General features: G+C 40.9%; 2 protein-coding genes and 1 non-coding gene across 11 annotated transcripts; 1 reads left to right on the top strand and 2 right to left on the bottom strand.

Moving 5' to 3' along the window:
- The first annotated feature begins 6,948 nt into the window (after positions 1-6,948).
- On the top strand, positions 6,949-45,388 carry SENP2 (SUMO specific peptidase 2). 4 transcript variants are annotated; one of them, XM_070372041.1, is made up of 17 exons: positions 6,949-7,228; positions 9,207-9,262; positions 12,749-12,882; positions 13,535-13,601; positions 15,268-15,358; positions 18,750-18,918; positions 20,734-20,837; positions 22,087-22,181; positions 22,904-22,962; positions 23,617-23,679; positions 25,623-25,799; positions 27,632-27,763; positions 28,953-29,156; positions 30,219-30,298; positions 32,626-32,710; positions 39,029-39,124; positions 40,884-45,388. In XM_070372041.1, exons 1-17 carry the CDS (start codon positions 7,128-7,130, stop codon positions 40,971-40,973), a joined length of 1,803 nt encoding a protein of 600 aa, XP_070228142.1. In that variant the 5' UTR covers positions 6,949-7,127; the 3' UTR covers positions 40,974-45,388. The 4 variants fall into 4 exon arrangements, with proteins under 4 accessions (XP_070228142.1, XP_070228149.1, XP_070228154.1 ...); XM_070372048.1 differs by lacking the exon at positions 22,904-22,962 and adding an exon at positions 22,751-22,802 and having other exon boundaries at positions 23,616-23,679; XM_070372053.1 differs by having other exon boundaries at positions 6,951-7,228; positions 40,707-45,388.
- Positions 45,389-54,697: 9,309 nt separating this feature from the next.
- IGF2BP2 (insulin like growth factor 2 mRNA binding protein 2) lies at positions 54,698-227,288 on the bottom strand. Of its 6 annotated transcripts, XM_070372081.1 has the most exons (19): positions 225,367-225,423; positions 103,152-103,239; positions 102,045-102,108; positions 101,165-101,214; positions 100,561-100,724; positions 96,873-96,921; positions 95,859-95,910; positions 92,852-92,915; positions 89,571-89,843; positions 87,569-87,703; positions 83,322-83,444; positions 82,833-82,968; positions 80,340-80,468; positions 69,701-69,769; positions 68,734-68,850; positions 64,126-64,200; positions 58,275-58,406; positions 57,821-57,934; positions 54,698-56,543 (listed from the first exon to the last, which is right to left on the bottom strand). In XM_070372081.1, the coding sequence occupies exons 5-19, from the start codon at positions 100,599-100,601 to the stop codon at positions 56,451-56,453; spliced, it is 1,602 nt and encodes a 533-aa protein (XP_070228182.1). In that variant the 5' UTR covers positions 100,602-100,724; positions 101,165-101,214; positions 102,045-102,108; positions 103,152-103,239; positions 225,367-225,423; the 3' UTR covers positions 54,698-56,450. The 6 variants fall into 6 exon arrangements, with proteins under 6 accessions (XP_070228182.1, XP_070228190.1, XP_070228196.1 ...); XM_070372089.1 differs by lacking the exons at positions 102,045-102,108; positions 103,152-103,239 and adding an exon at positions 227,021-227,077 and having other exon boundaries at positions 225,367-225,427; XM_070372095.1 differs by lacking the exon at positions 103,152-103,239 and having other exon boundaries at positions 225,367-225,413.
- A 53,419-nt stretch (positions 227,289-280,707) lies between these two features.
- TRNAE-UUC (transfer RNA glutamic acid (anticodon UUC)) lies at positions 280,708-280,778 on the bottom strand. The gene has a single exon. It is a non-coding gene; the product is annotated as a tRNA-Glu (tRNA).
- Between the last annotated feature and the right edge of the window lie 7,580 nt (positions 280,779-288,358).

Genomic DNA, 288,358 nt, shown 5'->3' with positions numbered 1-288,358 from the left:
CCTCCCAAATTTGGCAAAAATCAACTCAACCATAGTTGCTCAGTAACAGAAAAGTAGAAGCATGAGTTATAAATTTATTTTCACTAATAAAAAAGAACAACAATAATATAAATTTACCTTCCTTAACAACTGGTAACAGAAGAACAACAACAACGAAAAGACAAAGAGAAACCTGAAAACGGAAGAGGGGCAGGGTAGAAGGGGAGACAGCTACGGCAATGGTGTGAGAGATGCTCAGGCCCGAAGGACGGTGATTTGGATGGGTTTGTGTTCTTGTTACAGAGTGAGATGAGCACAGCCCTTAGCAGGCAACCATTGCTGGCCGCATTACTTCGCACCCTGTTACTAGGCAACAAGCCTTGCTCAGCGCCACAGTGGACCCTGTCCACAAGCAACCAGCTGTCAGTGAGTGACCGTTAGTTGTCCTGCTCAGCTATTGGTCAGTGCTGCAGTGGGCCCTGTCAACAAGTAATGAGGGACCATTAGGGAAGTGATTCAGCCAAGGGTCAGTGGTGTGGTGGTCATCAGGTGGAGAGTGAGGTAAGAGGCAGATTCAGGCCTTCTCCTGGAGGCCCTCCAGCTCACGCAGTCTTGGGCCAGCAGAAGAACTGGAGGGCCCAGGGATCAGACTAGGGCTACATCCTGCAGGCCTGCAGGGCCCTCACTAAGGCCTTCCTCTAGCTTTGGCCTACGCCTTGAGGAGTGGTGAACCTCTCCCCCATCCCTGTCTCTTTGACCTAGTAGCAATGGCCGACTGCCTGAGTTGCAGTCTGTGAGACCTGGTCTCTCCCATTTAGGTGGCCTGAGGAGACTGAGGGACAGTTGGGTTGGATGCCTGGCTCCCTCAGGGATAACAGCTGGGCAGGGTGTGGGAACCTGCCCCTGAAGGAGCTGCCTCCTCTTAACCAGGACTGGGACCTCGGAGGGGGAAAGTTGGGCCTTGGACCTTTGCCCTTTCTTTTCAGGACACAGAAAAACAGGCAGAGATTTGCAGGAACATTGTTACCTGACCATGACCCAACCTCAAGAGCAAAGGATCTGACACCAAGAAGGCTGCAACAACTAACCACACGCCTCCCTTAGCTTCTGCTTTTAAAGAGGCTTGCTGAAAGCTTTCAGTAACTTTCAGATGGGAGCGCATGAGCCTCCCATCTACTGTATGAACCTGTAATAAACCTTTCTCTGTCCAAAACGCTAATGTTTTAGTATTGATTGGCCTCAACTGTGCGTCGGGCACATGGACTTGCAATTTGGTAACATTCCCAAATTGGTCCTATAGACCTCAACTTGGGCTCTGGCCCAGCCAAAGTCCCTTGCCTTAGTGGGGAGGGTTCTTTTTCTATTTGGATTCACATGACTAATAACAAAACTGATGCTGAGACTGAAACAGCACATGCTTTAATCAATGGCCAGAGAATGAGAAATAGGAACTTGGCTTGAGACTCAGCTTCTCAATCTACCTGAGATACCATATATATAGGAGGGTTGAGGTCAAAGGAGGGGACTGAGTAAAGAAGAATAGGAGGATTTCGCTGGTGGTCCTGTGGTTAAGACTCCCCCCTTACACTGCATTGGGTATGGGTTGTTGGGATCTAAGGTTCTGCAAGCATGGCCAGAAAAAAAAAAAAAAAAAAAAAGAGAGGGAAGAATATTTATTACGTATCTGAGAACAGGGATGTGCTATGCTTGGGAAGACAGCAGTCTTTTTATAACACTGGATTTCAGTCCTTCAGTGGGCTTGCTTGGCTGTTGCCACAGCAACTGTCAACTGTTGGATGTGTTATCAGGCAAATATATTACCATGAACATAATAAGGAGGGTCTACTGGAGGCTTTCTACCATCTTGGACCTAGTTGGTTCTAACAGATTTTGGTGGGCTCTTCTTTTCTGGTGGCTTCCTGTAAGATAACACTTCCCTGCAGCTTAGTTCTCTCAGTGAAGGGGGAGGATTATAGGTGAAGGCTAACAGCCTTGGTAACATTTGGAGAGGGGAAGGGGCAGATGTGTAGGAAATATAGGGTGCAGAATTGGCAAGTTAAATGACTTATTAGTTATCAGAAAGAAAAAAAAGAGGGAAGAGATTATTAATAGTAAGCACTTAGCTATGCTGGGCATTGAAGTAGCCTCTTTATATACATAAACACATTTAATGCGCCCACAGATCTCTTACTTGGCCTCTCTGTACACTGATGCTGAATCAAATCTTGGAAGACAGTTTTGGGTGAAGTAGAAAGTTATAGTTGCTCAGTTGTGTCTGAATCTTTGCAACCCCATGAACTTTAGTAAGTCACTCCCCTGTCCATGGAATCCTCCAGGCAAGAATATTGGAGTGGGCTGCCATTTCCTCCTCCAGGGATCTTCCTGATTCAGGGATCGAACCTGGGTCTCCTGCACTGCAGGCAGATTCTTTACCATCTGAGCCACCAGAAAAACCCAAGAAGAAAAGGATAGCTTTATTACTTTGTAGGCAAGGGAGATACTCCAGGTTTTTGACTTGAAAAACTATGTTTCAACCCCAGAGAACTTAATGAGGCTTTTTATAAAAGTGGGTCAAAGGTGGGGTCTCGAGACTTCCCTGGTGTTCCAGTGGTTAAGAATCTGCCTGGCAATGCAGGAGACATGGGTTCAATCCCAGACTGGGGAACTAAGATCCCACATGCCTCGAAGCAACTAAGCCTGCTCACTCTGGAGCTCACCTGCCACAACTAGAGATCCCACATGACAATGACGCATGATGTCAAGATCCCACATGCTGCAACTAAGACCTAATACAGCCAAATAAATATTAACCCCTCTGGCGGCCACCCCCCGCTCCCCCCCCCCGCCCCCCCCCCGTCTCTGACAAGATTATAGTCTTCCCTGGTGGCTCAGCAGCAAAGAATCCTCCTATAGTGCAGGAGATACAGGAGATAAGGGTTTGATCCCTGGATCTGGAAGATCCCCTGAAGAGGGAAATGGCTACCCACTCCATTCTTGCCTGGGAATTCCTATTGACAGAGGAGCCTGGCAGGCTATAGTTCTTGGGGCAAAACTTTGAGCCTAAACCACCTGACAAGATTGGGGTGTGAACAGGGCTCCCTATGCCCTTAATCTTCAGGTGGTTTGTTTCCTAATCTTGAAGATCTTCTCTAGGCTCTTTAGTCTTGCCTCAGGTGATTTCTTGGCTGCCCCTCCCTTGATTGGCAACTGCTCTAATCTGCCCTTTGGATCTCAGGGAAGGTCATAATGGCTGGAGTCTGCCTACCAGAAATGAGAGACAGAAAGGCCTCTATCCCTGGGAGATCCACAGGGCCCTACTTGGTTTCAGATCTGAGAGACAGACACTCTATTTTACAGTTGGGGAAGTAGGTGTAGGTAGGGCCTGGTGCTATTTCCCTACATGAGGGAGGCCGAGCCATTTGCAGTTAATGTGAGCAAATTTTGTGATAAAATCTAGGACACAAAAGCTGTACTTGCTTTCAGCATAATAAGGCCAAAGTTATTAGATGAATTGAATAAGATCAAAGTCACATTGGGCTTCCCAGGTGGCACAGGGGTAAAGAATCCACCTGCCAATGCAGGAGACACAAGAGATGCAGGTTCTATCCCTGGGTCGGGAAGATCCCCTGGAGGAGGAAATGGCAACCCACCCCAGTATTCTTGCCTAGGAAATCCTATTGACAGAGGAGCCTGGCAGGCTATAGGAGTTGCAAAGAGTTGGACATGACAGAGCGACTAAGCACACATGCAAAGTCACAGTATCAGAAGGGCATGTTTTCCTTGAGTGCCAGAGGAGTTGGTCTGCAGAAGGAAATTAATTTTCAGGGTAGTGAATTATGGTAGACATTAGGCACATCAGGCCCAAACCAACAATATCTCATCTTTGGGCTCCTATCCATGTCCATGACATGGCCCAGACCTCTGTTCTGACAGGGGTCAGCAGAAACAAAGTTGAGACGAAATCTTTTAACACTCGGAGAAGGCTGGCAAAGGGAAAAATTTGCAAGCCTAAAGAATGGATTAGAGGGCTGGGTCTTCATTGTTCTGGGAGGGGAGGTAGGGTTTGCGGAAGGCGGGGGAGGGGCCATGGAAAGACGTGAAGGAGAGGATCTCCGCTGGAGGAAGAGGTCTTTTTAGAAAACTAGGGTAACCAGTTAGGAAACCTTAGGAAATCTTAAGCAATGCGGTTGAGCTCCTCTGATGGTCCACGGGTGCACATTATCCAAACCAAGGGCAGAAATGTCAGTATCTTCATTACTGCATGTGATTTTGGGCTTCTCCTCTGGGCCTCCGGTGAAGAGTTGCTGGGTCTGGAAATGGCTGCGGCAGTGGTGGACTTGGGGTTAAGGATAACCCCCCTCCTTGGTCAGTGGATGGGCAGTGGTCCAGACCTCTACTGTGGACAGCAGGACATCGAAGGCACCGACCGGCAGATGAGACCCAGACGGAAGCGACTGTAAGGCTCAGTCCCTTTTCTCCATTTCCAAGAGTGGCTAGAGAAGTAGACGGACACAAGGGGCTGTAGGTTTGGGGAAGGGCTGGCAGAGTTACTATCTGCTGATGAGGTCCTGAGATTCTGACTAGAGTTTGTAATTTCACAGCCTTCCCACTGTTTCTGGCGGGTGACTGACATTTCAGAATTGGGTTTGCGAGGGTGCAGGGAAGGAGGCGGGAAAAGAAAAAAAAAATGTGTCGTGGTGATGTACTACACTGTTCTGAGACTTGATGCCAATGTTTCTCTAATCTTGGTGGCCAGAACCTGGGAGAAGCTGCTATTCTAAAGCGGCTTGCAATTTTCTGACTTGTGTTTTAATGAAGACCCCCTTTGGTGTTGGAGAATTCCTTCCCTGAACTTGAGGGGGTCTTTTTGGTTTGGCAATAGTAAAGACCAACTTCTTTAGTGGAATGTACAGTTGGGACACAGCTGAACTGCCCTGCAGAATAATGCCGATGGTAATCTCCTTTTAAGTTAACTTGAGAGTCCCCCTGAAATGAGTTGGGGTAGAAGGGCAATTATCTTTTGTTGGTGACATGTAGAAATTGCTGAGAAGAGTGGAGAGATGAAATTTTGGGAGACAGTAGGCTTTAGATGCTGTACTTTTTTTTTTTTTTACTGCACCGTGGGGTGTGCAAGATCTTAGTTCCCCAACTAGGTAAGAAATCTGTGCCCCCCTGCACTGGAAGCAGAGTCTTGATCTCTGGATGGGGAAGTCCCTAAATGTTGTACCTTGTAATGCTGCTACTGCTGCTGCTAAGTCGCTTCAGTTGTGTCCGACTCTGTGCGACCCCACAGACGGCAGCCCACGAGGCTCCCCCATCCCTGGGATTCTCCAGGCAAGAACACTGGAGTGGGTTGCCATTTCCTTCTCCATAGCCATTTCTAAATCTTTTCAGCTTTGCAATTCTCCTTTTATTCCCACATTATCTGTAACAGCCAGGTGTTAGCTATATTTTAGGGCATTGAAGGAGGAGCCCATGTTCACACTTAGAATTTGCTTCTAGCCTCTAGAAACTGCCTCCATCTCCCCTGACCAGTGTGAAGGTAGCCACTGGAGGGTAGCTGGTGGTTCTGGGACTCTAGGGGGTGGCTTGCAGCAGAATCCAGGAACAGTGTTTATCGAGCAAAGGATGAAGCTGTACTGAGGAGTGCCTGTGTTGAAGTTCAAGCAAGTTTGAAGTATGACCTTAATTGAGGATGAGATTAAGGATCAGGTGCATACAGAGAGGATTTTTGTAGGGCATAAAAACTTTTGAGGATTCTCAGGAGTGTTGGGGGAGGGGACTGGATTTGGGACTGGATTTTCCATTAAAAAGGATGGGTCATTTTCTGTTGTAGATAATTAACCAGAACTAGGACCTCTAAAAAAGAGAGGGAGAGTAATTAGCACTCCCTGCCAGCTCTAGGCGGAGAAGGCAATGGCACCCCACTTCAGTACTCTTGCCTGGCAAATCCCATGGACGGAGGAGCCTGGTAGGCTTCAGTCCATGGAGTCGCTAGGAGTCGGACACTACTGAAGCGACTTAGCAGTAGCAGCAGCAGCCAGCTCTAGGGAGACTAGCAGGCCGCAGGTAACTTTTCATCCTTAAGTTTCTGTGAAGCCTTCCTTGAGTTCTGTCCTTCACTTCCCTAGACGACTGTTTTCCTTTCTCTGGTTCCTACTGCACTTTGTACCCACCTTTATTACAGCAGCCAATTATCTTTTTAAAAATTAATTGAAGTGTAGTTTACTTACACCCAATTAGCCTGTATTGTAATTTGTAATCATATCTCTCCCAGTAGACCTCAAGGGCGAGGGACTGGCGCTGGTACACAGATCGCGGTTCAAATTCCAGCTATGCCACTAGCTACCTCTTTGACTTTAGGTAATTACTTAATCGCTGTATGCCTCGATTTCCTTATTATTTAGGCACAAAAAGTAAAAAATTGAAACGGGCACAAAGCTCCGCATCGCCTGCGGTTGCTGGGAGAAATGAAGGTGACTGCGTGTAAAATACCAGGCACAAAGTATGTGCAAAACAAAGGGCGCCTAGTAGGGTAAATTAGAAAGGGAAAGGCTACCCACTCCAGTATTCTGGCCTAGAGAATTCCGTGGACTGTATAGTCCATGGGGTCACAAAGAGCCGGACACGACTGAACGACTTTCACTTTCAGTAGGGTAAACATTTGTTAATTAACGTACACTCAAATATTTACTGATAAACCACCCAGGTTTCAGGCCTGGAAGCACTCCCTCTCTCTTGGAGAGCCCTCACGTGCGGTCTGTGGGCCTTGTCCCGCGGGCAGCCTCAGGACTGGCTCTGCCGAAGAGAAAACCCCTCCCACAGACCTTACGGTCTAGTGAGCCATTGGGCCAGGACCAGGCTTTCAGGTTGCTAGGCTAGGGAGGTGGAGATCTAGACTGCGCCTGCGCAGACTGAGGGCTAAGCTGCTTTCCGGTCGGGCGGGAGGAGGTGACGTCAGAAGCGGGGGCCCGCGGGGGCCGCCTGTAGCCCTGGGGACGTTGTATCTCTGGGCCCTAGGATCGCGTCACAAGTCGGCGACTGAGCTTTGGCGGCGGTGGCCGAGGCAGCGAAGGCGGCAGCGGCGGCGACAGCTCTGGGGTTTGCGTCTCGGGGTGTGTCGGCCGCCGCTGCTGCTTGGGCCTGGTATGTACAAATGGCTGATTAGGATTCTCGGCACCATTTTCCGTTTCTGTGACCGGCCGGTGCCCTCTGCCAGGGCCCTCCTGAAGAGGCGGCGCTCGAACAGGTGAGAGGAGAGGGGGCCGAGCCACGGCCTGGCTCTCCCCCTCCCCCACCCCGGATTCGGCTGGCGTAGCGTGATCCAGCCAGGCAGGCCCCGCTCGGCAGAAACAGGTAGCTGGGCGGAGGCGTTAGAGGTGCGGGTCGCGGGTGTCCCGGTGACGTAGTCGCTCCTCGGCGCTGTGCAGATGCGACTCCTGATGATGAAAGGGACTAGTGGTCGGTGATGTGAATATCTTTCTTTTTAGAGTCCAAGCTGGTTTCTATCAACAAATGGGGTTTTTTAAATCATATTTTGCTGCTCTTAGGTTGAAAACTTAAAATTGAAGGAATACTGTGTTTGTGTGGCTCATTGTTTACAAAACACACTCCCAAGTGTCATCTCTGCGCAATAAGTGTAGTTAAGGGAAGTGAACTTCATAGTTTGCGCAAAGCTGTTTTGACTACACTTTCTGTTCTCTTAGCACCAAGACGCAGTAGCTGTCTTGTTTGGAAGGCAGCTGTCAAACTTTGCGTGTGTGTGTGTGTGTGTGTGTGTGTGTGTGTGTGTGTGTGTTTTGCTGGGGAGGGAGGGAGAGTGATCCTGTGCTTTAGCATTGCTGCTGCTGCTGCGAAGTCGCTTCAGTGTTGTCCGACTCTGTGCGACCCCAGAGACGGCAGCCCACCAGGCTCCCCCGTCCCTGGGATTCTCCAGGCAAGAACACTGGAATGGGTTGCCATTTCCTTCTAAAAGATCACTAATCTGTACTCTAAAATTAAGTTAAAATTTGGGGGAAACTAAAAGTTGTTCTTAGCATTTGCCTGTTGGTTTGTCCAGTTTCCTAGTGTCTACCACCTTCTTTAAGAATTAATCTAGAGAATAAAATACCATACCAATTCTATACATAATCCCCCCAACTTTTAATGATCAAATGTTAATTTCATTTATTAAGCCTCAAGATCGTCAGAGGGTGGTTTCTTGGAGCTTGAGAGAGCAAGGTGATTATTTACTATGTGAGTCTAAGAATGCAGGTCATTGATGAATTAGTTGTGGACTAAAAATTCCATCATGTGTTCCAGAGAGGGCAAGGTTTCAACATATTCTTTCTACCTTTCTGCAGGGTTGATATAGGCATCATTTGAGAACAAGTTGTAAAGTGCCTAAAATGATGCTTAGGGTATGTAAGGGTAGTGTTTATGTATTTTGTCCCAAGGGCCTTGTGCAGAGGCTCATGTGGATAGGCACTTGCTACTTATTTATTGAATAGAGAAATGTTAATTTCCTCTCCCTCGTCCTTTATTATTTTTACTATGAACCTCTACTGGTCAGGAAAACAGTGGTTTGTATATCAAAATCCTGTTCTTTACCACACATCCTTAATCTCAAATAACTTTTAAATGTAGACCATTTTTAGGTCCATCTTTAGAAAGATGATTATACCATGAACTTTTAACTTTCTTGAAGCATAGGCCCCAAAATTTTCTTGGATTTCCAAATTCTTGTTATCACTAGTAATATAGTTTCCATGATAAAAATGTAGTTAAATATAACACCTTTTTCTGGCTGAGAACTATCTTTTACGGTGTCCTGTCATCTTGTGTTTCCTATTTCTATGTGAAGTAGAAAATGACTTTCTCTTGTGGGGAGTGTCATCTTTCAAAAGGAAATTATTCTTAAATCATTTCTGTAAAGAAAAGAAATAACATACTCCTAAGCTTTTACGTGTATTCCTTTACTAGGTAAGTGATATCTGGTTGGTTTCATGTTTGTATTTTAGCCAGACTACAGGTTATTATATAATAGGGAGTTTTGGATCTCTCTCATGTAGTTGAACCATAGTGTTACATCCTCAAATACTAGAGGCCTACTATATTGTAAACATCAGTTGGATCTCTTGACAAAGTGAATGGAAGATGTATTGTATGAATAGTAAGCTTACTTATAGAAATGCATATGTGTGGATATGCATATATACATATAAATCTCTCTTTTCTCTTTTTTTCAGCACTCTGTTTTCTACAGTGGACGCTGATGAAATACCAGCCAAAAGACCAAGATTAGGTATTAAATATTAATTTTAAAAGTTAGTTTTTTAAGTAAGAAAAATATATGTGTGGACAAATTCAAAAGATAAAAAGTACATACAGTGAAATGTAAGTCTCTTTCCTCTCCCTCTTCTACTCAGTTATCCTCTCTAGAGGTAACCAGCATTACCAGAGACTTAAGTATCTTTCCAGATAAATCTGTGTGTTGAAAGTACGCTTCAAAATTCCTAATCTTCCTATAAAGTAAAGGTGCTGAGATAGCTGAATGAGTCAGTCTAAGCTGCTGCCTCAAATTGTTTCCTTCTCTATGTCTGAAGGACTAGACATCATTTGGTAAATGATGTAGATAAGAGGGAAAAGGCACAGGGGACCTACTATAGTAATATTTTCCTCTTTCTCAAAAATGCATGTTAATTGAATCTACCTCCAGATGAGGTAAAGAGTGGCCCTGTCTGTGTTAAGATTTCATTTAAATCCAATGAGTGGTTATTGAGCCTGTCTTACTGTTAAGCAATGTGTTGGGTTCCACAGGAAATATAAAAATGAGTATGACAGGGTCTCTATTTTATGGACCTTAAAATTGTAGGAGGTGTCTGATTATTTAGTGGGGGGTTTTAAGACAAGTGTTATAAATAATACTAATGTCCATGAGGATATGATAAATGATAACAAGAAAGGAAGTAACAAAATACTGTCCAGTTTTCTTCTGGTTAAGAGTCTCAATAAATATTTGATGAAGGAGCTAATATGTGAGATGAGTCTTGAAGGAAAGATGGGATATCAACAGAGAACAATAGGAAGGAAAAGCATTCTAGGCAGAGGGAACAGTATGGGAAAGTTGTGCAATTCAGGAAATAGCAAATAAAACTTAGGGAAAAAGTTGACAAAAGAGAGAGTTCAAAATATAGAGGGACTTTGACAGGAATTTATACTGAATTCATTAGGACAGTATTCCCAAAACATAGGATAGCTAATAATTCACAAAATGATTGTAGGAGATCCAACATTCATAGCATTAAGTAACATCTGAATTATGTTATAAACTATTCATATTAATAAAAATATTGCATCTTTTTTCAGTTATTTTAATTTCTGATTATTTTAAGCAGAAAACATGTTAATTTAATGCTACCATGTATTTAAAACTTGGGTAATACATGTTGCATGCGTGCCAAATTGCTTGAGTCATATCTGACTCTTTTTGACCCTATATCTGTAGCCCACCAGGCTTTTCTGTCCAAGGGATTTTCCAGGCAAGAATACTGGAGTGGGTTGCCAAGACTTCCTCCAGGGGATCTTCCCCTCAGGGGTCTCCTGCATTGGCAGGCGAGTTCTTTACCACTGCTGCTGCTGCTGCTGCTGCTGCTAAGTCGCTTCAGTCCTTGTCCGTCTCTTTGCGACCCCATAGACGGCAGCCCACCAGGCTCCCCCGTCTCTGGGATTCTAGCGCCACCTAATTGTCTCTTTTTTAACAAGCCCATCTAGAACTTAATATTGTGTTTTCATTTCCTCATAAGGCAAGTGAGGTTTCTTTACATTAATGGTAGCAATATAAAGTAACCTTTTATAAATATATTTGTTTAGCCAAAGAAAAGAAAGAATCAGTTTTGTTTAGCCAAAAAAAAAAGAGTCAATTTTATAGAAAAATATAAATAAACAACTGTATATGGTTAAAGATTTGATAGTGATATAGAGAAGGTTCCTGCAATAATTTTGGCAGTTATCTTGGACTTCTATGTTAAAGTTCCCTCCTTCCTTGATTTCCACAAAATATAAAGATTTCTAACTAGAAACTATAGAAGGGAACTTCCCAAGGGGGAAGCAGTGGATAACAGAGACAATACTTACTGGCACAGCTTGGAAAGGTCTCTAGCAGTGCTGGCCACTCTCTGCATTGATGGCTATTAAGCACCTCAAGTGGGGCTATGCAACTGAGGAACTGACTCAGTTTTAATTGAATTTAAACTTAGGTAGCCACTTGTGGATACTGGCTACTATATCAGACAGTATGAATCTATTGGTTGCTTTGGAGAGAAGAAAAGGAAGGATGAAAATAAGGAGGAGCTTAGAATTGCAGACTCGATCTTACAGTTGAAAGGGATTCAAAGAGGTCTATGTAGTGTAGTCTCAGCAAAATAAGATGGTCTCATCTTCATTTTACAGATGAAGTGGACCTTCTAACCTTGTTCTCTTTTTTTTTAATATATGAAATCTTTTGATATAATTTTGGAGTACATTCAGATTTTGACAAAATTTGTAGGAAAATACAACAGTACATTTTGTGCCCACTATTTATGTTAAGAGTACCTCCTGCCCTTTGAGGTCTGGATGGCAGTCTGGATGGTAAGTGCCAATTCCTGAAGTCCTTTTTCTCCCACTTAAAGCTCAGGAGAGTGTGTTATCCCTCAACATTATTAGAGGGTTAACCTGAAATTCTTTCCTATTCCTAAAATGAGAAGACATTTGCAAAATTTGGTACTTCTAACTATTCTGTAGTGACAGATTACTTAAAATTGGATTCTGCTTTACCCATTTAGCACACCTTTCCTGTTGTTTAAATTATTCATTTATTTTTCTGGAAAGTGTTTTATATCTTGTATGTTCTGGAGTGCTTGATGCTTAAAAGCCACCGTTTCACTTTCAGCCTGTTTTCCTGTGAAGCAGAATGTGGTTCTAAAGCACTCAGGCTAGTGCTTTAGAACACCATTAATTAGGAAATAGAAAAGGAATTGTAAATAACAAGTCAGCAGTGTAGGAGGTGAGAAAGGGATAGTGAGCTAAAGGGAGGAAGTGGGGAAAGCATTGAAATCTATCCCCTCCACCCTTATTTATTTACTTAGTTTGTAATCTTTATTTTTGGTGACAAGGAGGGATGAGTCTGAGGTCTTTCAACACATCTTCTCCAGTATAGGCTAGCCTTGTTTCCGTCATGGATGTCTAGGAACCACATATCTTATACTTCACTAATTTCTATCCTGAATGTAGCCAAGATAAAATAGGCACTAGGTAAGTTGTTGTTTAGGTCAGCTGTATTGGTACTTGCCTGAAAAGTAAGGACAAATCAGTGAGTTAATGGTAGTGCTTCCTATAGAATTCTGCTATACCTAGTAGCTATATGCTCCACCTTGTCTAACTTATACCCTTATCTCTCTAGGAAAGATTTATTTTACAGTATATATTCTGGGGAACTCATTGCTTGAAAGTTGTCATTTATGGCCTTTATTGTGTGTGTGAATTGGTATGTAATTTGCTAGGTGGTGATTTCATGCTTTTGTAGCCTCCCAGATACTTTACGTAAAAACTCCAAAGTCACAATGCTGAAATTGCAGATATTCAGATATGAGAAAAATTATTTTTACAGTTACTTTTTTCTCTCAGTGGTTGAAGACAGGACTGCTAATAAAAATTGAGAGAGGCCTTTTCTAAGATACAATTTTTCTTTTGCTTGAAGCTTAATTACTCTATAGTTACATGTATATGTAATCTATATTACACTTTCCAGATTGCTTTATTCATCAAGTGAAAACCAGTCTGTACAATGCTGCCAGCTTGTTTGGATTTCCATTCCAGCTGACCACAAAGCCCATGGTAACTTCTGCTTGTAATGGAACACGGAATGTGGTCCCTTCAGGAGAGGTCAGTGAGGATAAGGTTTCATTGGAGCTACTAGTCTTTGTACTTAATCATTAAAGTTAAATTTTAGAAATAATCTCTTTTTAGGAATTAATGTGTAGAATGACTTCTTTCTGAAATGTTCATGTCTTAATTAGCCTTTATATAGAAATGAAATAATTAAAGGTTAAGAGATTATAGATCTAAAAAATATTTATAAAGAGCCTAATTACTAATAGAGTTGACCCCTGAAGAATGCTTGGGTTATGGGCCCCACCTCTCCACATAGTCAAAAATTCAGTAGTTGGCCTTCCAGATCCATGGTTCTGCCATATCTAAAGTCTCGCATCCATGGATTCCCAACCGGTAATCATGTAATGCTGTAGTATTTACTATTGAAAAAATCCGCATTTAATTGTATCCACACAGTTCAGACTCTGTTGACCAAGGGTCAACTCTACATCTGCTTTTTCATTTAAGTATGTGTGAAGAATCTTCAATTGTTACTTTTTATGTCATTTTGTGAGTCTTGACAAATTAAACTTTTGGTATAATTGATGAAATTTCTTCTGTGAGGTAACTAAATCATTACCAGCAGAGTGATTTTTTTTTTTTCATATTAAAACTTATTTAAATTCTAAGAGTTATTACAGAGGTGATTCTTTTTGATTTCAAGGTGTTTTCAAACTCTTCATCTTCTGAACTGAACGGTTCTGGATCCTGGAACAACATGCTAAAACTGGGTGAGGTGGTCAAAAATATTTCTGTTTCCCCTTCCTCCTCCTACTTCTTTTCTCTGAATTTTGGGAATATGAAAGGAAAACACTGATTTGGCTTTGGATGAAAGCATAGACATAGTCTCTACCATTCTAAAAAGCCAATAGCTTTCCTTTAGTATTGTCTTTGAATTTACTGTTATGATTCCTATTTGCTTTATCAGTGTCTTTAATGTGACTTAGATCAGGGCTTATTCATTAAAAAGAAAAAACAAAACAAAAACAATGTTACCTGAGCGCACGCTTTATGTTAGGCACTCTGCTAAATTATCAGGAATAACAAAATAATAAAACCTTTGGTAACAAAATAACAATAGTAAAACTTTAATAGCAAAGTAACAAAACAACAATAAAATAGCAAAATAATAAAACCTTGCCTTTGAGGGACATCATCTGATTGGGGAGTAACCTGAGGTTCCCAGTTCTCATAGTTCTGTGGATTAGGAATCTCTGTATCATCCTGAGACCCCCAAACTGAATTGTAATTATTTTATATATGATATAAAATGCCCTGACAGGAAAAAATAGGAAGACAGAGTCCTGAAGATGACTGTGATCTGTGCTACACAGATAGGCTTGAACAGTTTGAAAGAAAGGGAAAAAGCTTTTAGAGAAATTGTGCATTCAGAAAATTGACATATAGAGGAGATACCAGATTTACCTCGTGTCTGAAGTACTAGCACTATGTTTCTGTGGGTATGCAGAGCCTATTGAGAGAAGCACAAGTATTCCTAGAGCAGATTTCTTTCATAAAGAAATCCACAGTCTCTAATCTGTAACTCTTGGACGTGTTTTGGGGAATTTTTTCTTTTTCTTTTTTTTTCTTTTTATTTTTTCTTTGTTTATTTAATATTTAAAGAATCCCAACAACTCCGCCTACAATGCGGGACATCTGGGTTGGATCCCTGGGTTGGGAAGATCCCCTGGAGGAGGGCATGGCAACCCACTCCAGTGTTCTTGCCTGGTGAATCCTCATGGACAGAGGAGCCCTACAGGCTATAGTCCATGGGGTCACAAAGAGTCAGACATGACTGAGCCACTAAGCACACACACAGAACCCCACAGGATTGAACACCGATTCAAGTCAGGCTTTCCAAACAAATGAATGCAGGTCAGTTTAAGTTTTGCTGCTACTGACTTAAACAAGTTCAGCTTTAATCTCTTTGCACTCCAAGGCCCTGTAGTAGCTCCAGCAGAAAATGTGGCTGAAGTATAGTGACCATCGCACAGGTATTGGAAACTTCTGGTAAATGTAGTAACATAGCAGATTTTCATTTAAAAATACTTCTGTTTTCTTGAGAAGAAGAAACAATTTAAAAAATTTACTCAATTTGACTAGATTACAAAGAGTTTATAATCATTAAGTTCCTCATGCCTCTTGTTAGCCCCAGCAAGCAAAACTAGTAAAGCTTTCCTGTGAATTATTACTGCCTACCTGAGAGCAAAGACAGATTAAACGCTATTGCTTTTCCTTTAACTTTTACAGAATTTGTGCTAGATAATAACAGAATTTGAAAAAAAAATTATTTAGTTCTACTGTATAGACTGCTTATGGATTTTCTTTTCTAATGCATACTGTTCACAGGTTTCTTTGTGTTTTTCTTTTACAATTACAAATGGTTTTTAAAAATAGGTAATAAATCTCCTAATGGAATAAGTGACTATCCAAAGATCAGAGTGACAGTAACTCGAGATCAGCCACGCAGAGTCCTGCCTTCCTTAGGGTAAGCATTAATTCTGCCCTTCTGTAAATGGAAACTTGGTAATTTTTAAGTGCTCATTCTTGCTGGGCATTTTCGCTTTTATTCTATTGTGTAATCTTAGTAAATAAGTACTTTGTGGTTAGTAACTTGCCAAATAATCATATAGCTGATGAGAGACTTGTACTCAAGTACAGGTTACTCTTTTCTACTGTATCATATGCTTATATAATTTTGAAAAACTTTTTTTAAAAATTATTTTAATTTTTATTTGTGGGCATGCTGTGCAGCTTGTGGGACCTTAGTTCCCCAACCAGGGATCAGACCCGGGCCCTCGACAGTGAAAGCACGGCATCTTAATCACTGGACTGTCAGGGAATTCCCTTGAAAACCTTTTAAAAAGAATTGTCACTCATAAACTTTTTTTGAAGAATAATAAGCATACAGAACAGTGCAGAAATCATGTATGCAATGAACTATTATTATTTTATTAGTAATTTTCTTCTCCTTTTTATGTTCTGACTTTCTAGAATTTCTGTTGCTTGGATATTGGACCTCCTGGATTGATATAATTTTTCTATATATTCTCTTTTGTTGTTATCCTTGCCCTTTTAAAAAGGATCTTTTATTTAAAAATATATACATATGGTATATACATATACATATATGCATATATATATTTTTGGCTTCATAGTTTTTAATTTGTAAGCATCCTCCCCCTCCGTACTCCCCAGGACTTTTTCTTTCTCCAAGCATTGGGTTCTTATTACAGAGATGCAGTAACTTTTATCTTTTTAAGCTGTTCATTATTTTACAATTACTTCTCCTTGTTTTGCCTGCTTCCTTTGAATTCCTCCTTTGGTTTATTTTGGTCTTACCTTTTCTTATTCAAATACCTGATAATCCCTGGCTATCCACTCATGTTTGAAAATGAGACACTAACTTTAAAAAGTAAGGCTCCCTGGACTTGGATAAATGGCTAATTATAGGGTTAGGAGGCTTCCCTGGTGGCTCAGATGGTAAAGCATCTGCCTGCAGTGAGGGAGACCCAGGTTTGATACCTGGGTCTGTTAGGAAAGATAGTAAAAAATGATCGTGGAACATCTTGTGCTAGCAATTAAAGGATGCTTCAAAATTTAGGGACAGTTAAACATCAAATTTTATTCATTTCATCTTTATTCGACAGGAATATAGATGTGTTAATAAGTAAATACATAATGTGAGAGGAAAAGACCTTTAAGTTGGATGCTAACTATTAAGGATAGAAGGAATGATGGAATTAGAAAATCACCATCTTGTAACTATCACAGTAATAACTGATTTATACAGGGATCATCAGTTGAGCTGGAAGTAGTAAGTAAAAGTTCGATGGAGAAACCTGCTTGACACCACAACCAAAAGAACAAAGTTTAAGTCACCTACTGTGGGCAGACTGACGTCTTGGCCTCCAGATACATTGCACTGAGCAAGACATCATCACCTACTGTAGTATTCCTGCAAAGATCAATAATCTGAATGTAATTACAAGAAAACTGGTTAAGCTGAAATTAAAGTTAATTCTACAAAACAGCAGGCCTATACTCCTCATTTTACTCTTCATTTGTACTCTTCCTCTTTAACCTGTGATTATTTAGAAGTTTAAAAGTTTAATTATTTAGAATTGTTTAATTTCCACATGTTTGGGCCTTTTCAGATATTTTCTGTTATTGATTTCTAGCATAATTTCATATGGTCAGAGAATATACTTAGTATGATGTCAGTTCTCTTAAATGTTTTAACATTTGGGACTTCCCTGGCAGTCCAGTGATTAAAACTCTGTACTTCCACTGCAGGCGGCATGGGTTCAATCCCTGGTTGGGAAACTAAGATCCTGCATGCTGTACAGTGCAGCCAAAATATGAACAATAAAAATAAATTTGTTAACATTTGTTTATGTACAAGAGTATGTAGTTTGGGTGTTATTCAGTGTGCATTGAGAAGAATGTGTATTGTGCTACTGTTGGTGGAGTGTTCTATAAATATCAGTTATTTGCTGATAATGTTTACTGATTTTCTGTCTACTTTTTTGATGATTGATGAATATAGTGTTGATGTTTTGTGCTGTAATTGTGGACTTGATTATTTCTCCTATTCAGTTTTAGCTTCATGTATTCTGAAACTCTGTAGGTGAATAGATTTGACCTAGACCCACCAGTTGTTACCATTCTGCCAGTTTGCTTTATCATTCTGTGTTATATGTACATAATGTTTTTTGCTGATTCATTTGAGAGTACATCTTAGACTTATACCCCTTTAATCATAAGTACTTGACTGTTTATTTCTAAGAATGAGGACATTCACTTATATAATCCTAGATTACCAAAATCAGAAAATTTAACATTGATGTAATACTATTATATAATCTTATTTAAATTTCTCTATTACAGAGATTATTTTTTCTGGCCCACAATTCAGGGCAGGATCATGTATTATATTTAATTTTCATGTCTCTTTGATCTCCTTTAATCTAGAACAACCCCTCGTCTCACTTTGTAATACCATGAATATTTTTAAAGTGTACAAAGCGACATTTTCTCATGATTTGTTTAAGATCATGCAAATTTTTTTGGTAAAGATACTGCCTACGTGATATAGTGTCCTTTCTTTTTTTTTGGCCCTGCCATCAAGCATGTGGGATCTTAGTTCCCCAACCAGGGATCAAGCCTACGCCCCTTGCAGTGGGAGCTCAGTGTCTTAACCATTGGACTGCCAAGGAGGTCCTTGTTGTGTCCTTTGTTAAATACCATATCAGGAGTGACATGATGTCAGTTTGTTCCGTTATTGGTAATGTCAGGAGAGGCAAGCAGCAACAGTGACTAGGTGGGGGTTTCATGGCTTCTGATTCTTTAGCATTTATTAATTTATTGTTCATTAGTTTGCTATTCAGCAGACACTGATGGAGTGCCTTTTGACTTAGCTCAGGTACCAGGATACAGTGGTGAAAGGATGAAATCTCTGTCTTCATGGAGTTTAAACTTGAGTGTGGGTTGCAGACATTAAACAATCACACCAATACTTAATTGCAGTGGTGCCAAATGACTATAGGAAAAGTGCAGTACCAGAGGAGGGTATGTAGTGTAATAGGGAGCTGAAGCCAGATTTAGAGTTGGAAAACTGGGCATGAGGAAGAGGGCAGAGGCTTTCATGTGGCAGCCCTGGTGGTTCATCTTAGTTTTAGTAGACATTTACATTTAATAGATATTCTATCACAGAATTTTGTGGTGCCCTCTACTCCAGAGATCTGATTTTTGTGAATGGTAGTTGTCAGGAGCAAGCTTAACCTGAGTCAGCTTAATCACAGGATGGCCTGGAGCTTAAACTCCAGTAATTTAAGCAGTTTGGGAGTAACTGTTTTTTCTTTTCTTATTTTTCTCAGTTTTGCTTTGAGCTCAGAAGGCTATACTAGAAGACCAGGTGGCCGTCGCCACAACAAAGGCAATCCAGAGAGTTCTTTAATGTGGAGGCCTCAGGAGCAGGTTGTAACAGAGATGATTTCTGAAGAGGGTGGCAAGGGTCTGAGGCGTCCTCATTGTACTGTGGAGGAGGTAAGCCCTTTTAGCGTGATCTCGCTAAAGTAATTTTAGGAATTGGGGGTCGGTGGCAATAAATAATATATATTCTGTGGTACAAAATTCAAAAGATAATAAGGATCCATTCAAAAGGATGTACAGGGACTGTAAATTTCCCACTCTCCCTCCTGTATCTGGCTTCTGTTTGATACTTCTATGTATCTTTCTAGAGATATTCTATACGTATTGTAATTTAGTCAGTTTTCAGGTAAAAGAAAGGAAAAGTAATCATGTTAGGAAAAGATATGATTATAGATTTCTTTGTTTTAGATGCCTGAATTATTCTAACTTGTTTCTTTCATAAGCTGTAATAACTGTGATTAAGTAAGGAATGTAAATGGTGTACATGTCTGTTTTGTCCTTAGGTTTTCAGGGCACTTAGTGTGATGTGTTCATCAGCAATCTTCCTTTCCTTCTCGAAGTCTTCACTTACTTTGGGAGAATTTAGAACTATTCCTGTCTCTGGCATTTCCCCTAGACCATTACCTATTGTAATTTGCTAAATGGTTTTCTCAACCACTTAATTTAGTTCATCAAAGAAATACTTACTTGGGTCCCAGCAATTCAAAATTGAATAAAATATTGTCTCTGTTCTCTAGGAGCTTATACATTAAATTGTATAATGTAGTCAGAAAAAATGTAGGCAGCGAAAGCAATGGACTGCAGCCCTGGAGGGGGTTTTAAGGAAAGGTATTAAAGTGCTTTAATATCTCCTCCTGGTGGGCTGCCGTCTGTGGGGTCGCACAGAGTCAGACACGATTGAAGCGATGCAGCAGCAGCAGCAGCAGATGAGAATTCGGGGACTGAGAAGATATATATGGGGATATACAGGCTGTATTCTAGAAATATTGCGAGGTAATATTATCAAGAACTTACTTACTGGTTAAGTGTGATATAAGTTTAGATGGAAGAACCTGAGTCCCAGATTTCAATCTTGGATAAGTTTATGCCAAGATACCCTAGGTATTTAGGGGAAGATGATCACTTCAGTTTTGGAAGTTTAAAGTGCTTGTGAAACATGCAAGCAGACATATCCCTTAGACTCCTGGATATGCGTGATGGGAGTTTTGAGAAGGCGGCAGGGCTAGGGACACATTTATGAATCTTCTGCATATTGGTGTTGGATAAATCAAGGGAGTTGAAGAGATTACTCAGAGAATGTAGTGTGAGAAGAGATAATCTGCAGAACCATCAACAGTTAAAGGCAGGAAGAAGAAATAATCTTTACTGGAGACTGAAAAGATAGTCTTCAAGAGATCAGGAGAATTTATTGTCCAGGAAGGCAAGGTGAGGGTGGCAAGGTGAAGAGCTGGAGAGGTCAAGTGACAGAAGGGCTGAAAGAGTGTCTGTTAGATCTGGCCATAGAGGGTCAGTGGTGTCTTTGGTAAGACCAGTTCCATTTTGGAAGTTGAATGTTCTGAATGTGCAAGTGGATTATTTGTGCTGAGTTTTTTTTTATGGTTAACCTAGTTCCACTGTCAAAAACTCACATGCTATCAGGGTCCAGCAAATAATATAAATGAGTGAAATGGGCTGAAGTGAATAGCTCACCAACAGTTCCCATTTGTTAATACAGTGTTTCAAAAGGGGCCAGATTTTGGGGGGCTTTCTCTTTTCAAGTTATAAAATTGGTAAGTAAAATCAAAGGAGTTAAAAGAACACTGAGATAAAAAAAGGAATGTGCTGGTGAATGAAACATTCATAAGCTGCGTTTGACCTCTTAGTCTTTGTTTATGATTTAATTATAGGTTTGATGTGCTAGTAGTTACCTAAATGCTTTGTTTTACTTAGGGTGTTCAAAAAGAAGAAAGAGAGAAATACCAGAGGTTATTGGAGCGACTTAAAGAAGGTGGTCATGGAAATTGTGTTTCTCCTATAACTTCAACTCATCAAAGGTAAAGATGAGCTAACAAGATAAATGCTTTGCCAGACAACTTTTTTTCTTATTTTTGTAGAGGGGATTGTTGGGAAAGGCTTGTTGAAAAAAGAGATTAATACTGACAGCAGGAGCCCTATAATGTGAACATTGTATCTAGTGATGGATTATATAGAACAGTGGTTTTACAAAATATAATTTTCTGTTCGCTTTAGAGTCCTTTGTTCAAGTGAACTGTTACATGAAACTCTGATATAGAAAAGTGAAATCATTGGTTGAAGTTGGATTCCCAGGGAGCAGAGTGTTTTTTCAGCCTCCCTAACACACACATTTCTCACAATCTCTGTCTTCCTTTCTCCTCCTCTTCTCCCCTGCCTTTTCCTCCCTTACCTCCCCTTATTCCTCCCACCACTGCCTCTAAAGACACATTGTCCCTAAGGCATCTTAGTGGATGGATCTTAGCACAGTTGGAAACTCTCTACTCTACAGATAAGATTAAAGTCACCCCAAGTCATAAGAAATGTTCCTTGTAAGACTACATGTTACTTAAATGTGCTGAGTCTACCAAATAGTTGAGAATGGTACAAGGAATTGATGTCTGGCCTTTTATTTCTCTGTAGAAAGGGGACAAAGATTATGTGAGCTCAGGATTGAGGTCTACTTGATAATTCTAGTAAGTGGTGTGAGAATACACAGAGGGGGATCCCAGAGATTATGTAACAATAAGTTGAAAAAGTCACAAGACTATCTAGCTTGTTGATTGCAGAAATAACAAGGGATTATTTGGAAATTTTAACTTTAGTTGTGAACTTCAAAACAATGCTCAGTTTAGTCAGTCAAAATGTTCCTGTTTTTTTCCATTTTGACTACCCACTGTTGGAAGCAGCAGGATGAACTATTGGTTTTGTCATTCCGCTTTTAATGTGTTGTTTTGGGATGCATTTCAGTATATCATTTAAAATCTTTCATTTTTTAACTTGGGTATTATCATTCTGAGATTTTTCAGTCAAGGTGGCTTTGGGAATTGAAAACATCCAGTTTTATGGTAGAGAAACTGGAGGTTAGGTATCTTGGCTGGAATATTAGAATCAGGATCAGACTCCTTTTATCCTGGTCTCAGATGATACTATATTGTGATCTCTCTCTTGTGAGTTGACATTTCAGGGTAATCAGTAACTCTTGTCTAGAGAAGTTTGCCAGGTAGAGACAGTGAATACTTACGATAGATTTTCCTTTTATGTCTGATCTTCACTTTTTGTGTTTCTAAGTTCTCAAAGAAGTCAGATGGACACATTAAAGACCAAAGGCTGGGGGGAAGAGCAAAGTCATGGAGTCAAAACAACTCAGTTTGTTCCAAAGCAATGTGAGTTCCCAGATTTAGCCCTATCTTAATACCCTTAATATGTTGAACTTAGTTCAAAAGCATATAAAATTGAAAAATGTAATACTATTGAAAGATGGTGTACCAAACTTTAAAACATTGTCAGACCCCAGGCTGACTTACCCAGTACTAGTAATTTAGTAAGAAAACTATTTCAAGTTAAAGCTGATCTATAAAATAACCTCTTGATTATTTTTCCTAGCTCCTATATTGTAGCATATATTTTGTGAGCCTAAAATTAGTTTTGTTGTATTCCTATATTAATATCCTTGTTTTTTTCCACTTGCTATTCACTAAATAACACTAAGTGATAGCTTACTAAATAAGCAGATGTTAGCCGGTTTACACTAAAGATTATATGTAAAGGAGAAAGAGATTTATGCAGCATTTTTTAGCAACTTAATTTGTATAAACACTAATCTCTTTGGAATCCATTTTAGCATTTCAGTGTAAATGAGTATTTTCATACTTTGGAGACTAAGGTGAAATGCTAGCTATATGATTGATTAACAAAGGAAACACTTTTTTTTTTTTTTTTACCATTCTCACAGATAGAGTTGTTGAAACAAGGGGACCTCTGTGTTCAGTGAGAAGTGAAAAGAGGTACACCGTTCGGTTTATTCTAACTTCTCTTTTGACATATTTTCTTTCTTTCTTTTTTTGGCCGCACTGCTCGGCTTGTGGGATCTTACTTCCCCACCCAGGTATTGAACCCGTGACCCCTTCAGTGGAAGCGTGGAGTCTTAACCACTGGACTGCAAGGAAAGTCCCTGACATTATTTTCTTACTTTATAAACTGTATTTAAGAGTAACCACATCTGTGAAACTGTGAACTCTCCTCAGCTCTGGCAATCAGTCAGCATATGTGGGTATATAGGTAGCTCTTGTGTAAGATGCCCACCCTAGCTTGGGAGGGTGCCCTTCTCTCCTAGACGTTAGGGGTTGGGAGGCATCAGTGAGTGCTGCTGAGATAAGACTATGAGTGTGGTGGGTAGTTCTAGTGATCAGCATCTCAAGTATATGAACAGTGAAGGCAGTTCTCTGTGCCTTAGGATTTTAGTTGCTGGTCCATTTATAGCAGAGTATGGTAAACTGTGACCCATGGACCAAATCTGGTCTACCTGTTTGTAAGTACATTTTTATTGGACACAGTCATGCTCATTCATTTACATGCTGCATAGGGCTGCTTGAAAACAACAAAGTTGAGATGATATGACAGAAACCAAAAGACCTGCAAAGCCTAAGATACTTATGAGCTGATCCTTTTTAGAAAAATTTTGCTAACTTTTGGTTTAGAGGACTATATAAACTCAAGGCAATATTTGTTACTAATTATTAAATCTTATTTCTAAAACTAGTTTAACATGTACCAGATTAAAATCATCCAGTCTGTAATTTCTCAGTTTTTTTCCTCAGGTGTTCAAAGGGGAAAATTTCTGATACAGAAAAGACAGTTGGAATCAGACTAGAAAATGAATGTGTAAGTAGAAACCTCAGTTAAATTTTATGCCTTTGCTTCTTTCACGTGACTTACATTAAAATTTTGGTGCCCATGAAAAATAAGAAAGATGATATTTGTTACTTTAATTTCTAATTCCATTATTTTGCTTGAAAAAGCAGCAAGCATTGAAGATACACACCTTTGGCTTCCTTCTAAGTTGCCAGATTTTTATCTCTGTGCAGTAGCCACCTTTGTGAGAGAGACCAGCTTGGCTCCATCTCAGCCCTTATCTGTGTTGCCTGGCTTCTTTTGGAGATTTTTTTTTAAAACCGTACATCTTTGTGCTGTGTGCACTAAGTTGCTTCAGTCATGTCCGCCTCTTTGTGACCCCATGGACTGTAGCCCACCAGGCTCCCCTGTTCATGGGATTCTCCAGGCAGGAATACTGGAGTGGGTTGTCATGCCCTCCTCCAGGGGATCTTCTGGACCCAGGGATTGAATCTGCGTCTCTTATGTCTCCTGCATGGCAGGCAAGTTCTTTATCACTAGCGCCACCTGGGAGGGAAGCCCATACATCTTTAGGGAAAATATTTGTTTAGGACTTTTCAGATTCAAGATTTCATATTTACTTGAAACTATTACAAATCTTCTTACAAATGTTGAGTTTTAAGCCAGCTTTTTCACTCTGCTCTTTCATCTTCAAGAGGCTCTTCAGTTCCTCCTCACTTTCTGCCATAAGGGTGGTGTCATCTGCATAACTGAGGTTATTGATATTTCTCCCTGCAAAAACTTGATTCCAGCTTATGCTTCATCGAGCCCAGCATTTCACACGTACTCTGCATATAAGTTAAATAAGCAGGGTGACAATATACAGCCTTAACGTACTCCTTTCCCAGTTTTGAACCAGTCCGCTGTTTTTATACTAAGAACAAGTTTACCTAGTATAAAAATAGCAGTGGTTTATTTTTATTTATTTATTTATTTTAATATACAATTTTTATTATTTATTTTTAGCTGTGCTATGTCTTCATTGCTGTGTGTGGGCTTTCTCTAGATGTAATGAGCGGGGCCTACTCTAGTTCTGGTGCTCTGGTGTGCAGGCTTCTTATTGTGGTGGCTTCTCTGTTGCCGAGCAAGGCTCTAGGGTGCTTGGGCTTCAGTAGTTGTGGCTCACAGGCTCTGGAGCATGGGCTCAGTAGTTGTGGCACAGGGGCTTAGCTGCCCTGAGGTATGTGGGATCTTCCTGAACCAGAATTCGAACCCATGTCCCACGCATTGGCAGACGGATTCTTAAAACCACTGGATCACCACGGAAGTCCACCCGTGGTTTATTTTGAGTGATAGGATTAAGGGTCATATATTTTGCTTTTTTAAAGTTTTTCAATATATCTTTTGACTATATTATTTTTAATTGAGATAAGTGAAAAAATAATTTTCTTGCTGCTGCTGTGGCTAAGGTGCTTCAGTCGTATCTGACTCTGCGACCCCATAGACAGCAGCCCACCAGGCTCCTCTGTCCCTGGAATTCTCTAGGCAAGAACACGGGAGTGGGTTGCCATTTCCTTCTCCAGTGCATGAAAGTGAAAAGTGAAAGTGAAGTCTCTCAGTTGTGTCCGACTCTTAGCGACCCCATGGACTGCAGCCTACCAGGCTCCTCCATCCATGCGATTTTCCAGGCAAGAGTACTGGAGTGGTTGCCATTGCCTTCTCCAAATTTTCTTTCTACCTCCTGGGAAAACGATGAATGTTCTGTTTCATGGTTTATAATTGAGGTGTCTTGTTTGTGAACCTTAGGTCTTGAAGTTTTTATTCCCTCTTGTAGGGACAGGCAGATAACGCTTTTTGTACTTTACTCATTTGGGGATTTACTAATTCTCTTTTCTTTCAAAATAATGGTGCTGTTTTATATTTCATGTTTTATGTATGTGTATATATACAAATATCAAACATGTCAGTAGAATATGGGAATTTTTTTTAACCAGAGGAGGGGACTTCAGCTGGAACCCGACCTGTCTGAAGAAGTGTCAGCCCGACTCCGCCTGGGTAGTGGAAGCAATGGCTTACTCAGGAGGAAAATGTCAATACTTGAGACAAAAGAAAAAAATTGCTCAAACAAAGAAAGGGATAAAAGGACAGATGATCTTCTTGAACTTACAGAGGTATTGTTTCTTATGTTAATCAAATAAGAGGCATGTTTTTAAATAACCTTAGTTATTCAAGGCTTGAGTGCATGTTTTGTTTTGAGGAGTTTCTCCAGGCTAGGGAATGTATGTGTGAAGGAAATCAGGCCCAAGGGCAGGTCGATACACTGATCATTCAGTTTAGTTCAGTCGCTCAGTCGTGTCCGACTCTTTGGGACCCCGTGAATCGCAGCACGCCAGACCTCTCTGTCCATCACCAACTCCCGGAGTTCACTCAGACTCATGTCCATCGAGTCACTGATGCCACCCAGCCATCTCATCCTCTGTCGTCCCCTTCTCCTCCTGCCCCCAATCCCTCCCAGCATCAGAGTCTTTTCCAATGAGTCAACTCTTCGCATGAAGTGGCCAAAGTACTGGAGTTTCAGCTTTAGCATCTTGATCTGTAAAAGTGGCCTAAGGGATTAGATTAATTTCAGCAAATGTGAGTGGACAGAATTATCACATATCTTGGAATATAATGGATTCTTTGTAGATTCTTTTTCTAAGCTTAAAGTATTTTGAGTTATGTAGTATGAGTTTGACATTACAAAGAGATTTGTTGCAGTTTTTTTGTTTTTGTCTTTTTAACATTTTATTTTATTTACTTATTTTTGGCCGTGCTGCACAGCCTATGGGATACCAGTTCCCCAACCAGGGTTGGAACTGAGACTCTGGTAGTGAAAGTGCTGAGTTCAAACCACTGGACTGCCAGGGAACTCCCCTTCATTGCAATGTTTGTTAAGTGATTATGGTTCTCTAAAATGCCCCTTTCATTGATCATTGTACAACAAATAAGTAAAAACTTGTAGAAAACAAGGAAATGAAAGTAGTTAAAAATTCTCATTTTAAAAGTGAGCCCATATTTTGGCTCCTCCATTGTTGTCTTAGCATATGTCCTATTAGGTGATTATCTGTTGAGCACTTTTTATGTATTGGGCATGCAGGTGGAGAGAAAGATCCATAAAGTTACAAAATTGTGTATAGTGGTAGAGGAAGCAGAAGTGAAAATATTTGGATGAAAGTTTCTAGTTGGTTTGTAGATTCAGGCTTATAGCATAAATTTATGTTTATCTGTGTAGTTCTTTAGAAAAATGATGCCATCTATTCAATAAGGACTCAGTTGCCAGACTGCTGCCTAGTTTTCTAGTTTCTGCTTATTCTCTTCACGTCAGAAATGGATAGAATGATCTCTTTGATGCCCTAATTTTATTACTTTGATTTTTTAAAATCAAGGTTCAGGAGATAGTTAGGGAAAGTATGAAAATGCTTTTATAGTGTTGTGAAATGAGAACAAAGTTCAGGAGTTAGACACTTCCTGGTTCAAATCTTGGCTCTGTTTTTTAATCATCATATGACTCTGCATGTAACCAAAATTCTCTGAGGTTTACCTCTTCTATAATGGTAACGGTGACATTACCAAATGGTGACATTACCATTATTGGTGTCACCAATAATGGTGATAGTACTTTCCCCACAGATAGGGATCAGTGATGCACTTCAAGCATCTGGTACGTGCTTGGCTCATGGTGCTCAATAAATGGTAGTAGGATAACTGAGACTATACTTCAAACACTTTTACCCAATAACTTTTTCTAGCAGCTAATAATTGGGCTAGCATTTCTTATAACCATTAGTAAGTCTGCTTTGTGGTCCTGAATTAAAATCTTTTTATCCTTTAATTTAGTAGGTCTTTGATAGTTTTTCTTAAGGGTCAAGTATTACAGAGATGAAAAGCTTTTTTCAATCTCAGACTTTCAGAATCTGATAATGGTTCTTTATTAAAGTAACAACCTCTGGACTTTATAATTCAGGACATGGAAAAGGAAATCAGTAATGCTCTAGGGCATGGCCCACAGGATGAGATCCTAAGTAGTGCTTTCAAATTACGAATCACTCGAGGAGATATCCAGACCTTGAGGAACTATCACTGGCTCAATGATGAAGTAAGTTGTCTTTTTTTTTTTAACCCCTTGGACTATCATTATGCTTAACTCTTTTCTACCTGCAACATCGTGGTTTCTACACAGAAGGGATTGGTAAGGCAGCTTTAGTTTACCTAAAACAAACACATCTTAAACCTTGAAAAGATAGTTAATTCTGATTGTTTGCTGCCTTTAATTAGCAACGTTTCCCTCCTCTGCCTCTGCTTTGTTTCATCTACATCTTCATTTATTAGTGACATTTTTATGAACCTTGGGTGCAACTGATAAATGGAAGGAAGCAGACAAGTGATCATTTATTTTAGATGAATTCTTACACGAGCCGTATGTATTTCTTTATTTCATTTGAGTGATAATTATAAAAATTTGCCTAATTGTCTTGTATTGTTACATCTTCACCTAAAGCTAGGTGTTAGTTCTTACCAGTTTTCTGGTTGATCCTTTACCCAGCTGTGCAGCCCCCTGCATTTTCTCCCTTTGCCTTCCTTTCCTCTTGCCATGACTCATGGCATATAAACACATTCTTGTAGAAGTAGAACATTTCTGTTTCATATTATAAATGCAATATGTTTATTATAAAAAATTTAGAAAATATAGGAAAAGTGAAGGAACAATATTATCATTCAAAAGTGGCACAGCTCTCTTGTAATAATCTATAATGGAAAAGAATCTGAAAAAGAATATATGTAGAATTGAATCACTTTGCTATACATCTGAAATATTGTAAATCAACTATATTTCAATTAAAAATGATTAAAAGTACATATTTCTATGAAAACAAAAAATGGCACAACTCAAAAGCAAACAAAATAACTATTGTTTTGGTGTATTTCTTTCCAATGAGTTTTTAAAAATTGAGGTATAATTTATGTAAAATTCACTTTCAGTTAATATTTCTGCATGTTTTATGTGTGGTGTAGTTACATACACCTTTTAGTTGTTGCAGAATTTCTCCTTGAGTTCTTTCTCTTGGCTCTCTTACTCATATGCCTCAGAAGTACAGTCTCATTCCTTCTTAATCCATCCCATTTTACACTGATCATTTTTTGCTTTCCATCTTCTGTCATAGATAGCCCTTTTATCTTCTGTCCCTTCCCTTAGTGTCTTATTTCTAATTCATCCTACTCAGGTAGAAATCGAGTTTTGATAATATACTTGCCATATTCCAATGTTTACTCTCTTCGTATTATAGGTCATTAATTTTTACATGAATCTCCTGGTGGAAAGAAATAAAAGGCAAGGGTATCCAGCACTTTATGCATTCAGTACTTTCTTCTATCCGAAATTAAAGTCTGGGGGTTACCAAGCAGTGAAAAGATGGACCAAAGGGGTCAGTCTCTTTGAACAGGAACTAATTCTGGTGCCTATTCATCGGAAGGTACATTGGAGCCTGGTGGTAAGTTGAGAGGCTTAACTGTTGGAGTTTGGATAATGACTGTTTTGTTAAAAGCAGGAATACCTCAGTAATATTCCAGTCTTGGTTACGGGCCACCACTGTAAAGTAAATATCTCAGTAAAGTGAGTCACATCAATTTCTTGGTTTCCCAGTGCTTATAAAAGTTAAGTTTACACTGTAGTCTGTTAAGTCTGCAGTAGGATCATATCTAAAAACCAATGCATATAGCTTAATTAAAAAATACTTTATCAATTAATACTTTTTATGCTAACCATCACCTGAGCCTTCAGTGAGTTGTAATCCTTTCACAATAGTAGCATCAAAGACCACTGTTCACAGATCACTGTAACAAGTATAGCAGTGATGAAAAGTTTGAAATATTTTGAAGAATTACCACGATATGACACACAGACGTGAAGTGAGCAAATAAACACTTTCTGTTAACACTTCAGTGTTAGAAAAATGACACTGATAGACTCGCTCAATGCAGGATTGCCACCAGCCTTCAATTTGTGAGAACTACAGTATCTGCCGAATACAATAAAATGAAGTGTGCCCGTAATGAAGGTGACTCTTTTCTGTCCACTGAGAGTCCAGTAGTATATGTTAAAGGCATACTCTGTAGAGTCGTATCTTAGTTCTTTAATTGAACAGTTTTGAAAGCTAGAAGAGTCTGTGTAGTGGAGGAGCTTTCAGTTTTAGTAGAAAAGAGTGTGAGTACACATGGGTTATTTTGTTACTTTTGTTTAGAAGATGATAACAGGTTTATTGTACAAGTATAAAGAAAAAGGCAAAAAACCCTAAAAACCCCAGAATGCAGCTCATCACTCTGAGAGGACCACTAATGTTTTGAGGAATAAGTTTCTAGGCCTTTCTGTAGGAATAGAAAAATATAATTTTATATGCCTGGAGCTCATGTCATCTGTGATGTTTTATGAACAATGTGTCTTAGAAATCCACTCATGTTGGTACATATATTGATGTTTAAAAGATGCTTTTCTTTTTAGAAATAAAATTCTCCTTGTTATGGTTGTTTCTGGATGTTGCATTTTTCCATTATAGGCTATAGACCTAAGAAAAAGGTGTCTTAAATATCTGGATTCTATGGGACAAAAAGGCCACAGGATCTGTGAGATTCTCCTGTAAGTAAAGGCTGAAAGCTTCACTGTTGCCTCAGTATACCCTTCGTTATGTGGTCTTTCTTCTGTTTAATCCTTGGAAGCTCTGGTGTACTGTAGTCTAATATGTAGTGAGGGCTGTCTTCTCCGTTGTTCAGGACTTGACTTGTATCTGTCTTTTTGTCTAAAAATAACCCCCAAATCAGATCTTTACTGAGAAATCTTATATAATTGCATCATTGAAAACAAATTTGTCATATGTAAAATGTATCCTGTTAGAATCCTGTGATTTGAATTAGATTTCTCTGGGGTTCATACACTATTCTGAATGTTGTAAAGAGCTGTCAGCTGGGGAGAATTAGTTCTGTCAATTTCTTAAGCCCATTCATTCATGTCCCTGTGCTTTCCATGAAAGTTGGGTTCATCTCTTAGAATCTGGAGGTAATTTTTAAGTTAAACATATGGTTTGTAGGCAGCTATTTCAATAATAATTGCTAGAAACCTGCCTTTAAAGCATAGCCACCTATTAGCTGTGTAAAGAATAAGATAAGAATTTCACAGGGAGGAGGCAAAGCAGTGAAATGAGTCTATTTTGAACCCCTTATGGTCACTGGAAGCAAATGCAGGTTCCAGGTTTTAATTTTAATAAGGATACTTGAGTAAGGAACTTGTTAAATGAATGATATGAAGAAAAGTTGTTAACAGTAATCAGTTCTTGGTTATATTATTTAGTATAAAGATCCTTGTTATATATGGGTGTTGAATAAAATACCCATAAGAATAAAAAATGTAGGGAAGTTTAAAAAATTTTTATAATCATAAGATACACCAAATTGTCTATAAAGCAGTTATTTCCTTCTAGTCTTTTCTGCTTAAGATGTATGTAAAATGTGTATACATACATACATGTGCACATACATGTACACACATATTATCACATACTTAAAAAGTTTTCATTGGATTCATATGCAGAATTTTATATGTTGCTTATAACAGGATACAAAAAAGACCTTTCTTTTATAACATTCATACTTTTGTTTCCCCTCTGTCTTTTTTTTAATATATAAAGAGTTTAGCTTCTTTGGGCATCTGAAGCCCTCTCCCTTTCCTGATGCCTTTAGTCCAACTTCTCTATTTTTTTCATTAACACCTCCCCACTCCAAATTTTTTTTAAATTTTTCCATGACAAGAGAAAATAATGAATAGCCTTTTTTGGTTTTTGGGTTAAGCTTTAGATTGCTACCTTCTCAGAACCAGTTTCCACCTCTTTGGGAGTGATATTGGTGCTCCCATGTAGAGCACATGCCCTGTTAGCACTTACCTCTTAGATGCAGGTTAGCATGAGAACAGAGATGCCTAGGTTAAATTTGATATCCCTTTGGCGATTTGGATAAAATTAATTACTCTCAGTACTTAAGTGTATAGTCACCTAGGAATGAGGAAATTCTCTTACATAACCGCATGCCATTATCACACTTCAGAAAATTGACAATCACTAACGTGTAATATGAACTCCCAGGTGGCGCAGTGGTAAAGAAGCTGCCCGCCAGTGCAAGAGATGCGGAACATGCGGATTTGATTCCTGGGTTGGGAAGATCCCCTGGAGAAGGAAATTAGCAACCCACTCCAGTATTCTTGCCTGGAAAAATCCCATGGACAGGGATTTTTCCTGTCTACGGGGCCACAGAAAGTTGGGCATGACTGAGCTGGGGGGCTTTGGTCCTTGGGGTCACAGAGGGTTGGACATGACTGAGCACACATGCACACACACATGCACACACATGATGTGTAACATAGATTCATGCTGTGACACCATCAGATACTACAGCTTTTGCCCCATAATCCAGGAAGTCAGTCAGGATTCATGCCCATACTTAATGTCTCTTTAGTCTCCTTTAGTTTAGCCTTCCTTTTTTTTTTTCCCTATGGCAGTGCCCTTTTTTTTTTTCTTTTAAAGCCTCCAGGCTAGTTGTTTGAATGTATCTATTATTAGTGAGTAAAAATAAATGAAGTACTTTTTTCTTTCATTAGAATAAAATGTGTGCTTTAAAACGGAGTGGAGGAGAGAACTAGAAGACAAACAGCAAATCATTAATAAAAAATATTTCCAGAGTGGTTATTATGAGGTCTTTTACATTTTACACACTTTGTTTTAACTTTTAAAATATAACCTTGTATAATTTTTATAATCAGAAACAAAGTAAAATGTAAAAAGCCAAAAACAATCATATTTTAAAAATCTAACAGGTGGATTTGAGAATGGCACTCTGTTAAACATCACAGTGTCTTTATAATTAGAATACTAAGTGTCCACAGGGATTCATCAATATATGTCTTTGCTGTTTTTTCAGTCAGTATTTACAGGATGAAAGTAAGACCAAAAGAAATATTGACCTGAATCTTTTAGAGTGGACCCACTACAGCATGAAGCCACAGGTGAATGATGATCTTTGTATTTCAAATACTTTGTTGCATTTCCTGTCAGTAACATATTATTTTGACTTGGCTTTCTTCCTCCCCTTATTCATCCTTATGCATTCATTCTCCTGAGGTGTATGTCCTAAAAATGATCTAAATCTTTAGAAATTCACTTAACCAAGATGTTTGCTTTTAAGCCTTGATCTTGTTTCTTAAATTATAAAGGTTAAATATCTGCTAGCATGACTCAAAAATTGAAGAAGATAAAAAAAAAAAAAGATTCAAGTCAGATACTTTTCTTGGTTGGCATTAATGGGATCTTCAAGTTCTTGTTCAAAACTTATCTGAGAAATTTGTATATTTATATCTTAAGGGTTCCATTCTGTGAGTCCTCAACAATCAGGCGTGTTTTTTGTGAATGTGCTTTGAATCTTGTCAGATTTGAATCTCATTCCAGGTTTAAAACTGCATACGTTGTTCAGTCCTAATGGCTCCTTTTTAAAGGAAGCTACATGAGTTCAATTTTAGCCCTAATCTATGTGAAATGGCTCAGTTCTTTTTATCCAAAAGCAGTTTCATTTCTAAGTTGAATAATTAGAAGAGTAAGTACTGAAATTTCCTGAGGAGAGCACAGAAAAGAGTTTGTTAGGATGAATAATTGTGTTCTGGAATGGAAAATGTAATAAAACAAATTCTCTGTAGTGGAATCTATAGTTCTCTGCATTTGGATAGTAGAATCTGTAGTTCTCTGCATTCTGTGAGAGATGCTGGGCTCAGGAGAAAAGTTTGAGGTACCTACCATATGTATGCAGTTTCAGTCTTTTCCTTTTTACAATAATAATTTGTGTTTCTTTAAATCTAAATTGAGTTGTCATCTGGTATGTTTTCCAGCAGTGGAATTAGACTCACTTATACTCTTATTCTTCTTATGCTTATACTCTTGTGCTCCTTATAATTGACAAAGTGTGTAAGGGGCTGGCCAGCATTAGGGCAACACGAATTTGGGAATGTGTGAGTTTGCTTCACCTGGCTTGGAATCCAGCACCTTTGGTTTATGATGCCCTTGAGTTGTGCTTGCAAGCAGTAAGCTCTTTTGTTTTTTTCAGGACAGAACTGTGCTCTTAAGACAAGATTTCCTGATTGGTTAAAGCCTTTCAAGAGGCTTTTTCTTTCTCCTGCTTGCAGCTATGGGGGTCCAAAGCAGTTCAGTTCAGTTCGGTCACTCAGTCATGTTCGACTCTTTGCAACCCCATGGACTGCAGCACGCCAGGCCTCCTTGTCCATCACCAACTCCCAGGGTTTACTCAAGCTCATGTCCATTGAGTCGGTGATGCCATCCAACCAACTCATCCTCTGTCGCCCCCGTCTCCTACCTTTAATCTTTCCCAGCATCAGGCTCTTTTCTAGTGAGGCAGCTCTTCGCATCAGGTGGCCAAAGTATTGGAGTTTCAGCTTCAACATCAGTCCTTCCAATGAATATTAAGGACTCATTTCCTTTAGAATGGACTGGTTGGATCTCCTTGCAGTCCAAGGGACTCTCAAGAGTCTTCTCCAACACCACAGTTCAAAAGCATCAATTCTTTGGCGCTCAGCTTTCTTTATAGTCCAACTCTCACATCATACATGACTACTGGAAAAACCATAGCCTTGACTAGACAGACCTTTGTTGACAAAGTAACGTCTCTGCTTTTTAATATGTTGTCTAGGTTGGTCATAACTTTCCGTCCAAGGAGTAAGCATCTTTTAACTTCATAGCTGCAGTCACCATCTGCAGTGATTTTGGAGCCCCCAAAAATAAAGTCTGCCACTGTTTCCGCTGTTTCCCCATCTATTTGCCATGAAGTGATGGGACCAGATGCCATGATCTTCATTTTCTGAATGTTGAGATTTAAGCCAACTTTTTCACTCTCCTCTTTCACTTTGATCAAGAGGCTCTTTAGTTCTTCTTCACTTTCTGCCGTAAGGGTGGTGTCATCTGCATATCTGAGGTTATTGATATTTCTCCTGGCAATCTTGATTCCAGCTTGTGCTTCTTCCAGCCCAGCGTTTCTCATGATGTACTCTGCATAGAAGTTAAGTAAGCACGGTGATGATATACAGCCTTGACATACTCCTTTTCCTATTTGGAACCAGTCTGTTGTTCCATGTCCAGTTCTAACTGTTGCTTCCTGACCTGCATACACATTTCTCAAGAGGCAGGTCAGTTGGTCTGGTATTCCCATCTCCTTCAGAATTTTCCACAGTTTATTGTAATCCACACAGTCAAAGGCTTTGGCATAGTCAGGAAAGCAGAAATAGATGCTTTTCTGGAAATTTCTTGCTTTTTCCATGATCCAGCGGATGTTGGCAATTTGGTCTCTGGTTCCTCTGCCTTTTCTAAATCCAGCTTGAACATCTGGGAGTTCATAGTTCACATACTGTTGGAGCCTGGCTTGGAGAATTTTGAGCATTACTTAACTAGTGTGTGAGATGAGTGCAATTGTGTGGTAGTTTGAGCATTCTTTGGCATTGCCTTTCTTAGGGATTGGAATGAAAACTATGTTTTCCAGTCCTGTGACCACTGCTGAGTTTTCCAAATTTGCTGGTATACTGAGTGCAGCACTTTCACAGCATCATCTTTTAGGGTTTGAAAGAGCTCAACTGGAATTCCATCACCTCCACTAGCTTTGTTTGTAGTGATGCTTCCTAAGGCCCACTTGACTTTACATTCCAGGATGTCTGGCTCTAAGTGAGTAATCACACCATTGTGATTATTTGTGTCATTAAGATCCTTTTTTATATAGTTCTTCTGTGTATTCCTGCTACTCTTCTTAATATCTTCTGCTTCTGTTAGGTCCATACCATTTCTGTCCTTTATTGAGCCCATCTTTGCATAAAATGTCCCTTGGTATCTCTAATTTTCTTGAAGAGATCTCTAGTCTTTCTCATTCTGTTGTTTTCCTCTATTTCTTTGCACCGATCACTGAGGAAGTCTTTCTTAATCTCTCCTTGCTATTCTTTGGAACTCTGCATTCAAATGGGTGTATCTTTCCTTTTCTCCTTTGCTTTTTGCTTCTCTTTTTTTCACAGCTATTTGTAAGACCTCCTCAGACAGCCATTTTGCTTTTTTGCATTTCTTTTCCATGGGGATGGTCTTGCTCCCTGTCTCCTGTACAGTGTCATGAACCTCCATCCATAGTTCATCAGGCACTCTGTGTATCAGATCTAGTCCCTGAAATCTATTTCTCACTTCCACTGTATAAACGTTAGGGGTTTGATTTAGGTCATACCTGAATGGTCTTGTGGTTTTCCCTACTTTCGTCAATTTAAGTCTGAATTTGGCAGTATGAGTTCATGATCTGAGCCACAGTCAGCTCCCAGTCTTGTTTTTGTTGACTGTATAGAGCTTTTCCATCTTTGGCTGCAAAGAATATAATCAGTCTGATTTCGGTGTTGACCATCTGGTGATGTCCATGTGTAGAGTCTTCTCCTGTGTTGTTGGAAGAGGGTGTTTGCTATATCCAGTGTGTTCTCTTGGCAAAACTGTATTAGCCTTTGCCCTGCTTCATTCTGTACTCCAAGGCCAAATTTGCCTGTTACTCCAGGTGTTTCTTGACTTTCTACTTTTGCATTCCAGTCCTGTATAATAAAAAGGATATCTTTTTTGGGTGTTAGTTCTAGAAGGTCTTGTAGGTCTTCATAGAACTGTTTAACTTCAGCTTCTTCAGCATTACTGGTTGGGGCATAGACTTGGATTACTGTGATATTGAATGGTTTGCTATAGAAACAAAGAGATCATTCTGTCATTTTTGAGATTGCATCCAAGTACTGCATTTCGGACTCTTTTGTTGACCATGATGGCTACTCCATTTCTTCTAAGGGATTCCTGCCCGCAGTAGTAGATATAATGGTCATCTGAGTTAAATTCACCCATTCCAGTCCATTTTAGTTTGCTGATTCCTAAAATGTTGATGTTCATTCTTGCCATCTCCTGTTTGATCACTTCCAATTTGCCTTGATTTAGGGACCTAACATTCTAGGTTCCTATGCAGTATTGCTCTTTACTGCATCAGACCTTGCTTCCATGACCAGTCACATCCACAACTGGGTGTTGTTTTTGCTTTGACTCTGTCTCTTCATTCTTTCTGGAGTTATTTTTCCACTGATCTCCAGTAGCATTATTGGGCACCTACCGATCTGGGGAGTTCCTCTTTCAGTGTCCTGCCTTTCTGCCTTTTCATACTGTTCATGGGGTTCTCAAGGCAAGAATACTGAAGTGGTTTGCCATTCCCTTCTCCAGTGGACCACATTTTGTCAGAACTCTCCACTATGACCTGTCCATCTTGGGTGGCCCCACACAGCATGACTCATAGTTTCATTGAGTTGGACAAGGCTGTGGTCCATGTGATCAGATTGGTTAGTTTTCTGTGATTGTGGTTTTCAGTCTGTCTGTAAACATTCTCCCTCTGATGGAGAAGGATAAGAGGCTTATGGAGGCTTCCTGATGGGATAGACTGACTGAGTAGTAGTCTTAGTTTTCTGGCTAGGAAAGAAAAGTCAAACTCTGCAGTGTTGAAATAGGTTAGTTGTATTGTAAGCATATTTCAGCAGTGGCCACAGGACTGGAAAAGGTCAGTTTTCATTCTAATCCCAAAGAAAGGCAGTGCCAAAGAATGCTCAAACTACCGCACAATTGCACTCATCTCACACGCTAGTAAAGTGATGCTCAAAATTCTCCAAGCCAGGCTTCAGCAGTATGTGAACCGTGAACTTTCAGATGTTCAGACTGTTTTTAGAAAAGGCAGAAGAACCAGAGATCAAATTGCCAACATCCACTGGATCATGGAAAAAACAAGAGAGTTCCAGAAAAACATCTATTTCTGCTTTATTGACTATGCCAAAGCCTTTGACTGTGTGGATCACAATAAAATGTGGAAAATTCTTCAAGAGATGGAAATACCAGACCACCTGATCTGCCTCTTGAGAAATCTGTATGCAGGTCAGGAAGCAACAGTTAGAACTGGACAGGGAACAACAGAGTGGTTCCAAATAGGAAAAGGAGTACATCAAGGCTGTATATTGTCACCCTGCTTATTTAACTTATATGCAGAGTACATCATGAGAAACGCTGGACTGGAAGAAACACAAGCTGGAATCAAGATTGCCGGGAGAAATCTCAATAACCTCAGATATGCAGATGACACCACCCTTATGGCAGAAAGTGAAGAGGAACTCAGAAGCCTCTTGATGAAAGTGAAAGTGGAGAGTGAAAAAGTTGGCTTAAAGCTCAACATTCAGAAAACGAAGATCATGGCATCTGGTCCCATCACTTCATGGGAAATAGATGGGGAAACAGTGGAAACAGTGTTATTTTGGGGGGCTCCAAAATCACTGCAGATAGTGACTGCAGCCATGAAATTAAAAGACGCTTACTCCTTGGAAGGAAAGTTATGACCAACTTAGATAGCATATTCAAAAGCAGAGACATTACTTTGCCAACAAAGGTTCATCTAGTCAAGGCTATGGTTTTTCCTGTGGTCATGTATGGATGTGAGAGTTGGACTGTGAAGAAAGCTGAGCGCCGAAGAATTGATGCTTTTGAACTGTGGTGTTGGAGAAGACTCTTGAGAGTCCCTTGGACTGCAAGGAGATCCAACCAGTCCATTCTGAAGGAAATAAGCCCTGGGTTTTCTTTGGAAGGAATGATGCTACAGCTGAAACTCCAGTACTTTGGCCACGTCATGCGAAGAGTTGACTCATTGGAAAAGACTCTGATGCTGGGAGGGATTGGGGGCAAGAGGAGAAGGGGACGACAGAGGATGAGATGGCTGGATGGCATCACTGACTCAATGGGCGTGAGTCTGAGTGAACTCCAGGAGTTGGTGATGGACAGGGAGGCCTGGCGTGCTGCAATTCATGGGGTCGCAAAGAGTCGGACACGACTGAGCGACTGATCTGATCTGATCTGATTTGAAGCATATTTCTAGTTGAGCCACCCTTAGCTCTTTTCAATATTTATAAATTCCCCTGAAACAGTTCTGACTAGAATTCCTATTCCTGGTAATAAACCTTCTTTCACTTCAGTTTATATGAGAGGTGAGAGATGGAAATCTCACTTTGCTTTTCTCTTTCCTTCTAAAAAAACATTTTCTATGTGGGTCACATACACCATGTTGTGGGTTGAGTTTTTATACCACATAAAGACTAATTGTGTTTCTGTGTGTGTCTATGTGTTTGTATAATAGCAGATTGAACATTTACCTTTATAATACTGTTTATCCACAGTAATGTTTTGGAAAAGTCAAAGGAGTTTGATGAAATTTCACCCCTTTCTCTCTTCTTTTTTTGTAATTATAGGAGATTCCTCAACAGTTGAATGGGAGTGATTGTGGAATGTTTACTTGTAAATATGCAGATTATATCTCCAGGGATAAACCTATCACATTTACTCAGGTAAGTGAAGCCCCCTCCTTATCCATTTACTTATTACTAAACAAGGTAAACTCAGAGCATGTTACCCTTGCTTGGCTTACATTAAACTCTTAATCATGGTAGCTGTGCTGCTATTCTTGCTGTAAACCTTGGCCGTAGTCCTGCTCTTGCTAACATCAGGTTTGTCACTGTATGTTTTCTCTTTTATCCTAGTCGTTGGTGACCGTTGGGACAATTTTCATATCTCTGAACTCCAGTGTTGACTGGTTCTTGAGTATTACTGATAGTTTTACCCAAAGAAGGAGGCATGTTAGAATATTTAATAGCATGGAGAAATCAGGCCTCATGAGAACCTAAGTTGCAGGTTTAAGACAGAGCTATGAATGCTTATTTTCCCTTCTATTCTGATAATTTTTGGTTCTCCATAAATTATGGAGAACTCTGCATTTGAGTGGAAATTCAAATATGTTGGGAACTGTTGAGAATTTATGTTAGTAATAGTGGATTCTCAGTCTTTTTCCAACTAAGGGTAACCTCCTTTAAAAAATAGCTTGCTTTAACAGACCTCATTTTGATAGTACCACATTGTACATATTGGATAGTAGGACTAATATTAATCCCATTCCAGTTTTTTGAACAGAATGCACTAAGGATCCCATGCTGAATTGATAAAATTGGTTAACGTCAGCAGTTTTACTACGAATAAATGTGCAATATTTTTACTACATGTTTTGAGCTATTACAATAATTTTCAAATCCATGTGTTAAGACTTTTTAGGCCTCTCCATACTATTTTATAGGAAAATGGTATATCCAGATAATTAAAATGAAACACTGGGAGTACCTCAAGGGTATAGACTTCTGATTTCATCAGAAGAGTCATAGGTGATTTTGGATTTGTTTTGCTTGTTTTTGCTTTGAAAGTTGGCCCATGTGATGATTATCAGTTAAAGCAGAATATTAAGCAAAGGATTTCATTTTTTGATGCTTCTAAAGAGATCTTCCCGACCCAGGGATTGAACCCGGGTCTCCCTCATTGTAGGCAGACACTTTACCATCTGAGCTACCAGGAAGTCCTCTAAGTAACAAGGAGTTATTTATTATTTGACTTAAGATTTGAAGGAGAGAAGTTGCTATTTGAACAGAATTTGCAATGGAAAACATTTGATATAGCAGAAACTTGTAGGCTTATTTTTTCTGTATTTAAATAGAGTTCATGTTTTTCTCATAAGAAAGCAAAAAACGTCCATTTTAGAATGGTTTGAAAATACAGATAAGTAAAGAAGTTACTTTTTGTGCTACCACTTAGCTGTTTCCCTTTTTGGTACACATTTTTGTTACAAAGCTGTTATTGGACTCTTATATAATTCTGCATCCTGCTTTGATTTTCCTTAACATGTAAAAATGCTTATGATGCATACAATAGTACATATTATAAACATTCTTTTTTTATGGCTTTATAAATCTGTACCATGGGGTAGCACAGTCAAGGCTTACATAAAGAACACAGTCATCCTACTTTATTTACATGCTACACCTAATGGTTGTTGATGCCCTGGCACTTTCACATGTGATGGATATGTTGCTTGTGGATTGTCTGCAGCACCAGATGCCTCTGTTCCGGAAGAAAATGGTGTGGGAAATCCTTCATCAGCAGTTGCTGTGAGAATGCCCCGCCCCGCCTCTCCAGCTGCTGGTGGTTCTTTCATGGACGGACGTTTCCATATACCTCATGCATTGTGGGTTAAGAAGTCCCTGCATCACCTCTGTTCTCTCACAGGTACTGAGCTGTCAGAAGTGCATGAAGGCCTCTCTCTGCACCCTGGTCCTGACTTGGTGTGCAGCGGGCTGCTTGGAACCCTGTTTATAAGGCTGTGCCTGCTCAGAGCCCTGGACTATCAACCCACACAAGAACATATGCTAATTAATACTTTTTTTTTTTTGAGATTTTTTTTTTCCCTATGAACATGGGAAGTGCAGAATTTATTTTATGATTTTTCTTTGTGTTTGTTCACGTATATTCATTCACTCATTTGCAAACATGATGGGCAGTGGCTGTTTTCTGCTGTTCTTTTTAAAGTTAACTCTAAATTACTTGTTTGAACTATTTATTTCTGAAAGGAATGTTGATCAAGCTGCCGTTCCCTGCTAAAGATCCTGAGGGAAGTCAGTGGGGGGAGGAAAGAAGAGTTAATTAACCTCTACCGGCTAGATAGTAACTGCCGACTTGAAGCAGGAGGTCTTCTTTCTTTTGAGGCTTGACAGTGCCAGGAGAGGCGCCGTGGTGTAGGGCTCTGGTTGCCTTTCAGAGGAAGTCCACACTACAGCATTGACATGGTGTCGTGGAAAAGTGGAACTATGGCCCAGGAACTCTGGCTATCTAAGTGTCTTCAGAAGAATATTGGAGTCATCCTAAAGAGACTTCCCTTTCTGGAAATGAGGTGACTTGGCTACTCTTAAAACTGGATTTGAAGTAACTGTAAACCCTAAATCTTCATTTTGATCCCAAATCTGGTTGTATATTAACCTCAGATATGTAAGGGCTGGCCTGAGCTGTTGATTTCAAAGGATACTATTCAATTTAAAGCTGTTTTTTCTCAACGTTTTTTTTTTTTCCTTTATATGAAGTTGAAATTAAGTTTTATACTCATTAGCATTTACATCTCCCCATTCCACCCCTACTGATTTCTGTGCAAGAAAATTTAGTACTTGGTTCTGAGGTTGCCAGTTCTACAGTAATCTATTTTGCATATGAAAGTTTGTATTTAACTGTTTTGTTCATTAAAAACCTTACAGTGGTTATGCATATTTAATTTCAGGAAATTTAGAGCTGGTCAGAACATATTTTGCAAAATCTAGTGCCTAGTGTTGCTTTTTTGATGTAATAAAAGGTTGTCTGGCAGAACCTGAAAAGTATACGCTGAAATGATTTCTAACCCTTTCCCTACTTCCCACATTTGACCTAGTTCACAAAAGGAAGAGGTCAAACCGGAAAAATTGAGTGCCAGTTGTCGCAGAGGCAGACTCTTGCAGGTCGTTTACCCTGAGATGTGTAAAAGTCTTGGTATAGGACGTGGGGCCGGTGGTACGGATTGAAACTGCTGTGCCTACCTGGTGGTCAAACTAGAGGACGTGTGCTTAGGGGATGATGAAAGAGGAAGCCAGTTGGGCTGTCTCTCTCAAGCTGTGGCTGTTCAGAGAAACCTTCTTGCAGCCTCCATTCCTTTCCTGAGGCTGCTGGAACTGTGTCAGTGAGAATTGGGATCAGGCAGCTGGCACAGCGAAAAAAGGCCAGGGAGGTACTGGGTGAGCAATACGCTGAACACTTGGTTCCCACTTGACACTAGTAGGTTTCATCTGGGAATTTAGAGCCTTGGTTAAGATTTGCTCCATGTGGGGTAAATCCTGTTAGGAATGGCAGCCCAAATGAGTGATGCTGGGGGCTAATGTATTTGTATTACAAGTATTTGGAGTGGCTTCTTAGAGCAACATTCACTGATATTTCCATTAATATGATTCTTGAGGATAGCTCTTAATCTCCCAGGACATAAAGAAATTGATGAGAACAGAGTCAAGTTGAAGAATGCCATTCTACTTAACCCTGAGTTTCTGAATTTAATAGGAGATACCACAAGCCATGCCCCTCTAGACACTGATATTTCTCTCAGTATGGAAACTTGTAGGTAATAGAATTCTATTATTTTCTTTTCTTTTTTGGCTGCACCGTGCATTATGTGGTACCTTACTTAGTTCCCCAACCATGGATCAAATCTGTATCCCCTGTGTTGCAGGTGTGGAGTTTTAACTATTGGACTCCAGGGAAGTCCTGGGAATAATATCTAAACAGTTTGAGGAAAGCAGCCAGCTAATTATCAGTACCACATTATTAGCATTAAAATCAGTGAGATGGATATATATGTGTGTGTGTGTGTGTGTGTATTTATTTATTTATTCCAGCAGCTTGGGGGTCTGAAAGAAAGGTGGAGTGAAACATTGTTTTTGTTTTGGCATGCCATGTGGCTTGCAGGATCTTAGTTTCCCAACCAGGGGTTGAATCCGTGCCCCCTGCAGTGGAAGCATGGAATTATAATCACTGGATCATCAGGGAATTCCCACGGTTGTTCTTTTTTTAGTAGGCAGTCTCTCCTAAAGATTAATAAACAAGGGAAAAAAACAACCACTGGTGAACAAATGTCTTTGACCTTTGACCTAAAAGGAGAGTGGGGACATGTGGAAGATGTTTGGAAAGCCCCATATTCTACCTCAATTACCTGAGGATATTAGAGCTCATCTTTCTGTCCTCAGATCCTAAGCACAATGTGGGGGAAGCCATGTTGAATGGTGGATGTTTGCCTGCACTGTGAGGAGTTATTTCGTGCTCAGACCAAGGTGTGGGTGCAGGGAGAATGTATCCTTGGAGTTACACTGAACCTCAGATACAAATAAATACGATGGAGAAATTTAGGTTTGTAATAACCTTAGTACTATAGTTAAGCTACTGTTTAAACTGGCTTTTGTGAACTAGTTGGGAACTTAATCTCTTTAGGATAGTTTAAGACAAGCTCTGCTGCTGCTGCTGCTGCTGCTGCTAAGTCGCTTCAGTCTTGTCTGACTCTGTGTGACCCCATAGATGGCAGCCCACCAGGCTCCCCTGTCCCTGGGATTCTCCAGGCAAGAACACTGGAGTGGGTTGCCATTTCCTTCTCCAATGCATGAAAGTGAAAAGTGAAAGTGAAGTCGCTCAGTCGTGTCCGACTCTTAGCGACCCCATGGACTGCAGCCTACCAGGCTCCTCCGTCCATGGGATTTTCTAGGCAAAAGTACTGGAGTGGGGCGCCATTGCCTTCTCTGAAGAAAAGCTCTAGGTACCCAGTATTCAAACGGATTTTTGGTACTTGTTTGTAAGTTGGGGATCTATGTGGCTGTATTGCTTTGATTTTTTAAAAATTTACCTAATATATACAAGAAGGGTTTGGGTGTTTGAAATATGTTCTGACTTTATCTGTTTATCAATAAGTTCATCTCATTAATTCAGTGAGTTTCAAAATATTTTGATTGCAACCCATAGCAATAAATGTATTTTATATTGTGACCAATACACACATGCATATATTTTATGTGGTTATATATGGACACAAAAGTTTTATAAAAAATATTATCTTTACTACATGATAGTTTTCTTTTTTATTATTAGTTTGTTAATTTATTTTTTGCTGCACTGGGTCTTTGTTGCTGTGCATAAGTTGCAGCAAGTGGGGACTACTCTCGAGCTGTCGCGCACGGCTTCTCATTGTGGTGGCTTCTCTTGTTGTAGAGCATAGGCTCTAAGGCATGTGGGCTTCAGTAGTTGTCACGTGGGCTCCACAGTGAGGGATCTTCCTGGACCAGGGGTCCAACGCATGTCCCCTACATTAGCAGTCAGATTCTTGACCAGTAGACAACCAGGGAAGTCCCTGATAGTTTTCTTTAAAAATTAAAAAAAAACAAAACTTTTTTTAATGTGGGTTGTATCTATCACATTGATTTCTCAATCCATTAGTGAATAGAAATCCAGTTTGAAAAACACTGCTCTAAAATGAACTGACAGCAAGATGCAAATTATATTTAAAACTATAAAGCTTGAGACCACAAAAAATACGAAAAATATGGGGTAGTTTTGAGATGAATCCATCTAAATCTAGGGAAACAGGCTAGTTTTCAGACTCTCAGTGGAAATATGTGGTGTAAGCAATCCTTGTTCGTCCAAGTTTTTACATTGGAATTCATAAAATACTTTTCAGTAGACGTCCTATTGAGTCTATGTAGGTTGTTAAACAAAGGTTCTATGGCTCAGTGAATGAGTGTACCATATCTTTTTCTCCTGGGGATGCAGAGCAAATGTAACAAATTAAGATCTTAACCTAGTGTGTCTGAAAACTTAGACATTGATCCTTCTCTGTGTGACACTTGTGGAACTCTCTTGTGGAATACAGTTTGGCAACTGCCAGAGAAGCGACGTAGAGTTCTTGGAATCACATGCTTCAGATGTGCACCCAGTACCCCATCTCCCCATTGCACCCCCCAGCCCCATGCCCCTACCAAGCACCCAAGTTTGTGTGTGCTTCCTTAAGGGCATGTGGTGATCATAGTCTGTGTTCATAGTAGAAAAATAAGCTGCTGATAAAAGGTAAAGAATAAGAGTTCTGCAAACTCACCACCCAGAGTGAGTAACTCTTAACATCTGGTGTATATAACATTTGGTATATACTCCTTCATGTTTGTATGAATAAATGTGTGTTGAACACGCTTGTGCAAGTAGATTTTTTTTGGTTGTTAACAAATACGGAATCATACTATATATGTGGCTATATAACCCCCTTTCCATAGTTGCTGTGTAGTGTTTCAGTAAATGGTTATAACATAATCTATTTAATTGGTATTGTTAGATATACCATCTTGCAGTGTTTTGATTATTCTCTAAAGAGAAATTCTTTGAATTCTAAATTAAAATTGCATATATTTTTTAAAAAATCAGAGATAAAAATTACCCATTGGTATTTTGACTTTTTTTCTAGCATAGGCTGATAACTTGTATCTGCATTGATTTTAATTTTGTAATATTTTTTATTGTGTAGGTCTGGCTAAGTTCATTCTGAGGGATTTCATGTCTCATTTTAGTGGACAATTTTATCTTTTTTCAACTGCTTTACAAAAAAAAATTTATTATGAAAATTTTAAGACACAATCATCACCACTTTTCAGCAGTTAATAAAATGTGTGGCTAATCTTGATTTACTTTTTTTTTTCCCATGGAAGGGGCAGGGTCTTTAAAGCAAACATGTCTTTCTACCAAAATACTGATGTCTCCCTAACATATAATAACTTAAAAAAAACCTTTGTAATTTTCACATCTAACAAAATTAGTAAGAATTTGCTAATAGCATTAATAGTTCATATTCAAGTTTCCCTGATGATTAAAACTGTTTCATTATATTCTAATCAGGACATATAGTTGGATGAATGTGACCTCCCCAAAACATTTGTCCACATCCTTATTCTGGGAACCTGTGAATATTACCTTCTGTAGCAAAAGATGTGATTAAAGATCTTGAGAAAAAGAGTTTATCCTGGATTGTCTGAATAGACCCTAAGTGCAATCACTTGCCTTATAGGAAAGAAGTAGGCAGTTTTGAGATGAATAAGGGAGGCATTGAAATGGGCCTTGGCGGTGTTCATTTTTATACCTATTTTTATTTATTTATTTATTTATTTTTTATACCTATTTTTAGGTGTAAACAAAATCTAGAAAAAGATACCTGAGAGTTAATGGTTGGCTGGACAGGCTATGTTGTTTTCTAATTTATAAACTTGTGTTTGGAGTGTTTTTTTGTTTTTTTTTTAAAGAAGAAACAGTAACACTACAGAACAGAGACTGGAGTGATGCTCCTGCAAGCCTAGGAAGCCTGGAGCCACCACAGCGGGAAGAGCCTTCAGAGGGAACCTGGCCCTGATGACACCTTCACTTCAGACTTCTGGCTCCAAAACTGAGAGAATCAATTTCTGCTGTTTAATCATCCATCAAATCTTTGGTAGTTAGAGCGGTCTCAGAGCACTAATATGGGATCCAGTAAAAAGTACACATTGCCGTTGGTTATTCTCTCTCTTGAGTCTTTTTCAGTCAGTAGTAATCCCTTTCCTTGTGCTGTTAGTTATTAGAGAAACTGAGTGTTTCTGTGGAAAATTCCACTTCTAGATTTGGCTTATAGCGCCTTGGTGGTGGTTAACGGTTTCCTCTGTCTCTTGTATTTCATATCAACTGGTAGGCTTGATCTAGAGGCTTGATCAGCTTCAGGTTGAATTTATTTCGCAAGGGTCCTTCATTATTTGTCTTACTGTCTTGCATCACATGCATCCACTTACTGGTGCTAAGGTCTCTAATTCAGGCTATAAGAGTGCCTATTCATCTTTCTCCTCTTGGTCTTAAGTTTTTTTTAAACATAATTGATGCTCTTTTATTAACAGGTACAAAATGGTGATTTTCTAATTCTGTCATCCCTCTATGTTAATTACTTTGAATTCTTCTATAAAGTAAAATCTAATCAGCTAATTTGGTTACCCTGAAATGTACTTCATCTAGGAAAAATATGGTTTTAAAACATTTCTTTATTAATATAAAATATTAGCTATATTCCCTGTGCTATACAATGTATCTATTCATTAGGTTGTCTTTTTTTTTTTTAAGGCTTTTTTGTTGTTGTTGATGGTTTCCTTTGCTGTTTTTAATGTTTTAAGTTTAGTTAGATCCTATTTGTTTATTTTTGCTTTTGTTTCCTTTGCTTTAGGAGGCAGATCCAAAATAACGTTGGCTCTGTTTTATGTCCAAGAGTGTTCTGTCTATATTTTCTTTTAGGAGTTTATGGTTTCTAGTTTTACATGTAGGGCTTGAGTTAATTTTTAGTTTATTTTTATATATCATTTGAGAAAATGTTCTAATTTCATGCTTTTACATACAACTGTCCAGTTTTCTCAGCACCACTTATTGAAGAGATCATCTTTTCTCCATTGTGTATTCTTGCCTCCTTTGTTGTAAACTAACTATAGGTGTGTAGATTTATTTCTGGGCTCTTTTTGTTCCACTGATCTTTGTGTCTGTTGTATCAATACATTCCTGGTAGCTCAGATGGTAAAGAATCTGCCTGCAGTGCAGGAGACCTGGGTTTGATTCCTGGGTTGGGAAGATCCTCTAGAGAAGGGAATGGCAACCCACTCCAGTATTCTTGCCTGGAAAATCCTATGGACAGAGGAACCTGGTGGGCTGTAATCCATGAGGTCACAAAGAGTCAGACATGACTGAGTGACTAACAACTTGATTACTGTAGCTTTGTGTATAGTCTGAAGTCAAGGAGCAAGATACCTCTGATTCTGTTCTTCCTTTTCAAGATTGGTAGGGATTGCACTGAATCCATGGATTGTCTTGGATACTGTGGTCATTTTGACAATACAGTAAGTCCACTGCACACGAACCTTCAAGTGCGAGCTTTCGAAGTTGTGAACATGGGTTCTCGGCCATCAGGCGTGAGTGAGATTGCAGCTTGCCCTCCACCGTCTATTGCTGACCGGCCCTCAGCTCTACTGTCTCCCGCCTCCTCCCTGTCCTCCAGTCTTGACTGTTTACTCAGTGCCAGCTCCTGTGTGCCAGCTGTTGTACTGCACTACTGTACTTTTCAAGGTACTGTACTGTCAGATTAAAAAGGTTTAGTTTTGTATTTTTATGTACATTTTGTTTAAAACTTCTGACGTTTTTGGAGGGGGTGGGGTGGACTGCACAGCCTGTTGGATCTTAGTTCCCTGACCAGGGATCGAACCCAAGCCCCAGCAGTGATGGTGTCAAGTCTTAACCACTGGACCACCAGGGAATTCCCCAAAACGCCTAACTTCTCCCTTTGTTCATCCATTCTTCTCCTTTGATCATCTTTGGTAGGGCCATGTCATGTGGCTGGCTACAGAACCCCGAGGAGCCCTGGGCTAGTGGTGGCTCTTGGGCAGAGCCGGGTTTAGCAGGGTTGGTTGCAGAGTCAGTGTTCCTAAATATCGTGCTGGCTGGTGGGTGGGACCAGTCCCTTGGCTTGTTTTGGGTTCTGGGGTGTCTCAGGGCTAGTGCTGACCCACTAGGGTGCAGGATTGGATTCTAGAGTAGCTGGCTGAGTAGTCCATGGTGTCTCAGAGGTGGTGTTGGCCATCTGATGGAAAGGGCTAGTGCTTCGGTCTCCTGGGCCTGTGCTCCCTGCTGGTGTGTTGTCTCGTTCCTGACAAGGCAGGCTGTGGGGCCCTGTGGTTCTGATCCTGCCGTCCACCCACTGGTGGTGGGGTCAGGATCCCAGAGATACTGTGCTGGTGCCCACCCACCAGGGCATGAAACTGGATCCTGGAGTTAGTGTTGGCCCACTGGTGGGCAGAGCTGGGTCCCATGTCTCTGCCTGCAGGGTCTTGAGTCTCGTACCTGTGTACTGGGTGTCCGGGGCCAGGTCCTGGGTCCTCTGGTGGACAGGGCTGTGTCCAGGGGCAACTGTGGGCTAAGGGGGTCTTAAGGCAGCCTGGCTGCCCGTGGGTGGGGCTGTGTCCCCACCTGGCTAGTCACTTGACCTGAAGTGTCCCAGTACTTGTGTCTACAGACTGGTGGGCGGGGGTGGGGCTGGCTCCTGAGGCTGATAAGCTAGAATGAGGATTCCAAAATGGCACTTGCCAGCACCAGTGACCCCATGGTAGAAGGCACATGCAAAGACGGCTGCTGCCAGTGTCTGTCCCCAGGGTGAGCTGCAGTTGCTCCTGGCGTCTCCAGGTTCAGCAGATGGGTGTGACCCAGGCTCCTTTTTAGATTACTGCTTCTGCCCTGGGTCTTGGAGCGTGTGATTTTGTGTGTGCCCTTCAAGAGTGTAGAGCTCCCCAAAGTAAGCCCCACTAACCTTCAGTGCCAGACATCCTGGGGGCTCATCTCAGTGTACCAGTGTTGTTGAGCTTGATGTGGGGCTCAGACCCCTTGCTCCTTGGGGAGAACCTCTGCAGTTGTAATTAACCTCCCATTTGTGCATCACCTGCCCAGGGGTATGGGTCTTGACTATATTGCAGCTCTGCTCCTCCTGTCTCGTGGTTTCTTCCTTGTATCCTTAGTTGTAAATCTTTTCTGCTAGACTTCTGGTTCTTGTCATTCATAATTGCTCTGTAAATTGTAATTTTGCAGTGCCCGTGAGAGGTGAGCCCAGTCTTCCTAGTCCTCCTTGGCCAAGCCCTATGATGTTTTGATTCATTTTATTCTCTTTGATGTTCAAATTACCCCATTTTAAGTTACAGTGTCCCTTTGACAGAACCCCACAAGTCTGATTTTGAACACTTCCTGCTTAATTGGTATGATATAGGCCCATCTTACACATTTCCTGTCCTAGACCTGGAGCTGGCCATTTAGTAAAGGGTTTATTTTAGTGAGAAATTTTAGAGATCAGAATTTGGGCACTATTAATGCTGATTATCCTTGGATTATTGGTCTTTCTAGGCCTTTACAACAGATTAGGGAATACTTGTTTTACTGATTTTAAGTTCATATTAAAATGAACTTAAGGTTTTTTATTTTACACTGTAACATTAAAAGTTTTGTTAACATCAACATAATTATTCATTTTACCCTGTGAAATACAATAATTCAAAACATTAATACCAGGATAACAAATAATAAGGCCACTAAATACAATTTGTTTCCTTTGTAATTCTTTTTAAACAATATTCCACTAGAGAATCACAGTGAAAATCATTCTAATTTTTAAGATCACTTGACAGAGTTTTCTCCTGAGGGATTATGCCATCAAGTTGATACACAGTTGGATTTATTTGCTTTTGCTGTTTATGGATTTGCTTCTTGCTTATGTTTTAAAATTATGTAAGACGTAAACATTAGTCCAAGAGCAAAAGTGTGGAATAAAGAACGTTCACAGTTTTGCCTTTCTCTTTCTCTATGTAGATAATTTTATTTTAGCTTCTAACTGTCCCCTTTTAGGGGGAAAAATACATATACATACATACATACACACACACACATATATTTCTTTTTTAACACTAAAAATAGCATATTAAAACTACTTAGGCTTCTTGATTTTTTTAAAAAATTTATTCCTGATGTTACTCCTCATTCTTCTGCTCCTTTTACAGCTTCCTAATAATCCATTGTTTGAGGGTGCTATGGTTCATTACTGGTCCCCTCACGATGGATGTTGAGGCTCTCAGTCTGCTACACATAATGCTGCATTGCATGTGCCTTGTTCATGTCACTTTCTGTTTCTGCTAACACGTCATCTTTGGGATAGCTTCCTAGAAGTGGGACTGCTGGGACAAATATCTAGCATATGTAGGTTGCCAAATTTTCCTCCCCAGGAGTAGCATCATTTTATATCACGCAAAGCCTAAAATATTTACTCTTACTGTTGATAGAAAAGGGTTGTCAACCCCTGCCTGACAGCATTGCACTCCTTAGCGTCCAGCCACTGTCTGGAGAGCATGGAAAGGGCAATGGGCTGGGCCAGGAGCGGCAGAGGCCACTTCAGCTCCCGTTCCTTTGGCCAGAACTCAGCCTCACGTACCGCTTGGGTAAAGCGGGACACAGTCCAGGTGGGGCTCAGTAAAGGGGACGGGTTTCTGTTGGCTGCTAGCACAGCGCTCCTGGTAGCAGCTTTTGTTGTGTTTATGACCCTTCATTCTCCCCTCCCCACCCCCCGCCGCCCCCCAACAGTGTCCTCATATACATTTCACACGTTTGATCTTTGTTAACAAAATATGTATTTTGGAACTTTATTATGATGATAACTATTTTGCTTCCTTTCCAAGGATAATTTTTGGTATTTAAATTCAGTTTTAAATGGAGTTGTAATTCAGCTCTAAATTTATATTTACAACAACTTAAATATTTAATTGGTTTCATTGCTCATATCTAGTTTAAACATGAGTTTTATTTGGCTTCATTTTTAGTTAGAAACATTTTCATATACTTATTTACAAGAGAAATACAGAGTACTCTTATCTGAATCCTTGCATATAGGAATTCTTCTGAAGTTTTCACACATGGAGAACTTGACTGGGTATACAAATTCTTGAGTCATGGCCCTTTTTCTCCTCAAAACTTGCTCTCTGGCTTTTGGTAGTGGAACAGAGATATATGAAACTAGCTTTATTTCTGTTTGTTGTTTTGTAAGTAACTTTTTGGGAGGGAAGGGGGTCTGTATCCAATTAGAATTTTAGTTCTATCCAAAAGATATGCCAAATCTAGATCTTTAGTTTTTGCATGGTTGTATTAAGAGGTTAGTTTGTTGCTATAACAAAGGCCATATTAACAGTGGCTTAAGAAAGATCAGATTTTCTGTCTCACGTACATGATTATGAGAACTTTCCTTGGCACTTGGCTTTTGTGTCTTGAGATGCTGTCCCAGCTCCAGCATGGCTCTCACCTCCACATCTGCATCCATCCAGTGGGAAGGGGAAGTGGTGGTCCATCTTGGAGATGGCAAATATGCATTTTCCTGTCGTTTTAAAAAGTGATTCTGTCAAACTAGACCATGCTGTGTATTGAAGGTTTCCCATTCTAATTCTGTAAAGCTTATAATTATTGTTGATTTCCCTTGCTTTTTGGTGTTTAGTTGTTTTTGTTGAGTCTGTTTTATTCTTTCTTGATGTTTAATGAGAAATAGAGGCCATTTTTGACTTGGAAGTCTATTCTTATACATCAGAATCAGAGACTTTGTTGTGTTCAAACTTTTATTTTAGATGAGGAGACAGGCCTCCAAGAGGCTATGAGGTGTACAAAGTTATGTAGCTAGTGTACTGGGCAAGCAGGGAGCAAATATCTGGGCCTGGGCTCTCTTTCTCCTGATGAGAAGGTGAGACCTGTAAAGATCAGGTACAAGGTAAGGGGCACCCATTTCTGCCTTCAGCCTGCCCCAGAGCAGAGCCGAGCTGCACCCTAGTTAGCTTTCTTCACAGCCTCTTGCTCTGTTTGCTGAGCAAGGCCTACCATGCTAATCAGCAGTTGCTGTGGCTTTCGAGGGCGTAGGATGAAGGAGCTGGGGGCTGTATTCCTTCACATGATTTTTCAGAGCTGAGAAAGCAAGTCCTAGAGATGAAGGATGACTGAAGGAAGTGAGAGAAGGGAGGGCAAGGCAGCTGTCTCCAGGCATTAGGGGGCTGTCCTAAGCAATGTGGAGCAGGTTCGGCACGTGATGGTTGTAGGGTGAGATTCCCTACCAGGAGAAGACAGATCTACGAAGCTAGGCTGTGTGGCGACGTAACTGTCTGCCTTAGAAGTCATGGTTCCCCTCACTGGTGGGTGACTGAGCACTGCAAAGAGTTTAAAGGACACTACTCCTTATTAGGAAAGTGGATCAAATTACCCCAATAGTCCTTTCCCAGTACTGCTGTGCTGTGAATGTAGAGTTGAGAATAGGTTTTGCCAGATTCAGTGAGGGTGACTGGAAGTAGTTTTATGGCTGTTGGAGGGTCAGGGACATTCAGGAGTCACAGAAGTCAGGCAATCTTTCATATTGGAAATGGTTGAACTGGGATAGGGATCAGATTGAGTTTGGTTTTATGGAGTTTGCCCTGATCATCAGAAGTTTTTGGAGGCAAATGGGGATATTCTTCACTGTTTATTGTCAGCCACATCCCAGAGAGAAGATTAGATCCTAAAATGGGAGCAAACCAAGGACCCTGGACCCCTGCTTTTACAAGAGAATACAGAAGGATCAAGGTCAAGTTAGAATATTGTTTTGTTCCATGAGATTTCAATCCTTGCCGGCCAGATCAGTCAGAACAAGAGCACTCGTTGCTTCTAGAAAGACAGTGACTTTATGTGGCTGATGTGAACTAGAAGAGAAAATTAACTCGCATATGGTAAAGTCTCAAGTTTTTAATTCACCAACACTTTAAGGGGAATGTAGAGAGGAAATAAAAGGCAGCAACTGACAGTAAACATCAGGGGACTCAGTGGCAGTGTTGTTAAATATTAGCAGGTCAAAGAAATCTCCATTAGGCTTTAAGACAGTGAAAGATTTCCATGCATGTACAGTTTAGGTTCTGGGCTTCTCGCATCATCGTTCACATGAATGTCCCTCCCCAGGGTGCATGAATAAGACTATGCCAAGTGCTTTCCATACTCCTTAAGTCCTTACCCAACCTCTGTCTACTCAGTCACCGAGTCATTTACATCCTAGTTGATGCCAGGTTATCCGCTTTCCCTGCTTCCCTTAGAAGTCCAGTGTTTCCACCCTTGCTTCCTGTCCTGTTAAAATGCCTTGTCTATAGCATATCATTTCCTTTGTTGAAACCTCTCCAAACATCTAACTATTCTACTGATCCTTTTTCCTATATTCTTAAGCTCTCCCTCTGTGCTGGAGTCCTCTTCTAATTTGCAAACAGCCTCTGCCATCCTTCCTTTCCATGGCTCCGTGTTGGAGGAAGCGAGATTCTCCAGAGAGAATAGGCAGAGTAGGAGAGAAGCTGAGCAGGATGGAAGGGATGTTCAGGCCTACACACCCAATCTCCTGAAATCCGTAACACGGGGCTTCTGTGGAGGGGTGGGGTGAAGCAAGTACCTTGTCCTTTCCGTTGCCAGGCATGTTGTCTCTCTTCTTTTCCCTCACACAAAAATAAGCTCTTTGCCTGGCCAGGCTTAAAAGTTTCTTTAAGATAGGAGTTGGCCTTACATAGTTACTACACAGTCAGTATCCAGCCCTCTAGTCCTGTGGTTCTCAAACTTCAGTGCACACTGGAGTCACCCAGAGAGCTCCCTGAAACACCCACTGTCCACCCTCAGAATTTCTGGCTCAAGGTGGACCCCGAGAGTCTGGATTTCCAAGTTCCCAGGTGAGACTGATGCTGCTGGCCTGAGGAGCACAGTCTGACCACCACTGACCTCGTGTAGCTGCTCCCTGAGACAGGCCCGGAGAAGCCGGCCTCCCCAGTGCAGTTTCCCTGGCCTGACGGCACATGCCCCCCCGTTTCCCCACAGTCCCCTCAGGCAGGACTCAGCTGATGCCTAGGGGTGGGCGATACTTAGTAAAATAAGAGACTGAGACACCAGGATCTGGTTAGCTGGATATATTTCTTTTTTTTGTTTGTTTTTGTTTTTGTCACAGAACACTGTTTGCAGTAGAGGAAACTGGCATTGCAGTCTGGTGGTAAAATGGCTTGTTCACATAAACCAGTACATGTTCATCCTTTAGCTCAAAAAGCCCTAATGGCGCGTACCCTATTGAAATTCAGGACATCTCCAATATTTTCTCTCTCTGTTTTTCTTTGTCATCTTTTTTTTTTTTTAATAAACAATTTCAAGGTTTGTCCAAAAGAAGGCCATATAGGTTCTTGGCTAGCGGAAGACAATTCAGAACAGTTGTTGCACACTTGGACTGTCACCTTCTCCAGGCTGGCAGTTGATATTTTTTTTTCCAACTCATTTTTATTAAAAAAATAAAAAAATGCTCCAACTATCAGTTTTACAAAATCTCTAAGGGAAACACAAGAGCAAGGTGCTGAGGTAAAAAACACCTGAGGTAGCTTTTTTTGTGTGTTTTTCTCGTTAAAAAAATCTGTAAATTTAACGCCCTGGGCCAACGACCTCGTGTAAATTGCTATTTTCCTCCATACTTTTTTTAAAAAGAAAGAAATCATTTCGCTGAATATTGATGGCTTATACACCAAAATGTAAAAAGACAAAATACATTCTTTCTTTGTGGAATTTTTCTTTTGTTTGTTTGGTTGGTTTGATGGGTTCCTGTTTTCCTCTTCCAAAATGCTAGGACAAGTACCATTGACTCTTGTTCTTTTGAGTAACCAAGTGTAAGTTGAGGCTGGTTTGTGTGTTTCGCTTTTGTTCCTTTGTGTGATGTGATACTCAGAGCACTGCTTTGCCTGGGGGGTGCGTAGATATGGGAATTGAGACAGAGGGATGAGGGAATTAAAAAGAATGGGGATGGAGAAGACAGGGAGGGAGAGGGGACGGGGGAGAGATAAACAGAGAGAGACAGAATTATATAGCAGTATGCAAAAACCAGTTTAAAACCTGTGAAGCAAAGAGAAATGGGTGTGAGAGTTAGGGATGAAGAGAGACAGAGTTTCCTCTTCAGTGAGACGGTATCCCTTCTGTTGACATACACAGGTGATCCAGAACTGCTGTGAGTGTCCTTTCGGTGAGATTTCCCTCCAGGTGAATTTTGTGTGGGTGGCCTTGAAGTTCCTTACTAAACCATTAGACCTCCCAAAGGATGACTTTATTCTTTAAAGTCTAGAAAAGCCTGCTTTCTCTTGAAAAAGAAAAAAGAATTAATAATTGATTTAAAAAAATTGGAGTTAGTTGAGTTATTTGATATATTATTTCTAAAATATATTAACGCCGCAGGCACCCTGTGTAACCCACAGGCCACATATCTTAACATCTTTCCCTTCTAATATGTACATACATGTACAGAGACAATTTTCCACAAAAAGAAAAGGGTGTGAATTTTGCTTTGATTTGAACGCGTTCACCTATGTTAGTTCAACTAAAAGGGATAGCGTGGTGGGCGTTGAGATCCGAGTGGATGGTGAAGTGGATGGCTGCGAAGCCTGCAGAGGCCCCGGGGGAGGCGGGAGGCTGGGCCTCGACACAGTGCCCTCCCGCCTCCCTTCCTGCCCCCCGGATCCTCAGGGCCTCTGCAGAGCCCCTGGCGCCTCCGCAGACTTCTCATTCCTCAGGATGGTCTTTGGTTTGCTCCCGATCTGGCTGGCTGTGTTTGGTCTCATTCTGTCAGGTGTTGGAAGGGCTACATTCATCCGTTGTTTGCTGGTGCCTGTGGGAGCCTCACTTGCTGCGCTGTGAGGCGACTCCCTGAGGATATTTCTGCTCCTGCTGCTTCACCTGCTGTACAATTTCCCTGATCTTGCGCTGTGCAGTCTGCAGCAAGGGAGAGGAAGGGGATGGGGGAGAAAAGGAACCCAGTTCTGAGGACAGGCAGAGGGGAGTGGGGGAGTGGGCTTGGGACTTGGGGGGAGGAGGTGGTAACCTCAGAGAAGTGTCATCTGGACTCTATTTCAGTAAAATGGCAGAGTTCCCCACCCCTACTCCAAGGCTGCTAGGTGGAAGGTAAGAAAATGGGATCCCAGGAACCACAACCAGGGCATCAGTGACTCAGGACCCTGCAGAGGTCAGACAGCATCGTCTCTCCCAGCTACACTCACTCCAGTGTCCAATGCTGCCCCCCCAACATCCCCCCCGCCTTCCTAGAGTGTGGTATATAGTGGGGATATGACAGTCAGTGGCATGGGCAGAAAGTGAGAAACTGGCCCAGATACTAACTCCACCCTGAACAAGTGGAGAAAACACATGAACCCACACCTGCCCCCTCACCCACCCTGGTGCTCCTTTTGCAAGGAGAGCCCTGCCATTGAGACCTGTGCCCAGGGCTGGGAGGGGACAGCCACAGGGGTGGCGTGGCCGGGCTCTGACTGTAGGGAGTCTCAGGGTGCCTGTGGGTCATGGGGCTGCAGCAGCATCACAGGGCCTGGCAAAGCATGGCGTTGGGAACATGGGCTAACAACCCAGACACACCTGCCGTGTCAGTGGAGACCGCCTCTGCTCCTTCAGGATTGGGACTGGACGGCTTTATCCCACCCCCACCCCATCCATAACAAAGCATTAGAAAGAACCAGGTCACATGATGCTGAGGGGCTGGCCCTTCTGCCTGGACGAGCAGCAGCTGTGTGGAGCTCTGAGTCCTAATGAGGGGTGTCGTGCAGCAGAGGAGAGGAAAGAGAAACACGGGTCTCCTGGGATGAGTGTTTAACCTGTAATAGTGTCATTGTGGCACCCAGGCTGGTCCTCAGGGTCCAAGGGTGACCTTGGACTTCCTGGTAAGTGACTCCGGGCAGGGAAAGGCTGTGACTGAGGCCTGGTCAGGAGGATGAGGGAACGCAAGAGCTCGCAGTCCAGCATTTGAGAGGCTGAACTGTACTCGCTTGATTCCAAAGCTCTACGCCCTTCCTCAGCCTGCTCTAGCAGAGCTAGGAGAGCAGCAGTAAGCTGAGGAGTGGTCGCCCCTGCCCCGTTCCATCTGTGCATGGGGGTCAGGGTAGGGGTGTGCGCAGGGCCTGGGGCCACCCGACAGGTCACCAAGAGCTTAGAGACTTGAAAAGAGATTAGCAGGAGAGACTGGACGCTCACAGCACAGGTACCTGACTGGCAAAGAAATGCCCGATAATTCTGACAATCACTTCCTCATTTTCATCTGGTGTTTGGTCACGAGGCACGATGACTTCTGCACTGGTTAAGTTCTGCAGTTCATTCACCTGTGGAGGAAGAAACCAAAAAACGTGTGACTCACTTCATTGCAGTCTCCAAGGCATGTCTGAGGACCTGGGTGGAACTCTGCTCCCTACTCTTTCCCGCTGCTGTGTGTGTGGGTTTACAGGGGCAGGAGGTGGCTCCCTGTCTTCACTTCCCAGTGTGTAGCCTAGATGCAGCGTGTCTGGACTCAGGACCCTGGTTTCTCGGGGTCTGGCTCAGCACTGTGGATCTGAGGCCCTCAGCTTGGGATGATGCAGATTACATTTTTGTCCCAGGAGAGTCAGGGGTGCCAGTCTGAGGGAAGTCAGGCCAGGAGATGAAGCCAGCTCAGAGCACACTCACGGTTTTGCCGCCCTTGCCGATCACACGGCCGGCTGTAGAGGAGGGCACTCGGATGTGGGCTTCCAGCTTCACCTCCTCTTTGGGGTTAAAGAAGTTTTCTTCTTTCAGTTTCCCAAAGATCCGCCCCTGGGCCTGAGAGAGCAAGACATGTCAACCTGCTTTAGCAGCACTGCTGTGGGAACTGGTGAGTCCAAGGCATGGCACAACCCCGGCCCCATGCTCACCAGGGCCCGCTCTGCTGGCTCAGACCCGGTGGGCACACGCCTTCCACACCCAACAAGTGCACCCTGCAGACATGCATAGACACTCCTGTGTCTTCAGGTTTGCACACGATCGCACAGGGAGCTTTCTGTGTGCAGGGACAGGGTGGAACTACCTGTAGTCTTTGTATCCTGAGCACCTATAAATATTTGCTTGAATGAATTTGTTCAGGGAATTCTTAACTTCCTCCCACCCATAGTATGTTCATAAGTCTGTTATTAAAGGATGGAGGCAAGGGTGGTGGTGACAGGATTTGCTTTCTGATACCTAACTCCAGAGGTAGTGTAGCCAAGAGCTTATTGTTCTATTTAAAATTTGAAGAACTTAAAAAGTATTTATTTATTTAATGGCTGCACTGCTCAGCATATGAGATTTGTTTCCTGACCAGGGGTCAAACCTGTGCCCCATGCAGTGGTAACACAGAGTCTTAACCATTGGACTGCCAGGGAAACCCCTAAAAGGATTAAAAAAAAAAACTGAGATAGAACTTACATAACCTAAAATTCTGCCCTTTCAAGTGTACACTCCAGTGGTTTTTAGGACGTTCATTACGTTGTGCAACCACCACCACTATTCAGAATGTTTCTATCCCATTCCCCCAGATAAAACCCATGCCTATTGGCAGACAGTCCCAGTTCCTCCTCTCTAGTCCCTGGCAACCATTAAAGTACTTCTATCTGCACGGATTTGCCTTTTCTGATGTTTCACATAAATGGAATATACCATATGTGGCCCGCTGTGTCTTCCTTCTCTCACTGGATGGAATGTTTTCTAGGCTCACCTATGATGTAGTGCGCGTCAGAATTTCACTCTTTTCATGGCTGACTGATATCCTATTACGTCGTTATACCACATTTTGTTTATCCATTATGAGTTGAAGGACTATTGTTCTTGAACATTTATACATGTGTTAATTTTTTTCTCAGACACATTTTAAATATTTTTAATATGAATTATATTTTATAAATATGTTTCTTTTAGAAAACTCAATTTGTAATTTTTCTAGGGGTGAAAAGGTAAAAACAAAATACTGCAGGAGAAGGGAGACAGCTGAGAGAGTAGTAACAGAAGGACTTGAGCTCACCTCCTCTCACGAAAACACCAAAATCACAACCAACTGCTGAACAACCATCAACAAAAAGACTGGAACCTTTCCAAAAAGATAATCTGCATCCGAAAACAAAGAAGCCACAACAAGATGGCAAGAAGGGTGCTGTCACGATATAACCAAATCCCATACCCACCAGGCCACCCACAAACTGGAAACTCATTATACTGCAGAGGTTCTCCCAGAGGAGTGAGAGTTCTGAGCCCCACGCCAGGCTCCCCAGATGGGCGTCTGGCATCCTGAGGAGGAGTCTCTAGAGCATTTGGCTTTGAAGGGCCAGAGGCACTTGAGTGCAGGAGCTCCACAGGACTGAGGGAAGCAGAGACTCCACTCTTGGAGGGTGCACACGAGGCTTCATGTGCCCTGGGACCCAAGGCAAAGCAGTGACTCCACAGGAGCCCCAGTTAGACCTACCTGTAGGTTTTGGAGAGTCTCCTGGAGAGGCAGGGATTGGCTGTGGCCCACTGTGGGGCAAGGACACTGGTAGTGGAGGCCCCCGGGAATATTCCTCAATGTGAGCTCTCCTGGAGGTCACCATTTGGTACTGAGACCTGGCCGCACCCAATAGCCTGCAAGCTCCAGTGCTTCAGGCCAACCAACAGGCTGGGAACACAGCCCCAGCAATCAACCGACACAATGCCTAAAGCTGTCCTGAGTCCACAGGCACCTCAAGACATGCCCTTTGACATGGCCCTGCCCACAAGAGGGACAAGAGCCAGCCCCATCCCCCAGCTGGCAGGCACCAGTCACTACCACCAGGAAGCCTGTACAAACCCCTGAACCAACCTCACCCGTCAGGGGGCAGACATGAGAAGCAAGAACTACAATCCAGCAGCCTACAGAAGGGAGACCACAAATACACAATGAGACAGCAGAGAAGTATGTTCCAGAAGAAGGAACAAGATAAAACCCAAGAACAACAACTAAATGAAATCGAGACAGGCAATCTACCTGAAGGTAGAGAAGACTCTCCACATGGACATCACCACATGGTCAATACCGAAATCAGATTGATAGTATTCTTTGTAGCCAAAGATGGAGAAACTATATACAGTCAGCAAAAACAAACTGACTGTGGCTCAGATCCTGAACGTATTGCCAAGTTCAGACTTAAATTGAAGAAAGTAGGGAAAACCACCAGACCATTCAGGTAACTAAATCAGATCCCTTGTGACTATACAGTGTAAATGAGAAATAGATTCAAGAGATTAGATCTGATAGAGTGCCTGAAGAACTATGGACAGAGGTTCATAACATTGTACAGGAGGCAGGGATCAAGACCATCCCCAAGAAAAAGAAGTGCAAAAAGGCAAAATGGTTGTCTGAGGAGGACTTAAAAATAGCTGTGAAAAGAAGAGAAGTGAAAGGCAAAGGAGAAAAGGAAAGATATACCCATTTGAATGCAGAGTTCCAAAGAATAGCAAGGAGAGATAAGAAAGCCTTCCTCAGTAATCAGTGCAAATAAATAGAGGAAAACAACAGAATGAGAAAGACTAGAGATCTCTTCAAGAAAATTAGAGATACCAAGGGAACATTTCATGCAAAGATTGGCTCGATAAAGGACAGAAATGGTATGGACCTAACAGAAGCAGAAGATATTAAGAAGAGGTGGCAGGAATACACAGAAGAACTATACGAAAAAGATCTTCATGACCCAGATAACCACAATGATGTGATCACTCACCTAGAGCCAGATAGCCTGGAATGTGAAGTCAAGTGGGCCTTAGGAAGCATCACTATGAACAAAGCTAGTGGAGGTGATAGAATTCCAGTTGAGCTATTTCAAACCCTAAAAGTGCTGCACTCAATATGCCAGCAAATTTGGAAAATTCAACAGTGGCTACAGGACTGGAAAAGGTCAATTTTCATTCCAATCCCTAAGAAAGGCAATGCCAAAGAATGCTCAAACTACCACACAATTGCCCTCATCTCACACACTAGTAAAGTAATGCTCAAAATTCTCCAAGCAAGGCTTCAACAGTATGTGAACTGTGAACTTCCAAATGTTAAAGCTGGATTTAGAAAAGGCAGAGGAACCAGAGATCAAATTGTCAACATCCGTTGGATCATTAAAAAAGCGAGAGAGTTCCAGAAAAACATCTATTTCTGCTTCATTGTCTATGCCAAAGCCTTTGACTGTGTGGATCACAACAAACTGTGGAAAATTCTGAAAGAGATGGGAAAAGCAGACTGCCTGACCTGCCTCCTGAGAAATCTGTATGCAGATCAAGAAGCAACAGTTAGACTTGGACATGGAACAACAGACTGGTTCCAAATTGGGAAAGGAGTACATCAAGGCTGTATATTGTCACCCTGCTTATTTAACTTATATGCAGAGTACATCATGAGAAACGCTGGACTGGATGAAGCACAGCTGGAATCAAGATTGCTGGGAGGAATATCAATAACCTCATATGCAGATGACACTACACTCATGGCAGAAAGTGAAGAACTAAAGAGTCTCTTGATGAAAGTGAAAGAGAAGATTGAAAAAGTTGGCTTAAAACTCAACATTCAGAAAACTAAGATCATGGCATCTGGTCTGATCATTTTATGGCAAATAGATGGGGAGATAATGGAAACAGTGACAGACTTTATTTTGAGGGGCTCCAAAATCACTGCAGATGGTGACTGCAGCCATGAAATTAAAAGACACTTTCTCCTTGGAAGAAAAGTTATGACCAACTTAGACAGCATATTAAAAAGCAGAGACATTACTTTGCCAACAAAGGTCCATTTAGTCAAAGCTTTGGTTTTTCCAGTAGTCATGTATGGATGTGAGGCCTGGACTATAAAAAAAAGCTGAGCACCAAAGAATTGATGCTTTTGAACTGTGGTATTGGAGAAGACTCTTGAGAGTCCCTTGGACTGCAAGGAGATCCAGCCAGTCCATCCTAAAGGAAATCAGTCCTGAATATTCATTGGAAGGACTGATGCTGAAGAATGAATAAGTGAGTTGGGAGACTGGTGAAAATCACACTGTGGAACAGAATAAAGAATGAAAAGAAATGAGCAAGTCTAAGAGACCTCTGAGGCAACGCTAAGTGTACCAGCATTCACTTTATAGGGGTTCTAGAAGAAGATGAGAGAGAGAAAGGGCCTGAGAAAATGAAGTGATGAAAGGGAAAAACCTACAACAAAGGATAGCCAGCAAGGCTCTCATTCAGAATCAATGAATAAGTCAAAAGCTTTACAGATAAGCAAAAGCTAAGAGAATTCACTACTTTATAACAAATGCTAAAGGAACTTCTTTAGGTGGAAAAGCCCACAACTAGAAACAAGAAAATTATGAATGGGCAAGTTCACCAGTAAAGACAAACATAGAGTAAAGGTGGGAAACCATTCATACACAAATACAGCATCAAAAGCAGTCATCACGAGGAGAGCACAAATGCAGGACATTGGAAAGGCATTTGAAATTAGATCAGCAACTTTATTAAACAGTGTTGTGTATATAAAGACTGCTATGTAAAACCCAAAAAATCTATAATAGATACACAAAAAAGAAAAAGCAGTCCAAACGCAACACTAAAGATAGTCATCAATTGTGAGAGAACAAAAGAGGAAGGGAAGAAAAAAGACTTACAGAAACAAACCCGAAACAATTAACAAAATGGCAATAAGAACATACATATTGATAATTACCTTAAATGTAAAAGGATTAAAGGCTCCAACCAAAAGTGATGCACATACACACACACACACAGTGGGATGTTACTCAGCCCATTTACAAAAGAATAAATACCACTGGCAGTAACATGGATGGACCTAGAGATGATCATATTAAGTGAAGTAAACCAGAGACAAATATATGATATCACTTATATGTGGAATCTAAAAAAGTGATACAAGTAAACTTATTTACGAAACAAGGAAACAGGCTCATGGACAACAAACATGGTTACCAAGGGAGGAATTAGGGGTGGGGAGATAAATTAGGAGTTTGGGATTATCATATGTCAACAAAGACCTACTGTATAGCACAAGGAACTCTGCTCAACATTATGTAATAACCTACGTGGGAAAACCACCTGAGAAAGAATGGATACATGCATGTGTGTAACTGAACACCTGAGACTAACACAGCATTGGAAAACTGTCCTCCAGTATGAAATAAAGGAACGCACGCCTCCGCACACTTCCAACAAGCTGCTGTTTCCCCTCACACCCTGTGTTTATGCTCCATCTTCAAAACCATGGCCAAGGGATCAGACGTTCCTGCGGGGGTGCTATCTGAACTGGGCACTGACAGTCCACTTTTCACAGGAGAGAAGGGAAGGAGGGCTCCATGTAGAGGGCACAGCCTGGAGGCGGGGAAGACAGGGTGGGTCGGAGACTACTGCAGGAAGGGAAATGAAGATAGGATGGAGCCTCCAAAGAAGAGCCTGAAGCTGCCTCTGGGGCAGCTGCACTTGCTAAAGGTCCTCAGCGCCCCTAACAGGCAGCCCTGCGCTCAGGACTGAGGGGGTTCTTGGCACTGACCTTGAACTGAGCTTCAGGTGGGCCGGTGATGATGACCATCCTTTCACTGACGTCTGGGCCTTCTGCTGGGGCGATCTGCAGTTCACAAAGCAAGAGGGAGATGCTGCTGCTTGGTGCTGTTCCCTGCGCCCCTTCTCCTCGTGTAAGTGGGTGGCACCCCTACTAGCAAGAGATTACGGGACTCGTGCCTTTGCACCCGGGACTCTGAGCCTGCTGCTTCCACCCTGGGTCTTAGGAGAAATGACATTAGTACCCAGGATCAAATTCAGGTGGGAAGCAGGTTACTAGTTACTGCCTATCCCTGCCCCCAACCCCAGCAGTGACCAACCTCTTCACCAAGAAGCCCTCTAGCCCACCCAGGGCCCAGAGGCGAGGAAGGGCTGGAAGGGCTGGTCAACAGAGGAGTTCAGTCGAGCCAGTCTGCAGGAAAGGGCCTCTTGGCTCTCATTCTTGGCTGCTGGTGGCAACTGAACTAGAGCAGGCGTGCCTAGGACTGTGATGGTGCCTGAGCAGCATGAGGACACCTGGGTCCAGGGTGCTCTGCACACCCACCTCTCCCCACAGGTGGAACCTGGTTGAACCTGGCAAGCTGGAAACCTAGCGCTCAGTCTCAGTCTGACATTAACACAACTCAAGATGGACCAAGTACACATTTTTTGGTTATAACCTCTTTATATATTCCCCATTGTAGCAAAATTAGTTACTTTTATTTATTTAGGTCATACTGCATAGTTTTCAGATCTCAGTTCCCCATCAGGGGCCGAACACATGTCCCTTGCAGTAGAAGCTTAGGATCCTAACCACTGGACCACCAGGGAACTCCTGTAAAGTTACTTTAAACTGAGTTAAAAGTACACTGGGTGTTTAGGATGAGCCAGGTTAGTACACAAATGCACCTCATGAGGTTGTATGCACGGTCCAGAGACACCATCCCCAAGACTGACCTGAACTGTTCAGCATGAATGTGATGCACCACTAACGGGGTGTGTCTGAAGTCACCGTCTCTGAACCACTGTGTCTGAGTCTCAAGCTGCCTTCAAAAGACCTCCACCTCCACAGGGTTTAATTTACTTTTCTCCCTACACGTCCTAAGCCAGGCTGCATCTGCAGGCTTCAGGGTCCCGTGTCACTTTTCCAGCTTTGCTGTGAAGACAGAGCCAAGGCCTGCTCTGACCTGTGCCCACTCTGGAAGGGGAGACCCTTCTCGAGGCCTCAAGGAGGATCCGGCCCTGACTACTTAGTGGTATGAGGGTGAACGTCAGACACTCGTCACCCATCAGAGCTTCTTGGAGGATCTTTCCTCTGCTGTGGGCAGACTGCCTGCCAGCCTCCAACCTCAGGGCTGCAGCCTCAGCTAAAAAACGCAGATGTGTCCAGGGGACTGAGAGCCTCCAGCAGGCCGCAGCACAGATCACTGGTGAGGGGGCAGTCCAGTGGTTAAGATTTCACCTTCCAGTGCAGGGGTGCAGGTTCAGTCCCTGGTCAGGGAGCTGATCCCACATGCCTTGTGGTCAAAAGACCAAAACATAAAGCAGAAGCAACATTGGAACAAGTTCAATAAAGGCTTTAAAAATGGTCCACATCAAAAAAAGAAAAAAAATCTTAAAAAAAAAAAAAAAAAGATCACTGGCGGGAACCCCTGTCTCTACTTCTAGATCCATAGTGGAGTGAAGTCGCTCAGTTGTGTCCGACTCTTTGTGACCCTGTGGACTGTAACCTACCAGGCTCCTCTGTCCATGGGATTCTCCAGGCAAGAATACTGGAGTGGGTTGCCATTTCGTTTTCCAGGGGATCTTCCCGACCCAGGGATTGAACCCAGGTCTCCCGCCTTGCAGGCAGACGCTTTAACCTCTGAGCCACCAGGGAAGCCCATAGATCCATAGGTGGCATTAAATCCGCTCCTTGTGTGCAAGGGTGAATGAGAGTGACAAAGCATGGGCACAGTGGTTCCCAGCTCTTATCCACCCAAACTGAGAAAGGCTAATTCCCCCATCGTGTTGACCCGATCAGTTCTCACAGCCACCTTGCTCCAATTCTGAAAGAAAGTCATCTGTCCTCTACCCGGCATTCCCAGCCCAGCCTGGCACTGAGAGCCACACGTGTGCAGCCCCACTTCTGGAATGGCACTCTGCAGGCAAACACCCCAGAAGCTCTGTGATGAGGACCCCATTCTATGACTGAAGCAGATGAGACACAGAAAGATGGGGTGATCATCAAGATCACGGGTGAGCAGGGCTGGAGTGGGGACTGGGAGTTCTGTGTGACATTCTTAAACCCGCCATCCAGAGGCTCCGCAGGCTGAGCAGGTGATGAGGTCTCCGCTCTCGCCTGTGACGGAAGCATCTCTTACGTGTACCACACAGTCCCAACTCAGCCCACCACCTTCCAGCACTGTGCTCCCACACGTTAGTGTAAGGCTGGCCCCTGCCCCGGCAGCATCGATGTGCCTCTAGGCGTGGCCTCAAGACCAGCAGGGCAGGATGGGAGTGGTTCTCCAGAGCAGGCGAGATCATCACCTTTAGAGACATGCTGTCAGAGACCCGTCAAGATAAAACTAGCAAAAACCAGATCAATTTTAAGAAGTAGGAAATATGTCTCGCAAATGCTTGGCTTCCCTGGTTTCTTCTCTCTCCTGCTGCTCTAGAGAGCCAGAGCCCATTCTGTTCCTGGCCCAGCCCCGTGGTCTCTGTCCAGCACAGAAGTCACACTACCACTCAATGCTGCTGGGATACCGAGCGACTATGGGGAGGCTCAGGGGAAGTCCAAGGGGTCGATCCTTCTCTACTTTCCTGAAGGCTTGCTGGAATGACTGGTCGAGCATTCAGAGTGCTATAGTGAGAAAACACTGGACCAGAGACAGGAGAGCCTGGTCCAATCTCGGCTCTCATAGGCTTTAGCTTTGTGGCCGTCGACATGTCAACCAAACACTGGGCCCTGGTTCCTTAGGGGCAAGGGCAAGTGGAGAGTCATTGCTGCAGTCGCCCCAGGAGGTGCCCCGTAGCCTACAAGTCAGCAGAGCTGCTATCTAAGCCTTGCTGTGGCCTGTTCCCTCTTTCCAACTCACTTTTCTCAGTGGAAATAGGATTTAATGAGACAGTTCTTCAAGTCCCTTCTAGTTGAAATTGTTTCTGTCTCTTGCACTGCATCTCAGACCACAGGGCCCGACCTCTCAGTATGCAGCCAGCACAGTGGCTGTCCACACCCTACCTGTCCCACATGGAGGGTGGGCCCAGCACAGCCTGTGCTACCTGGGCTGGGTCTCACCTGCAACAAGCCTGCTGGGTGCAAAGGCTCTAGCTGCTCTGCTACTGGTCACCCTCCACCCTCGGGCTCTCCTCCAGTCTGTGCACTTCGTGGGTGAGACCGACAGGGCCGTGAGGGAAAATGCTTTACCTACATAACATTCTGTCACAGTCTCACTGCAGTCCTTGTTCTGTACCACTCAAGGTTTTTTCTTCCTCCAGCACACTTGCTGTGGGAGAAATTCCAGCTCTTCTTGGGGAGAAAGTGTAAGCATTCTTTCTCTCCAAGTCATGAGACTTCTTGTTCGGAATTCCGGGTTGTCCCATGGCAGCGAATTATTTTACGTAACAACGGAAACTCTGTTTCCGAAAGTGTTTCATGAGGCTTGGGACGTGCTCAGCATTCTGCCCGTGAGTCAGCGCTGATAGCCGGGCTTGGAGCAGGACCAGGGCCGAATAATCCTCCCCTTTCAGTTTCTCTGACGACTCTTCCCGTTATGCTCTGGGAGGCAGGATGTGGGTATGGAACTGCAGCGACCTCGGAGCTCGGGCGCTGCGTGAATCAAGGGGCCTTCCTCCCTGACCCCTCTGCTCAGTGTCCAGGCTGCATCTCAGGCTTTGTCACCAGCTTTTGTCTATGGTTTCATCACTGCTTTTCAAAGAGCTTTTCATTCAAACTGTTTTGTTTCAAAGTTCAGGGGTTTCTGAAGTGGAGACTAACTAAGGCATCAAAGCACTGACTGCTGCTGCTGCTAAGTGGCCTCAGTCGTGTCCGACTCTGTGCGACCCCAGAGACGGCAGCCCACCAGGCTCCCCCGTCCCTGGGATTCTCCAGGCAAGAACACTGGAGTGGGTTGCCATTGCCTTCTCCAATGCACGAAAGTGAAAAGTGAAAGTGAAGTTGCTCAGTTGTGTCCGACTCTTAACGACCCCATGGACTGCAGCCTTCCAGGCTCCTTCGTCCATGGGATTTTCCAGGCAAGAGTACTGGAGTGGGGTGCCAATGCCAAGCAATGACAACTGCTGAGTATAAATGATCATTTCCCTCAGGCCCAGAGTCCCTTCAATTGGGAGAATCCTCTGCTTCATCTTGAGGAGAGGAGGACAGTGGTAGCCCAAGGAAGACTAGGTTGGCTTATGTATTACTAGTATTTTTTTTTCCTAATTCATTTGTTAGTTGAACAAAAAAAGGAGAGAGGAAAACATGAGTACATATGGAAACAGTGCTGCAGGCAGGTTCCAGGATTCTGCAGATGGTGCAAGAGTTCCCCAGGACGGACAGAAGGAATAAGGGACATGGAGTAGGTGGTGGTGGGGGGGTGTGGAAGACGGTGGGACACAGACGGCTGTTCAAGAGCAGCTTTACCTTAATGGAGGCCCCGGCGAATCTGGCCAGCTGTTTAATGTGCGCTCCTTTCTTCCCGATAATGGCCCCCACGGCCTGGGTTGGGATGAACAGATTGACAATCTCCTGCTCCGGATACTGGAAGGACAAGACAAGACAGATGCCATCATTCCCCTGTGGGCTGCCTCCCCAGACCAGTGGCGGGGTGCAACATGGGATTCTTTGTTGCCTGGGGCACTGCAGGTGGGAAGCTGGAGGGATGAACCTGAACAGTGGCCGTACTATTAATAACTACCCTACAACCAGAGTACAAGTTTCTTTCGAGCATCTCTGAATTCCCTGGTCCCAGCAAGCTGCCTGTTCACAGGCTTTCTGTGAAGTTCAAACGTGAGTATCCCTTCTGTGTCTTCTTCCAAGGAATCAACAGCTCATAAGCATACCGCGCCTGAGGCACTTTGTGGGTGGGAATGCAGAGCTGCCCTCCCCATCCTTGGCAGGAGCAGATGTTGCAGGGGCGATGGTTCACAATGAGACTGATTAAACCTGTTCTGACTGGGCTGCACAGGACAACCTAGAGAGACATGGGCAAGGGCGTTGGGGGCCCTTGCAGTCCCTGTCCTTGGAGGCCTGTGGGAATGACACAGCCCACCTGCTAGACTTTGTTAAAGAACTTTGGAGACTGTTCTTTAGCCCAGCCTCACCTCCTAATGGGACTGCTGATCACCTCCCCGCCCTTCCCCACACCAGCTTCCAGCCACCTGTGGGGTCTGTGAGCACAAACGGGATGCTGACGGAGCATCCTCCCGTGCGCTCAAGTGCCGGGTCGTCCTGTGCTGGTACTCTGTGACGTGTCGCTCCCAGGACAGCCTGCAACCGCGGGGCACAGCATGTGCACCGTGAGCATGCCTGGTCAGTCTGCCAAGGACTGTGTGGCACTGGCTACAGGAGAGGGACGAGTGGCGGATGGAACTAAACTGTGGGCACTTACAGAGTGATGATGCGGGAACGGGCCAAACTGGTGAGGGGGGTACAAGCTGGAGAAATATCCGGAGTGGGTCTGCAGCAGGAGAGAAACATTCAGTCAGTGGGGCCCGCGAGGCCGCTCACCAAACTCAGGGAGGCAAGACGCCCACACGTACCCTGGCTCCCAGCACACCGCTGCGCAGCCCTGAAGGCACATCCCTCTGCAGCTCAGATCTCTGCTGCTTTCCCTGGTGGAGCCAAGCTCTGGGCTTCCCAGGAACCCACCAGGGTAGGGAGCATGCACTCACACTTTCTAACCTAACCTCAGGCAGAGAGGGAGGGCCAGTGGCTTCTCTTTGCTGAGGAATTATGAACCGTGGATTAAAGGCCTAGAGGGTGCCAGGCCAAGTCCAAGAGTTAGTCCAAACAAGCAAAGGTGTTCCTGGGGAAGTCAGATCACTGAGCTCCCAGAGAATCTTAGAAGGAATGGAGTGATGGAGAATAGAGGAGTTAAAACAAAATTGAGACAGGAGAGAAAATGAATGAATAATATATATATATATATATATATATATATATATATAGGGGAGGGAAGCAGGGAACAGGAAGGCAGATGTGGTAGAAAAACAGAGTTGTTAAGAAAACAGCATTCATTTTAAAAGTAGCTGCTTTTTATTCAAGGCCTGTGTCCCAGGCATTGTGGTAGATCCTTTATTCATAAATTCTCTCAATCCTCCTAATAGTCCTGCGAGACAGGAATGCATCTGCTTTTATATATTTTATGGGTAGAACGTTAAGCAGAGTCAGCAGAGTCTAGTTCACTGTGCTTTACACATAAGGCCAAGTATAATAAATGCTGACCTGCCTGGTACAGGAAGGAAGGTGGACACATGGCCCTGACAGGAAGGGAGGTGGACAGCTCTGGGACCAACCCTCAAAAGCCTGTCTGTCTGGCAGTTGTCAGACACGATGAGGCTTGGAGTTAGTGGACCTAACTTCCATTTGAGGACCCTTGAACAGATCTCCTGGTGTTCTCTGTTCCCTGAATATCCAACTGGCTTCTCTGTTCCAGAGCACAACACTGCCTTAGGAATCAAAATGTAGCTATTCCTCTTTTTGAGTTTGGGCAGTGGACTTCTGACCTCAGGGGAAAAAGACATATGAACATGGTGGGGAGCTTCCTCCAAGGGTGTTTGGGGTGTCCACAGCACCTGCAGGAGACAGAAGCTCTGCCAAAGGAAGGGAGTTCAGTTCAGTCGCTCGGTCATGTCCGACTCTTTGTGACCCCATGAATCGCAGCACGCCAGGCCTCCCTGTCCATCACCAACTCCGAGAGTTTACTCAAACTCATGTCCGTTGTGTTGGTGAGCCATCCAACCATCTCATCCTTTGTCGTCCCCTTCTCCTCCTGCCTTCAATCTTTCCCAGCATCAGGGTCTTTTCCAATGAGTCAGTTCTTTGCATGAGGTAGCCAAAGTATTGGAGTTTCAGCTTCAGCATCATTCCTTCCAATGAATATTCAGGACTGATTTCCTTTAGGATGGACTGGTTGGATCTCCTTGCTGTCCAAGGAACTCTCAAGAGTCTTCTCCAACACCACAGTTCAAAAGCATCAATTCTTCAGGATTCAGCTTTCTTTATAGTCCAACTCTCACATCCATACATGACCACTGGAAAAACCATAGCTTTGACTAGACGGACCTTTGTTGGCAACCATGCTGTAAAAGCCAGCCTCTACTTTCATAACGTGGAAAGAGGCTGCAGTGACACCTCATGGCCACAAGAGGGGGCTATGAGATCAGTGTTCTGGCAAACTCCACTTTTGAAAGGAAGCGTTGAGTGAAGATACTTGGCTTACTTGGTCCTGCCTCTTTCTTGAAGAACACCAACTCCAGACTCTACTCAGCGCAGGTCCCAGTTCTGGGCCATGGAGGGTCAGAAGAGAATTCCAGCAGCTTTTCTGCCCAGACAAATCCTTGGGGAAAGGCTGCGTCTGTCCTCCTCTCACCTGGAAAGTTTTTCCTTCAGCCCTCAGCAGAAATAATTCTTTTGCATTGTGATTTGACCCCAAAAGAGACAAACCACAAGGGTAGCTCTGTTTTAGGTTTAAATACTCCCAAGACAAATATGGTATCATATTTAGATCTACCACTTGGGCTGGGGAGGGAATGAACTGTAAAAGGCTAAAAAGAACGGATTCCTCAGTCCCCTTTTTGTTCATGAGTTACAGCTGGAAAACCACTGTGGAGAAAGAGCCCTGAACACAGCAATCAGGAGCCTACTTCTGGCTGAGGCTCTGTCATTAGCTTCTGTGTCTGTAGGATGGTTTTTGGAGTCAGAAGGCCCCGAAGACTTGAGTCTCAATCACTAGCTGTATACAACTGGGGATAATTTACTCAACTTTTCTGAACCTCATCCACAAAAGGATTTAAAAAGTATCTAGAGCTTATAATACTATTGTGGGAGTTCATTCAACTGTTTATTCATTCATGCATAAGATATTTGAGCAAAAGCACTGTTCTAGGTGCTGGGGACACAGATACTAAGAGAGAAAAGTGTCACTGCCACCATGGAACTTAGGTTCTACTGGGGAGGCAGACAGTATATGAAAAAAATGAACAGGAGGACACGAGGAGGGGTAGCTGCTGAGATAAGCAGTGGGCTGGTGGTTTCACCTGGAGGGGTCTGGGAGGACTCGGAGGAGGTAACTTATGAGTGGGGACCCACAGAGGATATGGAGCCCCGTGTAAGGCGCTAGATAGGAAACATTCTAAAGAGAGTTCTTTGAGATACAGAGCTAGGAAAGGGCTTGGCCTGTTTGGAAAACAGGAGAGGCCAGGATGGCAAAAATAACTGAGACAGAATGAGATACGATGGAGAGGCAGGCAGTGTGAGGTCACGCAGAGCTGGGCCTGGGTTTGGACGTGGGTTTGACCCTACGTACGAGAGATGCCCCTGAAGTACCCCACGTGGCACTCGATGAGGTCACCGGCATGGAGACTCCATCACTGGGGACCGTATGGCCTTTACTATTGGTAAATGAGCACTCATTTATCACACTTCCCATTCCCTCTACCCTTACACTTATAGGAGAGGCCACAACCTCAAATGGAAGAGGTGCTTAGGCTTAATGATCAAAAAGTAACCTGTTGAATAAATGTTCTCTTTAATGGGAAAGCAGGGTGTAGCCATCTGACAAACTGGGGCCCCAGAGTGGGACAGGTGGTATGGAACCCTAACTCTAAAATGGCAGTTGAGCTTACTGTCTCAGTTTGAAGGTCCTCAGCTATTTCATTGGAGAAGGCAATGGCAACCCACTCCAGTACTCCTGCCTGGAAAATCCCAAGGGAGGAGCCTGGTAGGCTACAGTCCACGGGGTCGCTAAGAGTCGGACACGACTGAGCGGCTTCACTTTCACTTTTCACTTTCCTGCATTGGAGAAGGAAATGGCAACCCACTCCAGTGTTCTTGCCTGGAGAATCCCAGGGACAGGGGAGCCTGGTGGGCTGCCGTCTATGGGGTCGCACAGAGTCAGACACGACTGAAGCGACTTAGCAGAGCAGCAGCTATTTCATGAGGGAGAAGCTACTTTACTTTAGATGTTTCAGAAGAATTACAATTTCAGATATGGGGGGGGAAGAGATAATGCTGAAGGTGCTCCTGAAAGATGTGACCCCCAAAAAGAGAGGCCACAAGGGTGGGGGCATCACTATTATCCACTGGTTAATTTCAAATTCTCGGTTTGAGGGAAATTAGTGTCATCTTCTATGCTTGACCATGCTGGGGTAGTAGTGGGGTAGATACCAAACTTTGGCTGACTCATTGGAAAATACAAGACCCTGATGCTGGGAGAGACTGAAGACAAAAGAAGCAGGTGGCAGAGGATGAGACGGTTGGATGGCATCACTAATTCAATGGACATGAGTTTTAGCAAATTCCGAGAGAGAGTGAAGGACAGGGAAGCTTGAGGTGCTGCAGTTCATGGGGTCACAAAGAGTTGGACATGACTTAGTGACTGACCACCAACAAAAACATATCAAACACACTCAAGAACATTTAGAATGAAATTAAAGCTGGGTCTGCTTTTCCTAGAAGAACTACAGGGTCCTTAGTTCCAAGCTGTTGGGTATGACCATTTGATGCATCATTTAGGTGATATTCTGAATCATAAAGAAATCACGGAGCAGGAAGAGAGAAGGGTGTGCAAGGGTCGTAAAAAGGCAAGGGTCAGGCATACAAAATATTTTCAGATATATAAATAGCTTTAGTGTGATGACAGAGTGCTGTTACAAAGATGGCAGGTGCTCCTCCCTGGAACCAGGGACATGGACGTGGGGCAAGGGAATGGACTTAGACAGAGGGTTCAGAGTCATGGGTAGAGCTGTTCAAGGTTCAGAAGGCACACATGCTACCCCGGCTTGTCCAGTGCCTCCTACCAGCCCTGTGTGCTCTCAGAGGACCACCTCAGGAGCTGATGGGGACCAGAAGTTGGTAAGCTAGAAAGAAGTGGAGCCAAGATTCAAGCACAGATCCTCTGTCTGACTCTGTGTCTCTAGATCTTAACCCAATGCTGCCCTCACATGGAACATTCCAAATTCACTGGTTTATAGGTGGGACCCACAGTGTATGTTATGATAAGGCTGCCCAAAGGGTTCTAATATGCCTTTTAGTGAGTTTAAGTACATGAATGAACAATTAAAACTCACTGGACATATGCAGAGAACCAGCAGCATGAAAGAGGGAAGCAAAGCTAAGCAAGGCAAGCACATGACCTTGGTAAATTAATTTAGCAAAGAGGGAGAACTTTTTTAAAAAGTCTGCTTTGATTTCTCAGTGAGATTCAAGAGGGCAGTGCTTTAATGTGAGTAGACTGCTATGAGGAAAGCCAATCAGAGAACTGGATCATCAATCTTAGAAATTAAAAATGAGCAGAGTAAAAATTCAATGGAAACCACGTAAATAGAAGCATGGACACTCTTGAAAAGGCAGTCAGTGCACAAGAAGGTTAACTCACACAAAACAAAAGGAGGGACTCAGAAAGACATGGCAAGTAGAGGGAAAGGACTGCTCTCTCTCCAGAAAGTATAAACTCCAGAAGCCAAAAACAGAGGGAAGAGAAACATACCAAAATTAATAATACAGACCCAGAAGGTTTCCTGAACCAGTGAAAAACCTTCTGAACAGTCAGACTGAAGGGCTGACTCACATTTCTGATTTCCCAGGGTGAAGGTGAAATGCTACAAAAAGCAAAAAACTTACAGGAAAATGAAAAAAAAAAAAGTTTCTTACTGGTAGCAACTTATCTGAAAAGCAAAATGCTACAAGTATTGCTTTAAGAGTTCTAAAGGAACTATGACCCTAGAATCTCTAACCATCCAGTTGAACTTTCATTCATGTGTGAAAGGCAAAAAAGGCATTTTCAGATAAACAAAGGCTTAGAAATTATACTATTTATGTGCTATTCCTGAAAAAAAGTTATTTAAGGAAGTGCTCCAGAAAAAGAAACAAAAACAAATAACTCAAGAAATGAGAAGATATGGAACACAAGAAACCACTTACAGTGAGCAGAGACCAGTAAAATTTAGCTAATTCTAAATAACTCTGAATTACGAGATTGTGTACTAAGAAAGAAAATTTAATAATTTGGACTAAAGTTCCAGATTATTTCTAGAGTAATTATAAAAATACATTAAACAAATATTAGAAATAAAGAATTTTAAAAAGTCATAATCATAGTGGGAACAGTAAACTGCTCTCAAAATGTAATGTCATAGAGATAAAAAATAATTATATAGAGGATACAAGTCATCAATTAAAGTTTGATTTTACAGTGGTCAACACAACTTTTAGTCCATTAGAGAAGGTATATCTTTCCAAGATCCATAGTTTCCAAAATTTGATCATGCATGAGCAAGACCACAAAACCCAGAACTGTTTCAATAACATTCTTTGAGAGGAAAGTACAGGAAACTATTGTAAGATAACAAAAAGGGAACCCTGAACTACTAAAAAATTAAAAGAAAACTCCCTAATAACCTTGATTAAGGAAAGAGAAAACACAGTATGTGATGTTAGGAATGAAAAGAGACATTCTAATAGATTGCTTTGTACCACTTTGTGTCACTAAGTATGAAAAAAGAGATGAACACTTTTACAGGAGAACATAAATCAACAAAACCAGCTCAGGAACAGGTAAGAACTGGAAAGGTATAAATGATCTTTCTCCAAACACAAGTGCTAGGCCCAGAGGTTTTATGGATGGATTGCATTAAATCTTCAAGGGACAGAAAATTCCTACATATTCTCAATTTTCCCAAGTATAGTATAAGTTGACTATCCTTTCAATTCAGTCTTTTGAGGAAAAAAATAACCCTGGTGTTGACACTGTCAAAGATAGTATAAAACTATAGTAACTGCAGTGTAGACAGAAAGATGAACAGAACAGAGCCCAGGAACAAGATTCAGTGGGAGTCCGGCATACAACAAAGCTGACATTTCAAACTGAGTGATGCAGTGGGAAAAAAATAACACTGGATCCCTAGCTCAACGTACAAGTCAAGATAAACTGCCTATGAATTATAAGCAATAGTCCCCCCAAACCAACAACTAAGAATGATGTAAGAAAACCTGGAAGGATATTCTATACTCTTAGATAGCAGGCAGCTTTTTCTTAGCATAACATCAAAGGCCAGAAGTCCATGAAGGAAAACAACACTGATCTAACTATCTTAATTCTTAAAATTTCTGCATTAATTCTGTTGAAGGAAAACGTGAAAATTTTAAAGAAAAATGCATTCCCTTTTGATGTAATAATTGCAGTCTTAGAATTTACTTCTAGATCTGCTCACACTCTTATGTTTAAGGACATTCATTTTGACACTATTGGTAGCAGAGAAAGCCTAGAGAAAACCCAAATGTTGAAAAACAGCATGCTCAGTAGAAAAATTATAGTAATTTCATACAATGGAATTAAAAAGCCATTAAAGAGAATCAACTCTAGATATGGAAAGATGCTCATAATAAGTGAAAAATAAAACAACAGTAATTCACTATATGTGGCATGATTCCATTTGCTTTTGAATAAAATGATTATATATATGCTCATAAAGCATTTTAAAACATAACAATACTATACTTCTGGGGAGTGGTAGTTGGGTAAAATTTGGGTAAGAGAAGGAAGGCTAAAGGGAAACATTTCCTATTTACTTCATATAGTAGTTCACTTGTTCAAAAAAACCCTATTTTAAATTACTATGGCACAAGACACCACAAATAAAGCAAAGAGAAATGACAAGCTAGTGAAAGATATTTACAACATGACAAATGGTTAACAGCCTTAATATGTAATTAGCTGTTACAAATCATTAAGAAAAAGATGGGGGGAGATGACAATAGCAACTAAGATTTATATAGCAACTACTGTGTACGGATTTTTACTTATTTAATTACCCTGACAACAATTGCATGAAACAGAGGACATGGAAATGCAAAGAGGCTAAGTCTCTTGCCCAAGTTTGCTAAAAATAACAAGTTATATAGTGCAGAGATTCAAACACAGGTTGTTTGACTCCAGAATCTATACTGCCTCTCCACAGATTGATAGGGAAGGGATATAAAAAGACAATTAATTAGAGAGGGAGAAAAATGTCCAGTAAGCCCCAAAGTGCTTATTACAAGTAAAAGATACTCATAATAGTATCTTTTAAAGGATCAGACCGCAGGGCTTCCTTGGTGGCTCAGTGGTAAAGAATCTGCCTCCCAATGCAGGAGACACAGGTTAGGTCTCTGATCCAGAAGATCCCACATGTCGTTGCGCAACTAGGCTCATGCGCCAGAACTATCGAGCCTGAGCTCTGGAGCCTGGAAGCTGCAGCTACTGAGCCCACACGCTCCAAGTACTGAAGCCCGTGTGCCCCAGAGACTGCTCTGCAACAAAGAAGTCACCACAACGAGAAGCCCACACAGCAATGAAGACCCAGCACAGCCCAAAATAAACCAATAAAAAAAGTTATTGTTAAGAAAGTACCAGATTGCAAGGAATAATTACATTGGTAGTGAGAGTACAGAAGGAAAAAAAAGCCTCTGTGTCACATATCAGATAAGAAGGAATAATAGTACATTCTTTATGTATCAAAATTTATATGCTAATAAATATAAAAATATCAACATTTATATTTTTATATACTTATACATTCTTTGGCTCAGCAATTCTATTTCTAGGAATTTATTCTGAGAAAATAACTGGATAAAAGAATCATGATATATATACAGGAATTTCCATTGTAGAGTGAAGATTTGGAATATATATCATCTATATACTTAATATATACCCACACACAAATAAATAGAAACACTAGTTATTTCGAGATTAAGAAAAAACTTGCACTTGTACCATTTGCTTCTTAAATACTATGCATGTATTACTTTTATAACCAGAAAATGAAAAAATGGTAATTTTCATATATACACGCATACATAAAAAGCTTCCAGCATTGGTACCCCAATTCATGCATGTGTGAGCCACCTATAAACAGATGCACAGATCTCCTGACCTTCGGATGTTGACAGCAAAAGCACTAGAGGTTTGTGACGTATAAAAGCAACCAAGAGATACCCTAATTCCTTGAAATTTGAATGTCTAAGTGACAGGAAAGCAGTAATATTTTATGAATGAAGGCTCCCCACCACTCCACCCTCCTCTGTCCTCAGGAGGCGTGGGTCCACCTGGGAAGCCCTCAAGCCTCCAATTCAGGGCCTAGACCCTGCACAGGTGGGTAGCGATGCCCACCTCTATGCCCTCCCTGTCTTCTGTAGCTGTCAGAGAGAGAGGTCTGCAGGAGCTGTACTGTTGCAGAGTTGGGGCAACTGTGTGTTTTAGATTAGAAACTAATCTTGATCTAAGGGCTCAAGATCAGAACTACATGGCTTTTAACTTGAAAATATTTTATTTAAAAGCTGTTTTATAGAGAACAGAAACTATTTTTGTAAAAATCATTATTCTACTGTTTTAGTAAAAAAATCTCAGATGTACAGGATGTAAAGGAAGCTTCCCAACTGGCAAAACCTATTTTCAAGTTTAGAAAATATTCTGTTATCATATGAAAAGTTCTCATTTTTCAGTTCAGGGATCTGCAAATTTTTCTGCACAGAGCCAAATAAATATTTTAGGCTTTGCATATCTCAGGGTCTCTACTGCATCTACGCAACTCTGCCATCACAGCAGAAAAGCAGACAGACAATGCGTTTAATAAACATTCATAGTTGTATATATACACAAAAATAAGTGGTGGGCTGGATCTGGCCTCAGACGGTCATTTGCTGAGTTCTCTTTTAGATGATCAATTTTAGAAGAATTTTATACTGTATTACATCTTTTTTCTCCCACCATTTATGTTACTTAGGTTGACAGAGTAGCGTGACTTTCAAAGTTATCATCGGTGGAGCAGTACCTATAATCTTTCTTTCAAGAAATGCCACATGTCTAAGGCCAGTTCACCATCCTGGGCTCAGTCATTCTCACATCTCAGCAAAGATGGGGACACACACTTCTCAAAGCTGTTCTCCCCGCTTAGAGTACCTACATGACTGTGACAGCTGCCAGTTCCCTCCTGCCATATTCCCAGCTCCCTCTAACACTAAGACAGACAGACAGACACACACACACACAGCTCAATATTGGACGCTATCCTTTAAAGGAAAATGTATATAATTCTAAAGAAATGGTATGGAGAGAAGCTGTATATAAACACGATGACAGAATGTGCATGTCCTTGTGACTAAAGATGTGGGTGTCAGTTCATTTCCCTATTTTTTTTGGCAAAACAGCACACTGAGTTCACCCTGTCTCTACAGCTAACCCAAAGAGTTACTCAGAATTCTGACACTGTGAAGCCTACGATACCAGAGACCACCTCTCAAAAGAAAGAGGTGGTTAAGCTAATGTTCTCCAACCTGATTCTTTCTTCCCATTTAAACAATATGAACATTGGGAGAAAATTAGTTTTCTTAAAAAATAAGTAGTATGTGTGGAGAATTAGGAATGAATTAAAAAAAAAAAAAGCTGTCAAGTATCCTGAGCCCTAATTTGGTAACATGTTGATCTTGAATGATGCTTGTGGATGGGGACAAGTAGAAAACACATAACGTTCATGTTTCTTCTGCTGCTATTAATTATGATTCAAACAATAAATACTTACTGAGAATCTACTAAATGCCAGGCATTGTGCTAAGTGTCTAGGAATAAACACTGTGTGTGCTATTTTCTTTTAAAAAACTATTAATAAAATATAATGTACTTGAATCGTAGACCCAGGTTAGAATTTTATACATGAGTCATCTAGGTACGAAAATATATTTTAGTAAGTGAACAACACTCATGAAGGTTCTTATTTGCGCTAACAAATCCTTTTTCACATTGAACAGGCTTCTAGCTAATGAATTTGCTAGCAGTCTCTTTCTTTCCCAGATATGATATATACTATGTTTAAGAGCACATATTTAGAGGATGGTTTTAATCTGTCCATTAGGAAGAAGTCCTAAGAACTGTTGAATTCAGCCCTTATGAGCACGGCCTCCAAATGAAAGCTTTGGCTCTGATTCAACACAGCGAGAAATGCCGCTGCCTAGAGGAGTATGAGCGAACCCCTGAAAGCTGAGCTACTTACAGCGAAAGGGTGGTAGGGGGGAGCGGGGGGAGCTCCTCGGGGCCCTGCTGGTGGAGGCAGCACGGAAAGTCCTGTTGAAAAGATGCCAAGTGCGCTCAGGTTCAACCCCGGGATCAGATTGGCTTGTTGCTGAGAATAAAAATGGAGAAAAAGTTGAGGGGAGGAGACCAGAGAGGCCCAGCTTGCCTGGGTCAACCTCCATCTCTTGTCTGGATGGCATCAGCGTCTCCTACTCAGCTCACTCAGGCCCCGTGGACCTCTTCCTCACCCTGCTGCCGGGGCGGGCTCTCCAAGCCTCAACCTGATGGTGGCGCTCCTTTCAGAGCTTCTCTGCTGCTTCGAGTGTCTACACATCTTAACACAGCAATGAGGCTCTTCCTGGGGGCCCAGGCCACCTTGCCAGCCTCTCCTGCTAACCTTCACTCACACCCTGCCCAGTCCTGCTCCTCTCTCCCCTCTGGATCCCCCGCATACACTGTCTGCTTTGTGAGAACTGTTGCTTGTCTCCGTCCTTGGCTGGCTACGCCCTACTCATCGTGTGGGTTTCACCTGACCTTAGGTGTCCGCTCCTCAAGGAACCTTCTTTCATCCCAAAGGCCTCAGCTCAGGTGCCCTTTCTGTGCCCTAACACACTCATGTTCCCCTAAAACAGCAGGCATCACATAGTATTTGAATGGCCCGTGTAGCTGCCTCTTCGCCTTTCAGACAACAATTTCCTCATGGACAGAAACTGTCTTGTTTAGTGCTGTGAGCTCAGTGCCTGGTACATAGTAAGTACTCAATAAATATTTGCTGAATGAATATGATTAAAACATGTTGGCTGAATAGTTCTTCCTAACTCTATCCAGGGAAAAATCAGACCCCTCATTAAGATATCACATGTGTAAACTCTTATCCATGTTTGGAATGGTCCACAACTTTGGCTTGTTTACCATTTAGCTGACAGTTTTGTGATCATCTCGCTTGCTTATTTCACATTTAAACACGGGGATGCTCACACAGGCTGCCCTTCAGAGGCAGAGGGATAATGTATCTCCCACCCTGGTCTGTAACCAACCTGCCTCCTGGTCCTACCACTGCCTCCCCGACCACTGAGCAAATCTCTAACATTATCTCTTTGCTCATCTGTGGCTCTAGGGTCACCCAGTAGCTTGCCTTCTTTTAGAAGGTCTGGAACGGGAGAGTTAGGATCTTAGCCTTTATCCCATTCATGTGTGAGATCTAGTGATTTTGTTATTCACCTATCAATGCATGACTTCAGCACAGACATGAATGAACCTAAGTGATGCACATGCTCAGGGGAAGATGTTTGGAACACCCAGAGCCTTTGCAGCATTTCTGGGTGTTCAGAGAAAGAGTTTATCATAGGACATCAAGATCCCCAAAGAAGAAAACGAGATCAGTGGATGATACTTTGACAGACAAATACACACAAATGGGGGGAGGGAAGGTCACACTGCAGTTGTCTCCTCACCATGCTCACCATGTCCCATGTAATTATCATGTGGGCCGCTAAGGTGGGACTTGGGGTGAGGCAGGAAGGCAGTACTGACCTGACTAAGAAGGTCCTATGCCAAGTGCTGCAGTGAGGGAGCTGGGGCTGCATTTCACCCACCTAGTCCCTTCTCAACATTTAGTCCTCTGTGAAATGTTACAAAGTCTGGGATTTTCTTCCAAGTCATCCAAGTGGGAGTGGGGACGTGGATGAAGGTTCAAATGAAGCAAAACAGGCCATGAACGGATAACTGCTGAAGCCAGATTAGGGCATGAGAGCTTATCATAGTATCCTTTCCTGTTTTGTGTACGTTAAAAAGATCATTATCATAAAAAAATGAAAAAAATTTACTCCTCTGAGCTGAGTTTGTGCTTTTGATTAAAAGGACAAATATTTTTAAGATTTCTGAATGAATTTCAGGATGGTGTCTCCCCATTATAAAGTTGAAACCAGGTAGTAATAACAGGAAGGACAAACCCAAATCAGTCTGCTAGAATTATTAGAGTCGAGGTGGATAACAACAGTTATCGGACAATCTGAAAGGACAGATCAGTGAGAGGTGAACATCAGAAATTTTTTTAAAACTGGAAAGTAGAGGGGGGAAAAAATCTCACTTTTCTAACATAACAGCTGTCTTGATTTTTATATGCAGCCTTCTAGTCATTTTGACTCATATTTTATATAATTAAAACCTTAGTTACATACACTTTTATATTAATATATTTTCTTAATTAACAATATATCATAAGCAATTTGATTTAAAAATCTTCCAAGCTGTGATTTTAATGACTTCACACTATTTTGTCGAGTGTACTTAGCATATTTTACTAGTTCGTCTCCTGATTATTCTAATGCCCTTGCCCCCAAGGAGAAAGGTGTAACTCTGTACTCCTAAAGTGCTTCTTTACTTTCCGAACGACAATTATTCTTAGAGAGGCTTGGGTCCTGCCTGACAACATATGTGAAAACCAGTGGAGAAGAAAGCAGTCAGCACTTACATTAACAGCCAGCATATCATTTTCAAAGGCCTCACGCAGCTTCTTCATAATCTCTATTTCGGCATTGGCACAGGCCTCAACTGTGCCCTTCACAGTGATGGTTCTTTCAGGGTTGTATATGCTCAAATCCTGCAAGCTGGCCACCAGGAAAAAGAGAAAAATTTCCTTTTTTCAAAAGGAAAAATAAAATCCCAGAAGGGTCACACTCACGTCTTGGTGGAAGAGGCAGGGATGGATACCCTCACCTCACACTGTGGCAGAGAACATCTGCCATCTTATCTCAACTCTTTGCAGTGACTTAGATGATATCAGTAGAGAAGGTCTGAGTGGGAACTACTTATGCATCTGTTTTGACAGTGCTGAAGATAATTATATGATTATCTTATGATTACATTCCCATTATAAGGAAAAGCAGATGAACGAGCTGGACATATCACAATGCTCACAGTCTCCATTACTGGGCACAGTTAATTGGAACAAGTGGCTTACGATGAGATTGTTATCTTGGTCCCTGTCTCATGTTCAATTTTCTTCAAATTTCTGCCTTCTTTTCCAATCAGTCTTCCAACCAAGCCATTGTGGGCCAAGATCTTCAGAGGAATCTCTTCAGCTCTGAAAGAGACCAGCAACAATTTGACATTTAAGTTGAACACAATGGTTGACTTAAGAGCTATAGTTGTTGTTTAGTAGCTAAGTCATGTCCAACTCTTTTGCAACCCCACAGACTGTAGCCCGCCAGGTTTCTCTGTCTATGGGATTAAGAGCTATTACCCTCCTTATTTCTTACAAATAGAAGCTGTTTCTGTTCAGCTACCAAGTGGCCACGGGCTTTAGGAGAAGCGGGGTTTCTCACTAACCCTAGTGCATGAATTCTGATGAACACAAGCCAAATCATGTTAATTTTACTCCCTTGTTGTGACTGGTTGGAAATAGGTCCATGAGAAAGACTGACCAACGAGGTATCAGAAGAGGTCTGTAGGGTGGCTTTAGGAAGGTTTTCCTTGCTCTTAAAAAAAGCACAAGGGATAATGACATCAGTCAGATGGTAGACTAGGAACAACAGGCCCTCCTATCCCTACAGAGACACCAAGTTGACAACAAAAGATAGGCTAAAATCTCTGAGAACTCTAGAGGTCAGGGGAGAAGCTATACCACCCAGGCTTTTATAAAACTGAAAAGGGATTCCAGCAAAAGGAGTAAGAAGTTTTGTGGCGTTTGGCATGCCTTTCCTGCTCCTTCCCCGACACAACATAGCAAGGCAAACTGGGAGGAAATCCTCCTCACCAAGGCCCCTCCCCTGGGACAGAAACAAAGGACTGGACAATGAGCCCAACATTCTATTCTGGCTTGCCTGGGGGCTGCCTGAGAGAGAGGTCTCTGTCTCTCCTAACTTAGGGAGCTGCCAAGCCTGGTGCCCAGGTCTGGAAGCTGCTGAAAACAGAGGTGTATAGTATGTTAGAGCTGCAGTTCCACAGTCAGAAGCCAGGAGGAGAAAGAAATCAGAAATGGTTTGAGAGGTCCTAAAACCTCCAGCCAGGCTGACTAGTGAAGGTCTTCCCCTGAACAAAGCCAGTATGCAAAGATTCTGAGAGGTGATTGCTTTTTCTGATGCCCAAATTCCAGCAAAAAAATTATAAGCCATAGAAAGAAATAGAAACATGGTCTAATCAAAAGATCAAAATAAAACTCCAGAAACTGACCCTAAAGAAATGCAGATCTATGAGCTACTTGACAGACTTTAAAATAATGATCACAGAGATGCTCAATGACCTAAATGAGAATACAAACAACTAAATGAAATCAGGAAGGTGATGCATGAACAAAGTGAGAATATCAACAAAGAAAAAGAAACTATTCAAAAACAACCTAACAGAAATAATAGAGCTGAAAAATATAACTGAAATATTAAAGGGATTCAAAAGCAGATATGATCAGGCAGAAGACAGACTCAGAAAACTTGAATATCAGTCATGTGAAATCATCAAGTGAAGGGAGAAAACAGAATTTTAAAAAAAGTACAGACAGGATAATGGGCTTTTGGAACACTATCAAATCGATCAAGAAACATGTCATTGGAATCACAGAAGGATAGAGAAAGAGACAAGGGAAAGAGCTTATTCAAAGAAAATAGGCAGAAAACTTTCCAAATCTGAGAAAAGAAATGGACACACAGATTTAATTAGCTCCAAGAACATCCAGCTGGGATAAACCAAGAGAGAATCACACTGAGACACATTATAACCCAGGTGTCTAAACTCAAAGAGAAAATCTTGAAAGCAGCATGAGAAAAGTGATTAGTAACATACAAGAAAGTTTTCCTAAGATTACAGATGGATTTCTAAGCAGAAATCTGCAGGACAGAAGGGAATGGGATGACATACTCAAAGCACAGAAAGAAAAAACTACCAACCAAGAATACTGTATCTAGCAAAACTGTCTGTGAAAATGATAGGAAAATTAAGACTATTCCAGATAAACAAAAGTCAAAGGAGTTCATTACTCCTAGACCAGTTCTACCAGAAATGCTAAAGGAGTCTTTTAAGTTGAAATGCAAAGATGGTTCAACATACAAAAATTAATATAATATACTATATTGACAGAATGAAGGGCAAAACCCACATGATCACCTCAATTGATAAAAGAAAAAAAGTGCATATCAGATACACTGAAGACAGTAAAACAGAAAGAAAAGTCATGGGCCTTTAAGGCTATGATTCAACTGACCCTGCAGTCATTCTCCCAGAGTAAGGACTTCTAATTATGTGACATCAAAACTGTTTCTTATTACTTAAGCCATTTGTTACGTTTTCTGTTACTTGAGACCAAAACCATCTAACAGGTGCACTACAACAGCCTCAAAATAAAGGGATGTTTGAAGAAGCTCCGTTAGAATGTGACTTACAGAGGGCAGGATTTTTCGTCTGCTTTGTTCACTGAGACACAGAACAGTGCCTGGCACATAGTACGTACTCAACGAATATTTGGTAAATGAATGGCTAAGTGGCAAAGAATCTGGCCGCAATGCAGGAGACGTGGGTTCAATCTCTGGGTCAGGAAGATCCTCTGGAGGAGGAAATGGCAACCTACTCCAGTATGCCTGCTGGAAAAATCCATGAACAGAGAGGAGGCTGGCAGGCTATAGTCCATGGGGTTGCAGAGAGTCAGACAAGACCAAACATGCACATAAATGAATAAAAGGAAAGTTTAGGATCTCTCTTCTCCATCCTCCACCTCCTACTCATCTTCCTCAGGGATCAGCTGAAATGTCACTTACATAGGAAAGCTTTCTCTGAAATCCCTAAATCTCTTTCTGTCTCTCTAGAGCCTTGATTATGGCCTTCAGTTACCTGCAGTTGTTTTCCACTATAGCACGTATCATAGCCGTGCTTAATTACTTACTGGTGTAACTGTTTGTTTAGCAGATGTCTCACACTGGATTAAAAGAAAAAGGAACTGGACCTTGTTCAGAGTTGTAGCCTAAGCCCCTAGCACAGTGCTCAGCATGGTGCCTCATTTAAAAAAAAAAACATATTTCAAAGATATTCAAACTCTATCTTGGCTCTACATAAATACTTTAAAAATCCAATTTATTTAGCAGTCTTTTTGATTCTTTAAAATATTGTAAGATGATGACACCTAATTCAAAGGGCCAAGGAGGGTAACATTTATAAAGTTCTCAATAATTTGGATGAGAGAGGGGCTTCTTTAAATTAAGTCACAGCATTTGGGGGATTCCAAAAGTCCCAAATAGTAAGTAATTCATAAGTAAAATGTTAGAGTTCCTCATGAAGCCTAAGAATTTGCAATGTTTTTCTTTTAAGTACTCTCATCTCCTTGGTTTTGGAACACTATTATTTGACACTGTTTGAATATAAATTAGTTTTATATTCAATTCATCCCTCACTGCTTCTTTATAAAACTGCCACAATCCATGCTTATAAGTGGATTTTGCCAGACTTACATAGAGCCTTTTTTATTATATTATCTATTCTATTACCATTAATTTGTTTATAATACAAATTAATAAATTTGTATTACTAAATTATACAAGTTACTATGAACTGTATTTGTCATTCAAATTGGTACAACAGGAATCCTAAGCAATATTTTGTGAAAGAAATGGACAAAGGAGATACAAGAAAAAAGAATAAAATAGCCACTCAGATACCAGTTTCTACTATTTAAGGAAACATAATCCAAGCTTAAGAGTCCAAGGGGCTTAGGAGCAAAACCCTTTTGATGGTTTTGGTGCAAATGTACTTTTTGAATCTGCCCCGTCCAATATGATGGCCACTAGCCATACACGTGACTACTTAAATCTGAATGGATCAAGTTAAAATATTCAGTACCTCCACTGCACTTGTCACATTTCAAGCACTCAACAGCAACATTTGGCTAGTGGTTATTATAGTGAACAGTGCAAATATAGAACATTTCCATTAGCACACACGTTGGACAACACGGTTATGTTCCCATCAATAATTATTGCCAATGAGTCACGGAAGCATTAGGATCACCAAGAGAAACGTGCAAGTAGAGAAATAGCCACGTTGTAAACATAAAAGATCTATTTCCCATTGTAGTCTCTATGGAACAAATACCTGAAATTAATCCTTCCCCCGCTCCCTTTAACTGAGAAATAGATTTACAGCTCTTTGAAAACTTTCCTGGGTTAAATGAATGAGAACCTAATCTTCTTTTCTGTTGAGCGGTCTGTGCATTGCATGCAAACTTACAGTTTGGTCTCATCAGCCTCTTTCTGCATGATTTCAAGAATCATGCGGCATGCTTCAGAGGTTCCCTCTGGGGTGGCATGGATGGTGACGGGCTTCTCTGCAGCCCCAGAGTTCTCCTTTCTATGGATGTCTACCCTGCAGGAAAAGAATCAGGAGCCATAGCACAACGTCATCTGGCACTGGACCCTAGTCCAAGAAAGTGTTGCACTGGCCAATGTACAGCAAGGACACAGACAGACAATAAGTGTCATTAGCACATTTGCAACCAATGCCATTCTCCAAGAAGGCAGCAAGCAGTGCAGAAGGTCTTGGGCCAAACCTGAATTCTTTGCAGCTCCACTTAGAAAGGAATATTTCTTACAGGAGTGCTATTGGACAAAGGCACCAAGCCAATGTGGTAATGAAGCCAGTTTGGTAAATGAAGTATTTTGTGTAGTCTTTCAAATGATCTTAAAAGTGAGCAGGATAATACTGCACATTGGCACAGTGCCAGTCTCTGAACTGATTGCAGCTTTTAAAAGCCATATGTTAATCCAACTCTAAACACCAAATTCAAGCAAGCTTTATATATCTGAGTGTGGATAGAAAACAGAGGCATGCCCTTTCTCTGCCTAAGTTTTTGGTTTCCTTGCCACTGGCAGCCTGCCTTCTTCCAGACTCTTAAAACTAATGGCTCCAAAGCTTGATGACTTTATCAGACTTCTTTGGGTAGTTGTGGCTCTACTTGTTTTTGTTAACTTTCAAAATCACATAATTAATTGTATCCCTTTTTACTTTGGTTGTTAGAAGTCCAAATCCAAGTTTGGGGCCTATTTCTAAAAAAGTAGGCACACACTTTGAGAATTAACTTCACTTCTATTTAAACTTGCTACATTTATAAAGCCACTTCAAATAATATTTGGAACAAAAAGACATACAAATAAAAATCACTTTCTCAGGGAAGCAGACTTACAGGAATAAAAGGGGACTGATTTTAAAACAAAAGAAACATCAATAGTACTTCCTCTGACTACTATCTTATCACTTCACTCCTATGATTATAAACCCTGGGATTCACATAATTGTCCACTTTTTGGAAATAACTCAGACACTTTGAAGAAAACAGTTTTTCCTCTTTCAGGTTATAAAACCCTCAATAACCTGAGAAAAATGCATTAGGAATATAAATAACTAATACTTGTAATTTGGTGCTTTGTAATTTAAGTGCTTTCACAATAATTATTTCATTCAATCTGTCTGACTGTCCTAATTCTCACACTACTCCTAGAGTATAGAAGAATCTGTTGATGCTCAGAAAGCTTAAATTTTTCTAAGCTTATATAGCTATTAAGTGGGAAAATGTGAACAAGGGTCTTTGTTTTCAAGTCCTGTGCTTTGTTCATTTTATGCTGTGGTCTTAGGAACATACAAAAATCAACAACCTCACAAGTTACTTTATCCACTACAACTCCTACTACCAAGTCAGTCTCCTTAAGCAGACAGAAGACTAAACATAAGGCTAATAATGTACTTTATTTCTTACTCAATGTAGCAGTGACTCACCCGTTGCCTTTATGAAGCTGTTTGTGAGACTCCCTAGGTGGTCTCAAAGAATGACTATCACCCTGGGCTCTGACTCAGGAGAGGAGGCGAGAGCTAAGGTAAGTGGGTTCTAGGATCCCATAAAGTTCAGCCCCATACCTCTGTTGTTTTAAAAATATGTAGATGTATTCACAGGCATCAGAGAGCTTAGGAGAACAATTCATGACTGTGAGGTCATTAGTACCTTTTTTTATGAATTATTAGTGTTTCAGGTATGACCTTTAGGACACTGGCACAAAAGCTCATGAAGGCCCTGGGTTCTGTGTTAGTCTGTTAGTAGTTCTGTTTAAAGAAGCCACTGTCCCATCCAGCACAGCCCCCCACTGCTGATGCAAGCAATAGCAACCTGGGAATGGCCGGGACCCACCAGCACTCAGGGGACCCCTCAGAAGGAAGCAAAGGAAGCCCCGGAGGCACGTACCGGGACTGGGTCTGCTTAGTGATGTTCTTTATGGTCAAGCCCTCCTTTCCGATGATGGCACCAACAAACTGGGTGGGGACCAGGATCCGCAGCGGGAAATCAATCTGTCTGGCCTGAGAAGAGCCCCCAGGGGCATGGCCTTGCTCCCGGGAAGAGTGGTCCCCACGCTGGGCTCGCTGAGGGGGCGAAGGGGAGCTCACCTCTTCATCCGGGATGTAGGAAATCTTGAAGGAGTAGTTCTCAAACTGATGCCCGCTTAGCTTCTCGATGGCTCTGAAATGCAGCAGGGGATTTGTTAGAGACCCACAGTCCAGGGTCAGTGGACCAGTTCACTCACCCTCCTTTGCTAACTGCTTACGAGGGTGCCATCCTCAGCACTGAGGATGCAGCGTGAGCAAAACACACACCATCTCTGCTCTTTCACAGAGGGTGGTTAGCAAGTAATCACCAAGTATAGGTCTGGCCTGATATACAATGTGTTGTCCTGCTTTCTTTTTTAACCACTTAAGGCTGTATCAGAAACTCTGTAAATATCGGCATAAAATTGACTCAAAAATTTTAACTGTGATATAGTTATTGCTGAAAATCCAGCAGTAGATAAGCACAAATGAGAAAACCATCCTAGTCCATCCTATGTCTTTCTTAAATATATTATTATTTATACAAATGGATTAATACCAAACATACTTTATAACCTTTAAAAATAGTTAATACTCTAGTTTTCTAAGTGATTAAATATCCTGAAATTTAATTTTTACTGGTTAACATTCTATTGATTTGCCATCATTTTTGCAACATATTCTCTATTGTTTTATATATATATATACACACACTCCTAATCGTTTACTATTCCAATAGTGTTGTTATGGGTATCTCTGCAACTACAACTTTACACACAGGACAAATTCCTAATGGAATTTCCTAATGGAGAGCAGGCAGAATTCTAACATCTTAAGTACTGCTCAGAGTCCTTCTGGAAAGGTTTCAACATTTACTATCCCATAGCAGTTCAGAGAGCATTTGTTTCCTTGATGTCTCAGAAATACAACTTATTATTTTAAAAGATTTATCAATTTGATAGTTATCTTAAAAACGATAAATGAAGTGGAGCAATTTTTTCCACGTTTTTGGCAGTATGTGAAAAAAATTAACCCTATTCTGTAAGGTTAATATTTAGGGTTTGCAATTTTTTAAATATTTATTTATTTGCACCAGGTCCTGGTTGAGGCATGCAGGATCTTGAGTCTTTAGTTGCTGCATGTGAACTCTTAGTTGTGGCGTGCAAACCCTCAGTTGTGACATGTGAGATCTAGTTCCTTGACCAGGGACAGAACCTGGGCCCCCTGTATTAGGAGTGTGGCGTCCTAGCCACTGGGCCACCAGAGAGTCCATAGGGTTTGCAAATTTATTACAAAGCAGCACTTTGTGAATTCAATAAAAGCAGCAAAGTAGTATCATGTACGGAGAAGGCAATGGCACCCCACTCCAGTACTCTTGCCTGGAAAATCCCATGGATGGAGGAGCCTGGTAGGCTGCAGTCCATGGGGTCGCTAAGAGTCAGACACAACTGAGCGATTTCACTTTCAGTTTTCACTTTCATGCATTGGAGAAGGAAATGGCAACCCACTCCAGTGTTCTAGCCTGGAGAATCCCAGGGACGGGGGAGCCTGTTGGGCTGCCGTCTCTGGGGTCGCACAGAGTCAGACATGACTGAAGCGACTTAGCAGTAGCAGCATCATGTACAAAAGTCCTACCTAAGTAGCAGCTGGACAAAAACTGTAAAGGTGAGTTGTTAGTAAATGTGTCCTGCTTAAATCCATGTGCAAAAGTCAATAGCAGGGCTTCCCTGGTGGCTCAGAGGCAAAGAATCTGCCTGCCAATGCAGGAGACATGGGTTTGAGCCCTGATTGGGGAAGACCCACATGCTGCAGAGCAACTAAGCCCAGGCACCACAACTACTGAACCTGTGATTTAGAGCCTGGGAGCCACAACTACTGAAGCTTGAGTGCCCTAGTGTCTGTGCTCTGCAACAAAAGAAGCCACTGCAAAAAGAAGCTGGCACACCACAACTACAGAGCAGCCCCCACCTGCCACAACTAGAGGGAAAAAATTGTGCAGCAATGAAGACCTAGCACAGCCAAAAGAATATATAAAATAAAATTTAAAAATGTTTAAAAAGTCAACAGCAAATGACTGTTGCCTTTTTCAATGCAAAATTAACATTTTGAAAACCAGTGGTATGAGAACGGGTTAAATACGTATTCATGGATGTGGAAACCCTGGAAAAAAACACTAATTCTGGGATGTATAACCAATATGAATATTATGCCACCTCCATAAAGCATGACCACGTGTGACCATAATTCTAGTTATGATGACCTGACAGGCACTTCATGGGCCTTCTACAAAAAGGAACTTGTTTTTGTTGTTGTTTTTAAAATAGTCAATCCCATGTGTGTTAATAGCCAAGCTCACAATTAACCATCACTGAAGCAATGTCGCCATGAGTGGGGTCAGGAGGTGAATGTGAACAGGAAGAAGAGCCGGAGCCAGGCACTCTTTGATGAACCACTCCAAGATAACAGTGCTCCCTTGGGCTGATGTCACAGAGGTGAACCCCTCCCCCCTTCTAATATTCATAGAGGGAAAAGGAAGTTTCAGCATTCATCCAATGAGTGTGGACAGAAACAGGCTTGGGTTTCTTCCTCATGGTGCATGGAGAAAGCTCCAGGTGAAAGTGGCTTCCAGTTGTCAAAGCAGACTCTAGGGGACACAGTGTCAGAGACATGGCGTCCTCTACTCCTGACTGTTTCAAGATACAGCTCCCACCTTGGTTTTGATGCCAAGGCTCAACATTTTTCAAGATAAAAAATCTCTGTACAGTCAACAAACAGATACCCTGGTATAAATTCCCTGGGGCTGTATGGATGTGTCAAAGATCTGCATTCCCTGGTGGCTCAGATGGTAAAGAATCCACCTGCAATGTGAGAGACCTGGGTTCAATCCCTGTGTCGGGAAGATCCCCTGGAGAAGGGAATGGCAATCCACTCCAGTATCCTTGCCTGGAGAATCCCATGGACAGAGGAGCCTAGCGGGCTACAGCCCATGGGGTCGCATGGAGTTGGACGTGGCTCAGCGACTACACTACTACTACTGATGCGTTAACGATCTGCATCTTTTCAGAAAAGGTTTATAAACACAGGATTCAATGGAATCCAAAGACAAGCTCCCTCAGCATTCCCCAGCCCAGATTTAAAGGGAAATAAGCTAAATCCACTTACGTTTTAGCTTCTTCTCTTGTTGCATATGTGACGTTGACAACGGCAGTTTCTGTGTCTGTGTTGACTAGGAAAGAAGCAAAAACTACATTGTCACAGAAAAAAAAAAAAGTTGTAGCCCTCTGGCTCAATGTAAATAGACTTAGAGAAAAATGCACAAAAATCTCATTGTTCAAACTTAAGAGTTATTTGAATTCTATCTTTATTCATGTGCACTCACAGTAATTTACAATCAGTTGTATATACATATTTGTAGTCAATTGTATATATAATTCAAAGCAGTATTTTCCATATTTTATCAACACTTCTGCATGTGTATATGTATATGCACAGTGTCTTTGGATTTTTCATTTTTAATGTCTACATAAAATTGCAGCAAGCAAATGGGCCATGATTTTTGCCTAACCATTCCTTAATTGTTGACAAATGGTTGTTCTCAGTATTTGCTACCCTGAAGACTGTTGATAAAAAATCACTACTGTTGCAAATGCCACTTGATTTGTGTTCTTCTGAATTATTTTTAGTGTCATTTAGAAGAAAAATAATCGGGTCAAAAGAACATAACGCTTTTTAATGATTGTTTTCAAATTACTCTCCAAGAAGTTTGCATTAATTTACTGTACCACTATCAGTTTTATCTGCTATAATTTTTGGATAATTGGATATATATATATATATATATAAAATAATAAGAAAGCATTTTAATTTTAATTGTTTGTTTATGGATAAGGTTGAACTATTACAACATTTGTTCCGCTTTGACTGAATTCGGCTGTGTGAGTTAAATCTAGTAACAGTGTACAATGAATCAAGAAAACTGGCAATTCCAACCCACTTGGCCAAAGAGGAGAACATATAAACTCTAAGAGTGGCTAACAAGGTATCACTGTTGTGAGTTGGCTTATCTTGATTAATAATTGATACATCTTCTTCCAAAGTCAGGTGTTAAAAATGAATTCAAAAGACAGGACAAAACTTTCTCCATCCAAGTCAGTAAACTTAGACCAAAAGTATATTGGTTTCCCCAAAACCAACAGACATGACTAACTCAAAATCTTCTCCATTAAAACATTTAAGCTATTAGGAGACTTGGAAGTAACGGCATTAAGCAGAGCATAATTCAAGAAAACCACACTAGAGCTGCTTTCCAAAGTAATAATAAAAGCCTCTAGTGCAAGGATTTTTAATTTTGCACCCATGTTAGAGCTTCAGGAATTCTATATTTACCCTCCCCACTTCCCTGAAAATATTCAAATCTGTGGGGTCATGGATTTTTCTAATAATTTCCATACGATTTCCAGAAACGTTAATGGTCACTGTTATCCAATAACTTCAAAGCAGCTGTGGCCCTTATGGGGAGGGGTGCATACTCCTCAGGAAGGAACTGCCATTGAGACATACAGGCCACCAACACTGAAGCCAGTCCTGGCCTCAGCCTCGGAGTGTTCGTGTTGCTCTCTAACACAGAGGTCCTCACAGGACTGCACCTCTCAGTGCAAAATAGGGCATGTGCACCCACAACCACCCTCTCTCAGTGCTGATACCCTGAATGCTACTAGGTCTCATAGTTACACTTTGGAGTCCAACAGATGAGGCTGTAGACCCAAAAAAGAAGAAGGGCCTGGGTTTGAACCTCCTGAATAAAGCTACCCACTAAAAGTCTCAGATTCATTCTTATTTATATTCTTTGTTCTTCAAAGACATCTGTCTTCAGGAAATCAGACCTGTGATTCTAGGAGGAACTGAACTAACTCCATTCAAATACTTTATTTCATTGGACATGAACACTCTATAAAGATTCTTAAAATTCTCCTGCAGAATGCTTTCCTGCTGAATCAGGAATTACCTATGAAACAGAACAAAACAACAGCCCAACACTTATACCCTACAGTCATGAGGCAGCTAGAAACTGGGTGCTTTCAAGGGCACAGGTGCTCCTGGAGCTGTGGACTGCCCCAGGGGCCTGGAGTATTGCTTCCTTGCATGGCACTGTCCTGAGTTTATAACATGGTCTTAGCCAGTAACTTGTACAGGTTCATGTCTGGAAAGTCATCTTGCCTACAACAGCCAATTCTTACTAAAATGTCTTGCATTTGAGGGAAATAACAAGAACTGAGAAAACAGAATCCTTATAAATCATGTCTTCTTTCCAGGCTCTTTCCCTTTACCTTGGTGGGCCTACCTCCCAACTTGGGGATGGGCAGTCAGCAGCATGAAACTGAATAATAATATTTTTAATATTCATGGAGTATAGAGCATCTGAATAGTTACTGCTTTAAAAACTATTATATTAACTATACTAGCAGATAGACTGCATATGAGAAAATGCATTTTCTGTGATTTTTTCCTAAGTGAATACTAAGTTATGTGTGACTTCACAGTCTGTAAAGGTAAATGTTTTAGAAGGTAAAAATAAAGTGGCAGGAAAAAGAATATACATTTTCTGGGGATTTACAACACTGTTCCCAAGACAGAGGCTCTCAAATGAGTACACAGAAAAATCACTTGGAAGTGACTGTTTAAAATACAGTTTCATGACTTCTTCCCCCAGAGAGTTCTACTTTGTAAATCTGTCTATGGTGAGCCCCAGGAAACTGCATTTTCCCAAGTGCTCCAGGTGATAATGGTGTAGAAGTCCTACACCTTGAGAAACAGTCCAAGACATCAGGGATATGTTGTTCTTAATCAGGAAGAGGAAAGTTGTCACAGTATAAATACAGTTACTTCCAAATGAATTAAGCTTCCCCCATCCTGACAGCAATTTGTCCAGTGCTTGAGTACATTACAGAGTATAAGAAAAATAGTCTGAAAACCATTCTTTGAAAAAATAGATATGGATAGACAGATACAGACATTTCTTACATACATGCAGATATACAAACATATACTCTAGGAAGCTTGCTTCAATGGAATTTAAACTTGTTATTTGTCCTTGGATTTGACCCAACCTTCAGAAGTAACAGGCAATATTCCTCTCAAAATTCAACAGGCTAATTTCAGCACTTATTACCTTGCTCCACGTTCTCCACTGTCCCACACTGAGCCAAAAGTCCATCCAACACCTGAAAAAGAAGCTTCACTGTCAGAATGTCAGGTCTTCATAAAAACAGCTAGAAATGAATAGATACACAGAGCTTTCATTTGCTTATTGGCTCCTGAGTAGTCTGTTCACTGAGGAAGCACAGCAGTGTTCTTAGTAATTGTTAACAATCATGTTCATGATGGTTGGAGCCCATTTGCTTTTGAAATGAGAAGCAGACTAATGTACAAAAAGCACTTCTCCTTTCTGAAAGATTTAACCATTCTTCCATCAGATTTCCTTTAGGGATCTCCTTATTTTATGAAGCAATGAGATATGTATATGCTCAAAGTTTTCCACAATAAAAAGTGTTTTTTTTCCCCTTAAAGTAACAAAAATGTTAGCCAAAACATTCTATTTCCTTTAAGTCTATTTTGATTCCATTTGAGTTGGGGAACATGGGGCAGTGTGCCTTTGAGGCAGTAAGGCTACTCCTCATATTCTATCTTATTTCAGTGTAACAATCTTGTAAGAAGTTTTACAACTCTGAAAATATGTCTTAACTGTTATTCACAACAATTAATTCAAAATAAACAAAACACTTGCCCAAACTAACAGAGAACCTTAGATTCTTATTGATTTTCAATTTATTTTATTTCCTCCCACATCATAATTTAGAAAGGTAAAAATCTTTTCTAAAATCATGGAATAAAAACCACAAGCAAGGCATTTATTTTGTTTAGTTTGTCTGCTGGTGCTTGGTTCCCGAGAAGACAGAACATAAGGGATCAAAGTGTATATCCAGCACAACAAAAGGGACGACTCTGACCCCAAACTCAGGGCAGATCATTCCCATTAGGGTGCTGAAGAAGGTGAAGTCTGAGGACCTCTAATTCCTAAATGTGAAAGGGAACTATAACAAAGGGACAAAATGCCCTGTTACTCCATCAGCAAGTGAAGACAGAGAGCAGGAAGATAATAAATACAGAAATGACATTGGCCTACCTCCCACTGCAGGTGAGGAGGGATGTTTCGAATCTGAATTTTCCTGCTCCTGTAGAAAATAAAAGCAAAGACACAACAAACAGGCTTAATACCACACTTTCTCATGTGTTAACCAAGGCCTCAGCAAGGGGTTTTGATTGTGAATCAAGAACATCTTGTTTTAAGCTAATCATCAATTTTGCCCTTTATGTTTGTTAGTATTTGCTTTATATATTTAGGTGATCCTATATTGGGTGCATGTATGTTAATAAGTATGATATCCTCTTGTTTTAGTCCCTTTATCATTATATAATGTTCTACTGTATAGCATAGGGAATCATACCTGACATCTTGTAATAAGCTACAATGGAAAATAATCTGAAAAAAAACTCACACGCAAAAAAACTGAATCACTATGCTGTACACCTGAAACTAATGTAATATTGTAAATCAGCTATAGTTCATTAAAAATTAAAAAACAAAAAAGAGCATCTTGTTTTAAAGTTTTCAATTACTTTGAAGAAAAAAATTAAGAACAAACCTAAGAAGTCTGAACAAGCTAAAGAAATAGTTTAGATGCAAATCTACCATTTCAATTTCCTATCAAAATAGGTAGAATTTAAATTGCCATATGTGTTATAATTACAGATTATTCCCTTTCTCCTCAAAATACATGGTCCTGCAACTGACCCTACCCTAAAAGGTACCTATGAGAAGTAAAGTCACATATACAGTGGGTTCAAACAAGATCTTTGCTAACACCTCAGAATTTCCTTTTAAAAAATTATTTTTTATTTCTGAGTAGGTAATACAGTCCTAATTCAAAAATTAGGACACTTTAAAGAGGCATTCCACGAACAGTCTTACTCATTGCTTGTGTAACCTTCAGTTTCCTTATGCAAATACTAGTAAATCCAAATATACATTCCTGTTTTCCCCTTTTCTTGGAGAAATATTTGCATATTCTACACACTCACTGCATCTTGGTTTTTTTTTTCACCCAACAGTAATATCTTTCTATTGATACACTGGCAAGAGAGAGCATGCTCATTCTATTTTACACAAGTTGGATCCACCAAAGTGCACTCGTGTGTGTGATAAGTTGCTTTAGTCATGTCTGACTCTTTGCGACCCTATGGACTGTAGCCTGCCAGGCTCCTCTGTCCGTGGGATTCTCCAGGCAAGAAGAGTGGAGTGGGTTGCCATGCCCTCCTCCAAGGGATCTTCCCAACCCAGGGATCAAACCCTCATCTCTTATGTCTCCTGTATTGGCAGGTGGGTTCTTTACCACTAGCGCCACCTAGCCCAACCCTATTGGACCTTCTGCCTTTTTTTTTTAGGCCTTGATGCATGTGGGATCTTAGTTCTCTGACTAGAGTTTGAACCCACACCCCCTGCACTGGAAACACTGGACCACCAGGGAAATCCTTCTCCTGCCTTTTTATTCAGAAGATCTTTCTCTTTTTCCAAGACATCTTACTGGTCTAATAACTCTGATTTAGATCATTTCTTGTTTTTACCTAAGCTTTAAAATTAGATAGAAAAAAGAAAAGAAACAAGAAGATAAGAATTTTTCTATCTTTGAACTACACGTTAGATCTTGGAAGGAAAACACAAATCACATTTCAATATTGGCGAGGTCATTTCACTGGAAGGATTTGGCATTGAGATCCCATAAAAATCCCCTTCGGGGGCTGCAAGAGTGGAGATGCGGCAGCCAAAGCATGCCCCCGTTACTTTTCCTCTCCTTTGTATCAGAGGTACCAAATAGTTGCTCTATGAAGTCATAAATTTCTCCACCGCTTTAATCTGGGCAACAGCCACAGAAAGCAATGTTACAATTCACGCAGAGAGAAAAAGGAGAGAGAGAAGTACATAGGCAGAGGAAATAAGAAACAAACAATAAAAGATCTGAGGGGCTCCTGTTTTCTCAGATTGTTTTTATTAAATTAAGGGAGGGCCATCCCTCTCTTCCAGATCCCATATCCTAATTCCATCTTATTTTTTAAAAATAAGAATGCATTCATGCTTTACCAGAGCTGCTTAAATGACTATACTATATAAGCCACTCTGTAGAATCTCTATAATCTTGTGTCAGGATAGGAAGGAGAAAAAAGAATCAAGAACTAATTTCTACTTCTGTGTTATGAAGGCTCATTTCTGACACTGCCTTTGGCAAGAGTTTATAATAAAATTGCTGACACCATCCCATACAGTGGCTCCATGGAATGCTCCACAAAGGATGTCACAAGCCTAACTATTTATAGAAAAGGCAGCATAATTTGCAGGAAAAATTGAGTATTTCTAAGAAAAATACTTTTGTTATCTCCAAGTATAAATAAACATTGACTCCAACTACTAACCAAGAATTCAACAGAAATCCTATTGGAAGAAACTTGTGCACAGACACAAAGATTTGAATAAAGACAGATACTAATGCTTTGTTCTGACAAAGAATGAAAATCATCTGAATATCCACCATTAGGGAGATAAATAAGTAAATCGTAGTACAGCTATAATATGGAACATTATACAGCTGTCCAAAAGAATGAAGTAGACATATGTTTGTGGTCATAGGACACTCATCTTAGAATACTGTAAGATGAGAGCTAGTTACAGATTAGGCTGATCCTATTTTACAAGAGTGCAAAACAAAACTACATGTCATTAGATGTGTGTATGTAAAGAAAAAGGTAGCTACAAACATTTAGTTGGCAAAATGAGACATGTACTTTTTTAGTTCTGGTTTGTTCACTTTTTGTAAAAATGAGAATACGTTCGTGTCTTATTGGTTTAAAAAATTAACAATTAAAACTCCTACTAGGGCTGCTTTCATGAATTGACAAGATTCATTTTTTTAAAGTATCCTGGAATCTGATTAAAAAATAAAGAAAACCCAAACACCTTACTTTCTACATGATTACATTAGGCATCCTTCTTGGAATCTTATTTAACAGAGGATTAATTTATCTGGCAAACTCCTTTGTTCACAGTGTATAAATAATCAAATTCCACCCAGTCCAGATGATCCCAAATCCTAACTGAATGGGTCTAAAATAATGACACTTCATAATATGTCACGTCAGGACTGCACATCAGGCAATCAGCTGAGTAAGTGGAATGTTCATTAAGCAGGGTTCTGGGAGAAAGCATCTCTAAAAAGTTAGTGCGTCTCATCTCTAACCTTAGACCAGGATGGAAAGAAGAGGAACTGAGAATTGATAAGGGGAAATGGAGCTCACTGTAGTAGAACCTGCTCACCTGGAGCTCAGTCAGGTCACCTGGGAAAACACCCTGAGAGACTGTTTCCAGATCAGGAGTGACCAGGATCTTTGGGATCCGCTAACTCCCATGGCATCATCTAGACACTGGTCATCTCGTCAGGGTACCCGGAATGCCCTACTCCTTTTCCCTTGGGAGGGATTTCTGTGTGCCCTTCAAAACCCAGCTCACATCTGCAGACAATTCCAGGGCACCTCCAGAAAAGAGTGGTTTCCATGCACTTTTAAGTTTCTATAACAGTTCCCTCTATGCTGTAATTACTTATCTGCTGGCACTGTCCCCTCTCTGGACTGGAGATTTCCTCAAGGACAGGCTTCTTGTTTACTGGTCTCCTGTCCAGCCAGGGGCCAAGCACACAGCAGAGGAGGAGGACAGGGAGCTCCGGGGACTGTGAAAGCACTGCTGTTGCTGGTTGTAGTCTACTTACGATGCTGTGGGCCTTCCAGCCCCACAGGTTCTGTCCTTCATTGTCAGGGAGTAAAGAGGAGAGGGAAGACCTCATTCCCCTCTTTAGAGAAGAAACCCAGCATTTGGCTCCATCTTGAACAACATACGTGGATCTTTCTCCCTTGAAATCCATAAAAACGTGCCCTGCTCGCAAACAAGCCAAATTTATACAATAACTTAGGAAAGTGATTGAAGAACAAAGTTTTTTAATCCTTTTTTCAAAAAAGGAATAGTATCATAGTTCCATTATACTATAAATCAAGCTTCTCTACATATACATAATTGACATATCTTCTCATCCTCGCCACCCCCCAGAACACTTACAGCCAGCTACTAGCTGCCTGCTGGCCATCTCATGTTTCTCTCCTCTCCCGTCCACCCCACATTCGGCCACCAGTGACTTTCTGAAACAGAAACAGGACTGGTTGCTTCTGTCTTCTTTGAACGACTGTCACCATGTCCAAATTCCCATTCATGACCCTGTTCCTGCCCTGTTCTCCATCTCCTTATCTTTAAAATCTCTTGCCCCAGGAAATGCTCTAACTTTGGGCTCTTACCCTTCCACCCAAAATAATTTGTCACACCTGTAGTTTATATGTGTGCCAGGTCTGAGTCTTCAACACGCCCAGTCTTCCTTAAAAACAAGAGTAAACAAAGGCGGTAAGGAACATGAGTTTGATTTTTTAAAAATTTTAACTGAAAGCAGAATAAGACCTGCAGGTAAACCATCAATACAGACAAACAGGCTCTTTCCCCAAGGCTTTAGGATTCAGGAACTCAGCATTTCCCACTTTTATATTCAAGTAAGTCAAGTGTCTTACGTGCTTCTATTTTTTCTTCTCTACTCAGGCAAGAAGCTCAGCCTCTACAACATCCAGGAAAAGAATAATATCGCCCTACAACGCTCCTGTTTGGCCAGGGAACTGTCCACTTTGATGGATTCTATATTCTAGGTGATTGGTGACAACAGTAAAAACACAAGCAGACAATCAAATCTTAACTAAACAAAGAAACTTAAATGCAGCTCTAAGGCTCTTCAACATATAAGTGAAGCAGGATACTTTTTATGAATATGTTATTATCTTTGTGCTGTAGATGCCTAGAGGAAATAGAAAGCTCTGAGTGAATCTGAGATAAAACGAGATGTCCATTATTACAAATTTCAAGGACCTGTCAGGAATTATTTTGTATGGTAAAATCTATTGCTTAAAATAGCTGGGCAATCAGCTGGAGAAGTAAAATCATATTTAATTGTCAAGGTGTCTCTGTGATTTTGAAGAACCACCCCAAACCTCTGTGTGTGTGTGTAACGCCTGCTTGCATGTGAAGTGGATAATGCTGTAGTTTTTAGTTGGTAAATTAACCACAAGTCTGATCAACCACACTGGGAACTCTAGCGCATGCCTTAACCATGCGGAGGGGCCACAGTAGAGAAGAAAGTTAACATATATTGTGGAAACTCACCTCACAGGATCTCAGATTCCATTTGAAAATTAGGTGAGCTAAGGATCAGAAGATCTCGGGAAAACTGTAGGCAAGAGAAGCAACAGAGGAAGCAAAAAGGATCCTATAAGAGTGCTTAGGGGGTTCAATGACAGATACTACCCAACGAGGTCCCATCTGTTTCCTAGCAATTTTGAGCTCCATCAGATGACACATGGTCCTCATCTTGGAAGGAATCCAAAGCACCATGGAATGTGCATTATCTAGAGGCAGGTGTGCTAACCGACTCCAAGGACAGCGGCGGCGCCAAGACTGAAACCACCAGCGCTCTCGGCCACGCCTCCTTCTCTAGTGCTCTGTCAGATTCCTCGGCATCCCCTGCCCTCATTAGTGTTTGAGGCACTTTATCTCCTTCCCATTCCTCATTAGTTCTGAAAGTTCTCCTTAAAACCTCTGGACATTTTGTACAAGGGACATCCTGTGCTAACTTGAACTAGGACCTAGGCTAGGAATGAATCAGGGAAGCAAATGAATCACCGGTGATAGCCATGTCCAATCTCCTACACAGCACTCAGCTGTCTTTTAAAGTAACCCCCACCCCAAACACACACACACACACAGGGCACAGGGCAAGATTTTAAAAAGTCAGTAGAACTGTTAAAGTCACTTTGTTACTAAATTATTAAGAACAATTGCCTCTGTCTCTATGGAATCTTAAAATAAACATAAGTTATTAGAAAACCAAAGGCTTTCAAAATAAAAACTGTTAAAAAGTGAAAAAGGCTTTGGGGTTTTTTTTGTTACGGAGAAAAAAACGTGATCAGAATAAAGTCCCTGTGAATATTAGCAGTATTATGGGCCAAATCATAAAAGGATTAAGTCAGGTATTTTTGTGGTGCTCTGTTGCAAAGGGTTTTGAGCCAGAACTGCAGTTACAAACCAGTAAATTCCCTTGGTCTATAAACTTATGTCCACAAAACCATAAACCCCCAAGTGGCCCAAATACACTCATGCTTCATGAGAATTCACAGAAAGGACCTCCTGAAAGTCCACTACTTGAAGGACACAGAAAAGAAATCAGGGACTATGATTAGCAATAGTTTGAGACCTTGTAACTTATTCATTTACCTCCCAAAGAGGCCTTGACTTTTCAAGAGGTTGCCAACACAATTCTAGACTTCCCCATTGAGAAAAACATCAAGGATTCTTCATTGTTCTTGAAAGAGGTAGAAGGAGAAAAGAAAAGAGTCAGTGCAATGATTAGATGATGATATGTTGGTGAGAAGACATGTCAGGCTGCTACTCCTGGGCAAGGAGTGAAGGAGTCCCCCTAGTGGGTCAGGTACAACCAGTACCACCTGCATTAAATGACCACTGAGTTTCACTCCACCAGCAGGGTTCTACAAACCTTTCAGGAAGATCAAAATCATCTTCTGTTAAAAGGAATCAGTATGCTTGACTGTGACTGAAACCGCCATATACTGTTCTGGTGAAGAAGATAATCACATTCCTCAGAGGCTCACTATTTTAGTTCTTTAAAAAGGAAGTCAATATCTAAAATCTCTTTTTTGATTCATATTCAGTTTTTGTAAAGGGGGCTTCTTTTACTGAGGTAGTGGTAAATAGAAATATTTGAACTGAAGGAAGACCAAAAATCTTACTTATTCAGAGAAAATACTTATTTTTCTTTATCAAAGACATCTTTAGTAAATTAAAGCAAAAGCAAGCAAGCAAACAAAAACAAAAACCGCAAACCAAAAAACTTGACATAGAAAAACTGTGACCAGTTTTATCAAAGTTTGTGTACAATTCCCTACAGATAATACCACCTTTCCCACCTACCAAACCACCTCATTAACTCATTTTGTGACGATACAGAGAAACAATTTTAGCTCTAGCTTTACCAGAATTTCTCCATGGGCTTCATGGAACATTTGCCCATTCTCCAAATTATATTATTTGATGAGTTTATTAATGTTTCAGAGATATACCCAACATGTTCATCACTGTTTTTAGCAGAAGCTTTCCCTTAAACCACCACTACTTATGCCGTGTGTGTGTGTGTGCGCGTGTGCTCAGTCGATTCGGTTGTGTCCCCATGGATCATCGTCCACCAGGCTCCTCTGTCCATGGAATTTTCCCAGGAAGAATACTGGAGTAGGTTGCCATGCCTTCCTCCAGTGGATCTTCCTGACCCAGGGATGAGACCCATGTCTCCTGTGTCTCCTGCATTGCAGGCAGATTCTTTACTGCTTGAGCCATGGGTGCTGAGCATTGCATTTAAGCCTCACCACTCCCCTGTGAAGTACAGATTGGTATCCTCATTTTCAGATAAGTAAACTGAGGTACTGAGGAATCCCTTGCTCAGTCTCACAGCTGGGGAGCAATATTTTTGACTATGGTCTATAAGTTTAAGTCTTTGTTCTTAAAATGTCACTCTGGTATTGTTAAACCACCAATAACAAAACTTACATTTCACGTATATATTTCAGTTCAACAAATCTTGGACAAGATGTGCCAACTCAAGCAAATCCTGGGAAAATGAGTCTTAGGAACAGATTTCTAGGTTCTCCCTCTCACTGTCCACCTCAAACTTCAATATAGTGGCTCATTCTTTGCTTCTTGAGCCTGGAAGGCTACAGTCTATGGGGTCCCAAAGAGTAGGACATGACTTAGCAATTGACTAAACAGCAGCAACAGCAGCTTTGCTTCTCAGAAGAATCTGCTGAATATAAATGCCCCCTAGAGAGGGCACTAAAAGTATTAACTATGGACTCCTTCACAGGATCAGCTGACCCCTGGTTGATAGCTCTCCTGGTGCAGGACTGGGAGCTGTGCACACCTGCAAGCCTAGTAGGCCTCTGCTCATTATCACCGGCCCCAGTCAGTGCTGTGCCGAACCTCACAGATAAGAGTTTGAGAACCCTCCCTGAAATATGGATTGCTGAATGGAATCTCAGAAGTAAAGGACATTCTTCACATGTGACCAAGTATAAACATGAATCTGGATTCAGGAAGATGAGATCTTGAGGGGTAAGACTGAGTGAAAGATCTCAAAGCCAGCTTATAGCTTTTCATGCAAGAAGTGAAAGAACTGTGCTGTGATGAATATTCCAGTTAACAAAACCAAGCTGTATTTCTAATGAAGTGATTAGTTACCCTTATAAGGCCCTCAATTTATTATCTGTAATTAAGAATAACTGGGTAAAACCAAATACTTACACATCATATTTAGAGCCCAGGTTAATATATATATATATATATACACACCTGATGCAAGACAAATTACAATCTGCATGTATAAATGTTATCCTTGTGTGGCGCAGGGTAAATACAAAACCATCTTTATAAAGGCAAAGGGAGCCACATGCCTCATCACCAACACCTGTGCCATCCTTTCAGCATCTCTTCAATTCACTGTCAATTGATTTCCTGAGTTCTCCAAACAGCACTCAAATCTGTCCTCTTCCTTCCTTTACCTGCATCTTTTTTCCTGTGTCCATTTCCTGGAACAGAGCAGGTACTCAGCATCAGTGAATTCACCAGGAGCGTGTGTTGCTGACAGCTGGCTTCTTTTTCCTGGCCCTCTCCACCCCATAGTCTGTGTTCCAACTAGAAGAACAACATGTGATTCATGGAGACACTGACTGGTCTTCAACCAAGTCAATTTTCTCTCACTCTAGTCTATGCTTATCAGCCCAGGGCAACAGGCTGTTGACGGGAAAACACCAGGGAAGGTTGTTCCCGGCACAGTGGCCACTGCAAACCCTTCCTGTGATTGGACTAGAGTGACTCATATGGAGGTGGTGTCTCTTCCCTGAAGACAAGCACAATGGCGTGCCTTGACACACTGATGAGACAGTTTCACAACTAAAAAAAACTCAAGCCAGAAGCTGTGAGTCCTCAATGCCTGGGAATGAGTGATAAACCAACAGTCATTTTACTTCTGAAAAGAAGGAACTACTCACAGCAGTTATAATAGACTTTGATCTTATTCATTATGCTCAGGATGACTAAGAAAAATTCAGTGAATCTCTAATATAGCTCTAAATCCCAAGTAAGCAGAGAAAGGAGGGAAGGGTCCTCCCTTGTGAAGGAGCTTCTCCACACCGTGTACATCAATAGCATCCACCATCTCACACAAAAGGAACATGCCACCCATGCTGAGGGTTAGGTACCACGAGCAATCCATACCACCATACCCACATGTTCTGACTGGAAGTTAAATACTGGACATTTTATCTGACTTGGGGGAATAGGATGATTTCTAAGATTAAATAAAAAACTGTTTCATATTCATTTAACAGATGTTCACTAAGCATCTATTACTATAGCCAAACACTTGTTTTAGGTTCTGGGGTACAGTGGGGAAAAAAACAAAAATGCCCTTATTCCGCTTATATTCTAGGGACCAAACAAAGACAACACTGACCTCCTACCCTAGAACTCTCTAATTAATTTCAATAAAACATGTAGTTTACCATGTCTAATTGGTCCCTTGATCCAATTAAATCCTCAAGGAAAAAGGCCATTCCTGCCTTTTCCTCATCATATTCTTGGGTTTTAGCTAGACATGAACCCAATGTCCTTTAACGCCTGTTTCTGCACAGTATCCTTATACAGTACTTGCGGCTAGTAAAGAGCATCACACGATCCTTGTTTCTAAGCGCGTGGGGAAGTTAAAGCTGAGGCAGGAGTTTCTGTGCAGAACGGCAGTGGGACACAGGCGCTGCCACAAACGGGTGCCTTTCCTTCTCAGCCAGCACGGCCCCTTAGTACCTAATCCTTGAGATTTCTTCCCCTTCTCAAAGGGGAGCTCCGGAGAAAATAAGATCAGAGGGAAAGTTCTGTCTCAAAATTGGGAGGAGTCAGAAAAAACTTCTCACACAACACTAACAAAAAAATAAAATCAGTTCATAGCATACAAAGAATAACAAATCTGTGAAGGTCTTCAATATCTCATAAAGTGCTGATATAAAAAGGAAAATCATTAGCTCTTAGAGCTAGTATTACATGATTTAATATAGTGAAACTTTTAAAAGAACTTTAACAGCCAACTTTCTTTTATTTTTTTTTTAGGTCATGCCAAGCAGCTTATGGAATCGTAGCTCCTAGACCAGGGATTGAACTTGGGCCCTCAGCAGTGAAAGCACAGGGTCCTAACTACTGGACTGCAAGAGAATTCTCCTTTTAAAATTCATTTTTATTTTATTGTCAAACAGCTAACTTTAAAAACAGATGAATGAACTGGGAAAGATAGCATATAAATTCAGTTCAGTTCAGTCGCTCAGTCCTGTCCGACTCTTTGTGACTCCATGAATCGCAGCACACCAGGCCTCCCTGTCCATCACCAACTCCTGGAGTTCACCCAGACTCACGTCCATCGAGTCAGTGATGCCATCCAGCCATCTCATCCTCTGTCATCCCCTTCTCCTCCTTCCCTCAATCCCTCCCAGCATCAGAGTCTTTTCCAATGAGTCAACTCTTCGTATGACGTGGCCAAAGTACTGGAGTTTCAGCTGTAGCATCATTCCTTCCAAAGAAATCCCAGGGCTGATCTCCTTCAGAACGGACTGGTTGGATCTCCTTGCAGTCCAAGGGACTCTCAAGAGTCTTCTCCAACACCACAGTTCAAAAGCATCAATTCTTCGGCACTCAGCCTTCTTCACAGTCCAACTCTCACATCCATACATGACCACAGGAAAAACCATAGCCTTGACTAGACGAACCTTTGTTGGCAAAGTAATGTCTCTGCTTTTGAATATGCTATCTAGGTTGGTCATAACTTTACTTCCAAGGAGTAAGCGTCTTTTAATTTCATGGCTTCAGTCACCATCTGCAGTGATTTTGGAGCCCAAAAAATAAAGTCTGACACTGTTTCCACTGTTCCCCCATCTATTTCCCATGAAGTGATGGGACCAGACGCCACGATCTTCATTTTCTGAATGTTGAGCTTTAAGCCAACTTTTTCACTCTCCACTTTCACTTTCATCAAGAAGCTATTTAGTTCCTCTTCACTTTCGGCCATAAGGGTGGTGTCATCTGCATATCTGAGGTTATTGATATTTCTCCCGGCAATCTTGATTCCAGCTTGTGTTTCTTCCAGTCCAGCGTTTCTCATGATGTACTCTGCATATAAGTTAAATAACCAGGGTGACAATACACAGCCTTGACGTACTCCTTTTCCTATTTGGAACCAGTCTGTTGTTCCATGTCCACTTCTAACTGTTGCTTCCTGACCTGCATGCAAATTTCTCAAGAGGCAGGTCAGGTGGTCTGGTATTCCCATCTCTTGAAGAATTTTCCACAGTTTATTGTGATCCACACAGTCAAAGGCTTTGGCATAGTCAATAAAGCAGAAATAGATGTTTTTCTGGAACTCTCTTGCTTTTTCCATGATCCAGCGGATGTTGGCAACTTGATCTCTGGTTCCTCTGCCTTTTCTCAAACCAGCTTGAACATCAGGAAGTTCACAGTTCACATATTGCTGAAGCCTGGCTTGGAGAATTTTGAGCATTATTTTACTAGCATGTGAGATGAGTGCAGTTGTGCGGTAGTTTGAGCAGTCTTTGGCATTGCCTTTCTTTGGGATTGGAATGAAAAACTGACCTTTTCCAGTCCTGTGGCCACTGCTGAGTTTTCCAAATTTGCTGGCATATTGAGTGCAGCACTTTCACAGCATCTACTTTCAGGATTTGAAATAGCTCAACTGGAATTCCATCACCTCCACTAGCTTTGTTCGTAGTGATGCTTTCTAAGGCCCACTTGACTTCACATTCCAGGATGTCTGGCTCTAGGTCAGTGATCACACTACTCTTATTTTGAAAAGGATTCATTATCTTAATGAGGATTCACCTTAAGATCTCTTAACATCAATTCTGAAATAAGACAAACTAGTAGGGTGATAACTGCAAAAATATACAAATTTATAACCAGTTTTGAAAGACCAGACTTTTGCCTAGAGAAAAATTTCTAGTGTTGCTGACAGAAATGCAAGATTCCTTAGCTGTATCCTTCCCAAATTATGCACACCCTATCCCTACCCCCTGCAGATCCACAGCTCTGACAGGTGACAAGGACACAGCAGTCACTCAGGAAATCTGAGGAATGAATGAACGTGCACAACAGGGCTAACATCTCTGACACTTAAACAGAGAATTCTTTCCAGCTGCTGATTCACGTTCTCTTCTGAGTTCCCTGTCTCACAAAGATAGTAAACACAGCATCTGTCTCACTTGGTTCCAGACTTTTCATCACTTCCTCAAACCAGCATCATTATGGGTGGGTCCCAGCAGGACTCATCCATGGGAAACCGCCTGTAGCAGTCAACACCAGACACGAATAAAAGTGAACAGTCTGCCTGGCTCTGCAGGTGACCCTGGGAGGGCCTGCTCCCACAGCTCCAAGTTTCTTTTCCTCTCTCTTCTCCCTTCCCTGGAAGCAGTGCACAGTTGCCCCCTATGTCGACCCTGTTGCTTTCTTTGCTGGGAACTCAGTCTTCTACAGCGTGAGTGAGGAGGGAAGAGAGTTCAGTCCGTGCCCTCCCTCTAACTTCACGGAGTCCCAGCCTTCTTAGGACTGTGATCAGCGCCTGCCCTCTCTGCCCCTCTGTCCCTCACTGAATCCCAGGGAATTATGAGAAAGTGCTCCATAGACTGTGCTGCACCCTACACGTGAAGGCATTAGGCTGATGTTGACAGAAGCACAGCACCCTCAGATTCATTTCCCCAGTTTGGGTCCTGATGTGCCCAGGAGAGCCAGTGCCTGGTTCTCCTGAGAAATGTGAGTGGCTCTGACTTCACCTGATGAGTCACAACCAAATAACCAATCAGAAGGCGTCGCAGAGAGCCAGCACTGAACTAGGAGAACTCTGAAGTGATGTCACCTGTGGATTCAGGCTCAAAAGGTCCCATTTCAGGAAAATTTTGGAAGCTAAGACATACAACTGGCAAACCGACGGATTATTCTTCTCCATTTAAAAGCACCTTGTTTATTGTGCTGAAGTACGAGTGCTTGTGTTCCTTGGTGGGAAATACAAAGTTTGTAATAGTTAAGCACAGATACTGGTGGAAATGCAAACAATTTTATTTACTAATGTCCATGAGGTCTTGATTTCTTTTTTTTTGGCTGCACCATACAGCATGTGGGATCTTAGTTTCCCAACCAGGGATCAAACTGGCACCCTCTACATCCCCGCGTGGGAAACTCAGAGTCTTAACCACTGGACCACCAGGGACATCCCCATGAGGCCTTGATTTCTTAGAGGAGAACAATGATTAAAGAAAAAATATAAATTTAAATATATTCCCTGGGTTGTCTAACCTAATAATTGCTCCCAGCTCTAGTAAAATATTTCATTGCTACCAAAGGCCACCATTATTTTGACACTGCAAGCAGCAGATGGAGATGTGCTGAGATGGCAACAGAAGACCACGGTTTGAATCCTGGCTCTGCCCTGGCAAGCTAACGGACAGATACTGGGCCAGTCACTGAACCTCTCTGGTTAATGCCTCAGACAGGAGGCAGGTGGGACAAGATTATAGGTAGACAAGCTTCTTTTCAAACCCAAGATTCATTTATTTTGGCAGCAAAACAAAACTATCACAAAGAGAAGGGAATGAGCAGAAAGAAGTGTCTCCTTGGGCTACAAACAGACACTGAATTTTAAAAAAACCATCCCAATAAATCTTGCATTTTGTTTGCATCACAATTTTTAACAACCCAATAGATAAGTTAGCTGAATCTCCACAGTATTTTATAAACAGAATGGCTTACAATCCAAAAAAGTGGATCTGTGACTCTACCTGTATCACAACCCACCCCTACAAGCCACAGTTTATCCCGTTTCTTCTCTTTTCTACCTTATTGTAGAAAGCCTTATGTTTGTATTTTCACTAGTACCAGGATTACTCTTGTATAATCTCTGGTGTCTGGATTTTGAAGGTACAATGTTATTTCCTGAAATTTACTATGAAGGTATAGTGTTATTTCCTAAAATTTACTATGAATTTGCCAATATCTGTTGGATCACAGAAAAAGCAAGAGAGTTCCAGAAAAACATCTATTTCTGCTTTATTGACTATGCCAAAGCCTTTGACTGTGTGGATCACAATAAACTGTGGAAAATTCTTCAAGAGATGGGAATACCAGACCACCTGACCTGCCTCTTGAGAACCCTATATGTAGGTCAGGAAGCAACAGTTAGAAGTGGACATGGAACAACAGACTGGTTCCAAATAGGAAAAGGAGTACGTCAAGGCTGTGTATTGTCACCCTGGTTATTTAACTTATATGCAGAGTACATCATGAGAAACGCTGGACTGGAAGAAACACAAGCTGGAATCAAGATTGCCGGGAGAAATATCAATAACCTCAGATATGCAGATGACACCACCCTTATGGCCGAAAGTGAAGAGGAACTAAATAGCCTCTTGATGAAAGTGAAAGTGGAGAGTGAAAAATTTGGCTTAAAGCTCAACATTCAGAAAATGAAGATCATGGCATCCGGTCCCATCACTTCATGGGAAATAGATGGGGAAACAGTGGAAACAGTGTCAGACTTTATCTTTCTGGGCTCCAAAATCACTGCAGATGGTGACTGCAGCCATGAAATTAAAAGACGCTTACTCCTTGGAAGTAAAGTTATGACCAACCTAGATAGCATATTCAAAAGCAGAGACATTACTTTGCCAACAAAGGTTCGTCTAGTCAAGGCTATGGTTTTTCCTGTGGTCATGTATGGATGTGAGAGTTGGACTGTGAAGAAGGCTGAGTGCCGAAGAATTGATGCTTTTGAACTGTGGTGTTGGAGAAGACTCTTGAGAGTCCCTTGGACTGCAAGGAGATCCAATCAGTCCGTTCTGAAGGAGATCAGCCCTGGGATTTCTTTGGAAGGAATGATGCTACAGCTGAAACTCCAGTACTTTGGCCACGTCATGTGAAGAGTTGACTCATTGGAAAAGACCCTGATGCTAGGAAAGATTGGGGGCAGGAGGAGAAGGGGACGACAGAGGATGAGATGGCTGGATGGCATCACTGACTCGATGGACGTGAGTCTCAGTGAACTCCGGGAGTTGGTGATGGACAGGGAGGCTTGACGTGCTGCGATTCATGGGGTCGCAAAGAGTTGGACAGGACTGAGCGACTGAACTGAACATCATGTGAAATGTCAGGATGGATGAAGCACAAGCTGGAATCAAGATTGCTGGGATAAATATCAATAACCTCAGATATGCAGATGACACCACCCTTATGACAGAAAGCGAAGAGGAACTGAAGAGCCTCTTGATGAAAGTGAAAGAGGAGAGTGAAAAGCTGGCTCAACATTCAGAAAACTAAGATCATGGCATCTGGTCCCATCACTTCATGGCAAGTAGATGGGGAAACAATGGAAGCAGTGACAGACTTTATTTTCTTGGGCTCCAAAATCATTGCAGATGGTGACTGCAGCCATGAAGTTAAAAGACGCTTGCTCCTTAGAAGAAAAGCTATGACCAACCTAAATAGCATATTAAGAAGCAGACACATTACTTTTCTGACAAAGGTCCATCTAGTCAAAGCTATGGTTTTTCCAGTAGTCATATATGGATATGACAGTTGGATCATAAAGAAAGGTGAGTGCTGAAGAACTGATGCTTTTGAACTGTGGTGTTGGAAAAGACTTTGAGAGTCCTTTGGACTGAAAGGGGATCAAACCATTCAATTCTAAAGGAAATCAGTCCTGAATATTCATTGGAAGGACTGATGCTGAAGCTGAAGCTCCAATACTTTGGCCACCTGATGTGAAGAACTGACTCCTTGGAAAAGACCCTGATGCTGGGAGGGACTGGGGGCAGGAGGAGAAGAGGACAACAGGGGATGAGATGGTCAGATGGCATCACCGACTCGATGGACATGAGTTTGAGCAAGCTCCAGGAGTTGGTGGTGGACAGGGAGGCCTGGCGTGCTGCAGTCTATGGGGCTGCAAAAGTTGGAGACTACTGAGCGACTGAACTGACTATGAATGGAGTGTGAAAGTGTTAGTTGCTCAGTCGTGTCTGACTCTTTGTGACCCAAGAAATGTAGCCCCCCAGGCTCCTCTGTATGTGGGATTCTCCAGGCAACAATACTGGAGTGGGTTGCTCTTTCCTTCTCCAGGGGATCCTCGTGACCCAGGGATTGAACCCAGGTGTCCTGAATTGCAGATGATTCTTCACCATCTGAGCTACCAGGGAATGAATGGAGTGTAGGGCACAGCTAAGTAGGAGCTTGTCCGTTTCCTATAGATGTATATAGGTCTGTGAATGAGGAGACTATAATTGCCTCCAAGGAATTCCACTGATGTTATAAGCCACCAGATCAAAGCTCATGTTTCTACTACACAGAAACAGAGCTCTGGCTCATAATTCAGATTCTGGTTAATTAGTATCGTACTGATATTCTGCTCATTATCGCAGCTTTGATCTAGACAGCTGTGAAAGCCTATATTCATATTTTTAAAGTAACACACTTTAGCAGCAGGTGAGAGAAAATTAAGACAAGGTACATGTATTGGAAAAGCAGCAGTGTTAGCTTGATTTAAAGAAAATACCACTAGATAATTGTCCAAGGCTCTTTCCAACTCCAATGGTCTAGGCAACAAGTGAGTCAGATTTCAAAGGCAAAGGGGACAGGTTGGGGTGATCTATGGTGAGACGTCAGGATGAAAAGTGTTTATATTACATGAGGCTTTTCCTGGTGAGTTTTATATAGTGATTCTGTAGACCTCAGCAAATCTGGACACATATCTATCACTCAACTAGTTGAAAACAAACTACGTTTTTAGAAATAAGTATGACACAGTTCAAAAGGTACCAAAGCAGAAAAAACATAGTAGAAAAATTTATCCTTCAGGCCTCTAGTTCTGACAGTTTTAAAAAATCACTCCATAGTATTCTATACAAAAGCATATATGTATACAGTAGAACGTTGAACACTGCGGAGTTAAGAGCACTTACCACACCACCCCACCCACTCTAACGCAGCTGAAAATCTGCCTATAATTTTTTATTCCCACCAAACTTCTATAGCCTACTGCTGACCAGAAGCCTTACTAATAACATAAACACATATTTTGTGTATGTATATTTTATGCATTCATGACATACCTTTTTCTTAAACTTTTTTGTATTTCTAGGATATACAGTTCATCTGTGAGGTTTCTTTTTTCAAATTGTCCCAAATCTCCTAAAAATTTTCCAATATACTTATTGAAAAAAATCCACACAGAAGTGAACCCACGCAATTCACATCTGTGTTGTTCAAGGGTCAACGGTGTATTCTTTTTACCCTGAAACAAATTATTAGTACTCTGAATATGTTTTTTTCACTTGGAGATTGTGTCATATCCATACTTGGAGCTGTTCTTTTTGATAGCCGTGTAACACTGAACTTTAAGACTATATCATAATTTATTCAACTGGTCTCCTATTGATGGACACAAAATGTTTCTAACCTTTTGCTCTTTCCAAAAAACCAAAAATGTTGTAGCGAATAACCTATCTAATTTTATACAAGTGTGATGTATCTTCGAAGATAAGCTCCTGAAAGTGGAGGGCTGTTCATTTGTAATGTCTACACACAAATGCAACGTTGTTTCTTCACACATGAAAACACAGCTATCTCATTTTTTATTTCTGCCCTTTCACAGGTGAAAAATACTGTCTTTTTCTGCATTTTAATTATGAATGAAGTTGACTGTTGGAAACTCCATAGAATTCATCCCTGCTCTTCACTGATATTCTGACAGGGGACTCCTGATTTGATTAAATTCATTAACTTCATTTATTCAGCAGACCCTCCCTGAGCATTTACTGTGTTGGACACCAGAAAGACAGGTGAAAGGCCTCCTCCCCACCATGAGGAACTCACCATCTGGTGGGCGGATAGTCAGTATGCCCTGCACACTGCTGCTAAGAGACATGCCTGTGGCTTGTTGGACGTGCCGAGTGGCTGGACAGACAGGAGGACCGGGCAGGGCCCCGGGGAAGGTGTTGCCTCAGCTGCATCCTGAGCAGTTAAGAGGCAGGAGACAAAGGGGAGGGAGAGCGCAGAGGGGTCTGGAGGGCCTTTCAAATCAAGGGAATGAGGGGCACAAGGGCAGGGCAACAAGGACTCTTGGTCTGAGAGGAGCAGAGAATGCTTCCAGGGACCATGAAGGGGATAAACCTTTTGCCACGACCCAGAAGCTGGAAGATAATGTAAACAGAGCCATCAGCATTAACTTTCTCTTCAGAAGCTATTTTCTTCCTAACTGACTCCCTTCCTTGGAGAAGACAGCCCTGTGGCCCTGAGAATTTGGGTGCAAGTATGATCCCATCCTTTCTTCTAGCTGTGTGCAGCCCACCACCAGAGCAGCCTATTGATAATTCCTCACTTCCCTTTGACATGGGGCTGCCAGATACACTTAACCAACAAATTAAGTGCCTCTAGCTGAAAATAAAAGCATCTTGCCAACCACCATGATAATATTCTTCTGCTTCCAGCAGGTATTTACCATACCTCTTGAGAGTGTAACGAACAGATCTATTAAATATATTAGGAGTGTTTTAGGTTAGTTAGTGGAAGGTATGATTAAATACCACAATTGATTTTTTAAGTGAACACATTAGAGCTTCTATTTTTTAAATTCATATGAATAATGTCTCCATCACAGTTAGACTACTTATTCTAATGATTCCTCTGCCCAATATTTTTTTACTTCTTTTATTAATATTTTCTACAACATCTATCCAATAAACACTGACAACTGAGTTGCCTTAGTCTGTAGTGCAATCTTACAAATATGCTGAGTAAGAATCTCCCTCTTTTCCTTCCGTATCGTCCTCTTATACTTAACAGAAAACAAAACTCAGAGGCCTCTCCTCTGCCTCTTCTAATAGCAAAGAGCACAGCTCTCTGGGGAGTAGGCTGCCTTAGTTTTAATGCCAGGCCTGCTGGGTTGGCCACCATATACCCATGTCACCAACCCATCCTTATCAGGGGCTTACCTCCCACTTTGTTTTTGAGGGTGGTGGTAGAGAGGAACAGTGCAGCGGGAACATCACCCTCGGCTGCTCAAGCTCCCTTGGTCTGGTTAAGGAGGGGGTATTTACTCAGGATCATGGTGGCGCACAGGGAAGCCAACCCCATCTGTGTTGGCTGATCATCAGAATGGGGACAAAGGGATATTCTTCATTTCTGAGTCATGTCTGGTTAACATTAGGTGCTAGGCTCAAACTTTCACCTTAACTGAGGGGCAGCTGCCCAAGTGGGCGAGGTTAGTGCTCCTGTGGCCCTGGGCTAGTGTCTTCTTCACTGCATTTATCACAACCCGCCATTTACATCTCTGCTGCCAGTCAGACTCTGCCCACTGTGCTGTGTTCATCCTACTATCCAGCACTTTTCTCTTCAAGGGATGATTATACACAAGTGAATAGACAGCAGGCACGGTTGCCCTTTAAGCCCGTGTAATCAGGCCTGTCATTTCAACTCACTATGGTCAGGTCACGTCATCTGAATGCAAAAGGGCTGCTCTGTCTCTGACCAGGATTCTTGCAACCCTTTGATGGCCATCCCTTGTGGCTCAGCTGGTCAAGAATCTGCCTGTAGAGCAGGAGACCTGGGTTCGATCCCTGGGTTGGGAAGATCCCCTGAGAAGGGAAACGCTACCCACTTCAGTATTCTGGCCTAGAGAATTCCATGGACTGTACAGTCCATGGCGTCACAAAGAGTCAGACATGACTGAGTAACTTTCACTTTTGATGGCCATGGGGCTCTCAGAGGGAGCTCATTCCTGGGTGCTTGAGACCCAGTCTATTGGGTGCTTGAGACCCAGTCATGGGCAGAAAGTTAGACTAGGCATTAGGATTGCTGAGTGTGGGGGCCACCACCTAGATATGTTACTGTGGCAAGTTATGTCATTTCTCTGGAGACTGATGGCCTCTTTCTACAGTCCTCCTCAGCAGAGTAGAGATGCCTCTTATTCTCATAGAAAAGTATACAAGAACTAAGTTGTCCAAGCAAAAAAAAAAAAAGACTTGGAAGAATTTCTGTGTTGCGAGTACTGTGAGAAAAGGACTCAGAAAAGTCTTAGAAATCTTCACTCAGTGACACAGATAGATAGACTTTAATCTGTGAGCCAAGAAAAATGGTTTGTAAAGGCTAGAAGAAAAGAACCCCATGGCTAAGAACTTGTAAAAACATCTACAACAAACAAGAGTTCTAAGGGAAAGACTATGAATCAGCAGGATCACAGGAGGTGGAGAGGGAGCTGAAATGGCAGAGAGCTAACCAGCTAAAGGGCAAACGGTGCAGAATGCCACTGCAGGAGGTGGCACAGGAATCCTGGCGGCACCTGGAGTCAACAGAGGACAAGCAGACACATCTTCATCCCAGGCCTGACCGATGGGGACAGCCTAGCCTACTAGGCTGGTATTTTCTGGATGGGAAGTAGGTGCTAATGAGATTCCTTAGTTTATAAAGCCAAAAACTCCACTCTTGGGAGGCAGAGGAGAGAAGGAAATGAGAATGAACAGGAATGACATTTTCCACATTTTTCATTCCCTTCACAGACAGGTTTGCACAAGCTGCAAATGCAAAGGGGAACGTAGACAGGAGCCCACCATCACGGTCTCTGCCCCCCAGGGAAAGCGCAAGTGTTAGTTGCTCAGATCTTGTCTTACTCTTTGCAACCCCGGACTGCAGCCCACCAGACTCTTCTGTCCATGGGATTCTCCAGGCAAGAATACTGGAGTGGGTGGCCATTTCCTCCTCCAGGGGATCTTTCCAACCCAGGAACAGAACCCGGGTCTCCCACATTGCAGGCAGATTCTTTACCATATGAGACACCAGGGGAGCCCCAAAGTGAGGAAGGCAGGTCAATAAAACCCACCACCCAACGTACTGCCAATGACAAAACTGGTGCAGACCTTACCATCACAAAGCATTTTACACACGTCATCTCATTTAATTCTGACGCTGGTCAGTGAGCCAGAAGAGAACTTAAGCAACTTGCCTGAGGTCACTCAGCTGTGATGCAATAGGACCCATTACAGAAATTTCACTGGTACTTTTGTAAGAACTGTAAGAAGGAGTCTGAATTTACAGGGGTCCCAAGGACAACAGTGCCCATTCCAGGGACAAGTCTGATGTTAGGTGCTTTACCAATATCACTCCAGTGCCTAAAAGAGCCCCACACTGGTGCCCAGCCAGGCCCAGAAAGGCAATACCTGACTTCTAATGAATGAAGCTGGGATTTCTACTTTGCAGTTGAGGAATCTAAGGTGAAGTCAGGAATATGAACACAGGTCTGTCTGATGCCCAAGTGATTAGTCCTTTCATCTTGGCAGTTTTTAGGTGGGATACGAGACACAGAGTTCCATGTCTGCAGGAGGTGAGCAAATACAGCAATAAAAGCAATGCATCACATTTCATTTATTTTCTAAATTTCATTTTATATCAAGGAAAAACTCTCAGTCTGAGGCTGGAAGTTTTTAACGCCTCTCCAATACTAATCCTCCTGCTTCTTAAAAAATGTGTTAGGCTCTGAACCTTTCAACAAGCAACAGTCGCTAGAATTTAAAAACACCACATTGTTTTCAGTATACTGCAATTTTATTTTGTGTTTTTGTTTTTTGACCATTCTGTGTAGCATGTGGCATCTTCAAACCCATGCCCCCTGTACTGGGAGCATGGAGTCTTAACCACAGGACCACTGAGGAAGTCCTGTCAGTATATTTCATTTTTATGGTTACTTTCTATTTACTGCAAATGGTACTGTTTTTTCAAGTATATAAATAATACAAAGTTTAAGAGTAAACTTTGTTGTTGCTGCTGTTTCAATCACTCAGTCATGCCTCACGCTTTTCGATGTCATGGACTGTGGCCCTCCAGGCTTCTCTGTCCAGTGGACTTCCCAGGCAAGAATGCTGGAGTGGGTTGCCATTTCCTTCTCCAGGGATCTTTCTAACCCAGGAATTGAACCTGTATCTGCATTGGCAGGAAGATTCTTTACCACTGAGTTACCTGGGAAGCCCAAAGTAAACTTTTAGGTTACGTTTTTTCTAAGGGAGACTACTTCAAAAGAACATTAAGTAGTTAACAGTGCAGAGGGTAGAGCCAGCGGCAGAAGACATGAAGGCAGGACACAAATGGCTAGGTTTCGGGAAGCGCTGCTCTGTGTTATCCCAGCCTCTGAACACAAGTGCTTCCACCCCATTGTGAATCAGCGCTCCTTTGTGGGTAAAGTAAATGTGACAAGAATGTTCCTGGAGCCTTAACTCAGGCTTCAGGACTCCCAGCTGCGCATGTCCCAGACATGATCTCCCACACGAGCTACACTAGTGAGTATCACATATTCAGGCTGGCAGACAGTTTTATGAACAGGTGTCAGGAGTGGCTATTAACAAGCAGGGGTGTTTGACTAGGGCAGGGGTCAGCAAATATGCCTGGTGGGCTACACATCCAGCCCAAAGCTTATTTTTGTTAAGTAAAGTTTTATTGAGACTCCAGTTTGGTTATATACTGTCTATGGCTACTTTTCCACTAGAATGGCAGAGTTGAGAAGTTGTGACAGAGACCACACAGACCACAAAACTTAATATATTTACTATCCTGATCTTTATCCACCCCCCGCAAAAAATACTGCCCACTGAACTACAAGTGCCAGGGTAACACCAGAGATAATGGTCTTGCATCTTTTGAAGTCAAGAGCCACCCTTATGGGGAGCTATTCTGGGTCTCCCAGTCCTTTGAAACTTATTGGCCTTTGAAGCTTAAGGGAGCCATGTTCTTGGGAAACCAGGGTTTCCAGTCATGCCTTGCAGGTGGTATCAATGTGGACCATGATAGGATTGTGATGGTCAGATGAGCTTGGGTGGGGAGAGGAAATAACAGACTGTGTTTGGTTAAGGGAAAAACAGGGCATATCTCCTGGGGGGGACTGATGAATACTAAGTTGGAACAACTGCAGAGGTCTTATTTTTTAATAGGGCAAGGAGTTTGTGCTAACAGAGTAGGCTATGGGAGATAACTGCAGGCATTTGAGCAGGGCAGTCGTTCATAATTCCACTTATTCATGAGGCAGAGATAGTGGGGTCTGACAAAGCTCTACAAAACTATAAGATACTACCTATCTTTGACTAACAATAGTATAAAAGACAAATAGATGGGCTTTACTAGAATAAAGTATTTTAAAAGTGGCTGTCGCTAGTGGTCTAAGAATTCGCTGCAGCTACAGGCTCAACACCACCTATGCCAGCCCTTCTTTCACGTGTTTCCCCTCAACCGCACAGACAGTTCTACAGGTTAGGAAGAAAGAAGGCAGGAATGATCTTGAAGTGACCAAGAGTGCTAACTCGGTGAAGGCTGGAGTATAAAGAAAGGAGGTTTAAGTTTTTTGTTTTTTTTTTTACTTTTGCTGTGTTAAGTTTCAGTTGTAGCACACAGAGTCCAAAGTGTGCATGCTCAGTAACTGTGGCGTGTGGGTTTAGCTGGCCCATGGCATGTCGGATCTTAGTTTTCTGACCAGGGACTGAACCTGAGTCCCCTGCACTGGAAGGAAGATTCTTAACCACTGGACCACCAGGTAAGTCCCAGAAGTGAGCTTTGATAGAGACCAATTCAAATGAGAGGAGTAAGATGTACTGGATCCCAGGGCCACTGATATATACGTAAAGGTAGTGGTGCAGGCGGGGGGCAATGTATAGTTTTTGTTAATTTCCATGCTATGCTATGCTATGCTAAGTCACTTCAGTCATGTCCAACTCTGTGTGACCCCATAGACGGTAGCCTACCAGGCTCCCCGTCCCTGGGATTCTCCAGGCAAGAACACTGGAGTGGGTTGCCATTTCCTTCTCCAATGCATGAAAGTGAAAAGTGAAAGTGAAGTCGCTCAGTCGTGTCCGACTCTTAGCGACCCCATGGACTGCAGCCTACCAGGCTCCTCCATCCGTGGGACTTTCCAGGCAAGAGTACTGGAGTGGGGTGCCATTGCCTACCCTCACCATAGCTAATTTAAATCTACTAAGTGATGTCACCAAACAAAAGCTGCCAAGAGATGCACACAGTTGGTCCTCCAGCAACCACTGGGAGCCAAGCATGTTGCTCCAAGCAGCTCTGACCTGGACAATGCGGGAGGTGCTGACAGGTCACTCTGATGTCCCGCTGCTGCAGCCACTCCTCCCATCCAGTTACCAAGGGGCCGAGACCTCACAGCCGACGTTCTCAAAAGGTTCTGGAAGAACCTCAGTTTCAGATTTCAGAACAACTTCATTCTGCAGATAAGAAAACTGAGGCTCAGAGCTTTAGAACTGCTCACCTGGGGCTACATGGCAGGGCTGGGGCTGTACTTTGTACAACCAAAAACAATTTCTGAAACCAAACAGAGTGTAACTGTAGTGTGAAAAGGTAGTCCGCAAACGGTCAAGCCACATCAAAGTGCAGCTGATACAGGGCTAGTAAATTACTCCAAGGACAGTCTGGGCAAAGGAGAAGAAAGGTCACCAGGAAAGCATCGAAACGTGTGTGTGTGTGTATCTGTGTGTGTGTCCGTGTGACCGTGACGGTGTATGTGTGTGTGTACAGGACCATGCCCACGTGCACATGTGAATCGGGAGATATCACAAAGCACTACCCATTGTCATCTCCTGTGTACTGTCAACAGAACAAGATGCCCCAGGCATCTTGTGAAATAACAAAAAATTAGTGTGTGAATTTTAGCCAGTTAATGTCACACATTAAGAGGAAAATTCATATGCTTTTCTCCTTTCAAGTAAGTTTTTTTCCTCTCCTTATTTATTTATATTTCTTGGCCACAGCATGCAGCCTGTGGGGCCTTAGCTCCCCGACCAAGGATTGAACCCACGCCCTTGGCAGTGAAAGCATACCACTGGACCACCAGGGAACTCCCCTGAATTTTGTTTTTAGGGTTAAAACCTTTCATTTTGCTACATGCTCACCCTAGCAAACTTTATTGGCAATCAACTCCTCTAAAAACTAGTTTCCTTCAGACCAATAACATGCTGCTGATCAACCGAGACCTCAAGCAAGTCTCTCGTGCACCTGTCTTCCTCCTTTCTGCCCCCTACCACCTCACTTCACCTGGAAAGACATGAACACCCACCAAGCAAGTTCCCTCTGACATCAGGACCCACAGACCCAGGGGGAAGTTCGCCCATGTTAGCTTTTCCCTGACTGCTCCTGCTTACAAAGAATGCTCCTTTGGCAAGTCAGGGCAGCCTTGTGGTCTGTCTGTGAGGCGCTTTTCTTCTGGGCGGCAGATAATGTCTTCTATTTACCAACCGTTCACTCTGCCTCCTTGGCAGCCTCTGGAAACTTCCATGTGGCAGTGTTTCAATCCCATTTTGTTGGGGGTGAAACTGAGGCACAAGAAGACACTGTTAGGACATACTACAGGAGCACAACACCAGATGAAAGCTTTGTGGCTTATTTTTAAAAACGAAAATGACGCCAACAAGAACGGAATCACACCTTTTAGACAGCACTGCCTTTCTTCACACCTCCTTCACCAGCCAACTGTGAAGTGAACCTCTGCTGAGGGGCAACACTGGCAAATTTAAGCTTTCGATTTTGTCATTCTGCGCTTTCTGGAGGAGGGAGAGTGAGCTCAGAAATAGGTGACAGAGTGGGAGAGTGGAGACAGGGAAGTAAAGTGAGAGGCTTGTATGATCCAGGCTGAGATAATTAAACTAAGAAGAATCAACCTGGTGGAAGCTGCATGGAGACTCCAGAAATGACCCTCAGCTGTGCTCATAGCTCACTGCAAGACCACAGGAGTGACCTCGGGTCTGGCAGGTAGAAAACTCAGACTGTGTAATTACATAAATACACACACAGATACATAAACACATATACACATGTTTACATACATATACATAAAAATATATATACATTATTATATTTAATTATGTAATTATAATTGAGTTACAAGAACCTACTATGTTAGGATGTTTTCAAGATCAGACCTCGTTATATGGGAAAACTGTTAGCTATAAAAATTGTTTCATCTTGCCCCCAAAGGGATATGGCACTCTGTCTTTCTTTTGCTAATTAAGAGTTGAAAATTGTTGAAATGTTTCTTGTTGGCTAAACTGGAGAGAAGGCAATAAAATCCAGTGGAGACTTTGAGAATTAGGATCCATTGAGGTTTATGTGGGAAGGAGAAAGGCTTTATGGACTGTGGCCATGTTTATGATTCCATCAAATCTAGTCAGCCACAGCCTACCACCAGGGCATAGTCAAAATTGTGCAAATAACCAAATTTCTATCCCAAATGATAACGTTGGGTCATATTTTCAATAGATAGAATTCACTGCTTAGCTCCATGGCAGTCTATATTCCAAAGCTTATCAGTGAAAATTATCTTCACATGGTATTAGTACTGGGCAGGTCCTTAAGGAAACCCCTTCATCTCATAAATAGAGGACGCTGCATTCCAGAGAAGTGATTTGTCCAACGTTTTCTGGATGAGAAGCCACATCTTCTGCGTCTCAAGATCCCTAAGTCTTCTTCCCACCCTCATGTCTCTGTTGGCAGCATCCAACTCAGTCAACGCATTAACAGACATAAAAAGCACTGCTGTTCCAGGCAGCACGCCAGCCTCCTGAGGAGGATCTGAGGGTCTTTGATATGCCCAACTCTTAACAGGCACCAAGGGCTCCAAGATGAATGACGCACAGTTTCTTCCCGGCTGGAGCTCCCGGACTTGCAAGGGTAACATGGAACTAAACAGCAGACAAATACAGAGTGGGACAAAAACCATTCCAGAAGAATGTACGAGAAACTGTGGGAGCTCAGAGGAGGGGCCAAAATCTGCCTTGAGGATGGTGGGTAGGAACCCGAGCTGAAAAGGCTGAAAAGAGAGTCAGCACCATCAGGTAGAGAAGGGGGACCAATGACATCCACCCTGCAGAGAACGTTGCATAAGTGAGGGTGGGAGGCAGCCCAGGTAAGCATGTTCAGGCCAGACAACCCCAGGGAAGCCAGAGGAGCCAAATCCAGAAAGAAGCCGAACTACGCAAAGACAAACATCTGTGACTGTAAGCAAGGCTGCAGTGAGTATTAGGTCCAAGCAGACCTGGGCTGGAGCTGAGGAATCCTGAGTGGGTGCTGGAACCAGATAGGAACCAACAGATCAGAAGAAAATAGAAGATGAAGAGGGCCTCCCTGGGAGCCCAGCCCAAGCCTGCAGAGGCAGACAGAGAGTCATGAGATCACCCCCTTGGCTTGTCCTGTCCACTGGGGCCATCTGACATCTGAGCACCAAACTGGCTGGAGTCATTGGCTAATGAGACTCTGGCTTCCTTGAGTTGTGAGCCCTCCAGGATGGAACTGGACAAGTGGGGAGGTCAGAGTCTAAAGTGAATCTCATTCCTGGCAAGGTTTCTTAATTCCTATCCTCTTTTCCCTCTCTCCCTCCATCTGGGCACCCTGATAGAAGTGGAGATAGGACAGCCTGGAGGTTAAGACTGGCAACGCAGGTTCTGCATTCAAACCCCACCTGGGTGACCCTTGACAAAGCTGCGTTAAGCTTCTTGATTCAGTTCCCTCATCTACAGTCATAATTGTTAGATTAGAGGAGAACACATAGGAAGTCGTTTGACACCTAGGAAGTGTCCTGTAAATGGCAGGTGCTCTCGTATTTAAAAGGTAAGTGGGCTACTATAAATAAAACAGGTGTGACAAGCAACAAGGACTTATAGTATAGTACAGGGAATTATATTCAGTATCTTATAATAACCTATAACAGAATATAATCTGAAAAGTAACTGAATCACTTTGGTGTACACCTGAGACACAGTACTGCACATGGACTATACTTCAATTTAAAACAACCAGGTAAGCTGGGCCCTCTTTTAAAGGAATTCCCATAGCAGGCTAGACTTTGTGATAGATTCCATTTTTCAAAGATGACAGCAACAAAATCACTCACATGCTTTTCTTACGATGTGATTCCCTCCTCCCACAAGATACGGGGTTCTACATTCCCTTCCCGTGAATCCAGACAGGCTCATGGCCACAATGAAAGGACAGTGTATGGCTTCTGAAGCTGGATCACACTCTGCCTCTCTTAGGAATGCACGCTCTTGGAACCCAGCCACCATACAGTAAGGACGCACAAGCAACCACATGGACAGACCACCATTCCAGCTGACAGCTCCAGCTGAGGTCCCAGGAGACAGCGGCATCACATCGCTGAAGATGTGACCAAGTAAGCCCTCAGATGTCAAGTCACTCCAACCTTTGAACCTTCCCAGCAGAGGCCCCAGACATCACACAGCAGAGACAAAGCCAACTCATTGAGCCCTTTCCAAATTTCTGACCCACAGAATCTACGAACCTAAAACAGTGGTGGCTGTTTTATGCCACTTAGTTTGGGTTTGCTACATGGCAACAGATAATCACAACGATTGTTTTAAGGCAACAGGCGCCCATGGAAAATTTATGAGTGATGAAAAGGCAAGACAAAGGTTTCCAGAAAATTAACCTGACTGTAGTGAGTTGAGATTGGTGGCAGGGAGCCCTAGTAGGAGACCAATGATACAATATAGCAGGCTTTAAGGGCTTCCCTTAGAGAATAGCCCAATGGGTTAACCACTAAGCCATCATCCCTGGTGGCTCAGCGGGACAGAATCCGCCTGCAATGCAGTAGATGTGGGTTCAATCCCTGAGTCAGGAGAAGGAAATGGCAACCCACTCTAGTATTTTTGCCTGGGAAATCCCATGGACAAGGAGCCTGGTGGGCTATAGTCCATGGGGTTGCAAAAAAGTAGAACACAACTTAGTGGCTCAACAACATAATGCAAATCTGAATATTGTGTGTCGGGGGGTGTTTATAGGAAACATTAAATGTGAGGGTTCAAGGAAAGAGATTCCAAGGTTGGAACTAATGGTGGAACCTCTAACAGAATTAGGCTAATCCAGAAGGGGGCTAATTTTTTTCCTGGTGGGCAGAAATATACTGAATCTGCCTGATGTTAGGATAATCAAAGAGGAAGTACCAAGCATGAAGTTAGAAATTTAGGGCTAGAAGTTGAACACTAGCTTTGGTGAAAATCTTTAAGAGAGATGAGAATTATCTCCGAGATTATGCCGAGAATCGGTCTTATCCTCAGCCTGTGTTTAGAGGAGTGAGAGATGACTGGGATCAGGTTTGGTCAGTCACAGAGGCAGGATCCTGGAGGTGGAACATCACAACCACACTTTGGAAAGGTGTGATGACTGCTGATGCCAGATGCAGAGAGGGAGTCAAAGGGACAAAATAGTGAGGGAAAAAGTGGGAACCGAAAAGGAAATTAGGAAGGGACCCAGAGTCAGGGGACAGCATCTCTGCTCCAACCAGACGTGGAATCAGGCGCACACAGTGAGGACCGAAACGGCCTGAGCTTGAGTCAGATGCACACACTGAAGACCGAAACGACACGAGCTTGCTCAGCGCGTCAGAAAGATAATTTCCTGTGAGTGTGCAAGGGAAATGGATGGGGACTGTCAAAATGAGACGGTGAGGTGCACAGTTCTAAGGGTATAAAGTGGGTACTGGAGCACCTCCACAACCTCACAAAGGTAAAGCAGAGATTAGATTACCGTAACACTTTTGAGTCCCCTGGTATCACGCATCTGACACCTATCTTTCAGCCTTTCAGAGGAACTGTTCTTAGCATTTGTTGAACTCCACAACATTCCTGCAAGGTAGATATTATCACTGGGTGAGGAAACAAAGGCCACACAGCAAGTCAAAAGCGGAGGCAAGATGAGAACAGGACCTGCCTTCCGTGTGGGGAAGGCCAGTTAGCTGGCTTCCTTTTGTGTCAGTAATAGGTTCTTTGATCTGTAACACGGAAGACGCTTGTTTCTGGGGAGGTTGTAAAAATAGATTCATTAACAACCATAAGGTACTCTGAAACTCACAGAGGGGGATATAGGGAAAAAAAAGTGCAGCCACCCAGATTCTAGAAACAATAAAAGAAATTCCAGGGACAGTGGGGATTCTAAGAACTTTGAGGGAGATCTGGGCACTGAGGAAGTCAGTGTGGCAGTAACCAGGAGGGAACGGCTGCATAGGGAGGAACCTTGGAGTGGTGGCCCTGCACCGGCTGCTCCTCACACATCTTTCTTCTGCCTTTTCACTTCGGGCAGACGTAGCATGAGAGTGACTGGACTCGACTGAGACTCTTGGCCTCACAGACAGAGTAGCTGGGAGACTCCCAGGCTGAGCTGTTGAACAAACGGGCATGGTTTCCCAGGTGGCTCCGTGGTCAAGAATCTGCCTGCCAATGCAGGAGACGCAGGTCCAATCCCTGGGCTGGGAAGATCTCCTGTAGAAGGAAATGACTACCCACTCCAGCGTTCTCGCCTAGAAATCCTATGGACAGAGGAGGCTGATGGGCTACAGTCCATGAGGTCACAAAAGAGCTGGACACAACTTAGCAACAACAACAAGAACATGGAGCAGAGGGGTTCTCAATCAGAGCACCCCAGGGGTTCTCGATCAGAGCACCCCAGGGGTCCACAGACGCAGCAAAGAGGAGGGGTTATGGTTTTGTGAATTGTTACTTGAAATCTCTGGATGAGAAGCAGCATCACAGCTCTTCCAGTACCACATCTAACTTTTCCTAAAAACTTGAGTTTCCTAATAAAAGTAAAAAAGCAATGATGACATGGCTTGACTAGTAGTTAAGTCCTTATTCTAAATGAACAGTGACGGAATTCAAGATAACTGAAGGGGAAGGTAAGAGATATTTACTGAGTGCCTACCATCAGCTATCTCACTTAATATTTACACCCCACAAGAGGTACTAGCAGCCCCATTTTACAGAGATGAAACAGAGGCTGAGAAAGGTTCAATCCTTTGCCCAAGGCCATAGTGCGGGTTCATGACAGAGCCAGCATTTGAGCCCTGACATGCCTCATTGCAGAGCTCATGGTCTCCTCCGTGCACTGCTCTGTCTACCTCCCAACAGTTACACGTTCACCATTGGTCAGGTCTGAACTAATGAGATTAATTGTACCGCCCAGAGATGGTTGCACCTCAGAACAGGAGAATGTGTAGGGAGGGGCACTTACATAATGTGTGCCTGGACTAAGCTGGTGATTCACAAAAGCAAGAAGAGACCAGGACCGATTCCAGGGTATGAGACTTTGTGTCATTCCTTCCTGCCCCAAAGAACCCTCACTCAGAACTCCCCGCCTGTGTTCTACCTACACTGCAGCTGTCTCAAGGCCCCCTCACTGCTCCTGGACCTCCCCCACCACTGTCACTCCATCCAGCACTATCCTTCTCCACTCTTTCCGAGTCTTGACTCAGTTGGCAAAGCTGCCAATCTCTGCAAAGTTGTTAGTTAACACACTACCACCTCTAGCACACAGGTTTTCACTCAGGTAATATGTACTTTACCACCATAAGGCTATAAAGGAGGAATTACAATGGTGGCCATCTCAGGCATCCTGGAAGACAGACAAAGGAGACAATTTCTGCACAAACCTTACCTCTATTTCCCCAGATAATCAACCTATTAACTAACTAGGTATTACATTTTACCAACACCTACCAACAGGTTAACTATTAGGCAGGTTACCCAATCTAATCAGGCTGGTACTATTATTACACCCATTTTACAGGGACCAAACAGTCACAGGCTCAGCATCCTCCCAAAGTCACACAGCTGAACAGCCACAGAAGCAGGACTCAAAGGCAGGCCATCTAGACCCTGTGTCATGCTCTTCACCACTAACTCATATAGTTCTCAAAGTGTGATTTGCAAAGACTCTTTCAGGGGCTCCACAAGGCTAAAACTCTTCCTAACAATACCAAGATGTCATTTGCCTTTTCGTTGTGTTAATATTTGCAGAGATGGTGCAAAAGCAATGGTGAGTAAAGCTGAACCTTTAACACAAATCAAGGCAGTGGCACCAAACTGTACTAATAATCATTGTATTTTCACTGTTATGTACAGTTATTTATATTAACATAGACTTCCTTGGTGGCTCAGATGGTAAAGCGTCTGCCTACAGTGCGGGAGACCCAGGTTCAATCCCTGGGTTGGGAAGATCCTCTGGAGAAGGAAATGGCATCCCACTCCAGTACTCTTGCCTGGAAAATCCCATGGACAGAGGAGCGTAGTAGGCTACAGTCCATGGGGTGGCAAAGAGTCAGACACGATTGAGCGACTTCACTTTCTTTCACTTTATGATTACTTTATTACTGTTATTTTAAAGAGAACTAATAAATACATTCAAACTTTCTTAACTTCAGATATGGGAAATATCAAAAGCTCTTCAGCATCCTCAATGATTAAAAAAAATTTTTTTTTAATTGGAGGATAATTGCTTTACAATGTTGTGTTGGTTTCTACCATACATCAAAATGAATCAGCCATAGGCATACATACGCTTCTTCTCTCTTGAACCTCCCTCCAATCCATCCCACCCATCTCTCTCCTATTCTGGGAAACTCCTCCTCGAAGGAGTCATGTTGCAGTAGGTACTCACCTCTGCTCTCTGCCTCCAAGGTGGGCTGTCACAGAGCACCAGGTTGAGCTCCCTGTGTCATACAGCAACTTCTCGTCAGCTACCTCTTTTATACATGGTATATATACCACTGCTACTCTCTCAACTCATCCCACCCTTTCCTGCCCCAGCTGCATCCATATCTGTTCTCTACATTGGCGTCTCTATTACTGCCCTGCAAATAGGTTCACCAGGACCATTTTTCTAGATTCCATATATATGTGTTAATATACGATATTTGTTTCTCTCCTTCTGACTTACTTCACTCTGTGTAACAGGCTCTAGCCTTACCCACCTCAGCAGAACTGAGAGTCTTCAATAATTTGTAAGAGCACAAAGGGACCCAGAAACCAAACGTTTGAAAAATCACGGTTGTACAGCATGAGATCTAGAAGCAAAGAAGCCAAAACAATAGACCATGCAGCTGCATCTCTCTTCAGGTGAAAGGGCCCCATAGGCCCCATCATGAATGTCATGGACTTTTCAGCGAGTAAGTTTCAAGGATCCAATTTTTCATTAGGCTTTACGGCTTAATGAGCATTAAATATCGCTCTCAATTCCTTGCAGTTCCCAGAGTATACTTGTTCTCTCTCCTGTCATGGGAAACTCCTACTTTCCTTGAAGGAGTCATATTGCAGTAGGTACTTACCTCTGCTCTCTGCCTCCAAGCACCCTCTATACCTTCTTCTAAGCACTAGGCTCGTGGTTCAGATGTTTGCTTATGTGGCTCTCTGAGGCCTTGAAAGCTAAACTTTTGACTTAATTCCAGCACTCTACTCAGTACTTGGCACACAGAGTGAAACTTAAAAAAAGATCTGTTCAATGAATGAAGCCAATAAACTCCCCACCATGCACCAAGCAATCTTCCAAACGCAACCTGACTTTCTCAGGGGAAGGCAGCTGCTGGCCAGCCAAGAGGAATAATGCAGGTTTTCTGAGTGATTCTCAGTATGTTATTCAACTGACACTCTGACTCACTAGCAAGTCTCCTGTTAGTTACATCGCCGTAAATTGTACAACTGAGACGAAATCCAAGGAAAGCTCCCCCTGCATCCTGCCCACACCGAAGGGCCCTTTCTCTGCAGAGTCTGGCCTCCCTTTGTGACACCAGTGACACAGCTCTCTAAAACCGACAAAACGCTTTTAATCTGCCAGGTTCGAAGAAGCAATTTTTAGTAAAATGAAGAACATATAACGCCAATTAGAAAATCATCGCTATAGCCTGAACTGCTACATGATCAGAGACTTCATAACTCAATTAGAGAAAAAGATTTTCCCCCCAAATTTTAATATAAGCAATGTGTGGGAATAAAGGATGTTGAGTCAGATAATCCCCTGTGAGAATTACACACAATACAATGTGTATAAGTTATGAAAAATGTCCGCATAACTCAGGATGTTGCAGCCTCTCTCTGGAATGCAGCTACTGTCCTGTTAACCCCCCTCGCCGCCTCCTCAACTCCCAGAGTTCTCTTATCCTGTTGTTCATCCTGCCTCTTCTCTCTGTTGCTCTCCCGAGTTCAGCTGCTTCCTCACTCTACTTACCTAGGAACTGAGGCTATGACACAGCTCACAGACATAAGACACGTCACAGCCTTCATAGGCTCTGCCAAATTAGGTGACCTCCTTACTTCATCATTCCTGCAGTGCCAGAATGCTGGACATCACCTATTCTCATCCCTTTATTTTACGTAAGGGGAAACTGAGAAGAACGATGTTAAAGGACTGACATGTCATACTTCCTCAATTTATTTATGTATGTTTCAGGAAAACTGATGCCAAGGAAAAGGTAGGTGCCCAAGGGTAAAAGGAGGAAAGGGACTGAGGCATGGTTAAGACTGTCAGTATCCATTCAACACTACTTATCGAGCATTTACTCTCTGTTGGGTGCCAGAGGCTCTGTGTCAGCACAAGCAACAGAGAAAGCCCTAACCGTGTATTAAAATTTTAACAGATGTTAAATCAGAGGGGAAAAAAGTAAACACAAATAGCACAAAGGAAAACAAAATAAATACAGTAACCTAGGAAAATAGAAAACCTAGGAAGGCTCTCCATGGATGGAATAGGAAAGAAACGGAGGAAGCATAATACATATATTCAGATTGGAGAAAAAAGTTCTATCATCTTTCAATGCAAGGAAAACTGAATAAAAGACTAAGCAATTCATTCACATTGCAATTTAAGGATTTGCTGTCAAAGATTACATGCATTCACTACTGCGAAAGAATTTCTGGTGACAATTTTTAAAATCCCAAGATAATAAAATACAAGTACTTTTCATAAAACTCCCTTAACCCCCTCAATTCACCACAAGAGGGTGCACGATTCCTTATTAATAAAGTAACGAAGGGAAACCCTCAAGTTCCTCCACAGAGCTGCCCACCTCTGCTCGGGGACCTCTCTCCCCTTCCCCTGAGCCTCAGGAGTAAAGAATATCTGTATGGACTTGCGTAGGTTAAACCCCTTTCGCCCACATCATCTCATGTAATTCTAACACCATTTCTATCTGGGTGGGCAAAGTGAAAAGTACCAACTCTACTTTAAAGTCACTTTTAAGTCACTCAGAGGCAAAGTGACTTGGCCAAGGGCAGGGTAATAATAATCTCAGAGCCCAAACTCAAATTAATGTCCCCTGATTCCCAAATCCTATATACATGCCCCTTCTCTGTAAGAGCATAATCCAAATCCATGCCTCACTCATTTCATGCCTCTATCAACCCATTCTACTTTTTCTGAGAAAGAATCATACACTAGGCAGATCAGGAAGTCTTGCTCACCTTTGCAGTTTTAAAGCTCTTTTTTTTAAAGTGTATATTAACACCTGGCAATTACTTTTATGGGTTTCCAATGAGGTGAGAAGTGCGCTGACACTTGTCTACAGTATTCCAGGCAGCATTAACACGGACCAGAATAATTTTAAGTGTTGGTTACAACAGGAAAATTAACTATAATCTCAAATGTCTTTGGCCAGATCTTAAGAGATTCAGACTAAATAATTCCAAAATGCCCTCTCTCATAAGAAACACTATATAGTGAAGGATTTGGGCTTGGCAGCCAGACTGAGTTCAAGGCCAAGTCCTGCCACTTACTCTGTGACCTTGGCCAAGTACTCCCATCCAATGCATGTCAGTCTCCTCTCCGTTCTACAGAGAGCGGCACCCACGTCACAGTTTAATAGTGAAGCTGCAGCCGCCACAAGGAACAGCACCCAACACAGTAAACTATGAAAGGCAGTCCTTGTTTCAAAAGGACAGATAAAATGATTATAGTAATTATGAAAACATTAATTTTTATGTGCTTTGTCACAGTAGAACTATATTTTATGATAATATGTATATTCAAAATTACATGTAAATCATAAGTATGTATAATATATATATTTTAGAAAATTTACAAATTTTTCCCTAACTAAAAAATTTGACATTTTGATTCTTTTTTTTACTTAGTATGAATAGAATGCTATTTCTAATTTTAAAGATAGATATGCAACAAGCAACAAAGGTTTATTGTATAATACATTGTATAGTCAATATCTTGTAATAACCTATAATGGAAAATAGTTTCAAAATAATATATGTATGTGTGTGTATATATATATATATATATATAACTGAATCACCTTGCTGTGCACCTTAAACATTTTAAGTCAACTATACTTCAATAAAAAATGTACTTTAGGAAAAAAATACATGTAAATCCCTTAATAATCTATGTGCACAGCAAATTATATCTTGAAGAATTTAGAGCATAAATATAAGTTATTAAGGAGCATACAGTTTCCTACCTCTGCTTTTATGACACTGTGTATAATATCTGTGGTTAATTCAATGCCAAGTCTTTGGTCGGGAAAGAAAAGATAAACTACAGAGTTCCTTTGGGAGGAGATGAAAATCTTCACACACCAGAGACAGAGGAAACCTGAAGACTCAGGCTGTAGTCACACCTCTGCCACGAAGCAGCATCCTCCTAATTCTACACCCACAGCTCCTAAATACCTCAAAACATCCACCATTTTCTCTTCATTCCTATTACCAAAAACAATGACTCATCCCTTATCATCATGGGCTCCTAACTGAACATGAGAGGGGGTCTCAAGAAGTTAGTTAAATAAGTGAATAAATGGGGCTGGGAAGAGTGACACTAAAGGAAAAGACTGCAAAAGAGGGGAGAGGGGGAATCAGTTCACAGACTACATACCTCCACTTTGCTTTTTATGTATTTACTTTTAAAGTTTTTATTGAATTTGTTACAATATTGCTTCTATTTTATGTTTTGGATTTTTTTTGGCCATATGTTTTGGCCGTAAGGCATGTGGGATCTTAGCCACCCAACCAGGGATTGAATTCATGCCCCCTGCACTGCAATCTTAACCACTGGACCACCAGGGAAGTCCCCAAAGCTCCACTTTGTTAATGCAAGTCTTAGCTCAGCTGACACGGTAAGACGCTGGGCTACTCTCAGAAGGTTTTCTTGGTGGTAGTGTCACAGGACCCTCAGGGACCCCAGATCACCTTTTCCAGTCTTGTTCAGTTTGTCAGATAAAATTCAGCAGAACATTAAGGCTGGTGGCTCCTCAGTTCAGTTCAGTTCAGTCACTCAGTTGTATCCGACTCTTTGCGACCCCAGGAATCACAGCACACCAGGCCTCCCTGTCCATCACCAACTCCCTGAGTTCACTCAAACTCATGTGTATCCAGTCAGTGATGCCATCCAGCCATCTCATCCTCTGTCGTCCCCTTCTCCTCCTGCCCCCAATCGCTCCCAGCATCAAGGTCTTTTCCAATTAGTCAACTCTTTGCATGAGGCAGCCAAAGTATTGGAGTTTCAGCCTTAGCATCAGTCCTTCCAAAGAACACCCAAACTGATCTCCTTGCAGTCCAAGGGACTCGCAAGAGTCTTCTCCAGCACCACAGTTCAAAAGCATCAATTCTTCGGTGCTCAGCTTTTTTCACAGTCCAACTCTCACATCCATACATGACCACTGGAAAAACCATAGCCTTGACTAGATGGACCTTTGTTGGCAAAGTGATGTTTCTGCTTTTTAGTATGCTATCTAGGTGGCTCCTACACCTGGCTAAAGTCACTCTGGCCCCTCTAAGCCTAAGAAGGCACTGGGCCTAGCCTCAGTAGAGGTCATGTGGGCTTGCAGGTAGGGTGGCTCCTTTCAAGGGCCCCACAGACCTCTGATCCACTCCCATTCCAAACATCACCCTCCTTTTTTAGGCTCTACCTCTAAATTTCTGTTTAGTTTGGATACCTCTCTTGCCTGATGCCTGTGCAGAGAGAATTCCATGGCTCAGTTCAGTCAGTTCAGTCCCTTGCTCAGTTGTGTCTGAATCTTTGCAACCCCATGGACTGCAGAACATCAGCCTTCCCTGTCCATCACCAACTCCTGGAGGTTGCTCAAACTCATGTCCATTGAGTTGGTGATGCCATCCAACCATCTCATCCTCCGTAGTCCCCTTCTCCTCCTGCCTTTAATCTTTCCCAGCATCCGGGTCTTTTCCAAGGAGTCAGTTCTTTGCATCAGGTGGCCAAGGCATTGGAGCTTCAGCTTCAGCATCAGTCCTTCCAATGAATATTCAGGACTGATTGCCTTTTGGATGGACTGGTTTGATCTCCCTGCAGTTCAAGGGACTCTCAAGAGTCTTCTCCAACACCACAGTTCAAAAGCATCAATTCTTCGGTGCTCAGCTTTATTTATGGTCCAACTTTCACATCCATACATGACTACTAGAAAAACCATAGCTTTGACTAGATGGACCTTTGTTGGCAAAGTAATGTCTCTGCTTTTTAATATTCTGTCTATGTTGGTCATAGCTTTTCTTCCGAGGAGCAAGCATCTCTTAATTTCATGGCTGCAGTCACCATCTGCAGTGATTCTGGAGCCCAAGAAAATAAAGTCTGTCATTGTTTCCATTGTTTCTCCATCTATTTGCCAAGAATTAATGGGGACAGATGCCATGATCTTAATTTTTTGAATGCTGAGTTTTAAGCCAGCTTTTTCACTACTATAATACCCATTCCACAGCTACATCCCAATGAAAGGTGACTACCTTTTATGCTTTGACCTGAGATTCTATTTGATGTCCCATGGGCTCCTGCACCCTTGTGGGGGACACAGTTTCATACACACACACACACACACACACACACACACACACACTACATGCAAGATCATTCTCCATCTGTGTAATGGCAATGTCTTACTGCATCTGCAGACAAAGGACTGCCCTACCCCCTCGGCTCCCTCAAGAATGTTCTTGCTTGCTTACTCAATAAGGCTATTCATTTTACAGTAGAGAGGCACCTCTGTCTATCTTGCTCACAACCTGCAGGGGGCACCATGGAGGGAGGAATCAGTCACCTGACAGCAGAGTTAATCAGCTAAACTCTGGGTTTTAATTTAGGCTGCAGGCACAGTCTCTACAGGGTTGGAGTGCATGATGTTGGGGATGTGCCTGAGTTTGGCTTCTACAAGACTGTAACAAGACTCTTTCTTTTGACCCCGATATGCAAAACTGTGCAATCAGAACTGGGTAACAAATCCATGCTAGGAAGGGCCATGATCTCAGTCATCAAAATTAGAACTGGAAAAGCCCTCTCCAAATGTAGGCAGGATAGCTCAGTCATAAATGCCTCCTATACAGGGGCTTTAGATACTTCTCTTGGGATTCAAATTTACACGCTAACAAGTCTTCCCATGAAAACAGCTTTTTGTGATGTTTAGCATTAATTTTTATTTCTTTTTATATACTGCTTTGATTGGTTCTAAACACATTTTCTCTTTCCATGATGTTTACATCCTTCACATTCTTAGAGACTGTTATCATATCCCCTTTAATCATCCTTTGGCCAAGCTATACATATTTAGCTCCTTTCATCTCTCCTATGTCCTTCTTTCCAACAGTGTTGGCTCCTCTTTAAATTCCTTCTAATCTGTCAACATCTTTCTGGAACTGATGCACACTCTCCCTTAATAAACATTCTAGGTACTTCTGGTTTCCTAAGAGTTCTCCAAAATCCCCTTGACACACAGAATATTGGAGCAGAAGTAAGTAGTGGCAGCACTAATCCTGGTTCCCCTCCAATCTTCAGTAGTCTTTTCAATAAAATAAATGAGAGTAAGACCTCTTCTGGTTTAATCAAAAGAACTCAAAATATAAAATCACTTTGCAGATTTTAAATTACTGTGCATGAAGAATATGTGCATGTATTATTTAAAAATTTTAAATAATTTAAAAAGCACAAATAAAAATGAATAGGCTTGGAGATAAGGGCATCAAATAAATCTGGTGGTATCAGAGTAAGGCTACATTATTCAATGTATATGGTGCTTTTTGCTTCAATTTAAGAAATTCATTTATTCACTGAAGTATTTACTGAACATGTACCATATGCAAGACAACAGCCTGCATGATTTGGGAGAAAATAAAATGAGGACTTTAAGAAATTATCATTATTATCCCAAGTTCTTAGGAACTCCGTTCTTGGTTTGGATCACATAAAATATGAAAGTGGTTGCTGCTGTATCTTTTTTTTTTGGAAACATAATTGACATATAACCTCTGTAACTTTATGTTACAATGTTGGGATGATTTCTTCGTTATTTCTTTAGAATACATTATAAGGAACAGAATTACTAGGTCAAAGTGTGTGCCCATATTTAAGCCTCAAATTTCCAAATGGTGTGCCAGAAACAGTGTGCCAATTATACTCTCATCAGCAATGTATGAGTGTCTCTTACCACACCATTGCCAATACTGGGTGTTACCTTTTTTGCCCAATCTAATGGGCTGCTTTTACAAATTTGAAACAAAAACATAAGCAAATCTACACTGCATTTCTGCCAACACAAAATATCTCTACTTGGCATATATTCTGGTGTTGCCTTACAGTACTTAAGGGTTCAGTAGAATCTTTGAGTGCTTATTACTTTCCAGGCAATACTGGGGGTTAGACAAAGGTAAAACAGACCTGGATCCTGCCTTCAGAGGTCTCATCGTCCAGTGAAAAAGACAAACACCAACAATTACAGACACTGTGAGAAGTGTGCCTTTCTTGCCAAGTACGTGTAAAGTACAAAAGCAACCCAGAAACGGAAACCAGAAGCAGGGAGAAGAGTCAGGGAGATGTCAGAAGAAGTGGTGACATCTCAGAAGGATGAGGAGGTCTGGACCACAGAAGGAAAAACAAAGGACAGTAATTCACACAGAGGAGCCTACTGTTGGCCTTTGCACCCATTATCATCTCCCAGAAAATGTTTTATTATATAAAGTTTTAGCAATTCAGATTTAAGACTATGGGTAGTTTTTTTTTTCCATCTATGTCATCTGCAGCTATATTTTGGTCCATGGAAAAAGCAATCTTCCTGCTACTTCATCTAACAACAGAGGGTGTAAGATTACCATATTTCCTTCACAGATGACTTGACTTTATTAAAAATGGGTAGAAAACCATTTTGCTGAATACAAACTTTAAAAATTAAACTGTCAACTATAAGACATTAATGAAAGAAACTGAAGAAGACACAAATAAATGGAAAGATACTCCACACTCATGGATTGAAAGACTTAATATCATTAAAATGTCCATACTACCTGAAGCAATATACAGATTCAATACAATCTGAATCACAATTCCAGTGGCATTGCTGCTGAGTCACTTCAGTCGTGTCCGACTCTCTGCGACCCCATAGACGGCAGCCCACCAGGATGTCCCATCCCTGGGACTCTCCAGGCAAGAACACTGGAGTGGGTTGCCATTACCCTCTCCAATGCATGAGAGTGAAAAGTCAAAGTGAAGTCGCTCAGTCATGTCTGACCCTCAGCGACCCCATGGACTGCAGCCTTCCAGGCTCCTCCATCCATGGGATTTTCCAGGCAAGAGTACTGGAGTGGGGTGCCATTGCCTTCTCCGTCCAGTGGCACTGCATTGCAACTAAAGATTATGCCAATACTGTACTGTTTTGATTTCTATGGCTTTGTAATATAATTTGAAATCAGGAATGTGATGCCTCCAGCTTTGTTCTTCTTTCTTAAGATTACTTTGACTATTCAGGTTCTTTTGTGACTCCATATGAATTTCAGGGTTGTTTGTTCTATTTCTGTGAAAAATGCCATTGCAATTTTTTAAAAAATATTTCTGTTTATTTGTCTGTACTGGGTCTTAATTGCAGCATGTGGGATCTTTGATCTTCACTGCAATATGTGTAATCCCAATGGCATTTTTTCACAGAAATAGAACAAACAACCCTGAAATTCACATGGAGTCACAAAAGAACCTGAATAGTCAAAGTAATCTTAAGAAAGAAGAACAAAGCTGGAGGCATCACATTCCTGATTTCAAATTATATTACAAAGCCATAGAAATCAAAACAGTACAGTATTGGCATAAAAACAGAAGCATAGACCAATGGAACAGAATAGAGAACCTAGAAATAAGTCTACACAGATATGGTCAATTACTTTACAACAAAGAAGCCAAGAATATATAACAGGGAACAAACAGTCTCTGCAAGTCTCTTCAATAAATCATGTTGGGGAAACTGGATGATCAAATGCAGAAAAATGAAACAACCATATCTTACACCACACACAAAAATTAACTCAAAATAGACTAAAGACTTGAACGTAAAACCTGAAACCATAAAACTCCTAGAAGAAAACATGGGCAGTATGCTCTTTGACATTGGTCCTGTTGATAACCTTAGATCTCACACCAAAATAAAAAATAAACAAGGGGGACTACATCAAACTAAAGAGCTTCTGCACAGCAAATGAATCCATCAACATAATGAAAAGGCAACCAAATGAATGGGAAAAAACACCTGCAAATTGTACATGTGAAGAGGGATTAATATACAAAACATATAAAGAACTCATACAACTCAATAACAAAAAATCCAAACAATTCTATTAAAATATGAGACAGAGGATCTGAACATTTTTCCAAAAATATACAGATCATCAACAGGTACACAAAAAGAACATCTTTTCTGTTAATGATGTTATGATAAATCCAACATCTATCATTATAGAAATCCAGATCAAAACCATAATGAGATATCACCTCTTACTTGTTTGAATGTCTATTATCTAAAGACAAGAAGCAAATGTTGGAAAAGGGAACCCTCAAGCCCTGTTGGTTGGAATGTAAACTGGTGCAACCACTATGGACAACGTAAAGTACATATGATCTAGTAATTTCATTTCTGTGTGTTTGCTAAAGAAAATAAAAACATTAATTTGAAAAGTCATCTGTACCCCTGTGTTCACCCCTATGTTCATATCTTGACTGTGTACGATAGTCAAGACACAGAAACAACCTAGGTGTCCACCAACAGATGAACAGATCAAGACAATATGGTATAAACACACACACACACACACACACACACATGATGGAGTATTACTCAGCCATAGAAAAGAAAGAAACCTTCCCATTTGCAATAATATGGATGGAACTTGAGGGCATCATGCTAAGTAAACTTAGTCAGACAAAGACAAATACCATATGATTTCATTTATATGTGGCATTTAAAAAAACAAAACAGAAAACCAAGATCATAGATACAGGGAACAGACTGATGGTTACCAAAGCGGGGAGGTGAGCAAAATGGGTGAAAGGGATCAAAAGCTATGAACTTCCACTCATAAAATAAGTAAGTTGTGGGGATGTAATGTATATAGTATGGTGACCACAATTCATAATACTGTATTACATATTTGAAATTTGCCAAGAAAGTAAATCTTAAAAGTTTTCATCACAAGATTTTAAAAAATTTTGTAATTACATATGGTGCTGGATATTAACTATACTTGTGGTGATCATTTCACAGTACACTACTACTGCAGATGGTGACTGCAGCTATGAAATTGAAAGACGCTTACTCCTTGGAAGGAAAGTTATGACCAACCTAGACAGCATATTAAAAAGCAGAGATATTACTTTGTGAACAGAAGTCCATCTAGTCAAGGCTATGGTTTTTCCAGTGGTCATATATGGACGTGAGAGTTGGACTGTAAAGAAAGCTGAGCGCCGAAGAATTGATGCTTTTGAATTGTGTTGGAGAAGACTCTTGAGAGTCCCTTGGACAGCAAGGAGATTCAACCAGTCCATCCTAAAGGAGATCAGTCCTGGGTGTTCATTGGTAGGACTGATGTTGAAGCTGAAACTCCAATACTTTGGCCTCCTGATGCGAAAAGCTGACTCACTGGAAAAGACCCTGATGCTGGGAAAGATTGAGGGCAGGAGGAGTAGGGGGCAACAGAGGATGAGATGGCTGGATGGCATCACCGACTCAATGGACGTGAGTCTGGGTGAACTCCGGGAGTTGGTGATGGACAGGGAGGCCTGGCGTGCTGCGGTTCACGGGGTCACAAAGAGTCAGACATGACTGAGTGACTGAACTGAACTGAACCCCTACATACGAACCTTCAAGTTGTGAACTTTCAAAGAGGCAAACGTGCTTTTGCACGTCCAATCACGTAAGGCATGAGTGAAACTGCAGCTTGCTCTCCATTTACTATTGCTGATGACCCCTCAGCTCTACCATCTCCCACCTCCTCTCTCTCCTCCAGTCTCTCTCCTCCTTCTTGCCTGTTCACTTGATGCTAGCCCCTGTATGTCAGCTGTTGTACTGTACTACTGTACTTTTCAAGATACTATAAGATTAAAAATGTTTTATTCTTTGTGTTTGCTTTTTAAGTATCATTTGTGTGAAAAGTATGTTATAAACCTATGATGAGACAGTACTATATCGCCAATTGTGTTAGTTGAGTACCTAGGTTAACTCTGTTGGACTTATGAACAAACTGGACTGACGAACACATTCTCAGAATGGAACTCATTATTAGTATGTAGGGGACTTACTGCATATATAAATATCAAATTCATCATTGTACAAATATCATTGTGTACTTGAAATTAATATAATGCTATGTCAGTTATACCACAATTTAAAAAGCAAATGTAAGATTTAAGAGGATCTTTAATCCTTCCCTGTTGTTGTTCAGTCACTAAGCTGTATCCAACTCTTTCTACCTCGTGGACTGTAGCATGCCAGGGTCCTCTGTCCTCCACTAACTCCCAGAGTTTGCTCAGATTCATGTCCATTGAGTCAGTGACCCTATCTAATCATCTTATCCTCTGTCACCCCCTTCTCCTCCTGCTCTCAATCTTTCCCAGCATTAGGGTCTTTTCCAATGAGTCGGCTCTTCGCATCAGGTAGCCAGAGTGTTGGAGCTCCATCTTCAGCACCAGCCCTTTCAATGAATATTCAGGGTATATGTCCTTTAGGCTTGACTGACTTGATCTCCTTGCAGTCCAAGGGACTCTCAAGAGTCTTCTCCAGCACCACAGTTCAGAAGCATCAGTTCTTCAGCCCTTGGATCAATTCTCACATCCATACATGACTACTGGAAAAACCATGGCTTTGACTATACAGACCTTTGTCTGCAAAGTGATGTCTCTGCTTTTTAATACACTGTTTAGGTTTGTCATAGCTTTCCTTTCAAGGAGAAAGCGTCTTTAATTTCATGGCTGCACTCACCACAGTGATTTTGGAGCCCAAGAAAATAAAATCCGTCACTGCTTCCACTTTTTCTATTTGCCATGAAATGATGGGACTGGATGCCATGATCTTAATTTTTTAATGTTGAGCTTCAAACCAGCTTTTTCACTCTCCTCTTTCACCCTCATCAAGAGGCTCTTTAATTTCTCTTCACTTTCTGCCATTAGAATGGTGTCATCTGCATATCTGAAGTTGTTGATATTTCTCCCAGCAATCCTGATTCTAGCTTGTGATTCATCCAGCCTGGCATTTTGGATGATGTACTTTGCATGTGAGTTAAATAAGCAGGGTGACAATATACAGCCTTGTTGTACTCCTTCCTAATTTGGAACCAGTCTGCTGTTCGATGTCTATTTCTAACTGTTGCTTCTTGACCCTCATACAAGTTTCTCTTTAATCCTTAAAGGTCCTTAAATAGTTTATCAAGTAAAGTGGGAGGGTATACAAATGAGATAAATAACTTTCTTTTCTATTCCCACAAAAGCAAATCAACTGGATCTACACAAAATCCAGCTTAAAAACAGTATAAGAATTTATTAATGGCATCAAATAATTTTCAAATAATAATAAAAAACACATAAAAGCTGCCCTTTAATGTGCTTTCACATGTCATTAATGGCAGATATACTCATGTCTGGGATTTAATGGTTCTGAAAAACATACTTATGTGGAATATGGATTTCAGCAGTGCACTTTAAAGTGGGGGCGGGGGAAATTGAAACTGTACTAGTTAAAAGCCTCTGCTGCTGCTGTCGCTTAAGTCGTGTCCGACTCTGTGCAACCCCATAGACAGCAGCCCACCAGGCTCCCCTGTCCCTGGGATTCTCCAGGCAAGAATACTGGAGTGGGCTTCCATTTTCTTCTCCAAAGCTTCTAAGTTATACCCAAATTTTCAAAGCCCAAAACATATCTCCAGGTCACTAATCATCTGGTGTTTAAATTACAGAGCAGAAAAGCACATACAAAGGGGCTCCTAGTCCCTTATAACTTACAGAAAATGCCTTACAAATTACTTCATTGATTATTTTCTTTTACATTCAAGCCTTTCAAATTGTGCTTATGGCTCAAATATCTTCCTAAAAGCTTTGTTATCAAAGACAAACAGATCTTTCCCTGAATCTAAACGACAGCCTGGCTTTCTCTACCACCTGCTGGAATGCACCTGAGCTTGGCTTAATCTCTGATGCCGCGCCCATGATGGACACAGCTTCTCCAGCCAGGGAGCTGTAGGGGAAGGCTCTGACCCGAGCCCAGGTAAGCAACCACATGGAGCTTCAATTTCTGTCCAGCCCCACGTCGTAGCCCAAATCCCAGCTGAGGTGCCAGGCCATCTGCCACTGAGCCCAGGATTCACTGGTTAAACCTATGTTCAGACATGGAAAATGACCAATTGCCCATAAAGATACCACCAAATTTGTGTTTGGTTTTTCTCTACCTTTTTCTTCCCCCAGTTGTAGGAATCAAATGGGATAGTCACACACAAATAACCACATATGCCTGCACTATTTCTACTGACTTAAAAAATAGACCTCGTTTTTTTTTTTTTTGTAAATTTAGAAGGATAAAAGTCACATAAGGTAAAAAAATAAAATATGTACCTATTAATAAGTTCACAGTTTAATCAACAAGTACCTACTATGTGCTGATCTAAGGCTACAGAAATGAATGACACATAGTTACTGTTTCACAACAGAGTCCAGTACAGACTGGCACCATTTTCTTCTTTGTATTTAATTTCTATCTGTTGGGTTTCCAATAGAACTAGACTAGGCTATTTATTAATCTGATAATTTATTTCATATCAGAGTTATTCATCTTTTAATTACAAGCATAGTCATTTGAAGTCTTTTTTTTTTAGTTACATACTAATAAGCATAATAGGTTAAAATTGAATACCTAGTCTGTGTCAAACATCAAACTAAACCATTTCCTGTATATTACGAAGAACAATCCTTTGAGCTAGCTGTTTTTAGCATAGTCTCTTCACAGGTGAGGAAGGCAAGCCCAGAGCTTCAGGTGACCCGCCCCCACCCCTCCCAGTCCTACACCTACTAAGAGGCAGTGGGTGTCAGTCACTCAGTCGTGTCCGACTCTGTGACCCCATGGCCTAAAGCTCACCAGGCTCCTCTGTCCATGAGATTCTCCAGGCCAGAAAACTGCAGTGGGTTACCATGCCCTCCTCCAGGGGATCTTCCTGATCAGGGATGGAACCCACATCTTTTATGTCTCCTGCATTGACAGGTGGGTTCTTTACCACTAGCACCACCTGGAAAGGTCAGTAAGAGGCAGAGCAGATATAAACTCAGGTCTGCCTCACCAGAGCTCAGGCTCTTAAGTGGCAGATTTTGTGGTCTCCACTTACTCTCTGCCAAGATCAGTTACAAATAGAATTTTTGAATATTTTCTGAGGAAATGTTCTATCAAAGGCAAAAGGGCAAAATACTCCAATTGCCTCTTGGAGATAAGTTCAGAAAACTGTTGGTTTGCAAACATCTTACCAGCCCACTGAGTTTATAAACCTAACAGTAACATATGCCAACAGAAATACAATTGAGAATGTACTAATTATAAATTTCATTTATTAAATCACAAAATTCTTTACTTATTTTTAAATTGAAGTATATAATTGATTTACAGTGTTGTGGCAATCTCTGATGTACAGCAAAGTGACTCAGTTCCAAGATCCTGGACTCACAGACTCAGCTTCAATTCTTTCCTATTCAGGCTCCATGGGCTAATATGTCTGATAAACACATAAAGAAAGGATGAATTGGTATCAATAGCGAGTGGCACTTTTATACCATGAATAACTATTTGTTTGAGCCTAGAATTCACCCTGGACAGAATCCTGGGCCCCATGAAACTGCAGATAAGGAGGACTCATAACCTAGAATAGAAAGCCATGGGAAGATTTTCAAGAACCCAATCATTAGGATTACAAAGATAACAATCGTTAGGTCTGGCTTTATGGGATGCTACCTATACAGTCACACAGGTCCTAGGCTCAGAAGGGCCCTCCAATATTTCATTTAATGCTCTCCTGTTACCACGCAGAAATTCTTAATATCTTGTCTTTGAATCTGCATTTTGTAAGTAAAGTCAATTAACAATGGAGCACGTGTGAGCAGAAGGGATACATGTAATGTGTGTGTTGCCACTCCTTGTGCCCCTCTTTACACTGACCAGTTGTGATGCCCTTCAAGCAGAGAATTCTGGTGGGCCCACCACACGTGGGAGTTAGGCAAGACTCAGAGCAAGTACAAGGCAAGCACACGATGTCTACAACTGAGTAGTAGATGTGAAGCCTCAAGAAGTCACATTTTCCATTGCAACCAGAACTTGCTTGGAACACAGAAAGAAGCAATGGCATTTGAAGAAACAAATGACCAGTGGATCCTAAGGTATTACTTTCTTATGCAAATCAAGCACTTACACTGAAAGTATGTGTCTGATGTAAAAAGAAAGGAAAAAATAGGGCAATCCATAGTCCCTTGTCTATTAATCCTACTATCAGTTAGCCAAAGGAAGAGCACTGGTAGAATGCAAAATAAACACAGCTTCAGCTCATTGGTTTGGTGCAGCACTAGAACTCACTGGTTCTAGTGAGAGCAATGTATGAGCTACAAAATACGAACTGTGCAATTCTGGTGATTTCACATATGAGTCGAATGCTCTTAAATTTGCATTTTAAACCTGCACTGCATGATATTAGAGTGAACAGTAAAATTCATAATTATGAAAATCTTTTATTTTCCTTTACTTAGAATGATATTAAAAGGCAAATAAAATATACCATGACAAGCCAAGAAAGAGAACATGGAAGAAAGGATAAAGCTTTATATTTTTGTACTTTTAATGACACTTTTTTCTCTGTGTTTTTTTTTTTTTTTTTTGATCAGGAGATCCTATACTTTCATTCTGCACTTGGCTCTACAAATTATATACCAGCCGTGACAACAGTTAACAGGTGACAGGATTAAATTATGATTAATTCATTGCCTGCTTCCAACTGAACTTCAAGAGGTGAAAGACTAGATAATTCAATAATAAAGCTAAAAAAAAAATAGAGTAAGTATTACTGCTTGGAATTCTGAGTTTGGTGAAATCAACTCATCAACACATACACACAACCTCCTTTCACCATATGCAGCAACCCAGAGTATTCAGCCTGGAACGGAGGAAAGAGGTTTTTACATTAAGTCACCAGTACTTCTCCCAGGGCCCAAGACGGTGCCTCAGGGCTTTCCGGCAAGGGAAAAGCATGTAGATAGGACAAGCGGTATAAATGACACATTTTCAGTGCAAATCTCTGTATGACACAAGCAGCCTCGGACCTCAGCAATGACTTACCGCTCATGTGCACCTGTCATACTTGGCACCTCAGAGCAGAGAGAGAACCCCTTATGCTCGATGGATGTTTTAAGATTTAATAAGCACAAGCACTTTCATATATAGTCTTATTTTATTCTTATCATAGCCATGTGAAGAACTCAGGAAAAGAAGATTTTTAATAACATTTTTATTGTCAGTGTGTCAATGACAAAAGTAATGTTGTTTTTAATGTTCCTGACCTGGGTACCGATGACATGGGTATATTCACTTTAGACTCATTCTTTAAACTTATTTTGTGTGTTTTACATACTTTTGGGTATGATAAGAGTCTTCAACAACAACTGAAAGGTAATAAATGTTCAGTGCAGGAAATTAGAAAAGACGGCTAAAAATCTCCCACAATTCCATCAAAGGAAACTATTAACAATTTGATGCTTTCCTTTGTTTTCATAAAATTGAAATCCTGTTTTTCCCTGACGTCTCTTTTTCAACATACTGTATCTTCACATAGCATTAATGATTCAACATAGTATTTCTTAGCAAAGATAAACCCTATACATTTAACCAATTTCCTACTGTTGGATTTTCAGGTTGTATCTAACTTATTTCCAGAATTACTGGAGGGCACTCATCTCTCTCTCGGGGAAAAGGAACAGCTTGTGGAGGCTGACAACCTTACCACCGCTGTGTGCAAAGGCAAGAGGAGCTCACCAGGTCAGAGTCTTGCTCCTCTCCACAAGCTGCTATGGACATCCTCTGATCAGGGGGTTTATCTTGACAAACCACAGGGGATAACAGTGAAAGGTGGTCAGTCTGACCCTTTCCCATGAACTCTCTTCCACTAAAATGGGGCTCAGTCCACCAAGTTGAGGGTTAAGATCATCAGGGGTGCATTTCTGTGGTGTCTGGTCTGAGATGAAGGGCCCCATCACTGTCCTTCTGAGGTGTACTGCTCAGGTCCAAACAGTTCCTTGGGAGGCCAGGCAGGGAGAACAAACTTTTCAAAGGTACAAGGTTGCAGGGTTCGAGGTTAGTAGGGAGGTTCTATAAATATTTACTGAACAAAACTCTGCCTGTTAACTGGTGACACAGAGCAAGGTGTGGTTTTCCTTCCCACCCCCGGAGGCGGCTGGGAAAGCTGGTCTGACAAACCAGTGGGAAGCACTGCCCGGCCACGATGGAACCAAGAGACACAAGAATGCTGAATATGACTCAGGAAATGAAGTGAGCCCAACCATCTTCTGCCTGCCTTCTCCTCTGAGCCCCCACAACTCCCACTCCTAGTCACTGAAGCCGGAAACCATAGAGGAGAAGACACTCATAAACAAAACACTGGCCACAAAAATGAGAGCCTGGAGGAGCTGACCAAACAAATAGCTCTGGTTGCAGTACAGAGTTTAGCTGTTTCCCAACAGGTTGAAATATCACTGGCACCATTTAATACTGCAAATGCCACTGGGTGGCAATAAAAATCATGAGCTGTGGGAGGCTGCACAGAGAAAAAAAGTTTTAGCCTACCTCCGGTTTGGTGGGTGGTCTGAAAGTTTTCTTTTTGGCAAGGCCGTGTCCATTCCTTTAGAATCCTAGCTAGCTGAAGCAGCCAAGAACTGAGGTTTAGGAAGATGACCTTCCTTCAGGTAGAACCACAACTAGATTGTCTAGACCTAAGACAATCTTTCCTATCACCTAGGGATTCCTGAGACAGTGATTCTAGAATCTACTCAAAAACACAAGCTGTTTAGCTACAGTTTACTAGGAAATCCACCTATCACCCCCAGTCAATTCTAATCTACTCTTTGATTCTAAAAGAAAATTAGCCCATTTTTCACATAACATAAAATGTAGTCTATGTGGCACAATAAATTTTGCTTGGGGACATCCTGAGGCAGCGAGGGCCTTCAAAGGGATAGGAAACTATCTTCCAGATCTGTTGAAGCCAATGTGCACACATTACTCACAGCAACTGTGGACATACAACCTGCTGGCTTCAGATATCAGTAAACTCAAAGGTAAGTGCTCCCAGTGACAGAGCAGTGCTGTGCTGTGGGGCTGCTTCTCACATGAGCAACTCCACATCCCCCAGCATCAGCAGAGAGTGATCAGAGTAATGATGACTCTTATTGTCCTGAACTTCTGGGAAGTTCAGCTAGAGTACAATTCAGAAGGATTAGCCTTTTTAGCACTGAAACCCAAGGTCAAACTGAATGTCCCTCTCTTCTGGACCAAAAAAAGAGCCAGCTCTCACAAACATGGGTATGAGGCATGATTTGATTTATAAGCTTTGTGGGCCTCTATCCAGGTTTCCTAGGTGGCTCAGTGGTAAAGAATTCACCTGCCAATGTAGGAGATGCAGGAGACGTGGATTCAATCCCTGGGTTGGGATGATCCCCTGGAGTAGGAAATGGCAACCTATTCCAGTATTCTTGCCTGGGAAATCCCATGGACAGAGACACTGGTGGGCTGCAGTCCATGGGATTGCAAAGAGTCAGACATGACTGAGCACACATGCACACATGGGCATCTATGAGGAAGACTGTATATGGGAGTGGAGTGGAAGTGGGATATAGCCAGCAAAAAGCATGTAACATACCATGCAAGTGGGACTTCCCTGGTGGTCCAGTGGCTAAGACTCTGTGCTGCCAAAGCAGGGGGCCTAGGTTCGATCCCTGCTCAGGGAACTAGATCCCACATACCCCAACTAAGATTCTGAATGTCACAACTAAAGATCTCGAATGCTGCAATTAAAGACCCAGGGCAGCCAAATAAATACACAAATATTTTTTAAAATATTATGCAAGCAAGATACCTATTTATTGATAACTTTTCTTTAGATTTTCACATTATGCAAGCAAGATACCTATTTATTGATAACTTTTCTTTAGATTTTCACTTAAATGATAGATTCTCAAGCTAGGGACTCCTGTAGAAATTACCTGAATTATTTTGAGAGAAGAGAAAATACTCTGATGTTTGGAAGCAGGGCCAGAAAAAGAATCTCTTTGATGCTTTAAGTTGAAGAGTTAGGTCCATAAAGATCTAGGTATCCAAATGTGGTCAGGCTAAATTTGAGTGTGGGCTGTTTCTCATTCCTGGCCTGCCTTCTTTTGGACATGTGATTGGGCAAAAAGCAAAATCAAAAATAAACAAAAGCAAAAACCAGGTAAAACACAGAAATAAGTCAGAGACCTAGAAAACTCCAACATTAATAATTTCCAAATCACTAGGAGTTAGGGATAATTATCCAGCTATGTATCAATGGGATCACTATGTTTTAACATTCTATGATTCTCATGGTTCCAAAATTATCTGCTTACTTGTAGCTTCTAAATTACTATTTATAAATAGGTACCCTTTTTCTGCTTTGAAGAAATTTTAAGATGCTAACATTTATGTTTTGGTGCAGTCACCATCTTAGAGATCTTTGGTATTTACAGCCTAGGTGCTCTGTTCTTTCAAACTGAAAAAAAATCTATGGCCAACTTTAGTTTAACAGGTTGGGAGTGTTCCAAATGTAATCATGAAAGTTTCCTTCCTGTCACTGTTTCAGGGAGTCCTACTCAGCCTGCTCTTAGCAGCAGCAAAAAAGGCAGAGGAAGGAACAATGGGCTGGCATAATGGAGACGCTGTTAAATGCATGATGTCCTGTCTGCCTGTCTCGAGGTGTCTGTAAACGACAACTGTTGTGCTTTAACACAAGAGGCAGCAACAGGCAAATAGAAAAATACACCACAAAGCCTGCTGCTCTCACTATTATGAGCAAACAGCAACCTTGTCAAGGATCAGTTTTCTACCCAACTCCCCTCAATAATAGGTTATATAGAAGCTCTCTTCCAAGTTATAGAATTTATTTCTAAAAATTCCCAACCAGAAAATTCTAGATGGGCAGTAGGAACTGGAAAGGCATAATGTGTAACAATCACAAGAGGCAGAACTCCCCAACTCTTGATTTAGGCATACGACCGCCACCCCACCCCACGTCCCCACTCAGCCTGCCCTGTGAAAACCCTGTTCCAAAAGTGCTGCCGCCTCCACACACTTCAACATTCAGCCCCAGGTGTCCCCCTGCCCCCTGAGTTCTTGACACCCAGAACTCCAATGTCACTGATAACCTTGGAAATTCAAACACTTCTCTTACCTCTCTTCACCGTGAAAATTATTTTAAAATACGTATAGTAATTCAAGAACTTCTCCCTTTTCCTGCCTGACTATACTGAGAAAGGTATTTAACCTAAACACATACATACCAAGGCTGTGTTGTAAAGGCTAATAACCTATTAGTTTATTTATTAGACTCTTGGCATTAAAAATAAATGTTAGGAGTGAAAAAAAACAAGAAATTGGGGTCAATACGTGAAGACTCAACCCAGAGAAATAAAGACATATATCCAATTACTGATTAGATACTAATGATAATAATGCATGCTGTAGTCCCTACTTCAAATAAGCAATTATCATTGATGTAAGAAGTATAAACAGTTAATGAATGGGCTAATTACTTTTCTGATTGGAGACTGGCCTCTGTTTCTCACACAGACTCTGTGACAATCTATCTAGAATCTCTATGGGTAACTCCTGGGCCACTTCCTCCCAGGCATATTGAAAATCTCTGAAAACTAGTAAAACTCTGAATACAGATTTATCTTTCAGGACCATCACTTCTTCCTCTGGGTAACTCTGAGAAAAAACTTCAAGATGTTTTACTAAGTGTGAAAAAAAAAATTGAACTTACAATTGGGCTTGGAATTAGCCAGGATATGATCTCTCATTGAAAGGCAAAGGCACTACAACAATTAGCAAAGTTGCAGCGTGTTAAAAAGGTCCCTGACATCAAGCCAAGAACATGAATTAGCTTGGCTCAGAGAGAAAGGAGCCTGTTCCTGAGATAAATCGGCAAGCACGCATCTTTAACAAAAATTCAAAGGATACCAAAACCACGATGGCATCTTGGCTTTTATCCCTCTTGCTCATTTAATAGGTAACTCTAAACTCTTCAAAAGAGGGGACTACATCTTAGCTCTGTTCCTGCGTCAGAATCCCCAGGAGAACTTGTTAACATAGGACCCACCTACAGAGTTTCTGAAGCAATAGATCGGAGGTAGGCCTAAGAATCTGTAGTTCCAACAAAGTTCCTAGTTGATGGTTAAGGGGGCTACACTTTGAGAGGCATGCCCTGGCTTCTCTATTACATGGGGTGTAGAAAGGAGAGAGGATGTTCACCTTTCTGTGGAGAATATCCCCTCAATAGCACTGGAGGGCTGCACTGGGAAAGGGTCCTTCAGGAAATGCCCACATAGGCCCATACTTTGCCTTTTATATTGGGAATGTATTACCTGTTGGTCTTTAGTCTAGGTATTATAAGCCTCTCTGGACTTAGAGACCTTCCAAAGCAAAGGAGAGCAACTCCCACAGCCTAGGAACCACCTCACCTGGGATGACATGCAGCCCATCCCCTGACTAAGAGGCACCTGGGTTCAAATCTTGCCTCTTTCACTTACTACAGTGTGAGCCCCTGAGCAAGATAAATAAATCTTTGAGCCACTGCCACCTTATCTATAAAATGGGAATCAAAACAACAATACCTATAACTCAGAGCAAAGCTGGAAGATTTTGATGAAATAATACAGTAAAAAACATCTTCACGACCCAGATAATCACAATGGTGTGATCACTCACTTAGACCCAGACATCCTTGAATATGAAGTCAAGTGGGCCTTAGGAAGCATCACTACGAACAAGGCTAGTGGAGGTGATGGAACGCCAGTTGAGCTATTTCAGATCCTGAAAGATGAGGCTGTGAAAGTGCTGCACTCAATATGCCACCAAATTTGGAAAATTCTGCAGTGGCCACAGGACTGGAAAAGGTCAGTTTTCATTCTAATCCCAAAGAAAGGCAATGCCAAAGAATGCTCAAACTACAGCACAATAGCACTCATCTCACACGATGTAAAGTGATGCTTCAAATTCTCCAAGTCAGGCCTTCAGCAATATGTGAATCTTGAACTTCCAGATGTTCAAGCTGGTTTTAGAAAAGGCAGAGGAACCAGAGATCAAATTGCCAACATCCGCTGGATCATGGAAAAAGCAAGAGAGTTCTAGAAAAACATCTATTTCTGCTTTATTGACTATGCCAAAGCCTTTGACTGTGTGGATCACAATAAACTCTGGAAAATTCTTCAAGAGATGGGAATACCAGACCACCTGACCTGCCCCTTGAGAAATCTGTATGCAGGTCAGGAAGCAAGTTAGAACTGGACATGCAACAACAGCCTGGTTCCAAATAGGAACATACTTGTAACGTACTCCTGTATGTCAAGGCTGTATATTGTCACCCTACTTATTTAACTTATAGGCAGAGTACATCATGAGAAATGCTGGGCTGGAGGAAGCACAAGCTGGAATCAAGATTGCTGGGAGAAATATCAATAACCGCAGATATGCAGATGAGACCACCCTTATGGTGGAAAGTGAAGAAGAACTAAAGAGTCTCTTGATGAAAGTGAAAGAGGAGAGTGAAAAAGTTGGCTTAAAGCTCAACATTCAGAAAACCAATATCATGGCATCTGGTCCCATCACTTCATGGCAAATGGATGGGGAAACAGTGCAAACAGTAGCTGACTTTATTTTTTTGGGCTCCAAAATCACTGCAGATGGTGACTGCAGTCATAAAATTAAAGGACGCTTACTCCTTGGAAGGAAAGTTATGACCAACCTAGACAGCATATTAAAAAGCAGAGACATCACTTTGCCAACAAAGGTACGTCTAGTCAAGGCTATGGTTTTTCCAGTGATCATGTATGGATGTGAGAGCTGGACTATAAAGAAAGCTGAGCGCAGAATTGATGCTTTTGAACTGTGGTATTGGAGAAGACTCTTGAGAGTCCCTTGGACTGCAAGGAGATCCAACCAGTCCATCCTGAAGGAGATCAGTCCTGGGTGTTCATTGGAAGGAATGATGTTGAAGCTGAAACTCCAATACTTTGGCCACCTAATGCGAAGAGCTGACTCACTGGAAAAGACCCTGATGTTGGGAAAGATTGAGGGCAGGAGGAGAAGGGGATGACAGAGGATGAGATGGCTGGATGGCATCACCGACTCAATGGACATGGGTTTGGGTGGACTCTGGGAGTTGGTGATGGACAGGAAGGCCTGGTGTGCTGTGGTTCATGGGGTCACAAAGAGTTAGACACGACTGAGAGAGTGAATTGAACTGAACTAAAGCTCTTAGACAAAAGACTAAGGCAGAGAAAACTCAGTCTCAATGCTATCACACCTAGTTTTACTGAGGATATCTAGAGTTCTCTACCCAGATCACTGTAACCCAGGAGCTGTTCTTCTACTGATAACTGCCACCTACCCAGACTTTTCAACATGATGCCAAGACAGGAGAGAGATATTTTTCCCAAGGAAACATCACGCACAGTCCTTTTGGATCCCTTGGTCCTCCTGCCAAAGTTGTATCTTTGCTCCAACCCAGACCCTCCGTAAATGCCAGTGTAAGAAGTCTATCTGGAGTACTTTTACCTGAAGTCCACTAGGTGCCCTAAATGAATTCACCACTCTTCAAAAACCAGGCTTTCTGAATAAGAGAAAGGTGTGGGCTATCATAAGTTCAGCCAATCAAAGATAAATCACCATAGCATCTGAACACATGTACGTCCTTTAAAAATTATGGAATTCAGTGCACATTCTCTTTTACAAACTTTGTTTCATTTTTCAAACATTTTTACTATAAAAGCAATACGAATAGAAAAGAAATTGGAAAATTAAGACTAGTGATTTTATCACAAGATAACCACAACTGATGCATGTTACTACAGTTATGTATTTATGAAAATATTTTATATATATAAAAATTTATTATTTGTTATTGTTATGTGATCTTTCTCACTATATTGTATGTTTTTAAATTATACGATTTTCATTTTTTATTGAAGTATAGTTGATTTACAATGTTGTGTTAGTTTATGATGCACAGCAATGTGATTCAGCTACACATATATTTTTCCTCTTTCAGATTATATTCCATTATAGGTCATTAGCAGATACTGAGTATAGCTCCCTGTGCTGCACATTAGTACCATGATGCTTTTCTATTTTATATATAGGAGTTTGTATCTGTTCATTCCAAACTCCTAAGGTATCCCTCTCCCCTTTGGTAATCTTAAATTCGCTTTCTAAGTCCGTGAGTCTGTTTCTGTTTTGTACAAGTTTTTTAATATTCTTCTATAACAGGAGTTCTAATGGCTGCAAAGGGTGTCATGACGTGGTTCAGCAATAACTGACTTAACCCCTTGGTGTCTTTTCTCCCACAAAGGCCGTGTGTGTGCTGAGGGCCCAGCAGGGAGAATGTACGTACTCACCGCCCCCCATCACTGGGCCATGAGCAAGGACAGAACTGCTGGACTCATAAAGCGAAAGGAATCTTGCAAACTGACTTATTCAAAGAAAACCATTTAAATTAAAAATACTTCTATTAGTTTTCTACACATTCTAATACGGGAGAGCCGGTGGCCCACAGATTCCTTCCCTTTTTATACTCCAGTGTAGCTCATTTTCCCCCATTTTTGTTTTGATGAGAAATTTTGTCAATGAAATTAAATCAGAATATACTTTATATATATTCCCCAGGGTCTGAGCAGTTAAACTTTTTTTTTTTTTTAATAAAAAAGAGGGGAAATCAAGGCATGTAAGCTATTTACTATGCTTCAATCCCAGAGAAGGCAATGGCACCCCACTCCAGTACTTTTGCCTGGAAAATCCCATGGACGGAGGAGCCTGGTAGGCTGCAGTCCATGGGGTCGCTAGAGTCGGATACGACTGAGTGACTTCACTTTCACTTTTCACTTTCAGGCATTGGAGAAGGAAATGGCAACCCACTCCAGTGTTCTTGCCTGGAGAATCCCAGTGAAGGGGGAGCCTGGTGGGCTGCCGTCTATGGGGTCGCACAGAGTCGGACACGACTGAAGCGATGCAGCAGCAGCAGCAGCATGCTTCAATCCTGTATTCACTAGAGGGAGAATGCAGGGGCCCGAGACTGGTGGGGCAGATAAATTTAAATCTTACACTGTACATTCTAACTAATTAATGCTGTTAAAGAATCAAAGATCCTGACTCTTTGATTCAGGGAAGTCCAACTCTTGCTGTTTACACTATGCCTCTCAAAGGCTTCCGTAAAACTGATGACTGTGAGTGTAGGGCTCACGTAGCAATCACCTCAGGAAACACCTATAGCCATGGCCTCCATGATGTCTTTATTTTTTTACTCCTTTAACACTCCTGTCATAGTGTCAGGCATGTCACCAAATGCTCAGTAAATCTTTGCTGACTGATTTTTGACTAGTACTTATAGATGCAATCTACCTACACACATACCCCTTGACCTGCCTGTGACAGCAGTCATTTATACATCCAAGTAAAAGGCTCATATCTGGAGAGGCTAATCTTTGTTAACACTATGCTCCAAAACCAACAGGGCTAACTGGTGACTTGACCAAGAACAATAATTTTCCTTCCCATAGAGAATGCAAGCAGTTTGCCTTAGGCATTGAGCACACTTTGTAAAATCCTGATGCAACAGCAAAAGGCACCCTTTTGAATGGGACAGGAGATGGTACAGGTAGTCTCTGCCTTTGCATGTCTAGGCAACAGAACACAGGTTTGGTCAAAGATTCTCATTCATAGATGCCTTTGATAGTCCCGACAGACTCATAACCATTTCATCTCATATAAATTTAGGAGATATGCAAAAGATCTGTCAAGCATCCAAAATATGCATCAATTCAGCCAATATTTACCAAACACCAAGAAGAGGCAACACACTTTACAGGGAAAAGCATGGGCTTTGGAATTAACAAAAACCTGGTTTTGATTCCTAGATTTACAACTAGTTGTGCAGAAAGACAACTGACCTTGCTCAGCTTCAGTTTCCTTCTCTGTAAAACAAGGTTAAGGTCACCTACCTCACAGGGTTGCTATGAGGATTAAATGAGATAATGCATGCAAAGTACTTGGCACCAATAGGTTCATAGGTAGAAAGTTGTTGGTATGGTCAAAGGAGAAAAATAGAGCAATGGTGGTATTTAAAGCACTGGGCTTCGTGCTTAATTTGCACTGCTGTGTATTCAACAAGACAAGCTCAAAGACAACCTGACTTAGTGACATAAATAAGATAAATACAAATATATAAGATACATTAACTTATACCCTGGGACTATGGGTCTGTCTTTAAAGTAATTTCTTTAAAAAAAAAATAATTTTACTTTTCATTTATTTTTGGCTGTGCTGGGCCTTCACTGCTGTGCAGGCTTTTCTCTAGTAATAGCAACTGGGGGCTCTTCTATAGTTGTGGTATGCAAACTTCTCATTACAGTAGCTTCTCTTGTCATAGAGTATGGGCTCTAGAGACTGCAGGCTTCAGTAGTTGCAGCATGTGGGCTCAGTAGCTATGGTTCCTGGGCTCTAGAGCACAGGCTCAATAGGTGCACGGGCTCAGCTGCTCCACAGCATGTGGAATCTTTCTGGACCAGGGATCGAACCCATGTCTCCTGCATTGGCTGGCAGATTCTTCACACTGAGCCATCAGGGAAGCCCCTGTCTTTAAAGTCTCAAGTAATGTGCAATTTAGGTGTTTCATGGATATCAAAAGTTATGCCAAAGTATTTAATGAAGTGAAACACTCTCCAACTACTATCATGGCATAATCACTTAGCGCTTTCAATTCAAACTGTTTTGGGGGATGTAAGTCAGTGGTAGAACACTCGTGTGTGTGCTCAGTCATTCAGTCATTTCTGACTCTTTGTGATCCCATGGATTGTGGCCAGCCAGGCTCCTCTGTCCATGGAATTTTCCCAGCAAGAATACCAGAGTGGGTTGCCCATTTTCTCCTCCAGGGGATCTTCCTGACCCAAAGATCAAACCCACATCTCTTGCGTCTCCTGCATTGGCAGGCGGATTCTTTGCCACTGTGCCACCTGGGAAGCCCGGTAGAAGATCTGACTGCACTTCAAAGTTCTTTCACCTGTTTTACCTTGGGCTAAATGGCTTGTACACTCCTAGAAAGTCACGTTGGTTCCAAAAGCCAAAGTTGGTTCTTCAGGGAAGATAACACTAGGGATCCAAAACTATTCTAAGAACTCAACTTCAGGGCTGCTGCTGCTGCTAAGTCACTTCAGTTGTGTCCGACTCTGTGCAACCCCATAGACAGCAGCCCACCAGGCTCCCCCATCCCTGGGATTCTCCAGGCAAGAACACTGGAGTGGGTTGCCATTTCCTTCTCCAATGCAGGAAAGTGAAAAGTGAAAGTGAAGTCGCTCAGTCGTGTCTGACTCTTAGCGACCCCATGGACTGCAGCCTTCCAGGCTCTTCCGTCCATGGGATTTTCCAGGCAAGAGTGCTGGAGTGGGGTGCCACTGCCTTCTCAACTTCAGGGCAGGCCCCCGCAGAGAGGACACACCTATCTACCATACAATAGCCACACAAATGTGTGCTGAACCTAAGAATGAGTTTCAGTTACGGTGAACCTGTACCTTCAGTGTAATGTAACACCTGAGATACCAATGCAGTAAATGTTTCTATAAAAGAGAATTCCAAACTTGAGAATCAGGGAAGGAAATACAAATGCCCAGTTTCAATCTCCCGTGAGAACAGAGTACTGGGGGAAAAAGTACTGAAAGAGAAGCTGATGTTCATTCACAAACATGTACCACTGTTAATGTGACCTCCTTTACACACCCCTTTTTCAGCCTCAGAGATGAGTTTGTACATGGTTTCATTTGTGGGTTTCCAGTTCATACAGGAAGTCAAGGATAAATGTTATTCTTTAGCATCTTGCTAAAAAATTTAGCTCTCTACCTAAGAAGATATTACATCAAGTACTTCTGCACTCAAATCCCAAATTAGGAGACAAAGAAATCTGAAAGGGGAAACTACCCTTTAGAGAAAAGGAATAAAGAGTTCTCCTCCGCCTTTCTGAAGAGTGGCAGCTATTCCTTCCACCACTCCACGTCACAGTATCTGAGCAGCACAGGGAAGGCTGAAAAAGCTGTGGATGACCTTACTAGAATTTCATGCTTACTTATACGTGTGACTTCAAGCCAGTACCCAAGCTTCCAATCTCTCAGAAGTCACCCATAAATCAGCAAATGAGACAAGTGCTGCAAATAGCATAATTTCTCATGAGCAAGAACCGTGGCTATGTTGCTAGTTTTTTTTTTTTTTGGTAGGTAACAGAGAATGGTAAAACTGTTTTAAATTTCATCATGAGAAAATCTGAAACTTACACAAGAGTAAAGAGATAGTATAATGAATCCAGCTTTAACAGTTATCAATATATAGCCATTCTTGTTTTATCTACAGCCTATCCAATGGATTTTTAAGCCAGAATTCATAGCATTTTTTAGAAATACTTCAGTATGCATCTCTAAAAGATAAGACTTTAAAAAATCACTATAATGTCATTATCATACATAATTCCTTTACAGCATCAAATATGTTCAAATACACTCCAATTATCCCATAACCTCATTATATTTTTTACAGTTCATTAAAAACTGAATGTTCACAATGGAAAGAAACTTAGAGATTGCACTATCCAATTCTACCCAACATGATCCCACTTTCCACCCACCCTTAAAGCAGTATCTCAGCTGTGTGACACTGCCCTGGAGAAGAAATGTGTGCATTTTGCAGAAGACATGAATCTTAAACTCATGAGCTGGTTTTTTTTTTCCCCAGCATGTTATACTACCATCTTTTATCACAATTTAAAAAATTTAGAAGAATAGCTTTGTTCAGATATAATTCACATACCACATAATTTACCCATTTGAAGTGTACAGTTCAATGGTTTTGAATATATTCACAGGGTTACGCAAGTATTACCACTATCTTTAGAACATTTCCACCACTCTAAAAAGAAACCCCACATACTTTAGTGGTCATTCACCATCTCCCCTTCCCCAGTCCCTGGAAACCACCAGTCTGCTTTCTGTTTCTGTGGATTCTGCCTTTTCTGCACATTTTTACTCTATACTATGCTGTTTTAAAATTGCTTGGGGAGTCTGCCTGCCCCTCAAGCAAGAACTGTTCTGGAAGGTACTCGGGGTACCTGACACTCATGGAAACAAGATTCCTTAGCTGGGGGCTCTCCCTTTTCCCCCTAATTTGGGATCTGAGGATCAGCTGTTTCTTTTCATTTTGGCTGTCAGAAAGCCCAGAGGTGAATTTGTGGCCCAACTTTTAAACCATGCAGCATATTATCATAAACATTTCTCTGAACAATCTTTCCCTCCAACCTGAATTTTCCGTTTGTTTTGTTCATATGTTTTTACTTATATTTTAAGAATTTTTGTACTTTATCTCAAATACACCTTTGAAACAAGGAAAGATTTAAATGCATTACATTTCTTTTCAGATATTCTTATAATAATCTACCATATCGTAAAAGTCGAGGAAAATCTCTCCCATTTGGCTATGATTATTTTCTTTCGATGACGGATGCTTCGGCTGGCATTTTCCAAAAATACTGTTCTAGGACTCCTAATAAAGGAGAAAAAAGGCAGAAAAGGTGACGTGAGTGAGAAAAGTTTAATCCTGTACATACAAAAAGAAGTGTAGGGTGTGGGGGCAGTTCTATAAAGAAAAAGTTGGTGATTAAATGGTTTAGAGAACTAAACGTAACAGTTTGATGGTCAGGGGAAACAGAGAGAAAGAAAAAAAGAGACATGGCAGGTATCACCCTCTCCTGGGATTACAGCATTTACTAAGAGGAAGGGGCGTGTCTCTGTAGTTAAGAGACCAAGAACTGAAGCTTTACTTCTAGACATATGATGCACTCGTCCCAATTTCAAGTGCTGGATATTGAGCACATTTTACTTGATGGTATTGACTGTTTTGCTCTTGCCAAAAGAAAAATAATCTGGACCAAGTTAACATTAAAATCCAGGCTTTCTGGGACTTCCCTGGTGGTCCAGTGGTTAAGAATTGGCCTTGCAATGCTGGGAGCTAGGATCCCACATGCTGTGGAGCAACTAAGCCTGAGTGTTCGCAATGAAGATCCCATGTGCTGCAACTAAGATCCAAAAAAGAAATAATAAAAAAAAAAAAAAGAAAATTCAGGTTTTCCCAAGGAAAAGTTGCCTGGAAGGATCTCACAGGCAAAAGACATTAATCCTTCCCTTCATAGAGTTCAACAAAATCCTTTCTGCACACAGGAGTGCAATGATTAATCAACTAATTTCAACCCCAGTTTTGTTTATATGTTCCAACCATAAACATTAATTGAAATATTTCCCTTGCAGCAGTATCACGCTGGTTTAAACACTGCTGCATAACAAAATGTAAGCATGTTTCAGAACATGAAAGTACAACCTGACAAAGCAACGTTACCTGCATTAAAAATCCCAGGGGACACACAATAGAAAATGTGTTATTCCAGGCTGCACAGCTACTTGACAGCTAGAGCGAGGGACTAGGGCTTCCTTTTTCATGTGAGAAACTACAACAGATATTCCACCTAACTTTGTAGTTTTAGAACAGTTTGCATGAAGACAAATCTGCTTGTTGGTGTCGCTCTGCTGTGTGGGAATTTAGGTTTAACATGTGAAACAGAGACACACATGTGAAAAATACCAGGTCTAAGAGTTACACATGTTTTTGATAGTATTTAAATAGGGGTCAAGTCCTTTGAAGAAGCTTTGCTATAATAACAGAGGTGAACAGGATAACAGAACTAGTCTGGGCTGTATTCTATTTCAGTTACTGCTCCAGGGGACAGCAGCCTTTAAGAGGGGGAAAAAATGACTGGGCAATTTGAGATGTACAAAGGCTATTTTTAAAATAAAAGCTAACAGGTAAAGTTTATCCAAATGTTTTAAAGTACGTATAGCACAGACTGATCTGTACCAGTTCTTCTCATCAGCAGAACTCTCCCATCTTTAAAGATGACAACCTCCTAGGTTCTTCAACAATGTTGTAGCAAGAAATTTATAATTTCTAAAGAAAGGCTAAGAAAATTTCTTAGCCTAGATTGTGGATTCTCAATCCTAGATGCACATTAGAATCACCTAGATGGCTTTTTCAAACAGCTAACCTACCCACCCCCACCACCCAAATTCTATTTTTTTCTCTTTCTTATTTTTTAAAGTATGAAAACATAACACATTTATGGGAGACTTGGAAAATAAAGAACAAAGTTACATATAGTTATACTATTCAGTTCAGTTCAGTCGCTCAGTCATGTCCGACTCTTTGCAACCCCATGAATCGCAACATGCCAGGCCTCCCTGTCCATCACCAACTCCCTCAGTTCACCCAGACTCAACGTCCATCGAGTCAGCGATGCCATCCAGCCATCTCATCCTGTCGTCCCCTTCTCCTCCTGCCCCCAATCCCTCCCAGCATCAGAGTCTTTTCCAATGAGTCAACTCCTCGCATGAGGTGGCCAAAGTACTGGAGTTTCAGCTTTAGCATCATTCCTTCCAAAGAAATCTCAGGGTTGATCTCCTTCAGAATGGACTGGTTGGATCTCCTTGCAGTCCAAGGGACTCTCAAGAGTCTTCTCCAACACCACAGTTCAAAAGCATCAATTCTTCGGCACTCAGCCTTCTTCACAGTCCAACTCTCGCATCCATACATGACCACAGGAAAAACCATAGCCTTGACTAGATGGATCTTTGTTGGCAAAGTAATGTCTCTGCTTTCGAAGATGCTATCTAGGTTGGTCATAACTTTCCTTCCAAGGAGTAAGTGTCTTTTAATTTCATGGCTGCAGTCACCATCTGCAGTGATTTTGGAGCCCCCCAAAAATAAAGTCTGACACTGTTTCCACTGTTTCCCCATCTATTTCCCATGAAGTGATGGGACTGGATGCCATGATCTTCATTTTCTGAATGTTGAGCTTTAAGCCAACTTTTTCACTCTCCACTTTCACTTTCATCAAGAGGCTTTTTCGTTCCTCTTCACTATCTGCCATAAGGGTGGTGTCATCTGCATATCTGAGGTGATTGATATTTCTCCCGGCAATCTTGATTCCAGCTTGTTTGTTCCAGCCCAGCGTTTCTCATGATGTGCTTCTAACAGAATTCTGCAGTGACATTAGATTCTGTGTGATTTCAGTACCTTTAGATGATGAAATTTTTGCACCTTGTTTTATGTCCCTGTTTATGTTCCAGTGTCTTCTAGTTTATAGTCTCTGGGAACTTGAATAGAATTTGTATCCTACTGTTGTGTGAAAATTGTATAAATATTAATTATGTTGATCTGATCTGATCTGATGTTGAATTGGTTCATGGTGTATCTCAGGTCTATTATATCCTTCTGTTTTTCTGTATATTCAGTCTACTTTTGAGAGTTTGATATTGAAACTCCAACTAAAAATCTTAATTTAGCGATTTAAAAATAATTGTAATATATACTATATTATATAGTATATATATATATTACAATTATTTAGCAATTTTAAAAATATACTATATTATATACTATATATATACTATATATATATAGTATATATATATTACAAATTATTTTTTAAATCGCTAAATTAAGATTTTTAGTTGGAGTTTCAATATCAAACTCTCAAAAGTAGACTGAATATACAGAAAAACAGAAGGATATAATAGACCTGAGATACACCATGAACCAATTCAACATCAGATCAGATCAGATCAACATAATTAATATTTATACAATTTTCACACAACAGTAGGATACAAATTCTATTCAAGTTCCCAGAGACTATAAACTAGAAGACACTGGAACATAAACAGGGACATAAAACGAGGTGCAAAAATTTCATCATCTAAAGGTACTGAAATCACACAGAATCTAATGTCACTGCAGAATTCTGTTAGAAATCAGTATCAAAAGATATTTGAAAATAACCCACATATTTTCAAGTGCAGTTTGACATTTACCAATGGAGATCTTTGACTAAGCCACTGAAAGCCTCAATAAAGTTAGAAGACTGAAAAAACACAGAGGTGATTGCAGAGAAGAAAACATTTAAATGAGAAACTAATATCAAAGATACTTAAATCCCACGTACTTGGAAATTAAATGTCCACCTTTAAATGATGGGTGTACCTAAGAAGCCATAAGAAGGAAAATTAGAAAATATATGTAACAGAATAAAAATGAAAAGAGTTCACCAGAATTTGTTGCATGCAGCTGAAGCTTCTCAGTGCAATTAAATACAATGTGGAACCAAGATTCTAATTTAAATGGTTTGGGATTGAGCCCAGGCATTTGTTTTTTTTACAAGTTCCCCAGTGATTCCAACATGAGCCAGTGTTGAGAGTCAATGGTCTACAGAGATGCTTCAAATAAGCTTTTGCTTCCTTCAAGGCTGAATTTTCTCCATGCAATATACCAAAAAGGTTCTACTTCAGTAGGACCCTAGTCATTTAATCATTCTAGATATACCTTCAATATTAGGGCTTTGCATTTTCCTGCAACCTAGTTATTTATGGATATATGCAGCATTGTATTCACAATGTAACCATCATATTTGTGGTTATGTTACTATGTTATCATATTTGTTACTATGTTACATGCTTAAGGCTCCATGCTTGTATTTATCACCCTCACTTATTAGGTGATATTAGACAGCTTTAGTCACTGTGCTCAAAGCCTGTGGAAGCTGCAAAGATAAAAAGTCACTCTTGTAGCTATACCTGCAGTCAAGGACCTTAAAATCCAGAATGGAGATAAGACAGGTATGAGTAACAATATGAGTTAGAATATGAAGTCTATAACAGACATCCAAGATGTGCTAGACTATGCTTGCTCAACTGCAGAACTCAAAAATATTTCTGAAAGATGTATATGAAAATGATAACTGAAGTCATCTCTAGGAAGTGACAATAAAGATTTTGTTGTTTGTGGTTTTCTGTTTTTCCAAGACTTTTACAGGATTACTTGGTGAAAAATACAATCCGTTGGGTCACAAAGAGATGCGACTGAGCATGCACACACACACAGACACTCTCTAAAGGTGAAATCAGTTTGAAGAATGGAAAATCCATAGGTAGAAAGGGCCATAAGAAAGACAAAGCGCCAGATGCATTTGGTAACATGAGTGGCTCTGTTTGCTGTAACTTGGAGTGTAGGGCAGAAAGAAGAGGAGGTAAGATGGGAGAGGTTGGAGTAACATCACAAAAGCCTTGAATGTCAGGGTGAGGGAATTTATTAGCAAGTGGGAGCCATGGAAGGTTTTTAAATGGTACTTTTTATCATTATAAAAATATGCTGTGCTAAGTCACTTCAGTCGTTTCCGACTCTGTGCGACTTATAGACGGCAGCCCACCAGGCTCCCTGTCCCTGGGATTCTCCAAGCAAGAACACTGGAGTGGGTTGCCATTTCCTTCTCCAATGCATGAAAGTGAAGAGTGAAAGTAAGTCGCTCAGTCGTGTCTGACTCTTGACCCCATGGATTGCAGCCTAATGGGCCCCCGTCCATGGGATTTTCCAAGCAAAAGTACTGGAGTGGGGTGCCATTGCCTTCTCCGTTATAAAATAACATTTTCTTTAAAAAAAAAACAAAACAAAACACAGTATTATATCTTTTTCTCTTTTTTTAAATTATTTTTTAATTGAAAGATAATTGTTTTACAGAATTTTGTTGTTTTCTGTCAAACCTCAACATGAATCAACCATAGGTATACATATATGCCTGCCCTTTTGAACCTCCTTCCCATCTCCTCCTAATCCCACCCTCTAGGTTGATACAGAACCCCTGTTTGAGTTTCCTGAGTCATACAGCAAATTCCCATTGGCTATCAATTTTACATATGATAATGTAAGTTTCCATGTTACTCAAACTCATCATTTTGGAGCCCCCAAAAATAAAGTCTGACACTGTTTCCACTGTTTCCCCATCTATTTCCCATGAAGTGATGGGACGGATGCCATGATCTTCATTTTCTGAATGTTGAGCTTTAAGCCAACTTTTTCACTCTCCACTTTCACTTTCATCAAGAGGCTTTTGTTTTCCTCTTCACTATCTGCCATAAGGGTGGTGTCATCTGCATATCTGAGGTGATTGATATTTCTCCCGGCAATCTTGATTCCAGCTTGTTTGTTCCAGCCCAGCGTTTCTCATGATGTGCTTCTAACAGAATTCTGCAGTGACATTAGATTCTGTGTGATTTCAGTACCTTTAGATGATGAAATTTTGCACCTTGTTTTATGTCCCTGTTTATGTTCCAGTGTCTTCTAGTTTATAGTCTCTGGGAACTTGAATAAATTTGTATCCTACTGTTGTGTGAAAATTGTATAAATATTAATTATGTTGATCTGATCTGATCTGATGTTGAATTGGTTCATGGTGTATCTCAGGTCTATTATATCCTTCTGTTTTCTGTATATTCAGTCTACTTTTGAGAGTTTGATATTGAAACTCCAACTAAAAATCTTAATTTAGCGATTTAAAAAATAATTGTAATATATACTATATTATATAGTATATATATATATTACAATTATTTAGCAAATTTAAAAAATATACTATATTATATACTATATATATACTATATATATATAGTATATATATATTACAATTATTTTTTAAAAATCGCTAAATTAAGATTTTTAGTTGGAGTTTCAATATCAAACTCTCAAAAGTAGACTGAATATACAGAAAAACAGAAGGATATAATAGACCTGAGATACACCATGAACAATTCAACATCAGATCAGATCAGATCAACATAATTAATATTTATACAATTTTCACACAACAGTAGGATACAAATTTATTCAAGTTCCCAGAGACTATAAACTAGAAGACACTGGAACATAAACAGGACATAAAACAAGGCAAAAATTTCATCATCTAAAGGTACTGAAATCACACAGAATCTAATGTCACTGCAGAATTCTGTTAGAAAATCAGTATCAAAAGATATTTGAAAATAACCCACATATTTTCAAGTGCAGTTTGACATTTACCAATGGAGATCTTTGACTAAGCCACTGAAAGCCTCAATAAAGTTAGAAGACTGAAAAAAACACAGGTGATTGCAGAGAAGAAAACATTTAAATGAGAAACTAATATCAAAGATACTTAAATCCCACGTACTTGGAAATTAAATGTCCACCTTTAAATGATGGGTGTACCTAGAAGCCATAAGAAGGAAAATTAGAAAATATATGTAACAGAATAAAAATGAAAAGAGTTCACCAGAATTTGTTGCATGCAGCTGAAGCTTCTCAGTGCAATTAAATACAATGTGGAACCAAGATTCTAATTTAAATGGTTTGGGATTGAGCCCAGGCATTTGTTTTTTTTACAAGTTCCCCAGTGATTCCAACATGAGCCAGTGTTGAGAGTCAATGGTCTACAGAGATGCTTCAAATAAGCTTTTGCTTCCTTCAAGGCTGAATTTTCTCCATGCAATATACCAAAAAGGTTCTACTTCAGTAGGACCCTAGTCATTTAATCATTCTAGATATACCTTCAATATTAGGGCTTTTGCATTTTTCCTGCAACCTAGTTATTTATGGATATATGCAGCATTGTATTCACAATGTAACCATCATATTTGTGGTTATGTTACTATGTTATCATATTTGTTACTATGTTACATGCTTAAGGCTCCATGCTTGTATTTATCACCCTCACTTATTAGGTGATATTAGACAGCTTTAGTCACTGTGCTCAAAGCCTGTGGAAGCTGCAAAGATAAAAAGTCACTCTTGTAGCTATACCTGCAGTCAAGGACCTTAAAATCCAGAATGGAGATAAGACAGGTATGAGTAACAATATGAGTTAGAATATGAAGTCTATAACAGACATCCAAGATGTGCTAGACTATGCTTGCTCAACTGCAGAACTCAAAAATATTTCTGAAAGATGTATATGAAAATGATAACTGAAGTCATCTCTAGGAAGTGACAATAAAGATTTTGTTGTTTGTGGTTTTCTGTTTTTCCAAGACTTTTACAGGATTACTTGGTGAAAAAATACAATCCGTTGGGTCACAAAGAGATGCGACTGAGCATGCACACACACACAGACACTCTCTAAAGGTGAAATCAGTTTGAAGAATGGAAAATCCATAGGTAGAAAGGGCCATAAGAAAGACAAAGCGCCAGATGCATTTGGTAACATGAGTGGCTCTGTTTGCTGTAACTTGGAGTGTAGGGCAGAAAGAAGAGGAGGTAAGATGGGAGAGGTTGGAGTAACATCACAAAAGCCTTGAATGTCAGGGTGAGGGAATTTATTAGCAAGTGGGAGCCATGGAAGGTTTTTAAATGGTACTTTTTATCATTATAAAAATATGCTGTGCTAAGTCACTTCAGTCGTTTCCGACTCTGTGCGACCCCATAGACGGCGGCCCACCAGGCTCCCCTGTCCCTGGGATTCTCCAAGCAAGAACACTGGAGTGGGTTGCCATTTCCTTCTCCAATGCATGAAAGTGAAGAGTGAAAGTAAGTCGCTCAGTCGTGTCTGACTCTTGACCCCATGGATTGCAGCCTAATGGGCTCCCCCGTCCATGGGATTTTCCAAGCAAAAGTACTGGAGTGGGGTGCCATTGCCTTCTCCGTTATAAAAATAACATTTTCTTTAAAAAACAAAACAAAACAAAACACAGTATTATATCTTTTTTCTCTTTTTTAAATTATTTTTTAATTGAAAGATAATTGTTTTACAGAATTTTGTTGTTTTCTGTCAAACCTCAACATGAATCAACCATAGGTATACATATATGCCTGCCCTTTTGAACCTCCTTCCCATCTCCCTCCTAATCCCACCCCTCTAGGTTGATACAGAACCCCTGTTTGAGTTTCCTGAGTCATACAGCAAATTCCCATTGGCTATCAATTTTACATATGATAATGTAAGTTTCCATGTTACTCAAACTCATCACTGACAGATGAATGGATAAAGAAGTTGTGGTAAATATACACAATGGAATATTCAGTTCAGTTCAGTTCAGTCACTCAGTCGTGTCGAACTCTTTGCGACCCCATGAATCACAGCACGCCAGGCCTCCCTGTCCATTTCCCGGAGTTCACTCAAACTCATGTCCATTGAGTCGGTGATGCCATATTACTCAGGCATAAAAAGGAACACATTTGAGTCAGTTCTAATGAGGTAGATGAATCTAGAGCCTATTATACAGGGTGAAAAGTATAAATATCATATTCTAACGCATATACACGGAATCTAGAAAAATGGTACTGAAGAATTTATTTACAGGGCAGCAATGGAGAAACAGACATAGAGAACAGACTTATGGACATGGGGAGAGGGGAGGAGAGGGTGAGATGTATGGAACCAGTATTATACCTTTATTGTAAAAATGACTGGCCAAGACCCCCAAAGTAAATAAAAATCACCAGGAAGCAGCTCATTACCAGGAGAAAACCACTGTTAATATTTTGGAACACTTCCTTTCAACCTTTTCACCATGTATATAGCTCTAGAATATTTGTAGCAGGAATGTGACATCAGCAGGGCTGTGCTTTAGGGAGGCTGGGTTACCAGGTAGCTTACATACAAAGAGCACTTTCTGGGAATGCAAGTGACCAGCTGAGGCTTCCAAGCACATATTCACTGTTTTCCCTTGCTTGTATTTCTGTACCCACACAAGTCAGAAGAGAGTCTGGCTATTCAGGGCAGACCCACAAACACGTCCTGTAGAGCAGCTTCCCGAGAGGGAAGCCCAGGGTGAAAGCCTAGGGGTGAGCACCCGTAACAGCATTCAGCAAAGCAGAAAAGACCTCAACGGGGATGGAGAGAATGTTCTTCAAAGTATCCTCAGGATTCCAGGAAAGGAGGTCTTTATCACAGGAAGAACGAAGAGAACTTTCCTAGAGACCATCCTCACCATGCACGCTTCCCAGTAGGGAAATGCCTAAAAATAGGTGATTACCGCATCTAGTATGTGATAATCACATTACGATAAAACAGCTCATGGTATGACAGCTACTGCCTATTAGTCAGAATTCATGTTGGCTCTGAGATCACAGCTTCCAGAAGAAGTTGACCTGTGTCAAAATTCACTGACAGGCGTTAACTGGCCAAGCCAGTTCTCATAGCTCTCAGCCTTGCCCCCTCCTCAGAGAAACAGGGCTCTGAGTAGCAGCAGAGGCCAAAAACGGGAAGGAAATTTGCATGCCACTTCTACCCCCTTGAGGTGTTTATTATTTTGCTTCCAAATAGGCCGTGTCCGATGCTTTATTCCTCCCCCTTCTTCCCTTTGCTAATTTTAACTCAATTTCAAATTAATATTTTTCAAGCGATAACTTACTAAATTCCCAGTCCCTCCTACCCCTGTTTATGACTGAGGAATGAATGTAAGCACAAAACATCTTGTGATGGCCTCAAAATAGAAAGCAGGTTTAAAGTTTTATTTTTCTGTCCCAAAGCTGCCAAAGCTCTGGGTGTTTTAACTTCTGCTCTACACACTGTTTTCTCCCTCTCTCCCACCCAGCTATATTTAGTAAAGCCCAAATAAAAGGGATACAGGCAAAGCAAAATTAAATATAGTTTCTTGAATCAGTAAACCCCAGGGTTAGTCTATACGGCCACAGCTAAGAAAGCAAGGCTCATATCAACACACGTGTACTCATGATGCGCACTGTCCTTCAAAGGTGACCACAGTCTCACCCGTTTCACCAAGTGGCAGGTGCACCCAGGAAGGTAAACACACCTCCTCCCTGCCTTGATCTCCAACCGCTCCCTTGCCTTCCTCCCTGCCATCTCCCTACCCCCACCTTCACTGCCACCCCCATCAACATATCTGCACCACCCTCTACTTTCTGCCCACACCTAGAAGGAAGGAGGAAAATCGAGAAGGGTACATTTAAATGAATGAAAGCACAGAGAAGTACTTGGGGGACCGAGAACTTCTAAACGAAGCTGGCTCAGACACTCGCTGCTATAACTGTTGTAACACCATGCATTTTTACCTCATTTGATTTACTTAAAACCCATCTCAGGCTTTTGTTGATTTAAGGAAATTCTATGGGACTTGTGAACAAGGGCAACATTCTGTTTCCCAATACAAAGAATGAGCCTATAACAGTAAGATTTGGGGGAGTCACTTCCCATCCACAAGGCAGCAAACCTAAAAATCTAAATGTAGAATATTCCACAGAAGGGAAGAGGATGGGTTTTAGAAGCAAGGTCTGTGAAATGGAAGGGTAATGGCATCAAATGCAATTTTAGCTTTTTCCATAAAAGTACCTATCTGCCCTCTGCCTTTCCCCAAACCAAAGGCACAGGACAAGAAAGAAGTGCAGAGATTCTAAGAAACACCTAATGGCTGGGTAGCAAATTCGCCCATCACAATGTTCTCACTTTCCAAGTCCAATCTGAAAAGCAATAAAGATAGTACACTATCTAGACAATATCATCAAAGAAAGCCTGTATTTATTTGCTACTATATTAAGGGGAAAAAACTCACAACCGTACATTTTAAAAGATTTTAAGGGACTTCCCTGGTGGTCAGTGGTTCAGATCCTGTGCTTATCACTGCAGGGGGCATGGGTTTGATCCCTGGTCAGGGAATGAATATCTTGCATGCCACATGGTGGCAAAATACATATATTGGTTGTTCAGTTGCTAAGTCGTGTCTGACTCTTTGTGACCCCATGAACTGCAGCACGCTAGACTTCCCTGTCCTTCACTATCTAGTGGAGTTTGCTCAAGCTTGTGTCCATTGAGTCGGTGATACCATTCAACCATCTCATCCTCTGTTCTCTTCTCCTCCAGTCCTCAATCTTTTCCAGGATCAGAGTCCTTTCCAGGAAGTCGGTTCTTCACATGAGGTGGCCAAAGCATTGGAGCTTCAGCTTCAGTCCTTCCAGTGAATATGCAGGGTTGATTTCCTTTAGGACTGACTGGTTTGATCTCCTTGCTGTCATACTGTTGCTAAGTTGTGTCTGACTCTTTGTGACCCCAGGGACTGCAGCACGCCAGGCTCCTCTGTTCTCTGCTATCTCCTGGAATTTGCTCAAATTTATGTCCATTGAGTCAGTGATGCTATCTAACCATCTCCCACCCTGTCACCCCCTTCTCCTATTGCCTTCAATCTTTCCCAACATTAGGGTCTTTCCAATAAGTCGGCTCTTCCCATCATGTAGCCAAAGTATAGGAGCTTCAGCTTCATATTATTCTTAAAATATGTATTTGTATTTTAAGTATAAAATCATAGAACAAGAGTTAGCAAATTATGGCCCATAAGCCAAATTCAGCCTGCTACCTGTTTTTATACAGCCTGTAAGCTAAGAATGTTTTTCGTTTTTTAAATGGTTGAAAAAAATCAAAAGAATATCATTCTATGACATGTGAAAACTATATGAAATTCAAATTTTGGTCCATAAGTAACATTTTATTGGAACACAGCCACATTCATTCACTTACATATTGTCTGTGGCTGCTTTTGCAGAGTTAGACAGGTATGAAACTATATAGCCCATAAGCCAAAAACACTATCTTTGTTGTTGTTCAGTTGCTAAGTCACATCTGACTCTGTGCAATCCCATGGACTGTAGCATGCCAGCCTTCTCTGTCCTTCACTATCTCCCAGTGTTTGCTCAAACTTATGTTCATTGAGTCAGTGATGCCATCTAACCATCTCATCCTCTGTCGACCCCTTCTCCTGCCCTCAATCTTTTCCAGCATCAGGTCTTTTCCAATGAGTCAGGTCTTTTACTATCTTGCCCTTTCTATAAAAATTTTTGCCAGCCACTGGTCTAAAGATATATCTGGGGTGTGAAAATACCTTTCACTTATATCATACTTGATAGTTTTCCCAGGTACATTCGCACTCATTACTTTTATCTTTACTCCAAGCCTTTGAGTTGAATAAGCAGGAACTACTATCTCCTCTCTAGAGATGAGAACACAAAAGTTTGAATTTACCCAAGGTCATATTGCTGCTAAGTGGTTAGGCCAGAGCTAGACTCCAATTTTCTGACCCTCGTCCAGAGGTGTTCACATTACACAACTCTGTCCTCTTGGATGTCTGCCAACCGTGGCTAACCAAACTCTTTTAAAACATTCTCTCCATATTTGAGAGTTCACCATAGTGTAAAATCCTTCCTTCCTAAAATAGATCCCAATCACTACACTTCTTAGCACCACTTCCTGCTAGAGTAGAGACATATGAACGTGGACTCAGCGGTTTCCCGTCTTGGCAGAGGCAGCTCTGGAGGAAGTATAGTGATGGTGGCCGCAGATCCTGTGGCAGACCAATTCAGTGGAATTCCTGGAAGCTCAACCTGGAGTTTGTTTCTTCATCTTGCCCAACAATTCCATGCTCTATTTACACACCTCAGTACATTCTTTTATGCCTAATCAAGCTCCTACAGTTTCTGTTTTCCAGAACTAAGATCATGAGCCAATACAATTTAGAAGAAATCTTTATAATACTATTGGTGATGTTGTTCAGTTGCTAAGTCACGTCCAACTCTTTTGTGACCCTATGTACTGTAGCCTACCAGGCTCTTCTGTCCATGGGATTCTCCAGGCAAGAATCCTGGAGTAAGCTGCCATTTCCTTCTACAGGGGATCTTCCCAACCCAGAGATTGAACCCACGTCTCCTGCATTGGCAGGTAGATTCTCTAATGCTGAGCCACCAGGGAAGCACTTATAATACTACAGTGAGTCCTAAAAACTTCTGGGACAACTTCCATCTTCACCATCTTCCAAAATACAATCTTATTTCTGTAAGATATTACCAAATGTAACTCTTAAAAACGGATTCTGTGGTGGTCTTCTCTGGTGATCCAGTGGTTAAGAATCCACTTCGCAATGCAGAGAATGTGGGTTTGATTCCTGGTCAGCGATCTAAGATCCCACATGCCATGGAGAAACCACTGAGCCCACACACTCTGGAGCCTGTGTGCCACAACTAGAGAATTCACGCACTGCAATGAAGATTCCACACGCCACAACTAAGACCCGACACGGCCAAATAAATAAATAAAGGGATTCTTTAGTTAAATAAAATTGGAAAATACCAATTAACAGATTTCTTTTTCTAATTTTTATTATTTAAAAAAAATTTTTACACACTTTTTATTCCTATGTGTACATGCTCAGTTGCAAAGTCATGTCCAACTCTCTGTGACCCCATGGGCTGTAGCCTGCCAGACTCCTCTGTCTGTGGGATTTCCCAGGCGAAAAATACTGAAGTGGGTTGCCATTTCCTTCTCCATAAACTGATTTCTTTATTGCAGCACTTGTCAGAGCCTTGATATACATGTACATTTCACAAACCTCCAAGAAAGAAACAAGTATACAACATTTGGAAAATTTATTGGCCCACTGAACTATTTTTAAATATAATACCTCACCTGGATAGTAATACATTTTGGGAAATACTAGTCAATTGTTATCCTCTACCTAGAAAAAAACTGTAGTTCTAAAATATAAAAAATAAGCCCTCTGATATGAGAAATCCGGCTCCAGAGGGTGTTAAGAGTAAAAAAATACTTTCATACACTGCTGGGGGCTGGTATGTATTAGCGTAACATTTTTAGAGAGCAACTTTACAATAACTAGCAACAGTCCCAATATTTATACGTTCAACTCAGTAATTTCACTTCTATAACTTATCCTAAAAAAATAACCTGAAAGGCGGACAAATCTCAGGTCCTCAGTTCTTATTTATGCCTCTGATACTTTATGAAAAAGAAAAACATGCTCTGATTTGAAAAAACACAAAAGAGGGCTACTTCATTTTTCTACTCAGGTGATAGAAAAAAGGATTTCCTCCTTATAATTGAGGGAAGAGACAAAAGTGCTTTTATATTCTTAGTTGCATTATGACACTATATAAACATTTATTTAGCCTCTACCTTCTGCAGAAAAAGGAAGAAGTTGAAAGTTTAAAACTTTCCCAAGAATATCTCTATTGTTAATTTAAACATCCTAGACCAGATGCACAGCATCCCCATAAATGGGGCAGGAAGAAGAAACCTGGGTGACATAGATATGTAGTTAAGATATGCTAAGATGCTGAGCTAACCTTAAGGTTGATGACAAACCACAAATCTTTGGGACAGATTTGTTTACTCTAGGATTGAGATTAACTTGGTAAAGATCAAGAAAATGACGACAAAGAACTGTATGTTAAATATTTGTTTGTTATGTTAACCTAAATACTCTTTCAAAGATTATTTAATGTTATTTAATGGGCTTCCCAGGTGACTCAGGGGTTAAGAATCCACCTGTCAAGCAGGAGACTCGGGTTCGATCCCTGGGTTGGGAAGAATCCCCTGGAAGGAAATGGCAACTCGCTCCAGTATTCTTGCCTGAAAATTCCATGGACAGAGGAGCCTGGAGGGCTGCAGTCCATGGGGTTGCAGAGTTAGACACAACTTCCCAACTAAATAACAACAATGTTACTTAATTCATTTATTAATTATATTTTGTAGTATTGTTTATATTTAGCATATATAAATATATGACTACCAGTTTTATTTATTGTTATTTTTAATATTTATTTGGCTGCATCAGGTCTTAATTGAGGCATGAGGGATCTACGTTGTGTGATGCAGAATCTTACATTCCAAAGCATGGATGCAAAGCTATGGCGCCAGCTTGGGAGTTGTGGCACGTGGGCTCCCTGGTTGCAGCAAGTGGGCTGCTGTGTGTGGGCTTAATTGCTCCATGGCATGTGGTATCTTAGTTCCCAAACCAGGGATCGAACCAATGTCTCCTGCATTGCAAGGTGGATTCTTAACCACTGGACCACCAGGGAAGTACCAGAACTAGAAATTTTAAGTGGAGGATTAAAAAAACCTCAAATTCAGCAATTTGTAGGTTCAGATCATGTGACTAAGGCAGCAATGCCCCCTAGTGGTGGAGCACCACACTTTCACTTTGAGGCTTTTGACAGATGAATAAGCATCTTTAAAAGGTCAAATCCACAAAAATAAAGGTATGAGGACTCAGCAAACATTTCTAAGAACTGATAACTCCTAATTGGTGAATGCCATGACCAAACAAGGGTATATTCAGTTTTAAAGCCATTCCTTGATTTGCTCTAAAGTCCATTTTACAGATAGAGAAACCATGGCCTCGAAAGATTAGGAATGACTTTGTTTCAGTCACAAAACCACACGAACCAAGATGGCTACGTATGTCTCTGCCATGCTTACTGCCTATTAGGCAAAATCCACAAAGTAAGGATGAATGAACCAGCTTTTCTTATTTTATCTCTAACAAAATGTCAGTAGCAGCTGCTACATTTTTCTTTCCAAATTCAGCCCCTGTGGGCCTACACAAACTGCCTAAGGTCCAGGTACCCCCCCAAGAAGGAAAGTGATCCCCTTTCTCCACGTCCTTCAGTAAGTTCAAAAGGGAGACTGTCTCCTGCTTAGGCTCAGATGCCACGGGATCTGTGTCTCACAAGAGGGGAGGCAGTGGTAGGTATATAATTGGTATCAGAAAAGGAAGCCTGTATCTTCACTCTGCAGGAATACAACCATAGGTTAGAAGTCAGGACTGGTCAAGGAGGCCAGCCAACCCCAGGAACATATCTGGTAATTTATGGGAAACTCTCTAGTTCTCTCAGGGAAAGTGGGATGTGGTAAGAGAGGCAAAACCAGGGAACAGAGACCATCATGATGGCCTGTGAAGTAGTAGTGGTCTATATTTGCAGAGTATTTAATATGTTCCAAAGTATTTTCACAAGTATCTTATTTGTTCCTTTAGTTATGACCCTATAGAGAAAGTCCCATTTATTCCAAGGCTACAGATTAAGAAGAGATGACTCTGAGAAGCTGAGTGGCTTGTTTTGTATAACCTGGCAAGTTAGCAAACTCAAGACTCACCCTGAGGTCTACTGTTTCCCACAGCACCGGTCACATCCAAGTGAAGGTGGCTTAATTAGCAGTGAATATAAATTATGAGGGAGGGGAGCTCCAACAGGCAGTCACAGAGCAGGAAAAAGACACTGGTGACACATGATATTGTGGAAAGGTTTTCAAAGTCCAAGAAATAGTCACAGAAATTAAAAAGCAAGGAAGCCAGAGACCATTTGGAATAGGGAAAAACAAACCTCCCTAAGTTGAAAAGAGACTAAGGTAACCACTATATTACAATTAAAATACATTCCTTATACTCTCTGTAATAAGCAGGAAAATGAGAAATCCATTTTTAGAAAGACTGCTATCCGAAACTGCTAAAACATTTCCTTAAGGAGGCAAACTTTCCCCTTTCCAAAAACCTTCTGGATGACCAAGGTTCGGGCTAAAGTCTTCTCAATAATCTCAACCAATGGGTTAATCTCTTTCTGTTCTTCCTGTGCTCCCATTTTTCCTTCATTTACTTACATTCGAAGTAGTCTCGTATTTGGAGTTTTTAAGATGGCATATTTCAAATCTTATGAGCTAATTTGCATTGCAAACCCCACTCTTCACAATGAAAGAAAACAATGGAACTGAAAAGCCACCTATAATAGACACATAATAGCCTATGGTAGTTTCTGAGACACTTGGCAGCTCACACTGCACCCCACACCTTCAGGAACCGCTTCTTCATCTCAGGGGTGGGCTCTTGGAGGCCAACCTTATATCCTGGAACCCTGTCTCTGTGACCATACCCGACTGATTAGGAGTAGAATTCTGTCCCAAACAGCCAATCATAAACGTCTCCAGAGCAATTCCTTTTGCTTAAGCTAGCCTGATTCTGTTTCTATGACTTGGAACCAATGGTTCTAAATCACACATTCCATGGATTTACTTTCTGCTTCCCTATGTTGAACTGTTTGCTCAGTGTCTAAAATAATGCTTGCTGTGCTGTACTTAGTCGCTCAGTCGTGTCCAGCTCTTTGCGACCCCATGGACCTTAGCCCATACTAAATACTCAAAAAGTTTGCAAAGTAATGCCTATTGTGAAACATTCTTGGTTTTTCCCATTCTAAGTTTTATTCAGTGTACACTCTATTTGCTTAAGGGAAGTCTCAGTCCTGCAGAGTCTGGTCTTTACCACATTTCCATACAGTATCTGAAAGATTTTCGATTTCATCCCTTCCCAAGTATCTATTCTCCCTGCTTCTGTTGCTGAGTCTCATCTTCCCTTTGTACATCAGCACTTCACTACTATCTCTGTTGTATAGAGTGCACTGTGTTACTATCATCACAATAGGATAATCTCTTCATTTCTCTTTCTTCCCTTCTCTTTTATCCTTCCAAATGTCTGCTCTCAATAATGTCACTGCCCAGGCCATCTATTAATGAATGGGCAGAAGACCTTGTTCCTGCTTTACTAGCTCCAGGATTTAAATGATGTCAGCAAGGGAATAAAGAGGTGCTCTGGGAAGCCTGATGACTCCATTATGGACCAATCACATTCCCAAGAGCAGCAAAGCATGTGAGTGATACCCAGGAGGCCAAACAATGTCATATACCTCCAAATCCCTTTACAGAAATTAAAAGGCAAAGACCAGAGAAGCATACAAACTGCAAAAGACAGCTGATCAAATCTTTATGCATCCTGGATACCGTTTCAGCTCCTGTAACTGAGCCATTTAACTGCTCTGTGTGGAGATCAGTAAAAAACCATTGGTCCTGCTTCTCTATATTGTTAAGGGAGAACAATCACTACTATAACACCTAGATTATAGAGGTTGAGTTTCTGGTTAAGATACAATGATCTATTCGACTTTGAAGTGACTTAAAAATGCTAAATAAATACCAATTATTCCTATATAAAATCCAAGTCCAAATCACAGATTTAAATGGAAACATGATTTTTTAAAAAAGGTAATTTTTTTGAAGTAGAACATTTTCCCAAATATATGGCACTACAATTCAGTGTTTATGTCTAAAACCACTTAGTTTAAAAAAAAAAAAAAGAATAAAACAAAATAGACTTTAAATAAATTTAAATTCCCAACATAAAAACTAAGTTTGGGAAGCCAAGGAGAAGCTTATGTATAAGGTGGAAAGAACCACCATCACAAGTAGATAAATGAGCAACTGGCCTTGTCTCTATGGTTTCTTATAATTCCTTTTATCACCTCTTCTTTTCATGCCACGTTCTCTTTCTTGGTTTAATTTCTCAGTGTAATTCCTTAGGCTTAAATACTTAAACTTTTTTTTTTTTGTATTGTGGAACTCTTAGCTTAATCTTACTTTCGTGCAGTCTGAATAGTATTTTTAAAAAGTGTTCCACAAGTCCTTGTGTCACAGTTTTAACGTGTTGAGCACACTCATGTAGGTGATCTGACAAAGGCAAATGCTTTTTCGGCTCTCAATCACCAGCTCGGAATTCTTCTCACTTCTGGTCCTCTTTTCCAGGAAGTCCTGACTTTGCTGATTAAGGGGAGAAACAAATCTCTTTGGATGGGCTGGGGTGAGAGCTGCCTGCCAGTCTCTACCTCTCCTTAATACAGTGCTAAACAGTTTCCTGGAGGAGCTCCAGAATGTATGTTTTCTAGAAGAGTAAAGAACTGTAGCAGCATCTTTATTCCAGTTCTCGCAGCTGGAAGAGTGTGGAGGGTTCAGAGCAGAAGGGAGGGAGCTTGTGATACAGAGCTTACATGATACCACTGACATTCACCAGGTTTCAAACGTCCTCTTTTTTTCCTCCACTTCTGCAAAATCACAGACTAAGACAGTAAAAGTGACTTCAAGAAATAACTCCTGGGCAAAGCTCTGCCTTCCCACAGATAAACAAGTCTCACAGACAGTTATGTGATGATGAAGAGAGAGCCTGGGTTTAAAGCTTGGCTTCACTACTTACTGGGAAACTCTAGAAGTTACTTAAGCTCTGTGCCTCAGTTTCTTCATTTGTAAAACAAGGATAATAACAGAACTGACTGTACAGGATTATGCAGATGTTTCATGAGATAAAACACATAAAGCATCGAGAACAGTACCTGGCACGTAAAAGCTCACGTAAATGATGGCAGTAATAGCTGTTGACGTGATTACTATCACTACTGTTGTTTTCTAAAAGAATTCCAAGAATTGCAATGCCTTCATTCAGCAAACATTTTAATGAGAACCTACCATGTGTGCCACGTATATGGTGCTCAGTACTGGAGACTGAGACTCGAAAGGTGCCAATTCAGATCTTCAAACAACATTCAAGTGTGACAATATATTACAGAGTGGTTATGACAGATAGCAGTATAGGATCTTAAGAAGAAAGAAGCCTGGAGAGGTTTGAGAAAGGCAGAAGGAACCAAACCTTAAGAGGCTGACTGGAGGGGACCAAAGGAAGTGGAGAGGGAAGATCATTTTGGGCAATGGCAAAACACAGGACTAATAAGCTTAGCAAAGGCAAGTGTATGAAAGGCTTAAGTAACCTGAACCTTAGCCTGAAGATAAATGTGGATCCTTGACTTTAGGACAAAGGATCGGCTGGAATGGGATGAATAAGTGGGGAAAGAGACTGGGTGGCGATTACTCCAAAAATAAATGCCCCTAAGTGGACAAGGATATATTTAAAAAACTCAAAGTATCTTACAGAAAGGATGGAGCAGAGAGAGTAAACTCCCCAAACATTTAGCAGTTAAAACGGCTGACCTTACTGATTAGATGTAGAGGATTCAAGAATGGGAAGAGTTAAAAATCAACCAGCACAAAATTATTGATTGGGGTAATGGGGGAATGGTGGTGCAACTGGAATCCAGGCAGAGAGGGTTTTGGGAAGATTATGCCGAGCTTAATCTCAGCAAAAGACTGAAGGCAGAAGGAGAAGGGGGTGACAGGATGAGATGGGTTGGATGGCATTACCGATTCAATGCACATGAACCTGGGCAAACACTGGGAGATGGTGAGGGACAAGGAAGCCTGGCATGCTACAGTCCATGGGGATGCAGAGTCAGACATGACTTAATGACTGAACAACAGCAGCAATGCCAAGCTTGTTTTTGAAGATGCTCAACTGAGGTACTTGTGGGACACTCAAGTGGTGCCATGTGGTATGAGGAAGTCAGAAACACAGGTGTGCATCTGTGAAACCGGGTAAGGGTGGAGATAGAGATGAGCCACTACTGCTCAGGGTGCAGCCAAAGCCACGGAGAAAGAGAGAGGGGTGGAGGTGACCAAGATGGATGGGTCAGGAAGATGAGAGGACAGGGGGGGAAAGAAAGAGCAGAACAGACTCAAAAGCTGCAATCCAGACCTTCAAACATCATCCAATCAAATGTGATGATATATCACCAACATTTTCAGAGAACCGTAGCACTATTTTCATCCTCATCAATCTTGTCAATAACAACTTTTTCAAACATTCCAGTGTTCTTTATTTATATACCATCTGTTTCACAAATATTTGAGGCAACTTAAGGTAAAGACATACAATAAAATAGCGAAATAAAAATGAAGCAAATCAAAGCAAAGAAATACGGTATTAGATTAGAAGATCCTACAGAGGCAGCTTGGGGGAGAAAATGGGATTAGAATACAATTATGCAAGTCAATGGTGACTACAGAGTTGTTACAGTAAAGGTGCAAGGTTGGCCCTGAGCTTCCTAGTGGCCAGAATAAGAAAAGAAATAGTTACCTTCATAAGAAGAAACTATACCCTTCCTCAAGAGTACCTGATTTGCCCGACTGCCCAGTTAAAAGGCAAATGGCTCCTACTCCACCAAGTTGTTCCAACATGCAAATACTCTTCCACATAGTTAGATTCTCATTATCAGGGTGGAAAGATATAGGATTGGCCAAAAAGTTCGTCTGGGTTTTTCCATAAGATATTGTGGAAATCATATTTCCATTACTATAAATCATATTTCCATAAGATTTAATATCTTATGGAAAAACCTGAATGAACCCTTTGGCCAACCCAATAGAAAGGGGACTGGACTAGAAATCAGGATACCCAGTTATTTATAATACTAGTTCTGTTAATCGCCAATCCAATCGCCAATTGCAGATCATTTAAATTCTTTGTTCCTCTTTTCTCATCTATAAAGCAGGTGCTTTCACTGAGCTAGGGTCAACCAACATTATAGCTTCTGTGCTACATTCTCCAATCCAGCATATCTTGACAGACATCACTAACTGATCACAGAACTTTTTTCTGCTGAAGCCTCAACAGACCTCAAAAATCCTGCTCAACAGTGTTCCAAGTTCCCACCAATGAATCAACATGGGCATTCTGACCCTAGAGCTGCTTTGAAGTGCCTCCAGTGTGTTATGCCATCAGACACACTATCATGTAATAAGCATGATCTCTATCATATTTTGTGGCATCCTCTCTGAATGGGAAAGGCTAAGGGCAGGGGTTGACTGCAGCTGCTAAGGTAGGCAGATATGGAACAAAACTCTTTTTGGAGCTATTTTTAAACTTCTAAAAATACTCTGATATATTAAAATTAAAACTTACACAAGTCAAAATACACCACTGATTAAAATAAAATACTTCCAAATGATTCACCAAAGGAAATCTACCAAAGATGTAATAGCATGTACTAAATGAAAATCTTTAGAAGTAGCTCAAATTTCAAAGAATCTTTATTTTGTTCTCTTTCAGAATTTGTATAATGAGCATTTCTGCAAAACGCTCTACAAAAGAAGAGCAAATAGTACAACAAATCTGTGTGCAGCACCACTCAGTTTCTACAATCATCAACATTTTGCCATAGGATTTAACCTTAAAAGTCAAGCCTTGGGTTTCCCTGGTGGCTCAGTGGTGAAGAATCCACCTGCCAATGCGGGAGACAGTTTCAATCCCTGATCCAGGAAAATCCCACATGCCATAGAGCAAATAAGCCCGTGCACCACAACTACAGAGCCCATGTGCCGAAATTACAGAAGCAGGCGTGCCCTAGAGACTATGCTGCACGACAAAAGAAGCCACCACAGTGAAAAGCCCACACACTGCAATGAAGAGCAGCCCCTGCTTGCTCAACTAGAAAAAAGCCTGCGCAGCAACGAAGACCCAGCACGGCCAAAAATACATGACTGCTTCCTCCAGAAACATACCCATATGCATTAAGGCATGAACACACACATTCATTACAAACAACAACTTTCAGACAATATGGGCAAACATGCTAGAGTGATATCTGTCCTCTAGATTCCTGCTTCTCAAAGTGCGGTCCCTGATCAGCAACACCAATATCATCTGAGAGTTAGTTAGAAATGCAAAATCTCAGACCACATTTCAAATTTACTGAGTCATAGTTTGCATTTTAATAAAACCCCCAGGTAATCTGTACAATATGGCTTAAGAAGCACTGGTCTACTCTAGACCACCGTAACTGTCCTCTGCAAAGCTTTTCTTAATTAAGTGACTTCAGAGGAGCTGGGCAAGAAACCAAACCATGAAAAATAGTGTCCATTTCACTTGGGAGGGCAATTTGCCATTAACTACTCAAATTTAAAGGTATATTCCATCCTAAAGGCGATCAGTCCTGGGTGTTCATTGGAAGGACTGATGCTGAAGCTGAATCTCCAATACTTTGGCCACCTCATGTGAAGAGTTGACTCATTGGAAAAGACCCTGATGCTGGGAGGGACTGGGGGCAGGAGGAGAAGGGGACGACAAAGGATGAGATGGCCGGAGATGGCATCACCAACTCGATGGACATGAGTTTGGGTAAACTCCGGGAGTTGGTGATGGACAGGGAGGCCTAGTGTGCTGCGATTCATGGGGTCGCAAAGAGTTGGACACGACTGAGCGACTGAACTGAACTGAATTTATGACCTGGTAATTCCAATTCTCAATACCTTTACTAGAGAAACAGTCACCCATATGGTTCAAATAAGATGTCAATCATAGCATTTTGGGGGGATTGAAAACAACCTAACTGCCCACTAGGTGAATGGTGAAACAAATCAGTACAGAACAGTCAGCAGAGGTTCAAGTGAATGAACGAGACCACAAAAAATTCTCCTAGTCATGTCGAGTGAAAAAAGCAAGTTGCAGAATATTCCACTTAGTGTAACAACATTTGTTTAAAACAAAAGAAAAACAAATGTTTCATTACGTGTTTTCTCTGGATACATATATGCATATGTAAAGGAAGAGGAAAGAAATCTGGAATGACAGATATCAAAAGGAAACAGAGGCTACATGTGCAAAGAGATGAAGAAAAGTGGGATGAGGGGTGGAAAGTTAAAGGAGGATTATAATATTTCATCTATTTTCTTATTTTCTTAAAGAGAATGCATTCATGTAACTATCTACTTGTGAGACAAATATTTTATAAGTGGCTATGTGATTTCTTACACCAAATGAGTTTATGTAGAGAAAATGAGGTCAGATAGGGTATAGAAAGACGGATAGAAACTATAAAGACATTTGACAAACTACAGGTTTTTAGAAATGAGTTTTGTTTGCATGGGCCATTTTCTCTGTTTTCTACAATACATGCATACAGCTGGTATTGAGCTTAGTTTGCACTATTCAAAAATGTCTTCAAAAGTGGTATGTTCATTTTTCTCTGTATTTTTGTATTTCCTTCATTTGTCTACGATCTATTTGAGAGAAAGTTATATATATGATTGTTTCTATTGATGCATATGCCAGGTTCCTGGTTCAACAGACAATGATGCACACCAGTTAAATGAATAACTCACAAGCCTATGAATAATAGGTTTAAAAAATCCTAAGAAGTAGGCAAAGCACATCTCGTCCTGAATTTACAGCTGAAGAAACAGGCTCGGAAAGGTTGGGTAATGTGCCCAAGGACCCTCTAGCTAGTGGGTGGCAGAGCTGAACCTTGGTGATTCCAAGCCCTCTGTCCTTTCAGCTACACCATATTTGTCATGCCACCATTCTTAAATATGATGCTTATGTACACTTCTAAGCAGTTTTTTTTTGGATAACTTCATGTTGAAAATTCTCCTGAGAAATATTAGAATTCAGTATGTACACGTTGGGGGTCTTACATCTGATTATTTGAGTTTCTTTCCCAATATCTTGCCTTGACAAGCCCAAGGAGATAAGACTGAAAAACGTACTACCATACTATTCCCATCATGAAGTAGAAAAAGGATGAATTCTAACCACTCTGAGTTTAAAAACCCATCTGTTCTAATTTATAAGGGGAAAAAATAGTATAAAAGTAGACAGATACTATACACCCATCATCTTTAAAGATTATCAGAGTCCACGAGGAAAATCCTAAAGAGAGTGTAAACAGTGTTACAGAGTAGAAGGGAAAGGGAGAATCTAGTCCTCTATCCTTAATAAAGTGAAAATCTCTCAGTCATGTCCAACTCTTTGTGTCCCCAAGGACGATATATACTATACAGTCCATGGAATTCTCCACGGAGTGGGTAGCCCTTCCCTTCTCCAGGGGAATCTTCCCAACCCAGGGATCGAACCCACGTCTCCCACATTGCAGGCAGATTCTTTACCAGCTGAGCCACCAGGGAAACCCAAGAATACTGGAGTGGGTAGGCTATCCCTTCTCCAGGGGATCTTCCTGACCCAGGAATCAAATTGGGGTCTCCTGCAATTCTTTATCAACTTAGCTATTAGGGAAACTCCTCCTTAATAAAGGAAAGTGACCAAATACCTAAAAGCTTTTCATGGGAAATAGTCGCAATCTAATTGGCTTTGTGAAGTTAAATTTCTTTTTTAAAGTGTAAAGTTAACAAGGTTAAAAGCTCATACTGGACTTTAGATAACAAGATAATACAACTGACTTCTTGATCTTCTTAAGCACTGTGGCTAGAGAGGAGCTACTCTGGACACACATGCATGCCTCTATTTATAGCAGCGAGCACCAAGTCTGATGGGAAAAGCTCCTAAACCATTTAAAAATCAAACTATTTTAAGTATCTCACAACTTTCTAAGAATTTATTTTTGTTTGTCTTAATATTGTTCCCAAAAGCTGGATCATAAATTGTATGTGTGTGCTTCTGCACGCATGTGTATGTTTACTTTTGAGAAATGTGCAAAACGAGGTTAGTGGGTTTGAAGCATTAAAGGCTCTATGGAAAGGCTCTAACCAGAGCTGCGTTTGTGGGATAAGGTCCTGGGGGCTCATGGTATGACTAAGAAATGAATTCACTGCCCAAAAAGTACTTAAAAAAAAAAAAAAAAAGAATCAGGCAGAATTTAAATACTGTTAAAAAACATGAATCAAGTACAGTTGATTTCAAATATTAGGCATATTTCCCATAACCATTTAAAACATATACATACTGACTCTGGGAACTTGCTAAATTTAAACCCTGACTCAGTAGAGAAAGACAAGTCCTTCCTTTTTCTTTTGTGGAAGAAAGAATGGGAGAGATTGCCCCAGTAGAGAGGACTTTTAAAAACACCCTCTATGTGCCAAGAACTTCACATGCCAGGAACTTTTTAATTACGTAGAGAATTACTAGCCCTACGCATTTTCTTTTGAACACGTAAAAACCAGTTGAAGACATTTAAGACCTGCTTGGGATCACAACTAATTTCCCACATTGGTCTGTTTGCCTATCCCTTCTTTCTACTACACTGACACTCCACTAGGCCAGTGGCACCATTTGTTTGCATTGGACAGTCCTAAAAGAGGTTTTACTGACCATCTCATCTCTGCTTGGAATTAATCTTTTGATCATGTCTTTCTCTAATGTGCCATGTTTTTAAAGGTCACACTCATTTATACAGAAAGTTATATTACCACCCACTAATTTTGAAAAAGAACCCTTGAAAAGGGCTTTCCACCCCACCATGGCACTTACAAGGTGGTCATCAAAAAATGGTTATTCCTAGTAATTTTATTCCATCACTGGGAGCTCAGAATGTAAATTAATGGGCACAGCTACACTGGTCTTGTCTGAAAATAGCTACATGACTAACTGTGTCCACACAGTGACTAGAGTAAGTTAAAATACAAGACTCATGGGTTGCAGAAACTCTGTAGAGGGAGCCTCCATAAAGGTTGACCAGGACCCCAGGCTGAGGCCTGGGAGGTAGAGGTCACTGGCTTTCTAGTTCGGTCACCAATAGCACCCATCTGAGATTTCTACCACCAATCTTATTGTGATTATTGTTTTAAATTCTATCTTAAGGAACACATACGAAGAAGTTATGCAGTAGGAATTAACCACCTGTCAGCTGTGGGCCTTGTGTTATCAACTGGCAGGCTTGACTCAATTAGTAATTGTAATTAATTACATAACTTTTAGTTCACATTTAATTCCACTAAAATGCCATGGTGAAACTAGGCCATTTATGAAGGTTTATGCATAAAAGAACAATGATCAGGTTAAAGGTTATTATACATTTGATTCAGATTTGAGATACATAAGATACTTATAATAAACCAAGAGTGGACCTTCTTGCTCCATGAACAGCAATAAAAATTAAGTGTGCCCTTCACATATATAGGTTCGGAACATTTGGATTCTTACTGAAAACAGACTGATGCCTTTGCTCTGGGAAGGCCATGAAAGGCCTAATTCCACCCCAGCCTCAGGAGGGAGAACGTGATAGGTTTTTCCAAGACTACAGGGAGCCCTGTGGAGGTGAAGGGCTTACAGTGGTGGGAAGCCTCAGGGCCGCTGAGATTGCCACCATCAGCAAGTGGAGTTCTCATCCTTGAGGGCAGGACAGAGGGTTCTCAGAGAGCCCAAGCTAGTCATTGATTACAAACTCAGGGACATGAACCAGGGCTGTCACTTTGTCACTATAACCACAGGCCACTGCCTCTGCACCTGGTTCTTGGTTTACATCACTTTATGTGGAAATATCTCAGTTTTCAAGATTTGATTGGCCAAAGTGACTAACACCTGTCTGTCAACAGCTCAGCCCTGCTTCTCCATCTATGATATAAGTCATCCCAGCAAATCAGAGTAGTGGGCTCAGGGTACAGGATGAATGTAGTTCATTCTTGTGGAATGTCAATTCCATGTAAAGTTTTCAAACATTTTTGATATGTTTATACTAAAGCAAACTCATATATAGTGGGGTCACATCACCAGAAACAGAAATGTTTTTTAAAAAAATACAAGAAGGGACAAGTTTTGTGTTCACAGAGATGACTTTGGTGGCTACCTCCCCATCCCCCTGGGGAATGTTGGTAGAGACAACCAACAATGTTGAGGAACACTGGCCGGCTGGATCGCTACACTGCTTCTTCAGCGTCTAGGCTGGAATGGAAGCTCCCTCTCCCCAGACACTTTCAGCTCCCAGCCCAGCAGGAGGCATGAATCCTTGGCACTGCCTCTTTCATTATCCTCCACCACACTATGCTCACACCACACCACAGGGCTGGGCATGACTACATCAGTACTGGCTAGGTTGTGAAGACTGTCCAGGGCACCAAATGGTGTATAAACAGCCCCTTGTTACCTATCATCATCAAACCTTGCAACAGTGGTAGAAAAGCAAAGTGGTACTTGGGATCAAGGTGAGACATGGGGAACTGTTTCTACAGGAGTGAGTGTGTGAGTGAGAACAGCTGGGACGAGGAAAACTAATAGAAAAAACAGAAAAATATGAGGCATGTGCAGAAATAGCAGCAGTACAGCCAGCACCAGAAACAGTCACTAATCACCCCATCACATGCTAGGCACTGGAGACACAGGATACGTAAGTCGCAGCCCTTGCCTGTGAGGTAAGATCAGGATGACTTAAGCCTCTGATATTTCAGTGGCTGCTATCAAAATCTGTATATTATAAATCCAACTTTAATTTTCAGGTAATATAATGATGTATCTGTGCTTTCTTTCCAATTTAGAGCTGGCTTAATGGTAAGGAGCCCATCCCCATGGAGATGGGGATTAGAGGTCTTTACACTCCAACACCTATATTCGTTTTATTGTGTCAATAACAAACATTAAGAAAAAATAAAAATAATAAGAATTTTAGTCTAATAAGCAAGAAGCATCTGTCTTCTATAAGAGAGATTAATCATTTGACAAACTTCTTAAAGGTTAAAGAGTTTTCTTTTTGATTTCCAGTGCTGTAGGGTTTGCTGTGAATGCAATTTCTGGACTGAATGGGTCACTGAACTGGATCAGAAGTTTCATTCATTCAACTACGCTGTAACAAGTTAAACGGATTGAAGAAAATGTTCTAGATCCTCTGCTAAATGCTAGAATTCTCAGGGGCTAGTAAGACATATGTCCTGTCTTCCAGAATCCAGGCTCAGGCAGTGTTTCACAAACCTTTTTTCATTACTGTTCCTTTATTGAGCCTAACTGTGTTGACATTTGCTCTCACTGCTCCTCCCTGCCTCCCCTCCCCCAAGAAATGTTAATGTCACAGATACACTATACATCTGTTTATATATTGTGGTTCTTTGAAAAGCTGCAAATTATATAGTATCTAAGATTTCTCACCCTCCAAAGACCAATATCACCCAAATTAGGAGCAACATAGCCCCATTCAGAATTCCTGATCTAGGATAGATGTTTACATACCCTCCATAAGATATGTGAAAGGGTATACACACACACATTTTAAAATGAAACTACTGGAGGACTCCATGATTTTAAAAAAAGGATATGGGATCTAAAGAAAGTGAAAGTGAAAGTGAAGTCGCTCAGTCATGTCCAACTCTTTGCGACCCCATGGACTACAGCCCGCCAGGCTCCTCTGTCTATGGGATTCTCCAGGCAAGAATACTGGAGTGGGTTGCCACTTCCTTCTCCAGGGAATCTTCCCAACCAAGGGACCAAACCCAGGTCTCCTGCATTGCAGGCAGACGCTTTATCCTCTGAGCCACCAGGGAAGCCCCATGGGATCTAAAACAGGGGTCAAAAAACTTGTTCTATTAAGAACCAGATTGTAAATATGTATTTTAGTTTTTTGGGGCTAAATACTGTCTTTGTGGCATATTCTTCATTTTGTTTTTGTTTGATTTGATTTTATAACCCTTTAGAAATATAAAAACTTTCCTTAATTCAAGGACCCTACCAAAACAGGCTACCGGCCAAATCCGGCCTGTGGGCTAGAGTTGCTGACTCCTGATGTACAGGGATAACAGCTAACATTTTTTGAGATCCTACCATTTACTAAAAAGTAACTGTTTGTAGTATGGTGGTTGCCAGGAGCTAGAAGGAGAGGGAAATGGGGAGTTATTGTTTAATGGGTATAGAGTTTCAGTTTTGCAAGATGAAAAGAGTTCTGGAGATGGATGGTGATGACTGGTTGCACAATACTATGGATGTATTTAATACCACTGAATTGTACACTTAAAAATGGTTAAGAGAATAAATTTTACATTGTGTTTATTTTACCGCAATTAAAAAAAACGGTGATTTTTTTCTTAAAAAGTTTAACTTTCATGTAATACTCACCCTAAAACCATATAAAATAGATATCTTCATTTTATAGTTAAAAAATATGAGGCTAAAAGAGCTCTGACAACTTGCCCAAGTTACAAAGCTGGCAACTGGAGTGCTGAGGTTTGAATCCTTGCCTGTCAGTTTAAAAGACTGAGCTCTTAGTCATTCTCACCATCAAGTACTCCTTTTATTTATTTTCTCCAACAGATGCCATATTTCAAAAGATTTTATCTGCTAAACAAACATCATTTACTAATAATTTGTTTTGTTTCTTAAACAGTTCTCCTAAAATACATATCTGACAATCAGAGCTTTAGATCCATTCAAGGATCAGTCCATTCTTAAAAGAGAAGCTCTAAAGTGATATGATTTTACCCAAAACTCAAAGAAATTTGTTGCTCTAGTTAGCCTGCTAGATTGTCCCTTAAATTATAAATATAAAGTTCATGAGGGGATTTTCCTTCTCTCTCTGTTTCACGCCACCATCCTCAGTTCCTGATACCGGGCGCAATATTTACAAATTCAAAGAAATGCTCACACTTCCTTACATCTGGGTCCTTTGCATTTAGGAGACCTCGCGATGTACATGAAACAACAGAAGGCAGATGGAATCAAGAATCCCTTTCAGTGCTCAAGTTTTATGATTCCAAGCCTCAATATAGATATATCGGCCGTATTCATTTAGTCAGTCAACCATAATTCTCGAGAACACACTATAGCACACAGTGCTAGTCTGTGAAAACACAGAATAAAATGGAAGAGAAACCTAAAGTTCATTTGGGTATAAAGTCCAGAACTGGACAAAAACAACAGAAGAAAGACTTCAAAAGATTTTCAATGAATTATGGAAAGAATTTTCCCAGTTGTTGAAACTGAGTCCCACATGAACTGAAAAAGCAAAACACCGCTATGGCTGCCTGTCTATAACAATCCTCTCACGCCGGTGTCTGTGCGGCCTCCCTGGGCAAGTGACACAAGCCTACCTTGTCTGTCCTCTTGGCTGTCTGAACTCTCCCAGACATATACTCTACGTCAGGCCAATCAGAAATCTTCCCTGGGGGAAAGGGATTCTGTTTCTTCCCAATCCTAGGCTGTAAAGACATCTATAGATTGGCCTTGACCAGGGTACCACCTTCCATGCAGAGGAAGCCCATCTGCAGTAAGAAAAAAATGAAGCCAACATTAAAAGACAGAGACAAAAGGTGGAGAGAAAGCATGGAGGAGGTAGAGATAGATACTCAGCTGTGTTCAAGTCCCTGGTTCTCCAGGTCCTTAAAACCCACTTTATCCGCTCATCCTGCAGTGTGGTTGGGTAGGCAAAACACTTCACTTCACCTAGCTTAAGCAAGTTTCTGTTACCTGCAACCAGGAATCTTAATGCATGGGCTGAGGAGGCTGCCTGACCTGGAGGGACCAAGTGCGTCATCCCGGAGAAAGTAGGCTAGAGGTAGCCAGCTCCTTGGCCACCCTGGGCTGTTCCTCATCCTTCCTCCACCTGGAGTTTTCAGCTGAGAAACTAGGTTAAACCTCTTTGCTACCAGGTGTGCTCAAATCTCTTAAACAGGCAGATCTGACATAACGTACTGTAAGTATTTTTGTTTTTCTACAGAAACGAGTAACCCAAAAATCCTCAAACAGAATTATTTTTATCTTGAAAGCCCCTTTACATTTTACAGAGCATCCAGAAACAAGTGTGAAAAAAGGCTTCAGGCTATACATAATAAAGAGCTTTCAGGGAACTGTTAAGAACATAATCCCTCCAAATAGCTCATGTAAATTATATAATCTGTGGAAAGAAATCTTGCACCACAAAGAGGATGACAAGAAAAGTTTCATTTTCTTCCAACCCAGCCACCAGCCCAATCACCCTTTATTTTGCTGATTTTATAGTATTATCATTTTCCATATCTTTCCTTCTCAACTTTGTTTTTGTCCCCATATGAAACTAGATGAAACTATTCACCAGTAAATACTCTCAATTTTACCTAAGATTGGGGACCTATGAATAAAAACAATATGCAACTAACTTAATCACCAGGCACAAGGAAAAGCGATCTGTCGCCCTAATAGAAAACTGAGAAATAATTTATTAGTAGAATATTCGGAAAAGGGTTTTTTTTAGTATCTCAGATTACTACTTTAAGAGTTTAATAGAGGGTAACTAAGAATCACTCTCTAATCAAAGACTATGTAAAAGCAAACTGCCCACATCATGTTTTTCACTAGTTTAAGGACAATTCTGAATAATTGTAAAACTGACTTTCATCACTGATATTCAGTGTAAGAAAAGAGATTTTGCCACCAGAAACACAGGCTATTCCAAAGTCAGTCTATGCATTGCTAGAATAGCAGCAGTTTACAGAAAACAGTCCCACCAGACCCAGTGAAGTGGCCTTCTGACAATGGTCAGATTATAAGCTCTGAGAGAGCAGGCCGTGAAATTGCATTGGTCCACTGCTCTGGTAGCACCTGGCACATAGCAGGTGGTCAACACATGTTTAGTGAATAAGTAAATAAAGGGATCAGTAAGTAAATTCAAATTCCAGCGCTAATAAAGAGCTCAATATAAGAAAGTTGTTAAGCAACTGACAAAGATGAAAACAGAATGTAAAAGTTTCTCTCTTAAATTCAACCTAATTCATCAAGTACTGAGGGGCAGGTCCTCTGTGCCAGGCACTGGACTAGCAACTGCTGACGCACAGATAAAGAACTGAGCCAATGCAGGTCAGAGTGAGCTGACATCACTGAGAGGCCCAACTTTCACAGGACCTATCAGCTTACGAGGAGGTTCACCTTTAGTAGGACTGTCAAGCTGGGAAGAAGGGAGAAAATACCATAAGAAACTGACGTGATCTTTACATAAACTTAAGTATCCTAACTAGCCATTACAATGTAAGCCCTAAAAGCATACAGTATCACACAACCTATTTCCATAACATCATTTCTATAGAATGATACATTTCAACAGGGATACTATAGTTCCAGAAACAAGTTCCACATTCCTAATTCTTCTCCTTTCCTCCCACTAGAGCTTTGCTCAGGCAGAGGTGCAGGGAAAGAGAAGGAATAAAAGGCAGCTTTAACAATGAGAGTTTTTCTAGAAGGGGAAAATGAAAGAAGGAAAGATGGGGGAGGCTGTAATATTCCTATATACGTATATATAATACAGCTCATCTGTGCGTCTGAAGATGGGAGTGGCTACACCTTTAATCCTGAATCTCACTATACCCAGGCGAGCTTTCTCACACTGAATTCCACCTACTAAATTTATTACTATTATTGCCATCTGTTTGAATGAATGATCACATGGACAAAATCACTCATAAATTATTACAAATCCTGTTAAAAAGCAGATCATCACTTTATTGGTTTCAGTTTAGTTGTTCAGTCGTGTCCGACTCTTTGCAACCCCATGAACCACAGCATGCCAGGCCTCCCTGTCCATCACCAACTCCTGGAGCTCACTCAAACTCACGTCCATGAAGTCGGTGATGCCATCCAGCCATCTAATCTTCTGTCGTCCCCTTCTCCTCCTGCCCCCAATCCCTCCTAGCATCAGAGTCTTTTCTAGTGAGTCAACTCTTTGCATGAGGCAGCCAAAGTATTGGAGTTTCAGCATCAGCATCAGTCCTTCCAATGAACATCCAGGACTGATTTCCTTTAAAATGGACTGGTTGGATCTCCTTGCAGTCCAAGGGACTCTCAAGAGTCTTCTCCAACACCACAGTTCAAAAGCATCAATTCTTCAGTGCTCAGCTTTCTTCACAGCCCAACTCTCACATCCATACATGGCCACTGGAAAAACCATAGCCTTGACTAGACAAACCTTTGTTGGCAAAGTAATGTCTCTGCTTTTGAAGATGCTATCTAAGTTGGTCATAACTTCCCTTCCAAGGAGAAAGCGTCTTTTAATTTCATGGCTGCAATCACCATCTGAAGTGATTTTGGAGCCCCAAAAATAAAGTCTGACACTGTTTCCACTGTTTCCCCATCTATTTCCCATGAAGTGATGGGACCGGATGCCATGATCTTCGTTTTCTGAATGTTGAGCTTTAAGCCAACTTTTTCACTCTCCTCTTTCACTTTCATCAAGAGGCTTTTTAGTTCCTCTTCACTTTCTCCCATAAGGGTGGTGTCATCTGCATATCTGAAGTTAGTGATATTTCTCCCGGCAATCTTGATTCCAGCTTGTGCTTCTTCCAGCCCAGCATTTCTCATGATGTACTCTGCATTTAAATTAAATGAGCAAGGTGACAATATACAGCCTTGACGTACTCCTTTTCCTATTGGGAACCAGTCTGTTGTTCCATGTCCAGTTCTAACTGCTGCTTCCTGACCTGCATAAAGGTTTCTCAAGAGGCAGGTCAGGTTGTCTGGTATTCCCATCTCTTTCAGGACTTTCCACAGTTTATTGTGATCCACACAGTCAAAGGCTTTGGCATAGTCAATAAAGCAGAAATAGATCTTTTTCTGGAACTTGCTTGCTTTTTCCATGATCCAGCAGATGTTGGCAATTTGATCTGTGGTTCCTCTGCCTTTTCTAAAACCAGCTTGAACATCTGGAAGTTCACGGTTCACGTGTTGCTGAAGCCTGGCTTGGAGAATTTTGAGCATTACTTTATTAGCATGTGAGATGAGTACAATTGTGCGGTAGTTTGAGCATTCTTTGGCATTGCCTTTCTTTGGGATTGGAATGAAAACTGACCTTTTCCAGTCCTGTGGCCACTTAGTTTTCCAAATTGCTGGCATATTGAGTGCAGCACTTTCACAGCATCATCTTTCAGGATTTGAAAGAGCTCAACTGGAATTCCATCACCTCCACTAGCTTTGTTTGTAATGATGCTTTCTAAGGCCCACTTGACTTCACACTCCAGGATGTCTGGCTCTAGTTGAGTGATCACACCACCATGATTATCTGGGTCATGAAGATCTTTTTTGTACAGTTCTTCTGTGTATTCTTCTTACCACCTCTTCTTAATATCTTCTGCTTCTGTTAGATCCATAACATTTCTGTCCTTTATCGAGCCCAGCTTTGCATGAAATGTTCCCTTGGTATCTCTAACTTTCTTGAAGAGATCTCTAGTCTTTCCCATTCTGTTGTTTTCCTCTATTTCTTTGCATTGATGACTGAGGAAGGCTTTCTTATCTCTCCTTGCTATTCTTTAGAACTCTGCATTCAGATGCTTATATCTTTCCTTTTCTCCTTTGGTTTTCACTTCTCTTCTCTTCACAGCTATTTGTAAGGCCTCCCCAGACAGCCATTTTGCTTTTTTGCATTTCTTTTCCATGGGGATGGTCTTGATCCCTGTCTCAGATACCATCTATGACGCGTCCAAACACACCAGATATACAGAATATCCAGCTAGTTTTGGAACTATCAGCCTGTCCTTCCAATACCAAAGGTAAAAAAAGACATTATATTCATTTAACACAGATGTTATCAAAGTTATAAACAATGATTCTCTAAAAACTGCAAGCTCTTTCTTCTATCCATCCATTTACCGATGGGACACCAGTTATGGGTCATTTACCATATTAGTCTAAGGAAAAAATATGGGGCTGGGGCAGAAGGGAGGGACACACAAAGGGATACACCCTCAACTAATAGTATCAAGTGGTATTCTTTCTATTTCTTATCTTAACTTGTTAACGTCTAACTGAATGACTAATGAGTACTCAGGAATGGGAAGAGGAAGATAAATGCCAAGTCCTATCCCATAATAAATTACAATAGAAGTTAAAAGTAGATTAAGAGCCACTATTACTTATAAATACACAAGTACAAACAAAATGAGAAGAGTATCTGTCACACCTTAGGCATTCCTGAAAAACCATAAATCGACCTACAAAGAACTATTCAGTTCAATTCAGTTGCTCAGTCATGTCCGACTCTTTGTGACTCCATGGACTGCAGCACGCCAGGCCTCCCTGTCCACCACCAACTCCCAGAGCTTGCTCAAACTCATGTCCATAGAGTCAGTGATACCATCCAACCATCTCATCCTCTGTCATCCACTTCTCCTTCTGCTTTCAATCTTTCCCAGCATCCAGGTCTTTTCCAAGGAGTCAGTTCTTTGCATCAGATGGCCAAAGTATTGGAGTTTCAGCCTCAGCATCAGTCCTTTCAAGGAATACTCAGAACTGATTTCCTTAAGGATAGACTGGTTGGATCTCCTTGCAGTCCAAGGGACTCTCAAGAGTCTTCTCCAACACCACAGTTCAAAAGCATCAATTCTTTGGTGCTCAGCTTTCTTTATAGTCCAACTCTCACATCCATACATGACTACTGGAAAAACCAAAGCTCTGACTAGACAGACCTTTATCAGCAAAGTAATGTCTCTGCTTTCTAGTACCTGTCTAGGTTGGTCATAGCTTTTCTTCCAAGGAACAAGCTTCTTTTAATTTCATGGCTGTAGTCAACATCTGCAGCGATTTTGGAGCCCAAGAAAATAAAGTCTGTCACTGTTTCCATTGTTTCCCCATCTATTTGCCATGAAGTGATGGGAACAGATGCCATGATCTTAGTTTTTTGAATGTTGAGTTTTAAGCCAGCTTCTCACTCTCCTCTTTCAGTTTCATCAAGAGGTTCTTCAGTTCCTCTTCACTTTCTGCCATAAGGGTGGTGTCATCTCCATATCTGAGGTTATTGGTATTTCTCCCAGAAATCTTGATTCCAGCTTGTGCTTCATCCAGCCTTGCATTTCACATGACGTACTCTGCATATAAGTTAAATAAGCAGGGTGACAATATACAGCCTTGACGTACTTCTTTCCCAACTTGGAACCAGTCAGTTGTTCCATGTTCAGTTCTAACTGTTACTTCTTGACCTGCATATAGATTTCTTAGGAGGCAGGTCAGATGGTGTGGTATTCCCATCTCTTTCAGAATTTTCCACGTTTGTTGTGATCCACACAGTCAAAGGCTTTAGTGTAGTCAATGAAGCAGAAGTAGATGTTTTTCTAGAATTCTCTTGCTTTTTCTATGATCCAACAGATGTTGGCAATTTGATCTCTGGCTCCTCTGCCTTTTCTAAATCCAGCTTGAATATCTGGAAGTTCACAGTTCATGTACTGTTGAAGCCTGGCTTGGAGAATTTTGAGCATTCCTTAGCTAACATGTGAGTTGAGTGTAATTGTGCAGTACTTTGAACATTCTTTGGCATTGCCTTTGGGATTGGAGTGAAAACTGACCTTTTCCAGTCCTGTGGCCACTGCTGAGTTTTCCAAATTTGCTAGCATATTGTGTGCAGCACTTTCACAGCATCATCTTTTAGGGTCTGAAAGAGCTCAACTGGAATTCCATCACCTCCACTAGCTTTGTTTGTAGTGATGCTTCCTAAGGCCCACTTGACTTCACACTCCAGGATGTCTGGCTCTAGGTGAGTGAGCACACCATCAAGGTTATCTGGGTTGTGAAGATCTTTTTTGTATAGTTCTTCTGCCACTCTTAATATCCTCTGCTTCTGTTAGGTCCATACCATTTCTGTCGTTTATTGTGCCCATCTTTGCATGAAATGTTCCCTTGGTATCTCCAATTTCCCATTAGAACTATTAGGTTGGTGCAAAAGCAATTGCGGTTTCACATTGTTGATTTCTGCCATCTGATACTGGAATACAACAGTCCATGGGGTTGCGAAGAGTAAGACACAACTGAGTGACTGACACTTTCACTTTTTTACTGGAATACATTCTTAAATAAATGTGGTTATGTTATATATCATTTTAATGCGCATTTTTCACTTTATGCTTTTTTGCTGACTTATTACTTGCTGTTCATTTTATATTTACTTTAGACTATAGAAATTATTCCCCCCCCTCCAAAAAAAAAGAAAACAGTGACAGACTTTATTTTCTTGGGCTCCAAAATCACTGTGAGTGGTGACTGTAGCCATGAAATTAAAGGACACTTGTTCCTTGGAAGAAAAGCTACCACAAACCTAGACAGTGTATTAAAAAAACGAGACATCACTTTGCTGACAAGGGTCCATATAGTCAAAGCTATGGTTTTTCCAGCAGTCATGTATGGATGTGAGAGTTGGACCACTAAAGAAGGCTGAGCACTGACGAACTGATGCTTTCAAAGCTAGAGAAGACTCCTGAGAGTCCCTTGGATAGCAAGGAGATCAAACCAGTCATTCCTAAAGGAAATTAATCCTGAATATTCATCGGAAGGACTGATGCTGAAGCTCCAATAGCTTTGGCCACCTGATGCAAAGAGCTGACTCACTGGAAAAGACCCTGACACTGGGAAAAATTGAGGGCAGGAGGAGAAGGGGTCAACAGAGGATGAGATAGTTGGATGGCATCTATCTAGTTGGACTGACTCAATGGACATGAGTTTGAGCAAACTAGGAAATAATGAAGGACAGGGAAGCCTGGTGTGCTGCAGTCCATGGGTCATAAAGAGTCAGACACGACTTAGCAACTGAACAATAACAACAAAGAAATGATGCTAGACAAAAGCAAATTCGAGTGATATTCTTATTCGAGCTCAAAACGAGTCATAAAGCAGAGGAGACAACTCACAACATCAACAACGCATTTGGCCCAGGAATTGCTAATGAACGTACAGTGCAGTAGTGGTTAAGGAAGTTTTGCAAAGGAGATGAGAGCCTTGAAGATAAGGAGCATCAGTCAGTTCAGTGACTCAGTTGTGTCTGACTCTTTGTGACCCCGTGGACTGCAGTACACCAGGCTTCCCTGTCCATCACCAACTCCCAGAGCTTGCTCAAACTCATGTCCATCGAGTCAGTGATGCCATCCTACCATCTCATCCTCTGTCATCCCCTTCTCCTCCTGCCTTCAATCCTTCCCAGTATCAGGGTCTTTTCCAATGAGTCAGTTCTTCACATCAAGTGGCCAAAGCACTGGAGCTTCAGTGTAGTAGCTGACTACTGGATGTTGATAAAGACCAACTGAGAGCAATTACCAAAGCTGATCCTCTTTCAACTATACAAGAAGCTGCCAAAGAACTTAATGTCGACCATTCTAGCATCCGGAGAAGGCAATGGCACCCCACTCCAGTACTCTTGCCTGGAAAATCCCACAGATGGAGAAGTCTAGTGGGCTGCAGTCCATGGGGTCACTAAGAGTCAGACACGACTGAGCGACTTCCCTTTCACTTTTCACTTTCATGCATTGGAGAAGGAAATGGCAACCCACTCTAGTGTTCTTGCCTGGAGAATCCCAGGGACGGGGCAGCCTGGTGGGCTGCCGTCTCTGGAGTCGCACAGAGTCGGACATGACTGAGCAACTTAGCAGCAGCAGCAGCATTCTAGCATCATTCAGCATTTGAGGAAAACTGGAAAGGTGAAAAAACTCAATAAGTAAATGCCTCATAAGCTTACCTCTAATAAAAAAAAATAATTGTTTTGAAGTGTCTTCTCTTACTTTATGTAACAACATGAACCATTTCTCAACTGGATTGTGACATGTGACAAAAAGTGGATTTTATACAAATGGTGATGACCAGCTCAGCGGTTAGACCTAGAAGACGTGCCTAATGCTAATGCTAAGTCGCTTCAGTCGTGTCCGACTCTGTGCGACCCCATAGACGGCAGCCCACCAGGCTCTGCCATCCCTGGGATTCTCCAGGCAAGAGTACTGGAGTGGGGTGCCATTGCCTAAGCACTTCCTAAAGTCAAACATGCATCAAAAAAAGGATCATGGTCACCGTTTGGTGGTCTGCTGCCTGTCTGGTCCACTACATCTTTCTTAATCTGGTGAAATCATTACATCTGAGAAGTACACTCAGCAAATAATGCACTGAAACCTGCAATGCCTGAAGCTGGTACTGGTCAAGAGAAAGAGCCTAATTCTTCTCCACAACAACAGCAAATCGCACATCACACAACCAATGCTTCAAAAGTTGAACAAATTGAGCTATGAAGTTTTGCCTCATCTGCCATACTCAACCTGACCTCTCACCAATCGACTATCACTTCTTCAAGCATCTTGACAACTTTTTGCAAAGAAAACACTTCCACAACCAGCAGGAGGCAGAAAATGCTTTCCAAGAGTTCACTGAATCCTGAAGAACAGATTTTTATGCTACAGGAATAAACAAACATTTCTTGTTTATTTATTGCAAGCAACAAAAATGTGTTGCTTGCAATGGTTCCTATTTTTATTAAAAAGATGTGTTCTGAGTCTCATTATATGATTTAAAATTCGTGATCTGAAACCACAATTACTTTTGTATCAACCTAATAGTAGTATTAGACTCTTGTGATAGTTCCTGAACCACCTAAGACCATCTTACAAGCGGCCTATCGCTCTTCCTCCTCTATCCCAGCTAGAATACTCTGCTGTTTTAACACATAAAGCCACTGAGGAATTGTTCTACTCTTTGTAATGGTTGTCACAAACATGGCTCAATCGTCACAAAACTGTTTCGATCTCAGATTTACAGAGAGGAAAATTACAAACAGGGCCAGCGAGTGGTTCTACGACTGCCTTCTTGAGTTGGAGATAATCTTTCAGTCTAAGTTACTAAATAAATAGCACAGTTATATGCCCTCCTGTATGAAGAAGTATGGTACAGCAGAAAGTCTATAGGCTTTGCAGTCAGATCTAAGTTCAGATCTAAGGTTTCTTGCTGGTGGCCTTGGGAGAGTGACAGTCTCCCTGAAGCCCAGTCTCCTCTTCTGAGGAATAAAGTTGCCATCACTTGCTCCACAACACTGTGGAAAGATGAACAATAATTCACATAAGCAACTAGCCCAGTCCATTACCTCTATTTTTCATGCCAGGCTATCTACACCTCCGCCCACTGAACACATCCACAAGCTCACACACGTGGCACTCAGAGAGTGTTTGTTAAAGGTAAGTTTCAGCCCGTCATGTAGTCTGTGTGTGCTAATAAAAGCAAAGCTCCAGTCTATGTAAAACCTAAGGGGGAAGATGAACTTGGTACCAAACTATATACTCCAAAGCCAAAAAGAAAAACTCAGCCTCTGACGAATACCATTCTACCTTCTATCTCTACAAATCTGACTGCTCTAAGTGCCTCATGTAAGTGGAATCATACAGCATTTGTCCTTTTGTGACTGGCTTATTTCAGTCACATAATGTCTTTAAAGCTCATCCATGTTGTAGCATGTTTCAGAATTCCCTTTTTAAGGCTAAATAATATTCCACAGTATGGATATACCACATTTTGTTTACCCAGTCATACATCAATGGACACTCAAGTATGAGAGAACCTTTTCTACAGATTACTGAAAATAAAGACAGATTGGAAGGAATGGCCCCCATCTTGAAGGCAGTGGTAAAGAAATTGATTTCTGATGCCACAAGGGCTGAGTCAAAAGCACTAAGAGAAATAGCCCTAAACTCTGGGCTGGTGTCAAAGCAAGTACAGGACCCCAAGATATAGCTCTGGAATCTGACAGTCTGTGGAGTTCTGGTCCTGATTATAGAACAGTGAGGCAAAATGGACCAATTAAAATATTTACTGGATTTTCAAACATGCCTGAGACAAGGGTTGTCCAGAACGAGCTCTGGAGAACTGGTCTGCCCTCATACCGCAGGTGTACCAGGCTCCTTATCTTCATAAGCAGTTGTTCCTAAACAAGCATTTCTTTGCTAAGGACCTGAACACTCACAGAGTCCCAGAGCAGGCAAGAAGGCTGGAGACGGACCAGCCTACAGCCTCACTTTACTAATGAGAAAACTAATGGCCAGATGAGAAAGTCACAGAGCTGAGTAACAACAGACAGAGAACTAGGCAAAACCCAGTTCAGCTTTCCTCCCACCAGACTCATCTCATTCAGGTTTCAATGAACAGCCAGAGTTCCCTTCCTATCAATGTTTGCCTGTTTTTAAAGCTTTTCAAAGGCTTGACTTTGTTTAGAAGTCACCTCCTTTTTTTTTTCCCCAGCCCATTTTTTATTGTGATAAAATATTCATAACATAAAACTTACCATTTTAAATGATACAATTCAGCAACATTACAACTGTAATACAATCACATTGTTCTGCACCCACCATCACCATCCATCTCCAGAACTTCCCATTTTCCCAAATAGAAACTCTATCCATTAAACAGTAATTCCTCAGCCTGTGGAAACTACCATTCTATTTTCTGTCTCTATGAATCTGACTACTCTAGGTGCCTCACATAAGTGGAATCACAGTATTTGTCCTTTTGGATTGGCTTACTCCACTCAGTGCATCTTCATTCACCTATGTTGTAGCATATGTCAGGACTTCTTTCCTTTTTAAGGCTGAATAATATTCCATTATATAGCAATACATTGTATATACAGATGCACATTTTATCTTTTCATCTGTCAATGGAGACCTGAGTTGTTTCCAGCTCTTGACGTTTGTGAATATTTAATGCTGTTATGAGCGTGAGTGTATAAGTATCTGTTCAAATCCCTGATTTCAATTATTTGGAGCATATACCCAGTAGTGAAATGCTGGAACATATGGTACACCAGTGCTATTTTGAAATGTGGTCTCTCTCAAAGGAGACCAAGTAGAGACTAAATCATCTTGGTTGGTGAACTTTTTTAAGAAAATGAAAAATTATGGAATATTTTGTTCCTGAACTTAGCTTTACTTAAGAAAAACTTTTTATGAGAAAACTTTTGGGGTTATGTGAGCTAGAGGAAAAAGCACAGCAATGATAGTGAGGAGAATGTCCAATGTAACATTTTAGACCTTTCTGAGCATGAATTTCCACAAAGGAAAGAGTGGCCTAGATAATCCCTAAGGCCTATGGATTCTGTGAGTTCTATGAATCCGTGGAAAACCTTACTTAGAGGATTACTATACTTCTTAATCATTTTTAAGTTTTCCTTCAGTTTTCTTTGAATTCCTAAGTGTATTAGAGCTTAAAGAACTGTTTCGAGTTCAGAATTTAGTGTATTCTTGAGACGAGACAAGAGTTCCAAGGGCAGTGAGTAGAATAATTCTGAGCTACAAAAAAAAAGAGAGAGACTAATTTAATATAATAGGCAATAATTTTCTCTAGCAGTACATTTATTTGATAATTGCCTTAGAATTTCTTGAGTACAGTACCTGTATAACCTGCGTCACTGTGACTTAATTTGAGTTACTGTGAACCTGCAGTTATTTTATAGTAGTTGATATAAAACTATCAACGCATACCAAGTTCAGTATCAATAGGGCATACCTGCCAAGAAAAGTTTGCTACAATAGTTTGGTCAAAACAACAGTTCAGTTACTGAGCAACCTATCATTACCAAGATATCCCTAATTCACAATGCATTAAATGTATTCTGAGTCAAAATGTAGACCTGGCTGCAGGTAGGACACCAACAACATGCTTCAAATCCCATCCATTCTTGGTTCTTGCATAATGACCCAGACTGTAAACTTTTTCTTTCCCTGGGAAAGACTTGCAGAGTGAGAAATGTATTCCGCCACCACTTTCCCCAGACTCCCAGAACGATCTGCTTGAGCATTAACCATGAAGCAGGTTTTCTATTCCAGTGGCAAGAAGGCAAGATGCAGATAGGATTCCTCATGGCTGTTTCAACTACTTAAAATAACTTTCATGGAAAGCTTACTGGGTACAATTACTATATTAACCTATTCAATCCTTCCAATCCTGTGAGTTAGGTGTGTTCATGTCACATTGCAGGAAAAGGAGATGGCCGCTCAGCGAAGTGGCCTGTTGAGAGCCACAGGGGCAATAAGGAGCCAGCCAGGTTGGACTGGGTCTTCTGGCACCAAGTTCAGTACTATTTTCCACCAAACGTCTGCCCAGACTCTCACAAACCTGTGCCAACCCAAAGAGGACATCTGAAGTGCCTCTCTTAAAAAGCAGGCCCTAATGACTGAACAATGAATTTGCGGCTTTTTGGTCAAATGTGAAGTGTACTGATCACATCACTACTCTCTTCCCCACATTTCTGCCAACAGCAGAACTGTGAGGGAACTAAGGTCAAGAGGAGAAACCCTGAATCAGTCCTTTCATGAAAAAATGCTTTTTGGGGATAGAAACATTCAGGTTCTCACCACCTGCAGCAGCAGCACACACTGCTGACTCCAGGGAAGGCTACTGGAGGAAAACGCATCCATTCAAGACTTCCTGGGACATCTTTAGAGGCAGGTTATCCAAATCTTTCCTCCCTAAATTCTAAATGCGCACACAAATAGTGCTCATATTTACTACATAATAGTCAGGAAAATGCAAGTCTTACAACGCCATGCATTTTTCTATAGCACCAAGATCCCAGGGGTGATGCTAGGTTGTGTACTGATGCTGATTTTATTGGACTTGGAGCATAATTTTATTATTTTAAATGACCACAGAGGCTTATAATTATTGTATTGTTGATTTTATGACACATTATTGGTCCCATCTATGATTTATTTATGCCAGGGCTTTGATCAGGAAGTTAACACCCAACTATGACATTGTTCCTGTGGGAAAACACCACTGGCTTTAAAACAACTGTCTGAATGTGGGAGTTTTTACTAATGCCATGCCATGAAAAGTGGGGACAACCTGCTCAATAAAACCCTGACAAAGCAAAATATAACTAAGTTTTTCTTTATCCAACTTTTAGGAGAAAGAAGCATTACTTTGGATTTATGTTTTAAGCAAGCTGCAGAGGCTAATATGGGCTTCCCAGGTGGCACAGTGGTGAAGAATCAGCCTGCCAATGCAGGAGATGCAAGAGACATGGGTTCAATCCCTGGGTCAGGAAAATCCCCTGGAGAAGGAAATGGTAATCCACTCCAGTATTCTTGCCTGGAAAATCCCACGGACAGAGAAGCCTGGCAGGAGTAAATTCCAAATTCCAAATTTCTGCTCTATGCCCTACATCGGTGGTTCTCAACTCTGGCTACACATCAGTATCACATGGGGGCACTTAAAAAAAAATTATGCTAATCCCCACAACAGACCAACTGAATCAAAATTTCTGGAGGTGGGCTAAGGTACTATATTGTTAAAACATGAGTGTCCAGAATTCAGAACAGTTGCCCTGCACCAGTGGCTCTCAAACTTGAAAAGGCATCACAATCACCTGACAGCCTTATTAAATCACAGGTTGTTGGGCTCCACCTGGGAACTTCTGATTCAGCAGGTCTGGAGTGGGATGGAAACTGTGCATTTCTAACAAATCCCCACAAGACGGTCCAAGGGCTGTACTGAGAATCACTGCCCTATACTTTCTCCAGTTGAACAATATGAACAGTTATTCTAAATTAATTTTATTATAAAGATAGAAAATTTTGGAAAGATTTTCAACAGTATAAGCCAAAGAAAATTATTTTCTGTTTAACCATCAAATAAAACAGGTAACAGATTATCAGAATTCACTGTTACCTGAGAATTTTAGTTACTGAAGTTAAACCAGGATAAAATCAGACCCAGTTCCATTCAACCATGTGTAAGCACCTTCCATGTGGTGACTGGGTACACACCATGAGTAAGTCATTTCTTCCTTCCTAGAGCAGTGAACAGACTATCAAACAGGACTGCTGTGCACACAGCTATACACTCACACACTAACAGCTGAAGTGATAGTGAGACGGATCATTTCACAATGACTCGGGGGAGCTATATCCAGAAGGGGGCCTTTTAAAAAGCTGAATCTTTAAGGGGATCATCCACCTGCCAGTTTTCCACTGCCCATAACACATTTTACATTACTGGGGCACTGAAATCCCTGCCCTAAAAGAGAGAATTTGGACTTTGTCCCCAGGCATTATAGGAGTGATTAGGAACTAAAGGCTAATTTTACTTTCAAGCTGAAGGCAGGTTCTGTGGTTTATCTACCTTTGTACTTTTTTTTAACAATTAGCGTAGCATCTCATACACTGGTGTTACTGAATACCTGGAAGCAAGTGACTTAAAAAATGTAATCTGGAAAACAAACCTAAAGATCCCCAGGGGTGCATACAGGTAGAGAGGGGAGGAGGTTCAGACCACCAGTCTCTACTTAGCATCCTCATTCCAGGCTTAACACATCACAGGCATTTAAAAAGTCTTAACCAAAAATACTGTATTATGTTAATGTATTAACATACATTAAGCTAGCATTAGAATGGTTTGTTTCTACAGATTTGGAAAGAATAAGAGGAGAAGACTTCTCAGAGTGTAACTCACTAATGAAGGGACTGAGGGCTGGCTTCTTTTGTACCCTACGCTCTATGTACTGCATAGTGACTAAAATACATAGCTTTTTTAGTTCAAGTGAAGCTCTTCCGAGATGAAAAAATTTGTTGAATTCCTAGTGAGACTCAAAAACATTTTTTAAATTAGCCAGACACTATTTGATGATCAGCAGTTGATTCAGCTGAGCTAACTGAGAGCTGAAAGGCAGTCAGTTTCAAAACCCATATGCAACCTCACCAACTAGGCACAGAATGTTACCTATATACCCACCAACCAGACAAGCACTGTTAATGAAGTTTAAGTCTCTAAAGACCCCTGACAGAGAAAATCTCCAGAAATAGAAGCTTTTCTCAAGATAAAAACACTTTTTGTTATTGTTGTAAGAAGAACTGAAATAAGTGAAATTAAATGCTGAAAGTAATGACAAACCTAGATACGGTATTAAAAAGCAGAGACGTCAGTTTGCCTACAAAGGTCCGTATAGTCAAAGCTATGGTTTTTCCAGTAGTCATGTACGGATATGAGAGCTGGACAATAAAAAAGGCTGAGTGCTGAAGAACTGATGTCTTTGAACTGTGGTGCTGGAGAAAGCTCTTGAGAGTTCCTTGGACAGCAAGGAGATCAAATCTGTCATTCCAAAAGGAAATCGACCCTGAATATTCACTGGGAAGGACTGAGGCTGAAGCTCAAGCTCCAACAATTTGGCCACTTGAAATGAAGAGGCGACTCACCAGAAAGACTCTGCTGCTGGGAAAGACTGAAAGCAGGAGGAGTAGGGGACAACAGTGGATGAGATGGTTGGATGGCATCACCAGTTCAATGGACATTGAGTCTGAGCAAACTCCAGGAGATGGTGAAGGACAGGACGCCTGGCGTGCTGTAGTCCATGGGGTGACAAAGAGTCAGACACAACTGACTGACTAAACAACAATATACTGAAAGTACCCTTTGGAATGCCAATGTAGTAGGGGTCAGCAGACCCAGGCTGGCTGTATCCCACTAGAACACAGCTCCCAGGCAGCCTCTTCCACTAACAGCTGACTACTGGAGGTTATCACTCTATTTCAGACAAATGCAGCTTGATAGGCTCAATCTTAGAACTCTTCCACAATACCTTAAAAAAAAAAAAAAAAAAAACTAAAATGTATTTACATTTTACCTTTAAAGGATAGTACAGAATCAAATGGCAAATGATCAAATGTAAAATAGCCCCCAGTTAAGTACCACTGGTTATTGAATTCTTGTTGGAGAATATTTCCCAAATGAAAAAAATCCAAAAAGAGGTACTTCCTTCAATTTTTCTAATACTGGACTGCCATGATTCAAACTGAATGCTTTCTTTTGAATGGATAGATTTCAGCCACTTTCTATTATGTGAAAGTTATGAAGGCATCATCCTAAATTCTTCCAGAATAAGGTAGTACCCACATATTAACTATCTGCATCCCAAGGGCATTGAAAACCTAAAAAAAAAAAATCAAGATTTCAGCTCACTGAATAGTGAAATATTATTACTGCTCATCAAATAGTGAAATATCATTACTTCTAATTGTAATAGGACAGAACTAGAATTTATCTTTTCTTTAAAAAATAATAAAAGACTAAAAAAAACTAAAAAAGAAGAAAGGAGTGCTTACTTAACAAAAGAATCAATGTAAAAAAAAAACAGAATCAATGTAAACAAAATCATAACAGGTAAATTTAAACTACTCAAGAGAATAAGCTGTTTAAACACATTTTGAAAGTATTTATATATAATTGATATCATGAATATAATTTTCCCTATTCAATAAGAAGGTCTAGTAGGACTGCTCTTCAGCAACATTTTGTTAATTTACTCAGGTTACAATTCTTAATTGAAAGTAATATAATTTTTAAAAATCTGCCTATTCCAACATTCTATGAATAATCATTCATCTTTCCTTTACCTGAATGAGTCTGAATCGATGGGGCCTCAATACATTTAATTCTAACCATAATCTCAGGTCAAGAATTGAACAGCATCAACCAAATTCAGAACAACTGATAGTGCTGATGTTTTCAGAAAGGAGGATCTGATGTGTTTAGTTATGGAAAATGCCCGACCACATCCATGCTACACTGCATGGCTCCATGGCTCCAGGCTGTAAGATACATCCATGAATGTCTAAAGTCAAATGCCAACTGCAATGGCCCATAAGCATTTCTGAAAATCTAGGAAACATGTATGTTTCCACCCTCAAAAGCTTCTCCATGCACCCAGGACCACTCAGAGGAGTGGGGTCCTAACTGAACTCTGGAAAGCTCCTGTGGTGAGATGTTCTGTAGGCAGCGACCCCTGTGTATCTCTGTGAAATGGCATCACCAAACAGGACCATCTTTCCCAAATGCTGCTTTTCTTAACTTGAAAAACAAATCAACCGGAAGGCAAATTAAGAAGGAAAAGCCAAGATTATCTGAGACCTGAGTGAGTCACCTGAGGGGGAAGGGGTTCAGCCTGCTGAATGGCTTCTGCTCCCTGTCCCCCAGGACGGGATTATAACAAGAAGTCACTGAGGAAGAATGAGAAAAAAATACATTTCTTTGGGTACATATCCACAGGAAGTCAAAATATTAAGAAAATCAACAATAATAAGAGAGTAGATTTACATGTCATAGTTGCTCCTCTGAGCTCACAGAATTCATGTTCAGGCTCACCTTTAACCTTCTAACACTTGAAAATGATAAAAATCTGAAACAAATCTTAAACTCAGTCTCTCCACTGAGGATAGTTGGGGTGTTCTCTCTTAGCTCTTTAAAGAAAAAAAAAAAATGTAACACTAAAATCATGTGACTATTTTATGGAAAAAAAAAAGTATTGAGATTTTTAACTATGAAGAGGAAAACAACTCAGAGCATAAAAAAGGGAGCAAAGTAGGCAAAGGATAATAATAAATTTTGATGGACTGGTATATATAACCTGTGTAGAAAATGTTGTATTATATTTACTACTAGTGGTTCTTTAAAACAATATAGAAAGCACATATTTTTCCTAAAAAGCAGATATTCCCAAAGGACTGTGATATTCCACAAGCCTCAGTTTGTCCAAGTTCATAAGGAAACAACCAACATAACTTATCTTTTTTATTCCAAATTAATTCTATCAAGTTTTGAATGTTTTGAGATTTTACATTGTTAAATATGATTTTTTGTTTTTTCAAAAATAGAATTAAAAATTTTGTATTCACATATAGTTGATTTAGAATACTGAGTTGGTATCAGGTAAACAGCAAAGTGATTCAGTTGTATATATATGTTTTTTTCAGATTATTTTCCATTATAGGTTACTGAATATTTTCCTTTGTTTTATACAATAAATCCTCAAAATAAATTTTCACTTCACATTAACTATCATGTTATCAAGACCTTTAAGAGAAAAGATTGAATGTTTTATGGGAAGTATATGCAAGTAAAGTCAGCATACGGAAGTAAAGTAAGCACTGAGATTCAATAAAAATTTAAAGACATGACTATTCAACAAATTTCTTCAAGAAATAAATGTATAACAAAGGCAGGTACCAAAGATCAGAGGGCCTGCTGTTTTGCATTTTTAGTGGGGAAGAGAACTAGCTTGTCTGGTATCAAAGTGACCACTGCATTTTGCCTGAGAAAGATTTTCTCAGATTTGGTATAGTAAATAGCATATTTCTTAGAAAACCAACGATTTTAAAGAAGGGTAAATATATTTTCCTCTTGTAGACCATGGCTAACCACAGCATGGCACAATTTTGGAGAAATAAGACCTCACCCAGTTACAAAAATAGCAAAAAGGACTCTTGCTTCTGGCAGAAAAGTGACATCTTTATTGATACTACAAGAGTGTTTTAAACTTCTCAATTTGGCTTTTTTTTTTAATCAACTCTTTTAAATTGAAAGGGGAAATTAAATTGTGTTTTAGAAAATGTAAGTAACTGAAATCATTCTTCAGGAGAAAGAACAGAAAGAGCCACAAAACAAAAAGAAAAGGAAACAACTCAAGTTAAATACTGAATAAGTGACCCTGTCTTAAGTACTCTGAACAATCTGGGCCTCAGTTTTCTAATCTAAGAAATGAATATAGTAGTAGTATCTGCCTTTCTCATCCTACAAGGTGCTGTGAAAATTAAATAAGGAGTATAAAAGGCATCGATAAACTGTAACTGTTATTACTGCTGTTTTATAAGGAATTCTAGTTTTATTTCAAAAGGAGTTAATCATAAATATTAATACAAGGGGATTATTCTTTTCAGTATAAGTGCCAAAGCAACCAAGTCTCTCTTTGACTTGCTGACTTTTCCTGATTGACTTAATTCAACCCTAAATGATCCCTGATGATCTCTAATTCTTGGTATTCACCTTTTGAGTAATCCCTTCCCTTTGAGTGTGGACAGAACTACAGTCTTGTATCTAACAAACAAATAAGGCAGAAGTGACAACGTGCAATGCAGTGACTAGGCCATAAAAGGCTGTGTGGTGTCACTCTTTCTCGGATTACTCACTCAGGGAAGCCTGCTGTCGTGCTGTGCACAGACCCACGGAGAAGCCCATGTTGTGGGGAACAGAGCCCTCCAGCCCACAGGCAGAAAGACACTGAGGCCTGCCAACAGCCCCAGGAGTGAGCCTCGCAGCAGATCTTCCAGGCCAGCTGAGTCTTCGGATAACTACAGACCCGGGTGGCAACTTGACTGCTATTCCGTGAGAGACGCTGAGCTAGAACAACCCAGCTAAAATGCTGCATGTTTCTGACCCTCAGAAAACGTGTGAGATGATAAACATTGGTTGTTTCAAACTGCTAAATTTGGGGGTAATTTGTATGCAGCGACAGGTTACTAATACAGAGCATTTGACAGCATCTTGCTCTGCAACTAACATTTAAGATCAGTCGCTACCTTGGCTATGGATTATCTTGCCCATTGGTAAACCTGTCATTTTTGTACTTGTCAGTTTATTCCACAATAACTTTTGAGCCTGACGGCTTAAACTGATATTTGATTTACTACATAAAAAAAACACACCTTAAGTTTGATTCTTGTATCCACTTATTATCTTGCAACAGAAGGACAGCTGCTTCTGTTTTTATCAAATAGGTTTTTCTGTGAGTCTCAGCAGATTTTTAATACAATTTGGGTTATACAGAGAAATATCTACAGGGAAAATTATATTTTCATGTAATCATACTGAATTTAAGATTAAACCTATTTTTATTTTTTTTTAACTGATATGCAAAACTTATTCTGGTTCCACCAAATCCAAAACTTTGCTTTCCAATATTTATTTTGTATCTTTGTGCAACTGCTCTTTTATAGCTCAACTCAGTTTAAAAAGATTTCATACCTAAAATGCCCATGAAGGCTTCATTCTAATTAAGCCAAAGAGTAAGTAAAAAGTTTGAAAATCTCCCTCACAAACAAGCAAAATCTCTGAACTACTATTTTCCCCACCCTGTTTGAAAATAAAGAAGGGGGAAAAAGGAGGGGGAAAAAAAAAGTAAATTATTAATGATCTTATTATGACTTTAATTTTAATTAATTCATTCAAAAATAATTAATGAGCAGCTGTTTCCAGTATTCAAGGCATTCAAGATGCAACAGTGGAAATAAAAAATAAGACCAGATCTCATGGTACTTCAAATTTTTAAAATTCAAAAGACCAGCCCCCAAAAAATACTTAGCTATTTTTGGGGAACTGATGACTGTTTAGATCCATCACAAACAAGGAGAGTCACTTAAAACCCTGAATTCCCAGATCCTGTATGGGTTACACAGATGACTTGCTAACTTTTTTTTTTGGAGTGAGGCATTTATTTCCAGTACAAATTTAAGGTGAATAAATGGAGAGACGCAATATTTGTAATTTTTTCTGTGTCAGGCATGTTAATACATTGTTATATAAACTACATAGTAACATTAATTATTTAGTATTAGAATCCCATTTGACAGCTGAAAGTTAGGCTCTAAGATAAGATACTAGTAAGCAACATGGTTGGGGTCTAAATTCAGTCGATTTTGATTCCAAAGTCCATGTTCCACCCACCCCTTAATGAGTTGCATTTTAAGCTCCAATAAATCCTAAGATCAACAGCATCTACAAAATTGCCTATAAGGAAAAAAAAAAATCTCCTATTAAAACTATACTTTAATAATTACTTCTAACTTAAATTTCAGTCTGGCATCATGTAGCTGCTTTCAGAGTATCTCCACTTGCATATCTCATATGACATCAAACTCAATACACCCAAAACTTGATTTCCCTCTTAAAAGCTATTCTCCCCCCAAGGTTCTTTTTACCATGGCATCACTTTTCCTATCACCTCACAATTCAATCAACTGACCTGTTACCAAGCTGCCCACGCCACTATAAGATGCGCATGCTCGGTAGCTTCAGTCGTGCCCCACTCTATGTGACCCTGTGGGCCGCAGCCAGCCAGGCTCTCTGGTCATGGGATTCTCCAGGCAACAATACTGCAGTGGGTTGCCATGCCCTTCTCTAGGGGATCTTCCTGACCCAGGGATTGAAGAGGCATCTCTTAGGTCTACTTGCGTCGGCGGACAGGTTCTTCACCACTAGCGCCACTTGGGAAGCCCTCGCTCCATTATGCCTGACCATAAATGACTTACTTACAACGTTCTCCAAAACAAGTGCTTGACCTAACTCGGTGATCACTAAAGAGCTATTTCATTATGCATGTAAATTACAGAACAAAAAGATACATTTGAAAAATGCTAATTCCAACTGTCAGAGTAGTTTTTTGTTTTTCATTTTTTTTAAAGGTCCCTTAGGCAATTGGCAGTTTTCATTTAGTCTGGCCTTAATGAGTATTTACCATACCTAGAGCCCAGAAACAGAATCCATATGGCCTTCAATTTCCTCAACTTAAATACCAGAAAGTGCAAGAGTCACCAAAACATTTCTCAAACATATTTAAAAACAAATTTTTTTCACCACCAAATTTTCCTACCAAGTACGCTCTATGCTTTTAAAACTACATGTCTTATATCAGATGTTGGCTTATAGGCAGAACTCAAGTTCTTATTTTTAAAAAAGTTTGCTGGGTATACAAGAACCGTATTTTCTTAGGAAATGGTTTAAACCATTATCTATAGTTTGCCTAGTGTTTAATTGGAGAAGAATTCTGACTGATGTGGAAACATGTTCCTCCAGTTACATGAGAAAATAGAGGTTTATTTTTTTTTTATGAATGTGTACTCCGAAATACTATACAAACTTACGAGTGTCACATATTCAGCATATGTACATTCTGTATTTACCAAAGGACTTTAGATGGCTAAATATAACAGAAACAAAATAAGATCACTACATAAAGATAAACACTATAGGGTACTCCATATAATGGAGAACATATTTATTCCAGAAAAATAAACTAAGGATGGTTGCTCTGAGACCTAATTTTAGTTTTGAGCTTTCAAATAGCTATCATCATTAGATAAGAGACATACAAGTTTATCCAGTTTATCAAGAGAAGTACTTTTCCCTCTCACTCACAGAGAACCTTAAGGGTAAGAGATACTAAACATAATGAAGTGTCCTCAGCAATACTTTTGCAGAAGATGCAGATTTTCATGTGGCAGAAACTGCAAACTGGCAACCCACGAGCCAGATTAACCTGCTCTCTTCTCTGACTCACAGTGTCTCCAAAACTTTTTCAATGGTCGAAAATTTTAAATATTTAAAATAAGAACTCTGACTTTTGACTGTAGCTGACTAAAGCTATGCCTCCTATACCCCATTAGGCCTCTTATACTCCACAGAACCCCTCCATGCCACCACTTATGTCATTTACAGATATCTGAATGTGGACCCTCATAAATACAGTCTTAGAACAGTCTTGACTATAAAACTTGAGTGAATATGAAATCATCAGTCTTTCAAGACCAGTCTACAAGAAGCCAGAGTGATGAAGCACAGGGGCATGGAGGAAGAGCTCAGAGGGTAGTGTCCCAGTCCTTCCTTCAAGACTATAAGGACTCGGCCCAAGAGTCTTTGGCCACAGGTTAAGAAATCACTGAAATAAATAAATAAAAATATATATATATATATTTTTAAGTAATACCTTGTTTTTTGAACAAGAATCCTACATGCTGGACTGACTTAAGTGTGTGTGTGTGTTAGAGTATAATGGCTCATGTCCCTTCTGATTTTCTGGGCATCCATTCTGAAAAGTGAAAGTGTTATTCGCTCAGTCCCCTCTGACTCTTTACTACTCTATGGATTGTAGCCCACGAGGCTCCTCTGTCCACGGACTTCTCCAGGCAAGAATACGGGAGTGGGTAGCCAAGTCCTTCCCCGGGGGATTTCCCCAATTCAGGGATCAAACCCGGGTCTCCCGCATTGTAAGCAGATTCTTTATTGTCTGAGCCACCAGGGAAGTCCAATTCTAATCAAGTGAAAGTATTTTGATGATCACCTCTGAGTTCATGGAACCCAAACATGTAACAGATAAAAGTAGAGCTGCTCTGCTTGAAAAAGGGATATAAAGGCCATCCTGTTTGGACCTCCCAAAGTAGAAACTTGTTCTTGATGAATGAGTGGGTCCCATGCCACTGGACCCTTCACTCTTCAAAAGTCATTTGACACTAATGACTCTGCCAAGAGCTAGAGTACAACCATTGCCCAAGGAGCTCTCTGCAAAGTTCCTGAAGGGCAAACAATCTGTGCTGTTGATTGTAGAAAAATCCATAGATTTAGTAGTCTGGCATGTAGTTGGCAAAGCAAACATTTGTTACTAAAGCGAAAGTGACAGGAGATGGAAGGCCATGCCACAGGATTCAGAAGTAAGGGAGGCAGAGTCTAAACTTCCTCAGGAGAGAGCTTTGCATCTGCTAGACTACCTGATCAAGGAATGAATGGACTCAAGCCCCAGAATTACATACTATAGGGCAGATACTTCTGAAGTGTTTCTTCAAAGCAGCAAACCCCTCTTCTAAGCCAAATTCCAGACCAAACTCAAATATGTAAAAAAGCAATGAATGCAGCTGTCTCCTGATTGAAAGGTGGGTAAGAAGCCAGAATCCCCCAGGTACATATGTCTACCCCCTTTTCCCATAAATTTGGCATCTCCTTAGAATCCTAAGGCTCTGTGGAACATACAGTTAAAAGCACTACTGTGGGGAATAAAATTTGTGACTTGGGCCTGGAAATTTTTAAGGCAGGTATTAACACCTTGGGGCTTCCCTGATGGCTCAGTGGTAAAGAATCTGCCTGCCAATGCAGGAGATGTGGGTTTGAGCCCTGGGCCGGGAAGATTCCCCCTGGAGGAAGAAATCCCATGGACAGAGGAGCCTGGCAGGCTACACAGTCCCCAGGGTGGCAGAGAGTCGGACGCAATGGAGCACACATGCACACGTTAACACCTTGACCATGATTATAATAAGTGAACTAAAGCCACAAACCATTTTCAATATCAAAATGACTGTTTTGAAATCACTATTGAAATAGATACATGCAGCAAATCATTAACACAAAAATCAATGAACCAAAGAGATAATTCTTCCCTGGCAAACCTCTTAAGATGTATAAAGAATTACGTAAGAACCAGCCACCTGTGCTCAGTCCTTTATAACCCTTAACAGAATCCCTTTTTAACTTATCTACTTTATACACCTAAATCCCAGTCTTCTTTTCAAATAATGGAGCCACCAGCACCTTTGTCATTTCAAATCTTTTGTGAAGGAAAAAAAAGTATCTAAATAAATAATAATAAATCTGAAAAAATAAATTAAGCAACCAAAAAAAAATATTAACCAATAGCAGTTTGTTCTTTATTCCTTAAAAAGGAGATTAAATCCTACATTAAGAAAAAAAATCTGAACTTAAAATCTAGTTTCTAAAGATCCTTGATTTTCATCATCTTTAGCAGAGACACAATTCAGGGAGTTTTAAAGCAGTTAGTTTATAAATTCAGTGTCCACGATTTGAAGACATCACTATCAGTTTGAAGAGAAGAGGGAAAAGAGTGTAGTTGGATGCAGGAGAAAGACCATTTATGGTCTTTATGGTTATTTATGCATCCATATATTTTTTTCTTTCTGTTCTTCAGTGGTGGTTGTTGTTGTTAACAGATCTTTTTCTTTACAAAGAATAAATACAAATATACCTGGGGGGGGGGGGGGAGTAGCCTAAACTTTCAGCACTGAGAAATCCCTTCCCAAGTTTCCAACCCCTCACAAAAGCCTACAAGGACTGACCCCCACGACCACTGAGACCCTGGAGGAGCCGGTCTGTGGCACACTCCCAGGAAGCATGAGCCACAGAGCCCATACATTCCAGCATTTTGAGCAAGCATGCACACGCCTCCCCACTTCCCCAGCCTCCGCCAGTGAGGGGCACCAGGCTGGAGGCAGGCCGCACAACAGGCACCTTCCAGCCCTGGCCCAGCCATCCCCAAGGGCCCGGCCATCCCCAAGGAAATGTAAAAGGGAAGGAGAATGCGAGAGAGGGAGAAGTGGCCAGTACAGGGCCTCAAAGAAAGAAATGTAAGACCTTTTGTGGGGCAGACCAAACACATACTCTGAGAGGTTTTTAAACGTCAAAGATCAACTTGTGTGAGACTCAGCCCTGCTAGCACCCAGCGGAGTCCCTTAGTCTCCCACCCACCATCAGTACTAGTCTTTGCCACGTGCTCTGAAATCCAGAAAGAGTGTACAAGCTGCACGACAAAGTTCTGTCATCTATGTTTCCATGGCTGCCTGTATACTTTCTCCCTTCCTTCTCTCTCCCCCTTCCTCATCCCGCTTTCCCTCCTTCCTTCTTCCATCCCTCCCTTTTTTCTCTCTTAATAATTGAATAAGTTAAACTCTATTTTTTCAGCCTTAAACTGTTTCATCATCTACCTCCAACTCTCATATAAAGATGCACAAACACTTTTACTCCAAAACCCTATCCACACAATGATGAGACAAAACATCCACTTTTCAAAAATTCACTGTTAAAATCACAAAGATCAGGAGGGACTAATGTAAACAGTTCCACATTAACAAAAACTATATAGCCTATCCTCACATGAACTTTTTTGAAATATCCTCTATTTATGAGTTGGTTTAAGGTTAAACTGTCCATGGAACCACACCTCAGTGAATATATTTTGCTTTATTTTCTAAGAGAAAGCACAAAAGTGAAGATATAAACATGGTATTGAAAATTTTTCTGATAATATTTGATTGATAAAAGCCATTATTTTTTTACCTCATAATGAATTTTTTCATAAAATTACATTCTTATCAAAAAAGCACCACCTGTGTATCTAGAAAGCAGAATTCTTATTTATCTCATTGCATTGGTAGTATAATTGTATCTCAAGTCCTATATACTTAAAAGTCATGAATGCATAATATATTTAAATAGTGTATCAAAAAGAACATATAACTCTTTCTACTCCCTGTGCTTTCACTGACTTTTTCATTGTCAAAAAGGTTTAAAATTTTTTCATGTTAGTAAGATGAAAAACTTTATAGAAGACAATTTGCAAGAATACTGTATTTCCTTCTCCAAATCATAGATAATTTTTAAATATACAGATAAAAAATGAAAGCAGGCCACACTTTGTATAACACTCTAGGTCCTACACTAAAGAGTCTGAGTGTTTTTTTTCAGGATTTAAAAAAGGTATCTGAGTCAGAGGATATAAGTACAGACCCTCTTTCCCCCTCCTCCCCACTGCATACATAATATGCTTTTTACACTTAACTTTCAGCCACAATGGGTTTTTTTTAATTTTTTTATCTTTACGTAATTACTAATGCCTCTACTACAGGACCACCTCAGGAAAGTTTCTTCAAATTATGACCTAATACTTTGTTGTTTTTCAGTTACATTAAATTAAAACTATACTAAAGATCAGTCCTTTATCTTCCTCAGCATATCTGCTGTATACATGTAAATTTTGTCTCTAATTCTGATTTAGGAAATACATCCAAAGTTACTCTATAACCTATACACACATGACAACTTTCTACTTTATTGCTAGGCTATTGTTACTGTATACAAATTAAATAAAGGTGAGCAAGGGTAAGACAGCCACTGCTGCTTTGAAGCAGTTTTGGGTTGGGTGGAAAGAGGAGTTGCTGGGGAGTTAAAGTTTTACAGCCCTATCTGTAAAAGGTATGAAAATCAGATCTCTCTTGGCTGTATACAGTAAGATACGAAGAAGGCCTAGTCCAATGCCTAGCATACCAACTACTCAGTATTAGTTACCTTCTTCCTTTTCCCCATCTTCTGAGTCAGGATTCCACAGAATATGCAACACCCAACCCTGGACTCAGTATACTAAGTTAAAGAAATGAAAAGCCTGAGGAGTTGGAAATCATCTTCCTTCATTTACTTTTTTCTTGATAATTCCTTCGTCCCTCCACCACCACCACAAATATGATAGTGCACAAAAGTTAAAGGTAGCAAGAGGATAACGCAGGTAAAGTTTACTGCTAAGGGGAAATGGACTATTCTTCCTATGCTTAGTTATTTAGTATGTTTTTGAGTGATATATCATTAATGAGGAACTCGGGGACTTTACAGATGCTATTCTATTAACGTTCATTTCACCCCCACAGGAAAGGCCAAAGGCCACAGTCTGTACAGAAAGAAAAGCAGAGACAGACACCAAATATCAGGAAAGACTTGGCAGCTACCAGGAAAACACTTCACCAAAAGCAGTCCTGCCCTCTAGCAATGGGTTGGCTGAAACCCGGGAAGAACCCACCCAAGTGATTCCTTGAGCCTGACTTTCCTTTACCATGTGGCACAGAGTCTTGACCAGACCGTATGGCTCAGCTGCTGAAATCTCTTTCTCGGCAATGTCCTGTTTCATAACACAAGGAATGCAACCACTGAAAAAAGCAATGTAACAACAACATCAAAATCCAACCTGCTTGGTTAGGCATACCCCACTTCTGTCTACGGGCAACCACAGTGATGCTGCTAATAATGTTAAAATGACTTCTGTTTCTAATTTTTCCTAAAAACTGTAACAAAGTACAGATCATTTTGGATTGATATAAGAATAAGATCATTGCAAAGGGTGATTCACAAATAAAATCTATATTTATATCTTTCCTTCCCTCTTGAATGGCAACCTCTGAACCTATCAGTAATAACACTTTCAGACAACTTTTAATTAAACAAAGTGAATGGAGATGAAGCACAGTGGACTGAGAATCAGAAGTTCTAACCCTAGCTTTACTATTTAATAGCCATGTGACTTTAGGCAAATTATTAAATTTCTCTGTGACTAAGTTTTTTCATCTAAAAAATGGAATAATATTAACTGCTCTTCTTCAGATAATTATTCTTTAGAATAAATGAAATAATGTTTTGAAGAGCCTGGGTTATCATCAGTATTATATGAATGGAAGATACAGGCACATAAGTAAACATCCATCTAGTATTATTTACATGTCCATACATGGAATCATGAAATTACCTTTCTGATCACATTTAAAACAAAAATTAAAGTCTAAGCATCACCCGCTAAGGCAAATCCTCACATACTGGTACACAATAATTATATAATAAGAAAAACCAAAAATATCATTCACATTGCAATGGTCCCATACAGATTTCCCTGGTCATTATTAGGTATAACATTTTCTTATAACATAGATAGATAAAAGAAAGTCTAAAACATGCATCAGAACTCTGAATTTTCATTTACTGGACTTACTGAAATACCTAGTTTATGAAATATTCCTGATAATAAGCAGAATGGGAAAATTATAACTAAATCTTCACATTTTAAGAAATAAAGCATAGAATAAACAACCAAGAAACCCAAGAATAAACAAATAAAATGTATCTCCAAAATGTAAGCTTATTATTTAGTGAGAACCAGAGACTTGGAGAAGAAGCATATCTATCAAATAGTAGTTATCACTTTGGACTTGACCGCCTGCTATTAATGCAAAAGTACCCTTTTTCTCTGGATTATTCAACACCTCAACATGCCATCAAATGGTAAACCAAATTAAGGAAACAGTAATTATATTCTCCCTCCTCTTTGGAAGCCAAAGTAACAAAATCTGAATTTTCCTGTAAGAGAAAATAATTTTTCTTCACTATTTTATGGAAATACCAGACTAAAGTACATTATCAAAACAGGAAAAGAAAAACCTTAAAAATAATGCTCTGAGCACTCTGCAATTTTGCTGCCCAAAATAGAACCCATACAGTCTATGCCACCAAATGAAAATTACAAGTTTGTAAGCATGAAGTCAAATTATAAAGTAAAAGGTCTTTAAAAATATTTTATAATGATAAGTGAAATACTGTTATATTTACTGGTAGGTGTTTGCTCTTTATTTGCTATTATGTTTTCTTCAATGATATTGTTTTGAATGACTATCCAAACTAATTTGAGCTTGAATTTGAATATAAAAAAGACAAATCTTGACTAATAAATTATTTGGACATGTTTTGTTAAACAGAACTGTCCCATTCTTCAAATTAAGAAGCTAATCATAACTTTTAAGAAATTATGCTTCTGACTAAAATTTTTAGAAAATTAGTTTAAAAACTGGCTTAGCCAACCCCACCCCTCTCTTCTCCAATACCAAAGGACACTGAAGACATTTTGCTGATATTTAAATAGAATTTTTAAAAACATAATTTTGAAATCTACAATTCAACCTTTTAACAGCCTCCAAAGAAACCAGTTCAATGCCATGCTTCTAATGAAACTGATTCAGAGTACTTTTGTTGCACAAAAAAATACATTGCCTTCCACAGTATAGAATTTCTAAATGAAAATACATATTCAGATCTTGAATTTTCTACAGAAAATCAAAGCCTACATAGAATTACTTGCTAACTCTCTTACTGAGAGGGGACATCTGAGCAAAAGTGAAGGAGAGAATATTTTGCATAGGACGGTCCTTCCAGCAGCATGCTCACTAAAGAAGCCACTTCAGGTGACTGTGCCCCCGCTTCCACAGGTTAACCACCTGCAAGAGCTATAGATCATGCAAGCACACATCACTGCACTTGACTCCATTCACCACAAGGTTCAGACATCTAACAATTTTCCTGTGCCTTGTCAGGAATGAATAGCAGAACATTTGTTGCTCAATTAAAGATTTCTTCTTCTTCCCTCTTGATACCATCTCTGTCTGAAACTACTGTCTCCCATAACACACACACACACCCATGTGCACACACCCCACTGAATCACAGAGATGATACACTTAAACTCAAATAATGTCCTGTGACAATGCTGATCAATTGCTCATCTACTTTTGAGGATTTCATTACCAGACTTGGAAGAGTGATTCAGCAATCGACAGCAAATATTTAGAAAGTTGAAAGTATCAAATATGTATAAATAGTTCTTACAGAAATCTGATTTTCATAGCTTTACTGACTTCTAATGAATGTGCTCAAATTACTATCCTGTATGTACATTTCAATGTCATTTACATTCACCCATTAAAAATTGGAATAATCGCACAAAATAAAAACATTTACTCAAAATAATAGTGAAATGTTAATTTTGATATCTATTGGTTTTAAATCTTCAGTGTTCTTTAAAATTTTTCTTTCTAAAGAAAATATATTGTACTTTAGATCATTACATATAAAAGGTGTTATACAAATATTATTAATCTTCTCACCTTCTCTATATAAATGATAATCTCAGGTTAACATAATAAGAAAACAAAACCTGAGACCATCCCTTACCAGTGTCTTATATCCAGTCATAAGTACAAAGAAACACTATTATTTAAGAAAACACAATTTGGCAAATGTATTACATATCACAAAATCGTCTTTTAGAACTAATGTTTATGTCTTTAGCCATTCAGCACTTTTATAAATTACTACAATATAATTTAAAATTGATATAAATTTGGCAAATTGGAAAATCAAGCAGTATATAACATCTATTTTGATTTGTAGATTTCAATGGTTTTTAATATTTAACCAAATAATGTAAAAATATTAAATGACCAGTCTTTTAAAAACACAAACTAGAGTTTTAAACCTGAATTATTAAGTAATTTTTTCTTTATTGCTTCTATTTTAATTTCAATGCTTATCTCGCAAAGGTCACAGAAATGCATAATTTTATATGGCATGACCTAGAAGTGTATGAAAAAATTACTAGCCTTTTTTTAAAATGAAAAGCTAAATGTCGAACTCAAAAACAAATCATAAGTAACCTTTGAGTCTTATATATATATATAAAATATATATATTTTAATATACATTACACACATGTAATCTATACAATTAAATCCAGGCATTAACTTCTAATTCAACAAATTCTTGAAATGAAATAGGGTAACATGTGATTTTAACCTAATGAAGTCTTTTCTGTTGCTACAAAATTAAAAATTGATCCATCAAAAGCCTTTGTTGCAGGGAGGGCTTGAGGTTGGGTGGTTGGTTTTTTTTTCTTTTTGGTATTTAATTCAACTAAATACAATGTAGTACATACAAGCAAAATACAATTGAGATACTGTTTTCTTTAACATTCCTATAGGAGACCAAATTCATTTGCATTGGAGAGAACACAATTACTGATTTTTAACTCATGAAAGACAAATTCATAGCTTTTTCCTACACTACCTCATAGTATTCTCACCATCTCAGTGAAAGCATGTCTAGCACCACTTAGTTACTTCCTAGAAGTGGGCAGAAATTGCATTTTTAAAAGTTTTGTTTCTCACAGAATCATTCAACTTTAGTTACAAAGCACATTCAGGTTAGCGTAAGTCTTAGCTCAAAACAATTTATGCAATATGTGTGTGTGTCTGTGTGCATGTGTGTAGATATAAACAGCATATAAAATTTTTTAAACTAAACTCTCATCAACATCAAAAATGAAATTTCTATCAAGGACATTTCCACAACTTTTAAAACCCTTTGTCAGTTTTTTCTTCTTTAAGAAATCTTTGATTCTTATATACTACCAAGAAATATGAATAGAGAAAAAAGAATCGAAGATTTTTATTCAACAGAGCCCGAAGCCAACTTAGAAAGTTAAGAAAAATAGATGGTTTGTACATGGTTTACTTTACAGTAATTTACATTTAATAAGAATGAAGCACATGTGGCAAAAGAAAAGAGTTTTCTACTTCTGAGTGACCCTGAGAAAATAATAGTATCTAGTCTGTCCACAATAACAGCACATATAAAATGATGCTAGAATGATATTTAACAAAAGATCCAATTGGTAAGCAAATGGCATGCCAATATTTTCATAACTTAAGATAAAAAACATCCCCTCCCAAGTATCATTAGCTTAAAAAAATCTATCTGGAATGTAGATGTTAAAAATGATTCCTGAGAACAGAAAGAAATCAGAACAATATAAAGAAAAGGAGCACTCAATGGCAGAATGGTTCTTTAAGTAAGCAAGCAATGAGGATGAACTGTTTTCTTCACATTTTCACTTCTACCAACACAAAAACCACATATAGAACTGACTTGACGCCGACAAATGTACTTTTAACTTGTTAATTTTCATGGAAGTGCAACAAAAGAACACCAAAATAGTCACCATATAACATAAAAGCTTTGGTTTCAAATGTCACAGTACCCTGTTTTTGAGAGTCCCCACCGTGGTGGAGCCCTGTACATGAGCACACACAGCTGCCTCCTCCCAGGAGTCTGAGCTCAGTACACAACACCAGTCATTAGTTATCTCTCCCTTAGCCTGCAGTACCAGTAACTAATTTCTGCATTTTAAACTAATAAAGGAAAGAAAAAAAAGATTCAAGCCGTCCAATCAGAAATGAAGCAACCCTCTACAGCAGCAGCTTATGCATACATTTGGTATGTCAGACGTCTTCAGTGTAGTGAATCACACACAGCGCATTGTAATCTACCTCCTAGGTATTTCATATCACCCACAATGTTCAAAGAAATCATGTCCCAATAGGGCTGTAAAAGTCCTAGATTGCTCTTTAATTAATACTAAAAATTTGGGACAAGTTTTTAATTCTAAACTCTTTTATAAACACAACAAAATCATTTAAATGACCCTCCAGCTAACAGCAAATAACCTCTGCATTTTGAAAGAAAAAAGTTAAAAAATAGTATATTTGTGACAAGTTTCAAGAGATGTTAATAACTGTAGATAAACTAGTATTTCACTTACATTGCCACATTAAATAATGCTCTTTGCAACATGAAATGAGACACCAACTAACCAAAGTTAAAATTCTACTGATTTTTCACTAACTATAACTCCAAAAAAGAACTCAAAACAACTATACAGTCAATAGAATTAGATATTTACAGAAACACAACCCATCAAATATTTTGGGTGGTTCTTTTAAACCTTGTTTAATATATTCATCCAATATTCAAATGTTATGAGTAATTCTAACTTACAATAAATAGTTAATATATCAGAAAGCTTGAACTTAGATTTATCAAGCCAAAAAAAATTTTTTTAAGTATACAAATTTAAAATTCTTAATTGAAAAACCTATCAGTTGCACATTACATCTCTTCCTAGAGAGAACTAGCTTAATGTTACACATGAAACTGCAAATCATAACTTTTGCCTCTTTTTTTTAAAGGTATTGAGTAGTTTTCTGATACGCCACTGGAATCATTGGTAAACAAAAGATATTTTGTTGCCTAGTTAAAACATACCTGGAAATTTGCACACATTTTTAGAAACCCCTTAACAAAACATCTATGTGTTTAAAAAGTAGAATAGTTTGTTTTAAAATCTATTCAATTTTGGCAAAAATCAAGTAAATGGTTACACTGTTGAGAATTACAAATTGTAAAGGTGGTAAGTCACAGACTTCACTTAGAGTCTCCAATTCAGCTACTTAATGACTAATGGTGAAGAAATGTATGTGAATGGGATATAAACTAAGTTACGACACATAGAAAAAAATTCTAGAATGAGTAATAAAGGGCCCAAATTTAAAGTCCACAATAAACTTTAAACAAAGATGTTCTCCCTCAATCTCTCCTCATAGACATTCTCATGTAAGCAAATCACTGTGGAGAAATCCAGCCTCCACAAAACTTTTTACTTCTTCATTAACAATAGTGCACTTAAATATAATTATAAATTTCACAGTGATATTTGTTTAGCCTCAAATGTATCTTAAAAGCAACAACAACAACAACACGCTCAGAAGCAATATTCAGTAGTTTCAGTGACTAAAAAGTCTGGCTTTTAACCGCCATCCAATCCAAACAACCTTCTTGTTTAAAACGCTATGTAAAATATCGACCCTTAACTGAATTATTTTATTATTCAACATTTAAGCTATCTAAAAAAGAAAACTAATTAATCGCGAAGTTTAGTTAAGCAATTTAGCTGACACAGTAAATATTTACTCTTAACATCTCACAGGAAGTCTTGACAAGCATTTGCTGCCATTGTGCTGGGGGTTAGGGTGGGAGTGGGGGGGGCGGGGAGGCAAGTTTTCATAAACAAGTTAAATGGTCCCAGCAAATTTAACACTAGTGTTCGTCACCCCCACCCCCAATAGGCACCAGATATTTTCCAAGTACAGTAAACACCTTATATAATGAAAGTAAAAAATGTAACTTTCTAAACTATTTTATCTCCACTGACAAAACAAACAAAAGCCTCTTAAAAACTATACAAGCACATTAAAAAAAACTGAATGTATTTTTATTTATATGTGAGACCAATCAAAAAAACTAAGCAAAATATATTTACCTGAGCTTTTTGGAGACTGAGTAATCAACTTCCATGATTTTCCCATGCAATTCCACTTTACCTTTAAAACAGAAATTAAAGCACTCAGAACCTTGCTGTGATGAAACTGGCGGGGGTCTAGGAGGGGCACGCACAGAACTCCACGCTCCGGTTCCGCCTTCAGGCGCCCTCCAGGGGTCTCTTAACCGGCTCGAACTGGGCAAACTTGCTTCCCGGTGGGAAAAAAAGGGTGGGCGCCGCGTTTCGCCTCGTTCCCCGGGGATGAGGTGGGAAGGGTGCGAGCCCGGATCCCGACCCCAGGTAGAGCTGTGGGTGGCATTACCGGAAAAACAAATTTAATAAAGAGCGGCGCCAATTTGAAAGGATGAGCTCATTTGAAACTCAAGCTGCAGGGCTGGCGCGGCCCCGCTCCTCTCCGGGCCCCCACCTCTCCATTCCGCTAATCCGGGCCCCGAAGGCTCCGCTGCGCTCCCCTCCCTGCCCTTTTCTCCGGGTGGCCCCGGAGAGATGCGCCGAAGACCCCCGGGGTCCGCTTCGGCGAGAGCCGGGTCGCCGCCGGCTTCTGATCACCTTGGCCTCGCCGCCGCCCCGCCCCCACCCCGCGCGCTGGTGGGGAAGGGGCTACGGCCGCGGGCAGAGGCTCGGGGGGCGCAGGCTCGTGGCCTGGGGGCGAGCGCGGCTCCGAGCGGTGCGTGTGCGAGAGGAGAGTTGGTGAGTGCGCGCGCGCGCGAGTGTGTGTGTGTGTCGCTCTCCGTCTCCCGTCTGGGCTCCAGCGCTCTCGCGGGCCCCCCGGTCGCCTCTTTCTCGGTCCTCAGCCCGGGCCCCCACCGAGTTGAGACAGGGCACCTCGTAAAAAGGTGCTTCTGGCCGAGCGGGAGGCGGGGAGACAGGCGGCGGAAAGCCCCCAGCCCCGAGTTCTTCTCAATAAAATCGGACAAAAAATTCAGAGAAAAATAGGAGCGCTTGAGAGACGAGCGAGAAGGGAGTGAGGTTCGGGAGAGGACCGAGAGAGATGTGCCGTCGTGCAAGGGCTGGGGTCGGGGGACTCCCCGAAGTCTCGAAGGGGATCGTCAGGGTGGCGCCGAGGGGGTGCCGAAAGTGGGGGACAGCGGGGCGACCTGGGGAGGGGGGGCTCTAAAGGAGAGTGCGGCTCAGGGGACGCCAGAGGGCGAGAAGTCCTGGGCACGAGGCACGGGAAGGGGTAAGGTCCGGTCAAGGGAGAAGGAGATGGAGGGGTGTTTTTTTTTGGGGGGGGGGTCCCTGACAAAGGGGGTGACGGGAAGGTCAGGGAAGAAGGGGAGACGGGGGGCTCTCTAAAGATGGGGGTGGGGGAATTCTGGAGAGCAGCTCGGGGAGCCGGGAAACTGGGGGTCCCCGAGACAGCGAGCGAGCCTCGGGAACCCTCGGGGCGGCACGGGGGTCGCCCCAGGACTGCGGCTGGGAGGGCAAGGGGTGAGTCCAGAGCGGGGGGGGGAGGGGAGCGGGCCGTCCCAGGAGCGGGCCGGCGGTGAGAGTTGAAGGTCTGGTGCGTGGAAGTGAACGTGAACGCCGGAGCCCCCGCCGGGCGCCGCCCGCAGGGCTCGGCCTCCCTCCGGGCGCCGTCCCGGCCTGAGCAGGGCGAGGCGGGGGGAGGGGGACAGCGCCGACTGCTCACCCGAAAGGGTCTCGATGGCGCGGATGGCCCAGTTCTGGTCGGGGTAGTCCACGAAGGCGTAGCCGGACTTGAGCAGGACCTGTCCCGCCAGGGGCAGCTTCCTGTCCCCGAAGAGCTGCCGGAGGTCGTCGGCGGTGACGGCGGGGCTCAGGTTCCCGATGTAAAGCTTGTTCATCATCCGTCTCTTCCCCGAGAGCCCGCGGCTCCCCCGGCCCGGTACCCGGCGCTCCTCGCCTCCTCCGCTGCCCTCGTCTCCCCTGCTCCTCCTCCGCCCCCCCTCCCCGCCCTCCGCCCGCCCGCCACCCACCCCCACCCTCAGCCTGGCTCCCCCCACCGCGGCCGGCCGGGCCCGCCCGGGGGCAGAGGCGGAGGCGGGGACTCTGTGCGGCTGCCTCCTCGGGGCAGAGTCCCGGGCCGGGCGGCGGCGCGCGGACAAAGCGCTCTCTCTGCCTCCCTCTCTCTCCCTCTCTCTCTCCCTCTCAAGGCGGTGGCGGGAGGAGGAGCAGCGGCGGGCGGCGGCAGCGCACCCCGCGTGTGTCTGTGTGAGAGTTTGTACGGGCGTGTGCGCAGCCTAGAGTGAGCGAGCGAGCGAGCGCCCCCTCCCCGCCCCGCGCCGCTGCGCCCCTCGCCTCGCGCCCCCGGCGCTCCGAGGGCTCCGCGCTGGCTACCCCGGCTTCTGCCCCGCGCCGGGCGGGCGGAAGCGGGTCGCGGCCCGGGGCTGGGGCTCCCGGACGCCAGAACCCCGGGGCGGGCGCGGCGCTGAGGCCGGGCGAGCGGCGGGGCGGGGAAGGCGCGCCCCGGGCGCGGGTGGGAGTGCGCGATGGGGAGCGGCTGGAGCCGCAAGGCGTGGGAGGGCGAGGGGCTGCGGGAGAGAGTGGAAGGGGGTGTGCGCAAGGTGGACCGGATGTGAGGGCGCGGCTGCCGGGCCGGCGGGAAGGTGTGTCTCGGAGGTGAGAAGCGAGGGCAGGCTGGGAGACCACAACTTTCGCGGCGAGTTGGCCGAGTCCGGTTCTCCGCGCGTTCCCCGGCGGAGCGCTCGCTCGGAGACCCGCTCCCCGCCCTGCTCTCCCGGGCGACCGGGCGGCGCGTGTGGTCGAGGGAGCGCGGACGGGAGTCTGGACGCTTGGGGGCCCGGGACTGGCCGGGCCCATACGAACCTTGCACCCCGGGGAAGTTGCTCCAGCCCCGGGCCTCAGTTTCCCGGACGGCGAGGGGAGAAGGCAGGCCAAAGCGGAGCCACGTCCCCTCCGCCCGCACCCGGTGCGCCCGGAACCCCGCGGCCGGCGGCAGCCTGACGTTGGCAGCTGCTCTCTATTCTGGGAAGTGCCTAGGGCTTCCCAAGCGGCCGCTGCGAAGCCAGGTGGCGGGTGGGGAGGGGGCAGGGGCTGCGGCCGGGAGGACCGACGCTCGCTGCTATGCTTCGAGGCCGGGTTCAGTCCCCCCCACCTCCCGCTGGGATGGTGGGAGGCGAGGGTGACTGGAAGCGGAGGCACGCAGGCGGTGGAGGAGTTCCCCAAGCTTTGGGAAGGGCCGGGAAAGAGGTCCTTCCAAGCAGAGGAAACAACGTGACCGACGGAAGAGGCTGGGTTGGGATGAGAGCAGCCCGAGTCGAGGGGCTACGGAAGGAGCCAGACAGACTAGAGACCGGTTGCTCGTTCCGGGGCCCGCCTGGAAGTCTGGTGGTTAGAACCTGGTCCCAGCCAGGAAATGAAATTCTACAGAAAAGAAAAAAAAATTGGCAGGATTCAGAGGCGAAGGGGCGAATAGACGATTCCAAGATCGGCACTACTGGGGGCCTTGGGCGAGGTGATGGTTTGACCAGAGAAATGTGCATTTTAAAAAATTTATGTTGAGAACGTTAAGGGTTTCCTGATGGAGAAACCACAAATGTAGGGATAGTCTCCTGGCTGGGTCGTGAAGTACTGTCTTTCTCAAGCTCTCCTGTTGACCAAGTGGATGGGGAGGCAGCAGGGCTTCTTAAAAGAAAACAAAAAACACGTCCCTGGCCCCTTCCTTTGAAGACTGACTGTGAGCCTCAATTTTGTGTTTTCCTTAAGTAATCCCAGGTGATTCTTGTCTGGGAAACACCGGCCGGTGAAGGCCTTTTTGGATTAGGATGCAGACCTCATCTGTGTGACCTGTATGTAAGTGTTCCAGCAAATCTGAGCCTAGATTTCTTCAAGGATGAAGAGAGGATACAGGGACCAACTCTTGGCTGTTGTGTTATCCTACACAAAGGATAACTGAATAGTGTGAAGACACAGTGGACACACACTTAATGCTTGTTTCTTTTCTTTCCCCTGGAACTCCCAAGCTTTCAAATACTTCCTTGTTGGGAAACATCTCTTTAAATAGTTGTCTAGAGTAGAAAATGTAGTCTTTCTAACCTAGGTATCTGCAGTTATTTGAATTCTGGCTTTGGTCTCAAATATTCACATATTTCCTCTTTCTAGAAAAGGAATTGGATTTTACCGCTCCTGGAGTTAGGAATGGACTTTGCTATTGTTTCTCAAACTAATAGATAAGTTAGGTATGGATGCTTCCCTACTAAAATGTACTGGAGAATCACAAATGAAAACTCCTGTGTGTGTAGAAATCTCAGCAGACCAGAAATTAATGATCGTCTGATTATTTACACAAATATCCCTAATTGGTATCATCACCTTCATGCTATTTGCTTTATTTTACTTCCAGTATTTCAAAACTGCCCTTTCTAAAGGAGAAACAAGAGTGGTAGGGATAATTGGTCTCTTAAAGGTTAGTAAAACTTTTGTTGTATAATATTTTCAGACATTGTGAATTCCTTGGACCTACTGCAAACCTGCAAACAATGTAGCATGGATTCTCTACTGGGTAGCAAGTATCTAAAGATTCTTCTGCATTTTGTTATTATCCGTAAGTGCTCTCAGGTGATTCTTGTCTAGGACCCACTGGCAGGTAGAAGGACTTTTCCTATTAGGATTAGGACCTCAGCTGCATGTCCTGTAGTGTTCCAGCATCTCTGAGCCTAAGTTTCATTATCCACAAAGACAGGATAAAGCAACCAACTCTTGACTGTTGTGAAGGCTACACAAAGGTTAATAGCAAGTATCTATAGAGGTGGCTTCTGATGAACTCTTTTACCCTGTTTCATGAGATCACTTTCATTTTTTTTTCCTGAAAAATAACTGGTCTTTGCTATAATTTGTGTGTTCTGTCCTGCTGGTGATTTGTAGACATGGTGCTAGAGAAGAGCTTGAATGGTAAGTGTGGTGGCAGATGTGTTATCACCACACCTCTGATTTGTAGCCCCTGCAGTTCGTTATCCTACAAGGTAGAGTTGCTTTTTCACGTGATGGAGAAGGGAACAGCCTCCGAATGCAAAACGGAAATCCAAAAATCATTGCAACTGCCTGACAAAACTCATTTTCTACCTTTTTTCTCGGAGTTCCTGTAGCTCCTCGCTTCCCAGAGAGGTGAACTGGAGATTGATCCGGGCTGAATTTAAGCTTAATGAGCAAAGATTTTATGAATGTTTCACTGAGGTCAGAAGTTTGGAGAAATTCTTATATTAGACATATTCTAAAAGCATGTATTGAACTTTTCCTCAAGAATTTCAAAACAGTAACAGATCCCCATGGTTTTCCAGTAGTTCTTTTGGGCAGGATGGTGGTAAGGTGGTTGGGACAAGATTTCTTAATGTCACTTTGCAGGCAGGAAAACTGAGGCCTACGAAAATAGACTTTTTTTTCATCGTCATACTGAGAGCTTGAAACATGATTAGCAAACACATATTAGCCTAACAAAGAGCTCATGAAGTATTAAGGTTTCGTCTTGACTTTCATGACAAATATTTTGTTCATGGACAGAGCACCTTCTTATAGCATCGCTGTGATGGTCTTGACCTTTGGAGTCTTAAAAAAAAAAAAAAAAAAGCCACAGTGGAAATGTGTTTGTTCAACTAATGTTGGAGATCACCATGGCCAATGGTTCTAGGTAATCCAAGGATTTGGAAGAGAAAAGGAAGCCTCTTTGCTGGAAGGCTGGTGGATTGCTGGAGGAAATTCAGTGTTTGATAATACAGTTTTGGTGGGGTCAGCACCTGCCTGCTTGTTGGGAATGGTTTGGTGATGGGGAAACATTGTTTAGATACTTTCTGCTGAGTTGGCAGAAGAGAAATTGTTTGACCTTAGTTGAGTTAATTCACCTCTCTGAACTTCAGATTCCTCATTTGTAAAATAGCCCAGCCTACTTTCTCACCATAAACTCTAGCTCCCCTGTCCTTTTCATGTTTTCCAAATCCTGGGCCATTTCGAAGCTCTGCTCCTTTGTGCATACTGCTCCCTTTCCCTGGACTGTATTTCTTCCCCTGATTTTCTCTTCTGCCTTGACCCCAGGATATACATAACACTGCCTTTATACAGATAAAAAAAAGTCTAGTGGTGATACCCCTGAGGTGTACATTTTAAACAGGTGGATTTTATTGTTTGTGAATTACATATCAACTGTAAAAAATTGTATGAGAAAAAAAGTCTTTATGAGATCTTAGTTTTTCATCCTATCACTGGGATCAAACCTGGCACATAATAGGAACCTAAAAGGTAATATTTGTTGCATAAACAGTTATCTGAGATTTGCTGTAAGGATTAAGTAAAAATGCATTAAGATGGTACCTATCTTGCACAGCACTTGGCATATAGCAGGGAGAAATGTTCACTTTTCACCCCTTATTGAATTCATTCATTTATTCATGGCATTACACAATCTTAGGCACTAAGGATCCAGAAATGGATAAATATCATCCTGCTCAAGGAGTTTATCATCATGGAAGAAGCAGATGTATAAACAGATTATAGTCTGGCATTAGAGATGCCCCAAAAGACTGTGAGCATAGAGAAGAGTCCATGTCATTCAGCCTAAGGTCAGAGAGGGAATCACCATGGAAGAATGGAATTTGGAAGTGTATTTTGAAGGATAAGTAAGGATTTTTGAGGAATGGGAGAGGAATTGGGCTCTAGATAGAAGGAATAACATATGCAAAGGCACAGAGACAAAAAAGCATCTGCCCCACACCTAAAATCAAATGCTGATTTAGAAGAAGTTTGAGAAAAGAACAGAGAAAATAATGCCAGAAAAACAACAGAAATGAGAAACTTCCAGAATTAAATACATGGAACTCCAGATTGAAGGGGTTTACTGAAGTCCCAGCACAAAAGATCCAGAACAAAATCACATTGTAAAACTTAGAACCCACTCAAATTATGAAAGCATCTGTGAGTAAAGAGGTCACATAAAAAGGATTTGGAAAGAGAATGGAAATGTATTTCTAAAACAAAGGACTCTAGGAGGCAGTAGAGCAATGCCTTCAAAACCTAACTGAAATGATTTCCAGTCTAGAATTCTAAACCTAGTTAGACCATCAATTGAAAAGACATGCAAAGATTCAGACACGCCTCCATCTGGAGGGAAGCTACTGGAGGTTAAGTGCCAGCAACACCATGAAAGAGGAAGACATGGAATCTGGGAAATAAGGAATCCAACCCAAGAGACTGAATAGAAAATCCAGAATGCCAGCAATGCTGCAATCAGAGAGCAATCAACATAGGCTGGAGCAAGAGAACTGGTGGATTGGAAAGTGAGGACTTCAAGGAACAAAGAATGGAACTCATGTATGAAAAGTGTGTTAGTCACTCTTTTGTGACCCATGGACTGTAGCCTCTGTCCATGGAGTTCTCTGGGCAAGAATACTAGATTGCGTTGCCATTTCCGTCTCCAGTGAGTACATAGTAATAATTTCTGATAGAATGGCAGGCACATTGGAGCATTTGGAAAAAATCACAGGTATATGGAAAACTAGGTAAATGGAAAAACAAGGAAATTATTAATTCTAGGAAAACACATGGTTATACTAGAAAGGATCAGTGGTCATAGGCTCAACAATGAAAATATTTGTACAGTCGTAATTTAAACACACTGTATTATCCAGACTGCAAAAGAGAACTTGAGAATCAATCAGAAAAAGACAGCCATTAAGAAAATAGAAAGGAACATGAATGAGCTAATTCAAAGAAGAAGCTCAAATGAACAGTAAGCTCAACTCATGAGTAACTGGGAGAAATTGAAACACTTCACAAATAACAAATTGACAAAAAATGTAAAGTTATGATGAGACAAGGTACTGGTGAAGGTTAGGAGCATCAGAAACAACCATCTGCTGCTGGCAAGAGTATACATTGATACAATTACTCAGAAGAACAGTTTGTCAATATCTAGTAAAGCTGAAGATATAGGCCCTTAGCACTCCCTGGCAATCATTCTTCTAGATGGCTTTCTCTTGTATCATCTCTCTTCACACTCTCCATTGCTCTTCATCCACTCTAGATCTCGGCAGGTAACCTTGCTTTTTACTTCACTGAGAAAATAGAAGCAATCAGAAGAGCGCTTCAACAAATCCCCAGTATGTCTGTCTACATACCTACACCCGTGCCCATAGATTCTGCCTTCTCTCCTGTTACTATGGATGACTGTGCACAAAGAGGGAAAGACTGATGACTTCCAAGAAAATGAACAAATGTGCATGTCCTTTGACCAAGCAATTTCTCCTCTGAAGGACTACGTGCCAACAAGAAAATATACAAGGTTTGTTGTAGCACTGGGATAGTGAAAACTCAAATGTCCAGCAGAAGGAAATGGGTTTTTTAAAAAACGGGGGTATAGTCATAAATTGAATATTACACATCAAGCCAAAGGGTATGCATGTTATTTGTTTCCCCTGGAATCACTGGTTTTTCCCTCTCTCCTAGATGAAGTAGGCTACCTGTACCAGTTAAAACCCACTCCAGTCTTCTTGCATGGAGAAAGGAGCCTGACAGGCTACAGTCCATGGGATTACAAAGAGTTGAACCCGACTGAGTGACTAGTATATACACTGCTGCTGCTAAGTCGCTTCAGTCGTGTCCGACTCTGTGCGATCCCATAGACATCAGCCCATCAGACTCCCCTGCCCCTTAGATTCTCCAGGCAAGAACACTGGAGTGGGTTGCCATTTCCTTCTCCAATGCATGAAAGTGAAAACTGAAAGTGAAGTCGCTCTCTTAGCGACCCCATGGACCGCAGCCTACCAGGCTCCTCCATCCATGGGATTTTCCAGGCAAGAGTACTGGAGTGGGGTGCCATTGCCTTCTCCACCTCAGTTAAAAACCAAAACATATCATGCTGAATGAAAAGTTTTTGCAGAAGAAAGTATTTATGATACCATTTCTAAAGTTTGAAAATGTGATAAACCAGTTCATAGCTGATATGGATATATTTGTATAGTATAAATGTATAAAGTATGCACGAAAATGACAAAGTTTAAATATGACATAATGATTATCTTTGGGGAAGCTCCAAACTTGGAATAATAATCACTTCTTGGAGGATATAAAGGGGACTAGGAGATGGAGGGGCACACATGGAATTTTCATTACAACTGGTTTTTGTTTTTTAAAGCTGGGTGGTAGGTAAATGGATGTTTATCATTTTTTGCCTCTTCAGTAACAAAATTTTTGTTACTCTTATCTGGCCCAGAATGATTCTCAAACCAAGTTAAGCATGATAATCTCAGAAGAACTTTTAAAATACAGATTCCCAAGAGACACCACTCGGACTCCAAAATGAAAATTTCAAAGCTGGAATCCAGGGATCTACATTTTTTAAAACTGAAAGTTTTTTTTGGTTTATACATACATATACTTATGTATTTGTGTACACACATATATAGATTTATATTAGGTTGGTACAAAAGTAATCGTGGTTTTTCATTGTTGAACTTTGCCATTTGATACTGGAGTACATCCTTAAATAAATGTGGTTATATTATACATCATTTTAATGCACATTTCTCTCTTTGTATTTTTGCTAGTGACCTATTACTTCCTGTTTGTTTTGTATGTATTTTAGACTATAGAAATGATGTTAGAAAAAAGGCAAATTTGAGCGATTTTTTGAGTTTAAAATGGGTCATCAAGCAGCAGAGACAACTTGTAACATCAACGACACGTTTGTCCCAGGAACTGCTATGAACAGTGCAGTGGTGGTTCAAGAAGTTTTGCAAAGGAGACGAGAGCCTTCAATATGAGGGGTGTAGTGGCCAGCCATTGGAAGTTGACAAAGACCAGTGGAGAGCCATCATTGAAGCTAATCCTCTTACAATTTCATCAGAAGTTGCTAAAGAACTCACTGTCAACCATTATATGGTCATTTGGCATTTGAAGCAAATTGAAAAGTGAAGAAGCTCAATAAATGGGTGGCTCATGAGCTAACCACAAATCAAAAAACTGGTTGTTTTGAAGTGTCTTATTCTACACAACAACAACAAACCATTTCTTGATCAGGTTGTGATGTGTGGTGAAAAGTGGATTTTATATGACAACTGGCAATGACCTGCTCAGTGGTTGGACCAAGAAGGAGCTCCAAAGCACTTCCCAAAGCCAAACTTCTACCAGAAAAAAGTCATGGTCACTATTTGGTGGTCTGCTGCCTGTCTGATCCACTACAACTTTCTGAGTCCCATTACATCGGAGAAGCCTGCTCAGCAAATCGATGAGATGCACTGAAAACTGCAGCGCCTGCAGCCGGCAGAGGTTAAAAGAAAGGGCCTAATTCTTCTCACACGTCCCGCAACCAACACTTGAGAAGTTGAAGGAATTGGGCTACGAAGCTTTGCCTCATCCCCATGTTCACCTGACCTCTCACCAACTGACTACCACTTCTTCAAGCATATCAACAACATTTTGCAGGGAAAACGCTTCCACAACCATCAGGAGGCAGAAAATGCTTTCCAAGAGTTCATCGAATCCTGAAGCACAGATTTTTATACCCTACAGAAATAAACAAACTTATTGTCATGGTTCCTATTTTGATTAATAAAAATATATTTGAGCCTAGGGCTTCCCTAGTAGCTCAGATGGTAAAGAATCCACCTGCAAGGTGGGAGACCTGGGTTTGATCCCTGGGTTGGGAAGATTCCCTGGAGGAGGGCATGGCAACCCACTCCAGTATTATTGCCTATAGAATCCCCATGAACAGAGGAGCCTGGTGGGCTACAGTCCATGAGTTTGCGAAGAGTTGGGTGTGACCAAGCAACTAAGCATAGCACAGCATTTTTGAGCCTAGTTATAATGATTTAAAATTCACAGTCCAAAACCACAATTACTTTTGTACCAACCTAATATATAAACATATATATAATGTTGAACTTATAGAAAATTTGCAAGAATAGTACAAAGTAGTCCTGTAAAGCATTTATGCAGATTTCTCAAATGTTAATGTTTTACTATATTTCTTTAATCCTTTTCTGTGTTTCTCTGAACCATTTGGGAGTAAACTGCAGACAGGATGTCCCTTTTTGTCTAAGTAATTTCAGTTTATATCTACTTAAAGAACAGTCTTTATATAACCCCAGTGTAATGATCAAAACCAGGAAATAATACTCTTATCTACAAACCTTATTCAGATTTTACCAGTTGTATCAATAATGTCTGTTACAGCAAAAGAAAATCCCAAATTGTTTGTTGCATTTGGCTGTTTTGTCTTTTTACTCTCCTTTAATGTGTGCAGTTCCTCAGTCATTCCTTGTTTTTCATAACATTGACTTTATTGATAGAAACAGGCTACTTATTTTGTAGTCAGTCAGTGTTAGTGGCACAGTCGTGTCCACCTCTTTGCACCCCATGGACTGTAGCCCGTCAGACTCCTCTGTCCATGGGATGTCCCATGCAAGAATACTGGAGTGGGTTGCCATTCCCTTCTGCAGGGGATCTTCCCACCCCAGGAATCAAACCCGGGTCTCCCACATTACTGGTGGATTCTTTACCGCCTGAGTCTCCAGGGAAGCTGGAGCATCTTCCTCAATTTGAGTTTTTCTGATGTTTCCTCGTGATTAGATTCAATAGATTTTCTTGCAGGAATACAGAAGTGATATTGTGTATTGTATCAGGAGGTGCACAGTGCTGATTTGTCCCATTATTAACTTTGGTGATATTAACTTTGCTCATTTGCTGAAGGTAGTGTGTGTATGTTCCCTGTTACATAGTTATTAAGTATCTCTTGGGACAATGCTTTGAAACTATACAAATACTCTGTTGCTTAAAGTTTTGTATTGCTGATTCTTGACTAGGTTAAGGATTTTTGTTATGGTTGCCAAATGGTGATTCTAATATCATTCCTTTTTATTAGTTGGCTTTCTGCTGTAAAGAAGAGCTTTTCTTTTCCCTCCTCCACCCCAAACTAATAGATTCTTATTTTATTCAAGGTATTATAAACTTACTGTGATAACAGATGTATTTTGTATTATTTGTAAGTATTTTGATGCTTAGACTGTCCCAGATTTGACCAGTGAGAGCCTCTTCAAGCTGGCTCATGGCAGCTTCTGACATTGTTCCATGTTTGTACTTTCTCTGTTCAGTCGTACAATCAGCCACTTACCAAGGAGCTTTGTATTCCTCTAGCAAAGAACAGTGTTGAGAAACCAAGATCTGCATGCCAGATACACTCATTGCTACTAGAATATTGGTGATTTTAGACCCTGACAGCCAAAAGAGCTAGGAAATAGATTATGTATGTAAACACACACACAGGTTGATCTATATCTGCCTATATTTACCTGTTTATATTTACCTATCTATCACTGTGTGTATTAAAAAATCACAAGTTCACACTAATACCTCTGATTCCAGTGAAACACTGCAGACTTCATTTTTTCCTCCTTCCCACTTTTCTTGTTTGTAGCTCTTCTTTAACTGTGAGAAACCTGGCTCCCATTATCCACAATATATTTACTTACTTGATCAATCCTAGAATAAACAGAATTGCTAACCCACACTTCTGAAGGGGGGGAAAAAAGGCTATTAACTAGGCTTCTAACTATTATCTAGTATTAGTTTAGAGTTCTTTTCTGTTTAGCCCGAGAATATGCAGTCCAAATACAGCGTTCAAAAGTCACTTGAGTTTTATTTCCCCCTTCAGTGTTGATTATCTTATTCATTTGAAATTTTGTTAGTCTGTACAATTTAGATTTTCCCTCCATCTTTGTTGATTTTTTTTCTCATTTTGTTGTTGTTGAATATGTAAAAATTAGCATGGTTCCAGAACACAGAAATTGTAGTCAAATGATTCCCATCCCTTCCCCTTCCTTATATTCTATACAGCCCATCCCTACACAGTCCCTGAAGGTACCCAGTCTTTTTAGTCTTTGGTTTATATTTACTATGTTTCTTTCTGCACAAATGAACATATACACGTATGTTTTCTTATTCCCACTTTTTACAAAAAAAAAAATAGAATATTGGTGATATTCTCTTTCTCTTTGATATCTTTACTTAATGTATCCTGGAAATCATATCAGTTCATAGGGATCTTTCTCATTTTTTTTTTCTTTTAGCAACTCCATAATACTCATTTATCTCATATATATGCATATGAGTGACCTCTAGTATTTTTTAATTTTATAAACAGTGATGTAAATAACCTTCATGTGTGTATTTTTGTATTGTTGGAAGTTTATCTTCAGAGTAAATTCTTAGAAATGGGATTGCTAAGTCTAAAGAGTATATGTGCACGTACATGTGTATTTTAAATACATTTTGTGAAATTCTCCTCTGTAAAGATCATAGCAGTTTGTATTCACAATAGCATTGTGTAAGAGTGAAATGTATACAGCCTGCTAACAAGCTATGTGATTATATTCTTAACTTTTGGCCACTCTGATTGGTGAGAAACGGTATATCAGTGTAATTTTGATTTGTATTTATCTTGTTATAAATGAGAAGAAACTTTTCATGTGTTTAAGGATCATCTTTATTTCCTTTTTTGTACATTTTATGCTTATGTCTTTTGTCCATTCTTCTATTGGGTTTTGATCTACTTTTTGCCTTAATTTTTATGAGTTACTTAAATATTAAGAATATAAGCCCTTTATTTGTGATAAATGTTATAAATATTCTCTCCCACATTTTAATTGTCTTTGAACTTTGTTTATGGTGTTTCTTTCCCCATGCAATGTTTTATGCAATCAAATTTATTAATATTTTCTTTATTCCATTTAATTTTGAGTTAAGAGTTAGCAAGCCTTTTCTACACCTATGTTAAAGAGGAATTCACTCATTTTTAAAATAGGACTTGTGTGGTTTCATTTTTTTTATTTAGATCCCTGATGCATTTGGGGTTTATTCTTGTGTGGAGTATGAGGTGTGAGTCTAATTTTAACTTTTTTTTCCCCCAAATAGCTAACTAGTTGCTCCAGTAGTATTTATTTAAAAATCCTTCAGCCCAGGCATTTTGAGATGCTACATTTAGCACAGACTAAAGTTTCCTATATATTTCATTCTATTTTTTGACTTTTTTTCCTACTGGTCTATCTATTCATGTGTCCATACCCCACTGTTTAATTATAAAAGCTTTATGGTATGTTTCACATCTGGTATGGCTCGTCCCCCTTATAGCTTTTTCTTCCTTCCTTCCTTCTTTCCTTCCTTTCTTTAGTTTTTTTTTTTTTTTGGCTTGTTTTGTTTCACTGTTTTCCTGTCTGTTCTTGTTTGTTTTTTCCATATGAAGTTTAGTACCAACTTGTCAAGCTGTGTAAAAAGTTGTTGGTATTTTATTCAGATCAAATTACATTATAAATTAACTTAGGGATAACACGCATCTTTATGATGCTGAATCATCCTATCTAAAACAAAGGCTGTCTTTCCACTCACCAGTCTCATTTAATAAAAAGCACTGGGTTCTAACTATGTTGGAAAGAGGAGTTGTGGAAGAGCCAAAGATCATTGGGCTCAATAGGAAGTCAATAGATAATGGCTAAAATTGGTAAGTTAATGAATGGTACCGGCAAATTAGTTAGAAATACACAGATAAATGCCACGGGAAAGAGCTACAAGAATGAGAGGACTTTTTTTTTTTAATGAGGCTTTTAATAATAAGTTAGTCAGGATCCTGGTAGGAAACAGATGGCATGCCCAATCAGGGTGATTGAGAATCTTAGTAGAAGTACTATTTAGAGGTGTGGGTGGGATTAAAGGACAGAAACACAGCCTCGTGCGGCACTCTGCCTCTAGCAGCAACAGGGAACCATCCTCCACTTGGCCTAAAGAGTGATGGGAGGGAGGGACAACTTAATGGAACCCAGAGAGCTATTGGAGAGGACTGCCCAACAGAAACCTTGGACTTGCGGTGAACACGGTCACAGCTCACTGCACCATGAAAGGGTGACAGCATAACAGGGAAGGAATAATTATCATCTCACTCATCTCCCACTCTTCACAGTGTCCTCCAAAGCAGAAGGCAGGGGCAAAGGAGCCCATTGGTGCTATTAGTAATGGGCAGCCTCCAGGACACAATAGGAAAGGGAAGGATGAAGTGTGGATTTGGAGGGGCCCACGGAAGGTATCCAAGGAAAACTCATATATTTTCCCAGGTGGCATACAATAAAATAACAATGAAAACAACATTAGTCAATGAATGTCTAAGGGAACATGAATCGAATATTCATAATAAAGTTTGAAAAGGAATAAATGCCTGAAGAGGGGTCAAGAGTATTCCCAGGGAGGGAACCCAGAAGATTCTCTAGAGGAGGACATAAACATTTAGTTCAAAACAGTCATGTCAGCAGAAACACCACGAGCCTCTTGTTTTACAATTGAATGTCCACTGTTGGTACAGTAGCCTCTCAAACTCATTCTGTAAGTAAACACTTCCTTCCTGCTTGCAGGCCACGGAAGTCTTGAGTTCGTGGTTTCTAATTTATACTGCATTTGGCTTCCTTGATGTTATACATTGTCTATACTTTTTGTCTCCTCCCACTTTATCCTGCTTCTCTGAAAGCTTTGTGAGAAGTGCTGTATTGAAGTCAGTAGACCTAGAATTGAATTTCATTACTAGGTGTGTGACCTTAATAAAGTTACTTAGCCTCTCCAAGCCTCAATTCCTCTTTGCAAAAGGAGAATAATACCTATCATGGAATTGCTGTGAAAGTTAAAGATGCTGTATGCCAAGGACCTGGCACAAGGCCTGTCGCTCAGTAGATAACAGGTAAGGATGTTAACTGCTGCACTGTAGGCTGTGCTTCCTCATGCTCGTTTCTTGACTTTGCCATTTAGATTCACTCCAATGGGAGTTGCTCTCCTGGCAACTACTTGAAATAAAAGTTTCTGAACAGAAAGGATCTTAGCAGTAATCTGAGTCATGGTGTCATTGTGTCAGGGGATTTGGCCACAGGCTTCCTGATGGATGACCACCCTGACTGTGCCTGCACCAGCAGAGAAGTCAACATAGTTGAGCTCGGAAGCTGCCTGTTATCAGAAGATTGGTTGATTAGAAGAAAGCTTTTCTTCAAATTAAGCTGAAATCACTTTTCCCACTACTTAGAGACTCAAGAGAATCTTGAGCTAAAAGAAATCTTCAAGCGCACCACCTTATTTTATGAATGAAGAATCTGAGGCTCAGGGAGGCAGGGCAAGGTGCTGTTCTTTGTGGTGCTACACAGAATAGTCTCCTCCTCTGCCATTCAGTGTTATCAACCAGCATGCTTCCCAGTGCTTTTAGATCCTGTCCCCCAACCCCTGCTGCCAACTCACTCAGCATGCCCCTGTTTCATCACTCTGATCACCCACCTTTGCATGTGCAAGTTTGTGATGCCCAGAACTAAATTTGATTATTATTGTGATCTGGTCTAGCCAAGTAAAATGAGACTATCTGAAATCTGGGCAAGGAATGACCATTAGACCTAGAAAGTCCAAGAACTTGAGTTAGGCAAAACCAGCAAGACACAAAAATGGAGCTGGTTGTGGTTCCTCAATCCTATTAGGTCCTCTTCATTGCACGCTTAGAATTTGCCTGCATGCTTCTGAAACATCTGTGTCAGCTCCAAAGAAGGTGCTCAGGAATACTAATATCTATTTATTTATTTTTATCAAAAGGAGAATGTCTTTATTATTGTTTATCATTATTACAGAGGAAAAATATTTTGATTAACATTCTTGTGACCATCTCCATATACACATACACATAAGTCATAAATATACTGGAAACAGGCATAATTTTATACAAACCAATTTTATACAACATACATGCCTGTTATTTGTAACATCCTTTTTTTAGTAACATCTTTTTTTCTTAATATTTTGTAGGCATCTTTATCAAAGAACATAATTTCATTAAAAAAAATTTATTGGAGTATAGTTGATTTATAATGTCTTAGTTTTAGGTATACAGCAAAGTAACTCAGTTATATATATATATATATATATCCATTTTTTAGGTTCTTTTCCCATATAGGTTATTACATATGATACAGACTATTGATAGATTTCCCTTGCTATACAGTAGATCCTTATTGGTTATTTATTTTTATGTATAATAGTGTGTATATGTTAGTCCCAAGTTCCTAATTTATCTCTTTCCCCCACATTTCCCCTTTTGTAACCATAAGTTTGCTTTTGAAATCTGTGAGTCTGTTTTATAAATAAGTTAATTTATATCATTTTAAGTTACATTCCACGTGAGTGATATCATATATTTGTTTTTGTGTAATTGTCTCCAGGTCCATCTGTGTTACTGCAAATGTCATTATTTCATTCTTTATGTGGCTAAGTAATATTCCATAGTGTATGTATGTGTGTGTATATATATATATCACATCTTCTTTATCCATTCTTCTGTTGATGGACATTTAAGTTCCTTATGTGTCCTGGCTACTGCGAATAGTACTGCTATGAACATAGGGATGCATGAATCTTTCTGGGTTATGGTTTTCTCCAGATATGTGCCCAAGAGTGGGATTGCTGGATTATATGGTAATTCTATTTTGAGTTTATTTGGGCACCTCCATACTGTTCTCCATAGTGGTTGTACCAATATAGATTTAATTTTTTTTCTACCAAATACACAAAAAATAAGGGGAGAATGGAGATAGGGGAAGTGTCAAAAATACAGGTTATCCCCAAACTAGAGTTGTTAATTAGCTGCTTTGCCCAAATAAAGTGTTAATCACATGACTTTCAAATAAACCTAAGCAGAATTTCTCGAAATCCAGCATTGTTGGTATTTTCTGGTAATGTTGATAGAGAAGGCACAATAGAGAACTGCCTAGTACACAGTAAGTAAAACTGGTGAGTCCTTTTGTTCAAAGCCAGAGAAATTACCCCTGGTTCTTCAGCATTTCTAAAAGAGGAAGGAGGAAGCATGGCTGAAAACATTACTGTATTGTCCAACTGAATAATCCTCAGAGAAGTTCTGTGTATTTATGAAATTGCTGTAGTCACCACCATATAGAACATGATGCCATTTGCCTCAGCAATTTACTTTAAGATCAGTACCACATCTGGCCATTGGTTTTTGAGATTTTCTTTTCTAAATCTTAAAAAACCAGTGACCACTGATATTAGAATGGGTAGGATAAATTCTAGTTTTAATGGGAGATAGCTATTTTTATATACCTCAGGCACTTCTTTTTTTTTTTTTTTAATTCACCTATATAATCTTTTCTCTGTTTTAGACAAATTGGATATATACCCTCCTGGATAATTAAAAAAAAAAAATTACCCTCCTGGGACTTCCCTGGTGGACCAATAATAAAAACTGTACTGCGAATGCAAGGGGCATGGGTTTGATCCCTGATTGAAAAACTAAGATTCCCACATGCCAGAGAGTGCTACCAAAAGAGTAAAAAAATCACCCTCCTTTATGTGAAAGACGTCTTTAGCAAGACCAGAAGTGGTCTTCGGAAGCAGCTGATTTGATTAGCTAATTACTGTCAAAAAGAACAGCTACATAAGTACCACACCAAAACAAAAATTGTTTTTGTCAGAAGTTTGCCATTATTCAGATGGACAGTTTTAAATAACATACATGCAGTCGCTAGGAGTTGGACATGACTGAGTGACTTCATTTTCACTTTTCACTTTCATGCATTGGAGAAGGAAATGGCAACCCATTCCAGTGTTCTTGCCTGGAGAATCCCAGGGATGGGGGAGCCTGGTGGGCTGCCATCTATGGGATCGCACAGAGTTGGACACAACTGAAGTGACTTAGCAGCAGCAGCTGCTTATAAGAATTTTTTTTTTATGTTTGTTGCTATTTTTAAAAGAATGATTAACAGCTATTAGCAGCCTTCACTAGGTCAGTGAAATAAACAAATAGCTAATTCCTGCCACACTCTCTAAGGTAATTTGTCCAGGACTCATGCTGGATTCAAGTGACTGAATGTGACAGGCAGGGCATCAAGGAGCATCTTTTCACTGTGCTCCAGCCCGAGGAGGGGGATTTTTGTGCATTTCTGTAAAATACCAATTTTGCTTTGGTTCAGTAAAGTAACTGTACTTTGTGGCTTAGTTTGAATTGTTTCTTAAAAGACTAGTTTATAAAATCTTATTGCTATCATATATATTATTTATCTTAACAGCATAACTTTTTTCTGTGATAAGACATCCTCAAGTTAATCATGGAAGTCAGTGGGAAATATGATTCAGTTTTAAAATTAGCATTATGCCCAATTCTATATAAGCTTTTCATCTGGTCTGACAATCTCTTCTGAAAGAAGGGAAGAGGGTGAGGTTGAGGGGGTAGTTACTGTATCTGTGAGGTTAATGATACTATTCACTTTAACAGTTCTCTGACGTTCTGAATCCAGCAGTAAAGAATTCTGAATTGTCCAACTCAGTTATTCCTAAAAACTATTGCCAAAAACAAAAGGTGCAATGAATGGTGACCAAGATGCTGCTTTTGATGAGTGACGAAAGCAAGTTTTCAGAAGTAAGTTATTAACTTATATCAGAAACAAAAGAATAGCCACCATTACAGGGTAAACATTAATTTGATGTGGAAAAGGCATAGCTTTAGAAATAGAAAACCTGGAGTCTAGTCCTCACCTCTTCTTCATTTTAATGAATTTGGGGCAATTCACTTAATCTCTGATTCTCAATTACATGCTGAAGGCAGAATGTTGAATCTAATCACCTTGTAAGGGTGTCTTTCGGCAGTAAGATCTATTAGCAGAATTCTTGAGAAAGTAGCTGTCTTTGTTTCAGGAAATACCATCATAAGCCCCTAGGGTATAAGGGCTGGCTAGGGCTCAGGCAACCAAAAAGAACCAAAAGTCTACACTTACAGAAGCAGGAAATTAATTTTTCTTGGTGGCTGAGTTGGGAAGAAGGTGCTCCTTTATCAGTTGGAGTTGTGAGAAGAAGAGGGGGTTAGGAGATGGATGGAGTAAGGGCCCTGCATGGGATAAAAGCCAGTGAGAAACTTCCAGTAGGGAATGATCAAAAGGACAGTTATGAACCAGGAAGCCTAAAATGTCGTTTTAAGTGCTTTGTGGCATAATGAGCAATGTGACCCTTCCTTGAGAACCCCACATCTTAGCAAACTTGAACACACTAATGATTTGTGTGAGTGCGGGCTTGTTGAAAGCAGAGTAAGGAACCATATAGACACATTGGGAAACAGAAATGGTCTCGGAAAAGCCAGAGCTGGGAGTCAGAAAGGCCCTCCAAAACACATACCCTCATGGTTCAGCAGAAGGCTTGGTAGAACTATAGCCCTGTGCTAGGCACAGTGGGGCTCAAGCCCATCTGATCTAGAAACAACGGGGTAGCAGAGCCCCCCACTTTGGGGTCTCCCTAGTGATAGGGAGGCTTTGTACACTACCCTCTGAGTTCCACTGCTAGTTTATCGTCAGTGTTTTCACCTTCTGCATCAAGACGGTGAAATTTTAAGGGGTGATTTCAAAGTCTCATTGGATCACCTCTGTGTGTCTCCAGTATTTAGTTAGAACACAGGCATTTTGTCCTAATATTTTCCCCATCGATACGTTTCTTAAACCCTGTTATATTATTCTTATGTTACTTTCTAGCTTGAACTCATTTCATCATTTTGTTTCTTTTCCTCTCTTTCTTAGAAATGAATTGGCAGAAATTCTGGTTTATTTCCTATTCCTCTCTTCTATTTGTCATTTGATTTTTCTTTACCTGAATATCTTTGAAGATCATTTGCAAGCCTTCCTTAGCTTTGCAGATGGGTTTCTATAAGTGCTATTCTATAGGACATCAACTTTAGCATGTTGATCTAATTTTCATTAAAATTAGATCATCTTTCATATCCAAAAATTTTATTGCTTCCTCCAGCTTCACTTTTTAAAAGAAATTTATTTTTAAGTGTTCCACATTTGTTCTGTGACACTTCCACATTCTCACTCTAAGTGAAAACAATCACTTTGGAGTTTCATCTAAAAGCATTAACTCCTAAAGACTATGCTAGTGCGAGAATAAATTAGTATAACCTTTCTGTCAAGCAGTTTGGCAATGTACTACTTGTCAAGAGCCTTCAAAATGTTTATACCCTTTGCTTCAGGGATCATATTTCTAGGAATCTTTCCACTGGAAATAATCATAAATGTGGTCAAAGATTTATGCATGTTTATTGCAACATTCTTTATTTGAGATAGTGACAGATGGAAAACAACCTGAATGCCCAGCAAAAGGAAAATAGAAACACCCATATGATAAAAATTATGCAGCAATTTAAAAATTATGCTTTTCCTTGAACTGGCAGTCAGTTTCAAACATTTGGATAACCACTCTGAGTGTCCATGATTTCCAAGATGGAAAGCCAGAATGGCTTGAGGCCCTTTAGAAATTTAACTCTCTCCATTGCCTGTGAAAATCAGCCCATTCTGAATGAGGAAGATTTCTACCCAGAATCCCAGCTCCAAGGGCTTGGTCTTTGAAAGCCTGGGGGCCTTCAGAATCCATGTTTTTACTAAGGTTTCCATGTGGTTTTTTTTTTTTTTTTTTTTGGCTCTCCTGGGTCTTCGTTGCTTTGCGTGGGCTTTCTCTAGTTGTGGTAAAAGGGGCTACTCTCTTGTGATGTGCAGGCTTCTCATTGCGGTGGCTTCTCTTATGGAGCATGGGCTGTTGGTGCACAGGCTCAGTAGTGTGGCTCTCGGGTTCTAGACTGTGGGCTCAGTAGCTGTGGCATACTGGCTTTATTGCTCCCCTGTGTGTGGGATCTTCCAGAGAGATGGAACCTGTGTCCCCTGCATCAGTAGGCAGATTCCTGTTGACTGTGCCACCAGGGGGTCCTCAATGTGATCCTGACATGAGCAGTCTAAGACACCTCCTCTTCTGCCACCATAAGGGCCTGAACTCTGAAAGGGATTGAGGAGAAGAGAAAGAATTGTTCTTTCAAAAAAACTTTATGATCTGGCAAAACATTTTTGAAGTAGAATTTTTTTAAACATTGTTATTCCAAATTTGTGGGGAAAATTAGTATATACTTAGAAAAAAACACACCAAAATATTTATAGAGTTTAAATCTGGGTGATGGAATTGTGGATAATTTGTGGGGAATCATGATTCAGAGAGATGAGATCATTTTCTCAGGTTCTCATAGCCAGTAAAGTGCTGGGGTAAAGATTCAAACCCAAGTCTACTTGCCGTGAAGTCTACTCTAATAGCTGATTACTGCTACTTAGATTGGAAAACCATGTGTAAAAAAGCACACATACAAATATGGTACCCTAAGTGTGGTGGATTCAATTATTTGTCCCAATTATTCACTGTCCTGTAGGAGTATTTTACATTTACACTCTTGCTGTATGGCCTTATGATGGATAGAATGTATTCTGCACACCTTGATTTTGGGCTTAAACATGTGACTTGCTTTGGCCAATGGATTGATGGTGAAGACCTTGAAAGGGAAGGCTTAAAATGTGCCAGTACAATTGGGCCTTTCTCATATGCTCCGGTCTGTTGCTTTGTGAATAGTATGTTTCAGGTAAGCTGTGGTCCAAGGAGAATGAGAAAGAGTAGACAAACACAGTAGACAAATAGTAGAACCAACCTTTCCTTAAAGCTTTGATTTTTCACTGTGTGTCTTCAGCTAATCTGAAGACACACAGTGAAAAATAAATGATTATGGTTTTAGGTTGTTGGATTGTGGACTTTTATTATTTTATGTAGAATTATTATGGCTGATGGATATGAAATATGCAGATGTTTGTATTAAGTCACAAAGCTGAATCCCTTGATATGTCAGTTTAAGTCCAAATTTGGTTATGTAAATATACGGTCTACAGGCTCTCACCATCTGGGAAAAGGGTATAACAAGACCTTTTATTTAATGCAAACTCCATCATCATTTGATATGAGAACTAGTCTCTAATAAGGAGGGAGAAGTTCATATAGAAATGCATGACATTCTGAGGAAAAAATGAACACAAACCCCAAACTTCTCAAGTCTAGGATTGGGAAAAGCAATCAATATGAGCCAGGACAGAGTAGGAATGAACAAGGTGGAAAAGAGAAGAAATAGAATTCAGAAGGAAATTCTTTTTTTTGGAACATATAAACACATTCTGCATGTCACAAGGCCACAGCAAAGGTATGGATATAAAGGGTAGAAGGTTCTAGGCTCAACAACCTTTGAGGTCAGAGCTGGAAGGCTCTGAGACTGAGTCACTGTGGACACCTTGTATGAGCCTTAGAGAACTACAGCTTAGTCTGTGAACTGTAGCTGTGGAGTCCAGCCACTGATCCCACATTTATGCCCGCCCCACTTAAAAAAAAAAAATAAGATCATACTTCTTTTAGTCAACTGTGTTTTTAGTATATAGTGAACTATTTTTCAAATCACTAAATTTGTTGTCGTTCTTCAGTCGCTATGTCACGTCCAGATCTTTACGATCCCATGGACTACAGCCTGCCAGGCTCCTCTGTCCATCGGATTTCCCAAGCAACAATACCGGAGTGGGTTGCCTTGTCCTCCTCCAGGGGATCTTCCCAGATCAAGGATCGAACCCACGTCTCCTGAATTGGCAGGTGGATTCTTTACCACTGAGCCACCTGGGAAGCCCCAAATCACTAACTGTTCTTCTATGAGTTAGTTCTTAATAGGTATAAAATATTCTTTTATGACACAGCATCCTACGGTGTACTTAGGATAAGAATTAAGACAGATAGAAATACCATCTCCCATAGTCTGTCCTCTACAATTAAAAAAAAATGTTAACACTATATCTTTTTTTAAATATGAATTTTTATTTAAAGCAAACAGATGCTAAATGAAATTTCCAGAAAGTAAATTTATTGTAGGAGAGAAAAATCAAAGAAAATAAACTTATTTCCATCAAAGCAATGAAATAAATAAAAAAGTTAAAGAAGACTCTCTATTAATAAGAAATATTTATGAACAAAAAATACGAAGCATGAAAATTTTACACATTGTTTATGTCAATCCTGAAAATTGTCCTAAGCTTATGATTCAAAATAAGAATAGTTAATATATATACAATGGAATATTATTGAGCCATAAAAAACAATGAGTAAGTTTTGGTTAGGTAGATGAACCTAGAACTTGTTATACAGAATGAAGTAAGTCAAAAAGAAAGACAAATATTGTATATTAATGCATATATATGGACTCTAGGGGGCTTCCCTTGTAGCTCAGCTGGTAAAGAATCCGCCTGCAATGCGGGAGACCTGGGTTTGGTCCCTGGGTTGGGAAGATCCCCTGGAGAAGGGAAAGGCTACCTACTCCAGTATTCTGGCCTGCAGAATTCCGTGGACTATAGTCCATAAGGTCGCAAAGAGTCGGACACAACTGAGCGAACTTCGCTTCACTTCATGGAATCTAGAAAAATGGTACTGATAAACCTATTTGTAGGGCAACAATAGAGATGCAGACATAGAGAACAGACTTGTGGACCCAGTGGGAAAGGGGAGGAAGGGACAATTTGGGAGAGTAGTTGAAACATATATTACTGTATGTGAAATAGATAGCCAGTGGGAATTTGCTGTATGATGCAGAGAACTCAACATGGTGCTCTGTGACAACCTAGAGGGGTGGGATGGGGTGGGGAGTGGGAGGGAGGTTCAAGAGGGAGCAGACATGTATACCTGTGGCTGATTCATGTTGATGTATTGCAGAAGACAACACAACATTGTAAAGCAATTATTCTCCAATAAAAAAAGAATGGTCCATAAGTGTGTGGCTGAGTAACTCCTAACAGACTCAGTCTTCCACAGATCACTATAAACTGGACAAAATACAAAAGCACAATGATTTTGGAGACGAGTCAACACTCAGGGAAAAGGAACATCAGGATAAGTTATCCATTTTCAAAGCTTTTTGCCGTAAGAGAAGCTACAGTCAGCACCGCATAGGGCAACTAAAACAGAGAGAACATTTGCTGTCTTTCTAGTCTAAAGCACCACAGGATGAAGCTTAAGGAAATCCCAGGTGCTGCAGAGGCGGGAGTGGAATCTCAGGAAAGGGAGAGTCACAGAGGGAGTACTCTTAATTCTGTGTATAAACTCTGGCCAAATCTCTGGTTGACTCCTGAACCACATGCATATGCATTGGACAGACTTGAGCTCAGAACAAAAGAAAAAGAATTGAATTGACATTTGAGCGACCATTCAAGAGATAGAGTTTACAGTTCAAATTCAATCAAATTAGCTGCTGGCTAAAATACACACGCATACATTCTCTTTCTCTCTCAAAATACAACAAAATCCAGAAACTTTACAACGTAAAATTTGCAAAGTTCAGGATACAGTCTGAAGATTCATTCTCAAGAGAAAAGGCAATCAACAGAGACCAATGGTGAGAAGACTCAGATGTTGAAATAAGCATGTGTGTGTGTGTGTGTGTGTGCTTAGTCGCCCAGTTGTGTCTGACTCTCTGCACCCCCATGGACTGTAGCCCTCCAGGCTCCTTTGTCCATGGAGTTTCTCCAGGCAAGAATATTGGAATGGGTTGTCATGCCCTCCTCCAGGGGATCTTCCCAACCCAGAGGGTGAACCCAGGTCTCCCACATTATGGGCAGATTCTTTACCCACTGAGCCACCAGGGAAGCACAAGAAAACTGGAGAGGGTAGCCTAGCCTTTCCCCAGGGGAATTTCCTGACTTAGGAATCGAACTGGGGTCTCCTGCATTGCAGGCAGATTCTTTACCAGCTGAGCTACCAAGGAAGCCCTGAAATAAGCACTGTTGTTGATAAGTCACTCAGTTGTGTCCGACTCTTTGCGACCCCATGGACTGCAGCACGCCAGGCTTCCCCGTCCTTCACCATCTCCTGGGACTTGCTCAAACTCTTGTCGATGAGTCAGTGATGCCATCCAACCATCTTGTCCTCTGTCATCCCCTTCTCCTCCTGCTTTCAGTCTTTCCCAGCATCAGGGTCTTTTCCAGTGAGTCAACTCTTCTTAACAGGTGGCCAAAGGATTGGAGCTTCAGCTTCAGCATCAGTCCTTCTAATGAATATTCAGCTTAAAAAGTATTCAAATACCTAGAAGAAAAGGAGAAACGGAGAAACATCAAATTGAAAGAATTAACAAAATGTAGATCCCTCCTTGGTTTCCCTTTGCCATGATACCTCCATGGCCTAGATGTGCCAACTTGGCTAGATTAATTTTTCCAGCCCACTGTGTGTACTGTGTGCTAAGTCACTTTAGTCGTGTCCAACTCTTTGCAACTTCATGGGCTGTAGCCCGCCAGGCTCTTCTGTCCAAGGGATTCTCCAGGCAAGAATACTAGACTGGGTTGCCATGACCTTCTCTAGGGGGTCTTCCCGAACCAGGGATTGAATCTATGTCTCATACGTCTCCTGCATTGGCAGGCAAGATCTTTACCACTAGAACCACCTGAGAAGCCCTCTCCAGCCCACTAGCATTCTCCATATTTAGTTTTCTCCTCCTTCCTCCCTGGAGAAGGAAATGGCAACCCACTCCAGTACTCTTGGCTGGAAAATCCCATGGACAGAGGATCTTGGTAGGCTACAACCCATGGGGTCGCAAAGAGTTGGACATGACTGAGCGACGACTTCACTTTCCTTCCTCCTGGCTCCCTCTCTTGCTGTCTCCCTCTCTTCTCATCTGCCAGGGACACCTTTCCCAGAGTCCTTCACCAGGCTAAGTCCTAATTTTTCAGGTCTCAGCAAGGTGACACTTCCTTCAGAAAGCCTTTCTGGGCCAAGTTCTCCCTCCTGTGTGTTGGTCTCTTGCACCACAAACATCCTTTATTAATTCACTTACCTAGCTTCTCTGAAATTTCTGGTCCAGTACTTCTATTTCCCGAGGCTGAACTCCATGGGGGCAGGGGCATGACCTATTTTACTTACTGTTCTATCCATGGCCTGGCTTAGTGCCCACCATAGAGTAAATGCTCAGTAAATATTTAGCAAGTGACTGAAAGAGTGACTATATGAATGAGTAGAGAAGGAAGATACTGATTTTTCTGCTGGGGAAAGAGTCCCTATACTGGAGAGATGCGGTCACAAAAAAATAGGAACAAGGGGAGCTGAGGGAACAAACCCATCAGAAGCACTTAAGCAGTGCATGCTGGCATGAAGAAGACCCAGGTGTATAATTGAATGGAAGAAGCACAAGACGGTGTGGGGAGGATGCTGCCCTTAGTGTCGTGTTAGCATAGTGTCCTTCTTGAAGGAAGTACAAGAAGTTTGCAACAGTGACTTTCGTTGTGGAGGAAGGAAAATCTTTTCAGTTTATACAATGTTCATGTGTTGCTCATAAAATAAAAAAACAAAAATAGATTATGGCATGAAGACTTTGTATGTAGTACTAGCCACATTTGGAAAAAATAAAAAAGAATCTACATGCTTCTGTTGGAATTCTCCAGAGAAACAGAACTGAGTGGGGAGAAAGGGAGAGGGAGAGTGTGTGTGTATGTATGTAGAGATTTATTATAAGGAATTGGCTCATGCAATTATGGAAGCTGACAAGTCCCCAAATCTGCAGAGTGAGTTGGCAAGCTGGAGGCCCAGGAAAAGCTGAAGTTTCAGTTGGAGTCTGAAGGCAGGAAAAAGGCAATGTCTTAGTTCAAAGGCAGTCAGGCAGATGGAATTCACTCTTACTTAGAGTAGGGTCTGTTTTTTTTATCCTATTCAGGTCTTCAGCAGATTGGATGAGGCCCACCCACATTAGAGAGGACAATCTGTTTTTGTCAGTTGATCAGTTGATATATTAATCACATTTAAGTGCATTAAGACTCAAAATAATGTTTGAGCAAATATCTGGGCACCCCATGGCCCTGTGAAGCTGACACATAAAATTAACCATCACAATGTCCTACAATAGGTAATGGAGTATAATGCAAGAATTAAAGTGTCAATTTTGAAGGCCAGTGAATGAGAGTATGGTAGGAAGCTAAGTGGAAGAATAAGGCAAAGAATACTAGATTGTACTTAAAACTGCAACTGTAATGTGCACACGTATTAAAATAGGAGCAAACAGGAAGAAACAAAAGTAGCTTTTGTACTCTGGTGAGATTATGGGAAACTGTTTCCCTTAAATTTTTCCTTTAATTTTTTAGTAATTGTTAAAATTCAGGAAACCAGAAATCCTAGGTGTAGCAGTTTACAGGAGAATGGAGTAGTAATAAGAAACAGTGCCTGACACATTGTCGGTACTCAGTAACGAATGAATGAATAATAGTGACCATTGTCTTCAGTTTGGTTCCCCAGAAGTAGTTCATGAGACAAGGATTTGAGTGCCAAGTAGTTTACTTGGGAAGTAATCACTGGAAGGGTATAGAGAAGTGAGGCTGAGAAGGGAAAGAAACCAGTACCAGATGCTTTGATGAGAAGGTACCACTGACAACAGCCAAGCCACAATCCACTGGGGACCTCTAGGAGAATATGTAAAATAGGCTTCAGTTTGTTTAGAAAGCAAGAAAGAAGTTTTAATACATCAGCTTACATTGATCATTGGTTGGAAGGCCTGCATCTAGGGGCATGAACTTCTTGGCATTTCCAGCCTGCCCCAAGCAGGAGTTGCAAGAGAAAGAACCCAGGTAGAGAGTCACAGGTGCTTGCCGTTGATTGAATGGGAACAATTAGTACTAAGGGCACTCAGGTGCAGCAACTGCAAAGTTGGCTATTATTGAATACTTAGTATAATTTGGCAGAGAAGGCAATGGCACACCACTCCAGTACTCTTGCCTGGAGAATCGCATGGACGGAGGAGCCTGGTGGGCCACAGTCCATGGGGTCTCGAAGACTGGGACACAACTGAGTGACTTCATTTTCACTTTTCACTTCCATGCATTGGAGAAGGAAATGGCAACCCCCTCCAGTGTTTTTGCCTGGAGAATCCCAAGGAAGGGGGAGCCTGGTGGACTGCCGTCTATGGGGTTACACAGAGTCAGACACGACTGAAGTGACTTAGCAGCAGCAGCAGTATAATTCGGGCACTTAGGGAACATTTTCTCTAATCTTCACAACAATTTTACATGGGGATTATTATTAGTTCCATGTTTCAGGTGAAGAAACAAGGTCAGAGAGATTGCGGCTTAAAATCATGCAGGCCTTTATGCTCTTGAATCTGGGGAGGGCTTGTGAGTTCTTTAGTCACAGAGTCTGACAGAAGTGAGACTGTGTAACTTCTAAGGCTAGGTCATGAAACTGACAGAGGTCATTCTAGAATGCTCACTCTCCTCTCAAGGCACCCTCTCTCAGAGCCCAGTCACTCACTGTGAGGATTCCATGCTACATGGAGAGGCCACAAATGATCACTCTAGCTGACAGACCCCACAGAGCCCAGACTCACGTCATGCACTGGCACCAGATATACCAGTGCAGAAACCCACAGAAGATCCATCTCCCAACCATACGAGTCTCCGCTCACTGAGGCCCCAGGCCTTGTGGAGCACAGACAAGCCATCTCTGCTGGGCTGCCTCTGGATTCCTGACCCACAGAATCCATAAGCAATAATAAAATGATAGCAGTTTCATACAGCAATTGAATAATAATAACAATACCTATCCACACCTTTTCAAAAATCTCTTTGGCAGGTGTTTAAATTAAAAAAAAAAAAGGTAGGATTTTATGAGCTACAAATAGAAAAGGAGAAATAACTTTTAGAGACCCAATGAGAAGAATGACTTTAAGACCTGTCCCTGAGATGCTGAATAAGAAGAAATCTAACAGACCTGAGTTGTTGGCTATTCATGTTGACTTTTCTCTTTGAAGGAAGAAAACCATGTCATGATCTACAAAATCACCCACACTCAAGAGTTTCCATCTTATCCCTAAACTGTAAAGATCACTGTAAGAGCAGTGGCCATCAAAGACCACATACTGGAGAAGAAAGGCAGAGATGTAGAGACACAAGAGTTAACTGAATTTAAACATTAAGAAGTGGAGTGAGGGGACTTTAATATTATAAATATAACCCAGCCTAGGGCAGTGTTTTTCAAATCACAGGCCACAGTCCATTAGTAGGTCATGAAATCAAGTTAGTGACTCTCAACCAGTTTTTTTTTTTTTAATGAAATAGAGTATGCTGCTGCTGCTGCTAAGTCGCTCCAGTCGTGTCCGACTCTGTGTGACCCCATAGACGGCAGCCCACCAGGCTTCCCCACCCCTGGGACTCTCCAGGCAAGAACACTGGAGTGGGTTGCCATTTCCTTCTCCAATGCATGAAAGTGAAAAGTGAAAGTGAAATCACTCAGTCGTGTCCGACTCTTAGCGATCCCATGGACTGCAGCCTACCAGGCTCCTCCACCCATGGGACCTTCCAGGCAAGAGTACTGGAGTGGGGTGTCATTGCCTTCTCCGTATAATGAGATAGAAAATGCCAGAGTTCCTCATAAGGGGGCTTAGCAAAAAATATGCTTACTGTACCAGTCTTCTGCCCAATTTCAATGAGTGGGCATAGAGGGGTGTGATAATGTGCTTTTTTGTTCCATGCTATATGATGGTCAATTTGACTGTCATCATAAAGGGAAGATTATCATATAGTTGCAGGTAAAGTTGAAGCAAAGTTTAGTGTAGTTTTATTTATACTGTTGGCAAAATTGTTGATACTTTCTAGTGAATTTTAGATAAAAATTTTGTCTTTTTCAGAAACATTTCAATGCAACATATTTTATTCATGATAATTGTAAAATTTTAACTGAACTTGTATAAAATGCTTTAAAATTGATTATTAGTTTAAAAAAAGATGAAATGGAAAATACAGAGGCAAGTTCAGACATAATGCTAGGTATAATGGTTAATGGATCAGAATTATTTGGACTAATTTTTCCATAGCTCATCCACATCATCAAAGTTGGAGGCTTGGAGTTGGTGAGAGACCTACAGGGGTTCCCTTGAGACATAGACATGGGTTCCAGCTTGTTTTTGCTCTTCCTAATTGTCAGCCTCCCCAACTTCAGGCCTAGCACCAGATGCAGGGGCAATAGACTTACACAGAGTGCTTAACCAGCCCTTCCAGTTCTGTCCAGTCCAAGTCCTATCACAAGTCCCTTATATCACACAATGTGGTTTTGATTTCCTGACTGTACCCTAACAGATACCCCTCCCTTATTTCTTTTCTGTTCTTTTCTCCCCTAGCAGTTCAGTTATCCTACAGAGTTTTCCACAGTCAGGATTTTGGATTTTGTTCCTTGGGATCCTTAGTGGTGTTTGCCATGTTTCTCTGTCCCCTTTGGAAGCAAAAAAGTGTTGGTCACTCAGTCGTGTCTGACTCTTTGTGACCCTAGGGACTGTAGCCCTCTAGGCTCCTCTGTCCATGGAATTCTCCAGGCAATAATATTAAGAGTGGGTAACCCTTCCCTTCTCCAGGCGATCTTCTTGACCCAGGGATCAAATGCTTTATTTCCCATAAGCTAGTGGTTAGATCAGAAGGTCTGATCAGATTAAGGTTCTTTTTTTTTTTTAAAGGGAGAGTCAAGATGTAAATATCAGTTGTATATTCTATCAGAAGGTATATAATATCTGGTTATCTCTCTTCATGCAATGTTAGCAGTCATTGATCAACATCAAGACCTATTATATTGTTGTTTGCAAAATAGCAATATTTTATCAATCTTACTTATTAGCTGGAGTATATCCATAAATAAATTTGTTGACTATTTATTTACACTGAGGTACAATTTTTATAGGAAATGGAGGGATAAATGGTTTTCTGTTTTTCCCCTTTTATTTACCAGATTTTAAAATGGCATGGTTCCCTAGCATCGTCCAAAGGTGACCAACTAGTTTTGTGTTGTTTTTTAAGGATTATTATGAACTCATGAACATATTTGAGGAATTTCAAATAATTGCACATACTATTCTCCTGGACATTTTTGAGCAGTTGGAAAACTTGAGACAGTGGTGCCTTTGATGGCTTTCTAATTTCCTGACATGTTTTGAGCTCAATTTGCATATTTCCTGTTCCAGATGTAGAATCAATCATTTCTCCAAAAAGTTCTGGTTTCTTAAGTGCAAAATGGGTTTTGGATATCACAGTCTGGGTAGGGTGCTCACTGATGCTTGATTGGGACTTTTTTTTTTTTTAATTAGTTGTTTTTAGGCCTTGATCTTATGGCATTTGAGTTCTCAGTTCCTTGAGCAGGGGTCAAACCTGTGCCCCCTGCACTGGGAGCACAGAGTCGTAACCACTGGTTAATTAGTTAGTGTTAGTCATTCGGTTGTGTCCAACTCTTTGTGACGCCATGGACTATAGCCCTCCAGGTTCCTCTATCCAAGGGACTTCCCAGGCAAGAATACTGGAGTGGGTAGCCATTTCCTTCTCCAGGGGATCTTCCCAACCAGGGATCAAACCCAGGCACCCTGCATTTCAGGCAGATTCTTTACCATTTGAGCCACCAGGAAAGCCCCTTATACACTGGACTACCAGGGAAGTCTTTATTGGGTCCTGTTTTAGGTGGGCTTTTCCAATGGATATAGCTCGGAGGTACTTTTTTTTGTCTGCACTACCAGGGAATTCCTTAGCACTGTTTTTTTTTTTTTTTTTTTAATGATAAAATATATCATGAGTTCATAGTGATATTTCTAATTCAAATTTAGGACTACAGGAGTTTTATATAATCTCAACTACCTTAATCTATTTCTCCTTTTTTTCTCACATTGAAAAACCAACATAATCACTTCTTTACTTTACCCCACAACACACACACTACTGTCTTAGAATAACAGTACTGACACTAACACAAACATTATGATTACTGAAAACAGTTTGAGATTTTTTTCTTTTTTCTCTTTTCTTTTTGTCCTAAGGGTATAGCCCACTAAGAATATACACTCAAATTTTATCATCTTAAACTCATTTGAAATAATTCATATTTGTGTGGTTGTACCACCAGCTCAATATACAGTTAGGTTTATGTATTTCATTTTGCTTTTGACTTTTAGGGTTTGCTTTTTGAAATTACGTATTTTCTAATTATGTAAAATGTATACATGATCTCACAGTCACATGTATCAAACAAGATATTCAGAAGAGTTTAGCTTCTATCCCTGTTTCCTCTGTCCTTCCCTTCCCTCTAGAATACCATGCACCCTTTTTTTTTTTAATTTTATTTTATTTAACTTTACAATATTGTATTTGTTTTGCCATATATCAAAATGAATCTGCCACAGGTATACATGTGTTCCCCATCCTGAACCCTCCTCCCTCCTCCCTTCCCATACCATCCCTCTGGGTCATCCCAGTGCACCAGCCCCAAGCATCCAGTATCGCCATGCACACTTTTAGAAAACTTTTTATTTTATATTGGAGTAGAGTTGATTAACAATGTTATGATAGTTTTAGGGGTATAGCAAAGTGATCTAATTATACATATACACATATGTATTCTTTTTAAAATTCTCTTCCCATCTAGGTTGTTACAGATTATCGAGCACAGTTCCCTATGCTGTAGAGTAGGTCCTTGTTGGTTATCCATTTTAAATATAGCAATGTATACAGGTCAGTCTCAAACTCCAAAACTATCTCTTCCCCCTGGTAACCATAAGTTAGTTCTCTAAAGTCTGTAAGTCTTTCTGTTTCATAAATAAGTTCACTTGTATCATTTCTTTTTAGATTCCAAATTCTCTTTCTCTGTCTTACTTCACTCAGTATGACAATCTCTAGGTCCATCTGTGTTGCTGCAGATGGCATTATTTCATCCTTTTTAATGGCTGAGTAATATTCCATTGTATATGTGTAGCACATCTTATTTATCCATTCCTCTATTGTATACATTTAGACATAGACATGCAACCCATGTCTATGTCTATGGGTTGCATGTCTATGTCTAAATGTTGTGAGTTGGCTATTGTAAGCAGACATGCAGACTATTTTTTATTGCTTTTTTGCTTACTAATATGTCTTGGTTGTTACTCTGTAGCAGTATGTAAATACAGTCCTCTTTTTTTTTTTTTTTTGTACATTTGCATGGTGTTCCATTATATGTATATACTCTAGATAATCCCACCAGTTCCCTCTTAATGGATATCTGGGTTATCTCTAAGTTTTTTGTTGTTGTTGTTGTTATTATAAGTAATTAAATAACTAACTTTTAAAATACTCCCTAGCTTGTTGGTTGTCATCAGGGAAAGTACTGAACAGATTATACAAACCTATAAATGAGATTTACATTTTTCAAGTCCTACTCTTTCCCAATTTTTGTTTTCATATTATTTATTTGGCACATCTCTATATTTTATGTATTACATTAATAACATTATTATTTTAATATTATTACTGGTACTAATAATTAGTATTAGTAATTAATAATCATTAGCAAATAATATTAATGGTTAATATTGGGTTATTAATGATTAATACATCAATATGTTGTATATTAATAACAATTTATATAAACTTTGTTATACTTTTTTCTTTATCATCCATAGCAAGAATATGTGAAAATTTTCTTTCTTGCATATATTTGTCCTAGGTCACAGTGTAAAAATGTATTTCTTACTGTGGTGATGGGGTTGCTCAGTCACTAAGTCATGTCCGATTCTTTGCAACCCCATGGACTGCAGCTTGCTCATCTGTCCTTTACTATCTGTCAGAGTTTGCTCAGATCATGTCCATTGAGTCAGTGATGCCATCTAACCATCTCATCCTCTGTCACTCCCTTCTCCTTTTGCCTTCAATCTTTCCCAGCAACAGGATCTTTTCCAATGAGTCAGCTCTTCGTGTCAGTGACCAAAGTATCAGAACTTCTTCAGCAACAGTCCTTCCAATGAATACTCAGGGTTGATTTCCTCTAGGATTGACTGGTTTGATCTCCTTGCAGTCCAAGGGACTCTCAAGAGTCTTCTCCAGCACCACAATTTGAAAACATCAGTTCTTCAGCACTCAGCCTTCTTTATGGTCCAGCACTCACACTCATATATGACTACTGGACTATATGGACCTTTGTCTACAAAGTGATGTCTCTGCTTTTTAATACACTGTCTAGGTTACTCTTAGCTTTCCTTCCAATGAGCAAACGTCTTTTAATTTCATAGCTGCAGTCACCATCTGTGATGATTTTGGAACCCAAGAAAATAAAATCTGTCACTGCTTCCATTTTTTCTTCTTTTTGACATGAAGTGATGGGACTGGATGACATGTTCTTAGTTTTTTGAATGTTGAGTTTTAAGCTAGCTTTTTTACTCTCCTCTTTCACCATCATCAAGAGGCTCTTTAGTTCCTCTTCATTTTCTGCCATTAAGATGGTATCATCTTCATATCTGAGGTTGTTGATATTTCTCCCAGCAATCTTGATTCCAGCTTGTTATTCATCCAGCCGGGCATTTGACATGATGTACTCTGTATATAAATTAAATAAGCAGGATAACAGTATACAGCCTTGTCATACTCCTTCCCCAATTTTTAACCAGTCCACTGTTGCATGTCTGGTTCTAACTATTGCCTCTTGACCTACATACAGGTTTCTCAGGAGACAGGTAAGGTGGTCTGGTATTCCCTTCTCTAAGAATTTTCCACAGTTTGTTGTGATTGACACAGTCAAAGACTTTAGCATAGTCAGTGAAGCAGAAGTAGATGTCTTTTTAGAATTCCTTTGCTTTCTCCTTGATCCAATGAATGTTGACAATTTGATCTCTGAATCAGTCAAAAGGCACATAATCAAAAGAGGATGGAATATCCATAAGTATGAAGTATTGATAATTGAGGATTTTTTAAAAAAGAAAGTCTCAGCCCTAGCTTTTCTGAAGCTAGAGATGCCAACCTTACTACTGTAAGAGATCTTGTCCTCTGTTCTGGCTCCAGGCCGGGTATGCTGATATCAGCCCTTCCAGGTTCATGCCCTTCTCCCCGCCTTGGGCTCTGATAGCCTAGCAGTTACACCTTCTTAACATGATTGTTCTTGTCACCCATGTCATCTTGTCATCTGGGTAGCTAATGAAATAGAGAAAGGCCTGTCCCACAAGGTTTAAAACCTTTTGAAGGGACTGGTAAGACCCCACAGCCTCACACCTTTGCTTCTGATGGTAACAACTCTTTATTAAACCATTCACTCCTACCCTTTAAAATGTTCTCTGAGAGATGTTCTCCACTAGCTATCATCGAATCTTTTTTTTTGCCCTTCACAGCCAAATGTTATTATCTCCAGCTCTTCATGCTCCATGCATTTGACAGCCTATTGCAATTGCTTGTGCTTCTACCATTCCGCCCAAATGAACACTTGCCATGGTCACCAAAGACTTAATAGCTGGCAGATCCTATGTTGCTTTCCCATTGTCATCCAACTTGAATGCTTTCTGCAGCATTTGGCATTATTAATTTTAAATTTTTATTTATGTTTATTTTACCTACGTTCTTAAAAAAGTTTTTTCTTCTGGTTTTATTGAGCTACAATTGACATATAGCACTGTATAAGTTTAAGTGATACAGCATAATGATTTGACTTACATCATGAAATGATTATCACAATAAGTTTAGTGAACATCCATCATCTCATATAGAAACAAAAATGTAAAAATATATGGTGAGGTGTTACTATAGGATTTTTGCTTCAGACTTAACATACTCTAGGTCCTACCTGCTAGTATAAGGAGCATGAGAGATAGGCAGAAGACCTGTCAACCTAAAGTAGGAACCAAACCCAACTGAGTCCAGACTAGATCAGTCAACTCCCAGCCACAGAAAAAAAGAAAAAATAAGTTTTTTCCTTGTAATGAGAATGCTTAGGATTTACTCTCTTAAATTTATACATAACATACAGCAGTGTTCCTTATATTCATCATGCTGTACAATATATCCCAAGTACTTAAACTGGAAATTTATATCTTTTGACCACCTTCATCCAAATCCCCCTCCCCTTACAACTCACCTCCAGTAACCAAAAATCTGATCTCTTTTTTTGAGTTTGTTAGTTCTTGAAGTATAATGGACCTACAACAGTATGTTAGTTTCTGTTACACAACATTGATTCGGCATTTCTGTACATTTAAAAATGATCGTCTTGGTAAGTCTAGTTATGATATGTCACCATACAAAGATTTGCATAGTTATTAATTATATTCCTCACACTATACTTAGTACTGGAGTGGGTTGCCATTTCCTTCTCCAGAGGATCTTCCCGACTTGGGGATCAAACCCAGGTCTCCTGCATTGTAGGCAGACGCTTTACCCTCTGAGCCACAAGGGAAGCCCTCTCCCTCTCCCCTCTTCTCCCTCCCTCCCTCCCTCCTCCCTCCCTCCCTCCCTCCCTCCCTCCCTCTCTCTCTCTCTCTCTCTCTCTCTCTATATATATATATACATATGCTTATTTTAAGATAGTGATTTCTTCTTTTTTAAGATACTGATCTCTTAAGTGCACACAAATTTTAACAACCTTGCAGTTTTACTCCTTGCCCATATTTACTGTTGTTGACATCATAGTTTACATCTTTTTGTTTTGTTTATCCCTTAACTACTTATTGCAAATATAAATGATTGTACTACTTTTTAAAAAAGATGGGTGCTTTTATTCATACCTTTCCTCCAGTCTACTTACTGGATTATTATTCACCTTTTTTAAAAATGGAAGTATAGTTGATTTACAATGCTTTGGTAGTTTCAGGTGTACAGCAAAGTGATTTTATATATATATATATATATATATATATATTCTTTCTCAGGTTCTTTTCAATATAGGTTATTATAAAATATTGTGTATAAGTCCCTGTATGCATTAGGTCCTTGTTATTTATCTATTTTATATATAGCAGTGTATATATATTACTCCCAAATTCCTAGTTTACCCCTCCTCCCTGATGTTACTACTTTTGTCTTTTAATCTTCCTACTAGCTTTGTGTTCTTGTTTAGTTGCTAAGTCGTGTCTGACTCTTTGCAACCCCATGGACGGCAGCATGCCAGGTTTCCCTGTCCTTCACCATCTCCCAGAGTTTGCTCAAACTCATGTCCATTGACTCAGTGATGCCTTCCAACCATCTCATCCTCTGTCATCCCCTTCTCCTCCTGCTTTCAATCTTTCTCAGCATCAGGGTCTTTTCCAGTGAGTCAGCTCTTCGCATCAGGTGGCCCAAGTATTGGAGCTTCAGCTTCAACGTTAGTCCTTCCAGTGAATATTCAGGGTTGATTTCCTTTATATCTAGCTCATTTACTGCCTTTACAGTATATTTGCCTTAACTAATAAGATTTTTCACTGGTTCTACCTAAGTTTCTTTTTGTAATTTTCCTGTTTCTAGTTGTGGCATTTTCTTTTTCACTGAGAGCAATCCTTTTACTATTTCTTGTAAAATAGGTTTGTTGGTGCTGAACCCTTTTGCTTGTCTGCAAAACTTTGAATCTCTCCATCAAATCTGAATGAAAGTCTTGCTGGATTGTGTATTCTCGGTTGTAGGTTTCTCCTTTTTGTCTCTGGCCTGCAGAGTTTCTGCTGAGAAGTCAATTTATAGCCTTCTGGGCATTCCCTTGGATGTAAGTTTTTGCTTTTCATTTGCTGTTTTTTGATATTCTCTCTTTTGCCATTTTAATGACAATGTGTCTTGGTGTGGTCCTCTTTGAACTGATCTTGTTTGGGACGCTCTGTGCTTCTTGGACTAGGATGTCTGTTTCCTTTCCCAGGATAGGAAAGTTTTAGCTGTTATGTCTTCAAATATGTTCTCTGCCTGTTTCTTTCTCTCCCCCTTCTAAGTCCCCTATAATGCAAATGTTAACTTGATGTTGTCTCTTAAACTGTTCTCACTTCTTTTTATTGTTTTTCTCTTTCTCCCTAAAGTAAGCCCCACTGACCTTCAAAGCCAAGCATTTTGGGGATTCATCCTCTCAGTCCTAGACCCCTGTGTTAAGGAGCCTAATGTGTGGCTCAGACCCCTTGCTCCTTGGGGAAAACTTCTGCAATTGTAATTATCCTCCCATTTGTGAGTTGCCTACCCAGGGGTATAGGTCTTGATTATAGCAGAACTCCATCCCTCCTACCCATTTTGTTGTGCTTCCTTCTTTATATCTTTAGTTGCAGATCTTTTCTTCTAGTCTGATTTTTCCCATCAATAGTTGCGGTGTGTTGTTGTTTTTAGTCCCTCAGTCGTGTCCAACTCTTTGCGACCTCATGAACTGTAGCCCACCAGGCTCATCTGTCCATGAAATTTTCCAGGCAAGAATACTGGAATGGGTTGCCATTTCCTTCTCCAGGGGAAGGTCCCAACCCAGGGATCGAACCTGGATTGCCTGCATTGCAGGCAGATTCTTTACTGGCTGAGCCACCAGGGAAGTGTCAAAACCTTTGAAATGTTTTTAGTCACTCAGTCATGTCTGACTCAGAGCAGGAGTTAATCTGTAAATAGGTGTAATTTTGCTGTGCCTATGGGAGGACAATCTTCCCACTCCACCATCTTGGCCACCTCTTGGCATTGTTAACCACCCCTCATCTTTGAACCTCTCTCTTGCATTGGCTCCCATAACATTCTCCTTTTCTCTGGCAACTCTTCTGTAGTCTCTGATCTCCATTTAATATACCTTATTGGATTTTCTGTTCAAATTACCATAGGAATTTATGCTCATTATGCATGTGTGCTAAGTCATTTGAGTTGTATCTGACTCTTTGCTACCCTAGGGACTGTACCTTACCAGGCTTCTCTGTCCATGGGATTATCCAGGCAAGAATACTGGAATGGGTTACCATTCCGTTCTCCAAGGGATCATCTCAATCCAGGAATTGAACCTGCTTCTTTCATGTCTCCTGCAGTGCGGGTGGGTTCTTTACCATTAGTGTGCCACCTGGGAAGCCCATATGCTCATGAAACTACTCAATTAATATAGAAGTGTACAAACAAAAAGCCAGCTATAATATTTTCTGTATTTAGAGCTAATATAGGATACTAAAACTACAAAAACTTGTAATGTTTTTAAATTTAAAGATTGATCTGTAAATGGCAATAAACAAATACTCTGGACAGAAAACAAAAAAAGATTGATCTATGTTGAAATAAGTAAGCCCTAATTCTATGACCCAAATGAAACTGTGTCTATATTGCAAAGAAGACTGAAGGCAATGAAACCAATTAAGAGATCTGTTACTTTATATCAAGGTAAGCAATGTAAAGAAATAGAGGAAAACAATAGAATGGGAAAGACTAGAGATCTCTTCAAGAAAATTAGAGATACCAAGGCAACATTTCATGCAAAGATGGGCACAATAAAGGACAGAAACAGTATGGACCTAACAGAAGCAGAAGATATTAAGAAGAGCTGGCAAGAATATACAGAAGAACTATACAAAAAAGATCTTCATGACCCAGATAACCACAATGGTGTGATCACTCACCTAAAGCCAGACATCCTGGTTTGTGAAGTCACGTGGGCCTTAGAAAGCATCACTACGAACAAAACTAGTGGAGGTGATGGAATTCCAGCTGAGCTATTTTGAACCCTAAAAGATGATGCTATTAAAGCATTGCACTCAATATGCCAACAAATTTGGAAAACTCAGCAGTGGTCACAGGACTGGAAAAGGTCAGTTTTCATTCCAATCCCAAAGAAAGACAATGCCAAAGAATGTTCAAACTACTGCACAATTACACTCATCTCACATGCTAGCAAAGTAATGCTCAAAATTCTCCAAGCCAGGCTTGAACAGTATGTGAACCGAGAACTTCCAGATGTTCAAGCTGGATTTAGAAAAGGCAGAGGAACCAGAGATCAAATTGCCAACATCCTCTGGATCATTGAAAAAGCAAGAGAATTCTATAAAAACATCTACTTCTGCTTCATTGACTACACTAAAGCCTTTGACTGTGTGGATCACAACAAACTGTGGAAAATTCTGAAAGAGATGGGAATACCAGACCACCTAACCTGCCTCCTGAGAAATCTATATGCAGGTCAAGAAACAACAGTTACAACCGAACATGGAACAACGGACTGGTTCCAAATCGGGAAAGGAGTATGTCAAGGCTGTGTGTTGTCACCTTGCTTATTTAACTTAATGCAGAGTACATCATATGAAATGCCAGGCTGGATGAAGCACAAGCTAGAATCGAGTTTTTGCAGGGAGAAATATCAATAACCTCAGATACGGAGATGACACCACCCTTATGGCAGAAAGTGAGGAGGATCCAAAGAGCCTCTTGATGAAAGTGAAAGAGGAGAGTGAAAAAGCTGGTTTAAAGCTCAACATTCAAAGAACTAAGGTCATGGCATCCGGTCTCATCACTTCATGGCAAATAGATAGGGAAATAATGGAAACAGTGACAGACTTTATTTTCTTGGGCTCCAAAATCACTGCAGATTGTGACTGCAGCCATGAAATTGAAAGACACTTGCTCCCTGGAAGAAAAGCTATGACCAACCTAGACAGCATATTAAAAAGCAGAGACATTACTTTGCTGACAAGTTCTGTCTAGTCAAAGGTATGGTTTTTCCAGTAGTCATGTATGGATGGGAGAGTTGGACCATAAAGAAAGCTGAGCACCGAAGAATTGATGCTTTTGAACTGTGGTGTTGGAGAAGACTCTTGAGAGTCCCTTGGACTGCAAGGAGATCCAACCAGTCCATCCTAAAGGAAACCAGTCCTGAGTATTCATTGGAAGGACTGATGCTGAAGCTGAAGCTCCAATACTTTGGCCACCTGATGCGAAGAGCTGACTCATTTGAAAAGACCCTGATGCTGGGAAAGATTGAGGGCAGGAGGAGAAGGGGACAACAGAGGATGAGATGGTTGGATGGCATCACCGAGTCAATGGACATGAGTTTGAGCAAGCTCTGGAAGATGGTGAAGGAGAGGGAAGCCTGGCGTGCTGCCGTCCATGGGGTCATAAAGAGTTGGACACAACTGAGTGACTGAACTAAACTGAATTGACCCGGGTAAGAGGGGATAATGGTTTGCACAGGGGATTGGCAGCAGAACTGATAAAACAGACCCATTCAGTGGATATTTAGAAGGTAACGTCATATAGCTGAATGACTGATGGGACAGGCGGGTGAGGGAGAGAAGGAATCAAGGATGTCCTCCAGGTTTCTGGGTGAAACATGAGGGAGGATGATGGTGACACAAACTGAACCAGAATGTGGGAGGAAAAGCCAATTTGGGGAAGAAATTAGTATTTCAGTTTGAGCACGTCGAGTTTTAAATGCCAGGGAGACATCCAGGAATATATGTCCTGTGATCACATGGACCTGGAATAGGGGATACAGAGAAGGGATTTATCTGCTTATTATGACAATGGGAGCTCTGGTCACACACACCAGAAAGAGTGTACAGTGTCAAGAAAGAGTGTACAGTGAGAAGGGAAAATGGCCCCAGATAGAACCCCAAGGGGCCTCGCACATATGAGTGAACAGAAGCAGAATCCTGATGGAGCATCCATCATTGCTCCCTCTTGTCACTATCTGTTAATTTCCATCCCAGCTGCCTGGTTCTGACTGTTTATAATGAACTAGAATGACTGTGCTAAGTGTTGAAGATAGTAAGACAAACTAATTATCATTAAAATGTTTTTCCCCTGCAGACCAGCAGAGGAAAATGAAATGTCAGTAAACAAATGCATGCTTAGGTAGAGTTCTGAAACTTGGCCTGTAGGGTGTATTGATCATGCCTTTTTCTTTGTCGTATTTCTGGCTGTTTGACATTAGGGTCTTGTTGACCCTGGTGAGACTGCTCTTTCCAGGGCTAGTCAGGTTCCTAGAGATAAGAAAGGGCTTGAAGCAGTAGACCAGGTCCCATGGCTGTCTGCCAGCTTGTGCCCCCTACAAGGAACCAGGTATTAGAATTTGCATCACAAGGAATGTAGGGTCTAACTCATGTAATACTTGGAGCCACCGTTTAGGGTCAGTGGAGTTGCTTTCTGAGTGTGGAGAGGAGGTGGTATTTTCAATGGCTGGGCAGAGAAGGAACTGGAACAAATTAGGAGCAGACATGCTCAGAGGAACAGTAGGCATCTGAAAGTTTATGTGATTTCGTATCATGGGGTGAAGGGCTGGAATCCAGGAAGTAATCCTGTAGGCAATCTAGGATTTCTGACTTATTTATAGTGCAGTCCTTGAGGTCCTCCAGGAACTGAGGCCACATGGTTAGGTTTCTTTCCATTCCAACTCCCAGCAAGAAGCAAAAAGTGTGTAGTGGGCTGAGGCTGACCCCCATTCCCCACCACACCCACACACACAGGCTGCAGGGGTCACCCAAGACTGCTACTTGGCAGGCAGAACCACTAAACAGGTAGGAACCAAAGTAGTTCCTACACCCAGTGTCCCTTATCCCCCTCACCATCCACCAAGAAACCAAAAACGTAACTTCTTACATTTCTCCAGAAATCTTCTTATATTTCTACAAACAGCCAAATCTTCAGAGGAAAAAAACACATAAAACCCAGCCATCTAGAAGAACCTCCAGTTAGCTGTCTGGCAGGGGTAGATGGACCATTTGCAAGAAGAGTATCTCTAGCTACACTTCCATTGCCACCAGTCATACATAAGATGCTGACAGCTGACTCCCTACCTATCCTTGCTGGCAGGAAATCCTGACTGGTCCTAAGAATTTCGCCAGATTCTTCTCCCAATTAGGTCCTCATTCTTTGTAAGGGAATCTAAGGTGGATTATGGATGTGGTTTTCCTGAATACAAAAAAAAAGAAAGAAAGGGAGAGAGCAAATAAAATGGATCTCACAGTGAAAACTACTTATGAAAAAGAACTGTTTATATTTTTTAACATATGGAAGGATAAGCCATAACATGTTTTGAAAGGTTATCTGTAGAAGGAGGGAGGAATAGAGTGGAGAGGAGAGGAGTAGAAGGTAGTGTTTGTAGATATGATTTAGCAACTATGTAAATATTTTACATAATTATAAAACAGAATTAAGATTTAAAAACAATCTCTTAAAAATTGAAAGAAAAGTAAAACAAATGAACCTAACTGTAAATCAAGTAGTGGGGAAGACACACAGAGGGGACCTATTTCTAGCAAGTTTAAAACAGTGATTTGATTGCTTATACCAGTGAGATATACCCTTAGGGCAAAAAGAACTGCTTAAAGAGATTTAAACTGTTTATGGCAATCATATTGTTGGTAGTAGTGTTGGTACTGTCATTCTGAGACTCTTGGATGTCTATTGTGGGGTGAAGAAAATGAGTAATTATGTGATATTCTAGTATCATTCCCAGTGTTGCTGAGAACTGGGATTTTTAGCATGGGAAAAAGAAAATACAGATTAAGATCAAATTTAAGTATAAATCCTGAATTTGAATTGGAAATATCACTAAACATTCACAGTGAATTTATCTTAGAAAAAGAAATATGTTCTGGGGAGTTCTGGAGCAGTCAAATAGTTAGGATTTCACACTTTAACTGCTGAGGATGCCGGTTTAATCCCTGTAGAGGAACCAGGATCCCACAAGTTGCAGGGAGTGACCAAAAAAAAAGAGCATTTTCTATTTCAAAGGCCTAAAAACAATGACCAAGAAGTAAAAATGAGCAGATTGTGATTTACCCAGATTGTGATTTTAAAAAATTATTTCCAAATAGAAAATAATAGTTATCAAAGACAGCTAAGGTCTTGTCAAAAGGGCTTAGAAATCAAGGTAAGGGGCCTCCCACTGACCAAAGATGTGGTAATTTGGACATCCCATCAGTATGTTTCTCAACCCCAGTTCAGGATAATACTAAAAATTAATTAGTCACCATGGGAAGATTTAAGTGCACAGTTTATTATTTTGAGAACTGCTAAATAAAGGGAAACACTTACTATTTTCATTGTTTTTCCTTTATGAACTATACCACTGGGTAGCCAAGTAATACAGAAAATGTCCAGCTAGTGAATGAAAAAGGCATGCTAGAGTTTGGATATCACCAACTGGAAGTCTTAATGAATTAATGGAGGACTTCCCTGGTGGTGAAGTGGCTAAGAATCTGCCTTCCAATGCAGGGGACACCAGTTCAATCCCTGGCTGGGGAACTAAAATCCCACATGCTGCTAGCATCAAAAATGGAGGCATGCAGACATCTTATGCTTCCTAATGGAAGATCACAGTACCACCCATGAAGTTGTCATGCCGAAGAAATTTAACTTGAACATGATCAGGGCTCTACATCCAATTACTAACTTACAGGGGAAAGAGAAAAAAAATTCAGAGGCTAGAGAAACATGTTCAGTGGCACCATGGGAATAAGTCCGCAAAATACAGATAGTGGACAAATGAGTGATTTCCTTTCTCTTTTTTTTTGGCCCTGCTGCAGAACTTGAGGGATCTTAGTCCCCCGACCAGGGACCCAACCCATGCCCCCTGCCGTGAAAGTGTGGAATCATACACAGTGGACCGTCAGGGAAGTTCCTAGCCATTCTCCTTTTTAAAATACATATTTATTTTTATTTTTGCTTGCAGTTGGTCTTCGTTGCTGAGGTCCGGCTTTCTCTAGTCCTGGAGAGCAAGGTCTACTCTTCATTGCAGTGCATGGGTTTCTCATTGCAATGGCTTCTCTTGTTATGGTGCACGGGCTTCAGTAGTTGGAGCCCAGGAATCGAAAGTTGTGGCAAATGGGCTTAGTTGCTTCGCCCATGTGGAATCTTCCTGGACCAGGGTTTTAACCTGCACTGGCAGGTGGATTCTTATCCATTGTGCCACAAGGGAAATCCCCCAGCCATTTTCTTAATTAAAATTCCAAGAGAAAAAAGAAATAGAGGAAGAACTCCTAGGGTAAAAGAAAATTAAGAGATAAATCAACAAAACACAAATAGATCTCTCTGTCTTTTTTTTTTTTTTTTAATGATTTGTTTGACTCCTCCGGGTCTTAGGTATGAGGCATGTGGGACCTAGTTCCCTGGCCAGGGATTGAACCCAAGTCCCCTGATTTGGAATCACGGAGTCCCAGCCACTGGATCATCAGGAAAGTTCCATATAGGTCTTTTTTTGATCATCACTTCAGTTTAATTCAGTCAATCAGTCGTGTCCGACTCTTTGTGACCTCATGGACTGCAGCACACCAGGCTTCCCTGTCCTTCACCATCTTCCGGAGCTTGCTCAAACTCATGTTCATTGAGTCAGTGATGCCATCCAACCATCTCATCCTCTGGCATCCACTTCTCCTGCTTTCAATCTTTCCCAGCATCAGGGTCTCTTCCATTGAGTCAGCTCTTTGCATCAGGTGGCCAAAGTATTGGAGCTTCAGCTTCAGCATCAGTCCTTCCAATGAGTATTCAGGACTGGTTTCCTTTAGGATGGACTGGTTGGATGTCCTTGCAGTCCAAGGGACTCTCAACAGTCTTCTCCAACACTACAGTTCGAAAGCATCAATTCTTCAGTGTTCAGCATTCTTTATGGTCCAACTCTCACATCCATACATGACTACTGGAAAAACCATACCTTTGACTAGATGGACCTTTGTTGGCAAAGTAATGTTTCTGCTTTTAATATGCTGTCTAGGTTGGTCATCGGAGAAGGCAATGGCAAGCCACTCCTACAAGGATCAAGCGTCTTTTAATTTCATGGCTGCAGTCACAATCTGCAGTGATTTTGGAGCCCAAGAAAATAAAGTCTCTCACTGTTTCCATTATTTCCCCATCTATTTGCCATGAAGTGATGAGACCGGATGCCACGACCTTAGTTCTTTGAATGTTGAGCTTTAAACCAGCTTTTTCACTCTCCTCTTTCACTTTCATCAAGAGGCTCTTTGGATCCTCCTCACTTTCTGCCATAAGGGTGGTGTCATCTCCGTATCTGAGGTTATTGATATTTCTCCCTGCAAAAACTCGATTCTAGCTTGTGCTTCATCCAGCCTGGCATTTCATATGATGTACTCTGCATTAAGTTAAATAAGCAAGGTGACAACACACAGCCTTGACATACTCCTTTCCCGATTTGGAACCAGTCCGTTGTTCCATGTTCGGTTGTAACTGTTGTTTCTTGACCTGCATATAGATTTCTCAGGAGGCAGGTCAGGTGGTCTGGTATTCCCATCTCTTTCAGAATTTTCCACAGTTTGTTGTGATCCACACAGTCAAAGGCTTTAGTGTAGTCAATGAAGCAGAAGTAGATGTTTTTATAGAATTCTCTTGCTTTTTCAATGATCCAGAGGATGTTGGCAATTTGATCTCTGGTTCCTCTGCCTTTTCTAAATCCAGCTTGAACATCTGGAAGTTCTCAGTTCACATACTGTTCAAGCCTGGCTTGGAGAATTTTGAGCATTACTTTGCTAGCATGTGAGATGAGTGTAATTGTGCAGTAGTTTGAACATTCTTTGGCATTGTCTTTCTTTGGGATTGGAATGAAAACTGACCTTTTCCAGTCCTGTGACCACTGCTGAGTTTTCCAAATTTGTTGGCATATTGAGTGCAATGCTTTAACAGCATCATCTTTTAGGGTTCGAAATAGCTCAGCTGGAATTCCATCACCTCTACTAGCTTTGTTCTTAGTGATGCTTCCTAAGGCCCACATGACTTCACATTCCAGGATGTCTGGCTCTAGGTGAGTGATCACACCATTGTGGTTATCTGGGTCTTGAAGATCTTTTTTGTATAGTTCTTCTGTGTATTCTTGCCACCTCTTAATATCTTCTGCTTCTGTTAGGTTCATACCGTTTCTATCCTTATTGTGCCCATCTTTGCATGAAATGTTGCCTTGGTATCTCTAATTTTCTTGAAGAGATCTCTAGTCTTTCCCATTCTATTGTTTTCCTCCATTTGTTTGCATTGATCACTTCAGAAGCCTTCTCTATTCTTGCTATTCTTTGGAACTCTGCATTCAAATGGATATATCTTTACTTTTCTCTTTTGCCTTTTGCTTCTCTTCTTTTGTCAGGTATTCGTAAGACCTCCTCAGACAACCATTTTGCCTTTTTGCACTTCTTCTTCTTAGGAATGATTTTAATCACCACCTCCTGTACAATGTTACAGACCTCCATCTGTAGTTCTTCAGGCAGTCACTCTATCAGATCTAATCCCTTGAATCTATTTGTCACTTCCACTGTATAATCGCAAGGGATTTAATTTAGATCATACATGAATGGTCTAGTGGTTTTCTCTACTTTCTTCAATTTAAGTCTGAGTTTTGCAATAAGGAGTTCATGATCTGAGCCATGGTCAGCTCCTTGTCTTTTTTTTGCTGACTGTATAGAGCTTCTCCATCTTCAGCTGCAAAGAATATAATCAGTTTGATTTCAATATTGACCATCTGGTGATATCCATGTTTAGAGTTGTGTTATTGGAAGAGGGTGTTTGCTATGACCAGTGCATTCTCTTGGCAAAACTCTGGTAGACTTTGCCCTGCTTCATTTTGTACTCCAAGGACAAACTTGCCTGTTACTCCAGGTATCTCTTGACTTCCTACTTTTGCATTTCAGTCCCCTGTGGTAATAAGGACATCTTTTTTTGGTCTTAGTTCTAGAAGGTCTTGTAAGTCTTCATAGACCCATTCAACTTCAGTTTCTTCAGCATTATTGGTTGGTGCATAGGCTTGGATTACTGTGATATTGAATAGTTTGCCTTGGAAACAAACAGAGATCATTCTGTCATTTTTGAGATTGCACCCAAGTACTGCATTTCAGACTCTCGTTGATTATGAGGGCTACTCCATTTCTTCTAAGGGATTCTTGCCCACAGTAGTAGATACAATGGTAATCTGAGTTAAATTCGCCCATTTAGTTCACTGACTCCTAAATTGTCGATGTTTTCTCTTGCCATCTCCTGTTTAACCACTTCCAATTTACCTTGATTCATGGACCTAACATTCCAGGTTCCTATGCAATAATTGTTCTTTACAGCATCAGGCATTTTTGATCATGGTTGAAGCAAATTCTAAAGTATACACATACACAAGACATAACATTTGAGATGACTGCAAATGAACACTGATTGAATATTTGATAGAATTAAGGAATTATTGTTTATATTCCTAGCTATTTTGCTTTTTACTTTAAAAACACATAGCATTGTTCACAGCCTGAATGGGAGGGGGTTTGGGGGAGAATAGATACATGTATATGTATGGCTGAGTCCCCTCCCTATTCACCTGAAACTGTCACAACATTATTAACCAACTATGTTGTTGCTGTTGCTTAGTAACTTAATTGTGTCCAACTCTTTTGTGACCTCATGGATTGTAGCCCTCCAGGTTCCTTCATATCTGAAATTTTCCAGGCTAAGATACTGGAGAGCATTCCCTTTTCCTTCTCCAGGGAATCTTCTTCACCCAGGGATTGAACCTGTACCTTCTGCATTGTAGGCAGATTCTTTACCACTGAGCCACCAGAGAAGCCCTAATTGACTATTAGTTCAGTTCAGTCGCTCAGTCATGTCTGACTCTTTGTGACCCCATGGACTGCAGTACGCCAGGCTTCCCTGTCTATCACCAACTCCTGGAGCTTGCTCAAATTCATGTCCATCAAGTCGGTGATGCCATCCAACCATGTCCAATACAAAATAAGAAGTTTAAGAAAAAAAAAACATAGTATAGTTTAAAAATATTTTAAAACAAATCCTCAAAATTTAGTAACGTATACTAAATAGTTATAAATGTTTTGGATTTTCTTTAAAATAATATGTGAAAAGAGCAAGTACCTGGAAGAACAGATGACATAAGCATGGCTGTGCCTGCGTGCTGCCGCTTCAGTCAGACTGTTTGTGACGCTATGGACCCTAGCCTGCCAGACTCCTCTGTCCACGATTCTCCAGGCAAGAATACTGGAATGAATTACATGTCCTCCTCCAGGGAACTGAACCTGCATCTCTTGCAAAAATTATTTCACTTGCACATAATACAGGGTTCATTTTCTACTTGGTAAGGACCTTTTTCTAAGTAAAATAAAACCATTAGCATACCTAACAAAATTAAAAATAATTTAAGGGAGCAAGATATAAAAAGTACAAATCACAAAGAGTAAGTTTTTTATTTTCTTAATATTTAAGATTTTAAAAATTCTGCTTAACAAAGATCATCACAAAAAAGGGAAAAAATAGACTGAAAAAAAGATAAACACATAATAGACAAAGATTAAAGAACCACAACAAATCAATAAGAAAAAGGCAAACAATCCAATAGGAAAATGGTCAAGGAATAACATAACTTACAGAGGAGGAAATTTAACGTACCATCAGACATACAAGAAATTGTTCACTTCCCCGCTAATCAAGAACAAGCAAATTAAAACTAAATGAGATACCATTTTATATCTTCCATATAGACAAAATTTAATTTGATAACACCATATGTTGAGAAAGATATAGACAAATGAGAATTCTCAGATACTGCTAGTGGGAGTGTAAATCAGTTGTTGAAGAGAAATTTGGATATATCTACCAAAGCTGACCAACCTCAGATACGCAGATATACCACTTTAATGGCAGAAAGCAAAGAGAAACTAAAGAGCCTCTTGATGAAGGTGAAAGAGGGGAGTGAAAAAGCTAGCTTAAAACTCAGCATTCAGAAAACTAAGATCATGTCATCTGGTCCCATCAATGCATGGCAAATAGTTTGGGAAAAAGTAGAAATTTCATTTTCTTGGGCTCCAAAATCACTGCAGGTGGTGACTGCAGCCACAAAATTAAAAGACACTTGCTCCTTGGAAAAAAAGCTATGACAACTCTAGACAGAGTTCAGGAGTTGGTGGTGGACAGGGAAGCCTGGCATGTTGCAGTCCACGGCGTTGCAAAGAGTTGGATACAACTGAGTGACTGAACTCAACTGAACAGAGACAACATATTAAAAAGCAGAGACAGCACTTTGCTGACAAAAGTCCTTTTAGTCAAAGCTATGGTTTTTCCAGTAGTTATGTATGGACATGAGAGTTGGACCATAAAAAAGGCTGAGTGCCGAAGAACTGATGCTTTTGAACTGTGGTGCTGGAGAAGACTCTTAAGAGTACCTTGAACAGCAAGGAGGTCAAACCAGTCAATCCTAAAGGAAATCAACCCTGAATATTCATTGGAAGGACTGATGCTGAAGCTGAAGCTCCAATACTTTGGCCACCTGAAACGAAGAAGTGACTCACCGGAAAAGACCCTGGTGCTGGGAAAGATTGAGGGCAGGAAGAGAAGTGAGTGACAGAGGATGAGATGGTTGGATGGCATCACTGACTCAACTGACATGAGTTTGAGCAAGCTCCAGGAGATGGTGAAGGACAGGGAAGCCTGGTGTGCTGCAGACCGTAGGACTGCAGAGTCAGACGTGACTTAGTGACTGAACAACAACAACCAAAGCTGAAAATTAGTACATATTCCATGGCCTAGTAATTCCCCCTCTAGGTGTATATGTGTTTGTCTCTCAGTCATGTCCAACTCTTTGTGACCCCCATGGACTGTAACCCGGGAGCCTCCTCTTTCCATGGGATTTGCCAGGCAAGAATACTGGAGTGGGTTGCTATTTCCTTCTCCAGGGGATTCTCCCAACCCATGGATCAAACCCCAGTCTCCCACATTGCAGGCAGATTCTTTACCATATGAGCCACCAGGAAAGCCCATAAAAACCTTGTATATTTGCATAAAGAAAGATGTATAAGAGTGGTTTTCAACACTTTTTACAATAGAAAAAAAAATAGGAACAACCTCAAAGTCCAAAATAGGAGGATGGATAAATAAATTGTTCTTTCTTCATATAATGACTTCCTTGGTGGCTCAAATGGTAAAGAATCCTCCGGCAATGCAGGAGACCTGGGTTCAATCCCTGGATTGGAAAGATCCCCTGGCAAAGGATTTGGCAACCAACTCCAGTATTCTTGCCTGGAAGACCCCCATGGACAGAGGAGCCTGGCAGGCTACAGTCCATGGGGTGGCAAAGAGTTGCACATGACTGAGTGACTAAGCACAGCACATATCAGTTCAGTTCAGTTAAGTTGCTCAGTCATGTCTGACTCTTTGCGACCCCATGAATTGCAGCACGCCAGGCCTCCCTGTCCATCACCAACTACCAGAATTCACTCAAACTCACGTCCATCGAGTCGGTGAAGCCATCTAGCCATTTCATCCTCTGTCATCCCCTTCTCCTCCTGCCCCCAATCCCTCCCAGCATCAGAGTCTTTTCCAATGAGTCAACTCTTCACAGGAGGTGGCCAAAGTATTGGAGTTTCAGCTTTAGCATCATTGCTTCCAAAGAACACCCAGGACTGATCTCCTTTAGAATGGACTAGTTGGATCTCCTTGCAGTCCAAGGGACTCTCAAGAGTCTTCTCCAACACCACAGTTCAAAAGCATCAATTCTTTGGCGTTCAGCTTTCTTCACAGTCCAACTCTCACATCCATACATGACCACTGGAAAAACCAAAAGCCTTGACTAGACAGACCTTTTTTGGCAAAGTAATGTCTCTGCTTTTCAATATGCTATCTAGGTTGGTCATAACTTTCCTTCCAAGGAGTAAGCATCTTTTAATTTCATGGCTGCAATCACCATCTGCAGTGATTTTGGAGCCCCCAAAAATAAAGTCTGACACTGTTTCCACGTCTATTTCTCATGAAGTGATGGGACCAGATGCCATGATCTTCGTTATCTGAATGTTGAGCTTTAAGCCAACTTTTTCACTCTCCTCTTTCAGTTCCATCAAGAGGCTTTTTAGTTCCTCTTCATTTTCTGCCATGAGGGTGGTATCATCTGCATATCTGAGGTTATTGATATTTCTCCCGGCAGTCTTGATTCCAGCTTGTGCTTCTTCCAGCCCCGCATTTCTCATGATGTACTCTGCATATAAGTTCAATAAGCAGGTTGACAATATACAGCCTTGACGTACTCCTTTTCCTATTTGGAACTAGTATGTTGTTCCATGTCCAGTTCCAACTGTTGCTTCCTGACCTGCATACAGGTTTCTCAAGAGGCAGGTCCGGTGATCTGCTATTCACATCTCTTTCAGAATTTTCCACAGTTTATTGTGATCCACACAGTCAAAGGCTTTGGCATAGTCAATAAAGCAGAAGTAGATGTTTTTCTGGAATTCTCTTCCTTTTCCCATGATCCAGCAGATGTTGGCAATTTGATCTCTGGTTCCTCTGCCTTTTCTCAAACCAGCTTGAACTTCTGGAAGTTCACGGTTCACATATTGCTGAAGCCTGGCTTGGAGAATTTTGAGCATTACTTTACTAGCGTGTGAGATGAGTGTAATTGTGCAGTAGTTTGAGCATTCTTTGGCATTGCCTTTCTTTGGGATTGGAATGAAAACTGACCTTTTCCAGTCCTGTGGCCACTGCTGAGTTTTCCAAATTTGTTGGCATATTGAGTGCAGTACTTTCACAGCATCATCTTTCAGGATTTGAAAGAGCTCAACTGGAATTCCATCAGCTCCACTAGCTTTGTTCGTACTGATGCTTTCTAAGGCCCACTTGACTTCACATTCCAGGATATCTGGCTCTAGGTGAGTGATCACACCATCGTGATTATCTGGGTCGTGAAGATCTTTTTTGTACAGTTCTTCTGTGTATTCTTGCCAGCTCTTCTTAATATCTTCTGTTTCTGTTAGATCCATATTATTTCTGTCCTTTATCGAGCCCAGCTTTGCATGAAATATACCCTTGGTATCTCTAATTTTCTTGAAGAGATCTCTAGTCTTTCCCATTCTGTTCTTTTCCTCTATTTCTTTGCATTGATGGCTGAGGAAGGCTTTCTTATCTCTCCTTGCTATTTTTTGGAACTCTGCATCCAGATGCTTATATCTTTCCTTTTCTCCTTTGGCTTTCTCTTCTCTTCTCTTCTCTTCACAGCTATTTGTAAGGCCCCCTCCTCCAACAGCCATTTTGCTTTTTTGCATTTCTTTTCCATGGGGATGGTCTTGATCCCTGTCTCCTGTACAATGTCACGAACCTCCGTCCGTAGTTCATCAGGCACTCTATCTATCAGATCTAGTCCCTTAAATCTATTTCTCACTTCCACTGTATAATCATAAGGGATTTTATTTAGGTCATACCTGAATGGTCTAGTGGTTTTCCCTACTTTCTTCAATTTAAGTCTGAATTTGGCAATAAGGGATTCATGATCTGAGCCACAGTCAGCTCCCGGTCTTGTTTTTGCTGACTGTATAGAGCTTCTCCATCTTTGGCTGCAAAGAACATATAATGGAACACAAAATTGCATTTACAATATGAATCAATTCAGAAAACATGCTGCATTAAAACACAAAATACAAGAGAAAATATAAAGTATCACATTATTTATATAAAGTTTGTGAAATGTATGCATTTTTTGTGAATACATATACATGTGAAATAATAGTATATAGATATGCGTAGAAATGGTGAATGCCAACTTCAGGATACCATTTACCTCTGTAGGAAAAGAAGTGAATAAAAGGGGCTTCAAATGCATATGTCGTATTTTATTTTGTTTAAAGAACTAAGATTAAAACCTAAAAAATCTAAAAGATTAAGATGTAACCAGGCACACAAATGTTTATTATAGTTTTCTGTATACTTTCTCCCTGCTTGAAATGTTGCTAAAAAGAAAAAACAATAAATTTTGGAGATGGGAAAGTAGACCCAGTAAGGATCGTGGCTCTGAAGTCAAAGAGGCTAGTAGCTAGAAAAGGAAGAAGGGCCAAACTCCTAATGGAGCCACAAGTTTTGAAATGCTGGCAGGTTAAAGGCCAAGCCATGCCTTTTCATTTTTTATTATCCCCCTCCAGCTTGACAAATAATACTTGGCAAATAAGTAAGCATTCTATGACTTTTGCTGAATGGATGAATGGAGTTGACAGCCCAGAACTGCTTCCAAAGTAAGAGTTGGCATCCATAAGATATATAGTTGAACATTCCTTTTTAACAAGGTGGCTCAGAATTTCCTGAATAGATTACTCTGGGGACAATTGCTTCCCTCTCTAAAAAGCCATATCCTCTGACTAAATGGGGATTTCTGCCATGGTAGCTAGCACTGATTACAATTCAGCATCCTTTCTTGATTAAAACCCTAACATAATTAGATATCTAGATTTTTTTTTAAACAGTTTTATTGAAGTTTAATTTACAGCCTTAGAATTCAACTATTATAAAGGTATAATTCTATGACTTTTAATAAATTGAGTTGTACAACTATCATCACACTCCAGTTTTAGAATATTTCTATTATACCAAAAAATAACCTCATAGTGATCTACAGTTAATCTCTCCTCCCACCCCTAGCCTCAGGCTACCACTGATTTTCCATCTGTTTCTATAAATTTGCCACTTCTGGACATTTCATTTAAATGGAATCCTATCATACCTAGTGTTTGTATCTAGCTTAGCATAATGTTTTTGAGGTTCATCTATGTTGAAGCATGTTTCAGAATTATGTTTCTTTTTTACCAAATATTATTTGATTGTATGGATATTTGCTTATCCATTTATCATGTGATGAACATTTAGGTGGTTACCAGCTTTTGGCTAGTATGAAAAATGCTCCTGTGAAAATTTGTATACATGGTTTTTTCATGTGAGTACGAGTTTTCATTTCTCTCTTTTTTTAAACACTGACTCTGTTTTCTTTTCTTTTCTTTTTTTCTTTTTTTTTTGTGGCCATGCCATGCAGCTTGTGAGATCTTAGTTCCCCTACTAGGGTTTGAACCTAGGGCCATGGCAGTGAAAGTGCCAAGTCCTAACCACTGGACCACCAGAAAGTTCCCTGTTTTCATTTCTTTGGGTAGATTCTTAGGAGTGGAATGCCTGAGTTGTATGGCAAATTTATCTTTTTAAGAAACTGTTCAACTGTTTTCCAAAGTAGCTGTTACCATTTTACTTTCCTTACAGCAATGTACAAAGGTTCTAGTTTTTCCACTTCCTTACTAACATTTGATATTCTCTGTCTTCATAATTATAACCATTCTAGTGGGTGTGAAGTAGTATCTCATTGTGGTTTTAATTTGCATTTCCCTGATGACTCATGGTGTTGAATGTATTTTCATGTGCCTGTTAGCATTTAACATGCCTTTTTTGGAGATTTTTTATTCAAGTCTTTTGCTCATTTTTAAAATTGAGTGTATTTTTATATTGAGAAGTAAGAACTCTTTATATATTCTAGGTACAAGTAATTTATCAAATATATGATTTGCAAATATTTTCTCCCATTCCATAGCTTGTTGTTTTTCATTTTCTTAGTGATATTTTTAACTATCAACAGAGTATGTTTCTCTATTATTTAGGTTTTCTTTTTTATTAACATTTTGTAATAATTGTTATTAATTTTTATTTAATCTCATTATAGTCAGAAAGGGCTTCCCTTGGTGGCTCAGCTGGTGAAGAATCACCCTGCAATGCAGGAGACCTGGGTTCAATCCCTGGGTTGGGAAGATCCCCTGGAGATGGGAACAGCTACCCACTCTAGTATTCTGGCCTGGAGAATTCCATGGACTATATAGTTCAGTTCAGTTCAGTTGCTCAGTCGTGTTCGACTCTTTGTGACCCCATGGACTGCAGCACACCGGGCTCCCTGTCCACCACCAACTCCCAGAGTTTACTCAAACCCATGTCCATTGAGTCAGTGATGCCATCCAACCACCTCATCCTCTGTTGTCTCCTTCTCCTCCTGCCTTCAATCTTTTCCAGCATCGGGATCTTTTCCAATGAGTCAGCTCTTCACATCAGGTGGCCAAAGTATTGGAGTTTCAGCTTCAGCATCAGTCCTTCCAAAGAATATTCAGGACTGATTTCCTTTAGGATGGATTGGTTGGATCTCCTTGCAGTCCAAGGGACTCTCAAGAGTCTTCTCCAACACCACAGTTCAAAAGGATCAATTCTTCGGCACTCACCTTTCTTTATAGTCCAACTCTCACATCTATACATGGTTATTGGAAAAATCATAGCCTTGACTAGATGGACCTTTGTTGGCAAAGTAATGTTTCTGCTTTTTAATATGCTGTCTAGGTTGGTCATAACTTTTCTTCCAAGAAGCAAGCATCTTTTAATTTCATGGCTGCAGTCACCATCTGCAGTGATTTTGGAGCCTAAAAAAATAAAGTTTGCCACTGTTAACACTGTTTCCCCATCTATTTGCCATGAAGTGATGAGACCGGATGCCATGATCTTAGTTCTTTGAATGTTGAGCTTTAAGCCAGCTTTTTCACTTTCCTCTTTCACTTTCATCAAGAGGCTCTTTAGTTCTTCACTTTCTGCAATAAGGGTGGTGTCATCTGTTTATCTGAGGTTATTGATATTTCTCCTGGCAATCTTGATTCCAGCTTGTGTTTCATCCAGCCCAGCATTTCTCATGATGTACTCTGCATATAAGTTAAATAAGCAGGGTGACAATATACAGCCTTGACATTCTCCTTTTCCTATTTGGAACAGTCTGTTGTTCCATGTCCAGTTCTAATTGTTGCTTCCTCACCTCCATACAGATTTCTCAAGAGGTAGGTCAGGTGGTCTGGTATTCCCATCTCTTTCAGAATTTTTCACAGTTTGTTGTGATCCACACAGTCAAAGGCTTTGGCATTGTCAATAAAACAGAAATAGATGTTTTTCTGGAACTCTCTTGCTTTTTTGATCATCCAATGGACGTTTGCAATTTGATCTCTGGTTCTGCCTTTTCTAAAACCAGCTTGAACACCTGGAAGTTCATGGTTCACGTACTGTTGAAGCCTTAGATAATTTTGAGCATTACTTTACTAGCATGTGAGTTAAGTGCTATTGTGGGTAGTTTGAACATTCTTTGGCATTGCCTTTCTTTGGGATTGGAATGAAAACTGACCTTTTCCAGTTCTGTCACCACTGCTGAGTTTTCCAAATTTGTTGGCATATTGAGTGCCGTACTTTCACAGCATCAACTTTTAGGATTTGAAATAGCTCAACTGGAATTCCATCAGCTCCACTAGCTTTGTTCGTAGTGATGCTTCCTAAGGCCCACGTGACTTCACATTCCAGGCTGTCTAGCTCTAGGTGAGTGATCACATCAATGTGGTTATCTGGGTCATGAAGATCTTTTGTATAGTTCTTCTGTGTATTTCTGCTACCTCTTCTTAATTTCTGCTTCTGTTAGGTCCATACCATTTCTATCCTTTATTGAGCCCATCTCTGCATGAAATGTTCCCTTGGTATCTCTAATTTTCTTGAAGAGATCTCTAGTCTTTCTCGTTCTATTGTTTTCCTCTGTTTCTTTTCACTGATCACTGAGGAAGGCTTTCTTATCTCTCCTTGCTATTCTTTGGAACTCTGCATTCAAATGGATATAGCTTTCCTTTTCTCCTTTGCTCTGTATAGTTCGTGGACTATATAGTCTCCTTTGGACTTCTTTGGACTGTATAGTCCATAGGTTGCAAAGAGTTGGACACAACTGATTGCTTCTCACTCATGCACTCACTCATAGTCAGAAAACATCTTCTGTATGATTTCAGTCCTTTGGAAATCATGGTACTTGATGGTCTTCGTTAAGTTATGTATTCTTGCCAGTTTTCTATTTGTTCTACTGGTTACTTAGAGGAGAATGCTGAAGGCTTCAACTCTACCTGTGGATTTGCCCAAATCTTCTTTCAATTCCATCAATTATAACTTCTTTTATTTTGAAACTATTTTTAAGTACATACCACCTTTAGGATTGATTTGTCTTCTTAGTGTATTGACTCTTTTATTATTATATAAAAAAACCCTTATTCCTAGTCAAGTTTCCTTGCTTTGAAATCTATTTTGTTGGCTATTGATAAAGCTTCTCCAGCTTTCTTTTGACTATATTGGCATCATAAATCTTATTTCCATCTTTTACTTTTTACCTACCCACATCATTTTACTTAAAGTAAGTTTCTTACAGACAGTATATAGTTACATTTTGTTATTTTATTCAATCTGACAATTCTGTCTTTTAATGACTGCTTAGACTATTTACATATAGTATCATTATTGATATATTCAATTTTAGGTCTGCAGTTTTACTACTAATTTTCTTTTTGTGCCCACTTTTGTCCTGTTTTATCTCTCCTACCTTTTCTTTTTTTATTTTATTTTTTTAGGATTCCACTTTAATTAAATTCATTGGATGTTTGGTTACTTTTCTTTATAGTCTTTTTAGTAGTTATTCTAGGGATTAACATAACATATCCCTAATTTTTCAAAATATTCTTAGAATTAATATTTACTACTTCAAGTAGACTGGAGAAACCTTACCATCATATACATCTCTACCCTTCCCACTTTATGATGTAGTTGTATATAATGCATTTACATGCACTGAAAACCCCACTCAACAATACTGTAATTTTTGCTTCCAACTATCATGTGTACTTTAACAAAGTTAAGGGGAGAAATGGAGAAGGCAATGGCGCCCCACTCCAGTACTCTTGCCTGGAAAATCCCATGGACGGAGGAGCCTAATAGGCTGCAGTCCATGGGGTCAAGAGTTGGACACAGCTGAGCGACTTCACTTTCACTTTTGACTTTCATGCATTGGAGAAGGAAATGGCAACCCACTCCAGCGTTCTTGCCTGGAGAATCCCAGGGACGGGGGGAGCCTGGTGGGCTGCCGTCTATGGGGTCGCACAGAGTCAGACACTACTGAAGCGACTTAGCAGCAGCAGCAGCAGCAAGGGGAGAAAATACTCTACCAAGTTTATCCAGATTTACCATGTCTATCATTCTTTCTCCATTCCTGAAATTTCAAATTTTCATCTAGTATCATCTTCCTTACACCTAAAGAATGTCCTTTAGCATTTCTTTTCTTTCTTTTTAGCTCTACCTGTTTATTGCTACCAATCCATCTCCCTCCACCCCCACTCATGCCTGCAGGCTCAGCTGTGTAACCCCCATGGACTGCATCCCACCAGGCTCTTCTGTCCGTGGACTTTTCCAGGCAAGAATCCTGGAGCAGGTTGCCATTTTCTCCTCCTCCTTTAGCACTTCTTTTCAAGAAAGTCTGATGGCAGCAAATTTCAATTTTCTTTCACTAGTGAATTTCACCATTATTCCTAAAGGAAATTTCTACTGGATAAAGAATTTTAGATTGATAGTTCTTTCCTTTCAGCACAGTAAAATCTTTGTTTCAGCAACTTCTGGCCTCCATAGCTTTTGATAAGAAATCTGAAGTAATTCAAATCATTGTTTTCCTATATGTAATTCATTGTGGTTTTTTTTTTTTTTTTTAAGAATTATTATTATTTTTTGACTGCACTGAGTCTTTGTTGCTGTGTGTGGGATTTCTCTTTCAGGAGGGAGGGCCTGTATGCTCATGGCCGATTCTTGTTAGTTTATGGCACAGGCCATCAAAAAAATCTGTTATAGTAAAAGTCATTTAATTTTAAAATTTCCTCGTAATAACTGCTTTAGCTGAATACTACAAATTTTACATGATGTATCATCATTATCAAGTTTGAAGTTTTCTATTCATTATAATTTTTATTTTGATCCATGTTAAACATGTTTAATTTCCAAATACTTGGAAATATTCCAGATGCTTTTTGTTTGATTCTATTTTAGTTAAATTATAGTCAAGGAACATAGTCTATATCATTACTACTTTTTATTTATTTGTACCTTTCTTTATTTATTGTGCCTTATTCTATGGCTCATTTGTGATGAATGAGTGGTCCATGTGCACGTGGAAAGAATGTATTCTGCAGTTGTTCAATGCAGTGTTCTATAAATGTGAAAAGATTGAGTTTGTTGACAGTATTGTTCAAATATCTTATTTTTGCTGATTTTCTATTTGTTTTGTTCATTCTTGAGAGAGGAATGTTAATCTCCAAATATAATTAAGAAACTTAATTTTTTCTTTTGGTTCTACCGGTGTTTTTGTATGTGTATGTTGAAGCTGTTATTAATTGCACACACATTGTGATTATATGTCTTCTTGATGAAGTGACCTTTTTTTAAAATTAACTTAATTTTGGCTGCGCCAGGTCTTCACTGCTGTGCACTAGCTTTCTTTAGTTGTGGTGAGCAGGAGCTACCCTTCTTTGTGGTGTGCAGGCTTCTCACTGCAGCGTACGGGCTTCTCACCGTGGTCACTCCTCTTGTTGTGGAGCGCAGGCTCTAGGTGCACGGGATTCAGGAGCTGCAGCATGCGGGCTCAGTACTTGTAACTCACAGGCTCCAGAGCGTGGGCTCAGGAGATGTGGCACGTGGGCTTAGTTGGTCTGTGGCAAGTGGAATCTTCCTGGACCAGGGGTTGAACCTGTGTCCCCTGCATTGGCAGGCAGATTCTTACCAACTGTGCCACCAGGGAAGTCTACTGATACTATTACCATTATAAAATACAACTTTTATCTCTGGTAATCTCCCCCTGAAGTCTATTGTTTGATATTAACATAGATATTTCAGTTTTCATAAGAATAAAGAATCTGCCTGCCAATTAGGAGATGCAAGGGAAACAGATTCCATCCCTAGGTTGGGAAGATCCCCTGGAGTAGGAAGTGGCAACTGGTTCCAGTATTCTTGCCTGGAAAAATTCATGAATTAGGGAGCTTGGAGGGCTACAGCTCCTGGGGTCACAAAGAGTCAGACATGACTGAGCAGCTAGCTCTAGATAACTATATAACTAAATTTTCATAAGATTAGTCTTTGCATGGGATATATGTTTCTGTCATACTTTTAATCTCTCTGGGTCATTTATTTAATGGAAATCTCTTAGATGGCATAAGTTTGTTCTTGCTTTTTAAACTCTAGTTTGACAACCTCTGTTATTTAATTAGAATATTTTATCATTTACATTTAATGTAAGTTTAGCTATGGCTTGTTTTAAACCCATCATCTTGCTATGTTTTCTCTTTCTTCTTTATGTTCTTTGTTTTTGTCCTCCTCCATCCTTGCCTTTTCTGGATTATTATTTATTAGTGTTTTCCAGTATTCAACTTTATCTCTATCATTTGATTATTAGCTATACATATTCTTTATCTTCTATTGTTAATGGTTCCTCTAGAATGTAGTGTTCATCTTTGACTCATTATACTCTACCTTCAAATAATACAAATTCACATATAATTTAAAAAATTGTAATAGTTTATTTTCACTCCCCTCTATCCTTTCTGCTCCTGTTCACATCCATTTTACATCTACATGCATCATAAACCCTGCAGTACATTGTTATTTTGTTTCTTCAAACAACTATTTTTTAAAAAATTAAAAAATAAGGAAAATAGTCTTTTACATTTACTCATATATTTACCATTTCTAATACTCTTTATTTTTTAGACCTTTAGTCCTTTAGTATAAGGACTACCACCTGACATCATTTCTTTCGGCCTCAGTTCAGTTCAGTCGCTCAGTCGTGTCCGACTCTTTGCGACCCCATGAATCACAGCACGCCAGGCCTCCCTGTCCATCACTAACTACTGGAGTTCACTCAAACTCATGTCTATCGAGTTGGTGATGCCATCCAACCATCTCATCCTCTGTTGTCCCCTTCTCCTCCTGCCCCCAGTCCCTCCCAGCATCAGAGTCTTTTCCAAGGAGTCAACGCTTTGCATGAGATGGCCAGAGTATTGGAGTTTCAGCTTTAGCATCATTGCTTCCAGTCAACACCTAGAACTGATCTCCTTTAGAATGGACTGGTTGGATCTCCTTGCAGTCCAAGGGACTCTCAAGAGTCTTCTCCAACACCACAGTTCAAAAGCATCAATTCTTTGGTGTTCAGCTTTCTTCACAGTCCAACTCTCACATCCATACATGACCACTGGAAAAACCAAAAGCCTTGACTAGATGGAGCTTTGTGGGCAAAGTAATGTCTCTGCTTTTGAATATGCTATCTAGGTTGGTCATAACTTTCCTACCAAGGAGCAAGTGTCTTTTAATTTCATGGCTGCAATCACCATCTGCAGTGATTTTGGAGCCCCCCAAAATAAAGTCTGACACTGTTTCTACTGTTTCCCCATCTATTTCCCATGAAGTGATGGGACCAGATGCCATGATCTTCGTGTTCTGAATGTTGAGCTTTAAGCCAACTTTTTCACTCTCCTCTTTCAGTTCCATCAAGAGGCTTTTTAGTTCCTCTTCATTTTCTGCCATAAGGGTGGTATCATCTGCATATCTGAGGTTATTGATATTTCTCCCGGCAATCTTGATTCCAGCTTGTTTGTTCCAGCCCAGCGTTTCTCATGATGTACTCTGCATATAAGTTAAATAAGCAGGGTGACAATATATAGCCTTGACGTACTCCTTTCCTATTTGGAACCAGTCTGTTGTTCCATGTCTAGTTCTAACTGTTGCTTCCTGACCGGCATATAGGTTTCTCAAGAGGCAGGTCAGGTGGTCTGGTATTCCCATCTCTTTCAGAGTTTTCC

The sequence above is a fragment of the Bos mutus genome, chromosome 1 (assembly GCF_027580195.1).
Source record: "Bos mutus isolate GX-2022 chromosome 1, NWIPB_WYAK_1.1, whole genome shotgun sequence".
Lineage (NCBI taxonomy): Eukaryota > Metazoa > Chordata > Mammalia > Artiodactyla > Bovidae > Bos > Bos mutus.
This window is presented reverse-complemented; position numbering and strand designations above follow the sequence as displayed.

Coding starts and splice junctions, on each gene's coding strand:
- SENP2 (XM_070372041.1), top strand. CDS start 7,128: ATGTACAAATGGCTGATTAGGATTCTCGGCACCATTTTCCGTTTCTGT. Junction 7,229..9,206: donor AAGAGGCGGCGCTCGAACAG/GTGAGAGGAGAG, acceptor TCTTTTTTTCAG/CACTCTGTTTTCTACAGTGG. Junction 23,680..25,622: donor TCAGACTAGAAAATGAATGT/GTAAGTAGAAAC, acceptor TTTTTTAACCAG/AGGAGGGGACTTCAGCTGGA.
- IGF2BP2 (XM_070372070.1), bottom strand. CDS start 227,198: ATGATGAACAAGCTTTACATCGGGAACCTGAGCCCCGCCGTCACCGCC. Junction 95,911..96,872: donor CTCCTCACCTGCAGTGGGAG/GTAGGCCAATGT, acceptor CTTCTTTTTCAG/GTGTTGGATGGACTTTTGGC. Junction 69,770..80,339: donor CCCCCTACCACCCTTTCGCT/GTAAGTAGCTCA, acceptor CTCCTGCTGCAG/ACCCACTCCGGATATTTCTC.